General features: G+C 47.5%; 7 protein-coding genes across 7 annotated transcripts; 1 reads left to right on the forward strand and 6 right to left on the reverse strand.

The window, feature by feature from the left end:
* Positions 1-31,403: 31,403 nt before the first annotated feature.
* CHST14 (carbohydrate sulfotransferase 14) lies at positions 31,404-33,692 on the reverse strand. The gene has a single exon (XM_013945360.2). It carries the CDS (start codon positions 33,627-33,629, stop codon positions 32,649-32,651), a length of 981 nt encoding a protein of 326 aa, XP_013800814.2. The 5' UTR covers positions 33,630-33,692; the 3' UTR covers positions 31,404-32,648.
* An 11,405-nt stretch (positions 33,693-45,097) lies between these two features.
* Positions 45,098-83,430, reverse strand: BAHD1 (bromo adjacent homology domain containing 1). Its single transcript, XM_067295815.1, has 7 exons — positions 83,422-83,430; positions 59,943-61,595; positions 56,784-57,145; positions 54,845-55,004; positions 53,896-53,972; positions 51,395-51,486; positions 45,098-48,290 (listed from the first exon to the last, which is right to left on the reverse strand). The coding sequence occupies exons 2-7, from the start codon at positions 61,576-61,578 to the stop codon at positions 48,101-48,103; spliced, it is 2,517 nt and encodes an 838-aa protein (XP_067151916.1). The 5' UTR covers positions 61,579-61,595; positions 83,422-83,430; the 3' UTR covers positions 45,098-48,100.
* Positions 83,431-103,600: 20,170 nt separating this feature from the next.
* On the reverse strand, positions 103,601-121,259 carry IVD (isovaleryl-CoA dehydrogenase). The gene is made up of 12 exons (XM_067295816.1): positions 121,092-121,259; positions 118,854-118,943; positions 116,800-116,851; positions 113,777-113,946; positions 111,615-111,708; positions 110,960-111,096; positions 109,799-109,895; positions 107,109-107,202; positions 105,819-105,900; positions 105,237-105,341; positions 104,509-104,581; positions 103,601-104,359 (listed from the first exon to the last, which is right to left on the reverse strand). The coding sequence occupies exons 1-12, from the start codon at positions 121,242-121,244 to the stop codon at positions 104,226-104,228; spliced, it is 1,281 nt and encodes a 426-aa protein (XP_067151917.1). The 5' UTR covers positions 121,245-121,259; the 3' UTR covers positions 103,601-104,225.
* A 76-nt stretch (positions 121,260-121,335) lies between these two features.
* KNSTRN (kinetochore localized astrin (SPAG5) binding protein) lies at positions 121,336-127,512 on the reverse strand. Its single transcript, XM_067295817.1, has 9 exons — positions 127,440-127,512; positions 127,184-127,301; positions 125,697-125,829; positions 125,488-125,544; positions 125,157-125,256; positions 123,507-123,621; positions 123,047-123,108; positions 122,819-122,893; positions 121,336-121,863 (listed from the first exon to the last, which is right to left on the reverse strand). The coding sequence occupies exons 1-9, from the start codon at positions 127,497-127,499 to the stop codon at positions 121,732-121,734; spliced, it is 852 nt and encodes a 283-aa protein (XP_067151918.1). The 5' UTR covers positions 127,500-127,512; the 3' UTR covers positions 121,336-121,731.
* An 833-nt stretch (positions 127,513-128,345) lies between these two features.
* DISP2 (dispatched RND transporter family member 2) lies at positions 128,346-151,146 on the reverse strand. Its single transcript, XM_067295464.1, has 8 exons — positions 151,067-151,146; positions 142,675-143,127; positions 140,117-140,146; positions 136,921-137,044; positions 135,244-135,359; positions 134,637-134,755; positions 133,912-134,009; positions 128,346-132,638 (listed from the first exon to the last, which is right to left on the reverse strand). The coding sequence occupies exons 1-8, from the start codon at positions 151,144-151,146 to the stop codon at positions 129,219-129,221; spliced, it is 4,440 nt and encodes a 1,479-aa protein (XP_067151565.1). The 3' UTR covers positions 128,346-129,218.
* Positions 151,147-160,207: 9,061 nt separating this feature from the next.
* On the forward strand, positions 160,208-221,006 carry CCDC9B (coiled-coil domain containing 9B). Its single transcript, XM_067295275.1, has 15 exons — positions 160,208-160,280; positions 171,196-171,233; positions 175,281-175,394; positions 177,273-177,377; positions 178,218-178,280; positions 178,669-178,830; positions 187,041-187,190; positions 196,468-196,542; positions 199,829-200,013; positions 201,415-201,476; positions 201,995-202,048; positions 202,743-202,848; positions 209,541-209,598; positions 209,967-210,766; positions 220,923-221,006. The coding sequence occupies exons 1-14, from the start codon at positions 160,208-160,210 to the stop codon at positions 210,732-210,734; spliced, it is 2,013 nt and encodes a 670-aa protein (XP_067151376.1). The 3' UTR covers positions 210,735-210,766; positions 220,923-221,006.
* A 6,992-nt stretch (positions 221,007-227,998) lies between these two features.
* INAFM2 (InaF motif containing 2) lies at positions 227,999-230,712 on the reverse strand. The gene has a single exon (XM_067295466.1). The coding sequence runs from the start codon at positions 230,482-230,484 to the stop codon at positions 230,044-230,046; it is 441 nt and encodes a 146-aa protein (XP_067151567.1). The 5' UTR covers positions 230,485-230,712; the 3' UTR covers positions 227,999-230,043.
* Between the last annotated feature and the right edge of the window lie 12,007 nt (positions 230,713-242,719).

A 242,719-nucleotide genomic window follows, 5' to 3' on the forward strand; every position in this document is an offset into this window, starting at 1 on the left:
AGAAACATATGTGTCGCAGACTCTCTCAAAGAGATGGTCAGAAATCAGGTGCATCAAATCCAGTAGCACCCAGTATGGTTCGTAACCAATTAATCCGGTCTCCGCCAAGAACTAGTGATGAATTGGATTTATTAATCTCATGTATAAACATGTAAAAAGAAATATCGATTTTTGTGTTTCTGTGTAGTTTATAGTGTTCAACAGACAAAAAGACTTCACACTGAAACTACATTTTTCCAATTTGGGATGTGTGTTTTATCCCTCACTGGGTTAAATAAAGTGCTAATGGCTCAGTCGCAGAGAAAAGATACCTACTGATGGTCTGCCAAAGGGCTATTAGCTTTTCTGAGAACTCAGGAAGAGGAAGTCAAACTTCAGAATAAATTAAATATAAAAAAACCTAAGAGAAGGGAGATTTCACTCAATCACCAGGGTCATGGAAAAAAGATGGTGTTATTTCTTCAATCAGGGCTTCCCTTGGCTGAATAAAACCTGGACTTCTAGGCTGTGCACAAGAGCAGAGTTCCTGCTTATGGGGATGAGGAATTTCTACAGGATGTCAACCTGGCACAGAGAAAATCTTAACAGAGCAAAATGAAGCATAGTTTTATTTTGCCCTTCCTTGTCTTGAGAGGGTGATTTCTAGGTAGCTTGCCAGTCCCAGAGCATTGCACCTCTCCTGAGCAGTCAGCTGCAGGATGGCCCTGGCAGCCCATATACTCCAGGACACTTGCAAGGTGACAGGGTGCATCTCCCCGTGACAGAAAGGCTAATTTGAGAAGGAGTAATGCATGAGTCTGAGAAATGGTGTTGTCTTATGGCCACCTCAAGCCAGAAGGGTCCTCTAGTATTCGGAAAGGTAGCAAAGCACATATCTGCAAAGGTGTCCGTGAGAATGTGACCACAAAAATACTCGAGCTGGCAGAAGTGATGTCTTGCTGGCAAAATCCTGTTGCATAAACCAAGCCTGCTGCTATATGTGTTATCCTAGGAAAATGTTGGAGCTTAGATCAGGTGTAACTCATTTTATTTAGCTCAGCTACTTCTGGTCTCAACAGTCAAAGACACAGTCCAGTCACTGCGTCCCATGTAGTCATCTACAGAAACATGGTTCCTGCTGGATGTCCCACTTGCAACTTGTCTGGGTCTAAACATCTCTGGGGGGATCAGTCATGCTAGACTCCAGGACTATACTACATGGCACTGGGGTGCAACAATAAGACATTAAAACATTACAATTGTGTTATAAAATGTCTTTTTCTGAGCAACCAGAATTGTATGCATTCTTGCATGCGCCAGGTACTCATGGGGACAGAGTGGGATAGGGACAGACAAGGAGGGACTAGAGCAAGTGGAGAGGTGGTGACATATGGTGCTTTGGTGAAACCTTGTGGTAGAGGTGGTGAGATCTGGAAGGCTTGGAAGCACAGGCTTTGAATGAGGGGTTGCTGCAGGTGGCAGGAAGCAGTCAGATGACAATTTTCTTCACAAGAAATCAGAAAGACAGATTTCAAATACTTGTACTTTGGAGAAGTAGTTACTGCCTTGTAGTTATTGCATTGCTTCCTGCTCTCTTTTGTTTCCCCTACCCAATGAAGTCTTGTTTGTGAAGCTATTTGGCTAATAGGTTTGCAAGGGGACAAGTGAATTGTTTCATTTAATTTCCTCAGGTTTCTGGATAGGGGAATGAGGCAGGGTTCACGAATGATTCCTAACAGTCGAATCCAGCCCTTGTGGCTGCCAACCAAAGGCTGGCAGAGAGATTATGGTGGCATTTTCCACTCCCCTTGGGCAAGCATTAATGGTTGCATTAGATCCAAGACCCTGAGCCATCAAGCCTGTGAGGAGGAGACAGGCCAACATGCTCTCCTCCGGCTGGCAGAGAGATACTGCCACTTGGCTGGAGTAGGGTAGAACATGCAGTTCAACAGCCTGCAAGCTGGATCCAGGTTGTGCAACCACAGTGGGGAAAGGAATGGCCAAATGACTTCTCCTGGACTTCTGAACAGCACAGCAATCACAGCACTGGCTGCTGCTGTGTCCCCTTGGCATCCCCTGGGTGTCTCATGCAGGCTCAGCACTGAAGTAGGCTCTGCTCTGGCCTCTGAGTGTGATCCTAGTGCACTGATGAAGCACCCGGGACATTGCAGGTTTGAGCACGGTCTGCAGAGCCCCAGAGGTGCTGGGGTGGCAATCTCTGCTATGACTGTACAGGTAATTGCAGGGACCATTTGAATCCTGGCAGTGCATAGTCTAATGAGACGCTGGAGAAGTAGAAATAGCCCTTTCAGTGATGAAGATGAGATACAGTGGTCTCCTCCCACTTTTGCTGTAGATCAGCATTAAAGGATTGGACCCTTCCTCCCTTGTGCTATATCTGCAGCAATGTGACTTTGGGCAGAGGGACATCTCTACCCCAGCTGGAGGAACTGTCTCTCCCTCCTCTCAGACTCAAGGCCACAGTTTTCAGACAGGACTACAAAGAAGATATAAGAACAAGCATAGCTGACACAGGAGAAAGGCTGCCCAGAGGTGAAGAAAATCTGTTAAGCAAGTTGGAAAAGGTGGCTCTGCCCCATACAGGGCTCAGTGGCATGAAGTTATTGAAAAAACAAGAGTTTGGCCAAGCATTCACCAGAGAAAGAAGAACCAGGTTTATTCCTTCTGGTCTGCCTGAATTTGTGGATCTGAAATTGTATCTCATCCTTCCATGCCACTGATATTTCACTGCTCCTGATGTTTAATTTTTAGTAATATTATTGTCCATACAAAATTATCGGCAACACTTCATGTCACCCAGCTCTATCACAAGGCTGGTCTTCCCTGAGTTACGGGCGCTGGTATTGCAACATGCTGTGCCATGCAGGCGCCAAAGGCAGAAGGGCAAGCACTGATGGACGGGGCTCCTGCTCAAGATGTACAGCACAGTGCACGCAGACAGGGCACAGGGCAGCACAGGGCAGCCGCAACAACATCCCTTAGGGGTGCAGCTCTCCCCGCAGCTCTCCATGGCTAGGGCACAGTGACGGCAATTACTAAATAGCAATGGCTTTTAGTGGAGTTAACAGGCTCCAGGTGGGAGCTGGAAGCCAGCCTGATAGGGGCAGGAAATCTCCCATTTCTAATCCTGGGAATGTCAAAGTAGGAATTTACAGACCTTTTTTTTCCTCCTGGAACAGAGCTTTTGGCAACCAAACAGATCTATTTTTTACAAGTCTATTTTTGGCAAAAGGTAATGACACTGAAAGCACAGGCTGCAACAACAACGTGCCATTCAGTGAACAAGAAGCAAGAATGCAGTACTCTAATCATTAAGCTCTGCTATTTTCATTTATTGCTAAGAGTTTTGTATTGTGTTCCGAGGACCAAGCAAAACAAACAGTTATTATGTGTTCTTTTTTTCATTATTTATTAGCTAACACAGCTGAGTCACTCCTGCTCTGGTGTTTGCAAAGGCCTCTGTGGAGCTGCTGGCCAGGTCTGGTCTCAGCATATTGCTGTGGTTTGTAAAACTCTGTTTTCTGTTTATTCATCTCCAGATGTGCGAGTGCTTTGGTTTCACTGGTCATTTGGCCTCTGGGGTTCAGACGGATGTTTAGTATCATGAGTATATTTGTAGGATCATGAGTATATTCATCACCGGGTGCACAGCAGTGTTTTCAGCGAGTAGGGTGGCTTTGCACGTGGGGTCCTTTTGCACCTGGCCGCTGAGCTGGAAGAACAGATGCTGAACCCAAGCTCTCATGCATCTTCTGTCCCTCACTCTTGCTGTTGTTTTTTGTGGGGGGTCTTACAGGCTTGGAGCCTCTTTTACCCGCCGTTTCTTTGGAAATCATTCTTTCACATGTCTTTATCAAGTAGCAGATCACTTTTGAAGCTGTTCCACTAGTACTGTTCAGACTAGATTAGGGGGTTTATGTCTGGTGTAAGGACATTTTTCTAGTTATGAAACATGTCTACTGGTATGGAGATATCTCTATATTAAAAAAAAAAAAAAAAAAAAGAGACCCCCATGAGCTCTGACAATGATTAGCTTAGTGAAGAACTATTACAAAAAGCATCTCATGCTAAAAGAAAAAAGAATTTCTCAGCTGTTTAATATGCTGTACACATAAAAGGCACATTGAATCTAACAAAAGCAGTTTGGCTTTCCTGTGTCAAATGATCCTTAACATTTAGCTTAATCCACTGGTGTTACTGCACTAAACACACGAAGATCACCTTAACTGTAATGCTGACCTTCCAGTGCAACATTATCAAATAGTTCAATGACAGCCATCTTGAAATTATGATCTTGGCATTTCCACACACCATTATGCAGAAAGAGTTGTATCTAATATGTGCTCTGTAGCACTCACATAGTGCAAAGTGCTCTCGGCATCATCAAAAATCTTCAGGTGTCTGCCTTCTGAAACCACGAGAGTTTCTTCCAGGGAGCAGCTGTCTGGAGAGGGGGAGTCAGTTTTCTGGAGACAGTACATCCATTTTTGTTAAATGGATTTTTCTACCGACAGTTAATATTGTTTATGCAATGCTTGAGCTTGGCTTCTCATCATTTCATATGGAAGGTTTTCTTCTTCCTGCTCATGAAACAAACTGTAACTTCAGGGATGATAAAAACAAAATCTCTCCCTAGAAGAATAGCTAGCTCAATACAAGGCCTTTTCCACAACCGAATTAAAAGTGCAATTGTTTTTCTTGTCTCACACAGCTCAGATGTCCTTGAGAAAGCTCTGTCAAAACTCACGTTGCTCTGGGAGCACAGAGCTAACAAAGTTGGGCTTCCTTCAGATTTGGCTCCATGTCTCCACCAAGCCTCACGCACCCACCTGATTCACCTGCTGCTGCAACATCCTCTGCTCACCTCCACATCCTTTCAACCCTCTGCTATACTCATCCCTCATCCCTTAACAGTGAGGGACTCAGTGGAGTCAGCAGTGGCCGGTTAACCCCACACCATCTGTGGGGGTTCGCCAACCTGCATGGTCCTTCGGACCTCCATCGACAGGTATGAGCTGGGTTTGCACCCTGACCTCTGGACAGTTCTCCCCTTGATCTCTTCTACTCAGCCACTAATTTGGTGTAAAAGGTCAGAATACTTTTGCTTGAAACCTCGTCTTCTCCATCAGATGTGGTTGAAAAAGACTGCTCTGTTCAAAATTTCCAAGGAAAAGATGAGGAACAGACTAGTGAGCAGAATAATCATATATATCCCTTTTTAAAAGAAACTGGGTTAAAGAGCTGACATGCAAAGATGAATTACTGCCTTCTTCTAACAGCAGCAAGTTAGATCTCAGAAAGAGAGAGATAATGCTGTATGGAGAGACTTGCTATACCAACATTAAAAATGCAGCTTGTATAAATGTGTGCCATGTCTCTTACTCTTTAAGGAAAACTAAAACTATAGCTTATGCAAAAGTAATAAAAAGCAGCCTTTTAACATAACAAACCATTTTACACAACACCTTCTCTTTCTTCTGAATTTTGCCTAGTGAATTTAGTGTTTGGGAACCACTTTGGGAATTGTCACAGCCCTACCCGCAGGGCTTGTGTGATAGTTTTGCTCACTGATTTCTTCTCACTCACAAGCTGGACCAGCAAAGGGAATCCCTTGACTGCACATTCCCCAGGAGCTTACAGGGTTTCTGCCTGCTTTGAAAACACCCAGAATTTGCTCTCCCACTCCACTTTCTTGTGGAGCCTTTGAACTAACACAGCTGGGTCTGAGTAAGTTCTTAGCATTGAGAAGTGAGCCTCGGATGGCAGGATCTAATAAGCACAAACCTTTATTGGCTGAGCTAACAGCATTGTTCTTACAAAGGTTGTAGCAAATCTGTAAGTGTCCCGAAATTGTAAAGGGGGACAAAATGTTGCAAAACAGTGGATTACCTACCACCAGGCATGAAAACACTTCACTCTGACATGCGGCATCTTTGCATTGCAAGGTTTTGTAGGATCTCAAATTTCTTAATTCAGGACTGCTTCCAGTTTTTCTCTTTTCTCTTTATAGGTATGTCTTCTTCCAGATCCAGCTGCATGCCCACAAAAAAAGCACAAATTTTAGTGCTGGTCTTTCTGTACCAAAAGGAAAGCAACTTCTGTTCCACGTATACCTAAAAAACAATGTAAGCCCTTCTTTCCCACCTTGCGCACTCGGGAACGACTGCTCTTTATGCACACCAGTAATCCAGGAGCCAATTTCCTGGCTGGTGAGCAGGCAGTGCACTACAGGACTCTTGCCCCTTCCCACCCTGTCACTCTAAGTTGGTCCCACGCAGCGCACCATCTGCCTCACACTGGGGACAAGGCCGTGCCACTGCATGGTCCTCCTTCTCCTTTCTGGTCCACAGCATAGCTGCCTCCAGTTTGCCTGACCAACTCCTTATTCCTAAATTCATGAAGCCATTTGCAGTGCTATTAAAACAGTAATTTCTTTAAAGCTTAACCGATCCTTTTCAAGCACAACTCCTACCTAGCATCACAGCATCCAGATATTTGCCTTGTTTTTAAGGCATATAAAATTACATACATAAGAGCCTATTTTTATTCCTAGAACTTTTTCTGCTGCCTTTCAAAAATGGACTTTCTTCAGCCCATGCACACAGGCGCCTACTCTTTCCCATCCCTGCTGCTTCTGCTAAGGATTTAAAATCTCATTTCCAAAGAGCTAAGACGATTATTTTATTTAATTCAAATGATTTATTTTGTTTAACTCAAAGCTGTCTATGATGCTAAACCCTCTGAGGGTTGAAACCAAAAACACCACTGGTGACTCAGTAGGTGGCAATCTCCAGTGGGCACATGGTCCATATACAATATCAAAAATTACCATTTGTTTTATTAGCCTGATTAGACCAGCTGAATCCTGTTTTCACTCTGCAATGTCAGCTGGGAAAAAGGGCAGCAGGGAAATGATCAGGCAACTTAGCATCTCCACCTGGACTTTTCCACTCCATGAACATCCAAATCCTTTAGCAGTGGTAAGTTATTGAAAAGGCTGTAGCAGATTTATGAATGTACTTCTTTCCATCTTATTACATATTCCCCATGATATCTACTGCTCCTTAGCTCATTGCAAGATGATTTTGAGAGCTAACATTTTAATTTCTTTAAGTATAGCAAGGTTTTGCTGCAGCAAATTAATGAAGATTTCTTAAACCCCAGTTTGCCTTTCATTCAGTTAGATTACTCTTCATTCACTTCCCACAGCAGATGGTGAAAAGCTCTTTAATTATACACAAAGGTTGCAGAATACTCAGAGAAAAACCTGGCATTTGCTGTGCTTCCTTCTTCACTTCCAACAAGCTCGCAAGGAGCAATGGGGCGCCTTGTGCTGGTCCGTAAAGACCTATGTGTACGTGTCCCAAAGCATCCCCCGCTTGGTACCGCCACATGGGGCTCTTCCAAAAGCTGAGGACTGGGAAGAACTGAACATTCACTGCAGACTTTTCATACCCTGCCAGAAAACTCCCCATTTCACATGCTCATCAACCACTTCACCCAACCAGCAGCATTAACAAGCTGTGGACTCAGGATGAGGCTCATGAGGGGCAGGGTGTGTTGAGGGTACCATGTGCTGAATGCTGGTTAGTATAATCATGTTGACGGCATGTGGGCGGCACCACAATATGCAGGGTGACTGGCACTAATTTCAGAAAATGAGCATAAGTGCTCTTTTATTGTCATAAAGGTAAAAGCTGCCATGAACATCCCTCTGTTGCTATAGAAACAAATAAACCAAGGGGAAATGCCAAACTGTTGGACTGACACGGCTCTTTCCGAGGTGGAACTGGAAATTTGTGGTATCTTTCCAATGACTTCTGTTAACACCCCTCATTTCCAAGAACAGCACTACAGTACCTTCGAGAGGCAAAAAGCAATGGCATGGAACTTTTCTAGCCATGCTCCGCTCCAAGTACTGCTCACCCTGATGCTGTTACATGGCAATAACCACACTATGGATCTTGTACATCCACAGCCTTCAATGCCCCTGTCCAAAATTAGGCATCTGTAGCGTAAGTGCTTGGCTCTGAGCTTTGTTACACATGGGTGGAAATGGCTTGCTTACACAAGGGTGGAAATGGCAACTCTGATGGCCTGGCTGAGCTCTGTTAGCGTCTAAACCTGGCCAGATGTTGTGCTCTGGAGGAGCCTATTCCTTCTGTCATCTATAAAGAGAAGCTGGAGAGCTGGTTCTGATGTACCTGCCTCTATTTCAATCACCCAAAAGTAGACCAAATCCATTTCCATTCTGTGAGGGATAGTCCCTGTTCCCCTACAGACTTGCAGACACAGTAGAGAAGACAAAGAGGAATGGAGGCAGACATCTAAACTAAAGAGATGTTCCCATGGTGGAGGCAGAGGATGGAACTCAGCTTTCCAGAATGCACCTTTTCCCTGCCTCAGGGCTTTGATTTCCACCCCTGTACACAGGGAAATGCAGACAGCTCTGTTGCCTCCCGGCTTGCCCCCCAGCTTTTCCAGTTATCCTGCCAACTTGCTGGTACCTGCCTCTTTTGGTCTTTGAAGCCCCATTCCTTGCACATAAAGCTGCAGCATGAACAAGCCACGATGCTTTTTTTTTTAAAAAAAAAACAAATGTATAGTACAATGCTTATATACTGAACAAAAGTAGGTTCAAGGATGAATTTTAGCAGCTGCATGGTGAAACCTCACTAGTTGCTTGCTGGCCAGCCACGTTGCTAAGCCGAGCTCATGATGAGTGAGGTCAAAATCCAAAGGAAGCGATTAAGGGAGAAGAAGCAAATGGATGAAAAGGTCTATATCATCACCTATTCAAATCTCCACCATCTTCTGATTGCCACGTTTCCAGCTGGGAAGGGCTGGCTGGGTATCCCTCGCAGGCTGGGCCACATGAGCAGAGACTCCATCCATGGGGCATTGTCTAGAAACACCCAGTCTCCCAAGGAGGCAGAGCAAAATTCTTCCCTGATGGCCTCAGGAAATTAAATTCGCTAATTGCTTTGGAACGATTCAGGCATGGTTCAGGCAAGTGAGATTTCTGTCACTTCATGTCTGGAGACTCATCTCTGCTATTGCCGTGCATGAAGGTCCCCCTGGCTGCCCTGAGGGGTGGCAGGACCCCAGCAGCATTGCACCAGCTCTCCTAGAGGCTGTGGGCTTGCAGAGGATGCTCTCAGAGCGCTCATTGTGTATTTGCCAGTTTTGCTGCTTGCTTCTTTGAAACAACAGTGCTGCAGCCGTGGGCACCATGCTCAAAGGGAGGCATTAAAATGAGCAAGACAGCAGGTGAGAAGCAAGCTGTTGAGTGTGAGTGGCCCCATTCAATCACAGCACCTCCTAGTCCTTTGCCTATTCCTGAATCTGAAGCAATTTGCTCTGTAATCATCATCAGAAGTGACAAAAAAAGAAATTGCTCTTCTTGCTGAGACAGGTGTGGAGCAGAAGGGAAGAGGAACTCGAAAAGGAAGAGGGCAAAGGGAGCAGGATCAAGGTGACTGGGCTTCCCCACATATCCTGTGTGTGCTGCCGGAGGCCTGGGAGTTACACCACTGGAGATGCACTGGTTTAACCCAGGGCTTTTATTTCAGATGCTGAAATAATGCCAGGTGTAAACTGAAAGGGGAGCAAGCGCTCCAGATTAACTCCCCTGCACAGCGGCTTTTTCATCCCCAGAATCTGAAGCCGTCAAAGAGAGGATGGTTTTATGACTGTGTCTGAGAGCAGCTTCTCTGTTGTTTCCCTGTTTCACCCATGTGATTCATGGATACTGAGCCTGATCCTGCAAACATCCCTGGGGCCAGGAGCTCTGCTGAAGCCTCTGGGATTGCTAATACTAGCAAACGTTTTGCTCCGTGCTGAAAGTAACATCCAGCCTTACTGCAGGACACTTGCTGAAGTGCAGGGACAACACTACGATAATGACACCTCTGTCCAGCCCTCTGGCACCAACTTAGCCCACGCTGCTACAAGAAAATTATCCGTCACCTCCCTGCAATTGCCCAGTTTGGAAAAATTTTCTTGGAAGCCAGGAAGTGAGATAAATCTGCTCCTCATTGTTGCTTTTTCTCTGTCGGACAGCTCTACATTCACTGGGGTTGCTGTCACCAGGTTGCCAAGGACAACACACATTGGCATTGGGTTTTGCTCTTTTGGGGGAGAACAACACCTAACCCCTTCTGCAGTATGGCTTAGGCAAGAATTGAACCCAGAGGGCTTTGCGGATATCTCTAAAGCCTTCCAGATAGTCTGCTGGCGTCCCTTAGTATTTTCTTCTTTTTAATTCCCAGCCTCTGGAGTAACATACGGATGGGAGATAGGATCAGGTCAAAACTTTAGGTACACATCTCCAGTGACACATGGATTTCAGCTCTCAGACCAAAATCTGGAGGAGAATTTGGCAGTTATGCCCTATGTCTGTTTCCTACTTCTGAAAAGAAAAAAAAAAAATCCAGATCCAAAGGTCGCTAGCCTCTGGAGGCTCTGAAATTAGTCACTCAGTGGCAGGGAAGGTTACATTTAATAAAAACAAAGGAGAGCTGAGGAACATGGATTCAAGCATGTGTGAAGATGTCACTGGTTGGGCAATGTGGCCTTGCAGGTTGTTTCTCCACTTCTGCTTCACAGTTTCTCAGTCTTGTTATGTCCCATGCTCCCAGCAGGTGGAAATCGGCTGGGAAAACATTTTAATTGGCATAGGTAATTTACTATTAATATGTTGTTTGCAAGCCACTGGGGTTCTCAAGCGCAAGCCAGAGACAAGAGTTATGATCCCCTTGCGAAAGACACAGATAAGGGGGGGGGGGGTAAAAAAAAAAGGAAAAAAAAAGCTCCTATCCCCAAAGCTTGCAGGCCAAATTTAAGTTGGTAACTAAAAGGCGCATAAGGCCGATGCCCCAAGCAGCGATGGGAGACACCAGGGCCGATTTCTCGCCCTTGCGCATGCCGCTCGTTCCTCCTGCGTTAACAAGAAATCGTCATTTACGCGCTGGCTGCGGGGAGTCTGCAGGCTGCCAGCTCCTTCCTTTCGCGGAAGACAACGCAGTTTCTGGGTCTCCGTAATTATTTATCCGCGGGCTGCATTTATTGGCAATTAAATGGTTCAGCGGCTCCGAGACATTCGTCTCCTCCAAACATGTTGGCTGCCAGATTGTTTCCTGCCAACAGTCCCCGCAGGCTGGGAAATTTTGTCGAGCCGGCCGTGGCTGCGCATGTCTCAGAGGGAGCAGCTGGCGGAGGCCCCCCCCCCCACCGCCACGCTGGCTCAGAGAAATAATGATACAACGCAGCCGCGCGTTGGGCGATTCAGAGCCCATGGGAGGGGGATCACAGTCGTTTCAAACCCACTCGTGGCCAGGCGGAGCTGAGCCCCGGAAGAGCAGAGAGGTTCCCGCGGCCTGCGAGTACAGAGAGCCGCCGCAAAGCACCCGCACGCGGCCCCCCCCGGGGAAACAGCCCTGGAAAATACACGGCGACCTGGTAAAACATGCTGCGACCTTCTAAAATGTGCTGCGACCCTGGTAAAACATGCTGCAGCCCTGGCAAAGCATGCAGCAACTCTGGCAAAACCTGCGGCGGCCCCAGAAAGGCGTGCAGTGCCCTGCTGAAACAGGTAGCGACCCCAGTAAAACATGCCGTGACCCTGGCAAAACATGCAATAACCCCACTAAAACATGCCGTTACCTGGCAAAACATGCAGCAGCTCCAGTAAAACGTGCAGTGACCCTGGTAAAATGTGCAGCAGCCTTGCTAAAACACACAGCAGTGCTGGTAAAACACAGAGAGACCCTGGCAAAACAGGCAGTGATCCCCGTTAAACATGCAGCGACCGGGTAAAAACATGCAGTGACCCAGGAAAAAACATGGCAACCCCAGTAAAATATGCAGCAGCTCAGGTAAAACATGCAGGGACCTGGTAAAACGTGGCGATCTGGTAAAATGTGGCAACCCTGGCCAAACCTGCAATGACCCTGGTAAAAAATGCAGAGAAGCTGGTAAAACACGCAGCAGTGCTGGTAAAACATGCAATAACCTAGCAGCATCCCTGAACCGTCCTGCTCCACAAGGCTGCAGGACAAGCCCGCACAAATTCCCCACTGCAAAGCAATGTTGGATTGCCAGCTCAGCTCCTCACTTTGATGATGCTATTGGGACGCTCTTGCCGGCAGTGCAGTGCCGCTGGCCCCAGGGCACTGGAGAGGGTTTGCATCCGGTGCCAGTGTTGCTTTAGGGCAGGGGGTCGAGCGGAAACGCTGCTCACCCAGTGGTGCTGCCCATTGACCTGGCAAAGGCATTCGCGGAAAAGCAGCGGGGAAGAGAAACCAACCGTGCCCTCCCAGCCAGGGAAAAGAGGGCTTTTTTCCCCCAATAAACCAGATGTTTTTGCAGCCACTGCCCCATGTATCCCTTCCCCCTGCCTCGGTGCTATCAGCAGCTGCCACTTGTTATGGAGCCAGGTTCGTTAAAAGCCCAGAGAACCAAAAGTACCCCCTTAGCTCCTGTGATCTCCGATAATGCCGAACAACTTTGTTCTCACCAAAGGTCAGGCTTTCCAGCAGCTGGTCTCGCTAATCAGCTGAAGACCCACTTGGGCTTGCTAACAGAGACCGGGAAGCATGACGAAGGCCGGGGTATGAGCGAGGGACGAGGGGGAGCCGTACATCTGAGTGCGCTCACTGTTTCGCAGGTTTTGGACTTCAGTTTTCTTCCCACCTGTCCCTTTTCCTGGGCTAGCCTGCTATTTTGCAAATGAATTGCTGAAATTTGGCTCCTTTTTTTTGACAAGGAAGTAGAGTCCATACCCTGCCATAGCTATTTATGCTTTGCGCCTCGCTTTATTATTTAGTCAGCTTAAAAAAAACTATTAAATGGGAGCCTGAGCTCCAAAGGTGTTATTGTCATGGGCCTGTGTATCATTCCTCTTTTCAGTATCCTTATTTCCCTCCTTGGTTTTCACCTGAAGCTCCCATATAGAATCACAGAATCACAGAATCGCTGAGGTTGGAAGGGACCTCTGGAGATCATCTAGTCCAACCCCCCCTGCTCAAGCAGGGTCACCTAGAGCACATTGCACAGGATTGCATCCAGGCGCATTTTGAATATCTCCAGAGAAGGAAACTCCACCACCTCTCGGGGCAACCTGTTCCAGTGCTCTGTCACCCTCACAGTGAAAAAGTTTTTCCTCATGTTCAGATGGAAGTGTCTGTGTTTCAGTTTGTGCCCGTTGCCTCGCGTCCTGTCGCTCGGCACCACTGAAAAGAGTCTGGTCCCATCCTCTCGACACCCTCCCTTCAGATACTTGTACACGTTGATAAGATCTCCTCTCAGCCTTCTCTTCTCCAGGCTAAACAGGCCAAGCTCTCTCAGCCTTTCCTCATAAGAGAGATGCTCCAGTCCCCTAATCATCTTTGTGGCCCTTCGCTGCACTTGCTCCAGTAGTGCCACGTCCCTCTTGTACTGGGGAGCCCAGAACTGGACGCAGTACTCCAGATGTGGCCTCAGCAGGGCTGAGTAGGGGGGAGAATCACCTCCCTCAACCTGCTGGCAACACTCTTCCTGATGCACCCCAGCATACCATTGGCCTTCTTGGCCACAAGGGCACATTGCTGCCTCATGCTTAACTTGGTGTCCACCAGCACTCCCAGGTCCTTCTCCGCAGAGCTGCTTTCCAGCAGGTCAACCCCCAACCTGTACTGGCTACAGGCCTCCAACTAGACTCTGTGCCATTGATCACAACTCTCTGAGCTCTGCCATTCAGCCAGTTCTCAATCCACCTCACTGTCCACTCATCTAACCCACACTTCCTGAGCTTGTCTATGAGGATGCTATGGGAGACAGTGTCAAAAGCCTTGCTGAAGTCTAGGTAGACAACATCCACTGCTCTCCCCTCATCTACCCAGCCAGTCATTCCATCAGAGAAGGCTATCAGATTGGTTAGGCATGATTTCCCCTTGGTGAAGCCATGCTGACTACTCCTGATCACCTTCTTTTCCTCCACATGCTTGGAGATGGCTTCCAGGATGAGCTGCTCCATCACCTTTCCAGGGATGGAGGTGAGGCTGACTGGCCTGTAGTTGCCTGGGTCCTCCTTCTTGCCCTTTTTGAAGACTGGGGTGACATTGGCTTTCTTCCAGTCCTCGGGCACCTCTCCTGTTCTCCATGACCTTTCAAAGATGATGGGGAGTGGCTTAGCAATAATGTCCGCCAGCTCCCTCAGCACTCGTGGGTGCATCCCATCAGGGCCCATGGATTTGTGGGTGTCAAGTTTGCTTAAATGATCTCTAACCCACTCCTCCTCCACCAAGGGAAAGTCTTCCTCTCTCCAGACTTTCTCTCTTGCCTCCAGGATCTGGGGTTCCTGAGGGCTGGCCTGAGCAGTAAAGACTGAAGCAAAGAAGGCATTCAGTAACTCTGCCTTCTCTGCATCCTTCATCACCAGGGCACCCACCCCATTCAGCAAAGGGCCCACATTTTCCCTAGTCTTCCTCTTGCTGCTGATGTATTTGAAGAAGCCCTTCTTGCTGTCCTTGACATCTCTAGCCAGATTTAATTCCAAAAGGGCCTTAGCCTTCCTCGTCGCATCCCTGCATACTCTGACAACGTTCCTATATTCCTCCCAAGTGGCCTCTCCCCCTTTCCACTTTCTGTATACTTCCTTCTTCAGGTTGAGTTTTGCCAGGAGCTCCTTGCTCATCCATGCAGGTCTCCTGCCTCCTTTGCTTGACTTCGTACTCATAGGGATGCACCGCTCTTGAGCCTGGAGGAAGTGATGTTTGAATATTAACCAGCTCTCTTGAACACTCCTTCCTTCTAGGGCCCTAACCCATGGGATTCCTCCAAGCAGGTCCCTGAAGAGGCCAAAGTTTGCTCTCCTGAAGTCCAGGGTTGCGATCCTACTTGGTGCCCTGCTGCCTCCTCGCAGGATCCTGAACTCCACCATCTCATGGTCACTGCAGCCAAGGCTGCCCCCGACCTTCACGTCTTCCACCAGTCCTTCTTTGTTTGTTAGTACGAGGTCCAGCAGCACACCTCTCCTTGTTGGCTCCTCCACCACCTGTGTCAAGAAGTTGTCACCAATGCTCTGCAGGAACCTCCAGGACTGTTTGTGCCTAGCTGTGTTGTCTTTCCAGCAGATATCGGGGTGGTTGAAGTCCCCGATGAGAACCAGGGCCTGGGATCGTGAGGCTACTTCCAGCTGTCTGTAGAAGGCCTCATCGACTTCCTCATCCTGATCAGGTGGCCTGTAGTAATAGAGGTACAGCAAAAAAAAAAAAAAAAAAAAAAAAAGATTTTTAATGTTATGAGCATGTTTCCATGCCGCTGATCCCCATGTGTCTTACTTGGGGGGAATACAACCCCAGCAGTCCTCGCATAGTGGGAGGACATGATTTGAGCCAGGAGTGCACTGTTATTTCCTGTTCCAAAGAATTTTCTTACCCAGACAGGAAGATGAATTACTGTGGTGGGACACAAGCAATTCACTTCCGACCCAGGAGAGTAAAAGAAGCCAAGCAAGAAATGTGGCAATTGCTGAGCTCAAGCATCCAGAAATATGCAGAAGTGGTGAGTCCGTTCCAACCCTGTCACCCTCCAAACCCTGGAAATCCAGAGTTTTAAAGAAAGGTCATTTGGTTTTGATTGGTTTCTAGGCTGGCTTCTGAAAAAGCAGGGCTTAGCCAGTCCCACCGTGAGATTTGGACAGCCTCCTCCCTGCTTCCCTCCTGTATAACCTAACTGATTGGCTCTGTTTGGCCAATTTAGCAAAAAATCAGCAGCCCCTCCTTTGCTGTGTCCCTTCAAGGCAAAGCTTCTTCCATGACAGCTACAGAGAACATGGAAGTCAAGACACTGAGGTACTTCCTAGGCCTCAGGAACTGGTTCTTCTGAGGAAAGCCAAAAAATTGCAAGTCCCAGCATCAAGTTGCAGGAGCTGACAACACTGTGAGTTTTGGGGTTGGTTAAAAAGCCTCTGTGCAAATTATGCCTCAAATTCTTCAATTCAATTCAAATACAGCTGCAATAAATAAATAAATAAATAAGGTATCAGTCTGTGAATTTTCATTTCCAGAGAAGGGATTGAATCTGTACAAAGAGCACAGCTTTATTCTGGCAGAAGTAAAAAGAAAAGGTCTGTGGGCATCACAACCAAAGTTTTATTGACCCAGTGGTAGGGTGTTGGAGGGGCACCCCAAGAGCTCCTATCGACAAATGTTGTTTACCAAAGCTGCCCCATATGGTTGCAATTCTGCATGGCTCATGGGAGCTGCCAAAAGGTACAGTTCCCCACGCTGGTCTCCTGCAGCTCCTGTGATTTCTGCTGAGGCTGAAGATGCTTGGTGCCTTGCGGGAAAAACTCTGCAGCTTGTGGATAAACCCCACCGTTGCTTTCCTTTTGGTCAGCCTCGTAGCACAGCATGGTTTCTGTGGCTTCTGTTAGCACTTCCAAGAAGTATAAAATGAATCCATCAAGCTTCTCAGCTTGCAAAAGAGAAATTGCATCAAGCTGTGCTAAAAGCAAATGGAAGATGCAATTTATAATTCTGTGTTTGGGGTATGCAGGAAAAGGTTCTTTGTAAGTTTGAAAAATAAAGATATGGGAGAAGCCATGGGAAGCCAAATCATACATATTTAAAGGCAAACGTAGAACAAATCTGGAAAATTCACCGACACTGAAAGGAGTAGGATGTAACTGTAAGCCAGGAGCCTCCTCTCTATCACATGACATGGAACTTCAGTTTGGGGTACCAGCTGCACTAATGACCACCTTTGAGGTGCCAAACACATCATGGTCCTTCATTACTGCTTTGAGGCATGTGAGACCTGTTTGCACAGGAGGTTCAAATGCCCACAGGGGTGATGCAGAAATCACTCGGGGTGTTATTCCACACCCAACATTTCATGAGAGCTGAGCTTGCAGCTGTAAGAGCAACAGCTCCTTCAGGAACGTCCATCCAGGGGCTGTTTTGTGGGTTAAGCCTTCACCATTTCACAGGGGCAGTGGGAAGTCCCTGCTCTGCACAGGTGGAGGGGCCCAGAAGCTGCTTGCTAATAGCATTTATTTTGTTGTAACTGTGACAAACACTGTCTACAAATGACTAACTGAAGGCTTTTCTTAGAAGGGCCCGGCCTGGGAAAGCTGGCCTGTCTGGGTGGTGAGTCACCAGCGGCGCAGTGCCCCAAACACATTGTCCAAGATGTCCAATGTCCATATAGAAAATGGTTTTAAGGCTTTACCTACGAAGGTGTTAAGGACCCCCAGCCCATCAGAAGTGTTTAGTATCTCACAGAATGAAGCCTTCAGCTTTGGAGACATGTGAGATGTTTCATTCTGAACGATACAGCTGCTGAGAGCAGTGATTATCTTCAGCCTTATTGACTCCAACACACCAGATGTTAGGAACCAGTAGACAAAGAAGGAAAAGAGAACAAGACGCAAAATGTCATTACACCCGGGCAGAAAGCCAATGAGCCTGCAACTGGGACACTGTGTGCCTTTCCAATCCCCTTCATCTCAGGAAGGATATAGTAGAACTGGAAAAGATATAGAAAAGGGTGGTCAAATGTGTGGAGCCGTTTCTGAATACAGAATGGCCTCCATCAAACCCACCACAGAGACCCAAGCTAACCTGGATCAGGCCCTGAGCTGGGGGTCTGCGGGGCACAGCACAACCGAGAGGAGAAGCAGGCCAGGCAAAAGTGCTTGGAGAGGTGGAGAGGCTCCGTCGACCAGATCTGCTGCCAAAAGATATCTTTGTCAAATGACACCAGCTGTCTGGATTTTCCCTGCGTCGGGGTTTGTATCTGGACTGCTGAAGAAAAGGAGCCTTGCAACTGCCTGGTTTGTCTCTAGAGTTCCACACCACCTCACAACCACCAAGTCCCTCGGTTGGCTTCACCTCAAGTCAGCAGGGAGGCAGAAGGGGTTAAGCTTTCAAGGTTAAAGGAAGGAAAATAGAAGCCAGAGCAGAGAGAGATGCAAATTAATGCCCTTGTCAAGGGCAGAGTGGTGGTCTCAGCATGGCAGCTGTGCTGGTATGGCTGGGAGCACCTTGGAGCTCTGCCCCAGGCTGGGGCTGGGGCAGGCAGGACAGAGGTGGGAGGCCCTGGAAGGAGCAGGGCACACCCCACAAAGCCAGAAGAAATCCCCTCTACTGCTGTGGGGTTCCTTCTGGATCACAGGATCTGGTTCAGGTTCATGTCAGATGAGACCATTCAATTAGGAGTAATTAACGATGGGGAAGGAGAATGTGGAAATGCCGGTCACAGCCCTGCTGTTCAGAGTCCCTTCAAAGGGCTCTGGAAAGTTGCTGTATGGACAGTCTTTAGTCATCTCCTAAAGCAAAAGCTGTTAATCTGGCACAACTAATTAAGCATTGAAGCCAGCAGAGCACATTCCCTCTTCCTACACAAGCTGGTTGCCCCTGAACCACTCGCTTATCTAAAAATGATCCCAGAAAAACAGCTCAGACACATGGAGGAGCCTGAAGAGGACAGAAGCGCAGAAACAGCGTCATGCCTTGGGTTCAGAAATCCCACAATCAAGAGCCGAAGGATTTTGACCAGCCTTCATGGGCCACATGCAGCCCAGGATTCACCTCTAATGGTGGAGCAGTAGGAGCCCACTCCCGTGGCCACCAGCTCCTGGGATATGGTCAGGGAGATAGGGGCTGCCATGGTGTCCTCCTCCAGGTCCTGATCTCAATATTTATGTTCCTTTAGCCTTAAACCTCCTCCTTTGGTTCATTCACTGCACCCCAGACTCAGCTGACTCCTTGGTGCTATCTTTTCCCCTCCAGAGTCTCCCCCATGCCCAGGTGGGCTTCCCAGTTTTTGCATGATTTGAAAATGTTACTTTCCCCTGATGCTTGTGTCTGGTATAAGAGTATAGAAAAGCCCCAGGTGTCACAGTCACCTTGAGCACTGATTTGGGAAATTTTAGTCTTGTTCCAAGCCAGAGTAGTTTGTCCTTGGAGAAAGAGTTTCTTCATGGGCCAGATGCTCATTTGCACAAGAAGTCTCAAGGTCTTCCGTTTTAAGGCAACTTTATTCATGTAACTGTGGCATCATGGAGCGGGCTGCAAAGGGGGCCAGCATCAGCACAGACACTGGCAACGCTCATCCTTCCAATCCCTGGGATGTCTCTTGAAACACTACAGCCATCTGCACTCACATAATGTGAAAAATGCCCTCTGGGAGAATTTCACGGTGCTTTTAACCAGAGCTCTTTGCACAGAGAAGATACGATTGCAAAATAAGGGCAGCCCCAGCTGGTCTTTTTTCCATTCTCTACATGCTGGAATTTCAAAAGACGGTCATTACATGCAGTTGTCTCTAATGCATGGGCAGACATCACTTTTTTGCTCCCAGAGGTTAGAGCTCATGTGTGCAAATTGCTTGATTTTCCTAATTGCCATTGCTAAGGTAGAATGGAAGTTGTCATTTTGCTCTCAAGGTTTGAAACAAGCTCCCAAACCCCAGGCAGGCGAATGTCCTGCGCTCTGAACTCCATTGCCGCAGCGGGAGGGCTCTTATCTGCTAAAAGTCCTCAAAAGGCACACGTCATGGGCCAAATAGCATCTGTTGGCCATGTATGAAGATTGCAGCTGGTCTCTTGCATCACCCCTGGAGTTCAAGGAGCTCTTTATGGTATGAAGGTGGCTTAGATGGTCCCATGGAGATTCCTCTGACACGAAAGGATATGGGTTCCCACTAATGTCCCCGATGACACCAGTGACCAGGCCAGGGGCGAGCTGACCCCAGCACCCCAAATTCAGAATTGCTTTGTACACGGTACAGGGAAGAGGCGTTGAACTGCGCAAGCATAGGAAGGGTTCATTCGTCAACACATGGAGAACACGCTTAGCTGGAGGCGAATAGCTCTGAGCACTGTTTCTGCTTTATTTGCCAAATTCTTTTTCTGGTATCCGCACTGATTAACTTTTTTTTTTTTTCATTAGAGTGCAGTCAAAACATACACATAAGCACCGGCAACTGGATGTCATAATCCCATAGCTTTCTGGGACCTTGTTGGAACAGACCTGTTTTATAGCAGAAATAACCAGGGCTGCCTTAAATTTCTGCTAATGCTCTAGTAAAACTATTTGTGAAAACTTTGGGTGCTGTCCCAGCTTTCAAGAGCTTCATGTTCAGATCCCATCAGATATATTTGAGCCATAAGGTCTGCAGACTCAGCGTGCAGTTGAAAGGGGGGAAAAAAAATTGTTTGGCTGAAGCATCGCCGGCAGCACTTGGCCTGCGGCTGATGATTAAGAAGAAAAATCTTAACAGCAAAGGGAGGAGGCACTGGACATGGCGATCGAACAGCAGTGATTTAGGGGTTTTATTTTAGGGAGCAAGGCAGAGCCCGGCACAAGCGAGCCAGGAGCTCTCGGTGGCCGTTTTGTCCGGAGTCTCGGCCGATGTTACCCCGTGCCAAGCCGAGCATCCCTTCAACATAACTCCAGATATCTCTGCGCAGCGCTGCAGCATCCCCATCTCTCCATGCTGGAGGAAACACGTGGCAGGATAACTCACTTTTCCTGCTTGGGAAAGGGGGTGAGCTCCCCAGCACGCCCTGCTGCTACAGCCACACAGCTCACAGCATCAAATAATGCGGTGCCTGCCCAGAGAGCCATGTGTGCGCTGGCTAAAGAGCTAGAAAAATAATCACCGCAGCATCCTGAAGCATCTACCATTCTGTGAAGCCCTAAAGCCTATTAAAAAAAACCCTCTTTTATAGCATTAATCATTTTTTTTCTCATTGTTGCAATAAGAAAGGAGGAAAGATGAGCAAAGCAGCCTGGGCTTGGGCTTAGGCGATGGGACCTAAGCAGTGAAACCAGACTGTGGACAGGGACTTTATGCCAAAAAAGCAGCAAGGGCAGCACTCACAGCTCTCTGCAGCCTGGCTCGCCGCTCATCCAGACTGTGATCTCACCAGGAAACTCGAAAATATTACCGCCCTTTTCCCACGACTGCTTCCCTATTATTCTCTTTAACAGCCTGTGAAGCGATGGTTGCATACTGAAGCGATTTGGTGAATAGGGCTCAAACATAAAGCATGAACTGGCAGTGCCGAGGAAACCGAAGGGATGGAAAAAGATCACCATGCTGTCTGTATTTCTCACATGCTGTAAGGAAACAAGAAAACCCAGGAGTTAAGGAGGCCCGCGGGGCAGAAGCAGGCGCCGCACTCGGCGCCTGCTGGCTGCCAGCCCGGGGATCCCCGTAGGAAGCCCTTCGTAGCCGTTCCCCAGGGAGGCGCTCCCTTTTTTTCCCCTGCAAAGCTCGGAGACACACCAGGACCAGCTGGCTGGCCGCAAGATACTGCTTGAGTCCAGATTTCCATCATCATGCTGTTATACCTCTCCTGCCGCCAATCTTTTTTTCTTTTTTCATTTAACTGCTTTATCAGCTGGACAGCAAGTCTGTCTTTGGGAGGAAACCATATCAACATCTCCTACTTTGTGATAGCTGACAGTGACTCCTGCCAGGAAATGTAAGTAAATCCGTAACTCCCATGGAGAGAGAAGAGACCACGCTGACTAACGTCTCCGCTTCTTCTTTTTTGGAGCAGTGCCCGAAGTCCCAGCAATGAGGAGCATTTCATTCTGCAGAACTGGGACTGCATTCAGGAAAGCAAGATCATAAAAACAACCTCTTTTCCCCTGAAATCTCTTCCAGGCGTGTGCGCCCTGGGGTCATATCTGCTGATGTTAGCAGCCAGGAAAGTCAGTTTTTTTCATGTGGGAATCCCACCAGCTGCCCTGACCGGGAGCAAGCCAGCCGTTTTCCTCTCCGGCTTATTCAGCAGCTGAGCTGTTAGCCAAAATCTGCCCAGAAGTCGTGCATTGCCAGTGAGGACAGGATGCACACGATGACCGAGTAAAGATGGGGACCTGTGAAGTAGCCCCAGGATGACAAGGAAGAAGGAGCCCGTCCTGCAGAAGTTACTTGTGTCCAGCTTGATTTCAAGAGCCCAGGGGAAGCTTGGTTGCTTAAAAACAATAAAATCGCCCTTTTATGTGAAGAGCTGATTCAGATCTGGACCCCTGGGATGCAATGGACCTGGCTTCCCTCATGTCAGTTCTCCAAAGTCCTTTTCCAGAGTTGATTGAAAACCCTTCACTGAGGGACTCCCAGTAGTCAGGGCGATTCTTCACAAACAAGCTTCTCACATGGGGCAGCACTGATCTCTCCTGCTGGGAGCCAGAAGATAATTAAGAGCAGCCTCTTCAGATACCACTTACCAGGAAGCAAGACACTCTCCTATTAGCTGGTTGCAATCATTTGCAGCTGAGTGAATGCGGTCGCTGGCTCTCCCTGCAGCCCGTGTGCAAGGGCCTGGCCACCCACCCCAATTCAATGGTCCAGCTCTGCTTCCGCCATTTAGCTGGGCGAAAGCGAAAGCTTTTACACTCCTGCTCTGTTTCTAATTGCCTCATTTGGCCACTGATACCGAAGTGCTAACAGATGATTGTCAGTAATCCATCAAAGATAGCAAGCACAATTTTAACCTTTTTTTTTTTTTTCTAATGAAAACACCCTCCCTTTCTTGGTAAGCGTTTGCTACTCCACCAGCAGAAGGCCAAAAATCACAGTCCTCCTTCATACAGCCACCTTGGGATGCCAAAACAGTTACACACACAGTGGCTCAGGCTCCAGCCTGGACCTGGGGAATTTGGGGATAATGATGCTGAACTCCATTTTTCATCCTTGATCCCCACAAGGCCATTAAAAGGTGTAGCCCTCCCCTCCAACTAAACCTCATAAGTAGGCATCATGTGTCTTAAAGCCCACTGCAGTCACCCCAGGTATGTTCTGTGCTGCCTTGCAGTTGCCAGCGGCAAACGCAAACCCTGTAATTCCTGGTGCATGGGTTGCACAAGGGATCAGGAGCACCAGAGGGGATCTTTTTTCAGTGTCACGCAGTTGGGAGCTGAGTTGGTAACATGACCTGCAAGCTCACTACTAATGCCAGAGCTGCCAGCCTCTTTCTTGGATCGCTCTGCCATGGCACCTTCCCAGTGCCTGAGCAGAGTATCCATTTCTAAATTACCATAACTTGATGCCGGCAGTTGAATTTGGCCTTGACGCATGCATGCTGGTTTTGAATGATGAAAGACCTCACATTAAAATGCAGTTCCCTGGAGCTCTGCACTAGGAGATACACGTCACCGCCTGATTCCAGATTCATACCTCAGTCAAAATGAAAATTATCATTTCTTAACAAGACCCAGCCTGGGGAAGGCTAAGTTCCTTCTAAGACATACCACTTAAATCCTAAAAATCTGGAAACTACCTCTTTTGAAAGGAGGCCCAGCAGTATTTTCTGAAAACAAGGAAGCTTTTGTCTGTGCCTGGAGTTATATAGACAGATTCCAAAGGAGTTGTTTTAATCACAAAATACAACTTCTAAAATTGCCTTAGTCACCATGCATAGCACTAGTATTATAGGGGAACCATCCTTTCTCACTTTGACCCCCAGATCCCCACAAATATTCAGGTAAATGCTGCTGTGAATGAAAAGCCCCAGTCTGTCATCCTTGGATTCACAGTACCAGTCATCCAAACTTTTCTGAACATCCAGCAGTTGCTCCTGAAAAGCCTGACACTTTTACTGATTTCCTTGGATAGTCAGGCCCATAGATAAGGCACCTACTTGTTTTCCTCTTTGGAGCTCATTGCCTGTTTTTACACATTGCACTGGTTCAGTCAGCAAGCGGGGGCAACACCTCGAGGCTCACGCTACTGTTGAATCCAATGGATGGACACTGAGCAAGAGTTTCACCTGTGACATGGGCTGGATATGTCCTCATTTTCCAATTTCTTGATATGTTTTCTCAAAGAATGAGAGTGCTGTTTGATGGATTTTTTTTGTTAGCCTGAAGAGGGCTGCTTTTTAATGAATGAACTGATTCTCATCTCATACAGCAGAATAAATCTGCATGTGGGGCAATTTTGCTGAAATCAGCAGGGTTAACACTGGAGAGATATCAGATCTAGTATCTATGAGCATTTTGCATGCAGTTATGAAGTTTCATATTTCTCCATTTGTTTTGGCTCTTTTGAGCCCAAGGAAGAATTACCAGGATTAAGGGAAACTTTCGCAGGTATCTGAGCCTGTGGATGTTCCTACCAACGCCACTTGCTATTTGCGTGGAGCCATGTGGGTTAACTCCCATGGAAGTTGTATAGTAGTCAAGGTGTCTCCTCCTCCTCTGCTCATCCTCTTTCCCACCGGCTTCAGGACTGAAAATATTTTGCTCACGATGCAACTTCAATTATTTCCATAGCAACCATCTTTTGTGAGGTCTCAGGCTGGAGATTTTTAACAACTTCATTTGCCAATTCAAGCCGCAGAAGGAAGTGGGCTGCAAAAGGAGAAAGTTCTTATTCAGATGTAAATAGCTACGATAATAGCTGAAGCGGTGTGGGGAGAGGGGGAACGATGACCGGCCGGGCATGTTGTTTTTTATCCAGCCGTTCCCCCCCTTGTGAGTTTTATGCAGTGTGAAAGGACCTCATCAAGTGACACTTTTGACACTGGAAGCCGTGACGTGCTTTGGGGCACTCAGACAATGCCCAGCCCAGCTGGCATGGTCCTGAATGAAATTTTTCTCTCTTTATTGAAAAGATATTAGCTTGCTTCAATGCGAGCTTTGATCCGCTTCTGTCAAAATCACCCTGGGGTCTCTTGGGAATGTGCTTGATGCCTATTAGACCCAGTCCCTTCCTAGGGCAAAGCTCTGAGCTTGCTATCCTTGGGTGCATGGGTTACCCCAGCACAGTACTGATGGCAGACAACAACCCGTGGGAGAGAGGTCTTCTGCTGTCCATTTCCTTCTTGCAAGAAGGGTCATCTTCCTTTCAGTTGCATCTCAACTCTTGATGGGCCTAAAATTAATGTTTGGCCTACCATAAAAAAAAAAAAAAAAAAAAAAGGAAGAGGCATTTTGGACTCTGTCTCTTTCCTAAAAATTTCCCAGTGTGAAAGCTGAAGATTTTCCCAGCTGGGTTGCTTCACGACTGGTACAACATGGCTGAGAACTTGCAGCTTGCTGTTGCCCAATGCCTGGTCGGAGTAGCCCGACTCGCACTGGCGCCAGCCAGTTGTGACCATGGGGCTGGCTAATGCACAGCAGCTGCTGGCTATTTTTCCTATACAAACCAGGACTGAAAGACCCTTGGAGAGAACCTGGGCACCCTTGGAAGGGGCACAGTGAGCTCAATACAGGCAACACAACCTCTCCTCTATGCCAGTGCCATAGGGTGCCGTGCAGCATTTCTGAGGGTTTTCAACCACCCCTCAGCCCTGCCCCAGAGATACCTGCGTTTTGATGTATGCTCTGAAACAGGCTGCAAAGGGGCTGCATATCATTGCACAGGGCAAGAAATGAGGAGTTCCCACAGCCATCATTGCTACTGAGCACTTTGTGCAGTGCAACCACAGCCCAAGGCAATGGGGCTCATTGCTTCTGCCCCTTTATCAGAGCACAGACTGTTACCACTGATAAACAATAACTATTTCATGCAAGTTTGCTGTCCTGCCTTCCCTGGCTCCTTGCTAGTGTATGTGGACACCAGTCTATACCCAAATCTTTTGAAGCCAAGGGAGTCCTATAAGCCCCAACAAATCTTAGCCTAGAGGATCCTATTGCTTCATCCCTAATTTCTGCCCTAGAGGTACCTCCTAAAACCAGCTTTGCCCTGCTTACTAGGGTAAGATGGGTGTGTCTGCTCCCAGAAGTAGACTAGGTTCATCAAAGTCAACCTCTTGCCAAATAATTTGGTTGTTCATTAGAAGAAGTAGTGCACTAAAGAAGTATTTTGTGCTTGTGCCTTTGCTTTCTCTTGTTGCTACTTGCTTCTGTCACAGTCAGCAGCAGCCTAGGCCACCTTCGCACTAGACCATTTCATTGAGGCTGCTTCCCTCTTGTCTCCAAATACAAGCCGTGCAGTGCTGAGACTGGAGGCGGCCTTGGTGGCAATGAACCATGCAGTGGAAGGGGCGTGGAAGAGGGGCTGGCAGCTGAAAACGCAGATTTTCCGGGAGCTTCCCAAAAGGAAGGCGTCTCCCTGGCCGTCAGGTGTCTGCCTACAAGTTTCATTCTCCTCCATGAAAAGCAGTGAGCAAATCTGAAGGCAATCATGAAAACTGGCCTTGTTCTAAGGAGCGTGCAGCAGCCCCAGCTCCCGGCATTGGCAGGCTCCGACACGGTGGTCCCACACTAGTCGGGTTACTCCCTGCCTGGCCAATTAGAGGAAGTATCTTTTAAGTCGTAATCCCGCAAAGAAAAAAGACCTGAGAAACTCAGACTTCCAAAGGGAGAGCTTAGAATATCCCACCCTTCCCTGCAACCTTTTATAATAGCTTTGACAATGGCTGCGCTGTCCTTTTCTGGGACCTTTGTCGAACCGATGGCGATGTCAGAGTCCTGCTGCCTTGGCAAATCTTGGCTGATACCATTACCGACAAAAGACTCTAAAAGCCTGTTTGATGTTTTCGCTTGCTGACTGTATTTTTGCTCTCTAATGACTAAACCCTCCTGTGACTCACACAGCTGCTGCTGCATGTGTGGATATACTTAGCCCAGAGGAAATCCCAGCTCCAGCCCGAGCGGAAAGCTTTCGCAGGCAGCCATTGCGTTGGCTTCGGCTGAGCATTCAAACCTGCCTTTGGCTTTCGTCTCGTCCTGAGCCCCTGATCTTGCTAGAGGCAAACAGGAAAGATGTCCGGCCTTCAGGACAGCAGCAGCCCAACGTCACAGTCTGTGTTTATCCTCCACATGCCGATGCCTTTTCAACTTGTGACTTTTATCTTTAGCCGCTATGCTCCCCTTTGGCCTTGTGTTTCAGGGCAGCAAGGCAGAGCATCATGCTCTGCGTGGGAATCCTTGGGCAAAACAAGCATGGCAAAGGAGAAGGGGTTTCCACTGCCGCCCTGAGCCCTGTCACCCGGAGCAGGAAAATCTCCCCTCTGCAGCGTCTGATGTTTTTCAGCACCGCTCTCATCCTGGAAAGGATACGTGGGCATCTACACATCCTTTTACCCAGCTTCAGCCTCTCCATCGGCAGGTATGATGGGAAGGACCCAACTGCTGGGCACAGGGTCACCATCTGGACATTGCACCGTGTAGCCCAGGAGTCCTCACCACCTTGCTGCTGAGCTCCAGCACTGTTAGTGCATCACAACGGGAAGGTTCGTGCCCCTGCTCCTGCTTTCTTTTTTCTTTTTTTTAAATAAAAAAGGTCTTCACGAAGCTAGGTGGCATTGGTTTGGCTTCATCTCCAAATAAACTCTGCCCAATAAACTGAGACAAACTTTTCTGCTGTTGCAAAAGAAAAAGCACACTGCTCACCCACAGGCTGCTGCATGAAGGGCTGGGGTTTTTAATCGGTGGTGGCCAGATAAGGGGAAAGCTCTGGTTTTATTTTAATAGGTCTTTGAATTTTTATAATGCCTCGGTTCAGGGTTTTCATAAGATTTTACCATTTACTTCAGCACCACTGACTGGCAGGGAAGTTGGTTATTTCTGCAAAGCCGTAGGAAAAAGTCCACAGGAAACAGGAAAAAAACTGCAGCACGTGCCACAAAGCTAGAGTGTCGAGCCCGAAAAGGACCATGTTTCCAATCCTTTTCATTCTGCAAGCAGCTGAACTGGCCTCCATTCTGAAATCCGGAGACGCCAGGCTGCAGATGTCAAAGGCTGGCTCACTCAACGCCCCTTGGCACCGGCTCTGGCACTGCTCCCAGCGGCCGGCACGCTCTCCCCAACCAACTGGGGCAAAACCGTTTCTTCTGCATGCCAGAAAGTCAGCGTTGCATTGCAAAAAGCCAGCTCATCGGATCTTAGGTATGGGGAAATGAGGCTTGCCAGGCCTAATAAAAATAGAAAGGTAAACAAGAAGACCCAGGAAACAAGATTTTTGGACCATTAAGGGTATCTGACCCATCCCGGTCTCTTGTCCAGACACCGTGGGATACCAAACAAGCAGATTCAAATGCTGAAAATCAAAGCAGAGAGCTCACTTTTCCCCAACAGTCGTAGTCTAAGTGTAATCTTGAAAGCATTAAAAATGCTGACTTGATGATGTGCTGTAATTATTTAAACAACAGGACACACGGCCCAGGGATCGATTTCCCATGCTGCTCAGAAAATGCTCTAAGCTGGTTAACCGTGAGGAAACAGAGACCTTCCCTCCCACGTGCAGAGGTCTTACTGCACACCACTGGTCATTTTTTATGGAAATGCTCAGAGCGACAATAATTCCATCATTTCAGACACCAGGGTCCTTTTCCATTTGTCATTAAGCGACTGAATGTATGAGTTTCATTTCATAGAGGGGGATTGCCTATACGGGGCTTTTCCATGTGAGCAAGTCAATCAATCTAAAGCGTAATGCACGAACTATTAGAAATAACCAGCTTGTATAAATAACCCAGATTGTATATTAAAAAAAAATCATAATGACAGGACTGAACACACACCAAGCATGACTCTATCTGCAGATGAACCGTGTCATGACCTAGGTATTTGGCAGCATAAAACTGGGAAACCAGAGCCTGACCTGACAGAAGAGGTTTGTCCCTGCTGGACTCTTTATCTGTTGTCTTCTCTGATCACTGTATTTCTTGGGAGAGTGATTAAAGCATCTGTAAAATCTTGGACATTTCCCTCTAACTAGCTGCAATCAACTGTTTTGGAGCAGGTTCTTAAGCATGCTTTTGAGATGGTCTCAGCAGGCTTTCTCAGAGCATCAGGGTGACGCAGCTGGCCAAGATGCTTGATTTGCTTCGCCAGCGCTGCCTCACGGCCAAATGAGCTGGGAGCAAGAAAAGGATGCACTAAAACACATTCTTCTGCTCTGCTCTGGTGGCAACAGATTAGCAGGTACAAGAGGAACTAGGAGAGGAGGAATAAATAAAACTGATGAGTATATAAAATGCTTTTTTTTTTTTCTTTAGGCAAGCAGGCTCAAAAGGGACTCATAGCAAATTCAAATAAAATATCCTTCTGATAATTTAGAGGGATGTTTTCAGAAGCTCTCCATATAATGAGGAACTACTGAGATGTCTCCATGTACCTTTGCATGCTTCTATAGGGCAAAAATTAGCGCTTCAGGGCACAGCCTTCTGGCTTTTCAAGCCCGACCAAGTCAAGGAGGAAGCAACTTCCAGGGGCTTCCCACATCTTTCCCCATGCAAGCATCACTAATGAGTTGTGAAAGGGAATGATTTCCTCGGGTTCACTGGAAGCCTTCAGATGGTGCGTCAGAAATGCATGTTTGCTGCCAGCTCCCTGCGGTGGCAACGCTAGGGCTCAGCACCAAAACCCAGCTGGCACACGCTGCTGGTTTCTCTAGTTTTATGGCTCCTTGAATAAGCGGCGCAGCCCTATCTGTGGGCACAGGGGGAATTTCGTGGCTGGCTTCCCAGGATCGCAGCTGGCCGCTGCCAGCCTGGGGCAGGGCACAGGCCGGGCAAAACGGATGCAGCTTTGGGACTGCCAGCCAGGAGGTGGAAAGGCAGAAAAAGAAGAGCTTTTGATGGTACCGTAGAGTAACCAGCAAGGAGAGCTGCCAACCTGGACCAGGCCCAGAAAGAAGCAATGTTAAACACAGCTTGATCGAACTGAAAGAGTTAATGGCTTTATGGTTACCTCCTCCCAGTTTGTACTGGAGCTCGTATAAAATCCCCCCTCCTGTCTGCTTTTGCATACATTTCCTGTTGCTCCACTCTCTAGGACCCTGCAGAAGATGGCTGGATCCTGCTCTGTGCTTCTTGCCTTGAGCAATCGCTGTCAGCTACAGAATTTGCTCCTGGTTTCTTCTGCACCAGGGAAACACTTCACAAAAGAAAGAAATGATACAGCTGCTAAGGGAAATATTTTTTTTTTCTTCTACTTGACCAAAAAAATTTCTTGGGAAATGGTATTTTTTGCCCATGGATAAAATGAACAGGAACGACCACCAATTGAAACCTAAGTGATTTCTTCATATTTGCATTTGGCGGATCACAACTGGCTGACTCATGGCATATAGATAAAAAAATCCAAGAAAGCCTGTGACCCTGATCAAGTAAGAGAAATTGGGCTTGGACGCACATGGCAGAAATATCTCCCCCCCGCCCTCTGCTTATGGGACACTCTTCCACAGGCCACACATTTTTGCTACGTGTGTGGCAAATTTCTGCTCGAGCTGTAAGGACCATCGTGGTGCATGCAGGTTTTGCCTGCATTAAAATGTTGCTTGTGGGAGGCTACAAGAAGGTGAGAGAAGGCTATTTTCTCTTATTTGAAGAGAAACAGGCAATCAGTGATATCCAGTAAGAGGAGAGAGTCAAAGGAAAGCAAAATCCTTCTGTGCGCAGAAATTAGATTAAGGAGACCAGAGAAGAAAAAGCTAATCCAGAGAACAGAAACTGCAGCAGATCAAACAAGCAAGCACCGCAAACCTTTAAAACTATAGAAAAATAAACATTTAATTAAAAACCCAATAGCGAAACGAGTAGGAAACGTTCCCTCAGCCTCCCAGATGCAGACAGTGATAGCCGATCCGAACTCGATTATTCCGAGTTAGAGAGACCTGAAGGTCAAATTTAATTAAAACTCAGTTCGTCCCATGGTTGGCATCTGTTTTGCAGAATCATATCAAATCAAATCAAATTCCCAACTAAAATCGGGTGCATTTGGCTGGAGAACAAGCCAGATACCCCTGGGTGAATTCGGTGATCCCAACAGCGGGACCCAGACATTCCCATGCTGGCACGGAAATCAGTGAGAACAGGCAGGAACTGTGCAGGTCACAGCTTAGTCACGCAGAGATCACGATTTCACCGGGGGATTTTACAGCCAAGGTACATCTATCGAGTTGCTCGGGTCATGCCCCAGGCAGGATTTTTCATCCTGCCGCTTCGAGTTTGCCAAGTTATGGTCCCATGCCCTTTCTTCGGATAATTTCGGAGGCCCCACTGTGATGAAAGGTACCACCGCACACACACAGAGAGCTAGCACTGCCACAAGCACCTGGGAGACGGCAAATTTTCAGCAATTCTAAAGAAAATTAAGTTTCCTTTCCCCTTAAAGAGATCCCGGGAAGCCACCAGCACTCTGCTGGGTCTATAAACCATCTGTACTGCTTCATGTTAACGCCACAGCAATTAGGCACCTATTTTATTGCTTACTACTGCTTTTCATCAAATCACCTGTATCATACGATTGTTTTGCTGTTCTGCTCACTTGTGTTTCTTTCTCCACTTGTTACCTCTGGTCTGACTCTTAAAAAATTATTCAAGACAGGAACCGCCTATATGTAGTGACGGTGGTGTATGCAGTGGCCTAGCACAATGTGTAAAAGGCCTCTCACTGCCGCCAGAATACAAATAAATACTAACACTGAAGGAAAAGCACTAAGCAACAGGCTAATTTATATAGACATTTTATTAAAAATGAGGACACAGCTTCCCTAGGAACAACATCGTACAGTATCTTCCAAGCTTTTACAATGTAACAGTCATAATTAAATACAAGTAGCTACCGAAATGGTGTGCACATCTATTGAAGAAGGAGAACTAATCATCCAATTTCAGTTGTTTCAAATGTGGCTGGAGAAGGTATTTTTCCACGGAGGTTTGCATGAATGTGGGCACACAAACATTCCCAGAGGCTGTAAGCATATAAGTTATTTTGGTTGTTGTTCTCTGTCATAACAGCTAGGATTCTTTTTATCTTATCAGAAGTCTGTATTGCTTTAAGTTGAAGGGAAACGGAAGAACAAATTGTTAGGACTCGATGTTGCATGAAATACACTTTGCTGGGTAAATAATTGGTACTTTCAAATCCTAAATCACAGCAAATAAGACAAAGAGTCCTTTTATTGTCTTATCACTGGTTTTATTTAAATGCTAAAAAAAAAAAGAAAAGTATTACTACTGTCACAAAACCAGACTCATTTAACCACCATCTACAGATGAGAAAATAACGGATAGTAGGGCCTAGCTTACAAAAGCCTTTTTTCCTATTCCCTCCCCAAAACCTACCTCCAGTCTCATCTAGGAACAGTTTTAACTGCCCTGGAGTAACTTTTAGAGCATCAAGTACTATATTAGGTTCTGTCTGTGATTCAGCCAGCCAGTATGAAACACAGAAATGGAAGAAAAATACTTTGCACTTAAAATATGGCTGTTTCTTGATTTTTGGGGGATATTTTCTGTGTCATGCCATAAAAAGAATTTTAAACAAAATAGATATACAAAAGCTATTGTGCTTAATTCAGCGGCATATGTACACATTAAAATTGGAACAGTAAAAAGATTAAAAGGTATTCTAGTAGAAAAGGCAATATATAACATTTAATATAAAAAGTGTTTCAAAAGTATAAAATTTGGAATTAATGCATAGAACAGAGTGTTTCATTGACCCTGAAGCAACGTATTATTCATAGAAATGGTTATATTAGAAAATGCTTGCAGCGTAGATCGGGTCTACGCCAGGTCCTGAAACAAAGCTGACAAAAAGCCCTTTATGTCAGTCTAACTGCTTTCACTAGTGTCAAAACATAGTTACAAAAACCAACAGAGCGACCAAAAAAATCCACATTGCACATCGCAGAGTGCCTCCCTGTACCAGCAAAACCGTATTTGGGGATCCCCTGCAGCAGGAAAAAGCTCATTGCCTGCAAAATTCGCTGGTTATGTTTGGAAGAGGATAGGCAAACAAGGAAAAATCCAGGATGTATTTTGGCAGCAGTTCTTTTATAAGCCTGCGCTGAGTATTGCATAGATAGTAATGTAGCGTCTCTGCTGTCACGGGCTTGTACCACGACTGTCTTTCCGGGAAGCGGATGAAAGAGGGCGACTGCACTTGCTCGAGCACATAGTTGGCATCCGCGTTGAGCCTTTCGTACGAGCCAATGAAATCGTACCGCACCGCGCAGGGCTGACACAGGTTGTAGATGGGCATCCAGTGCTCGTTCATGCGCTCAGCCTCCTCGTCCAGCAGGTACCGCAGAAACTCGGAGAAGGTCACGTCGTCGCCCGCGGACTGCCCCCCGTTCTTGCGGTACCGCCTCACTATCTCCATGCCGTACTTGAGCTGGTATTCCTTGATTTCTCCGAATTTATTCCGATAGGCCGACAGGAGCCTCTCCATTGGGTTTCGCACAAAGATGAACTTGTAGTAGTTCTTCAGCCGGTAGCTGATCTCGTCAGGCTTCATGTCGCCAAGGAAGACCAGGTCGCTCTTGTGGTCCATCTTGAGCTTGACATCGACGCTCTCCAGTGCCCCGTCCAGGACCTTGAGGATGCGCTTCCAGTTGGAGCAGGCCACCTTGGGGACGTAGCAGTAGAGGAAGCGGTACTTGTCGCTGACCAGGAGGTGCTTGAGGACGGTCCTCCGCTGGCCGGGAGGCAGGTCCCAGACGCTGCGGGGCATGGCCCGCCGTCCGCACACGGCGCGGATGGTGCGGTTGCGGGTGTCCTGCAGCACCTGGTGCTCCAGGTCGCCGCCATCCGCTGCGGCCACCGCCACCCGCCGCCGCGGGGGCTCGCCGCCCGGGTGCAGTGGCGGCGGCCTCACCTCGGCCAGGATGCCCCTCTCGATCATGAGCAGCAGCCCGCTGGAGGCCACGATCACGGCGAACATGAGCATGGAGGGCAGCAGCACCGCGCCGCCGCCGCTGCCGCCGCCCCGCCGCCGCGGCCGGGCGCACACGGCGGCCCGCCGCCCCGCCGCTGCCCCGGCCCCGGCCCCGGCCCCGGCCCCGGCCCCGGCCCCGCCGACGGCCTCGCCGCCGCGGCCCGCCGCGGGGCACAGCGGGCGCGGCAGCATGGCGGCCTCCGCCCGCGTCGCCGCTGCCCGGCTCAGCGGGCAGCGGGAAGCGCGCGGGGCGGGGCCGGCAGTGACGGTGGCGGCGGGCGGCGCCGCGGCCCGGCGGGGGCGGCCATTTCGCGGCGGCTCCGCCCCGCCGCCGCCGCCGCCGCCGCCGCGCAGGGGGCCGGGTTGACCTTCCCTCCGCTCGGGCTGCGGCTCGTCTGCAGCTGTCACAACGCGCGGCAGGTGTCTGCATGGATGTGTAAAGCTTTCCAGCGGCCACCCTACCTGAGGCCGACTTTTTAATTAAAAACACAAATAAATAAATAAGGACCCTCGGGGTGTGTGTGGGGGTATGCAGCGAATTAGGGGCAGCCGCCCCCGGCCAGCCTCCTCACCGAGCGAAGGCTCCCTGCGCGCCGGCCGGGTGCCCCTGGGGTGGAGCCGCTTGGAGCCTCACCTCAGCCGAAGGCAAAGCCCTCGACGGCAAAGCTTGGGCTGGTCAGCTGAAGTCGCCACCAGCTCTCGCCCGAGGCTCGTAATGGCAGCGTTAAGCCAGCCGTAATGATGAAGTTTCTGAATACAGCCCTTGCCGGAGCACAAATGGTTTTGCGCTCATGTTGTTGCGCGTGTTTTCCTTTGGTGCACTCCCAGCACATACTGCAGGGCTTGCGCTTCTTGGACCATCGCTATCAAAAGCCTTCTTTAAGAGCAAACAGCTTCCACTTAGTTTTCTTTGATCAAAAGCCAAGAGCGTTTTGTCAGCCAACGCAGACAAAGCATTTGCGGTGAAGTGTGAGAGCCTGAAGATAGATTATCTTATATTTTACGGTTTTATTTTGATGTAAATATAAGCTTTAGGAAGATGCTGGATATTTGGCTACGCCAGCAGCGGCACAGCTGTAAATCTGCAGGATCTGTAGTGTTACCAGATTTGGATTCTGCTTTCAGAGGGCAGATCTTAGGGTCTGATCTTGATCTCAACACCAGAGTAAATTGAAGTTATGCCAGTGTAGATAATCTGTGGTGCTGAGATGAGACTCAGGCCTGCTTGGAAAGCCTGCATCTTGGAGACAAAGCCTGATTGTAGTAAACTCCTGCACAGGCACTAGTATTATAGTCAAAGCAGCCAAGGGAAATTCTTATTTCTCAGAAGGCATGTTAGTCTGGCACCACTTTTCCTCCTTTGTTTCTGTCGCTCTTAATATATATGGGTCTAGAGTAATTATATATGATAACTGAGGGCTTCTGAATACATATTCAAGACTGCTAGAAGTAGAAGGCAGCCCAAGATGTCTGTGGACTTATTTTTCTCCTAGGTATGCAAGGAAACTTTGATTGAAGGACTGGTCTTAATAGCACAGGTGTCTGATAGGATGCAAGGTCTCTATAGAAACAACACAGCCAAGCAAATGCAAGGTTGGGGGGGGGCTGTTTTGTTCGTTTGCAAGGCTAAATCCCATGTTAACTGAAAAAACGAAACAAAACCCAAAACCTGTGGTTGTACCGAGCCTGCCTAGTGCTCACTCTGGATATTAATACATTTGATCTTCCAAACAGTTAAGCCTGGCAAGAACGTGCAAAAGTATCTTGGAATATACTTTACGATGATATCTATTTCTTCAAAATTAGATGTATTTAGAACGTAAAATGTCGCCGAGAGAACCCAGCTTTAGGCTACTGTGGTTCGTCTATAAACTTACAGTACAAAGCACAAGTGATGGAGGTGTTTAGTTCTTTCTTACAGATACATATGGAGGATTTTTATAATTCACAGCACTTCTCAAGATGCTTTCAAACCCCACCATTTACCTCTGTTACTTTATTCCAAATAGCTAAAAGCCAACCTCCCCCCCCCCTTACTTTGGGTTACTAAATGTTCATTCTGGTTCTGTCAGAATTACAGGGCTCATGCAGAAGAGGCACATGGAAACCGAAGGTCTGGTGATGACAGCATCTGTGAATGTCTCACTGATCCTAATTAGAAACTGTGAGCTTGGGAATGAAGAGGCTTGCAGATGTGCTTTTTCCTCTAACTGATCTGCTGTCTTCATGGTGCTCATGCATGATGGACTAACTTTGATGCTCGTGTCTGTAATACAGCGAGGTATTTCTGCCATATTCATCATCCGGCTGCCTAGCCCAGACTAGTGCGTAATGACTAGCCACAGCAAACTGATGTTATTGCTGAAGCTTGCTGGAGCATGTAGAGCATTGTGTTAAGAAATTGCCTTTTACATGGTCTGAAATAAGATGTACTTATCTACTCAAATGTAAAACTTAGAAGTGTCTCTTCCTTTGCTTTTTCATGTTTAAAAAGACATCCATGAAGCCATAAAAACTTATGTCCGCCTGTAACTTGGACAGTGCTTACAGTACACATTGCTGTTTGTCCCCCATACCAGCAGCACTTACAGCAACACAAAGAACAACCTTCTCGATCCACCCCCACTGTGAGTGCCTGGGAAAACAGGCAGGCTTTGCAGCATGCCCAATAGATTAACCAAACCCAGGTGTCAGTGCTATATATGGGTGAATCACAGCCTGCACTTAAACTGTGCCTTTCATCTGTAGGAACCCAAAAGTCCATATAGATGATGCGGAAGAGAGAGTCCCCAAGTCAGGATAACTTCTTTGCATCCCATGGCCATACACAGCACCTTGGGAAAAGGAAGATAAATGCAGCAATGCCCGTGGAGATAGTTTGCCAGATTTTGCTGCGATCCTCCTCTGCTCCTGGGGTGTAGCCGCAGCCTCTTTGCCCCGACTACCTTTGCCTTAAGCATGCAGTGCTGGCAAACCTGGATGTCCCACAGCCAAGCACAACCAAGCTTTCCATTGCAATCCCTGGCAAGACAGTTATTGCCAGCTCAGTGAAGACCTCTCTCAACAGTGGGGACAGAAAGCCTTAATGCATTACATTAAGCTGGTCTGCCAGTGTCATTTATGCAGGCCAAATTCAGGTTTAAAAGGGGGCCATGCAATTGAGCCCTGGCTACCAGAAATGGTGGTCTAATAAGGAAAGTAGTACTTCTTAGGAGGGATGGAGAGAAAGATTGAGGAACGCTCTGGTCCTTCCAGCTCAGAGCCAGGTTAGATGCCAGTTGTCATCCCAGGCCTGGCCACATGCTGTACCAAGGCTATGGTGGTCATCTGAATAAGGGCAGATATTTATTTCAGTCTGAGAAACTGGAAGAAGAACAATGCGTGAGGCCTTCAAAAGCTCAGCAAGAGAAAGAAGGTTTCTTTTAAAGCACAATGGCTTGAGCTGATGCCAACTTCCCAAACAAGCAGAGCTGTGTGGTGTGAGAGGCTCAGAGAAGCTGTGAGGACAGGGACCAACAACCCTCATAGGCAAGTGGGACTTCTTTGACTGATCTGAGCAGTTCCAGATCAAAAAGTAAAATGTGAAGCTTTAGGAAGACCTGATGTTGTGGCTGTGTGTCCAGAGATTATCCAATAAAGTAGTATAATAAAGCCTCTTAACTGTGTGGATAAGCATGGTGAGCTGATTGTGAAATGACTTCTACATAAAGCAGAGTTTCTTATCTCTAGGCAAAAAGTCTTTTTAAACAACTCAAACGTGCTGGATGAATATGCTACATAATTCAGAGGAGATTGTTATGATAAGCTAGGTCTATCTCCCTCATAACAAACGCCACTATTTTCAATCAAACTGTAATGCTGAAGGATCTGCTTATCTTGCAACTGCAGATTAATTGATACACAGCTGGCTGAACTTGCGAAGACCTTACGCTGACCTTAATGCTATTTCTGTACTTCGGTGCGTGCAACTGTGCAATTGCTTTTGAACTAAGCAATTTCAGAGTTTTAGGTCTTATTCTGGAAAAGTTAGAGGCAAAATATAAAAGGGGAGTTGGAGAATATGTGGTGCTCCAGGCCTCTGGCCAAGGAGACCTGCCAGTTTTGGCAACCCACCTACGTTATCAGAAGCTGTAGCGGTTCTTCCCATCTTAGCTTTGCCCAGCTTCGCAGTGCAGGGGTGGGATGTGGATGCGGGGAAGGAGGAGGAAGAAAGGGTGGGCATTCAGATCCCTGGGCATTGCACGGATAACAGGATGGAGGGGTCACGGAGTGGCAGGAGGCCATCCCTGAACGGGCAAGAGAGGGAGTCCTCCGGGTGTTCCCAGCTTGGGGCAGCCCCGAGGGAGACCAGCCCAGAAGGCAGCTGCAGGAAAGCCTGTGGGCCAGGCTGTGAAGGCTGCCGGGAGCCCGTGGGAAATGCAGAAGCTATATGTTACCCCTGGGGGCAACACAAGCCATGGAGGAGCCTGCGTGCCACACTCGCATATCCTCCAGCTGGGTAGGAGGCCAGAGGAAGTTCATAAATACCACCCAGGCCAGCACAATGGGGCTGGCAATTTGGTAACCACGTCTCTGTGAGTCAGAGCTTTGCCGGCACCAGCTCTTTGGCACTGGGCGCCAAGGAGCGTGGCTATGGGCAGCCGCTCCCAGCCTTGCTCAGGGCCTGGCAGCGCCACTGCAGACACTGACTGAGGCTTTGCATTTCTATAGGAAAACAATATTCAGGTGGAATCAGTAAAATTTCCCTTTAGCGTACTTCCTCCTCAACTCCCGGGTGTTTAGACCATTTCTGGTCCTCAGTGGCTGAGCTGGGTGGGCGAAGCAGGCATTTTAGCATCCATTTTCAATAAGCATGTACATTAAATCCAACAAGCCCATGTTGCAAGAGAGTCTCCAAGCCTCTCAACTCATTCACGGCACATCTAGTGCTCTTTTTATGATAGGCAATTGCCCGAAGCTCATGAATGTCTCTAGCGGGGTGTAATGAAGCTCCGAGTCCCACAGGATCCTTTCTGAAGATCACCAACAGCATTGTTACTCCTTCCCCATCCAGCCTTGCACGCTCAAATAACACAGGCAGAGTTCAGGGTAGTCAGCAATGTACGCAAATGGTAGCTGTAACTGACTTCTTGTGCACGGCAAATGAGTTTATTTCTGTTATTTAGTGCTTCCCCACTGAGAGGAACCATATGTTTTAATGTGGCCTAAAGGGCAAAGGCAGGGACGTGGCGGCGCAAGAGCCGATCCATACACATGGAAATTGCTGCAGGGTTTATGCTTTGTTACCTTCACCGGATTACAGATCCCATATAAATGTGCTGGACAATGCATTATTTCCAAGAAAAAATAATTTCAGAATGGTTGACCATCTCCTGAAAATACCTTGTTCGTGCTGATGCAAGTTTAGTGGCTGGTTAGCAGTACTACTTCTTCATTGCATGTATTCCTCGCAAGCCTTGCCTGAGAGGCAGAGACATCTTTTAAGGAGGTGCAGGAGTACACTGCATTTGATGATGCTTTTCTGGGTCTGACGCCTCCGAGGCGAACTTACGGACCTTAATAAAACAAAAGCAAACCCTAACATCAGGATGATAAGGAACAGCAGTGTCCTCCCTGGATGAAACAGCAGAATGGACATAGTCAAAGCCCAGGTCCCTTTACTGTTCTCTGGGTGGCTGGCCAACATCATCTCTTGGTGGCATCGAGAAGATTTTTGGTACTTGCTGCTTGAATTTGTCTGAGTAACGTTTCTGCGACCCACTTAATTTCAGAGGCAGCCGAGCAAGGACTCAGTCTGCTTCAGTGCCTTTAAAACCCAAAGCGTCTCGTCTCTGACACCAGACATTATCATCACAAGGCAAGAAAAACGGTGTGCGGAAAGGGACTGATCATTACCCATTTGACCTCAGCCCTGTTTTGATTCACAATATCCTTTCATGCGTTCAGTAGCCATAAACAGCCCGCAGACTGGCTGCATTGCCCCATGAAATTTGTTGGAGAGGCCATTGTAGACTGGCACTGAAGGGGTGCTGGAAGACAAGGGACGACGGGCATAAGTCAAAACAAGAGAGGTTCAGGCTGGAAATAAGGAGGAGCTTTACCCCGAGAGGCCAGGTGAGCATCAGAGCCTGTTGCCCAGAGTGCCCAGCAGAGATTGCAAAGAGATTGCAGAGATTGCACCCGGCAAAGGAAACACAGCCAGGAGGAAGGTGCCAGTCGCTGGTAGCACTATTCTGCTGGAGAGTTGGCCAAGGAGAGGAGGCTTCTGGTGAGAGCAGTTGGTTTGTCCATTTTCTAATGCAAATATTGCAGCTCTCTTACTGTTCTGGAGAGCGGGGAATAGTCAGGGAGATGCTGGCTGCTTTCACTAGTGTTAAATTGATTTGCTTTCAAAAATTACCTCACAGTCAAACATACTCAAATTCTGGCTCGTTTTTGCAGAACACTCTGCAGAGGTTTATAGAGAGATTAAAATTAAATATGAAGCCACAGAACAAACGGTGTTTCCATTCAGCCTGTCTTGTAAAGCCGGCTTAAATTGTTTCCTTTATTAAATATCCTTTCCTCTTAAGAATGGATGAACTGCTCTCACTGGGGCGCTGATGGAAAAGCCACCTCCTCTCTACAGCAACAAGTTACATGAATGCAACATTCGCTTCCCTAGGAGTTCCTCAGCTTAATGCTCCCTGTTACTTTGCCCTGTTTTAACATCACAGAGAAAACTAAGTAATTTTAAGCTGCCTTAGGGGACGGTCTAAGATTTCCCAAGAGATTGGAGCAGCTGGTGAGCCCTGGCTGGCAGGGAGCCGCATGGCACTGGGCATCCCACCTGGGTCCCTGTTGTGTGACCTTCCAGCAGAGCATCCTTCCCCAGACCACATGTGCCATCCCTGGACCACGTGTGCTGTCCCCACCGCAGGGGCAGCCGGGCGCAGAGCTGCAGTCTCCGCTCCCAGCAGTGCAGGCAGATGGATGTCCCAGGTAGAAGGAGACGCTCCGGCTCCATATTAAAAGCTGAACCTAGTTTTTATCGGGTTTCAAGTGGGAAGCCAGCGTGGCAGTGCTTCAAAAACCCATTTTGGGTGGCTGAGAATGCTTTCCCACCAGGCCAAATCCTCCTCCTGTATCGAGGGGGTGAGAAGGGCACAGGAAAAAAGGAAAGGTTCCCATATTTCAACCCCATACAGGACACCAGGACTGCAGGGGAGTCTTGTTTGAAGGAAAAGGTGAGCAGGGGTTTGCACATGTCTCAGGCTGCTAATGCTGCAGGAGGAACATGCAGTCACCCCCGGCCATCGCTTCCCAGTTTCTCGGGCACGGAGATACCAGGGGAGGGTTAGCATCAGCTTTAGCTTTGCCACATTCTGAAATAAAAGATAAAATGCGGAGTTCATGCCAGCAACTCTGGGGCCTGACCGTCCTGGAGCAGGCAGAGATGGGAATCAGCTCCATAGCTGATGACCAGCACTTGCAGAGTTCTCCCGGAATCCCCGGCCACAGCTGAGACACCAAAGGAAAGAAACTCTCTCTCAAACCAAAGAAGAAAAAAATGTTTCCAAGCCACCTTTTCCCCCCTTGCAGAGCTGAAAAGGCATGGGACAGAGAAGCCCCGTTCACCATTCATTCTTTGCAGGATTAATTTTCAAGGTTCGAGCCCTGCAGGAAGGTGCTACAGGAGGGCGAAGGCAGAGCATGCTCAAGCACCAGGGGGCCCTGGCCACTCCCTCCAGGGATGCGCGGGTGCCCCTTTTCCCCGCGGGACGCCAGTGGCCCTGGGGCCAGATCTTGCCCCCCTCCAGCACAGCAAGCCTCCTGCAGATACGTGTGCTGCTCCTCTGTCGCAGCTCATTTATCAGCAGCTGCTTTAAAGGGACCGAGCTGGGAGAGTGACTGAGCGCTCTGTCACGTTAATATGACAGTCAGAATTGCTCCTGTCTCTTGGCTGGGATGAATTTTGGCACAATTACAGTCAATTCCGATTAGCGGCACTAAAGCAACAGTTAAACATAACCAGGAGCTCCTGGCTCTTGCTCTGATGGGAAGACACTATGGCAACCAGAACAGGCCCCGAGCGCTGCTTTGGGGTCACTTGGCTGTGAGTTGCAAGGAGAAAGAAAGGCAGCGCTGAGCCCCATGGGGAAGCTACCACAGAGCTGCATGCTAGGAGCCCCGCTGGTGTCTTCCAAGGAAAAAGGACCTAGTCCAAAGTGAAGAAAAACTCCAAGCCACGAAGCAAGTGGATGCACCAGCTTCTCTGAGGCTGCAGCAAGCTGTAGCAGTAATGTGAAAGTCTGAACTGTCCCATCCATCTCAAGGGGTTTCATTCCCAAGCCTAAGGACGCCCTTTTAAACATCTCCCACCCATTTGACATGCTTATCCCAGCACCCAAACCTCATCCAAAGCCTCTGCAGGTGTCTATAGCCCTGATTGCTCCTTCCTGGCATCCCAAGTGCCACCTTCCCCCAGCAGTTTCCGCAAGGCTGTTGTGCATTGCCATCTCCAGATGCAGCACACTGAAAGTAGGAGGCCCTGGAGATCCGAACATTTGCATTAATTACTGTTATAATTGGTTCATCAAAAATAGCAGGGTTTCCTTCATTTAAATGGCACCACTGTGATATCCTCAGCTTGCCACAAAGCGATGCAGGATTCATGCCCAGCCTGTTGCACTGCATGTCTGCATGTCCCAGGCTGAGGTGCTCACCAGGTTGTCCTGTACAAGGATGATCCCAGCACCAGGTGCATTGCAAGAACAGGAGAAGCTTGTTTAATGACAGATCTGGAAGAGCTGGATACGCTTAGGGCAGCCTCCCTCAGGTAGCCAATTTCAACAGTAAATCCAATTTTCTTTGACATTAATCCCAACTTTGCAGTCAGCCACACATTAGCCCATTGACAAAGGCTCACTGTGCAGAAAGAGCTGGGACAGAGAAGCCTTTTCCTGGTTTGTCCTTTTTATCAAGTCCTAAGAGAGATCGGCACCACCTGGCAAAGCCCAGGAGCTGGCCAGAGCTGTGGGATACACGCAGAGGGCAGCTTTGGGCGAAAGTCCTGGCCTCTGAGTTACTAAAACCCATGCTGCAACCCCTGGGTCTCCGCAGTGGCCTGCTGTTCCCATTAAATACAACTTAAACATTTCTCCCCAAGCCACACAGGCAGGCGCTTTCCAAACCTGAAGCACTCAGGTAGGTTTACTTTGCAATGAAGAAGGTATGTGCAGGGCAGGGGAGGAGGTGTAATAATAGTAAATAATATTAAAAAGGCAGCAAACTTTGGGTTCTTTAGCAAAAAGTGGGGTCAGGAATATCGTGCCCACTGACCCCATATGAGCTTGTCAATTTAAATGTGGCTGAAAAAGTTCCTTACTCCCTTTGGGAAGATATTCACAGCCTAATGCATTTCATTATGGAGAAGGTTTCCTTTTCAGCCCAAATCTTCTCATTTCAATCCACTTCAGGTTTGCGCTTAACCCGCTTGCAGGTGAAGGAGCAGCGCAGTAACAAGGAGCCTCATTAAATGCAATAGGTACAGAAAAGCAAGGGCAGGTATCCTCTGGCAAGAGAGATCTAATCCCACGAAGCCAGTCCGGGAGCTTTTACAGCAGGGCAGGAAGGGAACGGCGATCCGAGCGGCTCAGGAGCTATGGCCCCAGCTCCATACACCGGACTGCCTTCAGGTCTGCCGGTGGCACGTGCCGGGGGGAGTTGTGCAGCCTCCCGATTGAGGGCACCTGGGAGCAAAGGCAGCAATGTTGTTGCTGCAGAAAAAGCCCATCCTGCTGGTGCACCACTCCCTGGGTTGCCGAGATGGTTGGCAGGGAGGCGAGGAATGGTTTTAAGGCTGCGGTTACCGTGCCCAGCCCATCTGCAGGCATTGCACAAGCCGCGCTCGCCGCTCGCTCCCTGCTCTATAATTAGGAGCTAATTCAGCATCGGTAGCAGACAGCACATTTTCTTTCTGCTCCTTTCTGTTCCCAGACCTCATTCTCTCCCTCCCCAGGCGTGCGAGAGTCCATCTCTAATTAACACCCGGCGTTATTTATAGGAATAGGCAATTCCAAGGGCCGGTCGAGTGGCCAAGAAATTAAATCACGTCTCCTCCGCACTGCTCTGCTTCTACCCACAATGCGGGTGCTCGGTGCGAAGGGCACTGAACCCCTTTTGCGCTTTTGGGGGAAGCAGCTTCCCGACTCTTTCCTCGCATTGGAATTTTTTCCCTTAAAGCTGTTGCCATTCGCACACAGAGGCAGAGATCGCAGGGCTTTGGGGCAAGGGGAGTGCAACAAGGCAACCTGGGGTTAACAGCAGATTTTTTTCTCGCCTGAGGACAACTCCAAGTTGCTTTGGTAGTTAGATGACCGCTGAACCAAGGGGGCGCTGGCAGGCACATGCACCGAGCCCCAGTGATGGGGAAGCCTCTCCTGGGAACTTGGAAGGTGGCGAGACCCCATTAGGCATTCAGTTAATGCTGCAGAAAACAGAAAAGGCCAGTGAAATGCGGTTACCTAGAGCCAAGGGAGCGAGGCGGGATCAGAGGAGTTTCCAAATACCGCAGGAGGTTTTACAGAAGTTGTTTTATTGCTAAGAAAGGGAGGGATGCCCTGGCAGGGTCCCTTGGGGCAGCTAACGCCCTGCATTCACTCAGCTCCTGCAAGGAAACATTTAAAACCCACATTTTGATAGCCAACCGGCAGCACAGAGCCTGTAAAACAGCTCTAGCTGAGCAGCTACCGGGGACCACGCAGAGAAGAGCCACGTTGCTACCCAGGACCACTTCAGTGTTCCGGTGACCACGCTCCATCACCCTGCAAAACGCTTTGCTGAAAGCAGCGTTTCAGCAGACTCCCTTCTAGCGTTTCTGAAGCACGGGCCGGCGCACCAAGCTTTGCAGTGCTCCCGCAACCACCTTCTCTGTCTTAAATGCTTTTAAATGCAGCTGCCATCGTAGGAATAGAGAGCAGACTGCAGGAAAACAAAAACAACCCCTACCCCCCCCAACCCCAAACCCCCAAAATGATACACCTTCCATAGCTCCACCTGCAGTAGACCACTCAACAGCAGGTCAGCTCCAGGCTGTGCCCCTCTCCTCCTGGGAAAACTCCTTCTTGCTCCCAAGCCCCAAACCCAGCTGCCTGTGCTCCCCTATGGAGCTGCTGCTGGTTCCCACGCTACCAACCTCCTCCTGCTTGCGCCCCACGAGCCGCCTGTTCCCCCCCAGGCCTGGGTTTGGATTTCATGCCCGTTTCACGAGAGGAAGAGGAAAACCAGTGCAAGGCTGACCTGTTTTCTAAATCAATACAGTTTTTCAAATTTATTATTTTTTTTTTTTAAGAATTACTTCTAATATATCTTTCTCACAGAAGGGGAGGGGGGTATAGGGAATGTTCTCATTCCATCTGTAAACACTGAAATACAGATCTGGGAAACCAGGGAAGAGACACAAAAAAAGTGCATTTTACAAAATTATCAACTAAAATATATTTTACATGTATTACGTTTCAATTTAAATTCTACCGACTGCATTTTCAGTTTCAAAAAATATTTCCATATCTAATAGATTAAAAAAGCATGAAATATTTTCATTGTGGATAAGACATTTCGATTCATTTACATGCTGGCTGCCCAACAGCATAAGCAGCCATGTGAATCTTGAACAACGTTTGTGGCCTGAAGCAGATTCTCACGCCAGAGAAGTCTGGATTTGGCCTCTCCAGACATGAGCCAAAGCCCGTTCCAGACCCGGGGCAAGTAAAGTTTCTCTTCTACCTGGAGAGGAGTCAGGACCAAGTTGGAAGCTGGTGGGGAGAGGGGTCAGGAGAAGGAATTTCAGCAAGTTACTATGGTTTCCAAGGCTGGGTTTCAAACCCTTCCCCGACTATGCAGCAATGCTTGGGGTTGGACTGGCAGGTGGTCTTGAAATATGGTGTGTCTGGTGGCACCTCTGCTAAAGGAAGGTAGATGCAGGCAGCTCACTTGCTTCAGGCCAGATGCCAAAGGAGGCCCTGACGAGTCAAGCATGTGCACTGAGGGGTTCCCCTGACCTTTCACGGTGAACCATGTCCCCCCTGGTTGAGCTGGGCCACAAGCACCCCTTGCGATGGGCTGCAAGGGCAGGAGTGGCTCCGCTTCTCCAGCATCCTCCCTCACTTCTAAGGGGAAGAGCTGTTAAAGATATCCTTGCCCATCAGCATCAGTGACCACTTTCTCCAGCACCTCCTCCTCCCACCCTCCGGCACTTCTGTCCGGCTAAGCGAGAGTCCCAAAAGCAATCCTGGCTCCGTCCTGATACCGCGCTGTCGTAGCTGCAGCCTGACCACATCGCTCCAAGAGACCACCAGTATCCAAGCTAATTGTTACGGAGAAATCTGAGCAATTACTTCGACACTAACAGTATCTTGAGGTATAAATGAGATTAGATGCTTCACCCATGGATTCTTGCTCATGTACCTAGGATCACACCTGCTACAGCTGGGCGTTTTCCCCTGGGCCACACAGGCAAGAACAACAGGCTTTTCCACCATCCTCTGCAACACTGAGCAGGAATTGTCCACCGGAGCAGGGAGACATGCGCCCTGCTGTCCTAATGTGGTGGGCATCAGATCTTTTCATCTCCTCTCAAGTTTTCTTCTAGACACGTTCCCCTCTTTGGTATGTAGAGCAAAACGCTGGAGAGCTCCTGTGTTAAGTGGAAATTGCGTAACTTGTGTTGGTTAACGGGTTTGATATTGTGGGGTTTTCTCCAGGCCAGGCAGGCATCGGAGCAAGCCGACAAGCCCTCCGTTCCCAACGCGCTAGTCTCCGTGGTGAGTATAGGTAGTGCCACTTCCACTGATAGGACAATGTTAAAGCAGTATGAACACTTCTATCATTTAACGTTAGTTCAGAAGCCCCCCCCAAAACTGAAAATGCAGATCCCTAGTTTAAACAAGTGACTCCAGCCAGCAGTCAGCAGATACGAGGACTGATACAGTGCTGATTCGCGTTCTTTGAATTAGTGCAATCTACAACCGGAGCCCCAGCTTTGTGCGACTGATCCAGTGGACTCTGTTAGGCTGTCCTTTGGTTTGCTTTAGAATTAACTTGAACAGTTTGCGTTAAGATAAACTACAGTCTATCTAGGATCTATAGACATAAGGCAAGAGGCACAAATCTGTAGGAATCAGGTAGCATTTATCAATGCAAACCTCTCCCTGGTCAGTTCCTTTCAGGAGTCACAAAGCCACTTTGGTGAGCTTGCTCGGATGCCAGGACAAGTTTGGGGTGGGAGGCTGCAAGACAGTGCTGAGACAGCACCGCTGACAGCTTCAGCGGTACACCCAGGGCCAGGACAGTCACCTTGGGGTGGTTTAAAATTTAAAAAAGTCTCCAGAAGAACAGCGTTTGCCATTTCTCCCCCTGCCTCTAGCTTCCTCAAACACTGAAGACACCTGGGGTCAACAGGGGCTGTAAACGAGAAGTGAATGGGGAAGAGAGAACAAAACCCACTTCCATCACTATGCCCTCTAACAACCACTGGAGGAAGAACGACACTCGGAAGGGAAGACAAAGCATGGTTTTCCCTCAGGGAGCCCACGCTGGGCGTCCTCAGCTTTACAACGAGGCACGCCTGCTGGGGCAAGAGATCCTCTGGGGCAAGGTTAGGGCATCTGCAGCAGCCACACAGCTCTCCATAACGCTGCGCTGGGAGGTAAAGCCTACGATCGTGTTGACTCTCTGCCTGCCTTTGAGACGGAGATTTCCAGGGCTGGCTGCGAAGCCCCCATCCAGGGCGGTAAATCACAGAACAGAACAGTTCTTAAGAAGGTGAGGGGAAGAGAAACATGAGGAGAAAAAGGGGCCACCTCTTCCCCCCAGTGGAGCAAAACCTAGTCAAGTATGACAGGAGGCCACTCCACATCCAGGTAGCTTCAAAGGGAACTGGTGTATTTTGAAGGAGCTCACTCACCAAGAATCCTCTGTCTTTTCTGCTGGGCAAAGAGGACTATCCTGTGCTCTGCACCAAGGAACTGATCTCAGTCCTCACACTTCACATCAGGACACAAAAACCACAGAACTGTCACAGCTTGACTCATACCATGCACCAAAGCATCCCTCCTGCACCTTTTGACCTTTCCCACCATCGATGGCTCTGGATTCAGGTTACTGGCTTTTATTCCCTGCAAACCCCTCCCAATATATGCATCTCTAGATACATATATAGATATAGATTTACACATATGCAAGTACCTATATCTATATACATATATTTATTTTATACGTATATTTTCATTTATGCTTTTAATGAAGTGCTGTGCTTTGAACTGCTGCCTTCCTCCACAGAGATCTGCTCCTGCACACGCTTTTCAGTCTGAGGAAAGAGCGCTGGGCCCACCCGCTGGCAAGCGGCACAAGTTGTTGAGAGCGCACAGATGTCCCAGACCGTCACCCTGCCATCGGCTCTCCGGTGCTGCTCATCCTCACTGTGGTGCAACTGCAGACCTGTGCTACTGCGGGTTCTTCAAGATGCGCCCATGTCTAAAATCGTAGACGTGACGACAGAGGAAAACCAGCTCAGGGTCAGTGTCCTCGGGCACCTTGCGGTGCAGAGGTGTGGAGTACTCCTCTGAGGGAGGAACCATAATGGTTTTCCTGCCTGGGATCCCTTCGACGCGACGCTTTGCCAAGGCACAAAATCTGCAATGCAATTACATGAGAAAAATTGGCATCAACTCATTTAATCTCTTACCGTACAGCTTTCACTATTCATGTGTGTATGTCTCGCTGGAAGCCATCACAACGGCTACCCAAGGATACGAAGGGTAGGGGAAGGGCATGGAAGAGAATTAACCTTTGCTCAAGAGGAAAATGTGAAGTAGCTATTGCTTTTTATCCCACTCTGACCTATAGGCAGTAGCACAAAAGTTTATATTTCTGTGCTGGTAGATACCATACGTTGTACAGTATGAAGGATTACTGCAATTAATCCATCTTGTTTTTACTACCTTGGCCTTGTTTTGGTTAATTAGCCCCAGCAAAGGCTTATACATCAGGCCATCATTCAAACAGACGCGCCGGCGACTGGGTATGGCAGGGTCACACGCTCCATTTCCAGTCAACAGTATCACAGCAGTTAGATGAATGCTTGCACGAGTGAGATGCTCTGCGCTGACATTTTCCATTTACAAGTCAAGTAGCTGTTACAGGAGAATATGCACAACCTTCTACAACACTTCAGAGCAATCCACACTTCCCTGAGTAACTGATAAAGCCATTCACTCAGAGAAAGCATCTGTTCAGCTGAGTTGCATTCCAGCTTTTTGCCTTGTAGGCATCCACAACGGCAGGTATCCCAAACATTTCAACAACAGCCGGAAGAGCACAAAACTGAGGCCAGGGCAACCAAAGAGGGGAGAAACTAAGGCGCTCTGAGCTCCAAGCGGGTAGTTACACTGGAATGATAGCAAGAACAGCTTGCTAAAGCCTCCGGAGAAGTTTCTGCCTTTCTTATTTCCTACAGCTCTGGCTAGACAGCAACAACAACTGCTGTCCAGGTACCTGCTCACCAGGTAGTCACTGCAACTTGGGGTGCACAGGTGTTACACTTGCAGCCAAAGGCTTCTAGGGCAGCCTTGGTTCACAGCAGCTGTGTTCCTTCAGCAAACCAAACCCAAAACCACAATCTTCTTCCCAGCCTGGACCAAAGCAATGCAGCTGAAGGGTCAAACCCAGGAATTTTCCCACCAAGACAGCATCAGGATATGGGCCTCCTAGTGTGGAATATTTTTTAGAGTTAAAACCACTTTTTTATGCACAGGATTTATGCATTAGTCATTAACAAGCACAATCTTCTCCAGGAGGCTCTTTCCACCCTCACCTGAATCCGTGCCAGACAGCACCACCACTGAGGATGCAAGGCTCTTGCTGGGTAAGGCAAGATCCTCCCTTCACCCAGTTTAAACTCAAAACCACTTATCTACATCAACCGGGCAAGCACCGGGAGGAAGCTAAATCCAAACGTGCAACAGCATGTAGGGTGTGCTTGCCAATCCAACGGCCAGTCTTCCTATCCTAACATGTAACTGATTAAGCAGGCTGTTTGAATGAGACCTTATAGCTCATCCTAGCTTCAGGTCTGAGGTGTCTCTGAAGGCAGCACGCCTACAGGGGTGATCCTGTAGAATTCGGGCCAAAGTCAGCTTTCAGACAAGCTCCTAAAACAACCGCTAACAAAAGCTGCCGTCATTTTTGTGAACATTCAGACCAGTCCAGCTCCACACCAAACAATGGATACCTACAGATCCCTTACAGATGTATCTTTCCAACACCAACTGTCCTGTCCGCACCCCAGGCTAGAAAAGCCAGTCGCACTGTGGCAAGTCAAGTAGCTTGGCCCTTGGTCAGGGATAAACCTGTTGGGTGCTGAGCAGTTGAGCAGTTCACATGCACCAGATAAGAGCAGCAACAGGATATCAACAGCTTCATGCTGTCAACTGCACTAGCACTTACAGGATTAATAAACCAGAGCAAGGAAAAAATCCCTGTTCTAGTTGGCTAGCTGCTTCCAGCCAGGCATATAAAGCCATGTTAACAGCCCTTTTGCAGGTGTCTGTGGGTACAGCTGAGGTTTGGTGGCCATCTAATTTTGCAGCCTACATTGGCAAATCCTTTTGAAAAGCTGACCAAAGACAAAAGCCATCTTTGAAAGTCGTCAGTAGAGATAGCTTGACTGGCCCACAACTCCTAAGCCATTTAGAGCTGCTACCAAGCTTCTGAACACCTTTATCTCCTTGTCAGACTTCCATGCAAAGAATTCAGGCTGCCTTCAGGGAACATCTTCCCCAAGGGAGACCTTACCCACAACAGCCTGACAACAGCTCTTCCAGAGGTCTGGGTTGTTAGAAAGGAAATGAGCTGTCTGAATCCAAAACTTAGGTTGTTTTTAGAGTTTTCAAAAAGGGAGCAAAGTTCAGCTTAAAAAATAGTTTAGAAAATAGTTTGTTTTTAGAAATCTAAACAGTGGAGCCCTGGGCTAGGAGCAGGAGGACAAAGGAAAGAGCAGTGGGGCTTAATAAAACTTCCTGAAATAAGATTACAAAGTCAACAACAAGCATCCAGCAAAGCCAAAGATATTTAAGGGGTCATTTTACATTTTAGCAAGTGTCCATTCAACCCCAGTTTTCATTCTGCCACAGACACCTATCCATCCAAGGATGACACTTGTGAATATGGATGGCCTGACATTTTTTCTTGCCAAGATTTAATTCAGCCACAAGAGTTTAATTGTAGATGCTTTAACTACTGCTCTGAGTAATGCTGCTGCCAAAACATCCAAACCTGCAAGCACATATACCAACATCTAGTAGCAACACTGACAGCAGCGCATCAGCAGGCATTTTAGCTAGCTACAGCACATGCATTCCATAAGGGATGGATGTACAGGATGACTTCCAGCCTTGCTCAATTTTTATGTTACTGCTGAGTTAGCTCTGGCATTACAGGTCCTCCAGTGGTGTCCACATGCTGTGGTACCAAGGGCATGCACATACAAACTTTTATAAACCCCTTAAAGCACCTATAAAACACAGAGCAAGGAGATATTTAATAGAGCCTGAGTGCAAGAAGCACTCCTGGATTACAGTACCAAACTTGGAGTAAGTGTAATCCACCCAGTTGCAAATAGACCCAAAGCCTGAAGGTCATGTAGGGTTCTGCTGGATGATGGCTGGTAATGGAAAGAGTGACAAAAGCCGGAGACAGACAGGTCTGGGGAACAGCAGCAAGTTAAGAGCACCACCTACCTGCAGTACTCTGCAAAGGTCAGCACGTAGCACTTCTCCTCTATGCAGGCAACACTGTTTTCATCCTGATGCCGGGATGCAAAGATCTCATTCTGCAAGAGAGGCAGAGGGAGGTCACCCAGATGGTCAGGAGCCTCTCGGCAGGCAGGGCCAGCTCTGCCCCTTCTCTCATCATCTCAGAGGGGAGGCTATCAAAGCACGTTCACAGCAGATGCTCTTTAGAGCCAGTTTCACATAACTCAAACACCTTCCAGGTACAGCTCAAAACTTATGGACAGCATGCAGCATGATTTTGCTCAGCAACACAGAGGCAAAGCATTAGAAGCTCTCCCATCATTTAACACCCCCCACAACACCCTCTGCAAGGCCAGGTGTCACAAGTAGTGCTAGCGTTTCAAAAGCACTTCAACAGCAAGGCCACCGCCAGCTACATCACTCTGCCTCCTCTTTCCTTCTGGGGGCGACAGACAGCTTGGGGCCACTGCCGAGAAGCACCTGAGATGACTTTTTTGAATGCCATGCTAGATACTTGGGAATAACAAGGGAGACGAGGGGGGAAGGGTGAGTTCATCAAGACAGGTCCTGAAGAGGCCCAGGAAACCAAGCAAGAGAAAAACCCCAACAAGAGGTGCTTTTGCTCTAGCATATCCTAAAATCCGACTTTGCAAATAGACAGACTCCATGCACAACAAGCCGTCAGACTGCATCCAGAAAACCCAGTGAGCAATACTCCTGCAGGCAGGAGGTGGGAGCTCTCTCCGCCCACACATTCCTCCAAGCTCCTAGGGACATTCTTCATTCATTTTCCCTTCCCTGTGCTGCTAACCCTTCCAATTCATTTGTACAGCTAAGCAATAGAAATGGAGTTTGAATAGCGCTTTGCTATCTTTACTGCTAGCCTCTGATGCACTATCTGAGTCTGTCTAACCCATTTCTGTCTCAAAGATACAGGAACCCCTTCTCTTCCAAACCTTTCCTCAGCCCAATTCATTTAAAAAAAGGTTATTTCAGCAATGAAAGTGGCAAAAGCCTTTTCTCCCAGGGTAATTTAGGCAACTTGGCTCTGCTGCAGGCAGGAGTGGTTAGATACGGAGCAACCCAGATGGAGCCAATTTAAAGAATTTCAAGCCTGGCTACAGTAGCAAAGAAGATCTCTGCAAATAAAGATGCTCTGCACAAGTCTGAAAGCATTACCTGCAGGCTTTGCTCCTACTTACAGCCCCAAGCAAGAAGGCGAGAAGACTCAGAAAGCAGGGTCACAATTTGGGGACAGGCTTCATCACAGAAACTGAAAACACCACGCCTTGATTCTGTGCGTTAGAAGTTTTGGTCTACTCCTTAAATCAAGATTATCTGAGTCATCTTTGGCAAGCCCATCCCAGCTACTCAGTGTTTCATTTGAAGTCTTGTGTAATTAAGCAGGTGTGCAAAAACCTGGCTTAACTTCTCCTAGCCAGAGCTCTGGCTCTCTCTGCACTAAAATGCACTGGATACAGTCATGCATCATTTATGGACCCAGAAAACTATATAAGGTACTGCATTTTGTTTTAGAAACTAATCTGTGACCTGCAAGTCAGGCAGGCACAATTCATGAGCTGCTTCCCAGTCCTATTCTTCCCCCACACGCACTTTTTTTTTTTAAACTAACGAAAGACACCAAGGACTTTTGGTGGATGGAAAACAGCAGTAAATTCTCTGCTCCTTGTTTAAAAACAGCTTGTTCTGTCACCCAACGCAAGCCCAAGCAAAGCAGAGCAAGGCGTGAAGGCATAATGATTCACACAATTTTTCCTTTTAAAAAGTGAACTCTATTATATTGGCACAACATCCTCAGTCAGCTTTTAATTCCCATCACAAATCTATATGTAGGGAGAAAGATGCATCCACATTTCTGTACCAAACACATTTCTGCAGTTTAAGTAGCAGATTCAGGGATTTTTATGATAAAAAAGGCAGTACGAGACATATCTGCTCCAACATCCTCCATGATACAGATTGCAGAATTTCAGCCAGGAGTTTTTGCATCAAGCTCAGCATTTCCAGATGAACTGGGATACCTTTTTTTGGAAAGGCATCTGATCTGGCTTCAATATAAACACATTCTCCCTTGCTCCTAAGGCAGAAGTCGAAACAACTTTTCACTTGATGCTCAGGCTTTTCTCAAAGGGCAAAAGGTAAAACATTAAGACTTAACACAAAGGTGGTCACAGGAAAGGTGGAGCAAATTCTGTCATAGCCCAGAGTTTCCACACAGGACAACAGATTTGGGGAAAGCCCGTATACAGGATGCCACCGTCCAACATATCTGGCAACAGCTGCACAGTAGCCAAGAGACAGCTCCACTTTACTCCAACCAGATTTTCTGGCCCCCTGAGCTTGAGAGGCCCTGCAGGAACGTAGGGGGATAGTCATACTAATCCCCTCTTCTCGCAAGAAAATAAACGTATCAGAAATCAGGCCAAGAGCTCCCTCACCTCAAGGTTAGCACTTGGATGGCTCACCTGGTGCATACTGGGATTGCGGCCTCCCTGAGTGTGCTCCGGTCTGTAATACCACAGGAGGCTCATCATCAGCTCCCCTGCAAGAAGATTTGTTGAAACATGTCAAGACTTTGGTTTTCCCTTAGTGTTTTCCCACTAGCATTCAGCTTCCTCCTTCTGCTTCAGCCCTTTCATTTCCATAGCTCTCACGTAAAGGCAGCTGTGTCATGATAATATTTGATGCTGAACTAGGTTTTCTCACATTACTATTCCATTATACCTTCACCCCCTACTACATATGCTACGTCCTCCCAAAGAGGTCAGTTCTGAACAAAAATCAAACACTGCCATATGGAAAAGTATCCATTCCAGCTCGCAGTTGGAAAAGACGCTCATCCAAAGATTAGTACTTGCAGCATTAACTTGCAGACCAACACCAGAGTTGCTGCCACTGGGTGACATGACCAAGGTTGGCCTCACCACACAACAGTCACTTGTTTGGGTGCGAGATGCTAGTCAGACATGGCACCTTAATACCAAACCACGCTACTCCAGCCACCACCTCTAGTCAAATCCCATCAAGAACTTCTGCAGAAAAGCCAGTGCAGCACACCACCTCCCAGCCCAGATGTAGAGCACTTGAGTAAACAGTGGCTCCCGAGATATCTGCTGCAGTGAAATAATAAAAGAGATCACTGCTAAGACATACAGTTGGCAGACATTATGTGCTTTCACGACCAGGAAGGTTTTGATTACCAGTTCCAGGCTAGAGATTAAAGAGCATTTCAGTTCTTGGAACAACCTGAATGTAAAGCCACTGAGCTAATCTCTTCCCCTTCATCACCCAGTCTGGCAGCAGTGAAGTACCCCAACAAGCTTGCAGCTCTGCCGAGATCCATCATTTCCTTTATTTCCAGCTTGCCCTTGCCTGTCAAGCACAGAGGCAAAACATACTCTTTTGGAACAGTACCTGTTTTGGGGTCTTCCCACAACGCCGATATCTTCGCAACATATGGCATAGATTTCTTCCGGGGTCCTGATTTCAAGAGGACTGTATCTCGTACCCGGATAATTTCCCCATCTCTCTCCACAGCCTGATAGCTCTTGCGAACAGCCGGCTCGGGCTCATTCTATAGCATTGGCACAATAAAATAAAGTAAAAAAAAAAAAAATTAAGAAAAAACACCACAAGTGAACAGGCAAAGAGTTAGTTTATTATTTGTTAGCCCAGTCCAAGACTCCTTTTCTCCTGCTGTGGATTAAAAGTTTGACTAAGCTACGAAAACTAAGTGCTTTCACTCCCAGAGAGCTCAGAAAAGTCATACGGCCTAAGACTACTCATGGCAACTCTGTTCCCAGTGGGTCAGTTTATAAAAGCAAAGGTCAGGCCAAACTGTTTACCTATGAATGCCCTACCTATTAAAAATAAATAAATAAATAAAAGTAAAGGAAGTTCACCTGGGAATAGCAGCCAAATGCCTGCAGGTCATACACAGCCATAATTTTCAAAAAAAGCAAGAGAAGACAACTGCTTTACCCATGTAGTGCTGGCAGGAAGGATCAGCTCACCAGCTTGAGAGCAGGTCTCTCAAAAGCACATACTTCTGAAATTAATACCCTTACTTCAAATAAAACCAAAAGCAATCATTCCTTCTATTTTGCAGGCAGAAAGTCTGCCTTCAGGGAAAAAAAAAAAATTCACAGTTTTATCAGCCTGTTTGTAGGCATGCATCTCCTCCATATTCTAAGGCACTGAAAACTATGCATATTTTGAAGCTATAGGCTTCTTTGATAAAAAAAGAAAAAAAGGATGAAATATTCACATGGACAGGACAGGTAGTGCCAGTGGGGCTTTGGAGCAAAGCCTTCTGTAACAAGGCCACTAACATTTGCTTTGCACCTGCTAACATTACAAAACAATCACCTTTTGGACTGCAAGTTTGGGGGATTTTCTTGATTTTTGGTCTTAAAACTGATTTCAGAGCACCTGAGCAGCATGAGCTTAGCCTCCTGCCAGATTGCCCCTTGCACACAGCCCTAAGGGCAGAAGGTCTAAACCCTTTCCTGAGCCATGATCCCTATAGCTCAAGGTTACACCAGCCTGCCAGGCGGCCATGGGCTCGGGCCTGCTGCCCTCTACCAAGTTGCGGGCAGCGCGGAAGAGTCCCCTTGGGCCATGGCTCCCCTCACTGCTGACATTTACTGAACGTGTCTCAATACTTTGTTCTCTCCCACCTTTCCGGGCAGCAGAGATGGGTGCTAGAGGACATCCGGTTGGGAGCCACTGCACTGTCTCAGTCATTTGTGCTCTCCTTGGGAGATCACTGCTGGGCTACAGACACCATCAGCAAGAATAACAAGCTTTCAAGAGCTACCTTTAGAAAACTGCTCTTCAAGCAAGGCTAAGATTTCACTCATTTTCTCAAACAGGCTTGCCCTAACCCAGAGGGAAGCAGCTGGAGCATGAACTCTCCCTAGGATGGACTCATACATGCAGCAGCAGGTGCCACCCTTATAAATGCCAAAGCCAGAAACATTCATCATCGGGGCATTTCACCTGATCTTAGGACAGGAGTAGCAGGTTTTCCTTCCTTTCAAACTGCTCATCATGCTGTGCAAGGTAATACTAGGGCATGAGAGAACAAACAAGGCCAGCAGCTCAGTCTCCAAGCCCAGCCAAAAGGCACTACTTACTGCTCCGATTAGCAATTTGTCCAAAAGGTTCTAGATGGCATTTACTGACCATTTCTACCTTGAAGAGAGACTAAATGATGCAGGTCTTGCTACTATTCAGCACAGGGAAGTCTTCCTAACCTGAAACCCTCCCAAACCTCCATGATCTTAGTCCCCTGAGGATGCTCATATGGGTAAGACCATACGCAGAAAAACAATATTTCACAGACACCTACCACAACGTAGACAGCCTTCTCGCAGGCTGTGCCGACGGGTATCCAGCCATTGGTAGCTCTCCGCCTGCTAATGCGTTGCTGCTTTGGATGCGAATGGCCTCCTGCCGCTTTACTGTCAGAGGCATGGAGACAGCCCGTAGTATTTCGGAGGCCGGATTTGGAGCCGCTGGGGGGCTTCGAGCTCTGCGGACATTCTCGGGCCATGGTCTGGGGGTCAGAGTTGGGGGTCTGCAGGTGAGGAACTGGTTCTGCAGCTGGTGGCACGCTGGGTACAGGACATCCTGAGAGCGGGTGGGCAGGTGACGCGGGGTGCCCTGCCACAGGGATTGTGAGGTTCAGCTGGTCCAGAGACTTGCAGCCTTCTAGCAGAAGGGAAGAAAAGAGGCATGTATCTCACTTGAAACACAAAAAGACGAAGCAATCTAGATCGTCCTCTGCTTTCCCCTGGAACTCTCTTTATTGCATTACAGCAGTAAACAACCTTCACATTATCATTTGACGCTGATTTTGCACTGTCATTGGATTCTAAAAGCAGAAGATATTTCTAAGCCCATGATGCTCCAATATGTTGCCGCTGATGACACTGCACTACAACAAACCCATCTGAAATCCCCCAAAGTAATGCCAGCCAGTAATAAACATATGGCTGGCCAGTGTCCAAAGTGGTTCCAGCCTGTCAATATGTATAAAAGCAAGGAAAGGCGTATGAAAATGATGGGAAGGATCAAACCATACTAGCAAAAGAAGCCAGCTTCTTTTAAAAAGCCAACATCTAGTAATCGGGGAAAACTGTGAAGATTCTCTGAATAACTCTGGAGATGTGAAACAACATAGGATGAAGTTTGTAAGATGTTGCGTGCTGCTACCTTCAGCAATACTCCGTCTCCAAAGCAGACAAATTAACCACAACAAGTTAGTAAGTCATCTGCCTCCCCAGGCACCCCAGAAGACCTCATATCCATCCAGCAGTCACAAAGCAAGCACTCAAGCCCGGACAACACATCCGAGGAAAGAATGAGTCAGATCTGAGCAACCTCATGTCAGCGGGAAGCACGTTCCCAGATTAAGGAGCAGACCGACGTCACATGACCCTCTTCCCTAACTCTGAACGTGTGCCTTTTGGAGGGCAGCTTCCAGAGAGATGCCTGCAGACAGCAGCATGAAATATCAACCCTTCATTTGTACCAAGCAGACGCTGACATTTGCATACGAACAGCTCGAACGCACCAAATAAGACAGATACAACAGAAGGCATTTGACACGTCAAGCAGGAACCCTTTGCTTTGACGGTCTCCCCTACTCAGAGGGAAGACGGTTGCTTCCAACCGAAGTAATCCTTTTCCTTCCTGAAATAACCCATTTCGGGGAAGGATCAGGGTTCAGGGACGCACACATACACAAAACCAACTCCTGAGCATAAATCCCGGCTAATATTCTAGAAGACCTCCGCATACACTGCAGTTTGCAAAGCAAAAAATGTAAACTATTCCATGTTGCAGGCTTTTGAATGGGAGCTGCTCAGGGGAGGGAAGTGAGACCCAATGAAGCATTTATACCTTCAGCCAACTTTCACCCGGAATGCACCACATCCAAAAAACATGCTAGAAAATGAAGTTTTCTTGCCACGTACAAGTCTACACCGAAAAAGATCTGAGCACTGGGGTGATGTGCAGCTGCTACGTGTACCACTGGGACTACTACTGCTGGCACCCTGAGAAATCCCCCCATTCGTGGGCAGGGCTGAACTCTGACAAATTCTCCGCCTGCACGAAGCCAGAAGCATTAGCATGCAAAACTTGGAGAACAGAGTAGACGGACGTGACCTCAGGGTGCTATGCTGAAAACTGCCAGACAAGAACACATTGCTGAACTAGTTGGCTCGCAAGTGCTATTCAGTTTTAAAGAGCATTAAAGCCACTAGGAAACACTGTCTAGCCCCTACCGCAGGAAGCAGCGCCGTGACAGCAGAGATAGGCAGGGAAAACGGAAATTATACTTCAGTCAAATGCTCCCGAGTTTCAGCGGCTTCCTCAAACGGAAGATGACAAAGCCTCGCTCAAACCAAGCACTCAGCCAAAGCTTTGTCCACCTAACTGAAAGTAGCTTTTAAACGGTAAGTCATGCCTCCTTTTGACTCATTCACATGCACATGGTTAACTGAAATAGTGATGTTTACAATCCTGTTTCGACAGCTGAAGCAGCAGCCCTGTCTACAGGCTGCACTGCTTGCAAACGGCAGCACTGTCTAGCTTGAAGGCTTTTGTACAAAGTCCTGGTGTCTAATAAGCCCAGCCCAATAATCCAGTCTTAAATATTTCTAAAGATATTTTTCAATAGCAAAGGCAAAGCTCTAAGGTAAATCACATTGCAGGACATAGTCCAAAAAAAAAAAGGGCAGGGGACAGAGGAGAGCCAGGCAAACAGCTACACAACGCAGTTACCTGCCTTCGTTTCAAGGTCTTGTTTTCAGACACTGCCCAAGAGCAAAGATGGGCCACTGTTCAGCAAGTTAGCAATGTGCCCAGCACATACATCACCTCAAAGAAGTTCAAGTATCTGCCCAAACAGTAGCCTCACAAGCTGAAACACCAGACAGCCCCGCCAGGTTAGATCTGTAAAAACCTCAAAGACTACATTGCCTGTTCAACTTACGCTGGTGAGAGTCTAATAGCCAAGGCAACAGCAGCTGCCTCACACTGCTCGGCAAGGATGTTCCAGCCCCAAGAGAGTTTCGAGCAATGGAGGGGTCACGCGGCCCACTGTGTTTTAGACCCGCTCTGCAGTAGGAGGGTGGGATAGTGAAAATGCTTTGCAGAGCATCTCTGAACTAAAAATCACTCATTTTACACAGATCAAAGCTAAGTGGTTAGCTTCAGCGTGACAAGTCACGAGTCACCTTCCCACTGCCCAAATCCTTTCACTGATTCTAAGCTTTCCCCACCAATCAGACCTCACAGTGGGAAAAACCCTAAGGGCTAAAAAAGGGGGCAGGGGAGGAGAAACATGGATTCTTTCCGAGCCGCAGTTCAGATCCCAAGCTCAGATGACCCAGAGGGAGTTTGCCTCCTGGCAACGAGATGCCTTCATTAGGGACTGCTCTAACCTAACCCTCTTCACCTGGGAACACCAAATGAGATTCACTGGCACTTTGCACCTTACCTGCTGCGAAAGGCATTTTGTAGGGGTAGCTGTTCCGTCCTGCGTGCACGCTGCTAATCCTGCCCTCTGGCACATGCACGACTCCACAGACACTGTAACTGTTAATAGCCGTTCCTTCTCCACAACAGTATGGAGAGCTACACCAGTGAAGTGGCTGGAAATGAGCACCTGATGGCAAGGAACCAGGAGATACCAAGAGCCCCTCACAGGTAGCAGATTGTGAAAGCTCGTCCTTGGAGTAAACCGAGCAGTGAGAGTAGCCACTGTATCCGCTTTGGCCATAATAAACGTAAAACCCGTTCAATGGAGTCAGATCAGAGGATTCATAGAGACATCCACAATCCGTGTGATTTCCCGGCACAGGCAAGGGAGGGAACTGCTGCACTGGAAAGGAAGGTTGATGAAATTCCTGTTTGGGAGTAGGGGATTTCTCTCCAGGTCTTCCATACTCTGGCTTCATGGAAGCTTGTCCACCCATAAGCAAAGGCAGTCTGTGGTAGAAACCTTCTGGGCTAGCGTAGGAATTGGACAGCGATTCGTACGGGACGGGTTCTGTCGTCCCGTAGAGCCTAGAGGAGTCCTGCTGGTCTGCTTTCCCAAAAGCACCTAGAGCAAGTCCTCGCCAGCCATGTTGACCTTCCATTTTTAAACTAGACATATCCTTTTTGGGTTTGACACAATTCTTCCTATTGGCTTTGGCCCATTTGAGCGTAGATTTTGAACAGTGGTTCTCTGATTTGCCCTCGCCATCTGATTTATTCCTCTGCTTCAGAGGTTGGTCTTTCTCATGGGTCAGCTTCAGAAATGCCACAGCATTCAGACTGGCCAGTCTCTTTGGGGTGGGATGATAGGAGATGGCACCATCCTCCTTCTTTGTCCCCTCATCAAAGACCTCATCCAGTGCATGGTCACAGCTATTGCATTTCTGACGGGGCTCATTCCGGTTCTTTCCTTTACCTGTTTTCACAGCGTTTTTTTCCAATGCAGGCCAGTTGTCACCAGCTTTGCAGTGCAAGCTCTTAACGGTACAGTCTCCGCTGGCTTTGACAGAGTCCCTCCGAAAACGCCTGCCAGATAATAAACCATCATCCCGTTCAAAAAGCAGATTATTCACTGCCTCCGCATTCAGCGAGGCTAGTCTTCGCTTCCTGGGCTCTGAAGGAGCAGCATCAAGTTCTTGCTCTGTCCCCGGATAAGTTATTGTGCACTTTTCCCCAGAGGAATCACTCTTCCCTGCTCCCACAGACTGAACTTGTTCAGAGAAAAGGGCAGGTCCAAAACCCTCCATCCAACTGGGAAGGTCCTTTTTTCTACAACTCTGGCTCTCCTTTGACAGAGATCCAGCAACATCCTCTAGCCTGGTGAGGAGCACTTTGCAGGTTTTTTTGTTCACTGAAGGGAGCAGCCGTTTCCGCAGCGGGTATGTCTTCCGAACTTCCTGCAAATTCTTGCCTTTGCTCGTCCCCACAAACCCACTTGGACAGTTTGGAGCCTCAGTGGTTTCTTCGTCTCTTTGATCGCCACACTCTGCCTCGGTCCTATCCATCCTTCTGCAGCCTGTTGGTGACGAAGCTTGGTCAGCAGACCTAGCTGGATGTTTCAGAAGGAAAAGTTGTTTCTTCCGGGCATGCGTCATAGGATCAATGTCCAATCCTGAGAGCAAACAGAAAAAAAACTATTAATATCACTGAAAGGGACCCATTTCCTCACAGTGCACCATCTGCCAATTAGGAAATATTTGGGGAAGCTTGTTTCTATACACTGTAGAGCCTTTTTGGGTGACAGCCAGTTAAGCCAATTAAGAGACAGGATGCAATGAGATGTGGTTTAATATTAAGCCATAGAACACGATAATAATTAAAGACAAGGCAATGATGAAATGCCAAGGAGCTAGGAAAACCAGGGTATGGCCACAGAGCTGTTACGCCCAGCTACGAGTCCAAGTATGTTCCCTGTTCCACCAATCCTGCTTCTAACATGTTGACAACTTTCATCCAGTCTACTAAAGCTGACCTGCTCGCTGGTCCACAGCACATGGCAGAAATAAATGCAAGGTATTTGACTACTTGCAGGTTGTTACAGGCAGGCTGTTTCATTGCCATTTTCTGAAACATTTAAACAAAAGAAAAACAGAAGTTCACCTAGTCTCGCAAAAGGTGCGCTTTCTCTATTCAATGGAGATCTGTCAACATTAATAAATTAAATACATGCAAGTCGTTATCCAGGTTAGAACCTGGCTACATGTTGTTGTTATCGTTCCCTCCAGTTGCGTCTATGAAAGTCATGGACATTAAACAACCAAGTTATCAAGCTGTTAGGTTGGTAGGCTTGAAGAGATACCCCAGGCCCTCCAAATGCATTTACAGGGGAAAAACAATTCCTCAGCCATATGTCATTTCTGAGTTTTCATCTAGATAGTATGTCAAGCCACTGTTCCAAGTTGACCCAAAAGTCTAAGGTACAAGAAGGAAGAGAAAAGGAGCTGCACCGGGAACAGGAACTGCTCCTCTCAAAGCATGGCTGGGCCGTGCAACGCCCAGCACCCAAATGAAACTGCTGACAAGCTGGACTTCTTCGGCACACGTGGATTTCCCAAACCAAAGTTACAGAAATGGAGCGGCTCTGATTTTCTATAAGAGGGGACTTTTCTTTTGCAAGCAGATAATGCATGCTGACCTCAGGAGGAGAATGGCCCGCTCCAAGGAGCTCGTTGGGAGCCGTCTCCATGGGAAGGTGGGGATGGTGAGCTGAGGAAGCGTCAAACCCAAAAGCAGAGACAACCGCTGATTCCCTGCACCCAAAACATCAGTAGTGGAGGTCGGCTGCCTACCTACAGTCACATAAAAAGGCCTTCTGGCCACTTCAAGAGCATGAACTTACTACTAAGGGGCCTCTAAGGAAGCACTGCTGGAGGAATGGCACCGTCTGGATAGTCCCTTCAGCCACATGCTGACTTCCCGAGTTATCCACCATCCTAAGCCTGCCTTCCCCCCCCCCCCCCCCCCCCCGTTCCATTTTTAGCAGAAGGGTGACTGTGCTTTTGCACTCTTGCATTTCAAATTCAGCAAGTGACCTGTAGAAGGGCTTGGGTCAGATATTTGAGAAATTAAAACAATTTTGCAGGCTGAAAGAGCACACATTCACAGGAGAAGCTGTGTACTTAGTGCTGAGAAAGGACACATTTAGGTGACACGAACCTATAAACATTAAAAAAAAAAAACACACAACAACCTCAGTTATATCAAAATAGTTTCAGTTAAGCCTATACTTGAGCACAGGAAAGGGCGACTGCCTGCATTTAACGGCATTTCTGAAACAGTCAGATTGCTTTTTATCAGTACCAAAGCATCAGTCTTCATATTAGCATCAATCCAAGAGCGAGTCAATCTTTCCTGCATCAGGAATTTGAAGGGAACACCCCACAATTGACACTGCAGTCGACGCTGCTCTGCAACTTTTGATGCTCACAATTAAAGCTACTGCTTTTGCAGTGATTAGACCAAAGCTACGAAATTACACGAACAGTTCATTTGATACGGCTTAATCAAGCTGATAATTAGATTATCTGTTTGAAATAAGCCCAGCGTGTTTTAATTGACTTGCTTATATATGCATTAACTACAAGAAAACTAGAAGTTGAAAGGCACGGTGGCTTGCACATTGCTTTTCCAGATGTGAGACTATTCCGGAGATTTCTCAGGGTAACAGACTCTATTACAGCCCATTACACCTGGGATGACTGCCCTATATACACTGCCCGAGAAGGATCACTTCTACCAGGCTACGTGGACCATTGGTTTTTTGGTAACTCTCCGACCCTGTTCTCTGTCAGCCCCATCAAACGCTCAGCAGTGTTGGGGGGAAATTGAACACCCAACCACTCTGGTTGCCCAGAGGGGATCACTTCTGGCCTCAGGTATGCCTTTCTCCTCTAGCTCTCACCATGCTTCTGTGAGACATGGTGATCTTCTGGCGACTCACCGCACATCCTTCACTTATTCAGGATCTGAATGAGTTAGAATAGCTATTAAAAAGTTAATTGGATACTTTAGACACCCTTTTGTGCCCACCTGAGCAGTTGGTCATCCCAGAACTGCTCTAAAGTTGGAAGGAAAAAAAAAAGTGTGGTACAGATTGAAAGAGAGAGATTTCTCTCACAGTAAAACGGAGAGTAATTAACAGCACAGCAAGAGTCTTCCCTGTTTGACCCTACGGGGAATGCCAAGGCAAACACAGGTTTAAATAAAATATCTTTTCTGGAACCTAAACGAAGGAACGCTTTAAGTCACAACACTCCAGATGACAACTGATATCTTTCAACGAGCATTTCTTAGAACTGCAAAAGAAAAAAGAAAAAAGCCTCCCGCTCCAAGCCCTGGATGCAAGATCTGCATTCTAGCACAGAACAGGTAGGAACATCTCACCATGCTGTACTTACAGCCGACACTCGAAAACAGCTTTCATCACTGATGGACTGCAACGTGGAGCGTTAAGAGAAACCCTCGAGTTTAGCATGCAGAAGATGTCAAGAGATGTCCAGGCAAAAATGCATTAAAAAGGAAGAGCACCAAGACTCAGTGCCACCCATTTGGAGAGTTTCAGTCGCATAAGCCCTTTGATATGATGAGTCTTAGGCACAGTAATAGTCGAGCAAGCGTGGGCAGCTGCTTTATTTTTATTGTTTTTATTAAAAGCAGATTATGTCTGCATGTATCTCCTCATCCTGTCATCTGCTCTCTTGAAGTTTTCGCTCCCGGATTCAGAAGTTAGCTTTGCTCATACAAAGCACTTACCTACAGATGAAGAACTAAATATCCACAGATTTGTAGAAAGCCAAAAGAAACTGCACACGTCTTGGCATTAGAGCCAAGCAAATTCTTTAAGTGACAGTAAAGAAAACATCAGCTTCATCTGGCAACAATTTTGCAGTATTTTAAACCTTCTGAAGTCTGGCTTCATGGCAGGAACACAGGACAACACACAAATACAACTGAAATAACTCAAATGATATCAATTCTATATTTGTGCTCTCAAAAGTTTCCATGACAAGTTCTTCTGCTAAACAACATCTCAGCCACGTTTTTCCCCAAGCCACTCAAGCACTTGGTTTGGAAACCACGAGATCATCTTTCTAGATCCTACTCCCCTAAAAAACTGAAGCCAGAAGTTAGGTGAATTCTGTTCACCTTCAAAGCACAATTGTCTCTCAATTGCTCCTTGCTGGCGCAAGAATATCAATAGAAATAAACTGATTTTGAAGTCTGTAAGTGGATTAGTCATGCCACAACGTGTGGTTAAGAAGGTTCAGTTTCTACCTATGGAACTTCCCCATTTTACCACCACAGTAAAAAAAACTGCCACAACCTGTGGACTAATTTGCAGAAGCTGGAGCTTTATTTTTTCTTGCAAGTCTCTCTCTTATTTTCTTTCCCCAACATAATGTTCTGATGGAAGTGGGACCAATGAGGTTTATCATTTGGTGATGAATCCTGTTATTTCAAGGCAGCTCCGGGATCACATGCAGTATTAATTTATCATAAACCATCATGACTTGGGGTGGAGGGAGAAAAATCCATAGTTGGCTCTATATCCCACAAAAGCCAACTGCAACATCTTAGATCCTCTCTTATTGGCTCGCTCTACCAAACCCAAGCTAGCTGTAGCACATTGCAGTACCAAGAAATTGTTTTGTGTCACCAAAGTCGCTTGTATTACATAGAAAATCCGTAGAGTGATGCAACCTTTCTCATTCCCTTTTCACCATGGATAAAACAGCTGAACTAGCTTATCTGTTATTCCCCTTCTCTTCCCCAGTGTAATACACAGGCAGAACTTCCGAATGATACTCAAAACCAAACATCTACCTGTCAAGTGTATCATGATTTTAAATCAGTCATGCAAAGTTTACCAGGACGAGCTATTTATGGTGTCCTTTCAGTTGGGAAGGGAGAACATCAAGGCTGCTCATCCTCTTTCTGGAGGAAAAAGAGGAAAAGAAGGTGATCAGGAGTAGTCAGCATGGCTTCACCAAGGGGAAATCATGCTTAACCAATCTGAGAGCCTTCTATGATGGAATGACTGGCTGCGTAGATGAGGGGAGAGCAGTGGGTGTTGTCTAACTTGACTTCAGCAAGGCTTTTGACACTGTCTCCCATAACATCCTCATAGGGAAGCTCAGGAAGTGTGGGTTAGATGAGTGGGCAGTGAGGTGGATTGAGAACTGGCTGAATGGCAGAGCTCAGAGGGTTGTGATCAGTGACGCAGAGTCTAGCTGGAGGCCTGTAGCTAGCGGTGTCCCCCAGGGGTCAGTACTGGGTCCAGTCTTGTTCAACTTCTTCATCAATGACCTGGATGAAGACACAGAGTGCACCCTCAGCAAGTTTGCTGATGATACAAAACTGGGAGGAGTGGCTGATACCCCAGAAGGCTGTGCTGCCATTCAGAGAGACCTGGAGAGGCTGGAGAGGTGGGAGGAGAGGAACCTCCTGAAGTTCAACAAAGGCAAGTGCAGGGTCCTGCACCTAGGGAGGAATAACCTCATGCACCAGGACAGGTTGTGGGTTGACCTGCTGGAAAGCAGCTCTGCAGAGAAGGACCTGGGAGTGCTGGTGGACACCAAGTTAAGCATGAGGCAGCAATGTGCCCTTGTGGCCAAGAAGGCCAATGGTATGCTGGGGTGCATCAGGAAGAGTGTTGCCAGCAGGTTGAGGGAGGTGATCCTCCCCTTCTACTCAGCCCTGCTGAGGCTGCATCTGGAGTGCTGCGTCCAGTTCTGGGCTCCCCAGTACAAGAGGGATGTGGCACTACTGGAGCAAGTCCAGTGAAGGGCTACAAAGATGATGAGGGGATTGGAGCATCTCTCTTATGAGGAAAGGCTGAGAGAGCTGGGCCTGTTTAGCCTAGAGAAGAGAAGGATCTTATGAATGCGTACAAGTATCTTAGTGGGGGGGGTGTCAAGAGGATGGAGCCAGACTCTTTTCAGTGGTGCCCAGTGACAGGATGCGAGGCAACAGGCACAAACTGAAACACAGACACTTCCATCTGAACATGAGGAAAAACCTTCACTGTGAGGGTGACAGAGCACTGGAACAGGTTGCCCAGAGAGGTTGCGGAGTTTCCTTCTCTGGATATATTCAAAACACACCTGCACGTGATCCTGTGCAACATGCTCTAGGTGACTCTGCTTGAGCAGGGGGGTTGGACTAGATGATCTCCAGAGGTCCCTTCCAACCTCAACCATTCTGTGATTCCTGCTTATGTATTGCTAAGCTCCACCAAGCAAAGACTAAACTTCTGGGCCCAGTCGGGTTTTGAGGTCTCAAAGAAACTTTGATGTAATCCGAAGAACTGCAAGTTAAGATGCTTCGGCTGGAACAATCCATTTAACCACTTGTAGCTGAGGAGCTGGATTAATGGCCAGGGAAGATTTCGATACAGCTCAGTTAGGAGCGAGACAAGCTCCACGCCACAGCTTGGTCTACCTGGCTGCATCCAGAGCACAGCAAGCGTTTCGAAGCTAGTTGAAACCACTGACTTCTTCCTCAGACTGGTGTGATTTTAAAGAATTATCTGGGACATCTGTTGAACCCAAACCAGAACCCAGAGCAGGGGAGGGAAAAAAAAATTAGACAATGCACAGGTCCAATTTCCTGCTAGAATAAAACTACTACCCAAACAGCAAAATCAGAAGAGAGTTGATGCCTCATTAGCAGGAGAATAAGGAAGTGTGTTAACAGCTGCATCTTCTGTAATCATGCAGCTGCAGCATCTGTCTCCCCCTCTCTCTCCCTTGATTGCAAGTGAAATTAGAAGAAACTAGTCTGGGACTACCCATTCGAGCCCCATTTCCTTTCCAAAGCTTTACTACAGAGATGCACTCGCTCCAAGGAGACGATGCCAAAAGCGAGGAGTTTTAAAGCTTTTGAAGCTGCTCAGCCATTTGGCACTGCAGTAATGCACAAAGAGTTATGACAACACGACTCTTCCGTTTCTGTGCACGGCGTTGTTTGGTCCGCTTTCAGCCCTTGTCCGCTTGAAGAAATTATATCCATTCAAACCGGTGTGGCTTATGCTATGACAAGAGCCCTATAACTGCAAATGTCTTGAGGATTGGCCCTTTTCCCCCATCTCACTGCTTTTAGAGCCAAATGCTTCTGGGCGCTATAAAGACCATGTTACATGACGAAAGTCTCCTAGGAGCTCTTGGGAAGCACGGTAAAGCACAGGAGCATCAGGTCTCCCCGGCTGAATTACCTAAACGCCAGGAGAATCCCACAAGCAGAAGCGTCATTTCAATCTCCAACACTTCGAAAAAAATCACAATTGTTGCGGTCTGCAATTTGGCTTCATGTGGTCCAGCCCCAGTTTTTCTCCGAAGCCCCATCAAAAGCTCAATCATCCACATCCTCCAGAGAAAACTGTTTATACAGAGCTCGTTATACTGCTGAAAAGGCTTGTTTTTCCATCGCATCAACACAGCCTTCTCAAAACCATTCGAATACTGTCCTGCAGGACCCAGTCCATGCCTCCTTAGCTTCAGAAAAAGATGGAAAAAAGGGATCTGGGGCTATTCTAACTCCCACACTGTTAAGAAAGGATATCTGGAAATTGTACGGAGCTGAGTACTGCTCACTCCACTCCCTGGTCCTGCACCAGTAATTACAACTTTGTTGTGCAAGGCTGTGCTCCAGTCACATAGCTAGGAGTGTCGTAAAACATGCGTGGCCCATGACAAATTGCAGCATTCAAAGCGCTGCAATTATAATCTGAGGCTTGGAAAAGATCGCCCTGCCTGTCTGAAAGCAATGACGGGCTGCGACTGAAACACGCTGGGGTGCAGCCCGTGCTTGCACAGCTGACCACTTGCACAAACACGAGCTAGACCGGTGAACACCTCAGCAGAGGAGCTCGTTTCTTGGGAGGGCCTGTCCCAGCCTTAGCTATCTGCTTCGAGATCTTGCCTAGCGGCGGTGCTCCGAAATGCTTCGCAGGGAAGCCAAAATTAGATTTATCCGGCTGTTCGCGCACTTGCCACAGCCTCAGCAAGCAGTGTTTGCGAGGAAGAAAAAAAAAAAAAGAAAAAGAAAAATCACTGCTGCATCACTGATGCCTGACTGGGCAGCACGCATTACTAGCACTGGGATACGGCTTGCCTGCCCTGGGGAAAGCAGCCCTTTCCACAGTCTCAAATGATGGGATTCAAATTCCCTGGCCAAAGCAATTTGGAAAGTCCAAACAGGCAGGCTGTCCTAGCAGGGAAGGCATTTTGCATCTGCTGAATCTCCTCCGCTATTGCTAATGGCTACAAGCCCCGGTGCTAGCTAGTGGCAATGTGTAAGCTCAGGCTACGGTAGCTGCGTTTTGTTACACAGATATGCCCACAGCTACGGGGAGGTCGAGATTCAGACCTTTACATCTCCACTTCTGCCAAAAGAAAGGCACATGCTGTCCCAGAGGATTTATTTATTTTTTAAATCAAGAACTATTCAACCAACTTGACTTGCAGAATAAGCTTTTCAGCACGCAAGCTGAATTAAACAGTTTACTCCTAGGCAGTTGGGGAGAGTCCGTTCTTCTAAACACCAGTGGAAGAGAATTAAATACTGCAGCAACAGTATCACAAGTTTGGGGAAGAGCAGGAAGATGAAATATGACAATGTTTCAGCTTGAAACTGATTAAATTGAATTGTAGCAACTCAAAATCCAGGGCAAGTTTCTCTCTTTGGGCAACTATTGTAATATCTGGGGCGGGGGGGGGAATGCACCATTTTTCCTTTCCTCATTACGGATGGTGTAAAACTTTATTAAAGTATTACTGTATTTTGCTGCCAGGGAAAGGCTACCACTTTACTGAATATTGTTCAGCCTAATACTGTAGTAAGGAATAAAGGTGGGAAGTAAAAACATGAAACAGGTCACTAAAACCAGATCAAGCCTTGTAGCCCCAGCCCGCTCACATACTTTCACTAAAATCAGACTGATGCTTATGAACGCTACGCTTTCACTGAGCACCTCTTTCTACAAGCATGACCAAAACGTGCAAAGCCACTTCCTACCACCTACAAGAACCAGAGATTTCTAGCCCAAATAGTTGCCGCAAGCCTTTTGATTGTGACCTGAATGTTCAGCAATGTTTTCCCCGTCTCTGCAGAAGGTTTTGCTGCCTCCGCTGCTGCCCGCAGCCTTGGCGGAGTGGAATCGGTTCTGGCAGGCGCAGAGCCCTAGAGGCAACGGCACAGCCACGCTTTCATGTCCATTCTCTCAAGAAGCAATGCAAAATGCGCTATTATCTGTGAGAAGAGCCACCCTCACTCCCTCCTCACCTTCCCCAAACCAAGTCGAATGGGTGAAAACCGCAAATAAATCAGAGCTCAGGCTTCTGCTCCATCCCTTTCATTTGCTCCAAGCTGTACAAAGCGACTGGCTGCCCTCACTCGGAGAAGACCTTTCTCTTGCCTTTCAAGAGGTCAGAAAGGGTTTAACTGGGACAAGAACGAAGATTTGAGCTAACGGATGCCTTTAGGGTGATATGGTGTACAGCAATTCCTGATAGATGTTCCCATTCTGCACCCATTGCCCAGGCATCCTACCAGGTGGCCTCTCAAAAGCCACCCCAAAACTCAGGGCCAGCAGCCACCGGCTTTGGACGCTCTCACCGGCAAAAGGGAGATTCCCGTGGCGGCCAGTCTCGCTAAGCCCAAGATTGCTCCTTCTCTAGCGGTTTCCTGCCTTTTCCACACTTCGGTGTTTCTGTTCACGCCCCGAGCGGTCCAGGGGCCCTTCAGGGAAAGCCAGGACGCAGCCACATTGTTAGAGATGATTGCACAAGCAAGCACGCATGCAGAAGACCATCCCCTTTCCCGAGCAGGAGCCAGCTCTTTGCTGATGCAAACACCTCTCAAAGCCAACCCAAAAGCAAGCGGGAACCGTGACCAGTTCGAGCCAGCCGTCCTGCTGGAATTAAAGCAAAGGCGCCAAACGCTTAAAAGCTGGAGGAAATCCCTGGCGTTTGCAGGTGCAGATGAACACGTGAAGGTGGGGTGGAAAGCAGGCCTGGCTTGTCTCCACACTGACCCTTTTGACCCAAAACTGCTCGAGCTTAAGAGATGCTTTGGCATTTGGCCTTAGCCATAGCATTTGTCAGCTAACCAGTTATTACAGTTTCCATAGGTAGGCTAGGAAGGAGGTTCAACAAGGTGAGCACTGGAACGGGCAGGAACAGCACCCGTTGGATCACCCAAGACTTGGGAAGGAGAAAGTTGACAGATTTTTAAAGCAAAGTTAGCGGTAGCAAGTCCCTTTTCTGAGGGACACATTTGGATTTGACAAAGCTTAGCTTGGCCTATTTATACCACTGATTTCTAACTATGTGAATATCTATTGGGGATACTCTTCCCCTCCTTCTCCAAAGGGTTTATAGCAGGAACCCTATACTCCTTTTGCAACTCTTATTAAAAACAAACAAACAAAAAAACCCCAAAGACTGTCAGCAGCAAGCACTGCTACATATCACAGATACATTTAACATCAGAGGATTCCCAAGAATTGCCTATCAGAACTTGAAATAGGCTCAGCACGAAGCTGCCTGTGCGACAGCTATTCTAACAACCCCCTGTAAGAAGCCTATAAGCAGTCTGGAAAAAAAAAAAAAAAAAAGTTAAAAAATATTCCGGCACAGCTTTGACAGCCATGTTTTTCAAAGAAACACAAGCTTTGCCAATCAAGTTAATCAAGGTTTTTAAAAAAAACAAAAAAATACAACCCCCTCCCCCCCACACGCCCTGCTCATCTGATTTTCCATATATTCAAAATGCAAACTAAATTCCTTCACAGCAGAAGGTCGAGTCTGGTAAAATATCAATCATACGTCAGCTTGCTCAGAAAACTCTGGCACGATTCCTGGTTGTGGGGACAAAATGGAATAACAGATTATTCCCCCCCACCCCTGAGTTTATTTTGAAGAACAGGGTGCAAAGATTTTTCCTAGGGTAAATATTGCAGCTCTCCTATATATTATAATCGCCCCCCTCCACCATCAGGCCACAATGGCACCCCAAGCAGCATTCAGGATTAAAGCATCCGAGATGCACCACGATTTCACGTAGCACGTGTGCGGGCGCAAAGCCGAGCTGCCACTAGGAATCCAAGGGCAGGTGCCTCCTCGTCAGCTCCTCTCCGTTTTGCGAAGCTGCCGTTGCCATCCTCCGCCTGGATCCGGCCTTCCTCTTTCCATCCCTTCTTTCTGGCAACTCTGCCTCCGCGAAGGTCTCCGTTGGATTTCTTAACTCTTTCTAGTACAGGAATTCCCAGTACAGCACCCTTGCGATGCCAGGACTATACGTTACTACGAAGTCAAAAGCTGCTTTAGGGAAAGAATAAAAGCAACACAGAAAACTCCCGGGAGAGCAGGGCATCCCTTTGATACCATTTAATTAACCATTGAAAAAATCTGATCCAAAAGGCGACTTCTCAGGAGCATTCCCCCCCCTCCCCTGCTTTAAATCATCGTGGCTCATTTGCAGAGCTTCAGAGCATCCTTCAAAGCTGCCTGACAAGGAAGAGCCCCACCTCAGTGCCTCAAACCTTGCAGCTCCAAGAACTGACACCAGCAGTTATAATCCCCGAGAGAAAAGGGCAGAAGAGAAACTGGGTTTTAAAGTTTAACAGACTGGCATGTTTATAGCTTGGCTTAAATTTACAGATGTTTTAAACCCAAGCAGGAAAAAAGAAAAGCGTTAAAACTATATATATTTTAGAGGATTCCTCTACACGGAAGGTGCAACAGACATTTCAAGAGAAAGACGAGTTTATATGTCTTCATTCCTGCCATCACTTGAAATACCAACACTCTCCACACACTTCCCCAGCCATACAGGTGACACAAAGATTCATGCTGAGCAGGCTTGCATTTAGCAAACTTCAATTCCAGGCCAGAATTTAAGTTAAAGAATGACTTTGACAAAACTTCTTCATTCCCACTCGAATCCACGCAACCAGGCATTCGCCTTCCCAGTATATCATAAACCGCACGGCTGCGCTGAAAGCTAAATGAACCTTAAATTTGAAGCTGACATTGTTGCGTTTGAACTTACTGACACGAAAAAACATTGCAGCTTCAGTTATTCTTCTCCTAAGGCTCCTCAAATCGGACAGGACTTCTCCAGGTCTAGCAACTTGGATCCAGAAGATGGGAACAGTAAAAACCCAGGAGAGCAAACCTCTAGGCTACCCATTACCATCCTAGTACCTACAAACTATTAGTTGTCCACATAAGTCTCTTGAAGAAGCCAGCCCACCTAAAAGCAGCTCTACAAAGTATTTGTATACATTCAATGCATTTTCATGCATATTATCACAACACAGTTGCAACTAAAGAAAGATGGCATTGCCAATTCTACTGAAACATACTTTAACACCTTTCTTCCCTTTTTTAGGGAAGGCAAGAAAGTTCCTCTTAAAAATATTTCACAACTCAACCATTTTAATACATAAGGTCAGTCCCAAAATTAGTATACCTGAATGCTGCTGCAGCACCTCGTGATTCCTCAGAGAAGAGCAAGCTGCTTAATTCCTAACTTAGCCTTAACGCACTCACCTGTACACCTGAACTCAGACATGCTTAAAAAAAAAAGTGCAGATTATGAAGGGAAACTCCATTAAGGGAACCAGCGCATGGGAACGTGTGCTCCAATGAGCCAGCGGGCAGAAAGATGGAAGATGGCTATAGCCCCAGGGGCTCAACGCGCAAATGGGGTGCACAGGATACTCCAAGGTGCAGTCGCACTTGTGTGGGAAATAAATGAGATTTCCGTTTTGAAGCCGAGGTTATTAATGTCTTCATCAAACTAGACCGAAGCCCCACCAGCCACTAAGTGCTTAAAGTTAATTGCTTGGCGATTACATTTTTCACTGCTAAGTAATTAGCACTTTGCAGGTTTTAAGTGAGGAGCCTTTGTTGTTCTGCAGAATTATTACGGGTCCAGGGGTAGAGCTGTGCGTGGACCACTTGCGATGGCAAACGTCACAGCTGCCCAGCCGCTCCTGGCCAAGGGAGAGCCATCGTTGCCCCCTGCGCAACCCCCCCCCCCCGCTTCTGATAACTTAAAAGGGGCTCCAAACCTGCATTGCCAAGGGTCCCAAGTGGAGGAGTGGTGCCAGAAGAGCATTTCTACCACCTGGAACAGCCAGCAGCTGGCACGATATTGGCATCGGAGACAAAACTCCCATGGAAGACAGTTGGATGTTAGGCCTCCATGCAAAACCGATCGCTGGAATGCTGCTTCCGCACAAGCCAGTTTAATTCCCATCAGAACCTGGCCCAGCTCTTTCAGCCTTTACCCACATCATTAAAGTGAGATTTAAATACACACATTTGCTTGCGTCCCAGGTTTGGTCAGTCATGGCAACAAATATCACCTTTAAATAGACTGGACAGCATTTGCAGACCCGTGCTGGGAGTAATTTGTTTTATATTCACTCATTAACTTACATTTATCTACCTACACATGCATGACACTATTTGGCCATTTAGAAAGGAGTGATTAAATGTGCTTAGCTTTCAAAGCAATAGGTATGATAAGGCATTTTCAATAAGCTTAGCCATTTAGACTACCTGAAATTGAAGCATCTTTCAGGTTGTGTTGGCTCTTGCATAGCTGGAAGAAAAGACAGAATTTTAAAAAACCTCCGGTGCAATTAAGGATAACAAATAAATCACACTCTCAGTCTCAGAGCTCTGGGCTGAATTATTTGGGGTTTTGGTCAATGAAGTTGCCCCGTGGGGGCCCGGTAAGGTTTTGCTCCCTGGTTGAGGCACAGCTCCACAACCTTACGCAGCAAGTGAGCTAATGGCAATTGTCTACAAAGAGAAATATTTGGGAATCACCTATCCCATCTGTCTCGTTACTGCCATCTCATCTGCCTAGCGCTCTGCGGAAGGAGCAAGGTGCCAGGTTTTGCTCCTCACTTCTTCCGAGTCTCAGTAGCCAACTGGGGATAGACGGCTCAAAGAAAACCACTGTAAGGTGAACTCGAAACACGGCCTTTCCCCAAACCTAGCGATTCAGCGACAAAACAGCATATACTAAGCAGGCTCCCCAGTAGCAGGCCTGAGACTACTCAATATTTTATGAGCAAGTCGCATAACAGACTCGCCCGCATGTAATACTAGGAGAGCACGCGAGCATGTCACACAGGCTAAGGGTTCAAACAGGCCCTTGATTGACCGGGGAAGCATTTAAAAGATGCCAGTCGACAGGGATGAATACAAGGTATAGGCACTGTACAGGTAGGAATCATCCGCTGCACAAATGCACGATGGGGAAGAGCCAGTCAAGAGCAGGGCAGTTGAAGGAGATTTAGATGTCTTCCCCTGCATCTTTCCTTCCTGCTGAGCTAGGGAAGCACCAGACCACCTGGAGAAGCTGACGACGTTTAAAAAAAAAAAAAAAAGCTAGAAAAATATCCCTCAAGAACGTTTAGGTACACTTCATCCCCTGCCCCACAGCCAGAAGCTGTTTAGCTCACGTACATGACGGGCAATTTTGGGTGCAGACAAACTCCTGAGCACCAAGAGCTACAATTTGCTCTGAGACTAGAACAGTTTCATTAAAGGGCTTCCACCTTCAATGCAAACTGCACCTACAGTTACTCTGACTTTATTCATACCTGAAAGCTTTGCATGCAAACTTGCAGCTACAGGACAGGCCCATTTGGACTTTGGCCCCTTAAGCAGAGGCACTATCTCATCTCAAGGGCAGCTGGGTAACATCAAGTCTTCGAAGACTCAGTTTTTCCCATCAATGCAGGTCACCGTGAAGCAGTTTTGAACTCTAGACTATAAACCAGTGTCAGATCTCCAGCAAAGGAGCTTAATTAAGACTCTTCTTTGGAACCACAAAGCCTGTAAGTCCATCTAGACTTATGGAAATGTCTTGGGTGCCTCCAACTGGATTTTCAGGAAGGTTCCTTGAAGCCAGACTGTGGTTTTGAAACATCTGAGCTTATCGAGCACCAGGGACAGAAATCCTACAAATGCTGTTTTAGGTTGTTGTTTGTTGTTGGTTTTTTTTTTTGGGGGGGGGGGGGGCACAAGTGACGGTTCTGATACTTCAAAGACATCCTGTGCTTCCTTCAAGTTCAGCTTTGAGCAAACCATACTTGGGAAGAGGGAAAAGAGAAGAGCAGAACTTTTACAGAGCTCCAAGCACTAGTAAAGCCAAGAAACCAAAAATCATCAATAGTACCCCTTGATCATCAGCTACAGGATTTGGGAATGCTGACAGAGCTCCGAGAACAAAAATATGCCAAGATGCTCAACAGCCAAGACGCTCGGCCCCAAGGACGGCTCCTGAGCACCCATGCTCGGGTGCCTACCTCCCCGCAGCCACTTTGGGCCCTGGCAGGCCAAAACGCTGGAGGTTTGAGCCAAAGAGGATGTGATGTTGGACAACAGCTGCAGTGAGCTTGGAGCCGAGGCGTTTCTGCCTCCTATTGCAGTTACGACACACCAGGATACAATATACCCATGCAGGATATCCCCAGACACCAGGATTTCAGCTTCTGCTTCAGCTATTTGTCACAGTAAAACGTTTTAAACCCAAGCGTGCTAGCAGCATTCTTGAAACTAAAATGACAGATAATATCCTGCGTTAGAGCTCCAAAGCGAGAAGTTTGCTACTCATTTCAATAAGCAAGATAATACAGCCATTAAATAAAATGTTTAACAGGCAAAAAACCCCACACTTCTCTTTGCAAAGCAAGGCAGACTAACAATTTCAGCCTGTAGACGATTTCAGCTCTCAGTTGAAACAGAATTCCTTCCCAACAGGGAAGAAACTGTTTCTAAACAGAAGCCAAGCACAGTTTTGGTCTCCGAGCCTGCAGACTGCTCTGCTGCTTCCCACTCTGCTTCGCGGCAGCGCTAGCAAAGCCGACGGATGCTACGACGTCCCGTGTCGGTCGGACGCGGCGAGAGCCTTAGCGGTTCTCTGCTGTCGTGGTCGACGGAGCATGGCAAAACACAGCAGAGCGACTAGGCAGGTCTACGCTTTGTCTAAATGGACCTCACACGGCCCTCAAAGACAGACCATCTGACTTAAACCTCTACAGAGCAGTATTTAGAGTACTTATCACAGCTAACCAGGTTTTAATAATGTTTAAGGACTGAACAGTAAGAACGCTGCTGTTTCGCTGCCTTTCCCTCCACTCTGTGGTCCATTTCTTGCAATTGCCTCTGATGGTTTCCCTGGAAACATATGCAAGCTTAAATTGGATTGACATTCACTTAGTGGACAGATGGAGTTTTCACCAGCCCAGTACCAGAAATTCAAGGCAGAGACTTGGGATAAGTTATATTATCCGTATGAAAAAAGATATATATATATATCCAAATGTTGCAGGAAGGTATGAATTGCCTAATTATTCCGTAACGGGCTTTGAGGTAGCATCTCGTCCAAGGTCGGAGATTACCTGTTACGCTTGCATAAAGGCATCAGGCACTAAGTACTCAACATTTTTGTTTGCAGGGAAGGATTTAATTTTTGGTAAGCACGGAGAAAACAGAAGCGCTAAGGGCAGGACAACCGCTGCAAGTTATATGCATGCCAAGTGCAGACATGAGCCCTTCACAGGTAGCGATGCATTATCGGTATTGCATTTATACTACTAGTACCAAAAACTTTAGTGCTAGGCGCTTAAGATGTTCCCAATAGCTACGGCGCAACAAATGCCGACCGACGGTCCCTAAGCCATGTTACACCCCCCGTTTCTTGCCAACACCAAGAGGCACAAGTTTTATATCACACTTTTGCAGCCTTAGAGGCCACAGGGCGGCAATTGCAGAAAAGCTGGTAATTTATCCCGGAGAGGCACCAAGGATTCTCCCTCATCCTGGCTCTTCACACCGTTCCCAAACCCAAACCAGCCGGAAGCTGGTTGGTCTTGCAGTTGCCGTGACCCTTCCAGCAGGAGCATCTCGCGCCGCCGTTGTCGGCATCTCAGTGCTGCCCGGGGACCTCGACGCTGTGATTTGATGTAAACTGTGATCACAGAGATGCTGAAAAAGTAACTGCCAGCCAAGTAATTTTATTTCGAGGGAACTGAAGGAGGAGGCCTCCTTTTTATCTCCTCCCCCCCCAAAACTCACACCATAAATAATTTTCAATATTGATACGCACGCAGCCACCGAAACCCAAGACCTTGTATACAAATCGAGCCTGCCGAGCTGGGCAAGCTGCACGCTTTCAACCCCGAGCGCGAGAAAGCCCTGCAAAAACCTGCTTTAAGAACAACGGGTGCCAGAAAGCGTTCCTGCAACAGCGCTTACAAAGGGAGGAGGAAACGCAAAAAAAAAAGTCATAGTTTTCTTGTTTAGTCACACCTTTGCTCACAAAAAAAACCCAACAACAACAACAACAAAAAAAACAGGACACGAGGACTACAGCAACTGGTAGTTGCGGGCGAGAACATCTCATTTCCCGAGGTGACACATTTAAAGCAAACGCCAGGCTCTTCCATGCCAAAAAATCGGTGAGGTTCAGCCATGCAGGCGCCCACCTGCCTATGGCGCAATCGCTCCAGGCGCTCGCACCCACTGCCTGCCGAACCGGACCCAAATTATCAGTGTGTGACACCGTAAAAGACACCCCCCGCCATCCCAACTGCATTACGCTCCCTTCAACAGGGGAAGGAAGCCCGTTGCAATATATATTGCAACCCAAAGCATGCATAAACTGAACGTCTTTATGAAGGTGCATCTCTAAATCAAAGTTTTTTTAAAAAAAAAAGTGATAAAAGCAAAAGAGACACATGCAGCCTGCCATAGCCAGAGAGGCCGTTTAACAGCTACCTAGGTCTAAACCCTGCTCACTGCTTTGGAAAACCCAGGCAAAAAAATAAATAAAAAAAAAAATCCCAAGTTGTCCCCCATCTTATTTTAGCTCCAATTGAATTAACTACCATACACCCTCCATGGGAGGCTTTCACGGAATTCAATGCGTATAAATGATTCGCTGGATACATGAGCAATAATTGGTTTTCCAGCCAAGTTATCCTCGCGTCAACTATTCCTGTTTAGCCAGATCTATAGAGAGCAGAACGGCCGCCCCTAGCTGGGGGATGGCTGCTGGAATTGAACTTGAAATATTCCTTGCAATTTATGCGATAAAAACAGACTTTAAAAAAAGTTCCAGTTTGCTTAATTTAGTAATCTGACTGCACTTTGCATGTCTAGCCACTTTCTCCATGCGCTCTTATAATCTCTCCTATTTTTTATATTATTTATATTTTATTCTCTCCTTTTTTTCCTGTTTTTTATTTATATTCTCTCCCTCTTTTTTTTTTTAACCCACATTGCAAGAGAAGAGATAACATTCAAGACCAGGCTAATTAAATTCTAATACCACAAATACTGACAGGGGACAGGGAACAGGTGCAAAACAAATCCACTCTTAAATCAGATTTAAATTCGTTCTTCTTAATTACATCCTTTAGTTTAACTTTTTACGGTAACATCAGGTCTCATTTGGTTTTACATTAAGATAAATATTCCTATCATCCTGTTATTCCAATGAAAGATTAAAAAAAAAAAACCAAAAAACACACACACTCTTGCATGAAATATTGCTGCAACTTTTTGTTTTGTTCGACCTTTTTATAATCCAAGCATCACCGCTTCATGCTAGAACATCAAGTTTGGAAATTAACTGGGTAAAGGCCTATTTCATTGTCCCAAACTGTTCTATTTCTTTCAATTTCAGAGATAAAAGTAGTAATATTATGTTTAAGTGCATTTTCCCCACTGTAAAAAATGCAGGTTACCAGTCCGCGGATGCTCAAGTAAGCCCCAAAAACTTACAGGGGTAAATCAAAATGGTCTCGTTACAGGTACAGATAATTCATTCACTCATTAGAAACATGCTTTTGGTCCAAACAAGAACGGAAATTGCTGTGCTGGACCGCTATGAATATTTCCAAAGAAACATCCTCCATCCCGAAGGCTTACACTCTTAAATGCGAAGCAAGGGGTACAATTCTCTGTGAGCAATGTCTACAATGATTTTTGTTTTTTTTTAATTATTTTTTTTTTAATGCAGCTCACATCTAGAAGTTAGGGCTGTTCCCTAGCCTTCGCAGCTAGGGGAAAAATCTGAAGATTTTACAGTAACAAATGATTTACTTGCTGCTTACTTGCCTTCAAAGTGACATGCCAATGCAATAAGAGGTGAAGAACAGGACTAAAACAGACCAGAAGAAATCCCTCTGGATCTGGAGGTAAAGCCCCTGGAGACCATCAAAATCCCCTAGTAGTCACATACAGAAATATCTTGGCCCGCGACAGCCTGCAGCGTGAAAACGCACAGCTTGTACTTTAAGCTCTTCTTAATTTTGCTACTTCTTCGGGGCGTTGCTTTTTCTATTTCCCAGCTCTCCAAACTGTTGCGTATATTATTGACAATACGATAGTTGTGACTAATTTAGTTTGGCTGTGTCACTCGCTCACTTCACTCGCTCGTCAGGCTGGTCAGGCACAAAGTGGGTGTTTTTTTTGCCATAGTTACTTCTACGGGGTATATCGCCATGGTTTACCAAGTATTAGATGAGGGGGGGAAAGAAAAATCTGCATGCAGCTACTTTTGGGCACAGGATTTGCACATCTGAGCATACCTTCAAGTTCTTGCAGCACCGGCTACAACCCCAGAGAAGCCTTCATTTGCTCAGGGCCCAAACTTAATGACAGACTGCAACCGCAAGCTCGCCTCCACCAGGAGCGCTAATTGTTTTCCAATCATTTATTTGGGACACGGTCACTGTCGAGCACTCGGTCTCGACGCTGGAGGGATAGCAGACCGGCATTTGTCAAAGAGCACGTTCCCCCCTCCCCAAATAATCACCCGGCACTGTCTAAATAAAACACCGCCACGCTGCCCCAGCACAGGTGTCCCTACAGGCACCAGACCACACCAACAAAATCGGTTTGCCTGTTCTGCCCAACGGGGGGGGGGACCCAAAAACCATGCCCCAAAGAAATAATGAGGCTGTCGGGACGGGGACAAAAAGGTGATGTGGATCACAGCGTTTTAAGCAAGAAGGACAGGGTGCCTAACCTTAAACGGCTTGATCTAGTCTGACGGGAAAAACCTCAGCAGCTTTTGGTATAGCAACGTGCAAGCTCCAGATCCCACCGCGCTCCCAGATCAAGCGCACGCGTCTGCGTTAAACCCTTGCACGTTAAATTCTTCCAAGGTGGCAACTCTGGGTTTGGAGAAGGGGAAACATCAGGCCAGACTCAGACGACACTCGCAGCTTGATGTTGAAGAACGGCTGTGACCGTTTTCACCCCTCCAAATACTCTATTTCTCAGGGGCATTACATTGCTCGGTGCAATTGCCAGCCGACAGCGAGTGGAGCGGTCGGAAAGAATCCCCCTCCCACAAAGTTGAGGGGATTATTCTCACTCAAGAGCTCAGTGTTTTCGAGCCAATTTTACACCTTTAAAAACCGCCACGCTGCACAGGGAGAGCAATTTTTGCTCCACTCGAGAACAGCACTTTGAGAAACTACGCTGCTGCGCCGTTTAAAAAGCTGCACTGAACCCACTAGGAAAAACAAGCAAGCAAATGTACATAAACCCGCGTTCTTTGCATTTAAGTCAAAAGCATCCTGTTCAGATTACCAAATAATTTTTCTCCTGCAAGCAAATAACCAAACAGCTCCATCCGAAGCTCAAGGATGAGTCAGGTAGCCGCCGTATGACAAACATGAAAGATGGCTCAGGGTGAATACGTTATCAGGCTATTCCCCTTAAAGCGATCAGTAGCGTGCTGGTGTTTAAATTGCATTAAGATTTCAAAAGCCTCCGTCCATCACGCGGTCCGCGCGCTTGTGAAAGGCGCAGCAAGGCAAACTGGAAACCTTAAAATAAAAGCTCCGAGCCCGGATGGCAGTCCCACAACATCAAAGAGCACACGAAGCCCCGGCCAGAAGTAAGAGCCTGGCGTAAGCGGTTCCTAATTGCAGCAGGCTGATGGACAGATCAATTAACCGGGCCGCCAAAAGCCCAGAAAAGCCCTTTGCTCCGAGGTTTGTCTGCCGCGACAATCGCGCCTTTAGCTGGGGCGCCGGCACGAGAGGCAGCTGTACGCTTTAAAACAACACCGAAGCAGCACCTCTTTTCAGATAAGCCCTCGTGGCAGGAGGAGGGGGGGGGGGGGGGAAGCAAAGAGAATAATCCCCCAAACTGTTAATATCTCCCATGTTTCCGGCGGCGGCAGGCAAGGCGTTCCCGCGGCGGGCGAAGGCCAGTGGCCGCCGCCACGCTCTGCCCAGTCACACGCGCCAGCTCCCGCGCCTCGACGAAGCAGCTGGAAAAAGAGGGAGCCGGCGAAGCCGCCTCCATTAGGAGCTCCGGCTACACAAAAGGAGAAGAGGAAACGAGCTCAACCGCCGCCAGAGCTACCGGCAGGAAAGCGAGATGTCCAGGGCTGCGGGAACAAGGGAAACGGGGAGCAAGCAGAGCGGGCTGGAGGGAAGAGGATGCAAAAAGGAGAAAAAAATAATAAAGAAAATAAAGAAAATAGCCACAAAGCTGGCGCAAAACTGGCCCCCAAACAGGCTCCACGCCACCTGCGCTTACGCAGCTGAACTGCTCCGAATTTCGGTACAGGCGCCAATGCCCTGTCACGAATCAAGAGAAACTTGCCCAGGGAACCTGCCACCGGCTCGGGCCGCGATTTTTACTTCTCCGCTCCCGCTGGGCTTCGCTCAGATGAGGGGCCCCCCCGCCACCTCTGCCCCCCAAGCGAATGCCCCGCACGGGCCACGGGGCCGGTTTTGCGGCAGGGTGCAGCGTGCCAGCCCCCTTCACAAGGTGCGAGCTCGCAGGGGCCTGGAGGGGGCTCCCCGAAGTGGCACTTCATCGGGGTGAGATTAAAAAATAATAACAATAAAATAATAATAATAAAAAATCTGGAATCGCCTCGAGATCGCCATAACCGCTTCCCCGAGGGAGCTGATGGGAGGCAACGACGCCTTATTGCCACCTTTGGCCCCCGGGAGGAGGCCAAAAGCCCCTTCCCCCCCCTCCCCGGGTTTCCCCTCAGCGCCCCGGTGCCGGCCGTCGGGGCCCGGCCCGGCGGCCGCTGTCAGGCCGCCGCCGCCGCCTTTGTCCTGCCGCGCCGTCGAGGCCGGACAGCTGCGGCCCGGCCCGCTGCCCCCGGCGGAGCGGCGACCCCCGAGCGGCGGCCCGGCCCCGCCGCCGCCCACACCTGCCCCGGCGCGGCCCACCCGGCGCGGCCCACCCGCCGCCCAGGCCGCGGCGCCCCCCGCCCCCCCGGGGTCGCCGCCCGCCGCCGCGGAAAGTTCCCGCCACCCCCCCGCCCTGCCGCGGCACCTGTTCCCGGCCCGACCCCGCCGCGCCCCGCCGCGCCGTGGGGGAAGGCAGCGGCGGAGGCGGCGGCGGCCCCGCCGCGTGGGGACTCACCGGGGCGCGCTCCCGCGCCGCTCGCTGCGCGCCGCGGCCCGCGGCGACCGCAGGCCCCGGCCGGGGCGGGATCGGGCGGCGGGAGCCCCCCGCCGCGGGGCGCCCGAGCCGCCGGCTCCACGCTGCTGCGTCAGCGCCGCCGCCGCCGCCTCCCCCGGAGCCTCCCGGCTGCGGGATGGGGGCGAGGCGCCGCCGCCCGCCCTCGCCGCAGGGCGCCGCGATGCGGTGCGGCGCGGTACGGTGCGGCGCGGTACGGTGCGGCGGGGCGCGGCCCGGGCGCACGGCGCGCACAGGCCGGGAGCGGGCGGGGGCCGGGCCGGGCCGGGCCGGGCCGGGGCCGGGGCCGGGCCGGGGGGAGGCGCCGCCGCCGCTCACCGCGAACTCCCCGAAAGCAGCGAGCCCCTCCGTCCTCCTTCCTGCTTCCTCGTCCGCAGCCAATCGCCGCCCGCCGCTCCGCCGCTCGCTCCGCGGCGCCGGCCAATCGCGGGCGCCCCTGCCCGCCGCCGCCAGCCAATCCCGTAGCCCGCCCCCCGCCCCGGCCCGGCCGAGCCCCCCCCGCCCCGCTCCCCCCCCCTTCCCCCCCCCCCCCGCCCCGCTCCCGGCGCCGGAGCCCGGCCCGGCCCCCACCGGGCGGAGGGGGGCGAGGGGGGCGGGGCGGGGCTGGGCTGGGTTCCCCCCCCCCGCGGAGCATCCCCGTGCACGGCCCCCCCCCCCGCGACCCTCCCCGCGCCGCCGCCCCCCGCAGACACGGGCGACCCGATGGCGAACGCCCCCCCGTCGCCCTGAACACTCCGGTTCACCGCCGGCTTCTCATTTATTTCTCTATTTATTTCTCTTATTTTATTTTATTATTATTTTATGCTGTAAAAAGAGCGGAGCTGCGTCTTTCCGGCCGCATCCAAACTCTGGAAAAGTTTCAAGTCGCGGGGGGGGGGGGCGATAAAAGGGGGCACAGGTGACAGGCGAGCGCGAGGCAGCGCAGGTGCGGTGGCATGCCAGCGGGTCCGGGGTGCTGCGGGAATTTCTTCCGTTCCTCCTGGACACCCAGAGCTGCCCGCCCCGGCCGTCGCGGTACCCAAGTGCTGCGCTTGGCCGAAGAGGCCGGAGGGAGGAATCCGGCGCCGCGGAGGCACCGAGACCCTTTGGTTGTGGCGTCGCGTGCGGTCGCCGGAACGACTTTGGGAATCTGCGCGCCGCCGGCCACGCCACGTGCCTGCCGCTTGCCCCTGTGCCGTGCCGGCGGGAGGCGGACGGCGACGCTCGGTCGCGGAGGCGAGCGGCAGCCCCAGGCGGGCGCAGCTCGGCGAGCGCGTCTCTTCCCGCCGTCTTCCCTTGGGACCCGGCGGCGCGCTCTTCGGCTCGCGGCGAGGCCCCGGGCCACTCTCGCCCTCGAGCACCGCGGCCTCACGACGCCCGCTGAAAAGCGCTGCTAAATTCTGGCACAGCCTACGGAAAAGGCTTTCGGTTTCGTTTGCTGCGAGCAAAAACCGATGACGTGAGGCAGCTTTTCCAGCCTGGCCAAGGTATGGGCTGCAGCAGGTATGGCCTCCTGCCGAGGACGTGGCACGGGCTCACTTGCGGCACGGCTGCCCTTTCCTTCCCCTCCCAAGCCACCTTCCTTGCCACCAAAACGCGAGCCGGCAGCCCGGGCCGCTTCCTGCACCAAGTTTCCCCCAGCTGTCTCCTTCTCCAGGCATCTCCTCAACCGAGCCGGCACCGAGCTAGGAAACATCTCCCAAACCCGAATGATCTGGCCTTCAACCCACTTCGCACCTCGGCGTCAAAGGCACCAAGCGCCGGCTGAAGAGGTGGGTTTCGATGCTTCGCCTCCACCCCAAACCCTCTACAAGGACAACTCAGTAAGTATTAAAGGCCAAATTAATCCCTGGTGGAGCTCTGTTGGCCGATTTGGAATTTTATTACCCCAAAAAATAAGTTGGCTGTCAGTATTTAAGCACACAGTGTGCCAGCTGCAGTTGCACAGGCAGTTTCCGCTGAGATTTCTATTTAAACATCAATTTTTCCCCTTTCTTAGCAGGCTGAAATATCTCCCTGTTCCTGCTGGAAGAAGTCGGTAGGGATCCAGGCTGCACGAGAGGGAGCCGAGAGCCAGCGCGGAGGTGCCACATGCGATCCCATTGCCTGCCCACAAAAACAGCCAATGAAAAGCACGGCATCGGGGTCTTTGGGTGTCATCTGCAGGTTTCTAGCTTCTTCCCTATCGTGAGGGTTTAATTTAATTTAATTTTTTTTAGTTTTAAAAAAGCTGTTATGGCTGCTCTCGGATGCTAACTTCCGGCAGGCAGCAGTAGCAGGGCTGCTCAGCCCAGCTCATGCCCGCGCGCTGCAAAAAAAAAAAGGTGTTTTTAGGAGGTATTGCTGACCGTGCCCCTCGCCTCCAGGCGCTTTAGTGCGGCACAGCCAAATTTATTGATGGGAGGAAAAAAAACCAAACGGAGGAACTGTGAACTGAAGGGACTCGCCCGGGACGAGCTGGTCGGTGACCAGCGCAGCCAGCCGACGAGCCCCGGCTTGAACGAAAGCAGAAAACGGCTGGAGCCAAAGTTGAAAACGCACCTAAGGGCTTTTGGGGATTGAAGCGAACGCAGGCACGGGCTTAGGCGCGTTGCAAAATAAGGATTAAAGCTGAGGGCTCTGCTCTGTGAGCGCCGGTGAAAAATCTGCGCGCGTGGGGTGACTAGCAGGCTCTGCCTCGCGTCCCCTGGGTCGCCGCTGTTTTACGAAGCGCGATGCCCGAAAGCAGCGAGGGCTGGAGGAGGAGGGACGCCAAAGGCACATCGCGGAAAAGACACGGCGGGAAAGCCGACGGCAATCGTGCGGTCATCTGCAGGCGGCGGTGCCGAAGGAGGAGGGGGCTCCCGCGGGCTTCCTCGCCCCCCCCCCCCCCCGGCGTGCCGCCGGGCTCAGGGTAGCGCGGGAGCTGCGGTCCGCTCGGATGAGCCGGCGGGAACGAACCGGCCGCTGTGCTCGCTACTGCACCCCCCCCGAAGGACGACAGCGTTTTTCAAAATGGACTTCGCTCACTTATTTTCTCGCTTGCCACGAATTATTTACAACGACACGTCGCAGCGGCGGCCACAGTGAATATGGGGAAACGTGAAATCCCATTTGCCGGGTGCCGTGCGCTGATAAAGCTTTGCAGAGAGGCGGGGAGAGGCAGCCAAGTTTTGCAGAGGCGGAGGAAGCGCGCGGTTCAGCCGCGGCTGGATTTAGGAACTCCTCCGGGGGGGATTCGAAGTGGATCCTCATTTCCATCCTACCCTGCGTCCCCTGGCGTTAGTTGTCTGCCCGCAATCGAACGCAAAATTCTCCATCATTGAGTTTTCCTCGGCTGGTGCCAGCCCCCGAAGCAGGTTTTTCCCCAAAGTCCGAGCTCCTCCGGCACGGCTCCTTCAGTGTAGACGCAGGGAGTAAAAAAAGCAGCGACGTTAAAAAACTGAAGCCGGGCGTGTTTGCTCAAGCTTGAAAAAAGCAGATGCGGTGGGGGTCTGGAGCTGTGACATTCGCCTGAGGAACAGCGGCGCGTCCGCTTAAGCCCGGTTTCTTTTCACAGCGGCCCTCCTCTGCCGCGTTTTGGGCCACTGCGCGCGCACAGAATCCATTTACCTCCCCGATTAACTCTTCGGGCTTTCGGCTTCTCGCTCCGCAGCGTGCTTTAGGCATATGCGGAGAAGATGCTAAAAAAAAAAAAGCCACCCAAAAGTTCCCATCGCGTTGAGGCTGGGTGAATATCTGAGAGGGTGAATATCTGAGGCTGGCTGAATATCTGAGATTTCCTTCCTATCAGAAAGGGGGGGTTGCCACACGTTTGTTTTAGCACGCGCACCGGAACGCCCTGAAATGGGAAGCACAAGGGAATTTCTTTGCTTGTTTATTTTAAAACCCTTTTAAGTGTTTCAATTAACATACATATAACTTACTCCTTTGCGCCGTTCAGTGAAAAGAAGTCTTTCTCGCAGCTCATCTAAGACGAATCCATTCACAAGACGGCCTTAGAAAAGTCCAGGAAGAGCTAGAAAAACTCCGCTTTCCTCACATTTCAACAAATAAAAATCACGGAGCAAAGAGTTAAGAATAAATTTTGAAATACTTTTATACGTACGAAAGAGGGAGCATGACAAACGTGGCCTGCAAAAGGAAAGGATGGCCTGTCTAAGGCTTTTTTTTTTAAATAACACACTACAGAATGGAAAGACGATGCGCAGTTTAAATACCGGGGGAGCAACTCTGAAGTGCCCTTTGACTTTGAAAATGTGATACGTTCACTGTGCATATTCAGGCACGTATGCTGATTTTACCGATAAACTATATTACTGCCGTGGTTTGGGGGTTTTTTTCTTTTTCCTTTTGCTCTGGTGCATCAGCTCCTAGCATCACAAAGCCAACGCAACGCCCGGACTGAGCTGGCGCCTAGCCTAGCTTGTGTATCACCCACTGAATTCCTCAAATTAAATCCGAACTGCAGAAGATGGGTCTTTGTAGATGGATGGGTCCAGCCTCACTTCGGGTCTCTGAGCTGAGCTGGCAAGATTAGCATGCATAAAACGCATGTGTATATATATATAGAGAGAGAGATAAATAGATATGCTTTATGCATGCTTACCTTATATATATGTGTATAATATATAATGTGTATATATATGTGTGTGTGTGTATATACATATATAAACTGTAAATAAAACAAATTCTGACCCAGGAATTGAAATAAATGAGCTTCACAAAGGGTGACCACTCTCGCCGCTCCCTCCGGCCCCCCCTTCACCCTGGAAGGGGCTCCCCAGCCCCTCGGCCCATTGCAGGCAGCCGGGATCCCGGGGGGCATGGGACCGGGATCCTGGGGGCATGGGGCCAGGATGCCGGGGGTATGGGTAGAGGATCTTGAGGGGCAGGGGGCTGAGATTGCGGGGGTACGGGGTGGGGATCCCAGCAGGTGCAGGGCCAGGATCCCAGGGGTGCAGAGATGAGATCCCAGTTTTGTTTTGTTTTTTTTTTAGAGTGGAAATTTCTTAAATATATAGGGGGTTTGGGCTGTATTTAGCGAAAATTCGCCAAGCGGGCAGCTGAATGCTGGGTGGGGAAGAGGGGCAGCCACGTCACTACTGTTTTCGCTTTCCATGCCCATCAGCACGCAGCAGTTTGGCGCACCCGTCTCCAGGAAGGCCGGGCAGGGGCATCTGCTGGCTGCTCCTCTCGGAAGTCCCTGCCGCTGTGTGGTCCAAGGCTCCTGCCGGCTCTCCTGCCCACCGCCGCCATGGCAGAGCGAGCCTCCCCTTTATTTATTTATAGGTTGTATAAATTCACGGTGCTCTCGGGGGCGATGCTGGCATGCTGGAGGCAGCTTCTCCGCAGCGTCACGGTGTCCGCCCTTTCCAGCGCACACTGCAGGGGCGTGGGAGCAAACGTGCGCTGATGGCTTCCGCTTTGCAAGGAGGCGTCGGGCACAGAGCAGCGCTTGTCCTCTGAAGAACGTTTTGCATTTGCTGTTGCAGCTCTGGAGCTCTGCAGACCACTGGCAGGTTCCTGCTTGGAGATGGTTTTCACTTTGTCTTCAGTAGCTTAAGGACAGGCTATAACTTAAGCAGAACAGCGAAAGGAGCAACACTGACGTGGGCTTTTGGCGAAGAGGCAGCAAAAAGCTCAGAAAGCCTCATTGCAATGAGAGCTTTTGGGTAGCAGGAGGCAAATATCCATATGCTCCTAATGCATTAACCTCTATTTAATTCCTCGGGCCCCGCGGGTGAATTCTGCTTCAGCATCCTGCATCTTGAAGAGCATGGGAATGCCGTGGAGTGGCTGAAGGACCATCCTACGGGCTGCTTTGATGGCTACATGTCAGATACCTGGAGAGCCACAAAAGAGTTAAGGCAACAATAGGGCTTTAATTTTACTGTGGGGCTTGGAGTTTAGCTGTACAAATCCTATTAGCATTAACATCAGCCATGTGGCTAAATCCATGCATTTTGCACAGAAATCGAATCCCTGAGGGTCTGGCTTAAATCAACAAATGCTAAGAGAGGCGAGACTGACGTTGCAGAGTACACATGAAGTTTTGTCTGGGGATGGTAGCTCCCATGGGAGGTAAATTGGTAGCTGCTGAGGGACCTGGGGCCACACGAAGGAATGCTGTGCCCTAAAGCGCCGTTTTCGCCGGTGCTTGCCATGGGAAAACCTCCGGGGGCAGGTGCTGAGGATGGGCACCAGCAACAGAGAAGGGAGGAAAGGGGAAGAGCAGAGCCTGAAATAGTGTGAGCCGAGCAGGAGTGGGAAAAAAAGCCAAAAATGATGGGAAAGAGCCGTTATCGGAGCGGCCAGCGAGAAAAGCAGCGAGAGAAAAGGAAGAATGTGAGTGAGGAGCTGCAGTGGCGGAGGTCTGTCCTGCAGCCCCCAAAGCAGAAGGAAGGTACAAGGACATTCAGATCCTGCCAGGACAAAATGGATGGGCAGACCTGGCTAGGAACCCCCAGATTTCTGGTAGCTGACACGTACGTTTTGGTGTCCTGCCAGTTAGGTTCACATGTGCTCCTCAACGCACACGCGGACGTCTGCAGAAAGGCAAGAGGAAAACGCAAGCGTCGCTAAAAAGCCTGGATGTGCGATACTTGCCATGTTGCTTCTGGATGCGCTGGGCAGAGCTGGGGACCCCGGGTGGACGCAGGAGGGAGGTGGTGGCCCGGCAGCCTGGATTTCCGCTTCAATTCCTGTTCCTGGTCTTCCTAGTGGGTTCAACAGGGGAGACAGCAGTTTTCAGCGCAGGGCCCCAAATCCCGTGCTGCAGGGATGCTGCGTCCAGTGTTTCGCAGGTGGGACATAGATCCCTTTAACTTTCTTTCCAGTCCCTAGTTTTTCCTTTTTTTTTCCTGCCTGGATCTGTCCCCCGTGACAGTGCTGAGCAGCGAACGTCACCGAGCGCCTCGGCAAGGGCAGCAAGTCATCATCAGCAGAGCCTGGGAGCCGGCTCGCTCACCGGGCCTCCTCTTCGCTGGGAGATACGTTGAGCTTCCAAGTACCCCGTGCTCAGCTCGTGGAAAACAACCCGAGGAAATGTAACAGCGGCTTAAATAGACACTGGCGGAGCCATCGGGAGGGGTTCGTGGGATGCTAACATGGCACGACTGTGCCAAAAGGACTTTTCTGCGGGGCCGATGGATTTGTGTCGTTTAAGCTGCATGAAGTTCTGGGGGAAGAGGGCTGGTCCGTGCTGTGACTCGTGGGCCATCAGCAGGTGGAAAAATCTTCACGTGACAAAAGTGTGTCTTTCTCAAACAGCCAAGGAAATGGCAGTGCCGTTCCGGACGTCGATCTTGCCCCAAACCTCCTTTCCAGATGCAGGTGGCAGGCAGTGTCCTGGCTGCTGTTTTTGCTGCAGAAGTAGCCATTAACCCTAGGATCCTTGTTAGATACTCAAAACACTCCTGCGGTTTCAGCTGGGTGGGAATATTTCTGCATAGAGTTTTCACAGCATCACAGACTGGTGGAGGTGGGAAGGGACCTCGGGAGATCATCTGGTCCAACCCCCCTGCTCAAGCGGGGTCACCTAGAGCAGGTTGCCCAGGACCATGTCCAGACGGTGTTTGAATATCTCCACAGCCTCTCTGGGCAACCTGGTCCAGCACTCTGTTATAAGAAGTTTTTCCTTATGTTCAGAGGGACCTTCCTGTGTTTCAGTTTGTGCCTGTTGCCTCTCGCCCTGTCATTGGGCACCACTGAGAAGAATCTGGCCCCATTCTCTTTACACCTTCCTTTCAGATATTTATACCCATTGACAAGATCCCCCCTGAGTCTTCTCTTCTCCAGACTGAAGAGTCCCAGCTCCCTCAGCCCTTCCTCAGATGAGAGATGCTCCAGTCCCCTAATCATCTTAGGAGCCCTTTGCTGAACTTACTCCAGTAGCTCCATATCTCTCTTGTACTGGTGAGCCCAGCACTGGACCCAGCACTCCAGATACAGCCTCACCAGGGCTGAGTAGAGGGGGAGGATCACCTCCCTCAACCCGCTGCCAACGCTTTACCTAATGCAGCCCAGGATACCGTTGGCCTTCTTAACCACAAAGGCACATTGCTGGCTCATGGTCAACTTGTTACCCATTTGTTTTGGATAAAATTGTCCTTACATCAGAGCACGCATGACAAACAAAACATTTTGGCTCGGATGATCTAAACATTAGGTCAATTTTCTTGATGAGTGTGGTCAGGAATTGTTTGGGGGGAAATTGTGCCAAATGCTGTTTTAGATGAACATGTCATTTGACCATTTACGAGCTTGAAAAAAAAAAATGCATCCATACTTATCATGGAAACCATGTCAGGATCTACCACATTTAAACAAGGTGGGTTGTTAGCACTGTTTGGACAGTGCCTTATATCAAAAGCCATTTATTCTGCTATTACTATTCATTATTCCCTTCAGGGTTACCCTGGATGTTTGAGCTGGGATCTGCCTAATCCCATAAAGCTCGGACTTCTTCTTGTGCCAGACCGGGGAACAAAGTCATAATTCTCCTTTTGCAACCTCGCCGGCCGTTGCTATGGGAATGCTTGCAATATCACAGATTCAGCAGTACAGTTTTACTGTAAGCGCAGGTAGGGGAAGATGATTTTGAAAGGCGAGCTCGCCCTTGTTTGAACACGGCGCTCTGACGATTAGCCAAGGAAGATACCCGTCGCTCCATCAAAGTGACCTCAATGGGAGGTACCCGACGGCCACAGGAGCACCCATGGTTTTGCATTGGGGTACCCAGGCACCAAAAAATTCTGGGATTTTTAAGTTCTCCTGGGATGGTTCAGGGGACGCCTGCTCACGGTGTGGGCTGGAAATGCCCCCTTTGAACACCCGCTGCCTCATCCATCCCGTGGATCGTTGCTGTTCTCCGGAGGAGGCTAACGAAGGCTGGATGATATGCAATAGGCTTGCAAGGCAGATATTTAAAGAAATACTTGTTTGTGCTAAACAGTCGGCGCTAGCAGGATTTCGGCAAATACCGGGAGCAGCAGTGGGTGAAGCCAGTGTAGCAGCTCATCACGAGCTATTTAATGCAAATCTCTGCTTGTGCTTTCGGCGCGGTGCAGAGCTCTGCGGGAATACCCTGAAACATGGTGAAACGGAGGCCCCAAACACTCAGGAATGCCAGGACTTCGCAAAGTAGCGTCAGGACGCCCTTGACCCCAGTCGGCTACCAGCGCTCGCTGCCCAGAAAAAAAGACGACAACTTTTTCTCCCCCCCTCCGTATTCACTGAAATGATGAAAAAAAATTTAATATATTTTTCCAACCTCGCTGCAGCAAGATTAGCTTGCCTCACTGGCAGGCTGGTAACATTTTGATAACGTCTTTGAACATTAACTGTGCTCGGATGCATACAGAGCGTGCTGGGGGGGGGGAATTAATGCAGGTGCCCTCCTGCCTCCTCTCTTTTTTTCAGTGCTGCAAACCATATAGTCTTAACGTCGCGCAGGTGCATGCTTTTACACTGCGGCTCTGGGGAAAGGGCTGCGAATGCCACGTCCCCTCTCGGAGCCGTGGAGCGGTTGCCTTCCCACTGCTTCGGGGCTTCCCCTTCTCTTGCCTCCTTCTAGAGAGACAGTGATCGGTCCTAAGGCAGGGTAACAAATCAGCACTCTTTCACTAAGGGAGGAGGGATTTTGCTTTCTCAGCTGAATCCTTCCCGCAGAGCCCTACCGCACAGACACACGGGCTGGGAAAGCCTCACGAAAGCATTTAGTTCTCTCCCTTCCTGCTCAAGTTGGGTCTGAACGTGCAAGACCGTCTCTGCATCCAACCCGTCCTTGCAGTTCTCCAGCCAATGAAAGTCTGCACATCCTTGGGATAACCTGCTCATTGCCTAAGCAACGAGTTTGCTGGTACCCCTGCAAACCCTTTGTGCTGCATAGGGATGGGGTTTCTCATCATTGCTCAGGCAGGCAGGGAAAATAGCGGATCCTTCTTTTTAAAACCACATCCTCTGTATTAGGAGGTTCTTACCACAACTCCACCATCATTTCATCTCTGGGCTAACCTCTTCTTCTAAGTCATATTGCCAAACCTCTTTCTGTTCTTACCTTGCTCTCCCATGTCAAAAATACTCTTGAAGAATGGGGGCCAAAATGGGACACTATCGCACAGGAGAGCTCTGTTTCATGTTCGTCCAGCTGGGATCCATGCGCACCCACATGGCCCCACGGTAGGAGTTTGAGCCGGGTCAGACCCCAGCACATGGCCACATTTCCAGTGAATTAGCAGGACGGAGCGTGTGATGTAGCATTTCTGCCAGCTTAAGCTTCATGCTGACCATATGCCGGCTGCATTAGGGTAGGTCAAACCACATCTGGCACGAAGCCTGCTGGAGCAAGGCTCCTTCCTCATGCGTTCAAACTGAGCAAGCGACACAAGGAGGAAGAGCTTGTCCCAAATCAGCACTTTGCTTCGTACAGCTGCATTATGCGTGGCTTCTAATGAGACACTCTGGAGCTGTAGAGCGATGGCATTGCATATTAACGCCGCTGCTAAATGCCTCCCAGACTAACACTTGCCGTTTTGCAATAAAGCCTACTCTTGCCTGGTTCAAATTTGTTCAAACCACTAAAGACTTGGCTTTGTCCCGGTGAACTTTAGAGCAGAACAGCCCTGGCCTTTCGAAAACCCTCAAAAGGGCTGGAGCAGGCACTCAGTGGAGACACCATCATGGCACCCCACATAGGTGATGGTCTTACAGCCAGGTGACACAGGAGCATAAAACCTTTAACGAATGGGGAAATGCTGCCCCAGCTTCTCCCGAGGAGACAGCCCAGTTCTTGCATCCCAGCAGTTCATTTATCTTTCTGAAGCATCACCATTTGCCTGGTCCATATGGAAATTTGTCACTCTCATTCCAACTTTCTTTCCAGGCAGTAAAGATTGTTTCTGGCTCTTGGCTCGCCTGCTGGAGCGCTCACCCTTCCTGCTGTTTGGTTTCATCATCAACAGATCTCACAAAAGCGTTTGCTGTTTTCTACCACTATTTGCAAAGGGAACGGTGACAAGAAGTGGGCCCAGGGCATGTCCCTGTGAGACCTCCTTCCAGACACCCTCCTCCTCTGATCGTGGCTCCTCGGGAACTGTTGTCTGGGAGAAAATTTTCAAGGAGCTGTGCTACATGATGGGGACTCTATCAAGACCAAATTGCCTTATTTGCTTCGAAAAATGTCAGGCAAGAGTGAGCCTAGAGCCTTTCTAAAGTCAGAACAGATCACATTCGCTGCTGCTTTGTCATCCATGTGTACAGTTACCTCGTCAAAGAGAGCAATGTGAGAGGTCTGATGTGATCTCTTCTTGACAAACCCATGCCAGGTGGTTTGTTATCACCCTGTTATCTTCCAGGTACCATCACTTATTCCCATTGCTCTGACGGGTTGGGACAGATGGCCTAGGTGAAAATATTGCATAGTTGGACAACTGTTATCAGTAGCTTGCTGTCAAAATAAGAAAGGTCCTGCAAGGGCTGGACATAGGTTTGGTGCTTATTCAGTATTTTCATTGATAGCAAAACTGGTTAGAGAGCTGGAAACCAAAACTATAAGTAAGGAAGGAGGAATTAGGCTTGTCTAAGCTACAGAAAGGAAGACCAGGGTGGGGGCAGAAGACACGCTGAAGTTGTCTCCAGTGCTCTGGTCTTCTGCGAGGCAGCAAGAAGCCACATCCTCACCTTCCGTTTCAATGGGGTGGGTAGGAGGCAAGAGGAAGAAAAAATCTCCTCTACCCACTGTTCCCCTAAGGAAGATGGAGCTCAGGACTTCTCCCACCACAGAGACTCTTCTTAGCAGTAAGAGCACTGTTTTCTCCTGGAAACTCAGTGAGATTTGCTGAGCTGGGCCAGGTGGGCTGCATCTCTACCAATAGTGCCTCTGATGTGGTCGCGGCACTTCAGAAACAAGGGGGAGTGAGTTTCACTTGCTGCCTTGAACTAAACCCACACAAAACAGGGAGATACCATTAAGCTGAGGAGGATGAGATAAGAAAACGCTTATGTAGACTTCAATTTTTAATTTTTTTATTGGGTGGAACCGCTTACAGAAAGAAAGGGTGACACAGTACTAAAGGAGATGGGGCAGCTGGGATGGATTATTTAATTAAAAACCCCAAGAGTCCCATTTTGGTGGAAAAAAAGTAAAAAGCCTCCTTCGCAGGCTGTTCCCAGGCACAGGGTTGGTAAGAACATTGCTCACCTAAAAAGCCCACCTTGCTGGAAGACATTTGCTGTAGCAATCACAAAGCAACAAATACCTGAGGACAAGCAAGCAGAAGGGCCTTTCCCCACTTATTTAAGCCCCCACCAAAGCAGCGTTCCCAGGTGCAGAGAGGACATGAAGACTGCCCCAGTCTGCAACTCAGCTCCTTTCGGATATGGGGCAATGGAGAAATGGGCAATTTGCACACCTGAAAGTCATTAGATCCCCAGGAGTTTTCGTTGCATTGCTCCTCTTTAGCTAAATGTAGCCTCAGAAGAGCTTGGCCTGTCGAGGCCTGCTCACCAGCCTTTCTTTGCTGTGATTATAATCCTCAGCTTCAGATTTTGCCACCTGCACTACATTTCATAAAATTTTAAAGCTAATGCTCTGCCAAACTCAAATGGCACTAGAGCAGATGTTTAAGTGCAGCCTAAGATGAATAAATTATGGGGCTCTGTGTGGAAGTTGCAATGAAGGAAGGAGAGGCTAGATGTTTTTGAACACGGAGGCAATTGATTTAAATGACATTGTCCGCTATAATCACCTGGGATTAGCTCTTTGGACACAGAACGAGAGATGCAGCAATGAAAGACACTGGGCTAATGACAGCCGTGACTTGTGTGCGTGCAATTCCTGCTTGGCCTTTTTAGGGCAAGTTCTGCAGGTCTTATTCCTCCCCATCCTACCTTTAGTGGCAGGCAGGGGAGGAAAGGAAAAACAGGTTTGAATCCTAACTGTGCCCCTGCCTTCCTGCTAACAGCTGTTGTAAGAGCAGCAAGAGACATCAGCCCACCAGTTGGCGCTTCAGTTCATGGGGTGAGAATTTCTCATGTCTCCTGAACATTGAAAGCTGTTTTCTGGCCTCAGAAGAGAGCCCGGCCCCAAAAGAAAGTGGTTTTCCCCCAGCTCTTGCCAGGTGCTGCATGAAGAAGGAAGAACCAACGGTGTAAAGAGGCTGCAAGGACACCCAAGAAGCACACGGGGGATGAGAGGTGTGGGTGATGGGATAACCCTCTGGAGGGAGCACTGAGAGGGGATTTAATTGCAATATATAGGTACCTTCAGAAGAGAAAATATTAGGTGTTAAAGAGCCCTTTGATTTTGCAGAGAAAGGCATAAGAAGGATGAATGGCTGGATACCAAAGCCAGACAACTTCACTTAGGTGCATTTTTTAACCATGAGCATGGTCGCTCCCTGGGGAAGGAGAGGTTTCTCCGTCTTTTGCTGTCCTCAGATCAAGGCTGGGTACCTTTCTTGGGGGCAAGATGAGACATTTGGCAAGTATGTCACAGGCCTTGGCTGCTAGGTAGTGACTGCTGAGCCTTCCCTTGCTGCGATGAATAAGTCAGTCCACCTGAGAGAGGCAGCCAAGCCTGGAAACCAGTGCAAGTGCCCCAGGACTGGGAAGCCCAGAGGTTTTGTTCGCTGCTTTGCTAGAGACTGCTGCAACCTAGAGCAGGTTATTGAACGTTTTAGCACAGCGCAGTCCCTCCTGATAGGGTTGGTAACACATTTACCTGGCAGGGCTGAATATATTAGCTTGGGGGAACCTCAGCGGTTGTGAGCGGATGGATCTGGTTATTCCTTTGGTTCCCGAGAAGCTGCTTTTCGGCGAGGCTTCCTTGCGCCCCTCCGGGCAACCTGCCTCCTGGGCGCCGCTGCAGTAAAGAAAATAGGCATACGGAGATGAAAGAAGTTTTCTAATAATCAGAGCAGCCGGGTGGAAAGCTATGGGGAGAGTTTTCTGCTACCAGCAGTGACTGGTTTTCCAAATTGCGCTGAATCAGCGTAAAGGAGGCTACAGGGATCTGTGTGCTGCGGAGGCAGGCGCTTCCTTGGGAGTGAATGGCCTCAGGCAGGGAAGTGAGCTCCTGCCCTGCTCCCTTCTCCCCTTCCCGGACCCCCGGCCAACTTTGTGCTGTCGGATATTGTCCCCATAAAAACGCAGACAAGACATTCCCCATCTGTTTTTACTATGCATGCTCATGCAGCAGGTCCGAAATGAAACTTCCAAGATGAATTCCCCCCCGGCAGCACGAGATACAAAGCCCTCCCTGCAGAGAGCAAGCTGCTATAGATGTTCGGCCCATGAGTCTTTCCTCGAACGTTGTTACGTCCTTTTATCTGCGGAAAACAGGCTCCGGCTTCACATTGAGGTCAGAGTTGGCCTCTCAAACCTCTCTCCATAAAAAGTCAAAAAAATAAAAAATCAAAAATCCCCAGACGTGCAGGTGTGGGAGAGTTTAAGAGCAGAAGAGCGGCTGCACAAGGCCAGCGCAAAGGTCTGCCGTGATGCTGCTTCCCAGGGTGACGCTTGCAAACTCCTGTCGTTACCGGGCTCCGGAACTTCCCAAAATGCAGGTGATTTCCCTGAGGGCTCGCAGCAGGATTTCCCAATAGCCAGGCTTGGACGGCCTTTCTCTCAGCCCTAACTCCGCTCAGCATTAATAAATAACCTAAAAAAGGCGGATGCACTCGTCTAGCTTTTTTTTTTTTTTTTTTTTTAAATATGTGCAGAGCCGGCCCGGTCCCTCACCCCCACCTCCTTCACCCTGAGCTTTTCGGCCCGTCCGGACACCGCCAGGCAAGGTAGGATCCCGTCCTGCCCGTCGTATTTCTTGTGGGTCCTTGAGGTCACCTCCAGTTTTGCAAAGCCTCGCCACTGCTACTGGGTGCCTTGAGCCGCTCGATGGGCCGAAGAAGTCGGGTCCGGCGCATTTTGGGCAGCTGGTCCCTGCCATGCTGGTCACAGTGGTGGGATGCTCAGAGGAGAGGTGGGACATGTTTTCTTTTAAACCTTCTTTTAAATCTTCCTGAGGGCCCAACACGGCCGCTGCAGGGGGTGCTTTACCCTATGGGGAAGCGTGTGGTCCCAGCCTGAAACCCTCCACGAAACCACGGCGAGCACCCCACCAGCACCCGGGGCACGCGAGCTATTTCGTGCCTCGGTGGAGAGAGCAGTTGGGGGAAGGCAGCTGGGCTCCCAGACCCGCTAAGGGAGACAGCTGTGGTCAGCTCGACCCGGGGCTGGAAGTGCGGAGCCCACCGAAACACCCCGGGGAAATGCCGCGTGTCCCCTGCCTCCACCGAAGGCAGCACCCTTGTGGACACCCCCCCACAGGAGGGACGTCTGAGCAAGACGAGTGCCGCGCTCCGGTCCTGATGCTGCCGGGCGCATCTTACCCTCCATGGGGCCGGCTGATGGCTGCTGCAAGCCACCTGGAACAGCAGGATCCCCCCCCACGCCGGGGGGAGGCGACAACGGCACCAGAGGGGCTTTGCAGCATCGCGGGCTGCTCGCCGTGGCGGGCTCGGGTAGAGCGTCAGCCGACGAGCAGACGCTCCCGTTTCTCCTGGATGGGGTGGAAATGCCACGCTGGCCGCTGGACCCGACCGGCACTCACTCCTCCTCCAGCCGGTGAAGCCGGGATGCCTGCCATTGCCTCTGGCTGGGGTGCCGATCGGAGGCGGTTTTGCGTCCCCCACCCTGATTCAGGCCGACAACTGGGCCTCAGCATCAGCTGCTTGCTGCTCAGCATCAGCCTTTCAGCAAGCGGCAGGTGCAAGCGGTGCCACCCCGGGGCTGCGCGACAGTAATCCTCGCTCCCCCTCCTTCCACAATAGCGTCCGCTCGGCTCAAGGAGGTTTTTGTCTCCCCGCTCGCAGTTGCGAATTCTTCTCTATTGGGGGGGGGGGGGGACAACAAACCAAACTCTGCCCCCATCTTCCCGCCCAGCACCGGCTCAGGAGGAGCAGAGCTGGAGCGATTCATACTCAGCAGGAGGACGCGGAGTTTGGCCCAAGCAAGCCGCCGCCGTGCAATCCCCGTACAGCAAAAACGAGAATCGACGCTGCTTTTGGTATGCGTCACCTGACGCTCAAATTGCAAAGCCCGACGCAGGAGTGAAACATCGTCCTCCTCCCCGACATTACCACAAGCCTCCCTTCCCCTCGTGGCCCGGCCCCGCGACCGCAGCGGGAAGGAGAGGGGGCCTTCCAGGGAGCTGGGGAAGAGCTGGGCTCTGGAGGGAGCCGTTAAGAGGGAGCAGGTTGATCCTGCAGCAAAGCAGCAGCCTAGAAACCCCAGGAGAAGCAGGGACAACTGCTGCCCTGCCTGGGACACCGCATGAACGCAGCTCCCTCCCCTACATCTGCTCGCTATGGCTTGACCTTGCCGAACTACACGGGATCCCTTTTAACTGCTGTTTGAATCCGCGCGGTAGCTGCAGCCCCATTTGCAAACGGCGCCTTAGATAGAAATCATGGCTGGTCGTATTGCAACTGTGCCCCTCAACAGCAGCAGACATACTTTAAAACAAATGCCCCTGCTTGTTTTACAAACGTAACATTACCCCCATGCTGTAGGTGCCTCTGTTTAAAACTCCAGTTTTGGACAAGGCTTGGAGAAGCCGTGGTCCCATCTGCCCCAAAAAGCATGAGGCAGGACACTGGAGATGTAACAGACTATCTTTTATCTGCTACATCTCCCACCCCAGTGGTAGTGCAAAGGATTCGTTCGTGTTCTTCCACTTGCCTTTCCACATGAGTTTCTGCATCAAACGCATATCTGTGTGGTGTCCTGGCCGAGCCCAAGCTCAGCACAAGCGTAGCTTTTACACGTCTAGCTTGCGCTTCCTGCGCACGGCTCCAGAAAGGGCTCCCAGAGCAAAGCAGCATCAATTAAGGACAGGCAGAGCAAAAGTTTCCTCTTGGGAATGCCATCAGTATTCATCACAGCTCAGTTGTGCAGCTGAAGAGCTAGCAGAGAGTGGAGCTGTGGCAGGAAACCCAGGCAGGAGGGCATAACCCAGACTTCCTCCATGTCCAACGCTTAAAACGGTTCAAGAACCCGCTCTTTGCTTTGAAAGTCTTGGTCTCGCACTCCCAGCCCCGCTGCCAGAGCTGCAGCCGAGTGAGATCCTCAGATTAGCACGTCTTCGGGTCCAAATTAGCCAAGGGCAAATGCAGCTTTCTCAGCACAACACCTTCAGCTGCAAAATTCACCCGTAAAAGATCAAACAGAGTCAAAGCTTTGCTACCTTCAGGACATGCTTTTCTTTCATCAGGTTTTCAGCCTTGGGGAATGGAGGTGCAGAGCAGCTCTGATCACACACCACAAGAAATAAATCACCTGAGCCGGGTTCCCTAGGAGCAAGCAGCTTCAGCAAGTGAGCAGAATGTGGTTTTTCTTCCCTCAAGAAATCAATAAACAAATACCCAGCTGCTATGGGACGGATGCTTCACGTGCACAAAACAATTACGGCAGAACCTCAAAACTCATTCGGCTTGCAGGTACTGTTGACCACAAGTTCTCAACCCTCTCTTCCCTAGAACAGGAAGCACGTGCTTCTAAAAAGCTATAAGGAGCTTGCTTACAAAATACCCCCACTCAAAACCCCCACGTTCTCAACGTGCACTGTTAAAATGAACTTTATCTTTAGTTGGGTGACTAATTTCCTCCACTCTCCAAGCTGCTTTCTCGCCCTGACCCAGTTACTCAAGGAGCCAGCTAGCTGCAAACTGGGCAAGTATCTTCAAAACGAAGAGAGGTGCAGCATACCTAACCCTGCTCCACAAGCAGCCAAGCGCTTATCACGCCAGGACAATTGCCATTATAAATTCAGAGCAACAGATACCATTAAGATTGTGTCTAGAGGCACAGTGCCCTTGTACGTTTTTCCTATTAGCTCTGCCGCTCTCCAGAGGAGGCCTGAGGCACCTGCCAGATATACCACTATATATATTTTTATCCTTTTAAAACAATTAAAGCAAGTGGGGGGGGGGGGAAGCTGCAGCCGGTAGGGAAGAGGAAGGGAGGACAAGGGAAGGCAGTACTGGCCCCATTCCCTCCGCGGCAGGTACCAGACGAGGTCCGTCCCTGCCCTCTGCTGGGAAACACCCCGCAGGAACACGGGTCACCCAGCAAAAGCGCATTTCTTTATTAGCACTGCATAGAGATTAAACTCCTGCTCACCTCCCAAGCCTTCCCCACCGCGCTGGGAGCCTCTCTCTCTTTGTTTTTTTAAATACCGCAGCGAGAACTGCTTGGCCCGAGGAACAGCAGCCCTTTCCCAAGGCAGCCCGTTCAACATCCATGCAGCGCTGCTCTGAAGGTGCCTGAAATTTGATTAACATAACCCTTAAGATTGATGAACCTCTCCCTTCACCCTACCCCACGGCATGTTAGACATTGATTCATTTTACCTTTAACTTGGAGCTGCTGATCAGCCTAGAAAAAGTGAGGCATTATTTATTATTCGTATTAAAAACAAGCCACTCCAGCATTTGCAGGGCAGGTTTAAAAAGCTGCAGTCCTTTCCAATTTAGAATATGTCTTTTTAAGCAATCTGAGTCTCTTGCAAGATCCTGACGTTGTTCAAACATTCATTTCAGAGAAGCTCCTCTGGCCAGAGACAGATCACAACACCATGATGCAGAGCCAATGCTCTTTTGAGCATCTTTGAGCAAAATTACAGTGATTCATGCTCCTGTCAAAGAGCTAAAAACACAGAGGTAAAATATGAGTTTCCAATATGTGCTAGAGACACTGTACTCCTGCTCTTTGCCACCCCTGCAAGTGCTCCCACCACCTCTCAGCTGGAGAGCTGCCGTTTGGCTGAGACACGGAGGCTGCACCTGCTCCACGGGGCAGATGAGCCCACGGCACTGCTCGCTGCATACGTGCCCTGGCCACAGCTTGCTTGCAACTGGGGGGGGGGGGGGGGAAGGCCAGACCTCAGATCTGGAAGGAAATGTGGGTGCAAAGGCAGGGAGGGCATTCTGCTGTGCTTCCCTTGCCTGGGCAACTGAGGGGCCACAATGGCAGGACGAGCCGAAAGCAGCCTCCTTGCCACGCGGGTATAGGCTACAGGACGGGGGCTTGGCCATTTAGGGCTGCATTACTCATCGCCGGGGGAATCTGCAATCCAAACTACTTGGGCAACTCCAAAACCTCCTGCCCGAAAGCTTCCGTGGGACACCAGCTCGGGGTGCAGCAACTGCAGCAGTTTTGTACGCACCTCACTTGCGCTGCGAGGTCCATTCTCAAACCATTTTTGGGTACAGTTCAAGGGGGTACGCTTGACAAGCAAAGCCACCTATGTCCACACTGTCCTGATGCCCATCTCCACTAGCTTTACCCAGAGATTTACACTTACCCAACACTGAAAATTAATCCCTGGGACAACTGCAGAATGACAGCCCTCCAATGTAGCTGAATGTACATGAAGTTTAGGAAGAAGGTACTGCCACTGTGATTTTAGAAGCTGTTTCTAGTTCCAAAGGAACTGAAGTTTTATTGGCCTTTTGTATAAACACTTGGTGACCCAGCTGGCAATACAGGAAGGTGAATTTTTCTTCAGTCTGTGGCAATTTAAAATTCAGTATTAGTTTCTGTCACCTAGGACAGACAGATGGCAACTACAACCAAAAACAACACACAAAGCTTTAAGCTTTTCCATGTTAAAACTATTGGGAGGTTGCCTATATGGTAGCTGTTTAATTCATTCCTCCGTCATGTTTACAACAGCCCATTTTCCTTCATGATTCACTCTCTGAGGCTGTAGCACGCACTGCAGTTTTCCTTAGTAAGACTAGGTATACATTAATTTGATGTATTTAATACTCCCTGAAAACATCCACGAATACTGTTGCACTCACTCTGACTCCCTCTAGTCAAGCAAATGTGGAGTGTAAGTACATGCTTTTTACCAAAGGAACAACCTACAAACAAACAAAAAAAACCCCACAAATCCCAACCCAAAAGTCAACCTCCTTCTGCCTGACTTATTCATGGATATCACAGTACAGGTCTGACATTTTAACTGTTCCCAGAATGATGGATGGTGACACCTCTGAACAGATAACACAGCAGGAGGCCGTCAGTCAGAAGAGCAAAGACTTCAGGCTGCACTGAAATATCTCGAGAAGCAGCCGGGATAGGAAAGAAAGTGTGCAAAGAAATAGAAGTGGTGTTTTAATGAGGTTTTAGTAATCACGGCCTAAAACACTGCTTGTATGGCTATGATGCTTTGACGTTCATGATAGCTACCCCCCATGATTCGGCTGGCATTGAGTTCCCCAGAATGGAAGCTATTAATCCCACGGGAATGTCGCAATGGGAAATTCCTCTGTCCAGCAGGAGTATGCTAAATGCTAGCTATTTAATGGCACTCAGTTTTTAAAGAGAGCAAAATTACTCCCTAGCCTGTTTTTCTGGATTGACTTTCCGTACTCAGCAACAGCTGCCTCCTGTTCCAGGCATACTGTTCAGCAGCCTGCTCTGATGGTGATACGTCCCCTGGATGAACCTCAGCTCTGTAGCACTGAGAATCCGGATGGCTTATGAACAGGATGAATCAGGCTGATCGTGAGAAGAAAAAAAAACACATTTTTCCTTCTATCCTATCGTCTGATTCATTCTATCAGCAAAGCCCAGCCCAGCAGCATCTGTTCACAGGGCAGACGGGAAAGAGTCTACAAGCGACAATCCCAGAATCACAAGCAGGAAGAAAAAGTTGTGCGCCCCAGCTCTACAGTCAAAGGCCTCTTGGTAGTCAGGGTGCTGTCCCTCCCTGGTTGATATTACTTAAAAGCAGCATTAAATGCCCGGCCAATGATAAGTCTGCGCACTTCGCTGGTGCCTGCCCCAATCTCATAGAGCTTGGCATCACGCAGGAAACGCCCCATCGGGTAGTCATTGATGTATCCGTTCCCACCTACAACCAAAAAGAAGTCACAAGTCACATCTCTGATTTCAGGGATGAGGAGTGGGAGAGGCACTGCTCTTGCACTGTGTTTGGCTCTCTGCAGCAATCACTCAGTCTCTTCCTTAAAGAGGCAAACACTGCCAGTGACTGCACCTTACCGAGACACTGAATCCCATCCAGAGCCACCTGGGTAGCACATTCTGCTGAATAGAGGATCACTCCGGCACAGTCCTAAAGGAGAGACAAAAATCACTGACAGAGTCAGGAAAGGTGTCACCTGCCCTTCTCCAGTCTCCATGTTGCTCTGACCTTTCCATAACTCTGCAAACACCTGCTAGCAACTCTGAACTACTTCACCACCAAGGCACAAATTCATTCCCCAGCATGGAAGAAAACTCAGCAGTCTTTCTGTCACTGCAGAAAACTTGTATCGGGTCCATAAAGGCCACATGAAGACGGAACAAAAGAATGCAGGAGGGGAGCAGGTCTCTCTCACGAATGCACATCATGCCTAAAGGACACCAATGTGATTTGATATGGGATGCAGGGCTCTGTTTTCCAACTGTTAAACACTTGGTCCCCTCCTCTGACTGACATGTGGTGACAGTGCCAGTTGTGGAGATGACAACACCTTGGAATGACTGCTGTAACTCCTTACAATAGCCAGGATATTGCGTTTGGGCTCCCAGTAAACACCTACCAATGCTGCTAAATTTGCTGCCTTGGGGAACTAGGCTTTCTTTTGCTTTAGGGGGGGGGAAAAAAAAAGTACTTGGAGAGCTGCGAGTTGAAACCCACAGTACAGAACCTCCACCTCACTCACAATTTGGGACCAAAATGAAAGGAACTCCCCTGGCATACAGAGTCCATGTGGAAGCAAGCTCACCTTTGCATTGAAATGGCCTTGGTCGCAGGCCTTTGCCACGTTGTAGACATACTGCCGACATGCCATCAGCCGGGTGTACATATCAGCCATCTTGCCCTGCATGAGCTACATGTCGCAGCAGGAGAAAAGAGATGTTTTACAGTTATTAAAACAACGCAAGATTGCAGAGAGCGAGGGAAGATTATTTTCCACATGAGCACTGGGGATCCTAATGGTTCTTACAGGGCATTCCCTGTGCTGTCAAGTAGAAACTGGACAGCTGAAAAGAGGTGGATGCAGTGAAGAAGCCAAAGGATCTGTTGATTCATGAACTCCCAGATTTCAAGGCCAGCAGAAACATGCCATTCCCCATCCTTCACCCACCAGTAGAGGGTGGCCTCAGATAAACAGGCTCACAGGGATGCTTTCACCTTCTCATCACATCGTTATATCATGCAGCCCAGGAAAAGCTTCAGACATCTTTCTCCATGCAAAGCCCCAGTTCTCCCATGACAGAGCCACTTGTCTTCTCAGGGTGGTTTTTTTTTTTGTCTTTTTTAAAAGAGAAAATAAACAGCATTTGTAATCACTTTCCTGTCTCACCTGAAAGTGGCCAATTTTCTGTCCAAACGCTTCTCTTACATGTAGGTATGGAATTGCATGATCAAGTACAGCTTGCATGAGCCTAGGAAAGACATAGATATGCAGGAAGGGAAAAGGAAGGGGAAGAAAACAGAATAATTAACAGACAAGCAATAATTAAGTCTTGGAAGCTCAATCTAAGACAAAAAGGTTCTCAGGCACCTAGAGAGGGATGCTACTGCCTTCCTATAGCTACACTCAAACAACGCTAAAACTAAAATCCAAAGGTCCCGGTTTTCTGCCTTATGCTCTACACACTGCTTATTTGGGACACATCTCGTAGTAAGGTCTTACCTTCTTAATTCAGGGGACTGAGATGAAGGGTTGAAGAGCTCTCTTACAACTGTAGCTAGGACAGTTTGTGCTGCCTTGCATCTCCAGAGAAGACCAACTCAAGGAGTACTAGCTAATACTACAAAAAAAGTGCAGATGAGAATGAGAATGGTGAAAAATCCTCCTCCTGCTTTATGGAAGATAAGTCTTTCCATATAAGGGTTAGTACAGAGAGACCACTTGGGGGGACAAAGGGACTGTAAGGTAAAAAGAATTACTAGGGAGCCTAAGTACTGAGTAAATGAAGAACAAACCTTTTACTCAACCCAGTGGTCCTTCTATGTGAGAGCCTGGATAATGTTTTAGACTTTAAAGAAACTGTGCCATAAACAAGGAGTTGGTTATTCCAAGCAAGGTAATGCCATCCCTGGAAATGTTTAAATCAAAACTAGTTTTTCAGTCCAGGGAACAGCGTAGCCTGTGCTACACTGGAGGGCAGGAATTTTCAAATTTTCCTTTTGGCATTGTGTCCTCTACCCCTTGTCACTCAGAATACGTTCTATATAGATGTTCTCAAGCTGAGAAAAACAGCATGAGCGATGGGGAGGTGAGGAGAGCTAAAGGAAAAGGTAAAAAACACGCAGAGCAGAAGCAGAGTGAGCTGTGGTTGCCAGGGGGTGCCAACTGAGTGACTGCCTCTCAGGAGGGCCCTCAGACAAGAGACGATTACAGCCATGAGCAGCTATGACACGGCTGAATAATTCTCAGCGGCCACAGGATCTCCCTGCTCCTGCCTCCTCTGCACAACTCCGACCCAGCCACCTCCTCCCAGTTCTCCTTTGCTCTCCATGCCTGCCCAACAACTCAGTTCACCATCCTTCTGAGAGGTGCAACCCCAGTTTGAGACCCACCACACTAGGTGATCATGAAAGACTCTTCTGGTCTTAAAAACCTATGAAAGATGAAAAGAACCCTTACCCCAGTGGCCCACCAGACAGCACAAGTCTCTCCAGGTCCAAGCCGCTCATCAGAACGTAGACTCCTTTGCTCAGCTGCCCCAAGACATTTTTGACTGCAATCAGCAAAGGAAAGCGACTTATTTATGTGCAAAACTGAGAAGATAAGTGGTTGTCTGAGGGCCTACATTCTCTGGGGATTCAAACTGTCAGTCACTTTCACCTTCCTATCTGGCTTGAGACACAAGCATTCAGGATGAGCTGGACAGGCTCTGAGTTTTGACACATTCCTTCTACTACTGAAACATCTTTTCAATCCAGCCAAAGTCAAAAAGGGCAGTAAAGGGTTAAAACGTGCATTCACAGTCACTGCTATTCTACTGCCTGCTTTCTAGAGAGTAAGGTGCTCTCCAGAGATCCTCCAGGCTTAACATTTGTATCAACAAGAACAGGGAACTTAATAGCCTGGGAGGACGAAGTGAGAGTCCTCTTCTCCAACCCATTAGTTTCTATCTAACTCAAACTGACAGTGACCAAAAGTTGTTACCATACGATGCCTACGAATCATGTATTTGAAATGAATGAATCCCAGTCTGATACACTCAGGCCATCTTTCTGGGCATTCCTAAAATAGAAAACCGAAGTTACACAGTCAGCCAGCCCAAACTCACCACTCATCACAGGTCGGGGTGATAAACATTGTATTTTTCAATCTCAGAAGGCCAAACAGGCATTATCCCCCTTTCTGTGAAGAGGGCTGAGCAGAACATTGCAGTTGTTACAAATACATGTTTTAAAAGACAAGTGACTATTCCTGTGAAAACGGAACAGGAAAATAGCCACATTAGATAACAAGTTGAGAAGAAGAAACTCGGAAACCCATGTTACTTGGGGACAGTCTAAAGCACGTGCTGATGTTCACAAGCATAGAAGGAGAGAGAGGAATAAGACGACTCGTCTCCTCAGCAAGGTCGTCCCCTTACAGTCAGAGCAGAACTTGAAGCCTAACAACTGGGCTTGGTAGATGGACAGAGATTATCCATGGATCATGTCGTATAGAAGAACTGACACATACTTCAGGCTTTGATCACAAGAGATCTGAGAAATGTGATATGCAAACTTAAAGTGAGACAGGACTTGTGGACACAGACAGATATTCTCCTAAAGCAAACAATCCGTTTTTCAGTGGCAGAAGCTCAAGGACTGCAATATCTCCTGCTTATTGATGAGTATGTTGACGAGTTGTATGGAGAAGTGCAGCCTCTGCAGGACTGTCATCATGTTATGGGAGCTAGGAAGAAGAATGAAACTCAGCTCTCTGAGAAAAATCTTAGAACCTCTATAGATGAGAAAGAAAAATACTAATAGCAAATGCTGCTTTAAAGAACAGAACCACCACCATTAGTAACAGTAAAATGATGAAGCTGCTCACAAGTGACGACACCTCATAGCTGAAAATAGGATTGAGCAGCCTGAACGTTTTCCTGTATGTCCAGGGAAAAGGGATGGGAAAGCATGCAGTGGGCTGAAGGATATGTGTGCTGACTGCACGAGGTGGGGCAGTCTCACAGCATTAGAACTGTCAGGGCTTTGAACCCACTTTTACCAATGCAACATGCCCAAGTGAATCCACAGAAAACGCTTACTATGAAAGAAACACCAGACACTCAGTGGAGCACAGTGAAACCCCACATATTTTAAAGTGGATGGAATTGTAGTACTAGAGGACATTTTGATCATCCTGCAGACATATGAAAAGGCATCAGACTGGTTCAGCTTCCAAGCCAGAAGATCAGAAGCTGTATTAATGGCTAGAGTGCAAAGTGCGCTAACTTTCAACACTGCAGTGATGCGCTTCTCTGAGTTATCACAAAATAGAAGTCCTGTTACCACAAGAACAAGCTGTTCTGTACGGATGATTACCCAGGAGATGATCTGAAGGCTGAGGCACTGGCCTTTCTGCTTTCAGAGTGTAGGGATCCAGTAAAGTTAAAAATGTCAGATTTCAGCTGAAACTCTTCGGCATACTGCAAAGTAGCTTTTGTTAGTATATGGGATGCAGAAGAGTTACTTGTTCTGCAGATTCGTAATTATGATTTTCAGGAATTCAGATAAGGGATCACCTCCATTTGCCATATAGTGGCTTTGAGTTTTCTTCTATCAACAAAAATAGCCATTGGAGTAACAAAAATAGCCATTAGTGTTGCCCCTCATAAGGCACATCCACCATCCTGCTGTCCTAACTAAAGGGGAAGTGATGTCCTTTTCCAGGCCCTAATCCCAGGAAAGTTCAGAAATGTTATAGGCAAACCAAAAATCTGTCAGGCAGTCTCCAGTGATTTTGGAGAAGGGAAACTTCAAGGCTAATACACTCTTCTGTATACTAGATGGGGAGCTCTAAAGGCAATAACAATCAGCAGTTTCTTTAGAAGCCTCATTCAAGCTTTGCAAAAGCAGTGGTTAAGAGCTGTGTCCCTGAGGGTGAAACAGGAGTGATCTAACAAGGGACGTGCTCATTCAGTAGAATCCACCAGAGAGCACAGCACTTTTCTGATTTCACCAGCTCTCCTGTGAGGCTGCCAAAGAGCAGATAGCTATCTGGAAAGCCCTCTAGGACAGTCTGAACATGCATGTAATTGGTGATCCAGGCTGTCTGACCAAGAAGAGAGGGACCCACCATACGCATATGGCCATGACTTGAACCCAACTCACCTGGGATCTTGCAGTCTTCAAAGATCAATTCACAGGTATTAGACCCTCTCATTCCCAGCTTATCGAGCTTCTGGGCTGTGCTGAAACCTGGCATTCCCTGCAAAACCACAACAAGAAAAACAGATTTCAAACCTCTCAGTTCTGAAAGGCTAAATAAAATCATTACAGACTTATAAAGTTTCCCTGACCACATGAACACAGGCAGTATACTGGAAGGGAGTCAAAGTGACCCACCTGCTCCTGGAACAAGCACAGGTGTAAATGCAAGTGGGAAGGAAGCAAATGAGCAGGGAAACATGCACACCTGGGGGCACCATGCTAATTAGGCAAGTGAAACCATTTTCTAATGCACATAAATACTCAATAAATAATGATCTGGCCAGCTGCCAACACTGGCCCTGCTCTAGAGTAAGGATTACAAACTTTGGCCAGTGACTGAACTATTCTAGCTGCTAAGCTGGGTAAGTCCATCACAAGGTTTTCATTGAACTCAGATTTTTACATTTCCAGTATAATTTCTTTTATCATAGCTTCCTGTCTTCATGAAATGCCTTGTTCTTTCCTAGTGGTAACAGACCTGTGCATAGTATATCACCAACTAACTAGAAGGAGAGGAGGAAAAGAAGAAAAAAAAAAAATCCCTGTTCCCCAAGGGGTCCCTGTATGAAGACCTGACTCTGCTCCCTTTGGCATGCTTTGTGTGCATGCTTCTGAAGGGACAGTGCAAGAAAGACCAAAAAATTAATAGAGTTATTTTAATGTCTCAACATTAAAAATGCAAGAATAGATAACTGGATAGTACAGCAGATCTACAAGGCCTCCAATACCCCTGACAAATTTTGGAAACAGGCAAGCCCTTTCATATTAGGCTTTTGTCCATTTTCTCTACATTTCTAGACCAAAAGACGAGTTACATGCATAGATGCAAAATCCAAAAGCTCCCAGCTCATAGTGCAATATGCCATATTAGTGAGGCAGGGGACTAATCTCATGGGTTTGTAAAATTCAGGAAGGGGGTAGTTTGCCTTTGAGCAAGGGGCTGGCAGTTTATCAAGAGGAAAATAGCTGATTTCTAAATGAGCCAGTTAGGGTGAAGGACAGCAGCTCCAACACAGCCTAAAATAAAACTGAGAGGCTTATTATACTGTAACTTAAACCTACCTTCTCCACAATGAATGCAGTTATACCATGGGAGGCTGGAACAGCATTAAGGTCAGTTTTAGCATAAACAATGAGAACATCTGCATCTGGCCCGTTGGTGATCCAAAATTTGCTCCCATTCAAAACAAAATAGTCCCCTAGAAGCACAGAGATGCATGCAATCTGTTAGCTCACAACAGAACACCACCGCTCCCTTCACCCAAATTATTTCAGAAGAGGCTTCCAAGGATGCTCTCTAAGACTTCACAAACAGCATACACAAAGTCCTTTCCAAATTCAAGAAAACTTGTTTCCTTTGTTTCTAGAGCCCAAAGATTGAGTTTAATGAATGCCTGACAAACTAAAGCACCTGGCACTGCTTCCAGCATACCACTACCTTCCACCTCCATAACCAGAAGTGAGAGACCAAAAACATGTCCACTTCGGTACATCCAACCACCCATCCCATGTCTTCACTATCTCGCTTTTATCATACACTGCGACTTTTCTGGGAGGCAGCACAAGCAGGAGCCTGGGAACATGGCTGGGGTATACCCAAGACTGAACACCTTTCAGAGTATTGGGGAGGTTAATATAAATTTAGAAGAGACATTATTTATGCTGGCCAGGAGAAACACTGGCAAGACCTATCCAGGTAGCATATGACATGGTTTACCTTTTCTATCTGCCTTCAGCTTCATGGAGACAACATCAGATCCAGAATTGGGTTCACTCATTGCTAATGCTCCAATGTGCTCCCCACTGATTAGCTGGAAGGAAAGACAAACATAAGAAAGGGAGGGAAAATAGTACTGTTGCATTTCCGTTCCCTCTTCAGTCTGTCTTTTTCTGCACTGAAGCTCAATAGCAGTTGTTCTGCTTAACCGGCAAGTGAGGACTCTACCTTGTTCCCAGTACAGTCCTTGCAGCAAGCTCCCTTGTGCTGCTGTGCTGAGGGAACAGAACCAAATCACAGTGGGATGAGCTGGATGACTCAACTCATGTCTGAGTTAGTGTTTTAAAAGCAGAGCTGTACTCATCTATCTCCAGGAAGGTGCCAAAAGAACCATGCAGGCAGCCATATGCCTCTCCCAAACTCCTTGCTCTGTGCTTTATGACTGCCCTTTTAAATAAACTGCAGTGGTTAAACACAAAAGGCCAATGAGGGGGATGAATAGAGATTGCAAAGTGCTTAGCAATGTGCTCATAGCTTGGTCCCCCTACACTCGTGCTAGGATAGCAGATGGACACCCTCCTTCTGTGCCTGCTCATGCCAGGCTCTGGCATAGCTGTTGCTTCCTCTTCTCTGTTCCTTTCATCCTGCCCTTTTCTCCTTGCCTTTTCTTTTTTTTCCCCTGTGTATTTTCTTCCATCTTGTCCTCCTTATGATCTCTCACTTTTAAAAAACAGTTTCAATACTAGAGATTATGTTCAATCAACTCAATCCATCAGTGGATTTTAACAGAAGACTTGGTGACAGGCTGAAAACTAGTTAGTGTCACTGTACAGAACAGCAAGACTTGTCTTTGGTTTATCATTAAGTACTCTCAAGAACCAGGATAAGTTAAAAACTAAAATTGTTGCCTATCTCATATTGAAAGCCAGTGAATAAGGGCATTAAAATACATCTGAGGAACAACTATGTCATCTGGGGTTACGTACTGCCAGATTGCACAAGAATGCTTTGAGGAAGCAATAGAGCGCTTTGTAAGCGGTTTAATTTTAGTCTTTTGGGCTAATAATTTTAATAGCTGGGATTCAATGTACTGGCTTTGTTTCTCTAGATGTTTAAATATTGAAATCTCTTTAACAGACTTTTGGGTTACAAACACGAATGCCCCCTGAATGATGAAGATGATTCCATATAATTAATTAGCATAGGCAAACCAAGCATTCAGACAGTGAAAATGCAAAATGTAGAAAATAGGAACACAGCAAGTTTTGTCCAGAAATCTCGAAGTGCTTTGGGAAGTTGGAAAAACATCATCCAGCAACACCTCACAGCCCCATTTTGTAACACAGAGAGACTGACTGCCTGTCCAAGGTCACCCAGCCAGCCACAGGTCACACCAGGAATAACTTACTTACTACCCTATTCACTGGACCATGCTGCCTATAAGCACTGACCCTGAAAAAGGCTGAAATATGACAAATAAACAAGTTCTGAATTGGATTAATATGACAAAAGCAATCATATTAATCTGGGGAAGGGCAAATTTGGTAAGTACAATATTTCCTAAAGCACTGAAACCAGCTGATCCTTAAAATGCTACACACCATGAAAGACAAACTCATCCTTGCACGCAGCTGTACAGAAAAGAGATACTAATCTGCTGGCTTGCTGTGCCCTAGAAAACTTTTCCAGGGTCTTGTTCTGTTGCTACCTACTTGAAACAAAGCAGAATTCTCTCTTCTCTTTTTCTGAGAATCTTTTCATAAAGTAATTCATGCTACCGGAGAAACATGTGATAGATACAGTGATAACACTGACTCTTCTCACCTGAACTGCACATAAGAGCCTGATCTTCATGAGGTCTTTCCTGCTAATATTAAGAGGAAGAGGCTGGCACTGAACCAGTGTAGGGAAATGACAGCAACAGAAGCTTCATCCCAGCCCAGTTCAGCGTATACAGCTGACAGGCACACAAACCTGAGGTAGTGCCAGACCAGATCAGCAATGGCAAACTGTGAAGTCCCGTGAACTTTCTCATACTTTTAGTGTCCTAAATCCCACAGTGATGCAAAATGCATTATATTTTCCTCACATGACTCATATTTCCTCACACAGTGCCAAAACCCCAGATCTTTCTAATTTCACCTTCTCTTCCAGTCATATACCTTGGGTAAGTACTGCTCTTTTTGTGCTTCGTTGCCGTTCCGCACTAGCTGGTTAATACAAAGGTTTGAGTGGGCACCATAACTGAGTCCAACAGCTGCTGATGCACGAGAAACTTCCTCCATCACCAGCACATGGTCCAGATACCCCATAGCAGATCCACCATATTTTGCTATCAAAAAAAAAAGAAAAAAAAGAAAAAAAAGAAGAAATACTCACATTAATCATCATGAAGTAAATCACACATGCACAAGACTCCCAGGCTGGGCTGTCTTGAGTGATGCCCGAGACACACGAGGGCTTCTGTTTCTGACTGACACTATCCTTAAGCTGCCAACACTTGCACAATAGCGCAGCTTTCACATCAACCATACTCAAGCGTAACGTTAATGCTATCATGAAGATTAAATCACAAATATGTAGAAAGAACAAATAGAAAGGACGAAACCTGTTTCAGAGAAGAGTCAATATTAGACAACCTGTGGGAAGGAAGCTAGCGGAGGGAAATGTCAAGCCACTTCCAATCACAGGAGCTTCGGGAAAGACCTCTTTTATACTAGTCAAACAGAGAAGTGGCAACCTATATTAGGTGAGGGGACAGAGGAGTACTGGCAGAATTTGTGAAGTCCAAACGTTTGTCGTAACAAGCACCCCAAACAAATGAGGAACCCTCAAGTTGCTCAAAATGTGGGACATTATGAATTTCTCTATGTCCACAAGTGTGTAGAAGGCCAGCATTTTGAGTGACAACTGATTTGGAATGGGTAAGATCCCGAAATTAAACTGCTATACTCCAACAGTGGCAAGAATATGGAATTCAACATAGGATGAAAGGAGACAGAGCAGCACAGCCATCATAACTGGGAATCTAGTGAAACACATTGAGCTAAGTCTAAAACTGTCAATCGATAAGATTAAAGACAGGGTAGAAAAGGAAGAGAAAGAAGGTAGGAAAAGAGAAGGCTGAGAAATACATAATGGCCTGGAACAGGCTGAGAACCCCTTATAAATATATACACACTATGTATGTATGCATACACACACTCACATCCAGAAGTAAAAGCTTGGTTTTACAGGCAAGAAGCAAGTGATTGTATCAGTAAGAAAGGAATTAAACAGGGTACAGACACTGCAAACTAGTCAGAGAGGTCATCTGGGAGCACTTAACAGCCATCAACAAGAATGCTTTAAGGAAGCAGCAACAACAGTAAGAGCAAATATGTTTGTCCGCTCAGCAGAGTGCTCAAGAGCTGAGTGCATAACCTGGGCTGAAAGAGAGCTACTGCCCCTAACTCAACAAATTAACACAGCAGCCACTGGCATCGGGTACAGCCTTTCAGTACTCATTTTGACTCCCATCTGTATATGCAGGGCACTTTATCCGAAATCTCCTCTCTCTACTCCAAATCAGAGTTTGTGTTTTTACCATCAATATCTTGGAAGAAGGGAATCCTGGAAGCAAAAAGGAATGTTGGACACAAGGTGAAGGTAGGTGAATGCAGATAAATGGAGTTCCTCATTTCTAGTTTGGGCACTATGGCATTTAACAGCTTCTCTCATACACCAAAACAAGAGAGTTTTTTGCACATATACTACTGACTGGGTTGGATGCTATTGTCTCAAAAAAGGAAAGTTAACTGCCTGCTTTAAGCAGTACAGGCCTATGAATGCTCTGTACCACAAAAGCTACAAGAAAATAATCCTGCCAGACAACTTATGTAATACAAACTACAGTGTGATCTAGGGACGGTGCACTTTCAAAATGACTCTTTATACGTGACATGCCTGTATTATCGTTCCATAGCAGCTATACATTTGCATTTCCTAACGTAGCTCTTTATAAAATAAATGCAAAATTACAAAGCAGCACAGTGTGCTTAGTTTTAAAAATGAAACAAAAAGCACTGTCATTTCAAATGCTCCCTAATAGAGTTGATCCACTGGTGCCTGCCTAATCAATCACATACTCCCATAAGGTTTTATATTATCTTCACATCCTCAACTCCAGTCTTCACTGTGTACAACAAATCCGATGCCAACAAAGAAACTGCACTTAATTATACAATGAAAAATCATAAGACAAAAATGTTTGGGTGTAGAAAGGTTTTAGAGGTAAATCTTTGAGGAAATCAAAGTGGACAGGACTCATGAGGAGATGGCTTATTTATAATGTGGGAAACTGCTGTAAGCCTCAGGCACAACATCAAAGAAAAAAGGTAAGAGTGAGAAAAAAAGGAGCAGCAGTAAATTGGGAAGAGTAAAGAGAAAGAAAGCAGGACTACAGACTCTTTCAAACACTCTCAGTGCCACTGAAAGAAATGCAGAGGCATTATTTCAATGCATTGCTATTCAGCTTGCTTCTGCAGAAGCCTTTGCACACGCACATCTAGAAACGCAGACTTTACGATGGGGAAATAAAGGCCCCATTGGCTGCTCTCCTCCATTAAGGGTTTCTCTTCATTATACTCTATTACTGCATTCAGCATGACCAGAGCAGTCTCAGTAATATACAACATTAATCAAACACTTTAACTAATCCGGACAAGGCTGAACAAAGTTTACCCTGATTTTTTCTGACTGGTTGGATGCAATCCTCCATTAGCTATCACAGCTTTCCACAGAACTGTTCTATATCCTGTAACTCCTCCTATTTGTTCTAGGATACTTTAATTTACAGCTCTCTTTCTTTAAATTTACAGTAAATGCTTCCTATCAGAGAAGCAGACACGTATTTGAGTTAGGTGCATTAGGTTTGGAGAAACCATTTCTGAACAGTACTTTTAAATTGTAAAAGTCATTTTATAATTGTCCAAAAGTCCGACAAGAGAAAAAGGATTCTGATTCAGTATAGAACACCACAAACATCCAAAGAATGTTTAAAAAAATGTGAAAATAGGAGCTTCTGGACAAAAAGAATGTTACATCATGTACAAGTTTACTATGAACCAGAAGGGGTAAGCTTTAGCATTCTCCCTTTTGTTTGAAGAATCACCCAACAGATGTTAGAAGGTGGGAACAGACTTACCAGGAGCTGTGATCCCCAAAACTCCCAGTTCCCCAAGTTTCTTCCAAAATTCCTACAAACACAGAACAAGCGATCAGTCCAGAGTCACAGTCAGGGCAGCAGGATGAGAAGCCTTCCCAAGTAGCTCACTGGACACAGCTATTTGCTTTATTCACATGAGACCTCAGAGATAAGCACACGGATTTCTCCCGCAGCAGCAACTCCATCCTTTGGACTCGCATCCCACAAGACTTAAGGACACTAGTTACACTGCCCATAAGCAGTCTGTTGACTTCAGTGAGATAATTCACAGTGCTAAATTTCATTCTGCAGGGACAGGTCCTAAAGGTTTAATTTGTTGCCCAGTTTAAGGAGAATTTTGGTGAATTAAAGCCTCCCATTAACTTCAAAAACTGCACTTCCATATACTATCTCTTGCTAAAGAGCAATTAGGATCTTGTGACTTAAGTCATTTATTCTGGCCTTTACCTCCCACATCCTTGTCGCAGGGCCCACACCTCAAGTTTTGGCAGGACTGCGTAGGCCTATTAGCCTGTGGTTGCCACGAAGAGCAGTTAACATAAGTAATCCATGACCAAACCCCTAGAAATACTGAGAAGAGTTGCTATCACTGGGTGATTTATGACTCTTCCAGTAAAACAGAAGCAGATAACTGAAGCTGAGGCAACATCCTTGGAGAGATAAAGGAAGGAATGTTACAGTTGGGGGCAGGAAAAGCAATTGCTGAGGCAAGCAGTGCTGCCGCCTGCCTCAAGCGGTACTGAAAAAACTATAAAAGGTGACCGCAACAAAGAACATGTGAACACTTTGGATTTGTGAAGCTAAAGGAGCTGAATACACAAGGGCCACTCACGTACATAACCTCTAGGTTTTCAAGACTGCCAGGACACCAGAGTCACATGGGGACATCATAACATTGCTTAGTATTGCATAGTTGGACACATATCCTACGAAGCTCCTCTGCTAGAGGACAGGCTGTCCTTCTTGGCTGCTGACTGCTCGACTCGCCCATTACCCAGATGTATCATTCTGGCAACCACACCACCCAGTGACTGCTGCGCTGAAGCCACAAACACGAGGCATGGAGCTGCAGGCTGATCTGCGACGTACAGATCAGCGGTGTCTGGCACACGGTGTCACAGAGCGAGAGGGAAGCCACAGCACAACACAGCAGCAAAGGATGCCATCAGTTAGGGGCACATCTGCTACAGGGGACATTTCCTTGGCGCTGCCTCAGACAGCAGCCTCTCTGCTACACAACGGACAGGCAGGTGAATGCTTGTCACATGGCCTCAGGGTCCAGCAATAAGAAAATTACCTGTGGATAGTCTTCAGAGACTTCAAAAAGTATTACTCAATAGCTCTGGATGACGTCCGGTGCACCGGACTCAATTTATATACTTAACTTCAAAGCTGCGTGCGTATCCCTGAAAATGTCAACATCAGAGCTCTGGGAAATCCTAGCAGTTGTCTGAGCTTTAAGTCTTATGGAGCTTATGAAAACCAATGGTGAGATCTCTCATTTTCATCAAACTGTCCTGCTTCACAGAACTTGACATTTTTGTTAGGAAGTTTCAGCCTCACAGCGAAACAGCTCTACCTTTCAGCATTTGCACGCAATATTTTCACAACACATTTGAGAGGAGACTCTCGGATGTCTGAGAAAGGGTTGTGCACAAAAGAATTCCCATGCTCTGTGCAGTAGCCAGGAGAATGCAAGGCACATATTAGGGAAGGAGTCTCTGAACAGAGCCAGGCAGAAGCATCACGATGGAAATCCAAACAAGCAAGTCAGAGGCCTGACCATTATCACTCTACCTCCATTTTTTTGCTGGATGCTGGCTAGTTTCTTCCCTAGGTGGCTGAATGTAAATAACTTTTTGATTCCTTGTTTTTATTCCATTCACATTTTCTTTATGACTTTCAAGTTTGAAAATCTGATGAATATGTTCCCACGGTGTGGGCTGGGATTCCTTCTCCGGACTAAGGTACAGCTCAAAGCACAGACAGGCTTCGACTACCACCTATTTCAAATGCACACAGGAAATGCTTACCCGCATGTCTTTGAATTCATTCTCCTGGTCAATTTGTTGGGCCTTCGGAGCCAAATGCTCCTGACAGAACTTTGTCATGGTCTGCCTAAGCTGGGAAAAGAGGAGAAGAGAAACATGCACATTAAACCCCATCAATATATTGTCATTCTCTTCCCTGGGATACTTCCAACATTCCCTTGCCAGACAGTTCCAGGATCCCAAACTCAGAAGCACAAGAGTAAAAGCAAATCAAAGTTTTAGGTCACAGGTTGAAAGACAATACAAAAGGCCCTTTTGTCTCTTAGTGCTAACGGACCTAAATTTTACCCAGAATCTCATGTTAAACATCTTACCCCAACACGAGAGAATGCTACTGAACTACTTCCGAACACTAGGTTTTGGTGGGATGTTTTTGGTCAGGAAACTTTGAAAGCTGATGAACAGATTCTGATGTATTATACTAACCCAGTAGTTGTTGCTGTATACATTTAATAATATGTGGATACCTGTAATAAGCACGCATACCAATTAAGATGTGTCAGTATACCAAATTAGAACTACATTAGCTATCCTGCTATTTTCTACAGAGGGGAAATCGGATAGAATCAGGTATGCTGGTTGTTCTAAATGCTAAGATTTCTAAATTCTTTTCTAAATTTTAAAATCTGAATACTTACATGTATTTTGCAGAGGTCTATATGCATACTAGAAGTATGAAAAATGCATACAATATCTTAAATGTATACAATATCTTAACAAAGAGATTTAAAAACTTTGTCTAAGTACTATGGTAGGACTTAAAAATTCTATTCTTTCCTTTTGGTTCATTATCTGCACATGTTAGTGCTAGCAAAGGAGCTAAACTGACAGTCTTAAGAGACTGAAGCCCTCTGCTGTTTAACCAAAACCTGTAGAAGGGGCAGCAGCCACAAACCAAAATATACCCAGCGTGCTCTGCCTCTCTTCTCTCAACCCACACCAGAAAGACCTTCTTCTTTAAAAGTAAGAATATATTTTAGTATCCATGGCCACACAGATCTTGGATCCCAGTACTGCCAAGCAAGTTTCTCCTCCAAGATAGATTTTTTATTTTTAACGTTTGATGCTTCCACTAAGACAAAGCTGACATCAGCAAAGTTGTTGAGCATAAAACCACAAAAATACACCTTGTTGTCATAATAATAATAAAAAAAGTTTGTAATCATTACAGATTGGGGGATGGACTCAAAGAGGCATCCCAAACTCTCCAAGCAGGCTTGTAACACTTAGATTGCTCTTAACATTAAACAAACTGAGTTACCAAATGTATACATATGTTTTTAGAGCTTTTTCGCAAAGGAGATAGAGACTACAGAAATATTTTCTCCTTTTACACCTACTGAATATAGAAGCACAGGGAAACACCATGTTTACTCAGAACTGAGAGGACTATGTCGCATACACCATGAACAGAAGACAGCTAAAGAAAAATACAGTATTAAGAAAGAAATAAGAATGGATATATTTATTTCACACATCTGTACACTCGTACTGTCAAAAATATCTAGAAGGTATGGGCTATACATCCAGCTCTGAGCAGCACTAAGGAGACATTTAGTTTAATTGGCAAAATCTGTTTGGACTAACGCTTTGAAGATGCTGCCTTTCACACCATACCCTGGGGCAGCAGGGAATAAACGCTGTGATGACCAGCACTAAGTCGGCATTGAACACAAGAGAAACTCATAAAACTAAGAATTAATATCCCCAATTATAAAATGGACAGGAGAACAAGCTGGGAGAGCTGCACTACTTCTTTTGAGAGGATTTGACCGGACCCAACTCGTTTTGTTTTGTAGGTGACCGCATTTCTGATCAGGCTGGCTTAATGAGAATGCGGGGAACCTGCTCACACAGGCCTCCGTTTCGCAGCATTCGTTGCGAAAGAGGTGGAAGGGAGAAGCCGAGCAAGGTGGTCCCGTGGCTGGGCTGCCCTTCGGCCGGGGGGACCGGGGATCGCCCGCTTCCCCGCCGCGGCACCGTACACCCGTGGCACGGGCGCGCCCTGCCCCAGCGGGGCCGCGCCGCGCCCCCACGGCGCGCCGCGGGATTGGCTGCGGCGGCCGGGAGGCGGCCTATCAGAGCCCACCCTACCGCCACACCCCCGGCGGGAAGGCGGGCCGCCCTCCCACGTGGGCCGCCCTCTTCCCCTCCGGCCCCGGCCCGCTCGGCTGCCCGCCGCGGGCAGCGCCCGCACCCCGGGCCCGGCCCGGCCCGTACCTGCCGCTGCTCGTCGCTCAGCCCGTTGACCGTGTCGTCCACCGCCAGCCCCGCGCTGCCCCGCCGCAGCAGCCCCAGCCCCAGCGCTTGGCGCCGCCGCGCTCCGCGCAGCCCCGCGCCGACCGCCGCTCTGCCCACCAGCGCCGCCGCCATGCTCGCCCCGCGCCGGCCGCGGCGCGCAGGCGCAGCCCGGCCCCGGGGCGCGTCCCCCCGCCCCCTCTCCCCCCGGCGCGGCCGTCACAGCTCGCTTCTCAGGCGTTTAATCATTGAAGATACTAACAGTAACAACGTATTAACGGATTAAAACACGTAAGCCGCTCACGGTAGAGGTCTGCACTAAGCGACAGAGTCCAGAGTAGGCTCCAGCTCGTTCCGAGAGAGCAACAAGAGCTGCAAGCCCTTGACCCTGCGTAGCAGGTCGTTACCACTCTCTCCTAAACCACCTGTCCCATCCCCAATCCCAGCAGTTGCTACCTCACGAGAGACAGCTCAGTAATGTCCATCCAGATGCACAATGTCCAGCTCATTGCTTCAGGCTGCTAGACATAAGAGCTAGGTTTACAATGTGAAGAGATCATTGAACTAGGAGTAAAACACATGTGGAAAAAAAAAAAAAGGCAGTACAGTCAGTCCTTGAGCCTCACATAGCCAGAAGCAGCTCCATCTGATCAAGCATTGCTGAACATTGCTCCATTTCTGCTTGAAAGGAGGAATGCTTCTCCAGGGACTGGTGTCTCTCTTCTTCTGCTGATTTCCACTTAGCCATTGCTGTCTGTACAGAAAAGTCAGCGTACATGAAATTTCACTAACACAAGAGTCCTGAATAGCAAAGTTAAGCTCAAAAATAACTCCAACTAAAAAATGGGAGAAAGCTTGAGATAGCAAGATAGCTCATTTGAACTCTTCAGCACAGTGTCACTTGCTAAACTAAGATTAGTCTAGCTTGACTGGGATATCTTTTCCTTTACTTCTTTTAGGAAAATGGCAGTTTATCAAAGACTAAAGTTCAGGAAGAAGTCTTAAATAACAGCAATTTCATTAGGTTAGCTCTTAAACTTCTTACCAAGAATTCCAGCTCTGGAATTCAAATGATTATCTGGGTCAGTATATAGATAAAATGCTTACAGTGTAATACTTATTGAACCTACTTGTGCTTTCATACTACATGAGGTCACTGGTCTGCCACTGACTCCAAATTAGATCAAGTCTTCCAAGTTCCAGTATAACAACCAGATTACTGGATCAGTGTTCTTCCAGTGGTGTTTACAACCATCTGCAACACAGCCTTGTAAAACCTTCCCTGAGAAGAGCTAGTCTTAGCAGAGATAGCTCCATTTCCCCTGTTAGTATCCATCTTAATCTTGTAACTGATTCAATCTTACTTAAAAGTTATCAGCCATTACTATCACTTCCTAAGGCAGTTTCTATTTTCTATCTTGTTTAAACTTGAATTATATACAACTCAACTTAAAATGACTTTGATGAGAATTACCATTGCCCCACCATGAACCTTGCTATAAATCCCTTCATTTAGGAGGGGAGTAACATCTACAGTTTCCTTATTATGCATTTATTTATAACGAAATATGAATAATGCCGCAGGCATTCACTGTCTAGTTTATTTGAAGAATGGGCCAGCATGGGGAGGTGGAAAACAAGCTTCAAAATTTCACTCAGCACCAGATGTTCATTACCTGGTTGACTGTGAAACAAAGTTATAGTCTTACCTGAAGCACTTCCTTTTCTTTTGCAGCTGTTTGATTAAACAGCCTCAATTCTGCTATGAGCTTCTCAGTTAACAGCTGAAAAGCCAAAGGAAGATAGTTTAGTGTGACACAGATAAATGCAAATTGCAGCAACTGTTTCCACAACAGTGGTAGTAAAGAGCAGTAGCACACAGACTTCTTGCTAACAAAGCCTGTTTAACTCATATCACCATTTCAATATTTTCTTACCGTTGTCTGCTTCCGACATTCCTTTGTCTTTTCTTCCTCCTCCAAAATGTTGCTGCCTGTAACTGATTTATGAGATACATTAATGAATCTCTAATATACAGATGACTTTGCTGTAAGAACTAACAGCTTACAGCTGTTAACAGCTTAGCTGTTAGTTTACTTTTTTTTTTTTTTGCTGTAGAAAGTATTTCTAAGTATTTTGAAAATGTATCCAGAACAGGGCCTACCGCAGAAAGAAGAGGTACAACAGCTTTCTCCCCCGCCCCCTCACAGCTTGGGGGCAGGAGGGGGACGGGACAAAACTGATGTTACATCAGTATTTCCTGGGCAAGGAAGCAGAGGCTAAATGCCTTATGAACACAGTTGCAATTGGAAATAAAAGGATGTTCTGCAGAATAAGGACCAGTGTGGTATATGGTACCAGTTTCTTATTGTTAGTAGTGAAATGCACAGTCCTTACCAGGATCAATGTTTCTGCTTTCTAAAATCACCATGCAGGTCTCCTGAAATTTCTTGAGCTTCTCAACTTCTTGTACCAGGCCTTCATTCTCCTCCCTTAGCTCTTTTATAGTGCCCTGTCATTAACAGAGGTCATAAGTGAATCAAGTTTCCAAGGAGTGTTTCTTCCTGGTAGTCAGTAATACTGACTGTGATGCTAACGGTTTAGCAGGTGCTCCCCTAGCACCAAGAATCAGATCTTGCTCTTCTAACTTTACCACTACTGCAGATTAATCTGTTTCAGATGCTTACTCCTGCTCCTTGACTGGATTAATACATTTATCACATGCAGAAGTCACAGCAGTTGCTAAGAAATTTGATCCTAAAGATAATTTCCTTTTAGACAAGTCTATCATGTCTATTCTTGTGCTATACATGTTTCTTGAGTTTTATGCACAGAAGAGCACAGAATATAGGGAAGAAAGGGGCATCTTGGGGTCTTTGAGCTACACCACTATTCCCTACACAATTCAGATATTACCAGACAATCTGATAAGCTGATCAACCTCATAAGTCTACTACAATTCTCTGAGAGAATCAACAAGCATGTGGATTAGGGAGATCCAGTTGATAGTATCAGAAGCTTTTTGAGCATTCCATATGAGGTCCCAAAGGCTCTTAAAGAAATTAAGCTATGAGATAAAAGGAAAGATCATCTCATAGATTAGTAACTGGTTGAGAACTAGGAAATAAAGCGAGCTTTTACAACTGAAGGTTACCAGCAGGGCCTCTTGCACAGGCGATAGAATTTGTGCTGTTAAGTGTGTCCTAAAGTGACCTGTAAAAGGTGATGAATAATGAATCATCATTCAGGATGGTAGAATCTTAGTTTGATAAAGCCTGCCAAAGACTAGCATTATACTAAAAGACTAGGCAACAATATGGCACAATAGCACATGGAAGAAGCATAAGCTTACATACACCAAACTCTAATTGAGTTAGTAATACTCAGAAAAGAAGGATGTCAGTGTCCCTCAAATTCTTAGTGCACAGCAGTGACCAAAATCCAAGTTCTTAATTACTAAAATGCAGGTATATACGCTGCTGAAGAACCCTCATCTTCAATATTGTATGCAGTTCCACACCACACTTTTTGTGATGGGGCAACAGAACTAGGAGAGATTTGGCAAAGGGAACAAGGATGACCTAAGAAATTGAATAGCTTATCTGCTGTATGAGGAAGGATGAAGTATGTGAGGAGGTAAGGATGAAAAAAAGAATTAAGAGACCTCAAGTCTTGAGTGGCGATTACTGACAGATTATTTACAGTTTCTCATGATGTAACAAGGGAGCATCTGTCAACACTGAGGTTGATTTATGCAAGTGTATAATTGTGAACTTGAACCATTCTCCTACAATGAGTTTAACATGAAATTGGAGCACTGGTGGCTCTTTAACAATGATCTGGATGCATTATCTAGCTAGTATATCTGCATTTCTGCTGACTGACATGTTCTAGCAGGATATCATCGGTCTAAGAAGAAAAAACCCAGCCTACTCTTACACTCTACTGGCTTCTGATGGAGACAGGTTAATGAGCAAGATAATCCTTTGATCTGACCCTATAGAGAGCAGAATATAAGAATTGCTCAATTAATGTTTTTCTCCTTACCTGTGCTCCTGCTAGTCGGGAGTGTAGTTGTTGTTTGGCTGTTTCTAACAGCTGATTCTTGGTCTTCAGTTCTGCCTCTAATTTGTATCTGCTTAGAGGTCTGTAGAGTCAAACATCAAAGACTTAGGTGCAAAAATATCAGTGTTACACACCTGTTCTTTTACTTTCACCAAGTGTCCTCCTTTGAAGTATTTGCTCTTGCTTGTGACCAAGAGAGTTTTCATCAGCACACTTGGCAAAAGTAGCTGTATGTGGGTGAGAGCTCATCATAACTCTTTGAGATAGAACATTATTGCATGAGAGCAACTAATAACTATTTGAGGAAACGTACCCTCTTGCAGCTGTCTTTTTTGAAAGTGGTTCTGTTTTCTTGGCAGATTTAGGAAACCTTAAAAGACAAGTAGAACACGATTATCACAGAAAGACACCGTGTATTTACATATTACCAAGTCTGTTGGTTTGACAAAAACTGCAAAATGCTAAGTCACATTTAGGACATTTATCAAGTAATAAATCCATCACTACTTTACTTTCACTTACCCTTGGTTTGTAGCTTTGAAGACACCATCTCCTGGAACGTTTGAGCTAAAGTTAAAATTGGGATCCTTGCTGAACTCCAGATCAGCTGTTTTGCTGACACATTGTTTCTTCGAAGGAAACACCATTTGTATTTCTGCAAGAGAAAGACAACGATGAAAACACCACTGTCTGCAAGAGACACAATAATATGCAGAACTACTGGATCTACTAAGCTTTCACAGTTTGACAAAAATCATCTTACTGGGTTAGAACTGAGAAAGCAACAACTAAGGGCAGTCTTCAAATTCTACTCGTGGTTCAAAACAAGCCACAGGTAGCTTGCGGTAGACAGTGTTAAAACAGTTACTAGGCTAGCACTAACAGCAGAGAGTCTGAAAACTATAATGCAGGCATGATAGTAAAGGAGGTCTCAACATCAGGCAAACAGCAAGCCACAGCATTCCAAGCAAAGTTGTCCAGCACTGGAAGCAAGACATATACAGCCCACTTGAAAATCTCAGCATAAGAAAACTTTGTATTTCAATTTACTATGGATAGATATACTTTTAAAATAACTCTAGAGAGAACTAGCTTTCTACGTAAAGTTTATTCAGCCATAAAGCATAGCTATTTGAATACATAAAGCTTTGTTTATGTAGTAGCTTTGGGGAGCGCTTTTTTTTTTTTGGTGGGCTAAACCTTTCTCAGATAACATATCTATACCCAGGTCATACTAGAGTTATACAGAGGGGGTTCTATTCCTACACACCAGCTCTCACATTTTAAATTTTAAGTCTAGGTGCCTCATATGTATAAGAGGTAAAAGGCTGCAAGTAGTATCTGAAGACCTATAGAAGTAAGAGCCTCTGAAGGAAGGTATTTTTAACCTCTGGTGGCCACAGCATTCAAATAAGCAGGAGGTACACCCTCAGCAAGCCTAACATCACTGCTAGGCCAGCAGTCCCCTCAAAAGGCTCAGTCACGATTCAGATAGTTACAGTCCTCCGCTTGCTCAAAAACACAGGTTTAGCAAAAAAATTCTAACCGCAAAACCTTAAGCAGAGACAAAGCAGGTGCGTAATATGAATTCTGTCAGAAGGTAGCCTAGCTTGTTAGCGTGCACAGCACTCATGGCTGCACCAAAAGACACATTTTCATTCGTGGACCCATACCTGTTTTCCACAATAACTATCTCAGCTGTTTTCTCTGACAAAAGTATAGAGGGTATCTGCATATAAGCTTCAGGGTGTCACGACTATGTATGCAGCATTAAGGATGTCTTAGTGTGGTAGTGTTATAGCAAGAATTCACGGTTAGGGGGGAAAAAAAGAAAAGCTTTCAATGAGATTTCATAACAGCCACTACAGACCAAGGCAGTATCGGAGCTCCCTGAAAGGTGCCCGCTCACCCTCCGCTCCCGCCGCCCTCCGCGCTGGCCTGAGGCGGGCCCCGAGCACTGAAGGCCCGGCACCTCGGGGCAGGGCAAGGGGAGCCGGGCCGAGACGCACCTGCGGGGCCGCCGCGGTGGAGCGCGCCGTACACGGGGATGCGGGAGGGCTCGTTCTCCATCTTGCACCGCGCCTCAGCGGCCGCCGGCCCGGCACCGCCGCTCCAACGGCTACTCGCCTGCAAGCCGCGGCACAGACACCCTCACCCAGAGGCATCGCATGACTCCACTCGGGCGCTAAGGCCCATTCGCGCCCCCACAGCCCACCAGAGCCCCGCAGCCGCCGCGAGAGGAGGAGAGGGGAGCGGAGCACCTACCACGCTCGCGCCGCCGTTTGAATTCAAGCCGGCGCCAAACGGCTCGCTGGCCCCGCACATGCGCAGTCGCCGCCCGCGCGCCCGTCCCGCCCCGCAGCGGCGGCGCGCGCAGGCGCAGTGCGGGAGCGGGGCCGTTGGCGGGGGTGGGGAGTGCGCGCGCGCCGCCAGCCTCCTATCGCCTCAGGGGAGCCGCGGTGAGCGCCGGCCCGGCGGTGGGGAAAGGCCGCCCCGCCGCCTCGCCCTGCGGCTCCGCGCACTTCGGAGGCCTGCGGGCCGCGCCCTGGGGGGACTGGGGCTGCTCCCGGCCTTTCGGGCTGTTAAAATCGCCCTCCCCTCATCCCACAGCCGAAGGGAAAAGGAGGTCCCCCTGTAAAATCCGCTTGCTTGCTTTCTTGCATGCTCTCACTGCATTTCCAAGCACGATTTTCCATCACTCCAAATAATAACGGGAGGCTCTGGTGCGAAGAGGGGTTGGCTTGGCGTTGGCCAAGGTGCCGGCTTGAGTGCAGGTCCAGGTGCCCAAATACTGAGCTGAGCACCCAGGGTGAGAACTGCCCTGTGAAACTACAAACCCCACTGGCAAAACCGAAATAAGTTGCACATTTGGAGTTATTAGCTTTAAAAGTGCAGATTCCTAATCTACCTGAGGTAGCCATGGTCTCTTTCCCACCGAGCAGGCAAAATTACTTGAGGCTGTCAGAAGAATGAATCTTCTCAGATGCGTATCTTCCTTTTGCTGTTTATATTGCAAAAGACATTAGACACATAAGAGATGAAGAAAATGAACAACAGTATCCGTGAAAATGAAGCATCACACAAATTTAGGAAAGTTTGTCATACACATTTATTTTATGTTAACTTGTAGAGAGAATTTTTTTTTCTTATTTCAACAGATGAAGGCAAGGAAGTGTTTGTTTTTCTGATTGTTTCTGGTAGAGAAAAAAATGTAAAATTCAAGAGTCATCAGATATGCAAATTTTAAAAAATTATGTGTTTGTCTGGAATACCTTGACTGGAAACAAGCTGAGAAGACAAAACACAAAGCGCCAAGTCACTGAAGGGACAAGGACACTGGTTTCTCAAAGGGAAAATCTCACATTGAAAACCTTTGGCTGTACCAGAAGGAATTTCTTCTGGTCAAACAAACTGAAATTGTTACTGAAAATACATTTGGGCTGGGTTCTATAGCCTCCATGATCAGCAAGAGACCATATCAACTGAAAAGTCTTGATGAGATTGTTTAAAATATCTGAAGTGTTTTGTAGAGATCTGTGAACCTGGACTTCCCGTAAAACAGTTTCTGATTCAGTAAAAAAAATGAAAGCCTTTCTTTTTGTTAACACCTCTCTTCACTTGATATCTAGATTTTTAATATTTGTGGGTTTTTTTTTAACGTGACCTCTCTGTCTTTAGATAGCTAGAGAGATTCATCTCTCATTATTTCTCTCCTATGTGGGTTTGACAAGAAAACAAAATCTAATCACCTTGTAGGAAATGACAAAGAACGTATACTTGATAAGCTCTGCAGTACAACGGAGTATATGGAACAGGGCACTGGAAGGTCAAAGAGCTTGTACTGCGTTAAGATTGATCTCACGTCCTCCCCTCACTAGTATTGGATTTGCTGGTTCTGTGAAAACACAGGTATTTGCATGGCTGAAATACTAAGAAGTAGTCTCAGCTCTAGGAGAGATGGGAGGAAAGATTTGATATTTACAGTTCAGAGAAGATTTTGACTTTCCCCTTTCCCTAACAGTGTGGTTTGTTTCCTACAAAATTTCAACTGCTGTAACCAGAATTTTGTGCGCTAGATCGTTTGATCCAAACATCAGGCATGTCTGGTTGGCTGTTTGGTAACACGACTGGATCTTCACTCCCTAATCCAAAACGATTTTTCCATGAAGAGCTGTTTTGCTGTGATGCTGCTGGAGAGAGATCGAACACAGTCTCCCTCAGCTCCAGCCGCAGGGTATCTCTCTTCCCGTTCAAGTAACCTCTCTCTGTTTGACTGTATGAATCTGACAGCTCTAAGACATCTGGACAAGAACTGGCTGATTCAGCAAGTTTTAGGCCTTGCTCAAAATCACTAATTGATGTCTCACTGGAGATGTTGAGCATGTCAAAAGAGCTGCCAAGAGAACAAAGGCATCTGTGAATTTTGTAGATGTCAGCAGCAGGAAGATGACTGTTGTCTGAGGTATAATCTGACTGCTGCTGGGCAGTGTCACTAGAGCATTGTGATTTATTGAGCTGCCCATCATCTTTCGCACCAGCCGGTTGGATATGGTCCAGCACAGACCCATCCCAAGCTTTTGGACCATACTTTCGACATTGACAATCTCTGCAGAGCCTCTCCCTATGATTTTCTGCTCCTGAGCTACTGTGCTTGTATGGAGAAGATGTTTGCAAGGCAGGACACTGACACAGGCCAACCTGCTGGTCTCCAAGAGTCTCCTGCAGATTCTGTCTTTCTCTTTCAAGAGAAGGGTGCATTCCTATTCTGGGGCATCTGTTGTCTTCAAGTTGCGTGTCTTCAGACAGTACTGACGGCCGGTTGGACAACTTGCTTGTGGAAGTGCTGTTGTCAAAACTATCACTGAGTTTTCTGGACAAGGGCTGGAGCTCATATTGCTCATTTGCAGTGTTGGACTCCTGGACCTTACGCAGTCTGTTTTGCTTCTCACTTCCCCCACAGGCAAAGCTTCCGTTCAGCCCAGAGTCATCAGAATAGTCTTTCATGGTGTGGGCACAAGGCCAAAGGATCTGCCCGCAGTTCTTTTCTGGGCCAAAGAAGCAGCACAGTGACTGGAAGAAGAAGCTGGCAAACCCACAGCTGATACACTTGATCATCATTATGAATATCCCCAGCTTCCTATACGCCAGGACAGTAGCCGGCAACATGATGACCCCTGCAGAGAACAGAGCAGAAGCTGCCATGGCTGTGGCACAGCTCATCTGCTTCAGAGAAAAGGCCACTCGGCTCAGGCGATCAGAATGGGGGCACAAATGGTAGGAGATGCAGTAGTTCACAGTAAAGTCAATGGAGAGACCTACTGCAGCTGAAATGAAGAGAGATTCCACTGCATTGAGCTGCCATTCCAAGAGGACCAAAAGCCCAATGGTTACCAGGACGGTCCCTGCGATAGCAGTAACAGAGAAAACACTAAGAAGAACGTTCCAAGTGGTGAGCAGCAGCACTACAAAGGAAATGGCTATGGAGAGCCCCATGACCACCATCATTTCTGTGCTAAGACTGTGCTGAAGATTGTATAGCTCTAGCTTACTGGTAAACCACCCGTTCTGAAGCCCCACGGGGGCAGTTTTCATTTCCTCTGTTACCCAGAGGTTGATTTCCTCATAGAAGTGTTTGGCTTTGCTGTAATTGAAGGTATAGTGGTAAATAGTTTGAAACTGTAGCACTAAGGCAACGAGATTTCCCTCTCCGTCAAACCTGAGACCCAGATCATATGTTTCAGCCCCTTCCCTGCCTTGTTCCAGGAGCATCATTTTGATGCAGTGTAGGAAGACTTCGCTTCCATAAGGGAAAGAGTACTGGTTACAACAAAGGTTGAAGCTGTGGTCTCGTTGGGAGCACTGGCGACTGTCCATCCACCTGAGAAACTCCTCCATGAAGCATACAGTAGATTTCTGCTCTGCATCGGGGTAATAGAAAGTTTTGTTCTTCACTTTCTGGCAGAATTCAAGGAGCCACTTCTGGGCATCGGGATTTTGGATTGTAAAGGTGATATCTGTCACGAGGGTGCCATTGCTTTTTGGATTGAAGTGATCCCCATTATCAACAGGCAGAATGCCCCATACTATTGTGACAGGCATACGCTGTCCTTCTCCATGCTCCAGCCTCTCAAACATGAATTGGTGACAGTACTCGGAATCATACCTCTCAAAAGGATGGCTCAGTCTAAACACCTGAACAGACGATGTCTCAAGAGTAGGGAGTTTGAGTTTAGGGTTGGAACAGGAAATGTAGGCACCTCCTATTGCTAAGGCTGCAAACCAGCAGATCCAGATGTACCGAAACTTTATGACCCCACAAGGCAGAAGCTTCTCAAATAACAGCTTGGAGGTTTCACACAACGTTTTCTGGAGACCCCTGAGAATGTAATGGAGGGAGAGAATAGCTCTCTTATGGCCGGTGTTGTTCCAGTAGTCTTCCGGCTTGTAAATGCAGTTTGTTGCTATGTAGCGCTCATACAGGACAGCAGAAGAAGGAAGCCAAGTCATCATGAATACCAGGTTCACCAGTACAGAGGTGCCCATGTAGATAGCAAAGCAGCGGATGGCTGTTATATTGCTAATGTAGCTGGCATAGAAAGCAGCACCTGTTGTGAAGCAAGATGCCAGCATTAAATATGCAAAATGATGCATGGTTTGACTCACCCACTGAGGAAGCCCAGCAGAAGGGTTCTGGCTCTTGCTGAGGTTCCAGAGGTCAAAAAAGACAAAAGTATGATTGGCACAGATGCTGCTGAGGATTACAACTGCTGTCAGGTTTACGAAAGGGAAGTAGGTGAATCTGAAGGCCACCTTGTACAAGAAATAGGAGATCATCAAAGAACTGACAACAGCGAGCAGGACCATAAATGTAATAAAGACTGAGCGCAAGTAAAAAGAAATGCTTAGAAAAATGGCTAATATTGCCAGGACTGGATACTTAGTATCCAGTAAAAGATAGTGCTGGAATAGTTTCTGTTTAAGGCCCAGGTCCATTCCGGTGATAGATGTATAATTATCAAACAGATCCCAGGATTCAAGATTGTCTAGGTAGATCCCCATCATAGATGCACCTTTCCTTGTAGGCAAAAACAGCAGGCTGTATTTGAGAGATGGCACTTGGTACTCTATTGTCTGGGGACTGAGAAAGTCTCTGTCGACCAAGAAGTGAAGAAGCTGGTAAATAGCATTAAACCGGGTACATTTTTCTGGGACTTTAGCACACTGAGAGTGTTTCTGTCTCACAGTCTCAGGACCTATGCAAGACGGGGTAAGGATACCTTTGTGGTAGTCTGGAGCGCAGGAACGAAGGAGGGCCAAGGTATGGGAAATGTCTCCTTGGGTTATCTCCAAACAGGAAGACCTGTTGTACAGGACAGCAATATAGTTCCCCAGAGACCAGCTTGGGCAGCATTCATTGGCCTCAGTACGTTGACAGAGGTCTCTAAAATGGACATGTGAGCGTATCTGAAAAATAGCCAAGGGAGTATCACATTAGATCCTCTCTGCACACTTCATCTTGCAGCCCCTCTAGTATTTCCTACTTTTTACAGTGATGTTCTCCTCCCCTCCAGGTTTACAAGCCATGGTTCCCCATCCTCCCAACAACAGACTGCAAATACTACAGCTGTGGAAATGCACCAGCCTTTTGTAAAAATTAAACCCTGTCCATTTATATTTTATAATCTCTGATTTGAAAATTTGGATCCTTCTCGACTCCATTGCTCTTCTCTTAGTAATGACAGTGCCCTTCATTTCACAATTGTTCTCAGGGTGAGAACAGAGAGCGGAGATGCTTTTTCTTCCTTTCCTCCCCCTCCTGACCTCCTTTATCCATTCTGCCTTAACTGTTTTTTCCTCACCCCGGAGATGTTCTTGGAGGACATCAGCTCCATGCGCAGTGATGTGATCACCTTCCTACTGCCAAATATTAAATCTTTAAGACCACTTCTCCAGTAACTGTATAGGGCAGCTGTGCTATTTTCTTCCTGTCCCAGAAGCTGTTTTGTTGGGCATTTGCAAGACCAGAGATATGGTCAAACCTTGCAGCTTTGGAAGGCTTTCCAGTGGCTCCAATTTCCGTTCTGCAACACACTGCCTATGGCCTACTTGGCAGCCCTTACCATCCCTGATAAAGCCATGGCAAGTCCCCCCGCTTCCCAGCTGGCGCCCCATCCCCCTGCTCTACCTGGTACTGTTTGAGCAAGGATGCTTGCCAGTATCACAGAGCTGTTACTATCAGTCTTGCCAGTACTTGGTGCGTTGCAAACGTACCACCTCCCCTCAACAGGATGTCGGACTCTTGCAGTACAGCTTTCCAGGGAGTCTGATCACTAATAGTATTAAAGATCTTATGGCAAACATAGCTAATCCAATTAAACTTTCCACTTGCAAGACTTCCTTTGACAGTCCCTGAGATGATAGCTCCATTTCAGTAATTATATTCTGCTGCTCAAAATCCTCAGCAGCTTCTGGTGGGCATCTTTGCCTTCTGGACCAGGCTTTTGCTCAATGTCAGTTTATTCTTGTTTAACAACAGCTGCTACTTTGCAGCTGGATTTTAGTGACAGGTGAAGTCATTCTTGTGTTACTAAGTATGTGTAAATGCTTAGGAGTCTAGGCTGAAACCTATTCTGTAGCTTACATTATTTTTGTCTTGTTTCCTTTCAGCTAGAGATTAAAGATAACGACAGTCAGAAAACAGACAGCGTGTATATATGTTCTTCCTGACATTACTAACCTTGTCTTGTTCAATTTGACACATGGACTGAATAGCTTGCAAGTTCCATAAGCTCCCAGCAGTTGTGGACATAAATACCAGCTGGGAATAGCTCTTTTCTGAAAAAAGAAATGTATTAGGTAATGAAGATGAATCAGCCAAGATGTTTGGAGTAGTCCTTGAGTGCATTAAAAAAAAATATATATCTTGCTGTCTGTAAGACAGCTATGGAAGAACTCCCTGAAGGGAAGCAGGTCACAGCAGCTCATAGTGAGTGGTAGCATCTGCCTTGTGTGATCTGACCCCTGCTCCTCGCCAATCTGTCAGCACTGGGAGAGCAGGAATGTGGCATGTTCAAAATATGCTCTTCCTGCTATGAACATCCTTTTAGTGACAGTGTTGGCATCTGGTTCTGTATCCCCTGTTACAAAGTGAGGAACTGAATTTAATAATCATTATGCTAGTTCTTTTTTAATTAAATGCAACTCTTCAGAGAAAAATACTACCATAAAAACATAGAAATCAATATTATTAAAAATACATGGTAATAGTTCCCATTTAGTTATGAAGGGCTGAGAAATGACTACATGAAAGGTGGTTTAGTGTTCACAGAATGGTATTATATGCACTACTTTCTTGGAGCACTTTCAGAACATTTCCCTATGTTTTAAAATAATTTGACAATTTTGTATGCTGTTGGGCTTCTGGATGTGTAATATTTAATAACCCACCAAGATTTCACTCACCTGGGGGACCACAAAAGAAGCCATCCGCTCCATAGATTTGTTCCACCATTCTCCGTGTCCTTGCTTCCTGTTCACCCGGAATAGCTTTCTGTCCTCTGATAATGCCCATGTCATCATAGCTAGCAAGAAATCAGAATATTTATATAACTAGATACGTCATCTATCAATGAATTATGTGACTGATCAGGCTCTAGTGCCACACATAACCTTGCTACAGCAAAAGGAGAGGTCATAGCCTTGAACGACAGCGTTACTCGGATGAGATCATTTCAATACCAGGTGAAAAGCAGGTTTGACTGTTCCCCTTTACAGTAACCTGAGTGAGATTAGGAGCGAAAGTGCGTCCACTTGTGCAGAAGTGTTGGCTCCCCTCGGCAGTCTCTTAAAGGTAATCAGTGAAGGTAACAGATGAAGAGTTTAGAGCCTAATTCCTGTTTTCCAGAGTAGGGAGTCTAAGTCTCATTGCAAGCGAACAGACTTTAAACTCTCCAACGCCTTGGTCACTTTTGAGCGTAGCATATATGTTCTAATTCACGTAGATATCTTGGATCACTGAATCTATCATAGCTGACTTTTTCCCCAAAACCCCCAACCCAAACCCAAATACCTGTTCTTCTCAGTATAGGGAGAAAGGGAAAAGGTCTTCTTGTAGCCTGTATGGCTCTCTACATTCTTCCACACGATAAGCTTTCTGCCAATGTCAGTATCTCGTGGCTCGAAACCCTGCAGCCGAGAAACAGGGGTTTGTCATCAGCTTGTGTTTTAGTTTAGCTTAGCTTTCCTTAATCCTCCTCCTAGACACAGAAACTGTAGGGGATTATTACTGCATCTTGGAGAGATGGACAAACTGAGTTTCTCCTGGAAAGAGTTGTACTGCAACCCAGAGATGACAGAAAAATATTTCTCCTTCCCTTTTTGGTCAAGGATGGCTTCATTTCTCTCTCCCTGGTCTTGTAAGACTCCTCTCCTCTTCTTTAAAATAATCACTTACAGAAATGGGAGTTATTTTCTCCTTCCTTAACATATTCTAGTCTGTTCTTATTTTCTCAGGACTCTACCACTAATGGAAGACAGGGATGACTTTAGAAAATGTGGGGTCCTATGTGGAAAACAGGACCTTGTGCAGCAGTCCTCAAGGCTGGACAGCCTCCCCACTTCACGAGTCTTGCACACAGGCTGTAGGAGCCGAAGACAGACTCTCCATCCAATCTCCACCCACCCTGGCTAGTCCTTTTGGGCAACTTCAGCCTTCCAGCACTGGAGGGGGAGCAAAAGGAGTAACCACAGTTTGTGTTGGGAGTGAGCCAGCTCTTGCCAAAGAAACAGCAGGCTGAGTGGAGAGACAAGCAGCACTCTGGATCCCTGCACACCAGAGTAAGCGGTAGGCTGTAGCCTCCCACCGGGACAGACACCCCCTCCCCCAACTGAGGAGATGAGGACTTTCTTACCCTGCAGCAAGACTGGGGGTCCATAGCGTTGCTGAGAGATGTTTGGCGGCTGCTGCTGGCACAGGCTGTACTCCCTCTCTCAGGCTGAACCCAAACCCAGCTCAGAAGTGAAGCTTGGTCCCTTCCCCAGGGGCCAAGTGCAACCTGAAGTTTGCAATGCCCAGGTGGTACATACTTACTGCCAGTAAGTCCTGAGAGGTGATTCTTCTCTCAAGAGAGAGTACTGGAGACATATCTCCATATGCTGCAGGGACCAGTTTTCAGGAGGGAGTGGAAATGTTTAGAAGCTGCTGAGGACATACTACCAGAGCAGCATGCTGAACCTCAGTGAGGGACATTTAACACTGAACACCAACAGAAGTACTTCCATAGTGGAAGCCACTAAGCAATTAAATAGCGAAATAGAGAGAAGTGAAAGCCTTTCACTAATGTCCTTTAAAGATATGACAGGCCAAGTAGTGGCACATGCACTAGATACAGTCCTGTCTGGAGAAAAGAATGGGTGAAGTCACTATTTCTGTTTTTTTGTGAGTGTGGTATCAAAGAAAGAATAAGCACTGTACACTGTTCTGTAACATTATGACCATCCAGAAGGAATCTGTCTTTGATTGCACACTGTGAAGATGAGAGGAAAAGACAGCAGATCACTTGATGAACATTGCCATCTTTTCTAGTGGCTTTTATGTCCTCTTTGATTTACTGTCCTGCCTTGCTGCCTCTATCTGCAGAGAAGCAAGGAAGCATATGCTCGTTTTATATGGGAGAAAGAATATATCATCGGTTGGCCCATGGATTTTCCGTATGTTCATTTTGACATATTGTCTGTAGGGACTTACCATTAAGGGTTCTGAGAAATCTGGCAGATTTCCAACAAGCAGGCCAGCTAAAGTACAAACCACAGCTGTCACTGAACACAGCGCCAGGACAGCTACGGGCCACTCGGCAATCATTTGAGAATAACTGCAATCAACAGGAGGAAAAAAAAAAGCAACTGTTAAGGCACTTCTGCTATTAGCATGAAACCTGCTGTTGAACCAACAGAGTGTTAGAAGAAGGAAGTAAAAGAATTAGGGCTTTCTGGTTTGGGCATTTATTTATTGAAAAGCTTAGAGGCTCTAGAACAGCTATTAATGAACATATTCTACCTCCTGGTAGAATGGATGTTTGCAGGCAATTCTAATTAACTCGGGTAATTACATTTTGCCTCCCTATATTTTCCTGCTTTTTCACTCAGAAGTAATACAAAACAGACTGTTGCGTCCCAAAGGCAAAAAGAAGCTTTAAATATTTAACTTAAAGGATTCTGTTTAAAAAGAACTTCTTCCCTCTTTTTTTTTTTTTCTTTTTCCACTGTACAATCAAAGCTAGTAGCTGCCTGACAGTTTGGCCTGCAGATTTTCACCTTGTGGACCCTGAGGAGTCTATGGGCTATTCCAAAGGGTCCCCTAAAGATAACCAAGTAAAGCAAGTCTGTTGTCATTGACCTAAATTCACTCATTAGGTAGGGGTCTGCCTTACTGCTGGGAAATGTGTAGATGTTGGCAAAGCAAAATAGGATGGAAGCCACCGATTTAACCTGTAACTGATTGTCAGCAGCATTCACAGAGTGGATAAGTGGCTTCTGCAACTGTTGGACGACTGAATCTCGCTCTGATCTCAGCCTCAAAAGCAAATGCCAAACATACAATAAGAGCATCTGCAAATGTCTCGCATTGCAGACCACGGTTATACTTCATGGTTCTGAAAACACAAATAAACCAGTAGGCCAGGGCTATGCCTGGAATATGTACGAGTGTGGTATGGTGGCACATGCACTTTTAATGACATTTCTGTACAAAGAAAAGCCCTTCTAGACAAGCAGCTTACTCAGGCCAAAAGTATTTCTGCCTGTGCAGTTACTTTTGTGCTAAGAACTTTTCTACAATTTTCCACGGAAGGCCTGTTTTTTTGTTGGTGCAAACTGTCTCCCCTATAGAATGGCCTATTGAAGTGGCTACCCCACATGGTATGGGTACAGTATGGGTTTTAGCGCCTCAGATTTTTGTCTTCCTCAAAACCATCTGTTAGAGATAAGATACTGGAATAGGTTCCTGCTCTGGTTTGGTGGGTTTCTAAATATTTCCAATGTTCTGAAGTATAGGAAATTCTGTGTTCGAAACCAGTTGACAAATATTTGAGCTTCAGGGGGGAAGTGTAATATTTATGAACCTTAGGCAGAGCAGCTGTGCCAGTGCTTATCAGTCTTGAGATGTAATGTTCCTGCTTGCCTAGTCTTTCATTTCTCTTACTGCAGGCTTCACTGAGTCAAATAATACAGCTTTTTCTCCTAATTAGAAATAATCATAAGCCCTTCAAATGGCTTTTTACATGACTTTAGATCAGGCCTGTTTTGTGGGTTTTTTTTCAGTTTAGGACTTCCTCATCAAATTTGTTTTCCTAGATCAAATCCTAACTATGAAAATGTACAAAAATTACCCTTTACATAGTAGATTACTTAATTTCTGGAGTCTGTTTCTGGTAATTCCATGTCCAGTTTATCAAAAAAGAAAAAAAAGAGCAAACTGCAATATCTAGTGAGAAAAAAAAGAGCAAACTGCAATATCTAGTGGTGAAAGATGCTTAGCCAAACCTCCTAGAAAAAATAGTTTACAAAAATCGGTTTTTAAATGAAAATTGAAAGCAATCAATGTATTTTAATTTTGAGAAATGTATTAAGAGTGATGTTTTAAAAAGGCAAACTTGATTTTTTATTATTTTTTTTTAAAGGGGGTAAAAACAATTACAGATACATTTGCATGATTTTTCAATTTAGGCATTTCAACTGAAGTCATTATTTAGAAATTTTACATTCTACTACATACCTAAATGCAAAATCCATGTTCTTTAGGAAGAAGAAATTTCCCTGTTGCCTGTTTCTATTTCCTGAGAGTTTTCTAAACATTGTGAAGAAGCTCAATAAAAATAAAAGTTGCTCTAAAGCAACTACACTGAAAACTGTTACATCCAAATTTATTTCTGAAAACCAGGCAAGCTTTATATTTTAGTAATCTAATTTACCATGTTTATACAATTTTGGGGGATATTAAATGTGATCTTCATGCTGGTGGTATATCTTTATGTGTTCACCTTCTTTTGGTTGAAATTTAAAAACAAGACTGGAGAGAAAGGAAACAAATAATTATTGTATTTGTCTTTTCTATTAAAAATGTTATTTTCTCAAGCATGACTAGACTAGCCATAATCTTTTCCAGCACTGGGCAGCATTGTATTTTTTTGCTCAGGGATTGCCTCTTGCAGGAAGCTGGAATTGCATTTCCTCTGCCTAACCTCCCCTGAATATTTTACATCTCTTAATTGCAGCTTTTCTGGTGTATAAATCTATGAAAAACTAGGAAGCATTGCTCATCATCTTGAAACAAAGATCTCTTCCACTGTGTCCTGTGAGGAAATGCAGGGCTCCACTGCTATTGCTACCCTCACACAAGCAAGCTCCAACTGAATCTAGTAATCAGTAATATAATAACAGCAGTCCATGTGTCATGCTTTTATTTCTTGTCTCTCTATCCCCAAACACTTAAAAATGTCAAATAAAAACCACTAGTTGTTTTTCCAAAGGAAGAAGAACTGAGGCACAGAATGGTGAAGTAACTTGACTAAGGTAACATACAGAGTTAGTGGTAGCCCTGGAAATACCTTCCAGACATCCTCGTTCACCATCTGGTGGGCCAAGTAGGATAAGTCCATTAAAAAAAAAAAAAAAAGCTATTGTATGGGCTAGAGCCAGGCACCTGCCCTGAGATCAGCTATCAAGACAGTGTTGCTATTCATTAATGCAGGTTAAACTGATCTTGCAAGCAAATTGAGATTTTTCCAAGCGAATGGGAAGCCCTGAGTGGGGAGCTCTGACCTTGCCTCTGACGCTGTGCCTGCCTGGGATGTTACCAGCAATAATACACTACATTTCCTAATAGCAGGGTAGGAGAGCAATGATAACAGGGTAGAAGGACAGAAAGCTTTTGATATTAAACATACCTTTTTGGCATCCTGAAAGCTTTGTCATGTCTGCAGGCAGAAAAAAAAGATGTGTTCATTTATTATTTTTCTACGAAGCAAAGTGCCGTGCTGTTAATGAGCAAGTTAACCCTTTCAGGATCTGTAAAACACCAAACTGAGCAATTGCTGCAAGTGTAGCTGCAGCAGCAGAATACCATCTGGCACTGCATGAATCAGACCAGCTAATGAACAATACAGTCTCTTCCTCTCCCATTGGCATTTTAACTGAACGTGGTGGGAAGACATGTAGTCACTCCTGATTTTTGCCCCCTAGAAAACCCTATGGAATGTAATGGACATAATATAATCCCACAGAAATCGTGCTGTAACTCTTATTCATAAAAACCTATCAGTTTTAAGCACTTTCCTAGTGATTATGTAATTGTTTCATGACAAGAGCATAATTCTTATTAAATTTCACAAGTTGAGTTAACAATATAGATAATTTTTATTTCCTAAGCTCAGCAAGGGTTTTCCAAAGCGGTGAATCTCACTTGTTTCCTGGGCTCTTCCAAAGGCAACATTCATACAGTCTAGAGGAGCAGAAGGCCAATGGAGCTGTTCAAAACATTTTACAGTGGCTTTCTTCACAGAGGAGCATTTATAATTCCTATCTGTAGGGCCCTGAGGAATCAAATGAAGAAGCCTTCCCCAGGGGATCCAAGGTTACCCGTGTTATCGAATCCTTGAGGCCAAGCTGACACTGGCATAATAACAGAAAAGCTCAGTGGGTCACCGTATCTGAAGGGCTTTTTCCTTCTGCTCTGCATTTCCCCTGAGACATTTCTTTGAAATACACCCCAGCCAGGCATGGCCCCGGGCTACTCAACATGCTGTTGTGTTACCAGCAGACTTGTGCCTGCATGGCAGCAGGCAGCACGGTGCCGGTTTGCTTCAGAGCCACCAGGGCAAGGCAGCCTCCAGCAAACTGCTCCCAGCCACTGCCTCCTCCTCCCATGAGAGCTGTGCCATGCTCAGCTCAGCAAGTGCCTCCTCCCATGCTCTTTGCTCAATCTTGGAGAAAGTCCTGCCCCACTCAGACACCCGTGTGGGGCTCATTGCCCCAGCTCCCTGCTTTGCCCCATGCAGCCAGTTGCTGTCCTCCAGGAAACCAGTGATCCTGTGGCAGCTCATCCCTCCTGGCACATTGTCGCGAACGGAAGGATGGAAAAGCAACGAAGAAAACATCCCCCTGGAAGAGGTGCTCTTGGTGGCACAGGTTATCATGTTCTAAATCATACTGCATTTTCCTCATCATACTAATGCTCCCTAGATTTGGAAGAGAGGAGAGCAAAGAAAAATCCTCACTGGATTATTAAAGGGAGGTTTCATTCTGGTAGCGCCCTGCCCACCTCTGTGCTAATTCTCTCACAATGGCCTCTCAAGCAGATTTGCTTGGATTAAAAAACTCATTCTATCATTATTATGATATTGCTTTTCTGTTTGCCAGTGCTGCACATTCTGCCAGGGATTTGCAATCCAGCTGTTCGCTGCCTAAATAACCTGTTACAGAGAATGTAGTTGACAATTTTGTTGATAGTGAATGAGCTAAAAAGGATCCAGGCTCCAGTCCTCTGGCTGCAATTGCTCTACACTGCAAACAGAAGCAAATTAAATCTGCTGTTAATGATTAGAAAATGAGACCATAAAGGGCTTTTGTGCCTAACCCTGCACCACTGTACAAAGGCAAGGAATTCAGTGCTGCCTTTTACTGGACTTTATTTGGTGCCTTCTGCTGTGGTAGCAAAGAGATCATGGTCTTTAGTGCCACCAGTGGACTCCAGAGGGCACAAGAAGCAAGGATGGATGAGGCTGGCTGGAAGGGGCAGAGGATGTATTTGAGCATGTTAAGGATGCCAGTTCTGAATGCATCCTTACAGTGCTGCCTGAGAAACGTCTACCATCCAAGCAAGTTGGTGGCACTCTACACGCAAATGGAGTTTGCCTGATTCTGTCACGGGCAATACAGAATTTACATCCTCGTCTCTGCCCAGCCTGGGAAACCAAGTGATCTTCCTCACCTTTGTACTTCTCACTGCTCTGCTGTAGCCAGTGCTTATCCCCTGCTGCCTCTCCACTCCAGCACAGGCAGTGGCTTTGGTGGGGGTACACAAAGAAATTAAGTGTGCTCTTATCACTCAGTACCCTTGCCAAGCTAAAGGATTAGCCGGTTGGATATCTTACAATGCAAAAGAAGAAAATACTAGGGTCACAGAAGATGGGCATGGTTGCAGCTGGATGATCTAAGAGCAGCTGAGTGACCTGGGCTTTATCCAATGAGTCACCTTGAGAAGTAAATCCTGCCTCTTCCTGGTGTGGTAACTGAAGGTGCTAGCAGTTCTCTGTACATCCTCCACCAAGGTGGGGAGAGCAGCCTGGATCCCTCCATGCTTTTTGGGTTGGGTGCTCCCCAAAACTGAGGAGCCAAAACCATGTTTCATGCATCCCAGTTCAGACCCTTCTCATCCCACTGCCCACGACGAAGGCCAGGAGAGGCTCTTTGCAAGTCTCTGAGATGCTCTCCAGGTGCCTCTTACCTGACTGTTACAATGTGATGCTGCACTGGCCGTGAGGGTCGCTGGCCAGGGGACCACTGTTTCCAGGGGGTTTCTGAGACATTGTGCTGGGAAGCTGGCGTGGGATCACCACTGGAATGGTGGGAACACAGCATGGGCCTCTCGCCATGCCCCGGGAGTGGGGGCAGGCCATAGCTGCCTCTGGGGTCCTGCTGGTTGCAGGGGTAATACATGTGAGGATGCTGTGAGTCCTGGGAGCTGGATGGCACCTGCCCATTAGACTGGGTGGAAATTGGTCCAAGCGTGTGGCTGGAGGAGGGCAAGTGGTCTCCCCCCAGCCTGGGGGAGGCAGGAATGGGGCAGTGATGGACTGGGCAGATTCTTTCCCAGGAAGTTCCACTGTAGCTGAGCTCGGTGTTCCCAATCTCTGGCATGGCAAGGCAGGTCTGGCAAGGTCCTGCATTTCTTTTTTCTCTGTGAGAGAAAATAAAGGGTATGTTAAAACCCTTCTCTGTTAAAACACTGGAGCAGTAGAAAAGCTGTTCAGAGGGACTGCATCTTTCAAACTGGAGCCTATGACAGGCATCCAATGTAACCCAAGCCATGAAACCTCACCCAGTATTTCCTATACCAACAGCCAGTCTCAGGGCTGAGCTGGACTATGCTTTTACAAAGACATCCATGGCTCAGTCAGAGACTCCAAGTGATGGAGAATCTATCACATCTTTGTGCATGTTGCTCCAAAAATTGTGAAAAACAGGGTAACATCCCCTTGAACAGTTTTCAACTCCTGTAGTGGCTGTGACTATATTCCCTGTTTTTAGAAGCCAGGTATGGTTAAAATGTGTAGGCAGAGTTAGATTTTGTCTATGGGATTTTAGTTAGATGGGCCTTATCGTTCCCTCTTCTTTCTCCATGATATTTTGCTGTGGAAGGGGCAGGACACGCTCTGGTGATAATGGTTGGATCCTAAGCCAGGAGCACAGAGTGACTGCAGAGATCTAGTGAAACAGAAACCAAAGGTGCCTGCGTGTGAGGAAGATATTAAGATATCTGGACTTCTCAGGAAGATGAATTTGTCTGATTGCTCAGCAGAAGGACTCTTGCCTCCACATTAGGACACTACGAGAATAAGTCATCCTTAACAGTAAAACTGTACAGTGAACCCGATAGCCCATAGTGTGAAAAGAGCTCCGGCCTCCAGCCTGGCACAGGCTGTGGTGGCTCCCATGTCCTGTGGACTCTCTGTTGGACTCTTTAGGAACAGATTAGACAAGCATCTCTCAGGAATAAAGGCAACAGATATTATTGGTCTTGGTATGCAGCAAGGGGATGGAGTAGGACCTCTCAAGATCTATTGAAAGATGACTTTCCTTTGACTGCTCAATTTATTGAGACAAAACATTTGCAGAGATGACAGACTTTTAATACATCCCTCCCTTCCCAAATAAAAAGGTTTCTGCAGGATACACTGTCTTCTCTCAATGGAGTTATAAAAATGATTCAATTCCTGGAATTTTTGAATTATGGAATCCAAGAGATTTTGCTAGTTTGGGGAAAGCTTGAATAATGCATTGAGGAACCGGTTAGTCTGTGTGCCATCAAAAATCCCCTCCACACCCAACTGACTGAGGCTGCGCTGACCCCAAAAATGCCTTATAAATTCTTGTCTAAAGGGATGCAGCTGGTCAAGGTGTCAGAGAACTTCAGCAGCATTGTGTTATCTGAAGCTCAAACAGAAAGCACAATATGGAAACCCTGAAAGACTGGTCATTGTTCAGAGCACGTGCCATGGTGTCTATAGCTGAATTATGTGCCTGCTCTGGTGTCTGGCATCTAGAATTAAGTATGACGAATGATTCAGGTCGCCTAGAATCACAAAGTGTCTGAAGTCTTCAAAGAATTATGAGTGCTGAAGTGAGACAAAATGAGATGAACTTTAGCCTGAGGAAATTGATGGAATGTTTGAAAAAAGAAGGCAAAAAAAAGTGTTTGAAAAGGGAATGTTTTCTAAAATTTGCAGAATTAATCCTTATCTTTCTGAGACAGCCAGTGGAAAAGGCAGAATTTTAGCAATTACAATTTCAGCAATTACAATTTACAAATCACAAGACAAAGCTGAAGTTACCCAGAAGGCACCTCGGCCTGTCTTGTGGCTTTGGAGTGGTCAGACCCCAGCAAAGGCTTTTGCTCCACATGGAGACTTTTACCCCCCACCATGGGGTGATGCAGACTAGCCAGAAGTGGCAGTTGTCCCCAGAGAGCACAGAAACTTTTTCTAAGAGAAGGATTTACAGTCTCTGACAAGATCTAATCCACGATCCGGTGAATGACTTTTGGCCAGGAATCTGGCCATGACTTTGCCTGTCAAACAAGAGCAGTAATTTCATACATGATGGGGATCCTCCCCAGAGGCCCATTGCATTAAAGCCTCTTCAAGAGATCATAAGTTGTCCAGACTGATAACAAAGCTTTCATTTTAGTCTTGGATATTAAAAATGTTTACCAATATCTCCATGGAAAGACAGTTTAGATATCATCCAATTTTAGTTCTGATTTTTAAACCAGAAGACAACTGCAGCACAGTTACAGACATGGGCCATGTTCATGGGTGCTCATTATGACACTGTCTTCAGAAGTAATAACCAACATTCACATGTAGATTTTTCTGTTGCTCAGGCAATTCAGGAGGTGGGAACTACATAGAGAATTTTGTCTGGGGATGTGAAAGCCCTTGCCTGGATATTTTTTAGTAGTGGCCAAGAAAGGAGAGAAGAAATAGCAAAATGATATCAAAATAGTCAGAAAATATCAGTGTCTGTGTAAGTGAGCTTCTTTGCATCCTTGGGAGTGGGCAGATACCTAAAGGGAGCAAAGACAGACTTTGCAAGACTGGTTATGGGGCATATGTTTCCTATGACAATAGATGTACAAAGCGGCTGGAAACAAATCTAAGCTTGCCCTGGTGCAGGCGCCAGAAAACCCCTAGAAAGATGTGTGTACATCTTATTGAAATATGCTTGGCAGGTTGCTCCCCATGGTTCCAGCACTCAGTTGCCGCTGGTCTGAAATATAAATTACTAATATAAACTTCAACTAATTCAGTGCAGTGAGAGGGAGTGCTGTTTTCCAAGGCAGGAGCTCCTGAACAGATTGTGGCAATGATATCCCATTCACCTGCAGAATTTGTCAAAAGAAATAATATAAAACAGGTCACATGAGCTCCTTGCTGTCCTGTCACAGATGGATTAATGGCAGGATTGCCCAGATGTTCAAGCAAGTGATTTATGATATATGGCTCTATATTAGGGTAGCTTACAACAAGACTACAAATTTACCATTGGTACATACAAATGCAATATATGAGGCTATAAATCAAATACAAGCAAAATTGTTTATGAGATGTAATTTAAGGTCTTGCCAGGCCTTGTTAGAACCTCATTAGAGTCATCCGTGCATGGGGAGATTCAGGTTTCCTAGCACTGCAGAGGGCAGGTGCAGGGCAGACAGATGCAGGAAAGATTATGTTCTGTGGTAGTCTATATAAAAAATGGCATATTTAAGTAGTAATTGCTCACCTATACTAATTATAGAACCAACCTGACTGGGATATATTAACCCCCAAATCGTTCATGGCTCTGGTGAGCTGCAGCAGCAGAGTTCATTTGGGAGAACCTGCCTGGAGAGTACCACTTTCTTGGGTTTAAAGCTTGTTTCATCTCACTAAGTTCCTTCCAGATTTCCAGTGACTGAAGTGTAGATGCATTTTCTGAGGCAGGGAGTTGTAGCTTTGTAGTAACAGAGTGCTGGGTCAGGGAATTTTCAGCAGAGAGCCAGAACTATGTTATACTTTGACTAGCTCTAGATCTTTTCTCACTCCCTTTCTGAAGTTTCTAAGTTACTCTTTTCCCTGAACCATCCCTGATCCTGTCATTTTCCCTAATTTAGGTGCACTTTAAATACACGATGGTTTCCTTCAACACATAATAATTCAAAGATACACTGCTGCACTTCTGGTAGTCCCACACCTGTAAAATATTTGCAGGGGGAGTTCAAAGTGAAAGAAAAAAACATAATTCTTTTTCCTTTAAATTGTTGGATTTGCATAGGAGATTCAGACCAAAGGCTGTTTCTTGGCTTTTCATACCTGAGTTTGTCTAGCAACTACGCTGCTGTGTCTGATGGCCTCATCTAATGGTGAATATGTAACACTGGACAGGAAAAGAATGCTTCCACTTCTGAGTGGGACTTGGAATGCTTCCAAGCACCAAAACGCACTTTGAAGGTGTTCAGGGAGATGCTGGAAACAGGCAATGAAAAATTCCTTCTCCAAAAAGCCCTCAGCTACAAAGACTCCTGATGGAGAAAACAGACAACAAACTCTTGGATATAGCAGACTGCTCCCAATTTTTGTGCACATTCGTTAATTTATTTGATGCTAATAGTTCTCATGAAATTGTTTATCGTATTTGCTGTCAAATAGCATCAAGTTCCAGTCTTCCTCCATATGTTGCCTCTTAACTCAATCCCCTGGCTGCTTAGTGACATCATATTTTAGAATAACTTTAGCTAGTTCAAATCATTCACTCATGACTCTTCTTCATTATCTCTTTTCAGACTAAACAATTCCAGTTCTGTCAATCACCCTCCAGATATAAGTTGCCTTATGCTCTGCTCTCTCCAACTCCATGACGATGTCACCTCGGTTATCTAAAATCTCCAGGGAAACGTGGAGCTTGTGAATAATGATAGGTTTGGATAATCACTGGTGTCAGTTCTGCAGATTGCAAGTCTTCAGTTGCTACGATCCCAACTCGCCATAGAGCTGGCAGGCTTAACATTTTATATGCTGAGGTCTGTGCCAGAGATGTAGGCTGGTCCTGGTTTGCCTGCCTGGAAACACGTCGCTATTACTTTTTGGGGCCCCCAGGACCCTGAGCTATGTTCAAAGAATGGTTGTGTGGGAGTTTCTGCTATCTGTTTCTTGTCAAGCAGGAGAAGAGGTGGGCAGAGCACTGGGCTTATGAATCTGCTTGCCATGCTGACACTAACAAAAACTAACATCAGGGGAAGAGAAACTTTTTTTTGCTCGTTCCCAGGCCCAGCAGTGTCAAATATTTGACATCTTTGGAGTTGTGTAGGTAGAAATGGTCTCATAGCTACAGAAAAGCCTCCAGGAGCAGCCTGATGGAATTTTTTTTCCCCTTCAAACTCAGCTGGATGCTACAAAAGAGAAGTGGAGAAGAGAGAGAAAAGGGAGACATGGAGCAGTCGATGGACTGGAGTTAACTGCTCCTGTTACCCGCTCCAGTGACCTGTGTTCCTCATGCTACTTGCTTCCCTGTCTCTTCCCCGAGTTGTCTAGACAGTATAATAAACTAATTTATGAAGCTGCCCGAGTCACAGTGAGTGCAGCAGTGCTTTTCTGAGGCAAACACCAGGGCACAGGCAGCCCACTTGATGTGATGGAACCAGCAAAAGGACTGAAGCTTCTTCTCATAGGAAAAGAGGCAAGATACCATCAAGACGTCTAAAGAGACAGCTTTCTGCTATTTCACTCCTGCTGGGATGCAGAGCAGCGATATAGGCATTGCAGAGTTTGTGGCAGGAGCCAAGGGCCAAGCGCTGCTGTCACACAGAGCTGAGCTCAGGCAGAGGAAGCTTTGTGTGGCAGGAAAATGACAGCACATGGCCCCCTTTCCTTTTCAGGGCCACTCCATCTCTTTGGCACATCTCTAATCTTGCTTCCCTCCGAGCCATGCAGCAGGAGAGTGCATGTGTCTCCAGGAGAGGAGAAATGGGAAAAAAAATCCAGCATCTTGAAGGAATGACTTCTTTATCTGTTTGCCTCATTCCATCCTCATTCCCAAGACCAAATCTATAAGCACTTTTTTTTTTTAAATAGAAAAGTTATTTATCTCACCCTTTGCATGCTAAGGAGAGGATCAGGGAAGCAGCACTTTGCATATGAAAAATGGGCAACTCCTACCAAATGAATGGAGTTGTCTGACGCCTGACTCAAACTACAACTTCTCCCACTGATAGAAGAATCTCAAGAGGGAATAAAAACAAGCGAGCCAAAGGGATAGATTCTGTATCTTGGCTACAGCAAGAGCCCTTTTTCCCAAGGGACCTTTGCTCAATTAGAGATTAAGCACTGCAAAATTTCATTCACAAAAAAAAAAGCTAGATTTTTTTTCCTTTCCTTTTTTTTTCTGACTCTAGCATGGTTTTCCTTGCATATCAGCTGCACAATTTTTCCCAAATGAAAAGGAAGAATCTTTCTGAACTAAAACCTTGTCAGCTTCCATCTAAATTCACAGCTTTTTCTTTGGCAGTTGCAAATGACTTTTTAAGAACGGGCTTTGCAGAAGAATTTAAATACAGGTTTATAACTGAAGTTATAAAAAATAACTTTCTCAAGTTATTTTGAACACAGCACCAGCAGTACAGCGGTGGAGCTCTAAGAGAAAAAAGCTTCTTTGATTGCACTTTTTAAGAAAAGTGCCCTCTTTCAGCGATTAGGGTAAGGTTCACTGCATTTCACTCTCACCTAGTTATATAGGTCTGCTGTCTAGCTGACAGGGAGACACGAGCACCTCTAGAGGCAATTCATTTCCTCCTTTGGTAGGAAATTCTTGTGTACTGAAAAATTTCTGTGTGGTTGCTAGTTGTTTTGCTTTTTTTGGTATAGCAGCAGGATAGCGTGTATCCTTGAGAAGACCTACAATCTTTTTTTAGTGAGACTCCTGAGTTTGTTAAATCATCATGAAAAATTAATGAGACTGCAAAACTCTGCTTCCCACGTACTCCGTCGCGACAAGTTTAGCTTTACAATTCTATCCATTGACTCATCTGAACAGAGTCTTTCCTTTACTCGAGACAGCTACTGCTGCTATGGGTTTAGGTAAGTGCGATGGGATGGGCACAAAGTGCTCGAGCATCCCCACCCAGTCTTCATTGCCAAAATATGTTTGGATGCAGTTTGCCATATGCACACTGGTGGTGTAAAATGTGCTAGTTACATCCTGTTTGCTAACTCCATTTTGAAGAAAAACAAATGGAACAACACCATTCTATCCCTGTCTTTAAAAGGCCAGAAGGAAGTTAGTGTTTTCAAATGCCAATAGCTTTCTGATGATAAATTCAGTAGAACGTTCACTAGGACCAGAAGATGGGGACTATAGAGCTAACCATTGAGTGTATATGTGAAGAGCCTTACATAAATAAGCATTTTGTGCATATGCATGCTCAAGAGTGAGAGAACTATCTTTATGTGCTTTATTGCCATAAATTTTAGTTCTCGTGTGAGCCACATGAGTGAAATTCAAAATACACCTGTTCCAGACAGCTTAACTCCTCTGTACAACTTCCTCTTACAGACTGCAGCATTCATTTCAATAAACCTGTTCAAATGAGCAAGGATTACCCAGGCAAGCTCATGGGGCTTCAGTGATAGCTCATACACCATTGAATGTCCAAGATTTAAGACAGTGACAGGTTGTGTAATAGTTACTCAGCAAGCACTGAAACCTGAAAGCACCACCAGCCTCTGGCTGAGATCTTCAAAGCTGCCTAAAGAGATGTGACTGCCCAGCTGGTTCCCCCAGGCAGGTGGGGACATCTCAGCATAAATATACTCGATTAGACAGAAGGGAAACTCTTTGGCTTTCAGAACAGATTTGTGCATTGTTGACCTCAGACTGTGCATTGATCGAAAAGAAAATCTGAAGAACTTGGAAGATCTGTTGCCTCTGGTCTAGCAAATAGCAATATTCTTGAATAACTGGGGATGGCTCCTGGCCCGTGAACATGGGCTTGTTGAGATTTCCAGAAGATTACAATGATTGTGGCTACCTGCCTGGTTCAGTACACCATGTGAGGGAGCATATGGCATAGGGAGGTGAAGAGTAAGGCTGCAGGATTTTATAGAAAAAAATCTTTTGAACTAAAACCATGCTTGTCCGTCAGCTGGGGCAATGAGGGCTCTACCCCAAACCTGCCAAGGGCTGCCAGCAATAGCTCACCCGTTGCTGTGGAAGAGCTCACCAGATTGCAGGACAGAAACCTGCCGGGGGGGGGCAACCTCGGCTGTCACCCACTGGCCCCAGGGGTCTGCACGGGGACTGTGTGGCTGCAGGATGCAGGAGCATCCAGGAGCTGCATGCAGGGCCGCGAGGGGCTTTGCCTGCTCTCCCCTCTCCGGGAGAGGGGGACGGCACTCGGGACACACCTCGCCGGGGCCGCAGGACCGTGCCCGGCCCCGCACCCCCGGGGAAAACCCGCTGGCGGCGGCCCCCTCTGGCCCGCAGCTTCGCAGCCGCCCGGGGCGCAGCCGCTGCGTGGGCTGCCGCTACCGCTGCCCCCGCTCCGCTCCGCGCCGCTCCGCGCCCCGCGGCGGCGCCGCTCCTACCTGGGCGAGCCGGGGGCCCGGCCGCGGCGCGTCCCCTCGGACCGCTGCTCCCGCCGCGCCGCGCCCGCCGCGGCCTCCATGGCGGCGGCGGGGCGCTGTCCGCAGCCCGCGGTGCTGAACGCTCCCGGCGCGGCGGCGGCGGCGGCGCCCCGCGCGGCGCTTGCGCGGCCGCGGAGGCGGGGCCGGCTCGGGGCCGCCTATAGGAGGCCAACCCGGGCCACTTTGCCTCTCCTGCCGCCCGGGCGAGCCCAACCCTTGGCCCCGTGTGCCAGCGTGCGGGAGCCAGAGCCCTCCGTGCTATACGGCAGCGCAAAGACCCGGGGTCCTCTCCCACCATCTCCCACTCCCTCCCCTGGCCCCCACTCCACTACCCCCAACAAGAGGGGTTTTGGGGGGCCAGGAGGGTTCAGACGCCTGAGCAGAGGCTCCCTGCACCTCCAGAGCTGGGCCTCTGCTCTGGCCCCAATGGGAAGGCAGAAGGCAGCCCCCCAGACCACTCCTGGGCAGCAGGTGCTGTGCAGCATTTTGAAGTGTCCATGTTCACCCTTGTGATTTTGTCAGCATTAAATAAGTAGAAGAATTACTGGAAACAGATGGTAAGTTTGAAATAGCTGAGTTGAAGTCACGTGAGCAACTTGTCATGGAGAACGCATGGAGATCAGGCATTTTCCCTTCCCTGCAGGGCCCTGCTAATGTTGTTCACTGAAGCTGCAAAATTGCGCTGGGTTACATGGTAGCCATGCATGTCCCCTTGGTCATGGGGAGGAGATCTTCCCAGGGAGCTCACAGACGATGCATGGCAGCTGCTCCTTGCACAGTCTCTCCCCTGCCAATGGCTGTGACATTACTTGTGGGAATGGCCTGGGCCTTTCTTCTCACCTTGCATATGGCCATGAGGGTGGCAGTGATCTTCTCCCTTCTCATGAGCTTGCACATGGCCATAGTGATGGCTGTGACCATCTCCTTTCTCATGAGGGCAGGATTCTTTTTGCTTCATGTGCTATGGAAAAGCCAAAGCAAAAAAGGGAGGGTATTAGACCAGAGAGTATCCTATAACTCACACTAATCCACTAGCTGCTTAGAATAAGCTTTTCCTGCCTTAATGACTTAAATGCCTGAGACAGTTTGAAGAACAAAAAGCTTTTCCTAATGCTAGTGGGGGGACTCTCTCCAACCGTAGGCTGATGCCTCTCCGAACCCAGCAGTGAGGAGTTTCTGAGAATGAGCTGCAGGCAGTGCCAGCGCCCCTTGCCCATGCAATGATCTCCGCTGGGCTGGCCTGTTGGGTCCTGCCCACGCCTAGGGCACCAGCCTGCTTGCTAAGTGTTAGCCACCAAAATGTTGCTTGCCTGGTAGGGTCAGATAGACTCCACGTAGCAGCTACAAAGCAGCTTATATTATGTGACCCAGCAGGAAAGACTGAAATGGTGTATCTCCTGAAAAGACCCATTAGGATTAATGTGATGACAGCGATGCGGGTGCTATTTCCTTTTCTTTCTTCCTGATGCTAAATAATAATGCTTATAACAGTAATGATAATAATAAAGTCGTGGGAGCTGAAAGAATGATGGGAATAGACTGAATTGCAAACACCCCACTGCTTCTGATAGACAGGCATATCTTACAATTTTTGGTTTGACTCAGCCTGATGTGTGAAATCCTAGTCTGTAAAGCGGGGGCGATAACACTTCCTCACTCCCACAGTTTCACAGTTTTTCTGTGTGACCTGTGAGGTATTTGACACATGGATTTTTTTTTTTTTTAAACAGCCCTTGCACAGAGCCCTCTGCACGGCTCATAGCTGCTGATAATGGCTGCACGAAGCTGTTAGTGGGTCTGCACATGTCCCTCTCGGAGCTGTTTTCAAATGGCCAGGGCTGGAGCGGTTGGTTGGTAAGTCGCATGTTGGCTTTCTTTTGCTCTTCAGCAGCACGGGAGCTGGCTCTTTGCCATGGCAACCCAGCCGAGCCCACTTCCGAGGCCTGCTAGAGCATCAGACCAATGGGATCCAGCTGGTGCCCATTGTCCCTCCAGCATGAAGGAAGGTGGAGGAGAGTGAGGGAGACGGATGGAGAGAGAGGTGACAAGAAAGACTAGAAGTGAAGGGAAAGACAGCAAAAAAGAGAGGTGTAGGTTAAGGAGTTCAAAACAAAGCAGAGAGACAGTAATGGATATGTGTGCAAATGGGAAAGAAGCTGGCAAGCAGAGATCATGGGAAAAGAAGAGAGGAAAAAGAGGTGAATGGGATAAACAGGCACAGGGGGTGCTGAAAGAGATGGCTGAGGGATGAGGCAGGTTTATGAAGCTGGTATGCTGAAAAAAACCCTTTATCATCCAAGACAGCAATTTTCTACTGGTGTCTCTGAGAAACACAGGGGACCAATCAACTACTCCTCATTTCATGAAAAGCTACCAAGAATAGCAAGCCTGTGGTCTCTAGGCTTGAACTCACCAAGCAGGGCTCCACAGCTCTGCTAGGAAAATGCTTAGGTGTTCACAAATGGACAAAGGTCAGAAAGCGCTGCCCTCAAGAGAGGCAGGGAGGCAGTCATCTCCTCTCTCCTTTGTACTCATTGCCTCCACAGGCGGCAGGGCCAGGTGGGAAGGCTGCCGAGGGGACTGCGTAACAGAGCCCAGGGAGGAGAGGTAAGTACTTTTGACACTGATTTGTGTTTGTGGCAACTGAAGACAGACTTACCTTTGCTGATGGACCTGCAAAAGAGATGTAAGAAATCACTTTGCATTTGAGCTCTTCATATGCTTTTTATTTGAAGCGTATCTCTTCTTTGTTTTGCATAACTTATTGCTTCTCCCAACCCCCTTGCTCACCATCCGCTTGCATTGCTTTCACAAATAAAAAGCAAAGCATTGTCCTTCCTGCTCTCCTCTGTCTCAAGAGAAGTCCGAGTTAGAAGTTCGCACTACTTTTCACTTGCTAGGTGTGCAAATTCCCCAAAGTTTGGAGATTCCTCACTCTCCCAAAGTCAGTAACAAGGCTCCCTTTGACCTTATGTGCACAAGCCAAGCTTCAAATGCTTGCTGAGCCTTAGATCTAGGATTAAGCATTTCCTTAGAGAAGTCTAAGGAAGGCAGAATAAGGCTTTGCTTTGGCAGGTCGGGAGATGTGACTGAGAGCCCCTCTCAGCATTTCCCAATACATTTGGTTTACTTTGTCTCCTTACAGTCGCCGTTTAATGTGGATCATTCTACAACACCCTATCTTAGAACAGTTACTTTCAGCACAATTTCTTTTATTTCACCGTAAATCAACATTACCCCACACAGAAATTAGCTTGGTTCATGATGTCCTGACTCCCATCAGCAGAGCTCAGCACTTCACAAACCAGTCGTGGCTGGCTCAGCGAGACGCACGCAGCGTCCAGGCAGGGCAGCGTGCTGGAGCGTGGCAATCCAAGCCTTGGACTGGCTCCGGTTTGCAGTCTCTTGGCTGGTTCTTAACATTTGGCATAGACTATTTTGGCTTGAATCACTTCGGTTCATCTCCACTGAAGCTGTCACAAGACATCCCCCACTACGTTCTGCCCTTCCTGCTTTTGTTCCCATTCGTCTGTGGACAGTCAGGAGAAGAAAACAGGCAGGGATACATCTGTACAGACTGTCTGTGCTATTAGAGGATTCAGCCAAACGCGTCCCAGTAGCTCACCTTTGCTACTTACACAGGGGCAGCATTGCGTTCCGAGACAATTCTAGCTCTAGAGCTGACATTGTGGTTCCCTGGGCCATGCTGAGCCTCCAGCATCCCTGTTGCTACCTTGTGAGTATATTCTTTTAATATGAGGCCTTGATCATCTCTTTTTACAGAAGTGAACCTACAACCTGCCATTCTGAGTCTTGGATATTGGCTTTAGCATCTGTTTCTCCCTTTTGCCCCCGCAGAAGATGCTTCTGGGTTTGACCACCTTTGGAACCACAGCCCAGACTATTTGGTGGTTCTGAACTATTTAACTGTTTGTTAAAGAGTTAAAGAGACTATGCTGAGTGGCATCACTGGGATAACATAGTGAGCAAAGATGATATACATGTGCAACACCACCTGCCCTTCCTGCCCAGCACCCCTGGAGCTACATGTGCTCTTCTTCATTTGCAGTCCCTCTCAGACATCTGGCTCCCTCAGAGTAGGATAGAAAGAAAAATACAGTGTCATCAGCAGTCTGGGAAAGAAAGCCAGGGCTTGGGCAAAACCTGAGAGCATCCCAATAACAGCCAAAGGTTCCCTTACCTGAATCCATAATGAGTTGTTTGATATGAGAGGTCACCAACCAAGTAAAACACCTGGCAAAGAGAATAAAAAGTGAAGCAGTTTTTACTCCAGTTGAAGAAACCTCTCTTTCTCATGCCCCACTGTTACATGTGCACATGACTAACACCACTAAATGTCAAGACAGGTGCTGTAGGCAAAAAGGTTCCAGTTCACAAAAATATCACCGAGCTGTGAATGAGTGTGCATGGTTAGACTTTAAAACCAGAGAGAACTGTGAGGATCACCTCACCCCGGTATAACACAGGCCATCGTATTTCCATCAGTCACTGAGAGGAAACCTGGGATATGCTGCAGCGGAGAGGCACGCATGGAGTGCTGCCCAGCTGTGAGCAAAGCAGTGCGCAGAGATCACAGCCATGGCCCCTGCGCGGGCATGCAAGCAGGGCTTTCTGTGCACCCAGTCCACTTAGAGCCCTGTAGCTCTAAAAGGGTGATTTGGGTGGTTTGGTGGATTCCCCAAACACCTGGGCCAGGAAACTGAGATGCAAATGTTACCTGCGCACTGGTACATCTTCTCATTAGGGCAAATCCACGGGGTTTTGCTTCCCTGGTTTAATTGATCCACAACAAACAGCACCAGTGTGTACACAGCACATGGTTATCTGCTGGCTGAGACATTTCGCCACCAGCTGGCATAGCCATGTTGCACAGTAATGGTCCAAAACAAGCCCTTGCCATTCTGGCCAGACACCCCATTCTGCTGCTTCCCTGTTCTGCCGTGTGTGTCTGGCTTTGTGAGCAGCAAGTGCCAGCACAGAGGACGAAACGGCAAGTCCTGCAGTCCTTCTGGCAATAGATACAAACAGGCTGCTCCAAATACAACTACAACTGTGCCATGGCATCCACATCCAAGGAGGAGGCTGGCAGGGAGCAGGAGCTCCTTCTAGACCTTTGCCTGAACCTGCTGCTTGGGCACTCACAAGCACCTGCAGGCAGCACTGGGAACAAGCAGCTATAGCAGCCGAAGTCCTGGAAACCAGGAGTCCCTTTCTGCAAAATCTGCTTGGCTCTTGCCCCCACACAAGCACACACAATCAGCTAAAAGCTGTGACCTCTACATGCTTGACCAGTTTGAGACATAGAACAGATCTCAGTGGCCTTGTAGGGAGGCTGTGCTGATCCCAAGAAGATTGCATCCCCTTAAGGAATAAAATCTAAGAAGGAACTGGAAGGATGGGTAAGTAGGACTCCCAAATTGCTTTGAGGCCATAGATGATGCCCATGAGCCCATTTCTTCAAACTGAGACTACCTTTCTTGCTCACCAAATGTCTGTCCAGAAAAAGAACCATTTTCTTCCACAATGCAAAGCCTGGCTAACCACTATGTGTGGGCCAGCAGGATGGAGGCAGGGTGGTCTGGATCCGTCCCTTTGGATGGGGATGCATCCCTGCCTCTCTTGCTGCAGGCAATGCCACCCAGGGTGTCAGGAAAACTGCTCTCAAAGCTGACTGCTTGCAGTGGTGACAATACCACAGTGCCGAGGACAGTGCTCTTTTCAACAAGATTGCTCATGTCACGAGTTTCATGGATGGCTGAGCCCTTGGGGTTATAGTGGTCAAGGCAAAGCAGGACATTACCGTGCAGCCCTGCTCCGTGGCTACATGCACTGCTTCGCTTTGCAGCAGTGTGCTGGTTTCCAAGCAATGTGCAATGTCCCTCAGATTTGCAGCCAGCTATGTTCGAACTCTGGCCTGTCACTACTCACCATAGCAATAAAATTGCATGGGTTTTCAGCCCTCAAAGTCAATCGCAGTGTGCTACATGCCTCCCATGCTGGAAGATTTCCACAGTTACAGCAGCAGCAGTCCTGGGCTCTTCTGCCTCATAAACTCCTTTTTGCCTCAGCCAGTGAAATTGCTTCCATAGCCAGAACACAAGCCCATGGAGAGGCTGTCGTTGTGTTAGCAAATCAAGCCCCATTCACCTTCACTGTACAGAGCTTATTTTACAACAGCAATATAGGTGAATGTAGCTACTCACCTTCTGCAACGTCAGGAGGGTTTAATTTAGATATAGAAATGCGCTTTAGTCGCAGTTTGAATGCCAAGACCTGAGTCAGACATATTTATCCAAAGAGCCACTTACATCTAGGCAGACACTCATGCCAAAAACGTCAAAGCTGAGTGCCTAAAGAAAAGGGCCTGGATCCATATTTGGTCTCCTGCATAGAACAGGTCTGATTTGCAGAGTGCTGGCAGCACAGCATGAGCAATGCATTGGGCCCAGAAGGACATGCATATCTGCAGACATTCACCTTCACTGGAGACCATCTGGCACCTACTTACAACTCCGTTTACATGGAGTCAGAGTAACTGCTCTGTGTTTGCCTTTTTCTGGTTTGTAAGTACACTGATGGTGTGAGGTCTTAGTAACAAAACCACTGAAAAACTAGGATTTAGTGCCCATTTTCTTAGGCTCCTCTTACATCCACACACAAGTTCACCCACTCGTCAAGGTTAAAGCTTTAAAGACTTACCTGAACAAGCAGAGGGCTAGTCTGTAAAGTGCCAAAGCTTCGCCTGTGAAAGCTTTCCTATATGTGTACCACTCAGGGTGAGTCTGGAAAGGCTGATCTTATCCAGGGCCTGTGACTGAAGAGACTGGGAAAAATAAAAATAAAATAAAATAAAATAAAAAGCCAGACCAAGGGCAAAACTAGCCCCGATCTATCTAGCCACAGCCATACAGTCATGCAACCTCTGCATGACGTGGGCATGGGAGCTTGTACCCCATCCCACTGGGGCTAGGTTAGGGGAGGGGAGAGCTAAAGCAAGTTAGAGGCAGAGAGGCCGGCCAGTGCTATGGAGTATTGCTTTTTATTTTAAAAGGGTTTCTTGTTCGAAGCCATTTGATGGGGACTCTTTCCTAAGTGGGCCTGGAGGAGCTGTTGCCTTTCAAAAATTGTGCAAAGTCACCTGTGTTGGTAGGAAGCAGTCGCCACACACAGCCAGGAGGAGCAGCATGCATGCATCAGCCTAAGGGGACAGGATTTCAAAGGGATCGAGGAATGAAGGGCTTACATTGTGATTTTAATGGCCAGTTTTACAAAGGTTCAAGACGAGTGCTCTGATCTCTTTGCAAGTTGTCTCTTTGCAACCTGTCAAAGAGCCACAGTCTTTCCGGAGCTACAGCTCCAAATGGCAGCGGTGAGAGCAGGGGTGCTGAACGCCTCAGCAGCAGGGAAATGCTCCGGTGTCCTGTTTGGGGGCAGCACTGGCAGCCCTGCTGGCATCTCTTTTTGCCTAACAGCATCCGTGGACTTGTATTTACCCCATCTCCCTGCAGCTCATCCCTGCTCTCTGACCCGATGCCAGGAGAAGGAGGGAGAGGCAAAGAGCAGTCCCACATCATGGTGCATCCTTGCACCCAGCAGCTGCCCCGTTCCTGCCCTTGATCCCGTTACAGTTGCTGCTGTCTCTCCTCCAGGCCAGGGGACAGGAGCAAGCTGTGCCACCATGGTAGTGCTGCTGCTGAGTGAGTCTGGCTTATGGCAATTACAGTTTCTGGGCACAGTGCAAACTGAAGCAAGTAAGAGGTGTGATTACTTCACAGTGTGTTTAAAGGGGCAGGAAGCTCCTAAAGACAAAATTCAGCATTGTCTTGGCAGGGAAAAAAAATCTCACTGTAGAAATATTGTACATTTTCTGCAGTGCCTTGTGCTAGCACTGCAGCCACATTTGCTCTGAAGCATTCCATATGTTCACACCATTTCCTAGCCTGATTGACAGTGAGCCAGTTCCCTCAGAGCATCCCAAGACATCTGAGACTTCTTCATCCTGTTGGGGGTAAATATGCTCCCTGTCAGTGTTTGGAGGATGACTTCTCAGCCTGGGTAAGGTCAGAGAAAAAGCTGGGATATATCAACATGTCTTGACTAACTGTGTCTATCCCAAAACCTTATTTAGCTTTGAAAAGATTTGAAACTCATGGCTGACTTCTAGTGGCACAGAGGATCTTGCAGACAGCCTTTGCAGCATCGTCCTGCCAGTACTCGGCCAGGTTTTTCGTGCCAGATCAACCAACGCTTCAAAACCAGTCATCCCCTTCCCAGGCTCCTGCAGTTTCATGTCAGACCCACATTCGCAGCCTGATTCTTCAGGAGACACTGAAACCAAGTCTCCCATGCTGCATAAAAGCCAAGCATTGAAATGTCCAAGTCTCTGGGGTATCAGTGATTGCTTTTAGGTTTTTCTGTGCTTGTGAAGGCAGGGGAAGTAGGAAAGGAGATCTGGCCATCATAATGGCCTGAATGGGTGAAACTCCCTCTTTTTAAACCCTGAGAATAAATAAAGGTGTGAGACTGCTTATCTGGAAGAGGCTCAGCCCTTAGGAGAGCCCTTGGATGGTGTTAGCCACACTCTCTACATCCTGTGCCCATCTCAGAAACAGTGAATTTTTGCCAGTGTGCTATTAGTCATGATTTGCAGCAAAAACATGATCTGCAAAGCATGGAGAGGATGCTGTGGGCAATACATGACTCAAATCCCGCGGGATATTACTCCCCTAGATTTTACTCATTCCGACATGCTACTCATGAGGAAGTGCCATGGCACACTGTGTCCAGTGGGGCACTGGGTCACCAAGGTTTTGAGAAGGTGGTTGATCCCCAACATTGTCCACTGTTACCACTAAGTGCTAATGCAGTCCTTGATTATCCCAGGCTCCAAGCCATGAGCAGCAAGCTCAACACAGCTTCTGTGGGGAATGTGAAGGAGATTATGAAGAGCCCATATAGCTTTTGAAGTAATAATAAGAACCCCAAGAGAGCCAAGAGATATGAACTCACAGACTGAATACATTTTAACAACCCTCTGGGTAAGAGGAGGTAGGGGGAAGCAGGACATGGCCAAGACTTACCATGTCGCTATCCATCCTCGTAGAGGAGAAAGCTGCAAATTTTCCCCTGCATCCCCTGCAAGGGAGTATCGCAGGTGGGTGAGTCTCAGGCATCAAATTTTCATTGCAGACGGACAGGTCAATAATAAACCTGACAAGGAGCACACTGGGCAGTACCATTTCCTGGCCTTACCTTAGGTCTCTAAGCCATGCAATGATGCAGCTTTGTACCCAAGGGGGATTTTGAGCAATGTGGAGGAACAAGCGGATGAGAGATGAGCGCATTTCTGCTATCAGCAGGTCTCCCTTTTCACTAGTCATGGCCTCCATCCTGCACCTTGCTGGAGCTGGCACCACTTGAGTCCTGCCATGCTTTGGGCTGATGTCTTTTCAGCTTGCTGAAGGCAGTAACTTGTCTGACATGATGTGGAAAGCATTCCCCGGGGCTGGAGAACTGCTGCTAGGGAAGAGGAGCAGGGAGAGGGCTTGCTCGACTGATATGTCCCATACTGCTGGTCCCAAAGTGCATCTTTCAGCAACAGTGAAGGTGGACATCCGCTTCTTCATCGCAGTGACAACAGAAGTTGCAGTGGCTTCTCTAGACACTGCCGTGCCCCAGTAAATGTGAATGTCTCTCCATCGCCCACCCCTGCTGTCTCTGCTACTGCTGTCACTTGTCTCTCACTCCTAAATTGGTGGCTACCTGCCCCCTTTGGTTAGATGGGCGTCTGGGCACTCTTGGCTGCCCTGAGCATCATCTCTCCCTATTTCCGAGCAACCTGTTACCACCTTGTTCGCATAGCTTTGGGAGCATTCAGTATCGGGATTTTTCAGGTAGGTGGAATGAACTGAAAGACAAAATTACTCCTATTCAATAAAGCTAGGTGGAAATATTTCCCCATGCACAGATTTGGAAGTGTTTCCTGTCCCAAATGGTGAAAAAAGTCAAAATCTGAAAGCATTTTGCAAAACCAAAAAAGTGGAGTCAGGTAAAGTATTCCTCTTGGCATGCTTTTCTCTCATGTTGACCCTTTATTTAATTTTGAACATACTTGAATGTTCATGTAGGTATTTTAAAAATACATTTTGAAACAGAGCATTATCAAACAACCAAAAGGCCATATTTCTTTTGAAAACACAGAAAGCAACAGCTCCAAGGTTTTAGAATATTAATTTTTTGAAGCAAAAGATTCACTGACACAGAGTTTGTCAAGTGAAAAAAAAGTCTTTTTTTCATTTTGTCAAATGAAAAATCAGTTTTCATGAACTGATATTTTCCCAATGCAAAAAAAAAAAAAACTCTTCTAAAAAAATTACCAGTTCCCTGAAGTATTGTTAGATAAAGGTAGATACCACCCTGGAGACTTAAGTCCCCTGCTTTGCATACAGCCTTTCTTGTCAGCAGACAAAAGCATTTAAAATATTTCCATATAGCCACCTCCAAAGCCAGTGGCACAGTGTTCCCGGGTGCGTGCAGCCCCGGCGCCTCCCTCCGGACCTTGAGGCCCCTTATCTCCTGAGCGAGCAGGTTTCATTACTGGCATTGCTCGCAGGCGGTAACGAGCGCTGCTAGTTCCTGGAGCTTTGTCTGGTAGCTTTGCAGGCTGACACGACCATGTTATCACCACTTGGCAAACACAGCCTGGGTGTCAGTTACCAGGAGACTCTCAGCCTTGCTAATCTAATTTTTCGGTAGCGAGAGTAGTATTTAACTGTCTGCCCTCCTGCTCCAGCTCATTCAAGAGGGGATAGTGTTGCTCTTGCTGGTGTGGCCAGACTAATATAAGAGGTCCCTGCTCTCCCCTTCCTCATTTGGGTTTGTTTCCTGTGAATCGGTGAACGAGCATTGCAGCTAGCCTGGAGGTATGGGGAGAAGGCAGCAGCACCCTTGGGTGCACCCTTGGGTGCTACTGTCTCCCTCCTGGTCTCACAAATACCCATTCCTCATCTCCATGGCACTCTGAAGCCTCTGCTGTGCTGGTCCAAGATGGGGCGTTAGTTTTGCACGGACTCCTCCACCACTGGATTGCTACCAATAAATCCCTTTTTCAAATGCGACTCTGGCTCTTCAGGCAGGGCTGCGCAGCCACTCCAGGCCAGCATCGGCTTTTCCTGCACCTCCCTCCACTGGGTTTGTGAGGACACTGCTAATGGGTTTACTGGGAAGAGAAATTCAGAAGTCTCAGCCTCTCTGACTCTGTCCATTCTGGGGGAAAAAAATCAGTTGAATGACCAGTGGTATTGGCCAAGAAGTTTTAACATGAGGAGAACACAGGCTTTTTATTTTATAACCTTATTATGGCATTCTTTGTCTTGATGAGTCTAAGCAGTGCTGCAATGCCTGTGAAATGTGAATATTCCAGATTTGCCAAGGACATGTTCCCGTTCCACCTGACAAGTGTTTTTTTGTATTGTGAGTCTGTAGCAAAAGCATCCCTCTCCCAGAGCTGATGCTTGTAAACCACGACATGCTCGATCCAAGAGTGGTGGCACCTCCTTTGCCCTTCTCGGGGGCTGCACAGCCGCTGCATTGGGTTGGGATGGCAGCATGGCAGCTGGAGCAAAGCTGGTTTCTACCCTCAGAGGTGCCAAGAGAAACCACAGCACAGCCCTGCAATCCCAGTGTGTGAGCTAACACAGCCACAGCCAGGCAAGGGAGGGGGAAAGGGCTCACAGAGTGGGGCAGAAGCCCTCACTCTTCTTGGTAAATCTATGCCAGGAAAGTCATCATAGTTCATTGTTGCTGGTGCCAGTACAAATCTCAGTTGGTGTCACAATCTGTCAGTGAGTCATCAATATCATCCTCTGGTCAGTGACCCTTTAGCTGCTCAAGCATGACGGCATTTTGCAATAAATTTAGCTTTTTCCATATGCTGTAAAACCCTCACACTGACGTCAAAATTAATCCTTGCCTTCTGTGTCATCCCAATTACCTGCCCCCAGTGCCTTGCTGATGGTGTAGGACTTTCCTCTCTGCCAGCTCCAGCTCCCTTTCTATGGTCTTGAAGACTAGCAGGCACAACCTGCAACTTTAGTCCCTATCCCAGCTCCAACCCTGGCCTATAGTCATAGCAGGCTCATGCTGAATCATCAGCCCCTTGCCTCTGTTGGGCCAGCTCACTGTGTACTTCGGTTTCTCCTGTCCAAATTCTAACTGTGACCCCAACTTTCACCTTACAAATTGCCAGTGAACCCTCCCTCCTCAGGCCGTCCTTTTGCTCTAGGAATTCCATGGGCCTTGCTGTAACCCCTGATAAATCAGTCTCCTCAGTCCTTCATGGCCCATGCACAGCCCCAACATTTCCTTCACACCATGGTTAACACTGGGCTAGTGAGCACTGGCAGCCTGAGACCTCACCGTAGAAGACTGAGCCTTTCAGACAGCCAGGGTGACTTTCACGACCTGCACAGGGGTTAAAGCTAGGGTTATGTTGGGGTTAGCAAGGGACAGAAGAGAGAAAAGAGCAAGCTCTGCTGCCAGGTCGTTGCAGGTCACCAGGTCTAGATGGGGGCAGATGGTGGGGTTGATCAGTCCTTCTGCCTGGCTCTGGGACAATGAGGAGTAGGTGCTGTGCTGGCTCCTGTACAGCCTCCTGGAACCAGTAGAAAGCTAGTGCTAGCAGGGGTGACTTCTCTATAATCAGTTTGGTGGTTCTGGTAGGTTTCTGGGCTGTTGTGAAGGCTACAATTGAAGCTGAAGTTGGGAATAGGATCTGGCACAATGAAGGACAGAAGAGCTACTCTGAAACACAACCCTAATTCTGGTTGTTTAATGTAGTGCCTTGATACCTCTGTAAGTGCTAACAACAAGGCCTTCTCCTCTGCCAGAGCAAAATCTCCTGCCTGCGTGGGACTGGCAGATCCCAGTAAAAGATCAGGATGTCCCATCCTTGAGGGTCTGAGCCACCCACCCTGTTCCTGGCCATTGCTTTGACAGCTGAGCAGAGCAGAGCCACCATTAACTTTCCTCCCATAAGCTACTTACTGCTGCTGGCACAAGCAATCTCCTTAGCCCTCTGAGCCTTCATTGATGTAATATGTACTGCAACCAGTACTAGTCTAGACCCAATCCATCACTTGCCCAGGGCCATCACAACCAGAGAGTATCCTGTATTATCCAGAGAGTATCCCTCCATCCTGTATTCAACAGGGAATTTGTCCCTTTTCACTTCATAATAACAACCCTAACCCTAGTCATACCACAAGTACTAGCTTTATGGCCGGATCCTGCAAGATTACAGCTAGTCTGGTCCCCTGCGATGGGAGGAAAACTGCAGGTGGCTGTATCCTGCTGATCCCTGCCCATGCCAGCTTCTCCTTAGTCCCACAAGCCTTGCAGCATTCAGCAAGAATCATCCTCTTCTGTTCCGATGGCATCAGTGTCAGTGATTCACTGTCATCCAGGGGGCCATCAATTCATTTGCTGGAGAGGAAATTTGCCACAATATCCCATTTCAGGGGGCTCAGAGAAACAGGGGGATGAAAAACAGTTGCTTTGGCCCAAGAACAAATGAGGAGAATGGAGGGAGCGAGAGAATTTCTCAAATTGCTGAAATTTTTATTTTTTCAGTAAAAAGCGTGTTTCAGAAATGCTGAAAATATTTCAGCTGACACTTCCAGAAAGAGGTATTCCAAACCTTTTTCATCAAAAGACTTAAACAACAACAGATCAAAGGAAGGGTGTTACTTAACCAATTCTTTCTCAAGGGACTGAAGGAAATACAGTATTTCAGGTAGACAGGAGATGGGATTTTTCCTTTTTACAAACCCAGCCCTAAACCCTATATTTTGGCCCACCCTAATTCTGTGTGCTTGGGCTCTGTTATCCCCCCAGCCCTGAGCGTGTTGTTCAGCTGCACTGCAGGGACCGAGTCAGAAGCACCACCAGAACGACCATACTCCAGATCAAGGGCTGCCTAGCTCAGGGGCTCACACACTGGCCAGAAATGGATGCACAAGGTAAAATGAAGAGCAGGGCAAGTACATATGATGGTTCCCCAAGTATTTTGCAACAGATTTTCTGAGCCTGATGTAATGCGTTCAGCTAGGAAACCTCTCTGGAGTGCTCTTCCAGGTATTTGTGCGGTCTCCTCTTGGACCTGGGTAAACTTTTTGCCTCCGTGTGTCCTTTAGCAAGGGGTTCCACAGCTGCGTGAAAAAAAACTTTAGTTGCTTTGAACTCCAGCTAACTTTGTCTGATGGCCCTAAGGTCTTTTTTTGACAGAAACAGTGAGAGAGGTGGGCGGAGGGGATCCTGAGCAGAGGCAAGCCATACTTCACCACTGTTGCTGTGGTTGTCCCTGCTTGCACAGTCTCCAGCCCTAACACTGAGTAGGGTACACAGAAGGCCCTCATCCCAGAAGGAAATGCGATTGAGTTTCAAGTGAAGTCTTCAGAAGATCCCAAAAGACTCTCTCAAGTACTTGTCTTTTTGAAAATTGAGTCACATGTATGGGAACCATAGATGGGGGGGGGGAGGGGGGGGGCTGGGAGAGTAGGAAAGAAAGAACATCTGTCCAAAATGGGAGGAATCAGCTTCATTCACAAAGAAACACAAGGCTGAGCCCTTGGCAAGACCCATCCTGCCTCAGCTTGCATAAGGGGTGTATCAGGGCCAATGTGGCTCAAATTCTTATCATAGCCAATGTCTCCAGCAGGAGTTTTAATTTGTCTTCACCAATCATGAAGGAGGACGGGTTATCTGCATTTTTCAAGAGTTTTCTGCCACTTGAGTGCAGTACTCAGCCAGCCAGGCATAGTGCAGCAAGTGTCTGCCAGTGCTTCATGTACCTCCACCCTTTTTCTCCACCCAAGAATTAATTATTGTTGAACTAGTCTTTTAATATTTAATTGCCACCTTGGCTCTCCTTTTCATCTCCTTCCTTCTCAGGTGTCTCTGTGCCTCTTCCAGGCTGGCCCCTCTGCTTGCTGTCTGAACCAGCTCCTGCACCTTAACTCTGCACAAGAAAAGCCCATCTCCCCGCGAGCTGACCCCCAACCAAATCCATGCAGCATCAATGTGATGTGACATCACTGGAGTCCATGAAGAATCTTCACTACAGTTTAGATCCTGGAGCTGAGGTTGGTTTCTGGAGTTTGCTTCTGAGTGCTGCTGGCAGAGGGAAGTGAAATGGTTTGCTAGGTTTTCATTCAGTTCAGCTGGGAGCTGAGTTTGCTGCTTCTTTCTTGCTGCATCAGACTGAAAGTGGGTCATGGTGCCCTGGTGTAGACCCAAAACAGCCTTGTGTCAAATGAGTTGGGCTCTTCATAGTTCCTTCCTAGTTCACAAGAGGCAAATGAGCATGTCAAGAAACAGCAACTGCATTGCTGGTGCTGGTTCTTGACCCACTCATTTGCCCCTTGAGAACTACAAGTTACAGGCCATTGGGCTGGATCCATCTCCTCCTCCTTGATCAGGGCTGAAGCTGCATGCTGGAATGGGGAACCTCCCTTGGCCCCTGTTGATGACAGCTTTCATCCAGGGCAAACCAGTTGCTGTCTGTGGTCTTCGTGCTTTTCACAAGAATTGCACTTCCATAAAAGATGACAAGAACCTGCCTGACTGGCTGTCCTGGCCACTTTCCACAGCCTGGCACCCTTCCCATGTTATATTTTGTGTCCTATATCTGAAGGCTGGGGTAGCAAATCAGCTTAGCGAACCTGTATTTGGCCCTGCTGTGCATATTTGGAAGTGAGAAGAGCTAACAGGAACCTTCTTATCATTCACCCAGTTTATAATTACTTTGGAGGCCCTGCACCAGAATTACAGGTTTCTCCAGGAATGGAAAATGTCAGCTGAAGTCGTGGGATCATTAGTGGCATTAAACACGGGCAAGCACCAGTCTCACCCACAGGACTTGAGACAAGAACTCAGAGGCTGGGGTGATGCACAGTGAGGGGGAAAAGAGGGGACAGACTTGTCCTCCAAAGGCAACAGTGTTGCTGCACATTCTGAGGGATTTCTGCACTGGTGCCAGGATTTGTATCACTTTGGGAAGCAACCCCTTAGTATGGACAGGGAGAGCTATGGTCTTCACTGATTTTAAGCAGGACTGAACTGCCATGATAACCTTTAACTAGCTTTGGCAGTTTTCATTTTAATTGTATATTGATAAGTTTTAAAATGAATGTCTCAGCAGTCCTTTGATCCCTAAGAGTTTCTCCAGCTAAAGCCCATTTAAGACTCCTGGCTCATCCCTCCTCCTGGTTCAAGGAATATGCTGACCTTTCCTCTGGCTGGCTTGAGGCAATGCCTCAAATACCTTTTTATCCTGTAGTTCCAGCTGGCCAAAGGACTGGACAGGGGAGTAAGCAAGGGAGGCAAAGGAAGAATTTTCTTGTTACAGGGAAGTTTGCTCTGAGGTTGATACAAAACGTGCTTCTAGACCTGTTCTTTGATATACTGCATGTTTCCATTCCTCCCTTCGTCCAACAGGCCAGGAGAAGGCTTGCTCACTCGGCTCAGGACCCTTGGGGAACATGATCTGTGAGTTCATTGCTGCATATGGCAGAAGCACCTCTTAAACTGGGCCACGCAGTTTATCTGCAATCCCAATAGATGATGTAAAAGCAACCTCCCAATTCAGCCAGAATTTAAGCTCTGAAAAGTGGGCTTTTTGGCAGCTGGCTCCCAGCTTCTCCCAGCAGTTACCGAGTGCCATCTGTTGACTAAATAGTGGTCATGCAAAAAGTGGAAGGGAGCCAGGCCTGAAGATGGGTGAAGTGCACTCGGGAAAAGTGGCAGCATGGGACTGAGTGGCTTTGGAGGGCTTTTCACAGACTGCAAAAGGAGTAGGAAGGAGGGCTTCAAACCAAGGCAGTTTCTACTTGAGGAAGGACTGATAAAGGGATGCCAGAAATGCTTTTCGGGGCAGTCAGCTTCAGGTTTATTGAGGGATCACCTTCTTCCAGTGAGTCTTTCTGGAAAGCAGAGAGACAGAGGGAAGTCAGATAGACTCTCAAGTCAAGTGTGGTGTGATATTGGTATTTCTTGCAAGCTGCTGAATGCTGTGTCCCGAAGCAAGACACTTGGAGGTGCCTGTCAGGGATGGTCACTTGTGCTCTCAGGGAGACAAGCCAGGGAGAGACTTCACAGCACCCAGCTAGAGAATAAGGAGCTCAGAATTAGGCCATCCTGCTTATTAAAGGTCTTCTGGCAATTTTAGAATAAAGATATTAGCGTGGGCGTGGTGGACAAATTCCTGGGTGAGTAATTAAGCTGGTTTCTCCAAATGTTGTTGGGATGTAATAGGGATGTAATATATACTTGCTACATGCCAGGAAATAGCTGCCACCAACTGCCTTGAAGAGCAGTGTTTATGTATTTGAGCCACCAAGGTGGCGGTGCTCATGTGAACAGGTTTCAGACTGTCCCGAGGTCCTGCAGGATAAGACGTATCCACAAAATGTCAGGTGTCCAGTATGTCCTTCTCACTGGAGAAGGAGACTGGGAACCACCTCTGGCTTGTCTCCTTGCCAGGTGGCAGGCCTTTGGGCCTCACTGGTCCCCAGAGCTGGGACCATGGACCTGGAGGATCGCTTTTATCTTGAGGTAGGCACCGACCCAGTGGGAAAGCAGCATTAATCTCAGGAACGACACTGCACTTAGGAGCAAAGAGTCTCCAACAGTTCAGGACAAGCCCTCAGTTGAGGACAGCCCTGGTGGTATTGCAGCCTTTTCTGGCCAGGACACTATGCATATACAAATGAATGTATATGTGTATAACCCCATAAATCTCATTACATTTATAAGGTTCTGCTTTCTATATCCCATGAGAGTCCCAAGAGCACAAACAGGTCCCCAAAACAGCCTGTTCAGTCCCATTGCTGAAGCTGCAGATGCTGCTCCTTTGACTGGGCCCTTTTGCCCCTGGGTTTCTGTGTCCACAGCGTTAACTGATCATTCATCTCCTCATCCATCTTGGATGATCATGCAAAAGTAAATGCCTGTCATTTATGCCACTCAGACATGGTAAAGGACAGCTGAGAAATCTCAGCTGAGAAATCTCAGGCAGTGGAGTAGCCGACGCTGCCCTGGAGGAAACTGCAGCTCTCCAGAGAAATTATCAAAGGATATTCTGGGGCTCTCCATGCCTGCTTATGGCACTGCTCATCACTGGAAGAGCTTGTCCACACCAGCAGGAACAGCAGGAACATGGGATGCCACGGTCTGTGGAAACCTCTTGTGAGCACTTAGCTCCAGCTCTGACAACTTGAGCATGACATGCACCCTGAGCTCCTGTGTGTCACGGGTAGCACCATGGGCCCTGCTGTGCATAGCTTTTACCCTGCCTCGTGCAAAGAGACAGGCCTTGGTATCTGGGCTAAAGGTGTGGGTCTCTGCGTTAACCTGGACACAGATGTTGGCCATGTGCACAGACTCCTCGAGCCCAAAACGTGGCCACCGTACAAATAGGCTAATGCCCTGGCGCTAGAAAAAATGTTTCCATGATCATTGACTCCCTTACTCAGCCCAGCAGCAGCTCCCAGGGCTATTACTGTCCCTCCAATCACCAGCACATTGAGATGGGTCACCACTCCACCCTCACAAGAGACTGTGCTCCCCTGGAAACCCATGGCAGCACCATCCTCCCCACACTTCAGGTGGGTTTCCAGGGCAAGGAAAGGCTCCAGATGGCTCCAAACCTCCTGCATGGGCTTGTCTTGCAAACGTCTCACAAACCTCTTGCAGAGCACTTGGGCAAAAGTTCTTGTGTTGTTCTTCCAAGTTTCCATCCACAGCAGAGTCTTCATTTTCTTCCTAAAGCCTGAATCCAGAGGCACTGCCCGGGGAATGGTTTCTATTTCCTTTTACCATACATTTGAGTAGCTACTGATTAATATGGGTCAGTCTTTCCCTCTAAGCGCTTTTACTAGGCTGTGCTTCCAGCTCTTTTCATGCCTCAGCTTTGATCCCCAATAGTTATAATTACGCACAGAGGAAGGGTCGGATTGAAAGTCCCTCAAAGTCTTTTGGAGGCTTCCTTAGAACTGTGGTGGATTTGGGATTGAGCTACTGGTGAGAGCAAGCCAATGACTCATATTCCCTTTTTGACTTTGGGAGCTGCTGGCCTGCTCTGAGATGTTAGAGGGGATAGGTAGTAGCAGCAGGTCTTCTCCTTTTTAGGGTTAAAACATCTTAACAGAGTGGGGGGCTGCATTATGTTAAGGTTGGGTGTGTGTGGTGGTCCTTGTGCAACAAAATCCTCCCCGCAAGCACTCCCGTCTCCTATTTATTTGCCTCGGAGCACTTGGAGGGTGAGGGATGCCTCTGGCTTCTCCCCACCTTGAACTCCCGGATGGCACGTTGGGGTCCTGGCTGTGGAGACTTGGAAGCAACCGTTTGCACCCAGGGACGATGCAATGAGGAAAGGGCCCTCCCGGCTCCTGGGCCCTCCACGGGCCGCTCTGTTCTCACCTTTGCTCTTAAATTTGACCAAAGAATTTGGCGTCAGGCATGTTTCTGCCCAATGCTGCCTGCTTTCTGAAAGCCTGCCTGGATGAAAGGCATGTTTTAAGAGCAGGGACAGCATTGCCAGAGAGCCCCGAAAACCAACACCGCGCGAGGCAGGGCCGGCAGCCGATTTCCGACAACAGCCCCAGGCGAGACCTTTGGGACCCCCGAAGATATTTTCCCGCCGCCCCGCCAGGCGCGCCTAACAGGCGGCGCGAGCCCACGGACGGCCACGGCGCCAAGCCAAGCCACTTGCGGCTCCCATTTTGCATTGTTCGCCACGGCTTTTCCCACTTTGCCCGGGGAGCTCGTGGCATCAGGAAGCTGAAGGGAGACCGGGGTTGGGGGCTGGGGGGGGGGGAGGAAAGGGGGAGTGTTTCTTTTAAAAAAAAAAGAGCGAGATCGGAGGGGAGGACACAGGCACTGGAAAGCCCTGTCCGCGCTTGTTATATGAGGCAGCCGGCGCTCTTGGCCGGGAGCCCGGGCGAGGCTTTTGTAATCAAAACATGATCTCGTGTGCTGCGCGAAGGGCCGTCTGATGGCTCGCCGCGGCTAAGCGCTGCGCTGGCATCCGCCGTCCGACATGCACCGAGCCGTGAGTGCCGGGCCCGGGGAAGGGGGGGGGGGGGCGCGGGGCACCGGGTTAGCGGGGGGGTCCTGGCCCCAAAAGGCCGTTGTTCGCTCCGCGGTGGCCTTTGGGCGGCCGGGGGGAGGCGGCGGCGGAGGGGCCTTCGGGGTATGCTGTGCCCATCGCAGGGGCCGGCTCAGGGCGCCGTGCTTCCCGGGAGAGTGGGAGACCGAAGCGGGGAGAGGGATGATAAACAGGGAATGCTGGATACTCCCTATCCCGGCAAGGGGGTTCGGCTGCCGCTGTCGAGCCAGAGGCTATTTCGGGTATTTCTGATGCGTTTCGTGCGCCGAGGAGCGCTGGTGAAGGGCCCCGCTCCTCTTCCTCCCCCCCCCCGCCACCTTCCTCCTCGCCGCTCTCCGAGGTCTCGATGGAGAAGCGGATGGTCGCGGAAGGATGCGGAAAACCCCTGCCCACGGAGGGGCTCCCGAAAAGAGGCGCCCTCCCGGCCCCCGCCTGGGCTGCGCAGCCCACCCATGGGCCAGCGCAGAGCCGGGGGGGGGGGGGCGCGACAAGCCGAGACGCTGCCGTCTAACCGAGCGGCGAAAGCGGCTCGCTCGCCGTTCCCCCCCCCCCCCGCGGCCTCCGGCTGCCCCCCAGGGGGAGGCCTCTCGCCCCGCGGCCCCGGGGCTCTGCCTCGGCGCCCGGCAGCCGCGGGGGGCTCCCCCGCCGCTCGCTGATTCACAGCCAGCGCACGTCCGCGCCGCCAGAGCCATTTATAACCCGCCTGCCCCCGTCGCCGGGACATACGGGCGCCTCGGCTCCCCGGAAGAGCTTTATTCCGGGGAGGGCACCGCGGAGCCGCTTTGCATCCCCAGCGTCGGCCTCGGCCCCGGCACGGGCGGCAGAGGAGACCCCCCCCCCCCGCCGCAGCTCCCCGGCGCACGGGGAAGCAGAGCGCGCCGCGGCGAATGCACATTAATGGCTTCATTAATCCAGGGGAGGAGGAGCGCTGAGTACCAGCAAAACTTTCCTTCCAGTGAGTTGTTTCCAGCCGGGAATGGTAAGACCCCCCCCTCACCCCACCCTGCCGCCACTAGCGCTGCCGCGACTGTAGACAAAATGCTGACAAACGTGCGGGTCTCGCACGGAGAGGGAGGATGACCCGGCGGGTCTTTTCCGTCTTTCCTGTTTGCAAAGAGCGCAAGTGCAGTCAGCGCAGGGATTTTTTAAGTTCTTCTCGGGCAGGCGGCTCTGTCGGTCCCCGTTCAAAGGGAGGCGAGGGTGAGAGGGGTGTGTTTGAGGGCACGCACCCCTTTGATCCCACCCTCAAGCAGCCCGCACCCCGGCGCTCGGCTCGGCTCCCACCTGGCCGAACCTGCCAATTTAGCGCTCGCGGAACAGCGTCTCGTCAGGTAAATGCTGAATCCGGCTTTGATCGGCCTTGCGAACCGGCCCTGGAAGCGTATCCACCCACAGAGACAAGCTAGGCACCTGCTGTGCACCCGGCTGGTGGATGGCAAGGGAAAAGCAGGTTTCATTCTCCCGCAGACCTGAACAAAATCTCATTGTCCAGCAGGAGAATTTGGGGAGGTGCTTTAAATGTCCGTATCCTTCCACCTGAATGCGAAGGTATTCCTCTAGCCCTGCAGCAGGGCCCTCGGCAAGGGTTGTTACAGCAGGACTGATAAAATATCCCTCCGTTGACTGGTGGCCGGTCGTGACGTGAATGAAGATGCACTTATGCAGGATGCGAGGTCTGTTTTAGCAAACCGGTTCTGCTGCCTTTCCCGTCTCTGCTTTCTGATAGCGTCCACCTCTTTCACCTCAATGGCGTCACATTTTCCACCTTTTCCCCTTTCTCCAAAGAACATGATATAGGCAGACTTCTCCCTCTGTCCACAGCCCCGTTCTCTGAGCAAAGGTCCACAGGGGGCCAGAGATGGGCCCGATCAGAACTGAAATGTGGTTAGCTCTGTTTTTCATGCGAGGCCATTGCGAGGAATACCTAGCATTGCAGGGCGATGCGGTGATTCAGCAGCTGGATCTCATCCCTTGAAGGCTAGGCCATGCACCCAACAGATGATTTGCAGGCCTGGTTCCCGGGAGCCACCTGCACTTTTGGAAGAGCGGTGCTGCTAACCCCTGGCTGAATTCCCCTAGTATTATTTTTTTGCGTTGCTCTAGGCACCCAGGAGCCCAGGCTGCTGATGCTGGCCTGTTGCGCTAGGTGCTCCGTAAATACAGAACAAAACCGCAGCCTGGCTCCTACCAAAGAGCCAGCGGATCAAATGCACCTATGTTCTTACTTGGCGTCTACCTCCCAGCTAGCTGAAAACCTTCCGGTATTATCAGTGCCTACAAAGCGGTAAATCTTGGAGTTTATTTAAAATCCTGCTCTTTCAAATGGGCAGGATATTTCTGTGCACTTCCCACCCCAGGAAAAAATTAACAGCTCCACTGCATGAGACACGAGACATCAAGGGTCAGGTTCACAGCACCTGAGTTTGTCGTATGGGCATGCTGTAGACCCCTATGTCTTCAGGAGCCCCTGTAAGTCACTGGATAAAGTGAACAAACAGCTGGGAACATGGACCAGGATCAAAGGCTTTCCCTTCCCTGGGCTGCAGCATCGGGCTCCTGTGTGGTTTTACTCCCTTTGCCTTCAAGCCTCGGCTTTCTCACAGTACGTTTGCTCAGCTTGAGGAGGACTGTGTTTGTCGGCACTTAAAAAAAGCAAAAGCATCCCCTGCAAAACCCCACTTGAATGTGACACAGTATGCAGTGGCGGGGGAGATGCTTTAGGGGGGCACGGGGCCTTGCTCTGAGTTGAGGTGCCTGGAGCAGGGTCTGATGGTGGCCTGGGTGGCTATGGCAGGCCCTGGGCAAGCGTGAGGCCAAGAGGGCTCTTGGGATCAACATCTGGGCAGGCCCCTGTGCTCTGCAGGAACAGTGCGAGTCCCCAGGAGGGTGTCGCCCGGGGTGCCTCCAGGTCAGCGGTGGCGTCGGTGGCGCGGTGACCTCTTTGCCAGCCTTTGGGACTGCCAGCACGTCTCTCTGCCACGTGCTGGCTGTTTGCGCTTCACGGGCACGCAACTGTGAGAGTCGCCCATGGGAGCAACAGCTAACACTAGCGAGATGTGTGATGGTTTTGTTACATTTGCTCCTCGGTTGCTCCAGACCTTCCCTACACTGTGGGCAATAAGCATCCCATATAGCAACCTAGTGTGGGTGCGATGCTTGTACGGCAGATTTTCTGCGCAGAACCAAATGGCAAAGCAGGCAAGCTGGGGACAGCCTGGGGGGGGGGTTCAGAGTTGCAGTGGCAGCAAAATAGATATCCAGGCATGCAGCGCATGCCCATGGACCTCGTGTTGTCTTTCCTCCCCTCCCCAGCCTTGCTTTGTCTTACCCAGATCTCAGTGGGAGCAGAGAAGGGGGAATATGAGATCTCTGCAGCATGCAGATGCCATGCTGATAAGGAGCACAAAAACACTATTTAAAAATAAACCTGTAGCACCTAGGAGATCTCAGCCTGGCCACCTTGCTCTTCATGCAAACAGCAAGCAGAGTCCAGACAATACAAGTCAACGTGCTACAGTGAGTTGATACCCATCAGCGTTCATTTTCTCTAGACGTAGCTGTCAGTAGAATTTTAAAAAATCAGGTTCGTTATCCTCTGTGGTTACCAAGGTGTTCTCTGAATATAAATGGAGGGCACTGCATATGCCTGAGAACACCTGAAGCAACAGTAGCGAGGGGTGTCACCTACTTCTTGCAGCTAAAAAGTATGTTAATTCTGGAGCCTACTGATGGCCAACAGAGTTGACCGCCATTTTTTCACTGAAATTACCTCAATGCTGAACAAAAACTGTAAAAACAGGTCAGTTCTGTGAGGAAGAATTCAACTTACAAGAGTCAGCATCCTTTTTATGGAGGTCCAGGGGGAGAAATCATAGGGAAAGACTCCTTCACTTTTCCCCCCTACCCAGCTGGTCTGAGCAGAAGGAGCAGGCTTGTGTCTTGTTGGTGGTAGACCATGACTGAGAAAAGCTTTCCTCCTTCCATTCCCAGGATGCCGCTGTGGACGATGCTGTACTAAGGAAGAAAGAGCAGAAAGATGTTGAACTTGATAAGAAAATCCTGGCTTTGCGGAAAAAGAATGAAGCGCTCATACGAAGGTATCAGGTAAGCCTGCCTGGTTCTCGTCTTCCTCAGCCCTGTTTTGGAGTCCTCACAGCTCACAGTGTGAAGAAACTGGTCAGTGGTGTAGGAGTGCCTTCGCTAGATAACATTATCACGTGGGAAAATGTTTGGAGTAGGTGGGCAGAGCTCTATCCTTGTCTACAGCTGCTGAGTCATGCTGGAAACCGGGCGTACTGACGCTTGCCTTCCTGCTGCAGCGTTTCCTCTCGCTCAACCATCTTCCCCTGTATGTATCACACCATTTCTTCACCCCCCACGTAGGGCTTTCCCACCTCTTCACCTCCTATTTCCCATCTCCCCTGGCTTCTTCCCCATCTCTGCTTTCTGGGGCCTCATGCTTATTCTCACAGATGCAGGTCCTCACAGTAGGAGGTTACATCCCCAAGACATCTGCCGGCCCGATCTTGCCCGTGAGGGACACTCACCCTTCCCAGGGCAACAGCATGGGCTGAGGCTCTTCCCTGGCTCATCCCAGTGTTTCTGTGGAGCACAGAGAGATCCAGAAGGGATTCCAGGGAAAAAGAACAACAAAGGCAAATCAGGGCTTTAGCAGCCCCTCGCTTACTTCAGCCTTGCCCTCTGAGTTAGAAAGAAGCACTCCAGCTACACTTCTTTTTTGTGGGCCTGGATTAATCTGCTTTAGCCAAGCAAGTCTACCTAAAGGCCTGCAGGAGATGCTGGCCTGTCTTGTATGGGCTAGTTTGGGAAACATTATGGTAACCTGGAGCTCTCTGGGGGCTCATCTGCCCTTCTTCATGAGTGTCTGCACAAGGCAGCACAGAGTGCTCAGTAGGACAACCGGAAGGTAATCCTGGCAGAAGGTCCCCCTTGACCTGTCTGCGATATTCTCCTATACGTGCCCGAGACCACTTGGCTTTGGGGGCTGTCTGACGTTTGCCCGCTGGGCAGGCAGTCTGGAGTTCAGCAAAGAGCCACGCTGAAAACCCAGAGCACACTTTGTGCTTTGGATCCAGAGCTGAAAGACTGAGGGGCCCTCTGTGCTGGGTCTTGCTCAGAAGACATTTCCTATGATACCTAAACAGCCATGTTGAACCTTACCTTTTCTGGTGGCTGCAAAAAAATTGGTGCCTGATGGAAAGCTATGGGAAGGATTGAACACCACAGGCAGTCAGGGGAGAGGAACTCCTACCCTCATATCAAATGCTAACCACCCGCCACCACCGCTTGGCTTCTAGAAGAAGCTGCCTAGTAGATATGCAAGTCCCAGCCACCTTTCCTTAGCCAGTGATGGTGCCCCAGCCCTGTACCAGCAACAGGGACCGTAGCTTTCATGCATGGCCATCCCTTTCTGCAGGCCTGGTGTGTCTCCCAGCCTCTCCACATGCCCCATCCGAATCTTTCCCAAACCTTAAATCTATCATACTCCCTGCCTCTCAGGAAAGGACCCCCATACTCTTTGCTTACTTCCCATTGCGTATGCTGAGACAACAGCACCCCGAGTCAACAGGAGATGTGCTAAGATGCCTGTGATGGAGGGATGAGTGAGGCAGGTCACAGCTGCCTGGAAACACAACCTCTTCCGGGGCATAGTGACAGAACACAAGTCATTGTGCCGTCTTTCAGACATGGAGATGGCTCCATGCATTCTCCAGGACAAATCCTAAGCAGGAACGTGGACAATGTCTGTAGATAGCCAAGTACTGGTGAGCACTGGTGAGCTCCAAAGTCCACTGGTTTGTGTTTTGGTGGCTTCTACTGTTGGCTCTGGTGCGCGTGTGTGTCCATACCTGGGTGCCTGAAGAGTTCAAGGGCTGCCTCTTCCCGAGACGGCTGAATTTAAACCCAGTCCCTTCAGCCCTTTGCTCCTAGGATCTGATGGTAAGGACATTTCTGTTTCAGGAAATAGAGGAGGACAAAAAACGAGCTGAGCAGGAAGGAATGGCTGTGACCTCCAGAAGACCCAAGCAAGATGGGCTCACTATTACCATCACCAAGGCTCACAACGTAAGTGCTGCCTCCCCTTCACCACCAGTCACCTCTCACTTGAGTTCTACTCCAGCAAGTTCAAAACGGCATCTCTGGTGGAGATAGCTCCCACAGCAAAGCCCCTTCCTGCATTGGACATAGCTCCCAAACCCTCCCAGAAGGATGTAAAAGCTCTGCAGAGATGTGTGCCCAAACTGATGTTAGCTGATCCACACAAACAAATTTCCAGCCATGCCCAAGCACACAGTATGAACAGGCAGGTAAACGAATGTGTGAACAGGCCCACGTGGCCCTGGATGGGCCCCAGGTGCAAACGTCACTGCAAATAGGTAGGCAGAATGCATCAGGTATATCTTTGCCGTTGGAGGCATCAAGAATGCCTTTGGTGGGCCTGTAGGCCAGGCAAAGTCATGGTCTCCTTAGGCTCTGTGAATGAGCAGAGCAAGTAGCCCTTGGTCTCTTTGGGGATTCCCACAACTGGGACAAATGCTGCAAGTCCCGGCCGACTGAGGATCCCTTCCTAACTGCACGGAAGAAGGGAATTAATTAGATCTGTGTCTGACCAGCCTCCCTGTTCATGCACAGCAGGATCAGAGAGGAGGGGATTCACACCCCGTCCACCCCTCCTGACAGCGTGGGGCCTGCTAAATCGCCAGAACCAGTCCTGCTTTAAGTCCTGGGTGAAGCCCCAGGCCGGAGTGAGCGCAGCGCTGGCTGGACCAGCTCCCCTTTCTTCCACGCAGAGTCGGCACTACTGGCTGTTAGACCCAAGCTAGCGCATTGCCCACTCCTCAGCCATGCACTGGCCCTTGCTTTTCTCCAGAGGTGCATTGTTGCACACATTTTTCTCTCGTACAGGACCTGAAAGATGCAATTACCCAGACTGAACACTATGGACAAGATAGCCCAGCCCTCTCGATGGTGAGCACGACCCTCAGGAGCCATCTCCTTGGCTTCCCAGGCAATCTCCACCAGGATTTAGGCTTCCCCATGTTAACTCAGAGTGCTGCAAAAAGAGATGATGCTGACATTTGTTTCCCCAGACCCTGACATTTTAGCCTGAAATGTCAGATTTGTAAGTGCAAAGGATTTTCCAGACCCACTGTAACTGTGGGTTTCACTGCTGAGCAGACAAAGGGCCCCTTGTTCTGCAGGAACATCAGGGCACCGCGTCATGCGCAGAAAGCTTCCTCAAGGCCAGGCCTGCCCTTTCCCTAGCTGCCCTCCCCTGCTCACGCTCAGGGGTGTTTGGGGAAGGGAAACGAGCCAAGGGGCCCGTATTTGCTAACGCGAGGGCTTCGTTTTCCAGGACAAAAGGGTGGTGAGCGAGAAATGGGGGAGCCCCTGTCCTACAAGCCCTGGGTTTGACGTTGGCAGTGAGGAAGAGGAGGAAGAGGAAGCAGACCATATGTTCACATTCAGGATGGGCAAGAGGATGCAGCTGGCTGTTACCATGGACAACAAAGCCAAGGTGAGTATCTCCTAAGGAATCGTCCCCTTCCCGCTCTGTTTCTCTCTGGTTTCGTGATCCTTCAGTGTATCCCCAGGCTCCACCTCGGGTTGCATTTTCCTTTCTACATCTCATTCATAGGAATCAGCCCCTGGGCCTTGCTACACCTCCCAGCGGCTCCATCCAGCCACGTGGAGCCAGTTCCCTTTCTGTAAGATCAGTCACCTCATTGTGCCCTCAGACCACCAGTGGGTTTATAAAACTACATCTCTGAGCCTGGGAAGGGGAAGGAAATAAGTAGGAGCTCAGGCAGATTTAGCTGCATTATTCCCCAGCTATTCCCAGAGAGGCAGTTATGGTTGGCTTGTAAAAACAGCATCATTTCTCCCTGGTGAGGCACCAGAATTGCTCTATTCCAGAAAGTCCAAAGGACAAAATAAAGACTTGAGTGGCATGGATATCTGCTGCAGTGGACAATGGGTTGGGCAGCAAATGCCAGAGCAGACCCATTATATTCAGGCTTAATTAAAAAAAAAGGTAAGAAATGGCAGAAGTAATTGAAAAAGCTACTTCTTCATGTCTTAAATCCCAGAACATCCCTACCAGGGAACTACCCTTAACCCTCATGGAGTCTGTGCATCTAGCTGTAAGGAGCAAAGAGTCCTAATGGCAGTGCCTACATGTTAGGAGTTATTTTGCCATTTAATCTGAATGCGTGAGGCAATAATAGCTGTTTATTGATTAACGCTAGTAAGACACCAGTTAGACAACTGGAGGTGCAACACGGAGGGGAGCACAGCCCCCTTGGGCTGACGGTGCCAATGCGAAGGAGACAGAAAGCTGGAAATGGTGGCAGCAAATCGAGCTCCCCCGGGACCCCTATTAGCTCTGGCGCAGCAACACACTTGGCCCACAAAATCAGAGCGGCTTTTTCTGGATGTAGGTCCAAGCCAAAGACATTTCCCAGGCTGATGAAGTGAAACCCCACCTTTACCGCTCCCCTGGTGCTTTGGGGTAGGAGTGCTGAAAACCTTGGCTGTGAGCGAAAGGCAGAGAGCCATTGCTCACTCTGAGGCAGCCTGGAAATACTTTTCTGATTTTGTACCTCAAATACCCTTTCACGCCTGTTTCTCCCTGACCTAGTTACCCTTTTTTTTTTCCTGCGAAGAAATAGGCCACAATCACTGCACCATTATACAGCCATTAAATGTTACCTTGAAGCAAGTGAATCATTTAGGAAATAAAGCACCTTTCAGAATTATTTTTCAAGAGAAAGGGACTGAGGCTTCTCATTTCCTTCATTCCAGCTATACTACCAGTAGCGCAAACACCCCCCGTCAAAAGAAATCACATTCCAGCACCATCAAGCCACCTCCCGATATGAAAGAAAAAAACCACCACTTTTCTTAGAATAGCAAGTACCTAGCTAGAAACCTACCCATCCTCATTTCATTTATCAAGGAAATCTTTGCAGTTCCCCTCTCAAGCTTCTCATGGCCGCATAGCTCTACATGGTGGACTTATACTTGAAGCAATTACGTTTGCAGCCCAAGTGACTCTCACAGGCAGGCTGGGTACCCTGGAGCCCTTTCCCTAATCTATAGCTGAGAATTCAAGTCCTATGTGGGGACTTGCATTAGCACCAAGCCCTAGCAGCTACATCACATTGTAAATATAGTACTTTAAATGGATGAGCAGGGAGAGCATGTGATTCTAATGAGTGAGAAGGAAAAAGACAGTAGGATTTGGGGCAAAACTGTGTTTGTACAAGCTTATTGGCTGCTACTGCCCTGTTAAAGCATCCCCTGGGCTGCTGAAGACAAAAGAGAGGGTGGATAATTTGCTTCAGCCTCCTAGTGAGCAAGGAGTCCCTGGAGAGACTTGCTCAGTGACACTGGGATGACTAAAGAGGCCTATTTCACATGTCATAGCACCGTACCTCTTACGGCCGTTGCTAGGTTCAAGCAGCAGAGTAGCTGGGCTGGGCAGAAAACCATGTGCATTCAAATCTAACTATCGCAAAACACTGTAAAGGGAGAAGCCCCAGAGGAAAAGCAGCTGGACAGTTGCCTAAGCTGGCCACATGTTCAGGGTTTTACTTCTGTTCCCCGCGTTTTGGGTTTTTTTTTCAGTTTGACACTCCTTCTCAGATGGGCATTTTTCACACTTCATCTGCAACCTGGGCCATGCCTCAGAAATAAGCCAGGCAAGGCTCAATTTACAGCTTCTGACTGAGCTGCTGCACAGGAAGCAACGTGGTTTTGTCTGACTGCGGCTAGGTAGCTAGTGTTGGGGGCCTCCAATCTCATGAGGTGAAGGCAAGGCAAGGCCGGGTGGAGGGGAAGAGGGGGCTCTGCGAGGTGCTGCCTGCCATTTGAGCCAGGCTCTCTGCCCTTGGCTCTGCATGGGGGATCTTCCCACCTGACATCCCTCGCTTTTGGAGCCAGCCCACCACAGGCCAGGCTTTCCCAAAGTGGGATGAGTGAGCTAGGAAATCGATGATATTCTTAAAATATTATAGGAGCAAAAGAAGATCTGTGTCGGCAGATTAAGCAGAACGTGCCTTCAGGTGACTCATCTTAGCCAAAAGCAATATGGAGAGGGAGCGGGAGAGGGTATTTCCTAGGAAATCTGGTGGTCTCCCCATCCTGTATCTGCCTAGTTATCACAACTCTACTAAATAGGCATTTCCTGGATCAGTCTTTCAGTCTTCCCTGCCATCTGCCCAATAAACTGCAGGGTTTAATTGCTTTGCCAATAAGCTCAGGCTTCCTACTGGGGCTTTTAACATCTAATGGCCCTAGATATGTGCTGCCGCCCTGTAAATCCAGTAATGCACTTTGGGGCTTTAATCCTCTTCATGGCAGTTGTATATGAAGTCCTCCACCCTAGTTTTCAGGCATCTTTGACTTTCTGCAGGGAGCAGCTTTGCTGGCACTTGCACTCAGAGCCTATGTTTTTCCTTGGGAAGGACTTTCTCAGATAGTAAGCAATGAAGCCATCTTCCAAATATATGCTCCCAGCACTGGGCCTCCCTGGCAAGAGTCATTTGTGGTGACGTTATTTGTCTAAAAGTCACTGCCTAAACACAGGCTGGTGAAGAGCTCTAGGGAGCAGCTATTGACTTAAGCTAGAATTAATATTTGGTGTAGAAGTTATGGATTAATGGCTTGCTATTACCCTGCTAAGCCATCACTGGATTTACTTTCTTAATAATAAAAAAGATTGGCAAAGATGCCAACCACCTTATATTGGTGCTTTGTTTAGGGCAGGGCAGCCCAACTCTGCAGTTCATTAATTAACGTCGTCAGTACAGCCTAGGATTATTATGCGTGCCTGCCCAGGGTTTAAAGGAGCCAAACTGCATTACCTTGAATATCCCAGGAAATTCAGGACTACCCCGGAGCAAAGACGTTTCCTGGGAATAATAACCATTGAAGAACAAAGGTGAGGCACAGCTTCAGCACCAAAGTAACTACCAGGCTCCGGTGATTTAGTGGTTCCCAAATAGAGTCAGCCTGTATTTTCAGCCTCTGAATCATTCAAGAAACAGAGCAGGGACACAGGACAGTAAGTAGTTAAGAGCCTACTCTGCAAGGCTTAACATGTCCAGCTGCCTTCAGAGGATGTCAGCAGTTCTCAGCTCTTCCCAAAATATATTACAGTCATGCAGGACCAGCCCTGTACAGAGGGTCGAACTTGAGAGAGTCATCCCTGTGGTTCCCAAGAGCTTTGCTCTGATGGTGGGAGAATATTATCCTTTGTGGGGACTGTTTGCATGATGAAGAGCTGCTGGATTCCCTCGCCATAACTGGCAACGCAAATGAGACCAGAGAATTGCCTTGTGGCCACAGACATTGCCCACTGAACCCAAAGGGGACGCAGGAGAGATTTGCATCTTAGAAATATCCAGCCCAGTGCCGTGGTCTGAAATATGAGACCACGATAGTCTATTCAAAAGGTTAATTTTTCTCCTGCCCACGTCCATTAATTGATTTGCACTGGCATAAAGAAAAACCACATTGGTTTCTTTGACTGCAAACAGGAATCCCATGCTGGCCATTCTAATTCCAGTCTCCAATTCTGGTGAAATTTAGAAATAAAATACACGAATGGTAGAAAATAAACCGGATTTTTAAATATTTTTTAATTTTACAACATCTTGTATTCAGATTGGCCAGTAGTTCTGACTAGGGAAATGTATTACCTTTGGACATGGTATGGCTTAGTAATTCAGAAGCAGGTGCCAGTTAGAAGCCAAGATCTAAGTACACTCTCCTAATCTAGTAAAGTACATAGTGATGACACGGTGGTCTAAGCTAGTGGGTTTTACTCCAAAGTAGAGGCAGGCTAAGAGCTTGGGCACAGTTATAGAATCATAAAATAATTGAGGTGGGATGGGACCTCTGGAGGTTGTCTAGTCCAACCCCTCAGCTCAAAGCAGGACTGAATTCAAAGGGCAGTGTTGAGTCAAGTTCTGAAAAATCTCCAGTGATGGAGATTTCACAGCTTTTCTCAGCACCTGTTTTTAAGTGTTTGACTACCCTCATTGTGTCATACTCTCCCTTGTGGCAACTTGTGTCCATTACCTCTTGGCCTTTTGCAGTGCACCTCTGAGAAGAATCAAGCTCTGTCTTCTTCATAACCCCCCTTTAGATGGAGAAAGGCTGCAATTAGGTCCTCTCTTAGCCTTCTCTTTGCCAGATTTAACAAATGCAACCTCTCCTCATGCATCCTGTGTTCCAGCCGCCTGACTGTCTTGGTGGCCCTCCACTAGACTCCTCCCAATTTGTCAATACCTTTCTCGTATTGGGGTGGAGGGGAACTGAACACAATATTTCAAATACAGCCCAAAGAGAGGGGGAAAAATTAACTTTCATCAACCTGCCAGCTACCCTCATGCTAATGCAGCCAAGTGAGTGATTAGCCTTCATCTCTTCTAAGATGCAGTGCTTACACATGTTGAAATTGTTGACTATCAGACTCCCAAAATACTTTTCTGCAGAGCTGCTTCCAAGTGAGTCGGTCCTCTGCCCATACTGATGCATGGGGCTCTTTTGCCCCAGGTGCAGGACTTAGTATTTGTTTTTGTTGAACTTTCTCTGCCTTGTCAAGGTCCCTCTGAATGGCAGGACCACCCCTCCAGCCACTCCACTCAGCTTGGTGTCACCAGTGAACTTGATGAAGGCGTAATCTGTCCTATCACCCTGGTCAGTGATGAAGATGTTAGGCAGTAGATAGGGAGTGGCCTCAAAGCAATGTTGGCCAGCATCCTCAGCAGCCTTGGATGCAGCCTGGCTAGTCCCATCTCCTTACTTCATTTAAATGGTCCCTAACTCAATCTTTCCATATTGTGAGAGAGTGAAGCATTACCCAGACTCTGCCTCTAGGTCAGGGACTTGGAAGGTAGAAAGCAGACCTTTCCAATAAAAGGCCAAGGCAAAGAAAGCATAGAGTACCTCAATCTTTTCCGTGCCCTTTGTCACTAGGTTGCCCACCTCATTCAGCAGCAGGCCAACATCTTTCCTGGTTTGCCTTTTGCTGCTGACGTACCTATAAAAGTCCTTCTTTCTGGTCTTCACACCTCTCACCAGTTTCAACTCCAGCTGAGCTCTGGCTTTCCTAACTCCATCCCTGCATACCCAGGTGATGCTTCTATGTTCTTCCTTGGTAGCCTGTCTGTTTCCACCACCCATACACTCCCTTTTTGCATTTGAGTTCAGCCAGGAGCTCCCTGCTTGGCCAAGCTGGCCTCCTTCCACGCCTGCTCATTTTCTTGCATAGCAATAAGAACTGTTCTTGTGCTTGGAGGGGGGTATCCACAAAGATCAATGAGGTCCCTGAGCTCCTTTGCCTTTCAAGAAGGTTTTCTGTGGGATTCTGTCTACTAGCTCCCTGAACAAGCCAAAATATGCTCTCCTGAGCAGCAGTCCCTAGTCTGCTGTTTGTCTTCCTCACTGCTCTCAGGATCCTAAAATCCACTGGCTCCTGGTCACTGCAGCCAAGGCTGCCATCAACCTTCACATCTTCAACCAGTTCTTACTTTAATTTAGTAATCAGGCAGTGACTTATTAAGCTGCAGTAATGCAACCACTTTTGATTTTGTGACCACAGTGAGATGTATAGTTAAAGACAGTATAGTATGCCCTATTAATGTACGGAAGGTAAAGGCTGAATTTGATAGCTACAATTTCAGAGCAATTTAGATTCAGAACTAACTTAAAACTTTTTGGCTATGCCCCAGCTCTAATAAAATTATGTCCTTCTCAAGATAGATAGGTAGACTAAGACCTTTAAAACAGCTCACAGAGTTTATTGGTATGGGAACTTCTCCAGGACATATATCCTGTCTGCAGATAAAAGTGAAGCTAAATATCTGGCTGTAGTAGAAGTCAGGTTTACTTCTTATTAAGGTGATTTCTTATTCTCTTGACTATCAGCTTTTACTCTCTCAGTAAAAGGATCTTGATGTCTCTGGGAATGGCTCACAGAAGCTGTCTGCTCAGTCCACGGCAGCAGTCAAAGTAGGAGGCTGCATTGACACAAACAGAAAGAAAAACACAGAAAGTACTAGAATGGCATTAATCAGGTTGGCAGCAAATCCTTACTTTGAATGCAACATGTGGCTTCACTTATTTCAAGAACAGCAGAAATAGCAAAGGTCCTACTAAGGGCAACAAAACTTATTAGAAGCTACAGCTGGAACCTGAAACCAGAGCTCTACATACCCGAGGGAATTTATAAAAAAATTCCCACCATGTCCACACAGCTCTGGATGCCAGAACCAATGGCAGTGCAGGGACCCACTGCTCCTCTTGCATGCATTGCAGTAACTCAAGAACAACCTCTGCTGAGACAGCGAAATTATACAGATGTGAAACCAGAATAAACAAGAGACTGTAGGTCTGGTGCTGGAAATACTCCACTACCTCCTAAAACATTTATCATGTGTTAGGAAGCTCGATAACTGGATGAGCGATAAAAAAAAGTCTTGCTGACGGAGGCTGTCTATGCTAAGGCTCCCTCCGTGCTAACATCTGCACTTCTGGCAGAGCCAAATGAAGATGAGGCTAATGGAAGACATCTTGATATCATATGTCATGGCAAATTCACTGATGCTTGCAAGACTTCCACACAAATCTGAGTTCAGTGTGGGGTGTTTGTTTTTGAAACCAAATTCGTAGCTATGAAGAGTTCCCTATTTTCACTGAAGCTTACTTTGAGATTTTGAGCTCCTTTGCAATCAAAACTCTGATACGTGTGGAAGTCCAGGGAGAAAAACAGAAGAAAATGTACAATCCTCTAGAAAGGGAAACTTCTGAGATTTGCTCATCCCTGATAAAGATGAGCTGAGGAGTCATACAGATGAAGAGAAAAGAAAAAGATCAGAGTAAAGACCGAGATGACTTATGAAGTCTCTCATTTCCCTGTAAGGCAAGAACAAAAAGGCTCATGATAGAGCTGAAAGATGATACTTTTAAATGAGAAAAAGTAAGTATTTTTGTACAAAAGATGTACTCATTTTGTGGAACTGACGGCTGAGGGCACTGGCAGGAGCTCAGCCAGCTACAAAGTAATTAGCAAAATAAGAACCAGATGTAAATGGATGCAGTAAAGACATGAACTGGTACAGACAGCTGGAAATAATATCTGACAGTGGTAAACTGCCCTTGTTCAAGGAGTTTATATATCAGCTTTCTAAACTGTTCTACTGCTGAATAAATCATTCCAGAAATATGACGCACAATGATTATGAAGACTGTAAATTATCAAGTGTTAATACACTGCAGGGTGGGAAATGGTTTGTGTGCAAGGCCCTTCCCTTCTCTTTCACCCACTAGATTTATGCTCCAATGTAGCCTTACCTTTTATTGGGACACATTGGTTGGTGAGAGCACACTGTCATATTTGTGTCAAAAGGCACAAATGCAAGGTAGCTCACTTACTTACACAAAAGAAAAATGTCTATCAGTTCTCATGCTGCAAAGCATCTGAACAGGGGAAATCCCCCACTACCTACTAGTATGCACTCAGTTAAATTTGTTTATGTAACTTTGTATTAACCTTAAACTATCTAGGGTGGCAGCTTTACCAGCCCAGAAGCCTGACTATCTGGCCAATATTTTTGTTCTGCTGGTCCAAAATCCTTTGCAATTTGCTGGCCACTGTCCTAGGGAGGGCATTGCATAGGGCTAGCAGAGCTGTCGTTAAGCTCATCCTGTCCTTTCCAGGGCAAGCGGATAGTCAGTGAGAAACGCACTGAGTGCTTCACTGGTCCAGGCAGGGTGCCAGAGCTGAGCGAAGAAGAGACGAATCACTTGGTGGCTTTCCGCCGGGGGAGACGGATGCAGATCGCCATCACCATGGATAACAAGGAAAAAGTAAGTGCACTGCAAATGGCTGAATTGCAAAGTGCCAGCAGCATGTACTAGTTTTGCTGGCATGGGAAGGGCCATGGGGACAGATTAGGAGCTAGCACAACAACAGGGCATTGGAAGAGAATATTTATTAATAGCGTGGGACCTGTCATCCTAAAACTCTGGCTTCCATCACTCTGAAAGAGAAAAGGCTACAATCCCCTTTCCCTTTGCTGTGATCCTAGCTATAGCTAGCAGCCTCTTAAACGTACTGTGCCCCTAAGAAGTATCAGATGCTATTGTGGTGAGATTGGTGAACTGGCACTGGTGTTGTGGGATATGTGGCATGAATCTCACAGATGTCTCCTACCACCTTCTCTTTGGGCCATACAGTCGATTGTGGGCCAGGAGCCCTGTCCTCAAGACACACTGCACAACTTACAAGTTAACAGAGCAAGGCAAAGTCTGCTTCTAAACCCAGCTCCCGCAGTGCCTGGCCATAACCTGCTGAATGAGTTGGCTGAACCTTGTTGATCTTTGAAACATATTTCAAATACTTCAGTGCAAATACCTTCCTCTTTACACACGCAGAGGCATGTGATATTTTCCTATTTGAGAGTTTGCACAGATAAGTAAGAATGCCTGCAGCAAACAGGGTCAGGAAAGACTGCAAAGGAAAACAACACTTACTGAAGCTGCCAAACACACCCAGGAACGCCGGGAGACCTGTGCGGCACCCTCTCTGGGATGGCAGCCAAGCATCTGCTAGCTGCCCACGTTAGTCTTCGGCTTCTCCTCCTCACCAGAGTTTAAGTATGCTCTGAAAGCCCATGAGCTCCTTTCTCATGCCTCCCAAGCACTTCTTTGAATGCCATAAACCTCATTTCAGGCAGCCAATCAAGCCACTAGTGAAATACCTATCCCCCAGAGGTTCACACAGCAGCTGTCACCTGGTTCAGTTGAGGCATCACAGGTACATCTAGACACAATTGTGGGAAGGGGGGTGACCTGACCATGCTTAGGCTGTAGCTATTCCTGATAGTTTAGCCAGCGCTGCCAAATGTAACCCCGTGATGTGCAGGGCGACCCTCTCCACCGCTGCTCTTGCTGGGCTTGTTCAAACACTTAGCTTGGAGGCCATCAAAGCTGGGACTGTGCAAGGAGACAGCAGCAGGAGGATTGCCTATATTTTGGCCTCAGATCCCGAGCCTTGTTTTAAAAATGTATGTACAGTCCTGGAAAAGGTAATATCTGATATACTTTTAGCATGGAATATGGAATTAGAGGCTGAGATTTCACATTTCTGTATTATATATGGTGTTTGGTAACTCCATGCTCATACTGCCCTCAAGGTGCCTAGACACAGAGTATATATGGGAGCAGGCCTACAGCTGCACTAGCTTAAAGCCATGTCTGCTCACACATTTTTACATGAACCGTTGAAGATGCTTGGAGCTGTAGATTGGTGAAGAGGGTGTGATGTCCCCAATGCCTGGCAGATTAGATTTTGATGATTCAGCACAGCTTGACATCTTGGGTCTTGTTGCTGCTACTTTCAGGTCCCACTGAGCTGCCATTCATTTAAGCTCATTCATTTATGGGTTCATCCCTAACAAACCCAGTTACCTCAGTATGGCAGTGCAAAGTGCTTATGTAGCTCTGTCATCTCTCCTTTCCTCGTCCCTCGAGCCACAGGCTAGAACTAATCCTGATAATCCCCAGGAATGTAAACAACTCAGTGCTGCTCCTCCTTAGATACCAAAGTTCATTTTAAGTCTTTGATTTTTTTTTTTGTTTCGTTTTCCCTTAATCCAAATCCAGTCACACAGTTGGCAAGGGGTAGGACTAAAGTTCAGACATTCTGCTGGCAATGCCAGGCTGTGAGGGAGGCCCAGGGGTGCTGCACGATGGCTTGCGGGTGCTGACATCTGCTGGGAGAGGGATTGCACAGTTGCTTGGTGCCATCAAGGCTTGGCTGAGCAAGAGAAGAATCTCTATCAGGTGCCCAGGAGAGCCACAGAAGTTTGATACAAGTCTAACTATTGAACAACTCTACAAAGGAGCAGTGCATACCCTCAGCATTATTTAAGACTGAAAAGAAAGATTAATGTTGCTTGGTCAGCTGGCCTTCTGGCTGGACTGAGAGCCTGGCTCACCAGTGGTCTTGGAGTAAAGTTGCGGGTGAGATCCATTTGATGGCAGCATCACACTTCTTGCTGTCACAAAAAACGAGCCTCTGCTTTCTCTTATTGAGCCTTGAAGCATACCTCTCCCAGCCTCTCAGAAGGTCACAGAGAGCAGAATAAGAGTTTTGCAGGGTGCTTTGCAGGCTACTTTCAGGACCACACGCTCTCCTGGCCCACACTGGAGGCAGGGAGCAAGCACAGAGTTTGCCGCTGAGCATGCCTCACAGGGCCAGGAGATGGAGGAGCCCACAGAGCCGCCTTAATATGCCTTTTTTTGTGGGAATATTTGTTGCTGTTATTTGGATTCCTCTTATAATTTAGCAAGAGATATAAAGCCATATTTTTGAAACTCTAGTTTCCAGTACTTGTTACTAGTTAGATATATCTCAGATTCCAGCTGAGCTCAGGAGATTTCCCTTTTCCCAGTGATTTCCCTGTGCTGATCGGGTCCTGTTCCAGCCCCAGATAATGAACATACCTTCTTCATACAATTTTAACTGTATAACTTCAGACAACAGGCAGCTACAACAGACAGGGCAGTACCAAGATCATGCTAAAAAGTAATGGCCAGCCCAGAAACCAGCATGCAAACAGCTCCCATGTGGTTCAAGGGATGTGGCTGTGAAAGGGTTAAATGGAAGGGTTTCACAGTCACCTCTCCAAGCCAGAAGGCCAAGGCTAGTTTCTTCCATCAGCACTTGGTCAAGCTTTTCCCAGGATCAGTGACAGAAGCAGATGGGGCCTAAAGTGACAGGTCACGTTGGCATGTCACACATAGTGCCAACTTGGGCTGGTTGAGTGCAGGGAGATTTGGTCTGGCCCAGCCTGTCACTTCAGCTGTTTCTAAGCTGAGTTAAGACTTATCATTTTAAACAAGTGCTTCCATTTCCTCGTAGTGGTCAGGCTTGAGAAATAGAACTCCAACAAGTCTGTCTCACCTACTCTGCCTCAGAGCCATGCGTGTCTCCAAGAGGCACTGGGAGACTCTGCAGTGCAGAGAGTAGATCAGAGTTAGAAATACAAAAATATATAAAACCTTTATTAAATAATTTTGGCCTGCAGACCTCCGAGTGTGTTACAGGGATGTTGAATACACTAAACCATTTTGGAAACAGAGGCCTAGGGCAGGCAAGTGGCTTGCCAGAAAATTCAGAGGAAAATGCTGGTGTAGTCAGATGGGATGATGCTGTGTTTTGGGTGCCGCTCAGGGAGCTGGAGGGCTCTGTGTGCTCCCTGAGTACCCAAATCCTGCCAGCGCAGGATTGCAGCACCCACAAACCCTGGCAGCCCTGCGTCTTTGTGTTTCAGGGCTCCAGTTCCTCCCCAGTTAGACAGGGTTATAGTGTGCTTCTGCCTTCCTAGCTGTAGTGACAAGTGTGTGAGCAATGCCAAGCCCCCCAGCACTACGGCGAGGGGTCTCTGGGGGCCGCGCTGCCGCGTAGGATGGAGGAGAGCATTTTTTTTGACTCCTTCTAAACTTTATCCCCCACAAAATCCTCTGGTGGGAGCCACGCTGTTAAGTTACATGTTGTTTGGAAACACACTTCCCTTCTTCTTCTTCAAACTTGTTACCAGATAACTCCCTTTCTGCTTCTGCATCATGGGAAGCAGTGAAGAGACCATCCCCTCTTCACTTTCCCAAAGCATATGATTTCGTCGACCCGTCTCACATCTCCCTTCAGCCATCTCTTTTGCAGGCTTGCGAGTTGTGCTCTAGTTAGTCATGTCTGGCATGCAAGTGACTGTATTTTTGATCATTCTCCTTGCCCTTGCTGTACCTTTTTTACTTTTCCAATATCCTTTTAATACAAGAGGACCGGAACTGTACAGGGTACTCAAGATGTGGGCTCATTATGGACATATTCAGTGATATAATGGTGCTTCTGGCTTGTTCTCTATTCTTCTAACAATTTTGCTTTTCTTGTTTTGTAAAGAACTGAACTAACATTTTCAGAGAACCTGTCACAATAACACCAAGATTTCATTCCTGAGTGGTAATCATCGTTCAGACCTCATCACCACGTGTACTTAATAAGAAGGGTCATTTTTCCCCCATGCTAACTCTTTTGTATTATTGATATTGAATTTCATCTAAAATTTTACGATGCAGGCATTCAATGTCAAGAGATCTTTTGCAGCTCTTTCCTGGCAAATTATGTTGTTTGCCCTGGATGATTTAGTATATCATCAGCAAACTGTCATCTCTCTTGTCTGCTCCTCTTCAAGCCCATTTATGAACATGTTGAGCAGCCCATTTTCCAGTGGCACTCCTCCGGTAACCTTCTACTGTGGAAGCCAGCCTTTTCTTTCCACCTTTTGTTTTCTATCCTGTAATTAGTTCTTAATCCAGAAGAGAAACTTCACTTTTATTCCCAGATAGATCAGCTACTGTGAGAGCTTGGTGGGGCATCAACGTTGTCATCCGAGTAGCCGTTTGTTAGGACCTGAGCTGAGACCCCAATTCAGTCCAACAAGGATTAGTTTTCGAGCTCTCCCATCACCCGGATGCAGTCAATCCTTTGCCATCCCCCCCCACCATGCCCCAGCTGGTTCCCTGCTCATTCTGGATTATTTGTGCTGTCCCTCCCACGGATGCCTGTGGTGCCTGGGAGAGGATCACATCCATCACCCTGGCTGCTGTCAAATCTAGTTCCTCTTCCCCACGCTTGCCAAATTTACTCTGTGAAAGCATATGAAGAGCATCCTCATTATTCCACATTTTCCCCTATTTTTATTCAAGAAAAAATTCAATGAAAAGAAGAAGAAGAAGAAAAAAAGACTCCCATTCTTGCTACCCGTGGTGCTTCTGGCTAACACCACACTGTCAGCCCCAGACCACATCACAGCTCGCAGTCTGCAGCGGTGGGGGAGGCTGCCAAAGAGGAAATGCAAGACAAAAAGCTATTTTCACATTTTTCTTTTGCAAAACAGCCTCAGTACCTTATGTTACCCAGGCGTCTTGAACTCTGCTTTTCCATGCATTGAAAGATGATTTCTCATGACAGAGGGAGGCACTACTCAGCCTTTGTTTCGATGCCCAGAAAGGGCTGTAGCTGGCTCCGGGGCTCTGGTACCCAGCTGGGAGATGGCGAGACACATTGCTCTTTTCTGGCCTCCAGCTGCTGTGGGATGCTGCTCTCCAATCTCAAGGCTGGCAGCACAGGCTGTACATTAGGAGGAGATTTATGTTCCCTGCAAACATTTTGCTGTCCCATGTGGCTATCTGGATCTTTCCCCAACCTGCTGGATTCCCCCACTTCAGGAGGCAACAGCAACCACATGGACTATCTAGAGTTAGAGATGAGGTGAACCTCTCCCATAAATCTTCTTTGCCTTATAGTCTCCTTAACCAAAGACCAAGCTGTTCCTCCTTGTTTTAGGGATGTCGGGAATTTGCATCCCAGGGGGCAGAGCCATACGTCAGGGAACAGCGCTGCATGGGGATGCGAACAGGAGATAATCACGTTAATGCAAGGGTCTGGGGGGACCATTTATCCTCTCTCTCTCTTCACAGAAGAAATGAGCCTGAGCACATTGCTCTACTGGTGCAACTACCTGACCCCCCACCCCCACCCCGCCCCCAACAGTGCATAGCTGGCCTGGAGATGCCACATCTGGATCCTTTCATCCCATCTCTGCCTGGCTCACCCTAAATCTGCCTGCACCAGGGCTTTCTATGCAAGCAGAGCCAGGGATAATGCCCAATGCCAAGCACCCATTCTCCTAAAAAGCCACTCCATGCTCTGGCAGCATTTCAGGGTCATTAATACATGAGTGCTGTGAGCTGGCAGCCCAGGGCCAGCGGAGCACAATGGTTAATTAGCTGGTTGCAAATCGTCTTTTAAATGGGCAGTTGATATTGCTTCGGGGCTTTTAAGTTGTCGTTTTATTAACAGAGTTTCCCAGGATGACTTATCAAAAATGACTGTTTGCAGTCGAGAGGCACAAAAGCTGCTTTCCCGGGCCGTATGCAGATGACTCGGCCCCCCACACTCGCAGGGAAGGGAAACCGGAGTCCTTGCGGCAGGAGAAATGCTTTGCTTTTACGCTGCAGATGGGAAGGGAGATAGGCAACGGGTGTCTGAAAAGCCTTCAGCTCACTTCAGGCATCCCAATTAGTAGGCAGATTTTTCAAAAGACTTGGGAAAAAAATATCGTCTCCTGTACCGAGTGAGTTTTAAAAAAATCCTGCCCAGTGGGATTGCTGAGCACTGGAAAACCAGCTCCAAGCTCTTTGGAAAAGCTCCTGCTGCAGAAGGAGGGCTGATGTTGGTACCCACATGTGCTCAGAGAGGTGGGTACCAGAAGATTAATTAAGCACATCTATTGGCCCTTATTTTTAAAATAAGAACACAGTGACATAGCCCAGAGACCTCGAAGCCTGTCTAAACGTTTGGCTTGGAGGTGTGTTGGTCCAAACCAGTGCTTAACACGGCATCAGCACCGTCACCCTTACACGTTAACGTGAGCCGGGCGTATGTGCATCGGGAGCTTGGGCCAACCCAGTGTCAGAGAGCAGCTGAGATCCTGGGGCTGCATCCTAGTTAACAGCAGGCTCCGGCCCAAGCCCGTTCTGTGGCCGAGAAATTGAGAAAACCTTGCAAAAACCTCGGGATTAACAAATGGACTCGTCCCAGTCTCCTTCGGGCTTTTGCTCCCTCCTCCAATCCCTTCCCCTGGTGTGCAGGAACAGCTAAAGTGCGAGATGATAATGCCATTGTCATATTTCATAATTCTGGGGGTGGAGAGGAGGAAGGAGGAGAAAAACATGTTTTGCCTCCCTGTGGTCTGGGTGTGTCGTAACACGCTAACAGCAAATCCGGGGCAGCGCGGAGCAAATGCGAAAATCTGCTCCTGAGCCAGCGCGAAAACAAAGCTAACCGTGTTTTCTTAACTGCATAGCTCAAACCCGCTTCCCTGGTGAAGAGAAACAGATTTCTTTTTTTTCTTTTTGATTCTCTCCATTTTCAACATGTCCCCCGGAATAGAAACAGGCTAAGGAGAAAGGCAGCCTGGCTTTGCCTGCGGGGTTGTAAAAGGATGGAGAGTGGCATGGTGTCCTGGGGACACGCGGTGTGCATCGAAGCGCAGGCTCGCAGCTCCCTGCCTCGGTTTCCCCAGCAGTTTGGAGCTGTCTCTGGCATTTCCTAGGCTGTCAGTGCTCCTCTTCTCCTCCCACACAAGGCTTTCCTGCAGGAACAGAGCGGCTCCAGCTCTTCTGCGGTAGCTGGCTCCTTTGCGCTCTTCCTAAAACAGCCAGTTGCTCTTAGAGCTGCTCCAAAAGCTGAACATCCATCTGCACCTTGCTCCCCAAATAAGCCAAGTTTCTGCTGTTTTAATCTCACTGTAAACATGAGGTCTCAGTTTGGGGCTGCAGAGCCCAGTTGGATCCCCAGCTTCTAGACTCTTCAAATTGAGCTTTACAAAGGAGTTGACTTTGAGCCTGGAGTATTTTTGATTATATAAGTATTCACAGCAACCTTGTTAAATGAATACCCTCTACTGTCTTTCACCGTGTCCCAGCCCATTGCAAAACCTGGAATGGCTTCTCTGGGTGCAGACTCTTCTTTGAATTTTTTCCCAAATCTGTGCTGAGAAATCCTGGGACAATGTAGCTAATATCTTCCCCAGGCAATGTCCCAGCATATGCTTACACGAGCGTCTGCCTGTACTGCTCCTACACCAGCAAGACCAGCAAGGTTGCCGCGTGCTGAGCACAGTGTCCCCGAGCCATACGATTATGATTCCCATGGGCTTCAGATTTAGCGTATGTGCATCGCCCCAAAAACGCCTGCCCGCTGCTCTAAGGAGAGTTCGTCCAGACCACAGCTCGCCCCTGCATGCCTCCGAGGGGAACGCGGGAACAGGCTGCAGGGTGGCCCAGGTGCCCTGGGACATGGGGGCTGCTGCTGGTATCCCAAATCTCCAGCATCCTAAATTGAGGGCTGGCAAATAGCTGGAATAAAAGTCCTGTTTCCAGCTCAGGTTGGACCTCCCAGCACTCACGCTTTCTCAAACGGCTGAGCTGGCAGTTTTGCGCTGCACGTTTCCTCTTTGTGCTTCTGTTTTGCCTGGCTGTGCAAGCAGGGGCTCGATAAGCTCAGCCCCGCATGCGCTCCCACCCCCGTCCCATTGTTTGCACGAGGCGGCCCCAGGACTCCCATGTACGGTTACAGAACAGGGAGCCGCCATGCCGCGACGTCACATGCTATGGCAGCGTCCGGATGGGAGCGGGAGCTGCTCGCTGAGACAGACGCTAAGCGCCAACCCCTCTGCCCTGAGCAGGGGGCAGACAGAGGGGCTCGACAGCAGTCTTATTCTGGCGTTGCAATGGGGAGCAACCCTCCCTGTGGCATCCCCCGTGATATTACTAACTGAGGCAGAAAGCCTGTCTTAGAAGATCTTGATGGGCTGCAGAATGTGTTTTGCTAAGACCTACCATGACCCCAGCCCAGCCTCGGCCAGGGCTGCATCTGTGCCAGTATGATCAGTCCCACATAGGGGCAGAGAACTGCTTGAGCTGTCATATGCCTCCTATTTAGTATCTGTAGCTCATTAAGACAGAGAGAGGCTAATTTTCACCTTCTGCCAGGCAGGGGAATATCAACACTAGAGCAGATGCTGCCGATGTGGTTGCAGCACAACTAAGGCCGGTGGAAGTGGGGATGGAACAGCGTGGTGTTTTATAGGGACAAAAATTCCTCCCGCCTTTAGCGGGGATGGGTTAGCTACATCTTAGGCAGCTCCCAGCTGCTGTATAGCTGAATCGTAAGCTGGGCCTTCGGCCCAAATCTGCAAAGGTGTCTAAAATTACATCTGCCTTTGAAACCAAGGAGACCATTATATGTCAGCGCTCTGCCTCTGGCTTGTGGAGGTGGAGGGACCTGTGGGAATACACTCCTTTTTCTGGCTTTTCTCCTTACATCCCTTGCTTTCTGGCCTCTTTTTTTCCATATCAATTTGACTCAGGACACTGGGAACCAATCTCTCCACTCTTGCTGACCTTTTCTGGGCAGCTCTTGCACCTCCTGATGGGCCATGGGATGGGCACTGACTCCCCAGTCAAGAGTCCTCGCTTAATCCTTGAAATAATTCCTGTGGTTATGCTCTTGCAGGCGGAGGAGAGGAGAACGGCAGAGAAGAGGAGATCAGAGAGCGACAGGGGTCCAGAGAGCGATCACAGCCGGAAGGTGAGCGGGGCTGACGTCCCTTTGGGGGGCTGGCACAGGGGATGGGGCCACCTCACACTGTGGGGAGCATGGGTGTCAGAGGGATGACAGCCAAAACTACCTAAAAATTCATGGGGGTTTGGGTGCTTAGCTGTTGTAAGGATCATGTCTAATTGAAGTTTGGCTAATTCCTGCAGTACTGGCTGGTGCATGGGTCTTCTCCCTGGTTGCCTCACTTATGCTCTCCCCTCTTTCCTCCCATTTTCCCCAAGCTGTGCAACCATCCCAGCCTCTGCAAAGTGGGGGCAACTTTGTTTATAAGCTAGAGTTCAGAGACAGGAAAGACTTGATTGGTTTAGCATCTTTTTCCCCTCCATCAGGGCGGGAATTTTCTCTATGCTACATTACCTTCACCTTGTGTGGTGGGGTCTTGGAAGAGGAAACCTGCAGGATGTGCCTGCCCATCAGTAGGAGTTGCATCATTGCTAAAGCAAGTAGCAACGCGCTCTGTCATGGTCACCAGCATTCATCCATCTTCTCATCCAAGGCTTTGCTGAGCGACTAACATACTCAAAGCAAAGCAGGGCTGGAAAGCCAGCCTTGGCAGCATGTACCTGCCCTTCATGCCTTGACTTGGCTCCTTAAGTCCCTAGCCCAGCAGTGGGGATGTCAAGAAACACACTCACCCACGTGGCAAATAGCACAGCCCTAGCTGTTTTCTCACCCAAAAACATTTGCTGGTGGGTTGAAAGGCTCAGGCCACATTAGCTATAGCTCCTCACTTCAGGAGAAGCTGGGTAGGATGGAGATAAATTAAAGCACGGGCCTTCCCACTGACTATTTAATGCAAACCCTGGAGAACATGCTGGCTCCCCTGAGCCAGCAGACACTCTTAATTAATGGAGCACAAATTGAATAGCCCTACCCTAGTGCGATTCATTAGGAGGATGCAGATGGGCTCTTAAACATGAATGCTAGATGAGCCCCCCAGAGCAGAGCAGGGCAACACAAACGGCCTTGTGGTCTGGCTCACCGCAGCTGCACCCCAATGGAGATGAGCCCCCCACCAGGCAACAGCTACCCCCACTCAGCAGGCACCACAGCTATGTCCCCATCTCCCCGCGAGAGAGCGCAATCTCCTGGAGAGATCTGCGCTGTCTGCATGCAGCCCAGCCTCGGTCTTTCTCCTGCTCTTGGCTTTCCCTTTGCTAAGGGTCGTGGTGATGGCCCAGGGCTCATCCTTTCCCCCCCGACTCCGGAGGCTGAACCCAGCCAAGGGTTTAGCTAGCCATGGGTTACCCAGGTCTTGCCTGCTTTCCTCTCGGCACGTGTCAGGACTCATCGTGGCATGACCAGCAGTCGCTACCCAAGGTGGGGGGCGTATTCAGGGCAGACAGCTGGCTCCAGCGGTGCGCTTGGTGGGCCAAGGACATATGCCTGCTGCACATGGCACCTACCGCCTGAGTGCTGGGCTGGCACCCCAGCCTTGCTGTGCCGTGGGGCTGGCAGTGGTGGGGAGCATCTCTGAGCCTGCACCTCTACCCACAGACAGCTGGCATAGCAGGACCAGCACTTGCCTTCACTTTGCCCTGGCGGGAGCACCTAGTTTGTATTCCCTGCCTCTTTGCAGACCCCCGTCTCTTCCTTCTTGGGGATGTGGTCTCCGGCCCCCCAGCTCCTGCCGGCTAACGAATGGGGGAGCAATTACTGCTGCCCTGCCTCTGGCCCACGCGGGTGGGTCTCCTTGGCAACAGGGCTTTCAGTCTCTCCTTCCCTGCTGCTTTGCTTTGATTGGCAGTGTAACGCTGAAATTAATTCCCATTTGGGGAAGGGGTGGGGGTGGCTGGCATGGAAGGGCACGTTTATGAAGCGATCAATTATCCACTGGTAATTAACACCCCGGGACTCCGCTCTCTACTAAGCTATTTGCTATGCTGCATTACTTGACAACACACCTTGGCCAGCTGGCTCCTGGTTCTACCAGAGTCCGTTAACCTGATGGCTGTGTTACCCTCATCTCCCTCTTCATGCGCTCCATCAGCTCTGAGCTGTCTCTTCATTCAGCTTTGAAGTTCTCGAACAGCAGCAGCTCTTAACCAGTCTATCAGGAGTTGGAGTGATAAACCAAGAAGCTGAAAGCAGTGAAGGTGAAGAGCCCCATCACTCCGAGGTTGCCGCTGCAACATGTGCCCTTGGTGCTCGCAATACTGTGTGCCCCTGGCATGGGGCTGGCCCCAGCCCTCTGACTGTAGGCTCCCGTGAATGCCTGGTGGTCACAAATTCTGTCTTCCTCCTCAGCTCTGTCAGTGTGATGAAGCTCATAGGCATAGCCTTGATTTAGGTGTCCCAAAGTCTTCGAGTGGGTATTTATCAGCCCAGTGCATCTTCTATGCAACCTCTATGTTCAACCTCTCTGAAACTCTGTTGAGAAATGTTGCAAGTACTCTGGGAACTAACTATATGCCCTAAGTAGGCCTTGGCAGAGTGCCTTTTCCAGGAAAAACTGAGAAGTTTTGGTTTTAAAACCTTCAGGCAAGTGGGAACACAAGAAGTGAAAGCCTGCTGCCTAAATTTATGCCTGCAGTTACAACTGCAAGTATATGTGGGGTGAATCAAGCAGGGAAGCACATGGCTTTGGCCATTTGCACACAGAATTACAGCGGCATGTTTTTTAAGCACATGTAATCAGGTACTAAATATCTAGAAGGAAAAGTTACATCCCATGGCAGCTGCTCTCCAGATCAGGAGGTTATTTGTTGTCACAGGAACTGAAGAAACATTGCAGTTCAGGTCACAGAAATAGTGGTAAAGCCTCATCTCAATAAGGCAACAGCAATATATCCAGATGGCAAAATCCAGGATTTTAGGTGGGAGGAATTTTAAGCATTAGAAGTGTAATGCTATCTACGTTAGTCTGGAAGAAGTGGAACAACTATTCGAAAATACATTGCCACTAGTTATTGTTATCATTTTTGAATATCCCTGGAAAGGAATGGTTGCTACTTATGATTTGGTCGTGGACTTATGATGCAGCCCCAAGCAAGCCATATAGCTTCTTCCTTCCTCAGTTTCTCTTTCTGTAAAATCAAGAAAATGTTATCAGCCCTGGGACAGCGTATTTAGGCTATGGGTAAAGTAGAGCCCTTCTGTGCGTGCATCATTTCACAGAGAGAGAACCCAACCTTCCTCCAAGGTGACTTCAAATATTATTGAGCATTTCTGGTGGTGACAGTACAAAGTACACTGAATTCAGGCATTTTCAGACCGGCACTACTGCATTAACAAACAGCTCTTTTGTCCCTACTAGGAGGGTGGGAAGTCAGCCCAGAAAAGCCCTGGAGACCTGAGTTTCCCCATGACCGGACGGGAGCGCTCAGAGTATATACGCTGGAAGAGGGAGCGAGATCAGATCGACCTGGAGCGACTGGCACGTCACAAGAACGCGAAGGGCGAGTGGCGACGGGCTTGGGATGTGGAGAAGTCAGAGCACATGTAGGTCCTCAACCGCCCTGGGGTGGTTTGTCTGCAATAGGCCATCTGAAGCCAGCAATGGGCTCCTGTGCAGATGTGCATTGCTGATCAAATCCCATGCTGTCATCTGCTTCTCCCTGACCAAATCTGTATCACTGTTTCTTTCTCCTCCTGACCATATTTCTCAGTGGGACCAGATATCAGAGCTATCCTCGTCTGTTCTTTCTAACATGAGGTCTCCTATCTTGATAGGAGATATTTTGTGCTGACAAGGACTGCCTGCCTTTGGTCCTACAGGGACTCAGAGGGAGCAAGGGAGCGGAGTGCGAACCAGCGCTCAGTCTGTACTTGGAGGGTCCTCCTCTCCACATGGACAAGTCCCATGGCAAGAGAGTGCAGGCACTCTTCTAGAGGGAGGGCTGGACAAACTCATGTAGCTACTCCACAGCTTTTCTCACAGAGAAGGTTTCTCCTTTTCAGTCTCAGGCAGGGCCAACTTACTTACATCCTCCTGACCTCATAAACTCAGCCCTTTCGGGCACTGCAGTGCTAGGGGGTCACTTCAAAGGTCCACCTTTACGATACATGGGAAGTGCTGGGGACAGTAATGTGGGAGAGCTCTCAATGGTGTCTGGCACCTCTATGCTTTAAACGCTGTCCTTTTAGCCGTACTTGTCCATCTGGGTCACACTGGCCAGACAGCTTTGGAGAATGGCTTAGTGCCTGCAGCAGGATAGGGTTTTGATAGGGTGTGGAGTTAGCGGACATTACCTAGGTTTGCTGATAAGACCCTCTGGCTAAAAGAGTTTGTACAGGACAGATGGATGGGACAATCTTTTGGCTGAAGAATGAGACTAAATACAGAGATTTTTAGTCACTGAGACCCCAATAATTGAAGGTGAATTGACTTCAGTGGGTGCTGAATGTCGCTGGCAAGACAACTCCAAACCCTACTGTTACCCCATATATCCATCTTTAAGAGAACAGCAATAATATGAGCAAGCAGGATAAGATACCAACCCAGCGAGTTTGATCCACTGGTCTGATCTGAGTTGACAAGTCCTGAAGCTACTTCAGGTTGTCTTTAGAAGCTTGTGAAGCTTCATTTGGGCTTTATACAGTTACACTACAGACATCTATAGGCTTCATAGATGTTCATAGAATAAAATAAAAAAAAAAAGGTGGGTACTGATGCAAAGGTTTTAGAGGTTCTCCTTTGGGGTAGAATTGCCTCACAGCCTCATTTCTCCTGGTTAGTGCATGTGGTTTCAGCTCCTGCTGATAAACCCGCACACGTTTGCCAGTGAGCAGGTGCAGAAGAGCCGATGGCTGGAGCCTGCAGCGTCTCGAGGTCTCCTGCCCACGCTTTTGCACGCTGGAGGAGAACGGTCAGGTCTGACAATGCCTGTTTTTAACCTGCAGGTTTGAAGAGGACTTTGTTAAGGATGGGGAGCCAGCCTTGGATAATCCCAGCAATAAGAAAGGTTGGCAAGGGACACCTAGATTCTGTCCTGATGCTAGTGAATGCTGATGGGGCGAATCCGAGTGCCACAGCAGCTGTCGTGGCTGTCAGCTGCGAAACTCTGCTTTCCTGGGCAAATGCCTCTGAGCGCAGTGCTGGGGTCTCAGCCCCCTCTGCTTTGAAGAGTGCTCAGGGGATGGGATTTGAGCATATGGGTGCTAGTGCTTTTTACCTTCCCAGGGAGAGCAGTGGCACGGTTTCTGTAACCTCGTACAACACAACACGGAGGCTCAGCCCTGCCTCCTTTCCCAAACACTGGTTTGAGAGGCAATCCTATTCCAGAGCACATCATCTCTGATCCCTGTGGCATGTGCTGGCTTCTTTACTCACATAAGTCCATTATGACTCCTGTTTCTCAGGAAATGGACTGGCAGAACAAAGCTTTCCCTTGTGTCACCCTATTTGAACACCAGGCTCTCTGCTGCACATCCACTGCTGAACCCCACTCACTTCCGTGCATGCTTTGCTTTGTCCTTTTAGGGGGAAGAAACTCGAGGAGATTCCAGCACAGGTCCTTTCCTCCCGAAGGAAGAGGTGAGTAAACAACAGGACTGCCGCATCACCCTGCTAAGTGTCAGAGTCTCCCATACACTCTCACAGAGACAACTCTTTCCAGGCACTCTCACAGCTTCTCAAATTTGGAGTGCCTTTTAGGGACATAATATATAAGGAGATCTCACAAACCCTCGAGCTGGTCAACCTGAATTCATTTGCACTTCCAGCCACGTTGGCCCAACAGTTCTCTCTCATATCCTTATTCCTTCCTTCTTTCGGTAATGGGTTTGGCACTTCCAGAAGGATCTTTTGTGGACAGCATGATAACCGAGTATTGTTGAGCTGAAACAGAAATGGCAGTTTCCTGAGGGACATGCAAAGGAACTGGAGAGATTGGAAAAAACTGGAGGGAGCAAGTGGGGAAAGAGTTGGAAAGCAGAGCAGACAGCAAGCTCTACAGTAAGAGATGTCCCGTGAACATCACGGGGGAGACTCTATCCAAGGAATGGGATTTACTATTATAGTTAGAATTCAGAATTAAAAATGCAGAAGAAACACCCTTAAATCTTCCCTTTATATTTACCGCTGTAGAAAATATATATACAGTATTCCTACAGCTTCAGAGAGTTCCCCCTCCCAGGATACTTTCCAGTGATAAAAGATGCTGGCCCCTTCAGTGGTCCATCAGCCAGCTCTGCCTGCTCCTGCATGGCCTTTCCAACCTGACTTCTAGGTGGAGGACAGCACAGCGTGAATGTGAGCGATCCTGGTCCCAGAGCAGTACCCGCTGTGAGCAGCCGAGCCAGAGGAAAGGACAGACTGACCGGCAGAGCCAGAAGGTAAGGAGGCTGGCAGCAGAGGCACTTAACCAGCAGTTGTGCCATGCATTTCTGGGGCTCATTCCTTGCTTGAGGGTGAAGAGGACAGATGACCTCCCCTCAGATAAGCCTGTGCTGGCTGGGAGCATGGCTGGTAGGACTTTGTGGCACCTGCAGGGTGCATTGCCACTGCACTGACCCACTGCAGAACAGCCCGGGGGGGGTCGGGGTTACTCGGGGACTGGATCTGGTTTACCCTGCCACATGCCCCAGGAAGCTTTTTGAACACATTTTGTCTGACCTCCAGGCACTGCTGGTATGGGGGAGCTGGCTCCAAAGAGAGTTTGCAGCTGAACCAAGAGTAATTAGGACTGGTAGTGTGGTAGAGATAGCTTTCCTTTAAGTCCCCAGGGACTCACTAACACTCAAAAAAACAACCCTTCTTAAAGACCCCTAAAAAGGCAGGGAGGAACAAGGCCTATTCCTGCCAGCTGTGGGTAGCACACAGCAATACAGTTATTTTCACAGAAGTAATTTCAGAATGTCACTAAAAATAAGTGCATTTTACAGGTTCGCCCACATCCTCCCAGGGGTCCCCTACCCTTGCTGCTCTCCATAATTAAATTTCAGTGCAGACTCCAGGTTCCTGGAGCCACACTATCTAACAGTTTAATAACAGTGATCATCTTCACAGTGCTGCCATGCCCTTTAGCAGGCAACAAAAGGATGCAGCGTTGATTAGATACCCCAAGCCTCTTAATTTACCAAGAATACAAAATTGTTCCAGTAGCTCTTAATGTTAGCATTCTTCAACCATCCCGGTCAGTTAGGACCATGCAGTTAAATAGAGGCATAAACAGATATACACTTCACAGGGATACTCACAGCATCGCCCAGAATGAATTAGATGGTTGGAGGTCAGCTGGTGCTGTTTGCTGTTCCTTGGCTGAAATTAAAACAGAGTGTGTTAGGCAGGGTCTGTGCATGCAGGAGGCTGCAGTGTCAGGACGGTAGTAGGTCTGATGTGCACTATATGAAGCATGGCTGGGTTTTTTAATGTTGCTTTTCTTATTAGTGGTTGTGCTTTGAGAAAATAAGTATACCTGAGCAGCTATAACTCTCAGCTAGTTACACTGTGGATTGGGAATCTACTTATAACATCAAAGTGGGTCATCTGCTGTGTTCCTAAGCCCCGTCAGTTAATCACAGTTTTTTAATTTTAATTTCATTCTGATAAATTGTTGAAGAAGAGCATCAAGAGCATGCAAATAACTAAGTTAGCTTTATTTATAGGTTACATTCAACCTCTTTCCAGTCTTCAGCTCAATCCCCAATAACACGTGCTTTGAAAAGAAAAGGTGATGAGCTCTGCTCTAGCTTGCTCTCCCCCAGCTGCCAACTGCAGCACTAGGGAATTACAGCAGTCCCCAGAGGATGTGCAGGATGGAAATGGCAATAGCTTTGCTTTGTGTTGTTACCTTTCGCGAGTCCGTTAGAAGGCATCAGCCTGCAGCCTGAACATTGCTGTTCAAGACCATGAAAAGGCAGTGATTGCACGCAGAACGCTGTTTCCTGAGACACCTTTTTTTCCTTCTGGGTGGGGGGGGGACTTTGATCCATCTGTTCCTTTAAAATAAACGCACGTCTAGTGCCATCCCATCCATGCTGAGAAGGGGGGTCACAGGACAGCTTACTGTTGCTGAGCAGACTGTGTCTCACAGTGGGAGATGTGCTCAGTGCTCCCAAGGGCAGGGAGAAACTGCACAAAACAAGCAAATTGTCGTTTCCCTGCCTGTGTTTGCTGGGAATATGAGTTATACCCACTGCAGAGATCATTTTATTCCTTTTTCTTTCCTTCTTACTTGAGTCTTTTGTTTTTCTGACTGCCTTACTTGAAAGCTTTTTGGAGTGGGAGAAAATGTGCGGATGGAAAGGGGGTGTGGGAAATCCACAGCTCAGCTCATGGCTCGTTCAACCAGGGTCCCATGCTGTTTGCTAGGACCATGGATGAAGGTTGGTGCTAGGAACTAGAGTGAGTGCACAGCACTTACACCAGAAACGCCACCAAAGGCTGCAGGGGTCAAGGGTTTGGGACACTTGCCTGTGCAGGTTCGGTGGTGGTAACATTTTGGCTTTTGAAACAGTTGTGTTTGTCATGAACACAAGGCTTCTCAGGGCTGGCAGTGGCTGCTCTTTGGGGCCTGGGTAGGTAGGAAGGCACAGAAGGGGTTTCCCCAGGCGTTTCAAGTGGTGCGATGTCTGGTTTATTCTGGTTATATCTAGTCTGGTCATGTCTGGTCACATCTTCAACCATTGGCCAGCCCAGCTTGTCCCACAGCAAGAGCTGGGATGTGCCTCTGGGTCCTTCTGGGAGCATCAGGTGTGTAGGGCATGGGATCGGTGAGCTAAGGTCTCTGGATGTGGCCCACGTCTTGCCTGCCTTGTCCTTGCTCCCGAGCAGCAGACTAGAAGGAAAGATTTCAGATAATATGATGATGTTAGAATGACCTAATGACATTAGAAGCCTCATGCCTTTTCAGTGTTTAATCTTTAATAAAGTTTAATCCTAATGCAGGCCTTTTTTTCTGCTCTGTGAACATTTTAGCCCTACAATTTAGATGTTGTAGGTTAGTTAAATGTGTATCGGGAGTACACTGTAAACAAAAGAGCAGTGTTGATTTTGAGCGGCTTCTTGGAATGAACAAAGAGTTTGTTTGCTTCCCTTTTATAGGCAGAGCGGACGGATGGATCATGTTGTGCTCTGCTCTGCTCACCACGACCCGCAGGCCAAATGCCCGCAGTCAGGTCCTGCCTCAGGCTCTGTCTTTGCCCAGGTTGGGCCCTGGGGAAGAGCTGAGAGGCCATCTACTCCCTTCTCTCCATCATCTCTCCTCCTCCTCAGTGAAGGCTGACTTACACCCTGAACCATGTTTTTGACAGGCAGGTGCTGACTGGTTTCCAGAAATCCTAACAGGGTCTTGAGACATTTCTTTCTCCTACACTGCACACTCAGAGCCATGCTCAGGAGGAATGTCTTGGCTAGCTGTCTTATGGCAGAAATTCAAGGAAATAAAGTTGGGCTGGGATTAATGTTTTGTACAGAGTGCCTCTCAGCCGCCAACTGGCCAGCTTGGAGCACTGTATGACAGCTCTCATTGAGCTGCCCAGCAGCAGCAGCCCTTGGAGTTTCTTCCCACTGTGGTCTCTGTTTGCCTCTTCTGCTCCAGAGTTTGGGTTGGTCACTGCTCTCCACTGGCAGCAAGGGACATCATTTCAATCTGAGTAGGGTTGTACCTGGGCATCAGCACTTTTACCTGCTGTAATTACATAGTATCATTTCCTTGCTTTCCTCGACCCCCCATTAACAGGGGATTTATGCAAGGTGTCCAGCAGACTTAAGATCCCTTGTGCCTTAGACATCCCTGCTCGAAGCACATCAGAGCCAAGCCATGCCAGCAATGTGGACCAGTTTAAAGCAACAGTTGTTTCTGGGATCCTTTCTTTATCTGGGGAGAGGGGAAGGTCAGCTAGCTACATTACATGGTGAGGTTTAGCAGCTTCTGTTAGGAGGCTCAAAGGATGTATCTCAAGGAGGGAGTCTGGCTTGCCATGGGCTTCCACAGCCTGTTCCTTATGGTTTTCAGTACATGCTTGTGCCTCCAGTGCAGAGGCTTGCAGGCATTTTAGTGCATCTAACTCTGCTAGGGCTGTTGGGTTTATATCAGGGTATTATTCATATGCATGTAAATGCTTTAAGACCCCAAAGTGCCTGGGTGCTTGAATCCTGTTTAGATGCCTAAATACTTGCTGATAAAATCATAAAATCTTATATACTGTTGTCCCCACAGAGACATTCTTTATTCTTGTTCTTTTTCTCATATTTATCTCACACTGAAACAATTCCTCATACTCCTTCCTGAACATCCTCCTTTAGAAATGGGGCTCTTGATTTATTTTTTTCACTCTCGCTTTGCTGTTTCAGTACTTCACATTTATCAGCCAGTAAGATGGAAAGTCATAGTTCATTTTCAGCTACAAAGAAATACATTAAACAGTACTGACATGAGTAGCTGGACCATGGAAGCATGACATAAAGTCCTTGCCTCCACGGAAAATTAAGGGAAATGAGGAAGCCAAATATTTGTCTGCAACAGCATGGACACATCTTTCAGTGCTATTTAACTGCTGCATCCTGCCAGGATCACTTCAAAATTGCTCTCTGCCCATTCATCTCACCTCATGGACTTTGTCTTCTTTTCATTGCTCCTTCTGTGTCTTCTGTTGATCTAGAATGGGTCCAGTGACTGTCTGGCCATACAATCTTGTCTCAGAGGCTGGAAGAGCATCCTTTGCTCCACTGCTCCTCTCTGGGGAGAGCCATTCCTGTAGCCTTTCATCTCATTTCAAACCTCAGATCAGGGTGCCTTTGGGCTGACGAATTCTCCTTTCCCACTTGCTTTGTCACTAACAGTCTCCTCTCCCATTTAAGTCCAAGCAATCCAACAGCAGTGATAAGACCCATTTGGAGCATCTAGAGGTGACTTTCAGCAGCACCTGGAATGATGGAGGCAAGGGGCATCTCAGGCAGAGATGCTGAATATTCCAGAATTGCTGTCTAGAAGTTTTTGGCTATTGTTAGACCCATGAGGGTGGTCTAGCCTGGGCTGCCTCTCCGGGAACCATACAGTGGTAGAGAAGACAGATCCAGGAGAGGCAGAAACCTGCAGGGAGCAGGTCATTCCTCTTCCTTAGACACCTTCCTGGGGAAAGTGGCCATCGGACCCACCAGCACCACTGCGGAGTGCAGAGGGGAACTGAGGACAAGGGCAGCCCGTGTCGGACTTTAACACGGCTGACTACATGTGATGGCCTCTACCCATACAGCGTGATTTTCCAAGCTCTTGCTGGGCACTACTGAAAATATGATATTAACTTCCAGCATCTTGATCACCCCGGTGGTGGGAGCCAATTCCAAGAAAAGGGGCCCTTTTGTGGTTTGAGTCAGCACAGCTGATCGGGGGACTGCCTCATATTCAGGACAAGACCTCGCTGGCTGTTGTTCAGGTGCTGGGTCACAATCTGTCTCTAAGCCTTACAGGACTGCTCCAAGCTGCTTGGCCCTCTGGCTTATTAAGGACACTATACCTGGCTCTGTGCTCTAAGAGAGCCTTGAGGTGCTTGCAAATGTAATTTGCTTCTGCCTTAAGGACTTTGTCAGCTAAAAAGGCAGTGTGAAGTAGCTTAATGCAATTGTAGGGTGGAGCCTGTGACGGTAATTTTCACACAGTTTTCACAAGGGCACATGCAGTCACTGTAACTGCACATTTGCCTTTGGACATGCCTGATTCTGCAGTCAGCTCAATGTGCATTTTCATTTTTCATATCTTGGCCCAAATTCACCAAGCGAAGAGGCCAGTGAGCCAAGGAGAGTCACTCTAGAGAAGAATTTAATCTCGCACACCTTTGCACACATCGTGTTTTGAGGGTATGTGGTCTCTATCTGGAGAAATGACCCTCCTTTTGCTACCAAAACTTGGAAAAACATTACCAAATCATTCCAGAGATAATGCCCTCAATTCTATATGGTAACAAGAAATGTGACCATGCCCTCTGTCTCACTATCTTTCAGAAAAACCTTCAGAAAACAAGCTGAATGAGACCTGGGAGGTCCTCACATTCATCCCTAGCAAAGCCAGGCAATAATTCTGCACGTTTTTTCATCTCTCTCTTCTGTGCCTGCAGCCACTTGCACTGCAAGATGCCAACATAGTGGGGGATGCACTTGCTCTCTATAAATGCCAAGTTACACTTTTAGCACACCTTATTTCTCATCTCTATGATATTTTTTTTTGGTGATATAACACCTGGCATACATACGAGAAGGGAGGGGTTACTAAGACCCTCTCTGCCCAGTAGCACGACATGGGCAAATTCAGATTTATATTTACCCTGGAAAATTCAAAACACGCAGAAGAAAGCACTTCCCTGTGCAGCGTTTAGTTAAGCTGTGGCCCTCTTCGGCACAGGATGTTCCAGCTGCTGCAAATTTATATGGGGTCAAAATGTACTTGCACAAAACCTTGGAAGAGACTGCCTACTAAGCATGACTCAACACAGAGATGCTATCTCAGGCTTGGGAAATCCCAGAGATGCACACTTGCCCTGTTTTCAGACTCTACCCTAAGCATCTGTAGGTGACACTGGTGGGAAGAGAGAGTCTGGGCTAGCTGGACCTGCGGTCTGACCCTTATGGCCATTCTTGCAGTCTGCTTGCACATGTCCATGTCTCCGACCTCCCAAGCTACCTCCAAGCAACTTTAACCTTCACTTTCTGCCTCCATGTCTGCCACTGTGGAGATCTGGGATGCTTGGGCACAGTCAGGAAACCAAGACCAGACTGTAGCACACATCAGCATAAGCAACCGGTACATCTTATTACTCTAATGACAAATGTCTGTTCCGGCAACTGGATTTTATGTTTAAAATTTAGTGGTCTCAGATGAGTGTCTCTGGTTGCACTGAGTGCTTTGCAGGTGCCAGGAGAAGGAACAGGGCCGATTCTGTCTGCCACCTTTATCCCTTGTTGCCTGGCCAGGGTGCTCCGACAAGGAATGGATGGCCCTGGTAGAAATTCCTGCCAAGGCATTGGGCAGAGAGAGTGGCTTTGTGATATGAGAACTTGAAGGCCTAAATTCTACGTTTTGTCTTGGCAGATGGGATGCAAAAGAAGGCGACGACATGTCTTTTCTGAAGGATGACCCTGACAGCCAGGTGAGTTTATCTGTTCGAGGCTGGCTGTCAAGCTTTCTAGAAATATGCAGTATCAGGAAACCTGGACACTCTCAGCAAGTGCAGAGCTGGGAGACCCCTGTGTTGGGGTAAATGGGGATTTACCCCACTTTAGCACTCTTTAGGTGGCATGATGGGAGAGCAGCCTCATTTCTTCCATTGACTGTCTCTCAGCATAACATCCCCCATTTGTCTTGGTCCCTGAACACTGCTCTTCATCACTTACATCCTTTAACTTCCTTTAATGGCCTCCGAAGATTCCTCCTCAAGTGTTGGGAATCACCACAGGCAACGAGTACCATAAACTGATGTTTTAATAAGCTGAAATAAATATCTCCTTCTTTTCTCAGAGGATCCTTGGTACAGACAAGCTGAAGAGCAGAGGTGAGGAGTGGGTGGAAGAGAACTGCCCAGCAGAGCTGGAGGAGAAGGTGAAGCAGCCAAGCCTCCCAGATCATGGGACCTCCTCATCACAAGGGCTGCGAAGTGGGAAGGTCCCATCTGCCCACAATGGCCAGAAGGGGGAACTGAGAGCAGTGAAGGGATGCAGGGAGGTACCTGTGGCCATCACTGGTGACACAGAGCTGGGGACCAAGCTGAGTAAGGAGAGCATTGGGGAAGATGGCAGTGTGAAGCCTGGCACTGCTGACATCCCCCAGGAGAAGGAGAGCACAAACAGCAGTGCTCCACAGAGCAGCCTTCCAAGCACTGTGCAAGCCACCAGGCACAGCAGTGAGGAGACCGTGTCATTGCCCCTTCAAGCTGACTTAGAGAAAAGCACAGCTTCAGAATGGGAATCCACTGAGGACTCTTCGAACAGCCATGGAGGAAAGCTGGACACAGCAGCAGGATGCAGATGGGAGGCAGGTCAAGGACAGCTGGTGCGAAAAAGAGGGGAGGAAGTGACCCAAAACACTGTCCTTGAGGGGCAAACACTTGCACTGAAAGGTGGTGAAGACACTGAAGGCACTGAACGCAGAGCAGAGCCTTTGCCCCCAAGGGAAGACAGCTCCAACAAGACTGTTGTGTCTGAGCAGGACACGGCAAAATCACAGTCCAGCAAAGAGGACCAGCCTGAGGAATGCAAGGACAAGGACAGCGGGGACTCTCTGAACTAACAAAGACTGCACTGGCTTGCCTGAGACAGAAGGTGAGTTCCTGACCCCAATCTCCATGGTGTGTTCATTATCCCATAACATTCACTGGGTACAGCCATCATACAGGTCCACAGCTCTGTTTTCTGTGGACCATAAGGGCAACATATAAAATATCTCTCCAGAAGTGTTCATTAACAGTGATATGGATTCTTAAGACAGTCTAAATCTTTGCATCACAAAGACCTGCTCTGGAGCAGATGGCGAAAGCAAAGGAAAAGACAGGGAAATTTGGACAGAAAACTGGACAGCTGAGCCTGGTTGGTGATGTACCTTAGTCAGGGACACAACCTGAACCTCTTCCTGGGAAGAGATAATCACAGAAAGGCGAGGATAGCAGCAGGAATTTATTTCTGTCTCTGCAGTGATGACAACTAGAATAACTAGATGTTAGGCCATTCTCGAAATACCTGCACAGCAATAGAGGCCCATCTCATGCACAGTAGTTTGAAGGTTGTCTGCACATAGGATTCCCTCTCCAGCACAAGATGTGTGAATGCTAAACCTTGAATTACCTTGAAGGTGTGTGGCAACACTAATGTGCAAGGCAGTGTATTAATACAAAGGTGACCCTGCTTGAGCAGGGGGTTTGGACTAGATGATCTTCAGAGGTCCCTTCCAACTTCAACCATTCTGTGATTCTGTGATGAGATGCTTCCTGTCAAAAAGGCCTACGATCCAAACAGAAAGGAGGAAGAGCAGATCTGGTTATGCAACAAAGCTCCAGGTTTTACCCAAGCTAAGAAGTTTCTTCCAGACAGGGAAATCCAAAACAAGGAAAGCCAAGAAAAAGGATCATAAAATATAACAGGCAGAAAAGTAAAGCAGAAATTAGGAGGAGGGGCAAAGAGAGAGTGTAGGGACACTTTGGCAGTTACCTTTTCTCAAACTGTTCTTTCCAGGCTGTAATGACAATGTCGAAGATCAGGATATCAAACCCACAGGTACTAGATCAGAGCGATAAATCAGGATGTGATCCTACCGCCAGTTTAGGCAGTAAGGACCTAACTCAGGCCCCGCACAGAGGCACCAAACTTTAGAGCAGTCATCTGGCCTTTGTCTCCCGTCAAAGGAGAGAGATGGGCACTTGCAGAACACAATTCAGCCTGCCTAAGACCTGAATTGCTCTCAGGATACTCCTGTCTGTATCCTTTAAATAGAGAGACTGCAACTACATGCCTAAGTAAGCACTTCAGGCAATTAGCTGCCCAGATTGCTCTCGCCAAGCACCTTTCCCTGATTCCAGCAGGCTTTGCCTCAGACCCTAACCAGCAGCTTGTCACCAGCTTTCACTTAGTATTCATCTCAGAGGTGCAAAGGAGTTTAAGGATGAAATGGTTAAGCTGCTAACAAAAAGACTTTCACTATAATCCAATTCTATACAAAAGGCATGGAGAAGCGCAAGCGTTACAGCTATTGAAAAAAGACAAAACACCAGGAACCAGCAGGAGCTGGTTCTGTACTGGAACGAAAATTCCTTGAAGTAAGGGAAATTAATTTCAACAGTATTTAGAAAAATGTGAAGAAACACCTGGATGCACAAAGCAGGACAGGGCAGCACAGCTCACAGGCTGGGCCAGGCCTCTCCAAAATCTACCATTCTATCAAAAATCCCCAGAGTAGAGGATGAAGGAATTTAAGTTATCTTGGGTGAGAAAAGTAGTTATTAGACACCAGTTAAGAGGAAATAAATTAGAGTAGCCCATTTTCATTGGGGCAAATGGTACTAGGACTCTGAGTCCATTTCAGCCTAGCTTTTTACTCCATCACTATTCTGTGAAGTCATTAAGGCAGGCTTAATATAAACATATATAAACATATCCTTTTGTTTTGGGAAAGGCAAGGTACAGAAGGGGCAAATGAGGGGTTAACAGATGTCCGTAGACTGCTGACATCCCCCCTCAGTCCCTAGTCTCATCCCCGGTATTTCCCCTTTACAACTTCATCTCATCCTTCCTGCCCTCCCCTCCGTCCTCATCTGCCTTCCTCTCTGCAATGCCCTTTTTCACTTTCCTGATCATGCCACCTTGGACAGCATTTCTGTGCCTCACTTCCATCTCTTTCCCAAATAGTTCAAGCTGAATTTCCAGGTGTGCTCAAATTATGCACTCAGCATCAGATACATCCGGCATCAGATGCAGACGGATTATAGCAAGATGCTTTCCTTTTCTTGTTATCTCTCGTATGTCTAGGAGATGCTTCAAATTTCAGGGGAGCCCTGTGCAGGATATGGATGGCAGGTCACTAGGGAGAGTCAACCAAAAGATGTTCCCACCTTTCCCGATAGCAGTGCCAACCTACGCTGGGATCACAGGAATAGGCACAGCTACCTCAAATCTTACATTAAGAGGATGTATTTTCATTCTTTTCTGTCCTTCATGTTTCAGAGCAATCGTGAATCGCTAATTCACGACCTAGCCATAATGGCATAACCTCTCTGGGCAAACTGGTCTGTAACTGTTTTGTCTGAAGGTTTCTTGCACTTTCTTCTGAAGCCTCTGACTTTCTCACTGGCAGGGCACTGTGGAGGTGCCGGGCTGAGCCAGTGCAGCAATTTCTGTGTCCTCTGTCTCAGCAAGGGGTTTCTCCTCTTAGGTTTTTCATTCCATTGACTCCAATAGCATTTAGGGAATGAGTTCAGTGATTGCTGCTTGGCTGTTAGTTTTTAATGATGTTGTAGGGCATCACTGTCACTTCCTATCCACTGAAGTCATCCCGATGCACTCAGCCCTTTCCCTTCGCACCAGTGACATTCCCTTATCTGGTTGAGTTTCCCAAACAGGATCATTTGCAGTCAGTGTGAATTCTGCCACGATTTATTCGTGATGGGGAAAGCCAAGAGGAAGACAGAGGGTCCCATCCTTAACTGTCTGCTCTCTGTGTCCAGTCTGTCAGGAACATCCCTCTGTAGGGAAGAAATGCAAGACCTGGATTTTTCTAGCACTAGCTCAGCACAACCAGAACAGTTCATCTGTGTCGCTTGACAGCAGAGCTCCTAGGAGCAACAAAACAGCAACAACGACAACAACAACAACAACAAGAAAAGCAAAAGCTCATTTGACTCAAGTCGGTTAAGTCGTCAGAGTGTTTGGAGTGAAAAGGTCTCGTGTCTATTCCTGCTGTTGCTTTAAAGTTCCCAAATCAACATGACAGGCTGCATAATGACACAGATGGCAGTCATAAATAACCACAGGCTGGTTACAGTCACTTCCCTTCTCCCTTGGCTTCTGTTTCCTAGTGCTCTACAGACCTAACTTGCAGACCACAGTATTTATAAAATGCTGCAAAGCTCTGCTTTATTTTCATATAATTCTCCCTGAAATGTTATTTCACAGGAACATTATACTTTGGGGGTTTACTTTGCCAGCAGATGCCCAAAACAAGTATTTTTGCAAAGAGAAAAGGAAAAGGACATCTTGCCTGTTTGCAGTGGGAAAGGCTCTTAAGGCAGAAATTGGGCTTTGTGTGTTATATGTGTGTGTGCAGAGTCTTGCTGAGTTTCTTGGAAAGTAGGCCCACTAGTTTTCAGAAAACAGCTAATAGTCCTAATAATCTACCAAAGTTTCTGAAAAAAAAAAAAAAAAAAAAAAAAGAGAGAGAGACCGTCTTTAATTTGTAGCAAAATGCAATTTACATTTTATCGAACAACATTCACATGCAGTTACAAAAAGCTGTGGATCTGTAAGACCATTGTATCTCCAGGCATTTAATATTATGGGCAAGTGGGTCACTATAGTTTTAAATGCTGTGGGACAGAAATGCCACAAGAATGCAACAGATTTTATAGCGAAGCCTGGGCTGAGATTTTCAAGGCAAGTGTCCAGGTGTGAGATACCTTTTAAAAAGTGTGATGTTCATAAAGACTTAAGAAGCAAAGGAGGCTGTAGTTTCAAATCTAAATGGAGAGTTTGGGGTAGCCTCAGACCACACTGGACTCAGTTAATAGGGGAACCTCTTTAATTCCCCGAAAATATCCGTGCCTGAGAAGCAGCTCTTTGGAACGAGATCCCTCAGGACTGCACCCATGTGAGGTGCATTCAGACCCTTGGCAGGATTGTCTCTTTTCTGGCTTATTGAACCACATGCCTGTAGCTGACTACAAATGATGCTTTAGGACAAGGATTCCCCAAAATGCAACCCACCGGACACCTGTATTCAACAAAGCCATCGCATATGGCCCACAAAGAGACTTAAATAGGTGTTATTGTCCTTGACAGAAACACTGGTACATCAGCTAAAGGGTTTATTCCAGCTTTGCCAACAAGGGGATTAGTGTTTGGACAGTCAGGGAACAGAGCTGTCAGCCACTCTGAGCCTGAAGACTCTGCAGCTGTAGATGCCGGGCAAGGACTGCTTCCCTGCCCTGACATGCTGGGTGGTACCAACAAGCAAGTTGCGGCCCCTGTTCCAGACATAACTCCTACCAGAGAGAAAATACAACCTCCATGCTATCATGAACTTAACCACACGCGGCGTATCAGTGATTCCGCCCTTCTCAGTTATGTCTGCTAAAAAGTGCAGCGTTATCTGGCAAAGCTAGGTTTAGCAGGAACCGGGAAAAGAGCATCGTTCAGGAAGCTGAAAGAGCAGTAAGATCAAGCGTTAAAAAAAGACCTGCACTTTTCCCCTTTTGGTTAGAATGCAAAATTAAAAGTTTGATTATTCCTCTGGTGTCTAGTACCATGAATTCAGATGCCCAAACCACCTTAATTATTTGCCTCCTCTCACCACTTGAGTATAATCTTTAAGGAACAGGTAGTCCTTAGTAGTTCCTTTAAGGAACAGGTAGTCCTTAGGCCCATAATCCAGTTAAGAGGCTGTGGGCTGGTAACTCACATATAGTTTTTAACAGTTTATGCTTACACTGAGTTGCTGACGTCCATGCCCAATGGTATTGATCTGACGTCAGGCCGACACAATTACAAAATTATCCCTTTGCAGCAGGGCAAAGAGGGGGCGTTTTTCACCCTGTTGTGTGTGAACAACAGTAACGCAAGTTCTCTGTAGATGCAGGACTTCACGTGTCAAGGCAAACGGGTTGTTGTTATGCAAGCCTCCAGAAGGTACTGAGCAGCTCTCTCTTGGTAAATCCTGCCGTGTCCCAGCAGGAAACCTTTCCTGTGTTCTGTGTCCGTGTAACCAGTGGGCATTATACCAGGCAATTCAATCAGGTTAAACCGATAGTGTGCTGCATATCACGCATCAGCTTCCGTGCTGTGCCGGAGAGGCCTGGAATTTAAACAAAAAACACCATGACCTGAAGTGCCTGGCAGAAAACATGAGAGAAGTTTGCGTAGGAGAGTTCAAATGATACAAATGGAGTCTGAATACCTACTGTCTCGGACAACAGAAAGCGCAGTAGCAAAACAGGAAGGTGATTAATGTAACCGGGACCCCCATGAGATATGCGGTCATATCTCATTGCCTTAAGAAGCATTTGGCGGATTACACTGGCACGGGTTATCGAGACTGGTTAATAAGTTCCTGTCAGGATGTGATCAGTAACTTTCCCGTGAGATTTTTTTTTTCTGTGAAAGTAGAGATTTGACAAAAGCAAAGCAAGTACCAGAAATGTGTCTGCTTTGACATTTCATATTTTATAAAACACAAACTGTAGCCCTCATTAAACCTTTTCAAAACAGAAATTTTTAATGTTATGTTTTGAAATACTGGTGATTCAGTTTTGATACAGTGCAATTTCTGGAAAATCAGCCCAGAAACAGGTGGTATGATTTTGCAACATACAACCCCAACAGGATTTTTAAAATATAATTTCATTAAAACAATTTATATTGTGGAATTTCCATCAAGTGGAAAATTGTGTACCAGGTCACTTCACCTGATGTCAGGTACATGCCCTCCATATCAGGATCTCACATGGCCCAAAGCATGGCAGATATTTGTAGCAGCAGTGATCACCAGTAATCAGTGATAATATTCTGTCCACCTGCCCCTGCCCTGCTTTGTTGGACACATGTCCCACTCCCATTCATGTTCAGATTTCACTCCCCACCGCAGACACTGTCCATCTGTTTCCACAGAACAGTAGCTCCTTGCAATGAGCAGCCACCATGTGGGTTTCACAGCTTCAACTGCTAATGCCTATTTATGGTACTAAAAAAATCCTGCACCTTCAAACCACTTGGAGATGCTGTGCAGAGAGCATGGTGGGGCTTTCATCCTTTGCTTCAAATAACAAGGAATAAATATTTACCCAAAGTGAAGGCCTGGAATCCCTGGAGAATGTCCAGCAAGTCCCAGAGAAGTAAACGATACACGAAAACCACAGAAGCTTTTCCCCGAATTCTCCTGAGAAAATCAATCTTTAGAGAAAATGCAGCTGGGGGTAAATTTCCAAAGCAACTCCAGGGATCTGACCTTGCAGCTCTGGCTGACGTAAACAGGAGTGGGGCAGGCAGGGCCTGTGTGCCGCAGGATTGAGGAGGTCAGAAGAGGTCAGTTTTCTGATGCAAACCAGTGCTAAAGTTTGCTGCAGAAAGCAGTACAAGCAGAAACCAACACTCCTCAATACAGTTATGGAGCTACTGAAGAACATACCAGTTTCCTCAAGGCTCAGAAAAGATGAGAAGATAACATCTGCCGTTGTGTCTTGAAAGTTGGCTTAGGATTGGCAGGCTGAGGTCTCAAGGGCTTGACTTGAATAGCATCAGCCTCATTGGTCCTCCCTGCAGCCCACACCACCTCCTGCATGGCCTGGATGCATCCCTGCTTACTTGAATGCTGGCAGCCCTGAGCTAAGCCTTGATAATACCACCCAGCTCTGGAGCTCACCATCACGCTACGAGCACTTCAGCCCCCCAGAGCATGACTTAGCACCATGTACCATCAAACAGAAGAGTTTTAGTCCTCATGCAGAATTAGGGAGTGCAATGACTTAATACAGGACTTATTGCAGTAACTATCATCAGAGTTATGGAAAGTCTTTTGCATGGTGCCACATGGGAAAATACTATTAACATCGGAGGACACAGGGATTATGTGAGAATGGTTCCAGAGTAATGACTCGGACAGAAGAAACATAGAGAAGGACTCAAGGGGTGTTCAGGGAATGGTTATTTAGTCTAGCAAAATGAATGCCAGAATGATAGAACTGTGATCTCTGTAAATACAGTGGGGTAGTAAACACCAAGGAGGGAGGAGATCATTCAAGCCAGAAAATAATGCTGGCACAAGAATCAGTGTATTGAAGAAGCCCATGAATAAATATGAGAAAATTAGAAAAAGGTTGCTAATGGTCAAAGGAGAGAAAATCTGGAACAGTTCTGTGGTTGAAGCAGGGACTCTTGCCACCTTTACGGCTGGCCTGATCAGCATATTTCTGGCAGGGTTAGGTGACACGTCTATGATAGCAACAGGCTGAGTTTGATGAGAAAGGTGCGTATGCTCCTACGTCAGTAGCAAATGCTTTCACTGACACCCAAAAGAATCAGGGTACACATCCCATCTGGAAACGTGGGCACTGTACTCCTCAATCTCTCAGGCGCTTTGGAAGAGCTTCTCTCTCTTCTTTGGTTTGCCATGGTGACTTGTGGAAATAAGAAACTATTACAAGCTGTTAACACATTTAGTCACAGACTAAAGCTAGTCATTAGAGCACCTATATGTCCTTATAGCTACTTACTGAAGTGCAACAAGGCCAAATGTAATTTAGGGCTCTGACAGACAAGCTTTTGCCATTCTAAACATTAAAAATGAAGCTACTCACCCTGCCTTATAGCCTGTGGTTACTGCTGTTATAGCAGAGCTGGCAGAAGGGAGCACGTACCCATACCTCAGCTGCCAGGCTCAGTGCTAACCCTAGGGTCTCAATGTAACCCCAGATGAAAAGAGAGATAAATATACTGCATTGTGGTCTGCCATGCAAGGGGCACAGGCACATCTTTCTTTCCGTCAGCTCTGCTGTTGAGAAGATAGTCTTTTGCGAAGGGACAGGTAGACTGTAGAGAGTGACAGTGTCTTAAACCATTCCAACGCAAATGACCACCAAAGGCTGTCTTTAAATATTTAAGCTCATCAAGGGTTGCAGTGATAAATTTCCTACCACTGGCAAATCTAGAGACAGGATTAGGATCTTTTTTTTCTTTAAAAATGGGTTGTAGTTCAAATGGGAATTCATTCAGAGAAGTCCTATGGCCTGTGCTGGGTAGGAGGACATGCCTCATGATCTTAATTGTCTCTTTCTGGCCTTACAGTATGTAGGAACAGCTGCTAAATATCTGTTTTTAAAAAGCTAAATAAGGAAATCTGGTGTAAGGATGTCTAACAAATGGTCTATTCACATCATGTCTGAGTTTGCCTCGTGGTGTTTCACAAGACTGCCTGGCTGATTCGGCCACTGATAGAACCAAATTGTCTCTGGGGACTCTGGTCTTGCCCCAGGAGTGATCAGACAAAACTTCTTTAGCTACTTTCAGCTGCAGTCTTCAGGGACTTCATGTGCATCCATCCTCATGACATTAAATTTAACCAGTAGGTCCTACAATGATCTGTTGTTGGCTTGGCTGTCAAAGTCATCCCAGTGACTTCCCGAGTCCAGCCAAACTCTGTCAGGTTGGGAAATAGGAGGCACATTGGGTCCTTTGAGACAGACCATCAGCAATCTGCATTTAATCCTCTCACATGACAGTGACAAATAGAGTCAAATTTGGCACTGCATCCCCTTGTTGCTGATAGGAGAGCCAAAGGCAGCACGCAGCCGCAACGCTCTCCAGAGCCTTGAGTCACAACGGTAAGAACTCCAACCAAGGGAATGTCACACTAGCACATTTAGTGCTTGCTAAATCTCTGACCATCCCCTGAATTACACAAGCAAAAGAAGATACAGTGTGAAATGAGAGAAATGCTGTTCACTGTGTCTAATTGCTAAGAGAAGTAATGACTTCAAAGCAAACCAGGGTCTTGGCTATAAAGATTCACTAATGCACAGAAAGAAAGTGGCTGTATTGAAATGATAATACTGCAGAACAGGAAAGAGAATTCTCTAGCAGCACTAAAAAGCAGAAGGTTGTCTAAGCGAGTTTCAGAAGTATTGATAATAAAATAGATTAACACTAGAGCTAGCTCTGGAGTCAGTTCAGGCTTGTAAAATAAATATTTTACAGTATTTAGGCTACCAAACACAACTCTGAAAATCTGCTTCCTGGCCCTCCCAAACAGTGTTCAAGCCCAGGAGTGTGCTGCTACAGCACTAAGCACCCCCTTGGGAGTAAAATACAGCCAATATCGACCATCGTACAGATAGAGGACAGTGAAAGATGTCTCCAGCAACAGTCCTGGACTCTCCTCTTAGCTCTACATAGCACTGATTATTTCAGTACCTTGGGTATGATTTCAGTGCAACTTCTTATCAGATATCCATGGCTGGGTTCTTAAATGATTCCCTTAGGTCTTTGCTTTTTAATGCAACCAAAGCTTACTATCGCCTCTCCTGCTTTCATGCTATTTAATCCATTTTTCCTTTCATATTCCCCCTCCACTCTTTTTTGTGAGCTTTGCATGTTGAAACCTGCTTCAGCAAAGGCAGATCTGGATTTAAACACAGATGCAGAAAAACACCCACTCAGCAATTCTGAGCAACACCCAAGCATCTGGCAACAGGAGAATAAATAAAAAAAAATCCTAATTAAAATCAGAGTATCTCAGTCTGTAGGCAGCTATAGGACAACAGGCTCACTCCACGCAGAGAAAAGCTAATACAGCCTCCCATCCTCCATGAATAAGTGCTGCACCCCCAAACCAGGTTTCACAACAGAGGGCCACAAAGTCCTACCCAAAATCACTCTCCCCTTGTTGCTCCAGGTACTGTACAAGCACACACAGAAACACGCAAGGATTATTGTTCTTCTTAAGACAAAAGGAGAGAGTACAGTAGTCTTTGTCTAGCCCAGAGGAGGATTGGGAGAGTTTCATCCAGATTTGTACATTTGATTTATCCCATGGGCTCTGGAGCCCCCCTGCTGTTCCCAATGGATTTGGTAGGTAGGTATCTGGGTTACGCTACACTGGTACCTCACAAGCAGCCCAAGCCATGCAGGAAGGTCACGTTGAAACTCTGCAGACATTTTTAACTTACTGCTCAACGATCCCCAAAGACTGATAATCCTGCTACTGTCTCTGCTTTTGTTTCGCCAGGATAACATGCTGAAGGTGGTGGATGAGAAGAGGAGCACAGCCTTGTCCTCCCTCTTTGACCTCGTATGAGATTGGCTTTCAGCACCTGCCCTGTGCCTTTCAGCACCCATTCACCACAAGGGGGGTCCCCCATCACCACTCCCCCCTTCCTGCACACAGTTTCAGTGTCACCCCCATCTAGTCCTATGCCAAAGGACAGGGCAAGCTACACACACATCCCTACCCTTCAGAGAAAACGGTCACTTTTCTTTTGCATTTGTTTTCCTTATATTGCAGCTGTGTGGCAAGCCAATGAATTGTCTACTGGATGCACTTTATTTTATTTAATAACTAATTCTGTTAAAAGTTAAGATTCAGCTTTCTGGGCTCACCGACCCTTTCCTTCCCTTAGAGGCTGCCAGGGCACTGCACATGCCAGGAGCATGACAGGGGTGATGGGAGCTCTCCCTTGCTGCTTGGTAGGGAGCAGGTGACAAAGCAAATGACTAGGAACAGCCACCTCATAGGAGACATGGTGAGAGTGGTTATATTGTAGTTCTATAGGTGGGTGAAAAACTAGCATTCAAAGCAACTGTTGTACTAGAGGTTTTAAGTTGTTGGAATGCTGGCAGAGATGTTTGGTAGTCGCATGGGTTGCGGGGCATGAAGGGGATAGAGCATTCATTAGTTACACCACGGGATGCAGAGGCTTTTGACAAACACACATCAACCACCCCATCTTATAATTTAAGAGCTTGCTTTTCTCCTCCTGATAGATTTAGTAAGGCACAAGTACCAGAGGCTGAATCAGCACACTAAGAGACCACGCTTTTTCCAAGGAAGGTTGCTGGCTGGATTGAGCGGGTACACACATGGCTTGGCAAAGCACCAAGCCCACTCCATATGAATGAGAAGTGGGAAGAGGTGGGAAGACTGAGTTAAGTAGACACACTTACAGCTGTACGTGCCAAGCAGGGCAAGGAGGAGGGCAGCACAAACAATCTTCCTTCTCAACAACCCTGCACCAAGGAAGGGGTCAGCAGTGGGACCTTGGGCAAATTGGAGTTGAAGGTGTAGGCTTCTTATCAAGTGCTTTCACCTTCCCAGTTGTGCCTTTCATAGCCTTGTGCTTGAATAAATGGAAAGTAGCTGCCACTCATCTTTTCTTAAGGCCGAGTCAAAAGGTCTATCTTTCCAATCAAGCAACTGGATGAGCATTTACAAGCATAAACAAGCAAGAATCAGCTGCTCTGAAATCCAAAGAGCTATATGAGATCCACAGCAAATGAGGACCTAGCTGAAATACAGCAACCAATTAAAAAGGGGGAAAGCAGGCACAAGGAATAAGACAACATAATTTCTGACTTCTGAATGACAGAGCAACAAGGATATCATCCTCATTTTGAAACACTGCCCTAACACTTGAAGCAGTTTCAAGAATAAATGTATGTGCAGACATGTATGCGTGGGGATTTACTGGATTTCATAGCAAGATGCATTCGCTAACCAAAATGGCAGATTGCCTTGGTGATAAGGTTGGTATGTGTGGACTGAAATACTGTACTGTTTTAATAAACTAATATTGCACAGATGTACGTTTTGGTTTTCCAAGTAGCTCAGATCCACAGCACCTATCTAGTATATATTCAATGAGGGGCAAGCCTCTATGTGCCAAATTCAGGATAGCTTACTGGCTTCAGCCCAGGCATTAGGCAAGAGACAGTGTGCACCTTTCATGTTTTATTAGTAAGAAACATCTTCACCCCAAAGCCCAGACTGGGTTTATTTGGACTTACTGAACGCATAAAAGGAGAGATAAAAAAATCAAGTTGTAAAACTGCTGCAGGTCCTTGAAATTCTCCGTGACTGTTGGAGACTGACTTTCCACAACTGACTGCCTCAAACACTCACTGTTTACTTTTTTTTAAAATCAGCTCACTGACCTCAGTCTTCATCAGATTGGACTGAGTCATTGCCAGTATATACCAAGAACTGGTTTGCCTCAGTACTAGATGGTCTACACAAAACATTCATAGGTCAAGAGCTTGTTCCACCCCAGCAGAAGTCAGGCACACAACCAGGCAAAGAGAGAGAATTTTATTTTGCCCCAGCTCAGAACCTAGTTTTAGGGATAAAAAGCCAACCTCAATTACTGCCATACTACACTGGACACATCCGATTGCCCTAAACTCCTTTTCGAAGGACACTTTGTCCCTCCCTCCCTTCTTCCTTTGCGAGTCCAAATAATTTTGCATTTAATGAGTGATGCATAGGAAGGATTGAGTCTGTACCAAGCTCCTTGAATGTTAGTGTACAGATGGTACCTGTGCTCAGTGTTATTTCTCCCCGTTTACCAACATTCTGCTTGAATGCACTTTGGTTGATGCTCTGATTGCAATTTTTCAGATAACCATGGCTATTTATTTCTTCTTTACAGGAAGGGTAGAGACAGAATGGTTGAAAAATCTGATACAGAGGGTTTTTTTCTTTAAATAAAAGTTGTAATGAGGAAAAAGTCCCAGTTTCCCAGTGTTTCTTGGTCCCACGGGTAGAGCTTTCTGAATGGAATTGGTAACCTCTGCTTTTTAGAGCAAGAGCTCCGATTCAGATCGCTCGTCCCTTAGGAAAGGACATAACCACCCAACTCCTGGGCTAGCTCAGCTAATTCAACCAACAGGCTGGTTACAATGATGACAATCTGCATCACAAAACGCAAGGCTCACTTTTCCATAGAGGTGGCAAAGCCCACTTGCTGCCATGTCACTCTTGTTGCAGAAAAATGCAATGGTAGCTTGTAGCACGTAACATCATCTGCCTACAGAGGTGCCTGTTTCCTCCCAACAGTGGTTGGTAGCTTTGGGATTTTGTTAAAATCATTCTTGTTGCTTCCAGGCAAAGAGAAAGCAGCAGGGACTCTTTCATGCAAAAACACACCCTTTTCTTTAAACCAAAGAAACAGCTTACTGCTAGAAAGACTCTTCCAGTTGGCAAATTTTACCATCAATTTCAACATGGCAACTGTCTAGCTAAAATTGATACCAAAACTGATTTCACACACTCTGGTGAATTAACTCTTGATTGACAAAGAGACTGAATAAAATAAAGAAAAAAGCTCAGCCCAAGCACAACAATACACTTGAATAAAGCTGGAAATACTTTGGTGTCCAAACCTTTACAAGGCCAATTACTGCATGAGGCAACAACAGAAAACTGTGACAGCAATTCTGGCTCTCCATTCCTATCTCAACAAGGCTAGTACCTATTGCAGAAGGATACTGCACAGATTAATAAGAGCAAGTAAAGTCCCATAAAGACAGAGACCACTAGAAGTAGAAATGTAACGGAAACATTCACTGTTTTTTCCACACCAATTCCCCTCCAGATAAACTGGTTGCAAATGGCATAGAAGTCCAAAGCTAAAATGGCATTTAGTGAGAAACATTTTTGTATTTAAGTTGCATAGAACAGTAGTTAGCGTTTTTTTAAGTTACACAAAAAGCTTTTTAAAGTCAATTAGAAGCACAGGGCAGGAGGGGATACAGCACTGCTGTGATGTTCAAAACACCGCCTGCTGCCTTCCCTTGGCAAGGTTGCACAACAGTAGCTCAACCCGTTCAAAGGCTCACGGACCCTGCAAGGTACCGGCAGGCAAAGCCATCCCACTGGAAAGTCTGCAGCCATTTCCTAGTCACACCAAAGTAGTGCAGTGATACAACACCTGACCAGAAATGAGGCTCACTGCCTCTGAACACACAGAAGTCAAAGTTCAGCTCCTCTGCTTTATGCTGCAGCGCAGGTGTGACTGTGTTTCTTATACCACTGCCCCCTCCCCACACTTTGATAACACCTCCCAGGACTCACAGCTAACCATCAGTAATACACACACCTGTGTGTAACACTTTCCAGAGTGGCCCACTGAGATTAAATTAGTCTTCTCTGAAGGAGACACAGGATGCACAGAAGCAGCCAGTGATTTTGTTATCAACACTGCACCACAAGACTGCTTTTCGGCTACACTAATGAACTAAGCCAAAATCTGGAGCGAAAAACAGCTTCCTTCTCAGAATTACAGCCCAGATCTATGAACATGGGCTTAAGACGATATTCATTACACCAAGTCAGGACTGAGAACATACACAGGGGGGAAAAAGCAGCTGAAAGGCAGCTTTTAGAAAATGAAAATTTAAGCTAGCTGCTGGAGCATGTTACATGCTCCAGTAACTTGTCTTTTCAGCTACTTCCCTTTCTTCTAGTCCCTCTGCATGTGAGTTATATCAACACGCTTTCCTTGAACAAATTAAGCTCAATGGGACAATTCCAGCATGAACAGGCAGAGGGCAAGTATTATACACCAACAGAGAGTGCAAGCCCAAAGGCATCTACATGCAAGGAAAAAAAACCCAAAGACCAAAAAGGCTTAAACACATACACTGATCAAGATGCACTTTTAACTGAGCATCATCAAATAATTCTTCACTTATTGCTCTTTCTTTTAGGGAGCACTTCCTTTTGACAAGAGCCGACTGGGCAAATCCTTCTATGAGGATCTAAGCAGAGGCAGCATTACACTGTGCTAGAGGGGTGCTGTTGTTAATGTAAGAGTTGGAAAAAGCCATACTAGCAGAATTTTCCCATGAGAAGTCAGGTTTCTCACTCATGAAACCTTTCCCTGTAAGAAGGGAAAACCAGAAAAAACATGGCCTGGCCTTCTCTCCAGCCCTTCAAGTTATTACTGTGATTAGCAACAAGAAAATTAAAGCTATCATGCTGTTTATTCTCCCTTGACACTTTACGGTGGTGCACTTTGTCACTGTGTTTCAGAACTAAGTTGCACCTGAAGCACATGTTCACAGTGAGAATTCTGCACTCTGTGCCATGGAAAATTTAAAGGCTCTTAGTAGAGGATGAAAATCTGGAACTCGGTCCCTAAATGATAAGGGGACTCAAAACTTCAATTACTGCAGAGAAGTCAGCATTACAGAATCATCAGTATGTTTAATCAATTGAAAGCAAATAAAAATAATAGGATCCCTAGGAAGCACAGATACCACTACTCCAGCTGTATTCTTATAGACACCAAGCTTTTAAAGAACCATCACACTAAATCTTGAGCTTCTCATAAATATATTTATATCATTGAAATTAAGAGCCTAGGATTCAACATTTCACTCATGCTTTACTCTATTTTCTTTGTCCAAACCGACTTTCAACAGCTCCCTTTCACAAATCTGTGCGTACTGGAAATTTCATGACAAAGTTCTGTTTGTAAATAATCTGCAGGACATTTGTGTAAGGATACTAATCCTACCAGCAGTTCCAAGAAAGTATCACTACAACCTCAATTTGTAACATTTTCTGTCTAGGAAACAACACAAAAGCCTATGCCGTATCTGGCCTGACAAAAAATATGCTAGCTAGAGAAACACTGTCTACTTTGCTTGAGTGAGCTTTTCTTTAAATGACCAGTGAAGGGAAAGACTGAAGTGGAGCTGAAGTAATATAACAGATAAGACTGTCTGGCTTTTTAGATCTCAGGTTTACCAGAGAAGTGACCCTACCATCTAAAAAACTTGCGTTCTAGATGCAGATGACTGTTTCAGTACAAAGATGGAAATACAACACAGAAATTCACAGTCCAGGAAGACAACCCAGATGTTATTTGTTGCAGCCAACCCACTTCCTAAGAAAGCCCTAATACTCTGAATTTTAAAAAGTTAACTTGCACATAAAAACCAATCCAGACAAGCCATTTTGGTTACTAAAAATATTTGTAAAGTATACTTCGTCACTGATTTCTTAAACAGTCTGCCATGAAGAGTAACAAGCACAGGAAGACAAACTGGCTCATTGCAGGTTGGCTACACTATCTCAAGGAGAATGCATTTCCTCCTGAGGACTATGATTTCTCCAGGCTGGGGCAAGGATATAGAAAAGATTTTAGCTGAAGAATCTAGGTCCAAAAGGGTTTTGAGAAATAAGGCTGTTTAAGTCACTAAACCTTTCTGGCCATTAATTCTGGAATTCTGCATCTTTACAAGCCAAACTTTCCCTTTGCACACATGGTACAGCAGTAATAAAGTTAACAGGATGCTCCAAAGCCAGCTATAAACAGGTACAGAAATAAATGTATTTCACCTAAGTCTCACTTTGTCAGCAGAGAGGAAAGGATGCAGAAACACCATCTAAGAACATATCAAGCCTGCACTGTCATATAGGAATGACGATAGCTGCGACCAAATCAATATTGCCTATAAACTATTTTTAGCACCAGGAAGGGAAGCAACCATTAGCAACAGGTCTATTCCCTTTGGTAAAGGGGATCTGAACACTGTTACTGTCCTAAAGAACCTTTTCCCTCAACATCACAAAACAGGTGAAGAGCTTTAAGTTGTTATTGCTACTGAATACAAGGCTCTTCCACAGTTACATGACAGGCTGGAAAAGGGCCATGAAGCCCATTTAATTCAATTCACTTCCTCTTCCATCTGCTCTAAACAGCCATGCTCTATTAGTCTTCTGAGAGCAATTGTTTTTAAAATGAAAAATGCCAAGAGTCTATGTACATCCAATGTATACTATTCAAAACCACTACAGACTCTCCAGTTCTGAGCTGCAGCCCATGATCAGAGAAATGCCAGTCTCAGTATTATTCCACCTAGCTTTTACTTATCTTTAAAGGAAGTTTTAAAAGTTAAACACAAGCTCCCTCCCAGAGATGCTTCCCAACTACTTTGGAATTCAGTACCAGATAAAAGGAACAGACTAAACTCCATGGGCACCAAAGAATGGGTCCGTTTCCTTTCTCCTTTACTCCTTCCCCCCTTAGAGTACAGAAAACCTTCCCCTGTACAACCAGAGAGGGACTGCAAGCAGCATCATTATCACCAGGAACCAGAGCATCTACATGAATCAGGCAGCCCTGCACATAGGCATCAACATGCTACAGGCAGAACAGCCAAGGCAATGAAATCACCCACTGCTATGTAACAAGTACAAGTGAACTCAACCAACAATTTGGCCAAAAGAGAGTGCTGCTGTCAGGATACCCACCAGTTCTGCCACTACAGCACGTAAATAGGAAGAGTTGAGAAGCAGCTCATGAGATAATAGTATGGCAGGGCAACCATCTGCTAAGGCAGCAGCTTTTGGTTTTCATCTCCTTCTCCGCCTCCTGCTTTCTTTACCTGCCCTTCCCTGCAGAAAGGTGGTAAAGATTACATGCATGCTTTTGTCAAGAATAACTGAAATAATGATCTTTTTTGCTTACTACAAGCTAGCCTGCTTTTCTAACATACCAAGAACACACAGACTTTCCTGTATGCTCTCTGGAAAACTGGAAGAGAAAGGTGAAGATCATACCTAAACCACTTCCTTTTGCCCCCAGTTTCTTTCTGGATGCCCTCTGTTCTAGGTCTCTATCTTCCACAGATGCTCCAAAGGAAGTGCCAAGTTAGAGCAGGCTTAATAAAACTAAGACACCCATCTAAGGCATACAGATTTAGGTATGAAACTTCTATTTCCCTCAATTTAAAAAAATTTTGTGAAGTGCCATATATTTTACAGTACAGTTGTGATTTGCACAATTGAAAACTACATGCCACATCAGAGCGCATTTTTACCCTCAACATTAGGGAAGAAAGTCTAAGCTCCAGTGATCACCTCACTGACATGCTGGATAGCTTGGCAATCTAACAGTTAACTCATTCAATTGAAGCCATCAGTCTGAACAGCAGCTGCTCACAATGACACAGGTCATCAAGCCACTTGCTCTCATGTCCAAAGAGGTTACCGAATATGCTTAATCCTACACCGTTTACTCATTGATAGACCTCATTCTACAGTCATTAAAAGGCACTTTTTCCACCGTTTATCAATACAGCCGTGCAGAACATTTCTGAAGGCTACATGGCATGAAAGCATCATGTTCTGACGGAAGTCTGCTCAGTGCACATCGCAAGCTGGCTAGCACAGACCTACTGCCTGATGGCACTGGCCCCAGGTGAGACTGAGGTACCACAGTCTACAGACTTACCATCCATAAGCCCAGCTGCCCAACACAGGCAACAGAACAAGCGCACAGGCCATCATGGACATAACGGCACACTGCACCACTGCAGCTGCCCACCAGCACTCACTGCAAGAACTCCATCCGCTTCTCCTGCCAAAAGCTCAAACCTTCTCTCCTCACAAGTGCATAGTTGCCATGAATAGCAGAAGTTACGCACATCTGACTGGCGGAGGTTTCTCTAAGCCTCACCTATGAAGACCAATGACAACTGAATCAACATAAACGCTGTAGTTCACCCGTTACCGCAGGCAAATCATTTCTGCTACCCAGGGAGTCCTTCCAGTCCTACACTCCTCCCAGTGCTCTCCCCTCACCCCAAAGAGAATATACTGTATTACAGAGACTTTCATATTGGGAAAATATTTTAATATAGTAAACAAGTCAATTTACCTTTCACATATTTTTAAATAAGTTTATGCTCATTATTAAACAAAACTGGTTTTACTTAATGGTTTACAGCCTCTAAATTCATCTTGTTCCCAGTTGATCTTGTAAATAGTGACGAACGCGGACACCGATATCCTTTGATAGGTAACAGACCGGCATAAATAGCATAGGAGTTCAATACAGGTTCGAAGGGAGAAGCTAGCCCCGGTGAGGGGAAAAAAAACGAAGCCACAAAATTCCCTTTTGAGGAAAGACGGGGACGGGGGGAAGAATACCGGAGCTGTACTAGTAAAAATGCTTCCTTCCCTTGCCGACCCCTCGGCCGGGTCCGTCTCCAGCCTGAGCTCTGCAGGGCTCGCCGGGCAGAGGGGCCTCCCCTCCACGCCGCCGGGCAGCCAAGGCGCAATCCCACCTAACAGGGTCCTCCGCCGCCGCCGCCGCGCCTCCCTGCTGCCGGTCCCGACGACGCCCTGGGGGCGGCCCGAGGAGCGGGCACGGTCCTGAGCCGGAGCAGAGGCGCGGCCGCCCGCCGCCAGCTCTCCCGAGGCCGGGCCTGCCCGGCGGGCCGCGCCGCTGCGGCGCTCCGAGGCCTCTTCTCCCGCCGCGCCTCCCTGCCCGAGGGGCGACCGTAACGGCCGCCCGCCGCCGCCGGGGGGGGGGGGGGGGGGAAGGGGCGCCCCGCTCGCCTCAGGGGCTGTCGCGCACCCGGCGCGGCACGGCGGCGCCCGCCTCGGCCCCGGGCGGCGACGCGGCCGGGCGGTCCGTGTCGGCGGGGCCGGGGTCGGGGCCCGTCCGCGGCGGCGCTGGCAGAGCCTCCCGCGTGGGTCCGGCTGCCCCGGGGGGCTGCGAGGCCGCGGCGGGCCGAGGTCCGTCGCTGACCGCAGGGCCCGGCGGCGCGGCGACGTGGGGCTGCGAGGCGGCGCCGGAGCCACCGCCGCGCACCGGCTGCCAGATGAGGCTGTAGTAGACGGCGAGCACGATGGCGGCGAGCGAGACGGAGAGCACGTAGGCCAGCACGGTGGCCAGGCGCACCCACTTCTTGTTGGTCTTGGCCGCCATGCGCGCCTTCTTGTCCCCGGTGTAAGTGGCGGGCTTGCCCCGCTCCGCCCCCGCCTCCTTCTCCTTCATGGGGGCCCGGCCCTTGGCCCGCTGCTCCACCGTCCCCTCCGTGGTGGGGGCTCCTCCTCGCCGCCTCGGCCCGGCCCGGCCCGCCCAGCCGGCTCAGGACATGCTGCTGCTGCTGTCACCGCCGCCGCCGTTCCCGCTGCCGCCGCCGCCGCCGCCTCCTGCTGCTGCTGCCGCCGCGGCGGCCCGCGCTGCTCCCGCTGCCCGGAGGCTCCACCAGGCTCGGCGAACGCGCGGAGGCGGGGGGCAGCGCTGTGGCAGGGCGGCCCTTAAAGCGGCAACACCGCCCGCTCCGGAGCCTTTGGGGAGGAGGGTCCGCCGGGAGCGTTGTGTTTAAAGGGGCGATTCCCCCACCGTCACCCCCTTCCCCCATTAGCGCGTGCGCGGCCGTTGGGGCGCGCGCCCTCCTGAGGGGGGAGCGGCGACCGTTAGGGCTCGCATGAGCTGTGGGCGCGTCTGAGGGGTGCTGGCTGGCGGCAAGTGAAGGAGGCTGTGGCCTGCGGGGGGCTCTTATGCTGCGTGATCCCTGCAACAGCCTCCGCCTTGGTTTTGCGGTGCTATCCTCGGCTCGCCTAGCTAGCTCACGCCAGCAGCGTGTTAGCCCTTTTCTCTTGGCACCTGTGCTTGGGCCCAGGTTAGTCAGGGTTAGCAGGTGTCGCCCTTTTCCCTTAGTACGTGTGCTTGGGCCCAGGTTAGTCAGGGTTAGCAGGTGTAGTGACGTCCTCCTGGCCCAGCGCTGGAGAAGGGCGTCAGAGATATGCCTCCACTTTCTTAACGAAAAGAGGAGTTACTTCTCAATGCTACCTTAGCTGTGGGTATGTAATGTTGCCTGCAACTTTTGTGAAGTTTGAAGGATGCCCCTAGCTAAGCAGCAATTTTTGGTGAGGTTATTTTAGTTCCCTTCTAATTGTGCTGATCCCAATCCTGACAAAATTATTTAAAGCCTTGTTGTTGCTGTTAGGATGTGGATTGGCTTTGTTCTCTGTATTCCTTTTACCCCCCCCCCCCCCGAGCATTATATTGTTTTTCTCTGAAAACAGCTGAAACACCTCCCCAGGGTATGGATCCCCCATCCCAGAGAGAGATGTTGGCTTTTTGGAAGGATTTAGCTGCTTCTTTTAAAATCATTCTCCTCCCTCTCCTAAATCTTAGAACAATCAGGCTGAAAACCTTTTGCTTACAAGAGGTGGCAGTTCTAAAAGAGGCTAACAGCTGCTGGAGAAATGACTGTTGCCCAGAAAGGCCTCAGAGGAAATGAGTGACTGAATTTCAAGTTAAGTGTGGCATTTTGTTTTTCCTTCTAATAACAAGAAAGAATGGAGGGCTGGGAGAGAAGGGGAAAAGCTCTGAATTTCCTGCGGGAAGGAGCATGGAACCTGCAGCGCTGGGGCAGAAAATACATACTAAGAGGGAGTAACTTAAAAAAAAAAAAAAGCCTGATTTTTGGCAAAATGTGGATTATGTTGACTGAAAGCTCCGGGGTTGTCATATAGGTGTGAAGGGGTGGCATTGTAGCGATGATCTGCGCACGCCTACCCCCAGCATTTTCACCATTAACCCTCAGGTGGGCACTGCACGGAGCCCTCGGTGTCTAAATCCAAGGGACTTCTTAAAGGGGGAATGAAACTGCGTTGTGCGGGCAGCTGAGGGCTCCAGCTTATCCTTAAAAGGGTAACACCGCAGTATTTTGGGCACTAAACCGTCCTTCAGCAGAGTGGGCTGATTTTGATGAGTGTAGCAGCCTGGCTGCTCTGGCTCTTGCCAGCAGAACTTATTCTTCCCTACCCCCTTAAGCTGGTCTGCTTTTAGGTGAGAGCAGCTATGCAGATGTGGGATGTTCTGCCACCAGACCCTGCCCTTGCTGTAAGAAGGGCAGGACAAAAGGGTGGTCTAGCTAAAGCGTGTGACATCGTGCTGCTTGCTATCTTTGGAGACCTTCTGCCTTTTGGCCTCAGCACAAGTCTCATCTGTAGCAGTACAAATCATGGCTACACAGTGTAGATGGACAAGAGCGAGCAGATCCTACTGTGGCTGTCTTGCCAGGCAAGGGTAACAATGAATTCACTGCCTCCTCAGGGCAGAGGGGACTTAGTGATAACATGAGGTGACATGAAAGTGCTTTGCAGTTGACATTCTGATATGGTGCCTAGCCGTTCATGCTTCAGTGTACATTCCCTCTTTCCATTACTAATAAATGGCATTTTAGAAACTGTGAAAAAAATGTTTGTCTTTTGCTGTGTAGCAAAAGGTAACACTTCTTACAGCTTACAAAGAGCTAATATTAACAGGACTGGTCTTGTTAAACAAGATTTAAGCATTTTATTAAGCTACAGCTAATGACATGCTATATCTTTCTTAAATATTTAATTTTCATGAAATGTTGGTATAACCCAGTATGCTTCGAAACATTCATTAGAGTTTTTTATGACTTTTCTACAAGCCCCTTATCTCTCTTGTCCTGGTTTGCATCTGACTGCTTTGCTCTAGTTGGAGTCAAATTTTATAAACCTGAGTAATGTGATCTGATTTAAGATTGTTAGCATCCTACTGACATAGCTTTTTTGAGTCAAATGCATCTTCTGTGTTGTACTACAGATTCAATACACGGGTTCCCTTGGGCTCTGTATGCTGAATTTAAGTGGCAAATGTGAGTTCATAGCAATTTATACAAAATGGATTTTCTGCTAATTCTTCAGGCTGTTTTCTCTTAATGATCAGCTAATGCCAGCCCCCCCAACCCCTAGCTTCTCTTGTTTCATTCAGCAGCTGTCCACTGCTCCATCTTTCCCTTGCATTTTAAACAAAAATTCTGTGATTACATTATGACTTCAACATATGTTTATTCTGCTTTAAGTGCCTCCCTCTGAACCAGAGACTTTTCAGTTTCCCATTGTTTTTTGTGCTACAAAGTATTTTTAAGGTTCTGGGTTTGGCCCTTTCTTGTCTAGCATCCTTTCCTAGATCTTCATCCTGTATTTTAACCTGTCCTCTAAACTTTGCCTGTCTTTATTTACATATTTATTTATTACGTCTTTATTTATCTTGCTGGCCTTTGGTCTTCCTGCTATTGAATGCTGCAAAGGCAGGTCCTTTGTATAGTAGAGTCTCACTGGATGGCTATCTGTGTCCATTCAGAATTCTTCTTCAAATGATCTGTGTAGAAATCAGTTCCTTCCAAACTCTTGTGCTCTCTTTGATCTCTTCTGGCAAGATTTATCTTTTTCTCCTGAAAGACTTGTGAATATTACCTTCCACAGTTCCTTTTCTTATGCTCTTCCTTAAATCCAGTTTTGGAATTTTAGGAGAGAGTATTGACATAACCAGGCAGTTCTTCCAGGGTTGAACAAAGCCTTGACAGTCTTTGCATAGTGAATTTCTAGTCCGTGTTATCTTTCTGCTTTTTAAATCTGTCCTTGGACATGCTATATCCTCCTTTATTATTTAATTTTACACTGTTGTAGTGTTGAAAAGTTGGAAGTCAAAAATCAGAGCCCTGGTGTTGCTAAGTATTCAGATGTGTAGTATGTCAGTATTGATAAAGGCTGTTTAAAAGAGATGGCAGGTTGATACAGGATATAAAGGCATAGCAGGTAACAGTGAGGTGGTTGGGATTAATGTAATAAAAAGCAGTCACACTTACGTGCCCTAGTCCCACCTCCCCAAGATCAGGTTCTCCTCTCCTGGAAAGGAAACCAGTCCTTCTTAAACTCTGTACAAATGATCGTTGCTCTTTCATTGGTGCTGGGGTTTTTTTGTTTGTTTTTGCTCTTTTTTTTTTTCTACTCTGCCCACCAAAACTCTTTTTATAAATCTCACTGTAAATAGTGCTCTTTCTCTGTTAGTGGAGAATGTCCTTCTACATACATAAAGGACATGCACTGGAGTCATAGAAACCATCCCAGCAAAAGTGGCGAGTGCAATGTGGTTGAGATGTGACTACACCTTGTATCACTTGAATGTAGATTCTAGGAGCAGCAAAAGCTGCTTCAGCTGGAAAATATGGCAATAGATAATTCAGCACATGCTATCTTAAGATTCTTTCGTGCCTTCCCAGCTCTTTTGATCTCCCTTTTGCCCCCCAGGACTGCAGATATGTAGTTGTTACAAAATTGAACAATAATTCTTGAGTTATAAGGCTTGAGATTTGTGTCTGTATCTCCCCACTGCATTTAATACAGGTTCTAATAGCACAAAAGCTAACTTGGATGCACCTATTCAAGCTGCAGTGTACCTTCTGACTGCAGTGCAGGCTTGCTCTTCATCAGAAGAAAACGATTCTACTATAATATTGAAGGAATTATGTGTTCTTAAGGCTCTCTTCCCTACGCCAAGCCTTCTGCAGCCTCTGCCCTGGATAAGACAGGAGATGTGTTCATTAAGTACGAAGCCTTGTGGACTTTTGCCATAGTCAGGCTTAAGCTTTTCTTTTTACCATGAAAATCGGTGCAAGTTTCTCTCCAGGTCCCTTTGTTCAAGCGCGAGGCAGCTAGCAGAAGGTGTGTGCCTTGTGCTCCTAAACGTAGCTCTTTGCTAGCAACAGCCTTTAAGACAAGTGAGAGCCAGGATGCCAGGGCTACAATAATGATATTTTATTTTTGTCTTCTGGGTTTTAGCAGAAATACCAATCTGTGCATTGAATAGACTCTTGTGGTGCAGAAAGAGAGCTCTGGGGTGCAGAGTACAGAGAGGTCTTGTGAAGCCAATGAATATATCAGATACTAGACAAAACTTGGAAATTAGCCCCCTGTGAGCTTTTGCCTAAAAAACTCAGAAGAGATCACTCGCCCAATACAAACAGAATTAAGGGTACATGGTGCATCCTTGGGACTGGACCTGCCAAAAAAGGGCAGCTGAATAGGCTGTGAACATCTAGTCTTTCTCCCGCCATGGTTCAAGCACTGTACTCTTTGGGGTCCTGTTGTGTATAAGCTCATCTGTTTTTTGACTTCTGTGGTCCACCAGCAAACTCATTTACTTATGAGGCTTCTACTTATTTCCTTAAGTCTGAGTTTAGTTGACAATCCAAGTGCTGAGATGGATTGCTCAAGATTTGGCATTCCACCTACCTGTCAGAACGGCACTGCTTGAATTCTGCTGTTACCCATTGCAGTGGGATGTCTCAGTTTGCTCTACAAGGGCCCCTTAAGGATGTAGCTAAATAACCTTGTATTATTGATCTGCCATGTTCAGAGCCAGTGGATAGTATCTAATGCTTCAGGACAGAGAAGACTTAATTAAGGGAAGATTATTGGCTTAACATACTACCTCTGTACAGACCTTGCCTCTGAGAATAGTGAAATACTGGAATAGATTGCCTAGGAGGTTGTTGAGTCTCCACTGTTAATGGATGCCTCCTAAAGCTCTTTGAACTAACAGTTCAAAGTGATTTAGTCACAGCTGATTCTGCCTTGGGACAAGGGCTGGACTGGATGGCTTTCCAAAGTCCTTCTGGCCCTGTGCTTTTGACTCGGCAAAGATAGCTATTCTGCCTTTCCGTCCTATGTCCAGTCATTAGGAGGCAGTTTGATGTGACACCTACAAATGATCAACTTGCTCTGTGAGGTGTGCATTTTGGTTATACTAGCTTGCAAAGCTCTAAAATCATTATTCACTATTCTAACACTATACAATCCCTTTTCTGAACACTGGCCCTGGTTTTTGTCTTGGTGTCTGCCTCTAGCAGTGTGACTTCTGCGGGCAGATTGTAGACTCTGTAAAGATTTATATTTTTAATTGGCTGTAAGTATGTTGTTTTTTAAACTTCATACTGTCTCCTTGGTTGTATTTGTGTGCTGGGGAGGGGAGAGACTGAGGAGTTCTTCCTACCTGTCTCCTGATATTTAGAGTACAGAATAGATACGTTTAAATTCATCTCTTTTTGTTGGCTGAAGTCCTTGAGCAAATACTTCCCTAGGCTTGAGTCTTCTGTCATACTTGGTATCTCTGCCCTTGCTAGGGGACAATATCTCAAGCTCTGCTCTCTGCTCTTTTCAGTGAAACATGCTTTATTTTACACTATTGTTCCCCTCTCCTGTTTGAAGCCAGCAGGATATCTGATTCTATTCATCTCTGGCATTTTTCTCTCACACTTTGAAATCTCCTCTGTCTTATGTGGGAAGGTGCTGTCTCTCTTGTTAATCCAATGACAGATGGGGGGAGATAGGGGATGTTGTTTTAATTCCTTTAGCTTCCGATTTCTCTGTAGTAAGTAAAGTTTGCACAACCTACTGTCTTGCACTGGCTTAGACTGTGAGGCACAGAGGTTATATGGTGGTTATATGGGAAAGATAGGAAAAAGCGATGCCGAATTTGGCATTCAGTATAACAGCAGGAGATGTGTTTTCCCTCGGAACAGGGAGGGAGCCTTGGGCAGAGAGCCCGTGGTGGCTCAGGGTGGTGATGCATCAGCAGCTTCAGCCTTGTGCCAGTCTGGTGAGGCCCATTTCCACTGTTTTATTATTCTGTGCACCATCTGCACAGTATAAAGAGTATGTCCTACTTACAGGAGAACCTTGGACAGTGAGCATGTGGCAAACACTCTCAGGGCCGAGAGAGGTAAAAGCATGTTTGAAAAGGGTTTATTGCTTTGCTTTTAACGTTTAGAAATGTGTAAATAAAGGATGGTTCAGACTCTGTAGTGAGGAGGGCAGCTTGGCTAAGTTTATAAGAGGTGTTTGCAACATTTGGGAAGCTTTGATTTTATCTGGTGTAATTTGAGGTTTGGTGTAGTGCTGAGTAAAGACACAGAGCTCAGACAGCTTTCTGAAGGCAGAGGAATTCTCCAAGATAATACGAATTGTCTTTGGTCTGTTGTTTTCATGACACCTCTCTAAAATTGAGAAAGGGTGCTCAGGGTGGCTTGACAGTACCCTGGGCATTCACTGGAATAAGAAACTTTGCGTTTGCTTGAGTGTTAAGTTCTATAGTCCCAGGAGTTCCTAGCACTCTGTTTCATGCATTAGTTTGTGGGGAGGAAATTTGCACCCATTTCTCTAAGTGCATGATTCTAAGAGGCTGAATGCAAAAGAGTTTCTCCTTGGGGGTGAACCTGTGCTCTCAGCCTGTGGCTGTAACCACAATCAGTGTGCAGGAGTCTGGGGTCAAAAATCAGAGCTTTAGCAATCATTTTGCAAGGAGGAAGTGTGCATGTACACCCACACACGCGCGCGCACACACACTTAACATCCAAACAGTTTTTAGGGCTGTATTTTGAAAATAGCCCCCACTTTTCAAGCAATTGCGCAGTGATGACTGATGGCCATGTTATCTTTTGCACTCTAACTCTGATTTTCAAGGCCTGTCTGAAGAAACTGAAATTACTCTCCTTTGTGTGTGGAAGATGAACATGTGTGTTGTTTCTCTCTGACACACATAGCAAGATATATATATATATATATTTGTGTATGTGTTTGTGTGTATATATATATATATATGTGCACACATGTATGTGTTGGGGAGCATTGATAGAGCTTCACTGAAAATACAACCTTTAACGCTTGCAGAATGACAGCATTTTATTCAGAGTTGCACCAACTTGTGATTGCCCCCACAAGCACTAGAACAGAATTCTCTAGGAGAAACACAGTCTCGTGATGCAGCCTTGAAGCTGGTATGATCCTGGGTTACCACTGTTCCACTCCAGGATAGTTTCTTCCCAGGACAAAGCAGGGTGCTTTTTCAGTAGCTCATTTGTGCATGATTGCTCCAGGGCTGTATCTGGCCCTCTTTGGGACCAGCTCTTAATGCAGCTAAACTCTTGGTTAACTGAGTAAGTTAAACTGAGTAAGTATGTTCTTCAAAGTCAATTTTTGACTTAGCTTAATTTTGGGTCTTGGTTGAGTTACACTAAGGCAATGTGAAGTTTAAACTTCTTTAAACATCTATATAGATTTTTTTATACAGGTTAACATGGGTTTTAGTACTATCCTTAGTTGAAATGACATAACTTTGAATGTAACGAAGGCACTGTGAGATCAGGGAGCATTTGCTTGCAGAAAAATTCAAAAGTGACCGTTGACTCTTTGACTTTCTCCACTTCTGCATGTATCGTTGAATAAGGAGAACGTGCTGAACTTGACACGCATTGTTAACACTGCAAGGAAGATGAGCACAGTGACTGAATTAAAATAGCAGCCCAAAACCTTTCCTGAATCTGCTGGAGCTGTACTCTTATATTATTTGTTACATCTTACTGTTTTCACACTTCTGTCATCCTGGTTCAGACTGCAACTGGAAATGAAAGTGTCAAGTCCTAGGACAGAGGCTGTTCTGGTACTTCCAGGAGCGGAAAACACAGAAAATGTTAGTAGAAAATCCAGTCCTGCTGTGTTGTACAGCTGTAAAAAGGGGGAAGTTTTGGCAATGAGCTTAAGTGGGATTCTTTATTAGCGCTGTTGTCTTCAGATAAATCTTGTATAACAGACCCCTGGCTATTCTACCCAGGAAAATATTTCTTCCAGAACCAGTAGCTAAAGATAGTCATCTGCTTTTCTGGATGTATACATTTCTAGCAGAGGTTTCAAAAGTGTTATTTAACCAAAAACATTTGATTCCTCAGTTTCTCAAAGACTGTTGTGTGTGCATCATGCTGAAAAATACTAGAAAGGTAACGTGATTCGGGGGACCAACTACAGTTTGTTTACCATGACCTTAAAGACCACAGACTGTGAACTGCTGAATGAAATCAAACCCAACGTACAACCCAGTGGTTTATACCCAGAGTAGTAACAAGGTGGCCTGTGTCAGAGCTGGTGTTTGTGTCTGAGAAGCTGTGCTTCTCCCTTGTGAATGTGCCTCATTAGATGGAAGCCTCCTCTCCAAGGACAGGGAAAAGATGGCCTGGAGAGGTGAGAGAATCTTGGATGAAGTGCATGGCTCTTATTTTCATGTGCTCGCCTGAATAAAATTAGTTTTTGCTGTAGTTTGTAGAGCACTAACAGAGCAACTGCAGTTGCCAAATAGTTGGTCTGCATGACTGATAGGTCCCAAATGAAGGGTGTAGGAAATAGCCTTCTGAAACCTTCGCCATCTGTTCCCACCAGTACACCCAACCTTGTGTTTGTCAGTGCAGTTCACGAACATGCTGCTACCTTTGGTTACCAGGGAATGACCTTGTGCAAGAACTGGCAAACTTCATTATGCTCTGATAAAAATTTCCGTTCAGTTTGCTGCTTCTTCCTGATCCCACGTTTATCTGAGGGAGCAAAAGATTGAGTGACTGGAGTCACATGCAATATTGGAATGTTGTTTCCTAGAGAGCTCTTGTTTTCCAAGAATCTGTAGCCATTTTGTGTGTTTGCATGTTGTTTGTTCCCTGTTTGATGATATGCTGAAATAAAAATAAAATTAAAAAATCATTTTCCAAGACCTAATTTTGACCTCTAGAAAGAAAGCAGATAATTTAAAACATATTGCAGTGATTGTATTTGTCAAGGCTAGAAAAGCTGTGTAAAAACACAAATAGAAATAAACAAGGTAAAATGAAGGGCATTTTGGGGTAAGGCAGGGATACGAGTGTCTCGGAGGAGCAATGGAAGGAAGTGGTGGCCCCGCTGGGTGTGTGTTTATCAGCTAACAGCACTGGGCTGAGTCAGTAATCTACCTGTGTACACAGCAGTGTTGCAGACACCAGTGACGTGTCAGTGGAGCAAATCTTTCTGCAAAAGCAGAACAAAAATGTGCTTCATCGTCTCTTTCGGATATGATGTAAAACCCAAGTCCCATCCACAGGTGCTTATCAAAAGCGGTGCTTGGATGAGGTCTTGTCCCTTTAGCCTCAGACAAACTGCATCTTTACAACTGCAGGGGGCATCAGCTGATGTAAATCAGCTTCATTCAATGGTTACCATGGGCTTTGGGGTCATTGTGCCTTTTGAGTGTTTTCAACAACAGCTTCAATGATATGACAAGGTCCATGAGAAACCATGTGAGAGCTGAAGGTGGTCCTTGGCCCTCAAAGCTTGCAAATCTCTGGTTTTTGCACTTAAAAACAATAGAGGCTGTAGACCTACCTGCATATTTGATTTTTTCCTCTGCAATCTCGGATGGAAAATGCATTCGTTAATGCTGGACTAAACTTGAATTTCTGGTTACTTCACAAGAACATTTCACACTGAAAAGGTGAATTGTTCTGGATGCGGTTTGCAAAGAGCTTTGCAATGAGGGGAATAGTGGAAGGTTAAGTCTGGCTATAACAGAATCCTATACTTTTCTGTCTAGCAGATGGAGAACTACAGTGTGTTTCAGTGTGGAAGGATTAGGGAAGACCACAGCTACAATTTATTCAGCTCCGTTTGCTGAACAGGCAGAGTGGTTCATATGTAGCAGTTTGAGGCTGCTGTAACTTGGAGTCAGATGGTAGGGGCAGTGTAAAGAAGGTTTAAAGCCAACTTTTGATTTTTCTCTCATCCTAGACTCTGAATAGTATTGTTTCAGTGGTGTAGCCTGAAATGGGAGCCTGTCTCTTGAATGAGATTCATTGGTGCTCTTTGCCTTTGAAAATCAGTGCGTATATGGACACAGGTGTTAAAATCCATGTAGAAAACTTAGTGCATTTACACTATTCTGTGGTCCTGGCTTAAAAGTAAATAATCTTTTAACTCACACTTATTTTATGACAGTTCTTTGAGCTCAAAACTGTTGAGGGATGCTGTGACAGTATTTACATGCTAGACACTGAGCAGAGAAGCACAGTGACAAACCTCATTTCAAGATAAAAAAGCATTTGCTTACCAGCACATTCTCCTTTCAGCACTATGAGGGACAGGGCAGAGGAAAGGCGTTAGGCATAGCCATGTCTGCACTGGATACACCTCTCTGGGAGAGAGCAGCCAAAGGTGAGCTCTGCTGCTTCTATTCTATACTGGATGACAAAAAGTCAGCCATGAGCTGAAGGCCGCATTACCTGCCTTAGCTTGGTGCTGGGGCCGATATCCTTTGCTTCTCAGCCAAGGAACTCACTAAATCCATGTGTGCTCCACCTACTTCACATAATCCACATAAGCATGGATTCAAGCCTGTCTTGTAGACTGGACTAATCTGCTACCTTACCCCAGAAATCCTGTGTTAAGAGGCTGTCCTGGAGCTCTCTGGAGGTGAAGAGTCAAAACATGCTCAGTGCCTGAGCCTGGGCCCACTGTGATAAGCAGAAATAATGATGTGAGCATGGCAAAAATACTACAGCAGTACTGAGAGGTCTCGACCAAGGTTGTGGTGGGCAGCAAATACCTCCACAGAAAAACACAGCCTACGTAGCATTGAAATAAGTTGAGCTGGTATGGTTTAAAGAAAAGTTGACAAGGTCAAGAACAAAGATGGGCTTACCCCACAGTGTCCTGATTTCCAGTTCAGTACTTTATTCTGTAGGCAAACAACACTGGTCAATTAGATGCATTCACTTTCAGATTGGATAGAACTCACTTTCCTGTTCATGCTGCTCAACTACTGCAAGGTAACTCAAGACTGGCACGTTCTGTCAAATGTGCTGCTCTTCTTCATCCATCCTTGCTCCTCTGCTCATGATGTGTCTTGAAAAGTTCCATTCTTTTGCCAGCAATAGTGGCGTTCAGGAATTGCAAGCTTCAGCCATATACGTGCAACAATTATGTGTTCTGCAGTAATGTATAGGATATGTAAATAGTGTTGCAGTAGACTCGCGCACATTTCTGCCTAGTGAATAGGTTCATTTTGGACCTAACCGTGGCTCAGTGGTTGGTGGACTGTCTTTTGCTTTTTACGCGATATCTCACTGCTCTTGCAGTATTGTGGCATCTGTGGCCCACTGTCCTCAGATCTAATAGTCCAGAGCTCTGCACATCAAGCTTTAGAGTCACACTGTCAGCTGAGAGCTGTCATGAATCCTTTGCCTTTGTGGTTTGGGCACAAAGTAGGACATGTAGTATACCCTGGCACACAAAGCTCAGCAGTTCTCCTCTCCTCCAGGCATGGTGAGAAAATACTGGCCTGTATGGTCCTACTGATCTCATTAATTCTTTTGGGATTCCCGGGGTTCACAGCACAAAAGAGTTTAAAAAGGAGTAGCGAGGTGGACTAATGGTTTCGCCTGACTGAGAATTTTTTGCTGGTGTCTGAAGGCAACGCTAAAGGCTACATATGCAATACAACAGCTCGTTCACTAGAGGTCAGTATTACACATTGCAAAGTAGAATTATCATAGCACAATACCAGAACAGATTTCTTAGACTTCAGCAGAAGTGTGCATGCTAGCAAAACGTTCAGA

The sequence above is a fragment of the Apteryx mantelli genome, chromosome 4, assembly GCF_036417845.1.
Source record: "Apteryx mantelli isolate bAptMan1 chromosome 4, bAptMan1.hap1, whole genome shotgun sequence".
Classification (NCBI taxonomy): Eukaryota; Metazoa; Chordata; class Aves; order Apterygiformes; family Apterygidae; genus Apteryx; species Apteryx mantelli.

Coding starts and splice junctions, on each gene's coding strand:
- BAHD1 (XM_067295815.1), bottom strand. CDS start 61,578: ATGACGCATGCCCGGAAGAAACAACTTTTCCTTCTGAAACATCCAGCT. Junction 53,973..54,844: donor GTGGGAAGACCCCAAAACAG/GTACTGTTCCAA, acceptor ATCTTCTTGCAG/GGGAGCTGATGATGAGCCTC. Junction 48,291..51,394: donor ACCTTTGCAGAGTACTGCAG/GTAGGTGGTGCT, acceptor ATTGCATTGCAG/ATTTTGTGCCTTGGCAAAGC.
- KNSTRN (XM_067295817.1), bottom strand. CDS start 127,499: ATGTGCGGGGCCAGCGAGCCGTTTGGCGCCGGCTTGAATTCAAACGGC. Junction 125,257..125,487: donor AAAAAGACAGCTGCAAGAGG/GTACGTTTCCTC, acceptor TTGACTCTACAG/ACCTCTAAGCAGATACAAAT. Junction 123,109..123,506: donor AAGCAGAAACATTGATCCTG/GTAAGGACTGTG, acceptor CTCATAAATCAG/TTACAGGCAGCAACATTTTG.
- IVD (XM_067295816.1), bottom strand. CDS start 121,244: ATGGCGGCGGCGCTGGTGGGCAGAGCGGCGGTCGGCGCGGGGCTGCGC. Junction 111,709..113,776: donor AAGAGCAGTACTTACCCAAG/GTATATGACTGG, acceptor CTTTCCTTCCAG/CTAATCAGTGGGGAGCACAT. Junction 105,342..105,818: donor AGAAAATTGGCCACTTTCAG/GTGAGACAGGAA, acceptor TGCGACATGTAG/CTCATGCAGGGCAAGATGGC.
- CCDC9B (XM_067295275.1), top strand. CDS start 160,208: ATGTCGCTATCCATCCTCGTAGAGGAGAAAGCTGCAAATTTTCCCCTG. Junction 178,831..187,040: donor CCATGGACAACAAAGCCAAG/GTGAGTATCTCC, acceptor TGTCCTTTCCAG/GGCAAGCGGATAGTCAGTGA. Junction 187,191..196,467: donor CCATGGATAACAAGGAAAAA/GTAAGTGCACTG, acceptor ATGCTCTTGCAG/GCGGAGGAGAGGAGAACGGC.
- DISP2 (XM_067295464.1), bottom strand. CDS start 151,146: ATGGAGGCCGCGGCGGGCGCGGCGCGGCGGGAGCAGCGGTCCGAGGGG. Junction 134,756..135,243: donor CCCTATACTGAGAAGAACAG/GTATTTGGGTTT, acceptor ATTTCTTGCTAG/CTATGATGACATGGGCATTA. Junction 132,639..133,911: donor GTCAAATTGAACAAGACAAG/GTTAGTAATGTC, acceptor GCTATTTTTCAG/ATACGCTCACATGTCCATTT.
- CHST14 (XM_013945360.2), bottom strand. CDS start 33,629: ATGCTCATGTTCGCCGTGATCGTGGCCTCCAGCGGGCTGCTGCTCATG.
- INAFM2 (XM_067295466.1), bottom strand. CDS start 230,484: ATGAAGGAGAAGGAGGCGGGGGCGGAGCGGGGCAAGCCCGCCACTTAC.